Source organism: Chlamydotis macqueenii, chromosome 5 (assembly GCF_036417535.1).
Source record: "Chlamydotis macqueenii isolate bChlMac1 chromosome 5, bChlMac1.mat, whole genome shotgun sequence".
Lineage (NCBI taxonomy): Eukaryota > Metazoa > Chordata > Aves > Otidiformes > Otididae > Chlamydotis > Chlamydotis macqueenii.
The window spans coordinates 21,137,734-21,426,091 of record NC_141560.1 but is presented as its reverse complement, the minus strand read 5'-3'; the positions used below and the strand labels follow the sequence as shown (position 1 = coordinate 21,426,091).

At 38.3% G+C, this 288,358-nt stretch overlaps 1 protein-coding gene and 1 long non-coding RNA gene across 3 annotated transcripts; one reads left to right on the top strand and one right to left on the bottom strand.

Annotated features, from left to right (window-relative positions):
- Positions 1-119,310: 119,310 nt before the first annotated feature.
- Positions 119,311-201,566, bottom strand: LOC147600515 (uncharacterized). Its single transcript, XR_015258754.1, has 3 exons — positions 201,439-201,566; positions 178,668-178,761; positions 119,311-119,521 (listed from the first exon to the last, which is right to left on the bottom strand). It is a non-coding gene; the product is annotated as an uncharacterized LOC147600515 (long non-coding RNA).
- Positions 198,728-262,204, top strand: FLRT2 (fibronectin leucine rich transmembrane protein 2). 2 transcript variants are annotated; one of them, XM_086749526.1, is made up of 2 exons: positions 198,728-198,808; positions 255,134-262,204. In XM_086749526.1, exon 2 carries the CDS (start codon positions 255,564-255,566, stop codon positions 257,550-257,552), a length of 1,989 nt encoding a protein of 662 aa, XP_086605652.1. In that variant the 5' UTR covers positions 198,728-198,808; positions 255,134-255,563; the 3' UTR covers positions 257,553-262,204. The 2 variants fall into 2 exon arrangements, with proteins under 2 accessions (XP_086605652.1, XP_086605651.1); XM_086749525.1 differs by lacking the exon at positions 198,728-198,808 and adding an exon at positions 201,805-201,939.
- Positions 262,205-288,358: the final 26,154 nt, after the last annotated feature.

Sequence of the window (288,358 nt, the reverse complement as noted above, 5' to 3'; positions counted from 1 at the left end):
GATTTTTGCACATATAAAATGATACTGTGGTTTATAGCTGGCAATAGTAAAATTTTACATAATTAAAAAAAACCCCAACATTTAATTTTGTTTTTAAAATTATATTTTTCAAAGCACAGTAAAAAATAGCACTGATTTTTTGCCCAGAAGACCTACTGCAACTTACCTCCTTAATACAGTTTCTTGAAACTATCCTTCTTGTTCTGTTGCATTAGATGGAGCATCTAATGTGTAGCATAAGATCTTGTAATATTTTTTTTTTTTATCTCCTTCACATTTATAGCTAAGGAATGAAATTCACTGGAAGTATTCTTCCTTTATGCCATTATATACTGGATACTCCCTTCTGTGTTATCTGAAGTGTGAGCACTGAGGTAATTTGTGGGGTAAGGTTGTGGAATAATGGAATTATTTTAGCTTGGAGAACTGTTCTGGAGATCCCAAAGAACAGATCATGTTCCTTACTAGGTATGCCACACATCACGTCTGCCATGTTAGGACAGGAGTACTTTGGGATAATATCTTTAAATCTAAGTGGGATATTTAATTCCTACTAAGTCCAGTAATTATTTCAAATCCAAAAGCAGATGGAATAACAGTTTATTTTAACAATTAAGTAAAAATCCAGTGCTTGATTTCAGGTCTTGGAATTGATTCAAGCTTGGTTTTATCTCTATGGGTGTGTGTTTGTTTGAATCTATTAAATTCATGACAGAGAAATACAGTGCATGAAGAACATAGCATTGTTTGCTTTCCTGTTCAATTCTTATCCAGTTCTAAGATCACAAATTTCTACTTATTGTCTAGTATTCTTTCAATTATTCAGATGCAGGAACAAACATCCATTTGTTAACAACAGAGCTGCCTTCCTTTTCCTACCTTCCTTTAAGGTAGATTTTATTTAAAAAAAAAAAAAAGTCAAATTGTGTTTAAAACTTTGGAAAAATAAAATCTTCTTGGCAAATACAAAAGTGAAAAGAAAAGCAACTAAAAAACTGTAGGAAAATAACAATGTCATTAGCTTTAGAGGTTTCACTATGCAGTAAATTGCTGCTCTATGAACACTTCTTACATGGTTGATATTCAACTGCCAAGGCCACGAATACTGATTTTCCCAAAGAGTGTTGAATTTATCTCAGCAGACTGTCCAAGCAATTCAATTTTGTTAAGAAGTGATGAAAATCTATCATTTGGCAATGATGGATGGATGGATACGGCACTTCTTTCAGTCCAATTTAAGTGCTGAGTGTAGGCAGCTATGGTAATTCTTTTAAAAGTGAGGCACAGCAGTAAGATGTCTCTTTCTATTAAAATTAATGTTGAACCACCAACATGAAGAATGGCACATCCATCAAATAAGAAATCTTAATATATTAGCAACCTGTCCATCACTGTTTCGATATGAATAAATATGTTATTATCATCATCAAGTTTTATATTTATCTAGTACCTTTTATTCCTGGGATTCTAACATTACTGGTATCGTGGCTTCTATTCATGATCTACATGCACTGGTGGAGGTATAAGGAGTATGTACACGGTGTTACACTTAATAGTCAGACTCTATCTGGTAGGACAACCTAAGACAGTTGCTGGGTTTTTTTTCCTAAATGTATAGAAGTATCTAAACACAATATAGTGAAAGATATTAAGGGGTCTCCTAATCACAAACTTCCTTGATGGTGTTCAGATAAGAAAAAAAAAAAAAATGAAAAGCTCATGTATTTTCATTCTGATGTTGACACACTTTCAAGAGGTACAAATATGTCGTGTTTTTAGGCAGAAATGCGTAACTAATGCAAAGGGTTAACAAGCATCCCATCTCACACTAATTCTTTTTAAGAAAGCAATATGGTAAGAAAATCTGGAGAATATATGAATTATCTGGTCCTACCAGGTTTACTTAATGTATAATGTGTTGATGAAGGCGCCAATTACCTGCACTGCAGTCTTTATCACTTCAACACATACTGGCTGCACTGTTCATGATCGCAGTAGAGAATACTTAATGACTTTTAGAAGACTAATTTCTTTTCATGCTGTTGGTTCATTATAGTGGTCTCAAAGTTAAAGTAGGTTTATAATGTTGGGGCAACTGAGGAATGGTACTGAGGAGCATAGAATGCACTAAACACTGCTATCACCTTATACCTCAATTTCTACTTTATCTAGACAGACGGGACAATTTATCATTTTGAACTGTCAGTCTTATATTCTTTACTAATGTTGGCTCTTGGTTTACTTTTAAATACACACTAAACCTACATAACTTGTTATAATAGTCCAGTATCTATTAACGTTGGATTATTTCAGAGCTAGGAAGATTTTTTTAAATCTGTTTACCACATTATCACATGGAAAACATAAGATTGTGTTTAGATTGTGCAGAATAATACTTGAATAGTTTCAGAATAATTATACCACACTTATTTGACATTTCTTGGCATATGGAGAAGGCATATTTGCATTCAAGTGCTAAATTAACCAACTTCCTTAAAATAGATAAAAAGAACACTACTGTTGTTTTATAATTTATTTCATCACTTTTTTTTTTCTTCAATCTAATTTAGCTGTAAGAAACTTATACCCTTCAAATTTTACAACAGCTATCTGGTGTCGTAGTTCAGCCCCGATCGGGACCAGACTACGCAGTCTCTCTGTCACACCCCCCACTCCCCAAGATTTGAGATAAGGACGGGGAGAAATCCTTAAAGTCACCATCACGGGCAAAACAGACTTGACTTGGGTAAAATATTCATTTATTTCTAAAATTAGCAGGAGAATGAGACAGAAAACAAGATAACCTCCATCCACCCCTCCCTCTTCCCGGGCTTAACATTATCTCTACTACCTTCCCCCTCCCCGAGCAGCACAGGGGGGAAGAGGGAACGGGGGTTGTGGTCAGTTCATCACGCATTGTTTTACGCTGCTGCTTCATGGTAGGGGGAAGAACTCCTCACATTCCTCCCCTGCTCCATCTTGGGGACCCTCCCATGGGCTACAGTCCTTCATGAAACTGCTCTGACATGGGTCATCTCTTCCATGGGGTGCAGTCCCTCTAGAATGGCTGCCCCAGTGGGCCCTCCATGGGCCACATCCTCCTTCAGGCAACCGCCTGCCCCAACATGGAGTCCTATACAGGCTGCAGGTGGATCTCTTCCCCTCTGTGGACCTCCGTGGGCTGCAGGGGGACAACCTGCTCCACCATGGTCATCACCACAGGCTGCAGAGGAATCTTGGCCAGGAGCCGCATTACTCCTCTCCCTCCTTCTTTACTGACCTTGGCATCTGCAGCTGTTCCTCTCGCAAAAAAAATTCTTCACAACAGGCTGGCAGATGCCTTTCACATCTCATCTCCTCTCCACTTCTTGCAGCCAGGCTTGGCCGAGTCAGGCCCAGTCAGCTGCCCGGTGGGAGGCCAGAGGGTGAGGCCTGCAAGGCCCATGAAGCCTGCACCTCCCCCTCTCTGCCCCCGCTCAGCTTCTTCACATCTTCTCTTCTTTTTTATTTTTTTCCTGTTTTTCCCCTTATTAAATACAGTATGGCAGAGGCATTATCACGGGACATTCTGCTACTAATTGGCTTGGCCTTGGCCAGCAGTGAGTCCACCCCAGGCCTGGCCGAGTCCACTGAACAAAGGGGAGCAACTTCTAGCATTTCCTACAGAAGCTACCACCTTAGGCCCCCCTCACTAAACAAAACCAGAACATCTGGCTAATGTGACATCACTACATAACAGTTCTCTTTCAGCAAGTATTTGAGATGTGTCTGTATACTGCAAAACTAACCGTTTGCTCACTTGCAAGTAGTTGCTTAAGCCCCATTGCATTTGTATTTTGAAGGACAGGACCAGTTTACAAACTTTGGTAGACAGGCTTGAACAGCTGAACAGAGTAAAAGAGAGGCAATCTTTCATCTTCTTACTTTACTTAGATACAATGACACTTAGTTGTTTGTCACAATTGAGTTTAGCTAAAAGATATGATGCTAAAAGGGATGATAAGCATTGGGAAAACCTATCTCAATCTGTTAAACACACTGGTTTGTTGCAATTCATAGAATCATAGAATCATAGAATGGTTAGGGTTGGAAGGGACCTTCAAAGGTCATCTAGTCCAACCCCCCTACAAGGAGCAGGGACATCCCCAACTAGATCAGGTTGCTCAGAGCCTCATCCAGCCTGGCCTTGAATGTTTCCAGGGATGGGGCTTCCACCACCTTTCTGGGCAACCTGTTCCAGTGTTCTGTAACTCGCATCGTAAAAAATTTTTTCCTAATTTCCAATCTAAATCTACCCCCCTCTATTTTAAAACCATTACCCCTCGTCCTATTGCAACAGGCCCTGCTGAACAGCTTTTCCCCATCTTTCTTGTAGGCCCCCTTGAGGTACTGGAAGACCACTATCAGGTCTCCCCGAAGCCTCCTCTTCTGCAGGCTGAACAGCCCCAACTCTCTCAGCCTGTCCTCATAAGAGAGGTGCTCCAGCCCTTTTATCATCTTTGTGGCCCTCCTCTGGACCTTCTCCAACTGGTCCATGTCCTTCTTGTGCTGGGGGCTCCAGAACTGGACACAGTACTCCAGGTGGGGTCTCACCAGGGCAGAGTAGAGGGGGAGAATCACCTCCCTCGACCTGCTGGCCATCTTTCCTCTTGATGCAGCCCAGGATGCGGCTGGCCTTCTGGGCCGCAAGGGCGCATTGCCGGCTCATGTTAAGCTTCTCATCCACCAGCACTGCCAAGTCCTTCTCCACAGGGCTGGTCTCAATCCATTCCCCGCCCAGCCTGTATTTGTGCCTGGGATTGCCATGACCCAAGTGCAGGACCCTGCACTTGGCCTGGTTGAACTTCATGAGGTTGGCACAGGCCCACCTCTCCAGCCTGTCAAGGTCCCTCTGGATGGCATCCCTCCCTTCCAGCGTGTCGACGGCACCACACAACTTGGTGTTATCGGCGAACTTGCTGAGGGTGCACTCTATCCCACTGTCCATGTCGTCAACAAAGATGTTGAACAGGGCCGGGCCCAGCACGAACCCCTGAGGGACGCCACTCGTGACCGGTCTCCACATGGACATTGAGCCGTTGACCACCACTCTCTGAGTGCGGCCATCCAGCCAACTCCTTATCCACTGAGTGGTCTGTCGATCAAACCCATGTCTCTCTAGTTTAGAGAGAAGGATGTCATGCGGGATGTCAATCAGGAAATTATTAGAACAGCCTCAGACTTTCCACATATTCTATCTTACCTTGCTTTTCCTGTGCAGAATACGCCAGGGACACTAGGTTTCTCTTCATAGGTTGTAACTACACCTGGGTTTAAAAGATCTCTGTATCAGCTGTGAAACCTTTTACATTTCTGTATTACTTTTCATCAGACTATGAAATAAAAATGTGGAGATGAAATTTGTGGGATTTTAGAAACTCTTCATTTGACATTTGAACTGTAAATGTTCAGTGGTGCCTTTATTTCAAAGCTATGAAGAGGTATTCCTATTATCCCAGAAATTTGTACGATATAATGTTTTCCTTTTGAGTGATGTGACACTACAGTCTTGCCCTCATTCCAATTCTGTATTTTCAAACTCTCTTGGAAAGCATATTGTAGATTACTTCGTGATTTAGGGCACAATTCATAAAGCTTTAAAGAGTGGAAAATAGGTCACCAGCCATTCATCATATGCACCTCATATGCTGGAGTTAAAGTTAAACCTTCTTAGAAGATCTTCAGCTGAGATTTTTTTCACTGAGATTAATATTGTGCCTTCTGAATTCTGAGCAATAGAGCATTCTTTTTTGTAGTAGTAGGAGGAGAAGCAGGTTGAAAGTGGAAACACAATCCTTGCGTTAAATAAAAAAAAATCCTCCTGTCAGTTTTCCCTACTGAACCACAGATTTGTCTGACCAATAACATATTGGTTCAAAAGAAGCAAATAATTCTGTGTAAAACATCACTTGTATGCGTAACTGGAACTAACAAGGTATGCATCATGTAGCTTATCTTGACATTATTTAACCTGTGCTAATACATTTAATACTGTTAATTTCTGTCTCCTAGCCCTTTTTCTTAAAATACACCTAATTATAAATAATGAAGTATAGTGAGTTCTTTATTTTTCAGGGTTTTTTTTCTGCATGCTAAAACTAGGCCATGAAAGTACAAATATTATCATCAGACATATTTATAAATAAACTATGTTATTTCAGAGAAAGATTGATGAACCGGTCAACCCAGTCTAAATCACCACCACCTGCACCACACAGAGGCAGAATAAGCCAATATTCAAGATTAAATTTTTAATCAAAATACAAATCATCTGCAGGGCACTGAATGTAAAGTGAGCAGAATATCATTGGTAAGAAAAATCCAGTTTTAGTCACCATGTGACGGTTAAAATCAAAAGAAACTAGTGTGCTCTAAAAAAAAACTAGCTCTAACTTCATAGGCAGCAATGCTAAATAAGTAAAGCTCTACAGCATTTCACACATGTCTCTATTTTTTACATCATTTGTTTTCAATTTTTCTTATCTTTAGACAGGAACCATGGATGACAGTGAAGACTTTCATGAACAATTCATTAATAGTACATTGCATATTGACTAGGAGTAGAGAACAACTGCTATGAAATAAATAGAATTCTACATAAAGGAAAAAAAACTTACAGAAAAAAAGTATAATTGAATAAATGAAACAAGCAAATAAAAATCATATACATTTTAATATAAAAAGTATAGAAAATTATTTTTATTTTATAAGATTTGAATTATTATTTATGTATGTAAAACTACTAAGATAAAAACTTGAAATGTTTAAATTATGCAAGTGCCATTTTATAGAAACACCAAGAAAATAAAGAATGTTATAGTTAGTTTCACAGGTTTTGAAAAAGGGAAGAGATTTCATTTGTTTCAAAAATTTAATGTAAATTTGTATCATATATGTTGAAATCTTTATTTTTCACACTTTGACTTTCACTCTTTTCCACTTTCCTTTCTTTCAGAATCTCTTCTGAAAAGTTAGGGCAAACACATAAGGAAGAAGAAAAGGTATGCCCTCCTGAACTAGTACAAGGAAAAGAAAGAAAAACAAAAAATAAGTTTCCAGCGTCAAGAGTTATAGATTTATTTTTTTTTTAGTAAGAGATTTTGAGGAAAAACAATTTATATATTAAAAGTTGTGACAGCTCTTACTATAACCATATTTGCTCTGCAACGCATATCTGTGGTTTTGAAATAGTGAAGCTGTCTCATGGTTGAACCAATAAGTAAAGTGCAATTTCTTCAGCTTCAGTGAGAATTAAACTTTGAACACATTTCATCTGGGATACTTAAAATTCTACCAGAGGACTATTGTTTTGACTAAGCCAGCAGGAACCATGTTCGACTTATCTCACCTGCCAAGTCCGCAATTTATGTCCAGAGAAGATTTTTTCCTTACCGGAACCTACTGGAAGTCCGTGAAGTTTAGTATCTCCTAGAGAAAAGCACAAATTACTGTAATGGACACAATCAGTTCTGCTCTACTGCACTTAGGAAGGAGGTTTACTTTGTAAAGATCAGGTGACATCCTAAAATGTGATTAAATTGCATCTTACATAGCAAGTGTATCCATAAATGCTACAACTGCTTTTCTTGCAAAAAAAAATAAATCAGGCCCTTTTTAGAAACTTAGCATGGTACATACCTGTGTCATAATTTCAAAACCTGACAAGAGATTTTAAAAGTGAACTATTCTTTTGCTGACTGTAATTCTATGTAGAATCATGCAGCATCACGAAAGGATTTGAACATACAAGTTTCAAATAACTAACTCCTTCAAAGACATGTTCTTATGCAGGGCACTGAACACCAGTGATTTTTTAAAAATACAGTATTCACATATTTCTAAAATGCTGCTAACAACATATCTGTATATGTGGTAACGCAAATATCTTTATAAATCTAGTGTCGTGTCCTCACCTCTTCTTTTTAAAGCAATTGCCTGCTATTTTGATGCTTACCTGAATTTCACACTGGCAAAGAAGCAACAATATAAAAGAGGAGTCAGCAGTAAGACAGAAAGTATTTTAGTCCTTGAACCATATCAAGACATAAAATACCTTGCTGGTGTGGTATAATAGAATCATAGAATGATTAGGGTTGGAAGGGACCTTCAAAGGTCATCTAGTCCAACCCCCCTGCAAGGAGCAGGGACATCCCCAACTAGATCAGGTTGCTCAGAGCCTCATCCAGCCTGGCCCTGAACGTTTCCAGGGATGGGGCTTCCACCACCTCTCTGGGCAACCTGTTCCAGTGTTCTATAACTTGCATCGTAAAAAATTTTTTCCTAATTTCCAATCTAAATCTACCCCGCTCTATTTTAAAACCATTACCCCTCGTCCTATTGCAACAGGCCCTGCTGAACAGCCTATCCCCATCTTTCTTGTAGGCCCCCTTGAGGTACTGGAAGACCGCTATCAGGTCTCCCCGGAGCCTCCTCTTCTCCAGGCTGAACAGCCCCAACTCTCTCAGCTTGTCCTCGTAAGAGAGGTGCTCCAGCCCTTTTATCATCTTCGTGGCCCTCCTCTGGACCTTCTCCAACTGGTCCATGTCCTTATGTTGGGGGCTCCAGAACTGGACACAGTACTCCAGGTGGGAGTAGAGGGGGAGAATCACCTCCCTCGACCTGCTGGCCACGCTCCTCTTGATGCAGCCCAGGATGTGGTTGGCCTTCTGGGCTGCAAGGGCGCATTGCCGGCTCATGTTAAGCTTCTCATCCACCGGCACTCCCAAGTCCTTCTCCTCAGGGCTGCTCTCAATCCATTCCCCGCCCAGCCTGTATTTGTGCCTGGGATTGCCATGACCCAGGTGCAGGACCTTGCACTTGGCCTGGTTGAACTTCATGAGGCTGGCACGGGCCCACCTCTCCAGCCTATCAAGGTCCCTCTGGATGGCATCCCTCCCTTCCAGCGTGTCGACGGCACCACACAACTTGGTGTTATCGGCGAACTTGCTGAGGGTGCACTCTATCCCACTGTCCATGTCGCCAACAAAGATGTTGAACAGGGCCGGGCCCAGCACGGACTCCTGAGGGACGCCACTCGTGACCGGTCTCCACATGGACATTGAGCCGTTGACCACCACTCTCTGAGTGCGGCCATCCAGCCAACTCCTTATCCACTGAGTGGTCTGTCGATCAAACCCATGTCTCTCTAGTTTAGAGAGAAGGATGTCATGCGGGACAGTGTCAAAAGCTTTGCACAAATCCAGGTAGATGATGTCAGTTGCTCGTCCCTTGTCCACCGATGCCGTCACCCCGTCATAGAAGGCCACCAAATTGCTCAGGCACGATCTGCCCTTGGTGAAGCCATGTTGGCTGTCTCCAACCACCTCCTTGCTCTCCATGTGCCTTAGCATGGTTTCCAGGAGAATCTGCTCCATGACCTTGCCAGGCACAGAGGTGAGGCTGACCGGCCTGTAGTTACCTGGGTCTTCCTTGTTCCCCTTTTTAAAAATTGGGGTTATATTCCCTCTCTTCCAGTCATTGGGGACCTCACCAGAATGCCACGACTTCTCAAATATGATGGCCAGTGGCTTGGCAACTTCATCCGCCAGTTCCCTCAGGACCCGCGGATGGATCTCATCAGGACCCATGGACTTGTGCACCTTCAGGTTCCTTAGATGATCCCGAACCTGCTCTTCGAGTACAATGGGCGGTTCTTCATTCTCGCAGTCCCTGCTTGTACCTTCTACAGCTTGGATGGTGGGACAGGAACTCTTGTCGGTGAAGACTGAGGCAAAAAAGTCATTGAGAACCTCAGCATTCTCCATGTCCTGGGTAACCAGGACACCAGTTCCCTTCTGGAGGGGGCCTACATTTACCCTGGACTTTCTTTTGTCCCCTACGTACCTATAAAAGCTCTTCTTGTTGCATTTTATATCCCTGGCCAGATTCAGTTCTGCCAGGGCTTTGGCCTTCCTTACCCGATCCCTGGCCACTCGCGCAGCCTCTTTGTAGTCCTCCCAGGCTACCTGTCCCCGCTTCCACCCTCTATAGGCTTCCTTTTTTACTTTCAGTTGGTCCAGGAGCTCCTTGCTCATCCACGCCGGCCTCCTGGCCTTTTTGCCCGACTTTTTCATCAGAATGCACCTCTGCTGACCTTGGAGGAGGTGCTCCTTGAATATAGACCAACTTTCCTGGGCCCCTCTTCCCTCCAGGGCCGCCTCCCATGGCACTTGGCGCATCAGGTCCCTGAAGAGGCCGAAGTCCACCTTCCTGAAGTCTATGGCAGAGAGCTTGCCATGTAGTTTCCTTGCTGCCCCGTGGATCTTGAACTCCACCATGTCATGGTCGCTGCAGCCAAGGCTGTCCTTTAGTTTCACATCCCCCACCAGCCCCTCCCTGCTGGTGAGCACAAGGTCGAGCATGTCACCCCTCCTTGTCAGCTCCTCTATCGCCTGCAGGAGGAAGTTGTCATCCACGCATTCCAGGAACCTCCTGGACTGCCTGTGCCCTGTTATGTTGTCTCTCCAGCAGATGTCAGTGTGGTTGAAGTCCCCCATGAGGACCAGGGCTTGTGACCATGAGGCTACTCCTATCTGGCTATAGAGCACCTCTTCCGCTCTGTCCTCCTGGTCAGGCGGCCTGTATCAGACCCCCACCATAACATCCCCTGTCTGTCCCCATCCTCTAATCTTGACCCATAAGCTCTCTGTCAGCTCCTCCTCCATCCCCAGGCGGAGCTCCACACACTCCAGCCGGTTGCTGACGTAGAGAGCGTGTTAGATCTGTTTAGATTTAGCTTTAATTTATTTAGGAATCAAATCTATCCCTGCCTAGAGGTTTTCAATAATCTCTTAGGAAAGGATTAACAGCTGTAGACAGAAGTAATCATCAAAGTTAATTGTAAAATACTAGCCGTTATATTAGTCAACCTTAGCAAATAGAATTATTGTCATTCATATCCACCAGAAATCTTTCTCAAAGGATTCCTCTTTGTTAGAAGGGTTATTGAAAAAAAACAAAATACAGAAGAAAAGTGGTGGTGAGGAAAGAAGAGATTGCAATCTTCATTTTAATTATTCTATATAATTATATATTGCTGTAATTGTTTACAAAGTCTGGATTTTATAGGAAGCAGGGCCTTTTTATAAGTCCAACTCTAGTCTAGTGATAACCATCATTATTTACAATCTGAAACATGTGGAACTTGTAGTCTGTTTGATAGCTTTAGATATATACAAACTCTAGTCTCTGACACAGAGAGAATTAAATTTCCACTTTACAATGATCGGAGGTCATGATGCTCACTCCAGTGAATTGGTGACATGGATACAAAATGAAGCTTCTCTTCCAGTCTTATAAATTCCTACATCTTCATCACCTCTTTCCTGATTGTGCCTCTGAGTGCCTAACTTCAGACAAACCACCAGAAAGCGTGATAACAGTCTAACTTGGTAAAATCTAGACTTAGACAAACACTACATACATTCTGCAGGACAGATGTGTTCTGTGATATGCCAGCAATGCAAGTTCACACAGTGTGAGTACAAACTTAGGTACACATCATTCCTTCACCTGCCTTTTTAGAAAGAAAAGTGAGCCTGGGGACACGTAAGGAGCTGTGGGAAGCTCTAGAAGGTCCCAAGTCTGGAAACTATGAGGTCTTCAATATAAAGTATGTCTGACTGTAGTAGAAACTTAACCAGAAAAGTCCTTGTCCAGTCCTTGTGTAGAATCTGAAGTGGATTTGGAGAATCTCAGGAGTGCTGTCTCACAGAGATCTGGCTTTGTGGTCTTATTGTTTGCCCCCAGTTGGCCTGAACAAAAAGAGCAAAAGACTTGGCATAGGAACAATTTTCTTGTCAAGAAGAATAAAGCCTATGCAGCTTATTTTTTGTATCTTGATACTCTGATAGTCACTCAGTTTCAGTTCCTGCATTTCCAATTCCTGTTATACAGTCACAGATTTGTGTAGACAACCCCTGTTCCTCAAATTAGATGCTCTCATACATCCCTTCCTAGTTTGTTTATACTATGTCCTTGGATGCTATTTGGCTTTCTTGTTCTTCAAGATAGCCAGTAGAATAGTGTATAGTGGTCAGCACCCAAATATAAAATTCAAGCTCCTAGCATCAAAATCTCAAGACATTGTAAAAGCCATTTGACAGCCTTGGAAACTTACCCACTTGCTGTGGAGGACTTATATACAAAAGTCCATTTTAACAGATATGGTCTATATGAGTAAAATTTAGTTACCTACACATAGAGTTGATTGAGTTTTCCTTATATTAGTAAAATTGTTTGCATGCAGAACTGGAACATGGGAAAGATGTTCTTTAGAATTCAGAAAAAGTCAACATGATTCCACAGGGTTGCTGTACTTTACCCCCATACCACAGCCTTAATTCTCTGTCTCTCCTGTCCATACTTCTGAAATAGTTCTTTATGATCATTCATGCTACTAGTCTTTGGTTTTTTTTTCAAATTCTGTCTGCAAGAAGTGCCACTTATTCTATTTGTTTAATTACTTCAATTCCAGTTAATTATACAGTGTACTCAATATATTCCGTAGTCTATTACCTCTAGAATGAGATTAAGGCCTTGTAAATCACTGGCAGAGGGATTGCAAAGTAATTACCCAGTTCTGCTGAGGAGAAGCTTCAGTCAAAACTGTTACATACAGAAGTACCATTTCAGGACAATCTCTTGGAAAATGTGATGCAGTAAGGACCACAATTAAAACAGTAGTGATTTTATTTTCATGTGACTGTTCTTAGTAGGGTGTATGTATTATTTTTGTCATAGTTACGCTAGTTAGTATCTAAACTATTCCTCTTTATGATGGAATCTTTTTTTTTGTAGTATGAACTCAAAGTCACAACGATACAATTTCCAGTATTTCTCTTTGCTCTTGAAGATTTACATCCATCCTCCACAGCCATGGCCTCATGCAGGTTTTTTTTATGAGAAGTGTATACCACCATTCTATAAGTTTCACCTAATCCCAGCCAGAGATGTGTAGAATGAAGAGAATTGTACATCTGAAATGAATTTGGCCTGATGATTCATGTGCTATTGGTTAACACTAAATAGAATCAGCATTTGAAGGAAATTGCTCTGGTGGCACCAGGCCATTCAGACCACGGCTGTTGTATTTCCTAGGTCTCACCCTCTAAGGATTACTCATACCTTGCAGAGCAAAACAACAGCTGTGTAACACATTTACCCTCAACTGTATACACATATCATTACTGTTTTGCTCTTTACTGTGTACCCACAAATCCTTTGTGCCAACAGTCCCCAAGCCCAGTAACGCCAGGAGGGTCAGAATGAATCTCAGATTGCAGAGGGAAAGGGAGAATGGTAAATTTAGACTGACATGGCTACACTGAGGTAGGACACACTGTGAAAAATAATTCTAAGCCCTTCTTTCTCAAGCCTTATACTCTTCTAGATAGATTTGTGTTACATTTTAGGATGGACTATCACTATATCCTAACTATGCATTGGTATAATAAATAAACTCTAGAGGAAGACTACCATTAACACAATCTGGGGACTGATTTTTCTGCAGCTTCTCCCCTTTAACTGCAGCGCAAACAAGCTCAGAATGAAATCTCAGATCAGTAGCTTTTCAGTATTACGAAACAAATTTACTTCAATGAAAACGGGTGGTGAAAGATATCAAAAAACTGTGCTTACTCTAACACCTGAGAAAAATCAGATATCACCTTTGAAATCTCCTGTCCCTAACTGCCCTGTTTATTCCTACTAAATAGTTGGAGAAAACATTATTTCTTTCCTGTTACAAGTAGCTTAAAACCAACCAGAAGCATAACAGAAGTTTGGGGAGGGAGAATAAGGTGTGAGGGGAAATAGTAACACAATAACACTGAAGAAAGAAAAGTTTTATGTGACATTTCCTAGAAGAAACTTCTTAAAATTGAAGGAAACTGAGTGTATCTCACATGTCCTATAAATGAAGGCTCTCAGAACAGTTCAGGAGATGCTCAGCTTGATCCAGCCTTTCTTGCCCTTGACTACACTATCAAGCTGTGTGCTGCTAAGAAGTTGTTAGGTTACACTCAGGCATGACTGTACTTCATGGATGAAAGAATGTGTTTAAGGATCCTACCCTGCTGAGTGCATAATATTCATATAACGCAAGCAAATATAATTCATAGTAGATTTATTTTAGGGATGAGAACAATGAGGGAAAAGAGATAAAACAAAAAAAAATTGTAAAATTGAAACAAAATAATCACATTAAAAATACTTTCCCATTCACAAGTTACCAATTTTTTGGTTTAGCAGGGGAAATTGAATATTACTAGACAAATATAACTACAAGGTATTTTGCTTTGTTTGTTGTTGGTGGTTTTTTTTTTTTTCAAATTCTTACAGCTGTCATAAAATGTTCAATTTCTTCACAAATTTTTTGTTTGTTCTTCCCCATCCAGAAATGCAAATATTGCACCTTATTTGTTCAAGTGTCCTTAATTCTCATATCCATTTTTGTAATCGACAATTAGCCTTCTTAGTCAGTAGAAGAACCCTTTGCTATAGTTACACACTAGTTCTTTTAAATAAATTCCCAGTTTTCTTCCCTTGAGATCATGTTAAACTTGCTCAACAGTCAACTTCCCAGGCATGTACCCGTAGAGCCTCAAGTCACAGGAAAATGACTGGGATGAGTATGTTCTGTTTTGAGTCTGGCATCTGAACAGAAACTCATAAAAACTATCTGTATTGTAATGCTACATGGGAAGGATCCTCCTTTCTGACTAGCCAACATGTTTCTGCACCTCTGCAGACAGCCAAGATTAATAAAAGTTTAACCACTAAATTTTCAACAATGAGTCTATTCATTAGAAGGAGGAGGGGAGGCATAACTTCACCACAAAAGACTGTGTTTCACTAAGGCTAATAAAACAGAGGTATCAATTTACAAGGAGCAGGCAGAGATTGGCTGAAAAGACAGGTACATTTTCATGCATGCCACAGGGCTGGAAATCCTTTTCAAAGAAGAAAATTTCACAGTGACAGACACGTAGCACAGGTATAATTAATAAAAGCAAGAAAACTTGAGCTCTATTGTTTCAAGTAATGTAAAAAAAAAAAGTCCAGATTTTATGCTTCCAACCAAATCTTTAACAAAAAATATTTGTGTCCTTGCTTTGTATGCTGTGATATGTGTATTTGGATTTATACTTGAGGGGTTACTAGTTTCATGTTTGTGTGACTATGGCGTATTTTTATTCAGCCAATGCAGAAGACGATTCTAAAATAATTTTTAAAAACTCCCAAAAAACCTAGAATTCACAGATGGAGGTATAAGTTACTTTTTGAAGTTGTATTCTTTAAAAAAAAAAAAAAAAAAGAAAGAAAGAAAGAAAAAGAAAAGAAAAAGAAAAAAAAAGAAAAAAGATAAAAAGACCCCTTATTTGGAGTTTATATTCATTTCTGGATCTCTAACTGTGCAACTACATTTCTCAGCTGTTGGTTCCATCTGGTTGAATGAGACCTTTTCTAGTTTCCTATAGATAGGCTTTCTATTGTGCTTCTGATAGGAGAGTGTGGAGAAATTACTAACCAGTTGTCTGTTAGAGATATCATATAACCTAAGTGATTTCACAAATGTAAACTACATATGCTAATGGAAAATTGCACAAACAAATCCTGGAATTAATACCCCCTGGCACAGTTTCTGTTTTCTTGAAAAAATCACTGTGTTACTCTCCCATTGCTGCAACTTTTGTGGGCAATATAAATCTGTATATGAGTCTGAAACAAATCTACAAGGGAAAAATACATTGTCTTGGATGCTTCAACAAGTTAAAAATACTGAATTGAGTACTTAAATTTTACAATTTTTTGTTTTGAATGTGGAGATATGAAAGTATGTATTCATGGAAAGAGAAAATAATCTCTTTGCACTAGTATATTATTCCATCTTAGGTGGTGTTGTTTCCTTCCTGCCATATTCCTTATTTTATATAGAAGTATCACCTGATTTGTCGCCATACCTGTAATATTGCAAATACAAGCAAGAATTGTGATATTCTGAAAAAATGGGGATATAGCATAGGTTTATATGGTCCTATATGCATATGCCTCTGTAAGCTAGTGGGATATTTCACATCAACTATGTTGCCTTCTGAGAAGATCAGAGAATTAAAAAAAAAAGGTTTCAAAGAGAAAACTATAACATTCTCATCACTGTTTTAATGAGAAACCAGGAGATTCTGAATTGTGTGTTATATATAATTTTTCTATTGATCATACTGTGCAAATCATCCTGCTTGCAATCTTGCTTACATTACCAGTTGGAAAAGGCATCATTCTTTTTAATTTTTTTTTTTTTCTGTAATGGCATTTTATGGAGAAGGAATATCCATCCTTATTCTTGAAGATTTGTGTCAGTCTCTCTTGTGGAGAGTTTTAGCAGTCCATCTGACTACGCATACGTATAACACTCTTTCAAAAGCTTTTGTGCACACTCCATAATACCACAAAGATGCTTACTAACAAAAATTTAATAACTTGTTGTCCTGGTTTTATGTAGTGAGTGTGGGGCCACAGTGGCAGCTTCTGCAAGAAGCTGCTAGAATTTGTTTCTCCTTTGTTCAGTGGACTTGACCGGGCCTAGGGCAGACCCACTGCTGGCCACGGCCGAGCCAACTGGTAGCAGAATGTTCCATGATAACACCTCTGCGATACCATATTTAAGAAGGGGAAAAACAGGAAGAAAAAAAAAAAGAAGAAGATCTGAAGAAGCTGAAGCAGGGCAGAGAGGGGGAGGCACAAGCCCTCACCATCTGCCCTCCTGCCAGGTGCCCGTCTGGGCCTGACTCAGCCCAGCCTGGCTGCAAGAAATGGAGAGGAGATGAGATGTGAACCTGAGAGACGTCTGCCTGCTGACTGTGAAGAATTATTTGTGAGAGGAATGGCTGCAGACGCCAAGGTCAGTGAGGAAGGAGGGGGAGGAGTAATGCGGCTCCTGACCGAGATTCCCTTGCAGCCTGTGGTGATGACCATGGTGAAGCAGCCTGTCCCCCTGTAGCTCGTGGAGGTCCAGGGAGGAGCAGAGATCCACCTGTAGCCCATGAAGGACCCAACACTGGTGGAGGTGGATGCCTGCTGTGGCACATGGAAGGCCCATGCTGGGGCAGCTGGTTCCTGAGAGACTGCACCCCATGAAAAAAAAAACCCACGCCGGAGCAGTTTCATGGACTGTAGTCCATGGGTGGGACCCCAAGACGAAGCAGGGGAGGAATGCGAGGAGTTCTTCCCCCGAGAAGGAAGGAGCAGCATAAAGCAACATGTGGTGAACTGACCATAACCACCATTCCCTCTTCCCCCCTGTGCTGCTCGGTGAGGAGAAGGACATGGAGATAATGTTAAGCCCAGGAAGAGGGAGGGATGAGGGGAAGTTATCTTGTTACCTTTCTCATTATCCTGCTTTGCTTTTAATAATAAACAAATAGTTTTCTCCGAGCCAGACTCTTCACCATGGTATGTTATAAGGGGCTTAAACTGAAAGAAGAGTGGTTCAAACTAGATGTAAGGACATTTTTTTTTCATCATAAGGACAATAAAATTTTGGTAGAGGTAGTGTAGAGACATTAAGCAGTCTTCATTCTTGAAAGTTCTCAAGATCAGGCTGGATACAAGCACTGATTTCATATCTACTGCTTTGAGCAGCAGCTTGGACTGGAGATATCCCCAGCTCCCTGAACCTGAATTATCCTAAGATTTTATGATCTCTACTGTATGTAATTTAGATGTCTATATTTCAAATTTATGTTAATAAAGAAGACAAAAGAGTTTTGATCTCTTAAGTGAACCTCTATTATTTTCAGTGCTTGAATAAACACGTTATTATGTAAACCTGAAAAAAACTGAGCAGCTGAACAGTTGAGGTTTCTTGTCATAATCACTGTTAACTGCCATGAAAACAAATACATCTAGTCAAATTTTAGCATGCTTCCTTTTGCCCTTCAGCCTTTTGTGACAGATATACAGTCATGCTTTTTATTCTGTGAGAGCTTTTTGGATGTAGTCTTGAGAATGGTTGATTGATGTAATGTTTATTTCAGCTCTAACATTGTTTTCTTATTTAGTTAAAATGAACTATTGATTAAGTATTCAATGCCTACAGAAGTTTGTCACTCCCCACTAAATTTTACTCTTGTGCTTCCCGTGGCTCTTATTCTGTTTTTTTTTCACAGTAGCTATAAATTTTAGATTTCAAGAGTAAAGGAATTTTACTATTATAGTGTGGTTAACATCTGGTCTTCAGTTTGAAAGGAAGTGTTGAAATTTTAATAACACATTTAAAAAACAAAAACACCAGATTAAAATTTCTCTTTTTGAACTGAATGCATCTCTTGCAGTCTACACAGAAAGATCACATGGAATAAAAATTTGAAAGACTATTTTAGGTTTAAAGACTTTTGAAAAAATATTTGATTATTTCTAGCATGATCATCTTGGCAGAAATTCATCAACATTGCTGATACATCTTTTGTAGTTAAGATGCCAACATTTGAAACCCTAAGTGATTTAGTAAGTCAAACAAACATTTTATTTTACCTTGTACCACTTAGACTATGCCTATCTGGAAAAGAGGCTCTGAAATTCAGTTCTTGAACAAGTGAGGGCAAGAAAATCCACTATTTGTTTCTACTGGTAAATGATCTGATGTTTACCTTAGCAAAGGATTTGTTGCTTTGTCTTATTTAAGTTTTTCCACTTGTTCTCAGTCCTTAGTTAACTACAATGCTCTCAAAAAGTGATAACACTACGCATATTTACTGAAGAACGTATTGAACCTTTGGGACATTTCACCTAGGAATGCAGTAAATCTTTTATGCCATGAAATGAGGTGGTTTCAACACTTAAAATGAAGTTTGGGTATGTTTGGTTGACTTTTTAAAACATTATAAACTTATAGCTTTCACTCTGGGTCACTTGGTGAAATTCTTTGTCCTATAGTCTATTACTCATTAGGTTAAGATGTAAATGCCCTTTTTAGGCCTTAAAATCTACTGACCTGAAAAATCAGTCTAGGCAGTTTGGATACTAGCAGTGCAGATCTGTTCAAAATAACCATCTGAACTGCTCTGTTTCCTGCAGAAGGCTGGTATTCAGCTCTTTTAATCAAATTACATTTGCCAATGTATACCAACTCTTTCCTATCTTACAAATAATTTGATGTACATTTTACTTCTCAAACTATTTCCAGTTCTCTATGCTGTTTTCCTCTTCTGAATAAGGACAGTATTATTCATAAAATATAGCCTAACGAATAGTTAATAATACCAATCTGAAAAGTGACTCTTTAATAGCTTCTATTAAGGAAGTAAAAACAAAGTGATATAATCCTGCTATTCATGACCTGTTCATGAATAGCCAATGAGGGTGATTGTAAGAGAAACTGTAAGCTGATGGCTCGTGGCTGGGGCTCATCATAAGTAAATAAATACGCAGTGTATGTGACTCTCACACACTTTCCCCTTCATGACTTTTGACTGTAGTACATTTTTCTCTCCTTCTTAATCCTCGGTGACTTAAAAACAACAGCCACGTATGCAATGAACAGCAACTCATTGTAATTGCAGGTGATGAGTGTGAGCCAGGTTTGTATAATGTCATTGATTCTGCTATTAGGATAGCAGTAATATAAAACTTAAGAACTTACACTCCACGATCTATCTGCAAGTAGAACGCTGATGTTTCTATTGAGTGAAGAGAAACAAGAGGGAGCTTCTTAAAAATGACTGCTGCAAAATATCTTCATGGAAGAATAATCCATTTAGGAACAAATTTTGCATAGTTGCTTTTGAGTTTTGTCTTTTCCTATTTCTACTTTTAGGTATTTATAATTTCCTTTATATGATCCTTATTTTAAACAAAGACTTTCCATGATAGTTTACTGGGTTTAATGCATAAGAACACTTAAGTCTTTTAAATGACATCACAAGCTGTAAAATTCATTCTCCTTTCATTATTTCCCCCCTCACTGGGTCTTCATTTAATTGAAGATATTAAAATACACAGAATCTTTACTTACAGGGAATTGATTCAGACAAACATTTAATGCCCATACAGCCACCAGGCGTTTGAACGCATACCATCTGTTTTCTTACATCTCTGTGTTTGTATAGCCAGCTTTCTCAAAGCAATCAACTTATTCACTAGGAAAATAAACTGTGATACCTATCTGCCAATTCTATTTGTCCATCTGTCTACCTGTCTGTCAGACTCTATCTGCAAGAAGGGCTTAAAAGGGTAACATTTTTCTGAATAATTTTTAATACACAGAAATTTAATATAAATGTTTTATGATTACAGTATTATTTTATTTTCCCTGTTAAAAGTCACCAGTAAATCTTTGCAAGTATTTTATGAAATAACTTTAAATAACCATACTGAAATGTTAAAATACTGAAGATCTTGTGCAAGTTTTTATATACATTTTTATCAGCACTTGTTGCCAGTTAACATGAATACAGAAAGCTGGATTTGGTCTATTATATTCTAAAATTAATATGGCCAAGCTAAGAATTAAAGTCTGAACCACCTGAACCACACAAGTAGATTTTTTTAATTTCTTTGGAATGTTTCTTGTGTAAAATATGGCATTTGATTTACTGCAAAGACAAAAATCAAGTGCTTATCTTTAAGTAAAGTGGTTTAATCCAGAATCTATTATGGACTTTTTTACATCTTGTCAACAAATCTAATTGCAAAAGAAATTCAGTAAAAATTCTCAGACTTGCATAGAATAATGCAAGACACCAGACTGGATCATTCACATGTAATCACCTATTAGTGCTACCCACAAACATGCATGCATGCCAACTGTATAGTTTTGGTTTTGCTACAATTTTAAGAATATAGAAAGAGTCACAATTTTGTAACAAAATCATGTAGTTTATTATGTAATTAATTTTTAAAAGGAAATAAATAACAATTTAGAGCAGACTCAGAAATGTTGTTTTTTTTTTTCTTGTTATTTGAAAACAGTAGTGGCTCTTTTCTGAACAATATTAAATCTTAAAGTACAAGACCAAAAGGGTAAATTTATTTCAAAACTAGATAGAATCATAGAATCATAGAATGGTTAGGGTTGGAAGGGACCTTCAAAGGTCATCTAGTCCAACCCCCCTACAAGGAGCAGGGACATCCCCAACTAGATCAGGTTGCTCAGAGCCTCATTCAGCCTGGCCTTGAATGTTTCCAGGGATGGGGCTTCCACCACCTTTCTGGGCAACCTGTGCCAGTGTTCTATAACTCACATTGTAAAAATTTTTTTACCTAATTTCTAATCTAAATCTACCCCCCACTTTTTAAAAACCATTACTCCCTGTCCTATCGCAACAGGCCCTACTGAACAGCCTCTCCCCATCTTTCTTGTAGGCTCCCTTGAGGTACTGGAAGACTGCTATCAGGTCTCCCTGGAGCCTTCTCTTCTCCAGGCTGAACAGCCCCAACTCTCTCAGCCTGTCCTCATAAGAGAGGTGCTCCAGCCCTTTTATCATCTTTGTGGATACTTGATTTCCAACCTGTGGATCCATTGACATGTCATACTACTTCATTCTATAGTTTATTGGAAGTAAGGACTACGCTATAGTATCAGCTTTTGCTTTTCCCTGTAATCAGTCTTAATCAACACTGAGTGTTGTGGCAGCTTCCATGTGCTTTCAGCACAGTTTTCCTGCAAAAATAGACTGTAAACACAATATTATTTAATTCTTATACATTTCTCTGTATTTAGCAATTGTCTAGTAGCTAGACTTCAGTTCTTAGTTTTATATTCATATCAAGGGTGATTTGGAAGTACCTGATGGATATAAGGGCATTTCGTCTCTGAGGAAGTGACAATCCTCAAACCAGGATGCTCTTGCAGAACCTAATGTATTATTACAGTTATTACAAACATGTGAGACACTGAGGACATATTGCCACTAACTTTATGGCTTTGCGGACCCATTTGGGAAAAGATGAAGCATATCACAGTGACTGGCAGCATCTAGACCCTTGCTTCAGCAAGGCATTAAGGATGGAGTCCCTGAACCTCATGGATTCCAAGTGAATCTGTAAAGCCTGGGTTTAAATCCATACATTTAAAATAATGTGAATTATGATTTTCTCTGATATCTGATTTTCAGTTTTGCTGATCTCAGTGATTCTGAAGCAGCTAGGGCTGGGTTAAAATAACAATATCTTCTAAATGAAAATTGAAATGTACAGCCGTGTTTTGCTCTGCTGGGACTAGATATCTCATACAAAGGTGGGTATAGATATCATCTGCCTTCAGCATGAGTCAGAACTTATCAACACTTCATAACCAAGGTAAGATTTTCTTAAAGTTTCCTTTTTGGGGTAACTGGGCCTTTCAAAAAGCTGCCCCCAATTATCGATAATATAAGCATGGAAATATTACACTAGTAGCCTTCAAAAATTAGTTCTTTTCTGTAGGGCCAGCAAATTCACATCTGTAATGGCAAACATAATTTTCTGTCTGAATATGTTAATATATACCATAAATTGTATTCCCTGTTAATAACAGCTGCAAGAGAAGTCCCTTTCCCTGTTAACATATTGCTACTCATGGATGAGACCAAAAGGAACATGAACTTAAACCCCAAAGGAAACAAGCAAGAAGTTAATGCCAGATCCTGTGACATACAGCATGATTACATGGCAGTCACTGTAGATAGCAATATAACCTCAGTAGCACAGATACCAACATTGACTAAACATCATAACATTTATTAATTTTTCCAGACAGGCTTCACATCCTGACTGTGCTCTGCACTGACACAACTACTATCCAAACTGCTAGTTCACATATGCTTGAAGTAGTAGTGTTGACTTTGGGAAAGACAATCTGTAATATACCCACAATATAAAACTAGCTTTTCACTTGGAGGATATAGAGCTTCTGATCCAATTGTTAGCATCTATGAAATTGGAACATTATTTGGAGGAGCCCAAAACAAGCAGTCAGGCTTAAAAAATGTTGGTTGTACAGATAAAGAAAAGAAAAAAGAAAAAAAAAAAAAGGAGATAAGAGCTTCAGAAAGTTACGTCATTCATTATTACATCTCTGACATTTACATCAATGAGAAGATTCAGAGATGTGATCATCTAGTGCTCATGATAAACTGCAGAAATACACTCTGAAATTAATGCTGACAAAACAAATGATCCCTCAGATATTCAAAATTCCTTTAAGTAGGTCCCACATATTTTTTCCTTCTGATCATTTTAATGATAAACATCATAAAAACATACATCAGATTATTAGATTAAAAATCCTTCTCGAAAAGCAAGACTCATATGCTTAATGCAGTGATAGTAATTAACCTACTGAGTAATCTCAAATAAGAGATTGCTAAACTAACTATCAGATACTACCCTTGGTTATGTTACAGCTAATAAAATTTTGGGAAAAGCAACTGTTTGGAATACTTTGTGTCTGGCATGGGTCAAATCTGAAACTCTGCCCCCAGCAAAACTGACTAGTTCAAATGGGACTGTTGAATAGTGAAAGACTCCATAAGGGTTTTAGGAGTTAGCTCCTCTGATAGGGAAAAGGGAATAGAAAATAGAAACCTATACCCACTGCCCTCAAATTAACATGTTAGTCATAGTAACTCAGTCTTAATTTCTTCTTGTCAGCCAGAAAATTATTTAAAACAAAAAAAAAGAAAAAAAAAGGCAATAGTGGAATGGAATATACCTTTTTTTTTTCCCAGTGAAAGGAAGGAAATGTTTTTTATTGTTTATGTTCATCAGCCTCTCAGCAGCTATTGTAATGGAAGATTATTAAAAGTCAAGGTCTAATTAGCGATGCTGGTAAGCTAAGGTTATGAAATTCAAAATTCACCCTTTCCACTCAAAATTCATTTCAATTATTTATTCCACTTTGCACAAGTTCTTTACTTATTGCAATTATGTGATTATCTAATTAAGTCATTAAATATCAAGACAGTTATCATGGTAGAATTACATCCTGGGAATACATGCTGTCTAAAATGTAAACATTCCCCTACAAAGATGCCTTTGTTGTGTGGCAGGGAACTGGAAGGCGGTAAATGGCCTTCTACTGAAAAGAAAAAAAAAAAAAAAAAAAAGGAAAAATCTAGAAAGTTGCAACTGAGAAAACACAAGCTTAAGGGAATTATGTGGTTAAGATCTCTCTGAATTATACTCTGGAAAAGTTTACTAAACCCTCATAAAACACTCCTTCACTGCAAAAATTGCCAGGTGTGATGACTATTTATGTCAAAAATGTATCCATCAAACAGAAAGGAGAGCAGCTGCATTGAAGTTGCAGTATTATTACTACTTAATATATTCTAATTCAAGTAACCTCTTTTTTTTTGTGAATGGCGCCTACTTACTTCCATTGAACTAATGGGAGATTAAATAGATAATAAAGTATCACAATTTGACATACAAGATTTTCTAGAAAAGACTACCTCCATTCTCATATAAATGAGTGATGAAATATTTTTAAAAATCAGAAATGCTCACTATTATTTTTAAAAATGGGCATTTTTTTTTGTCCAAATTCAGATACACTCTGAGTATGTGGAATGTTAATCTTACATAACTCACTGTCTTAGTTGTAGGTGGTTTCATTCAAACTCTGTTCACTGAGTAGAAGCAACACCAGACTAACATCTACAGACATTGGTATTCTATCAGTTGAACATACATACCTCCTACATTTCAGAAGTCTACATTACAGAAGCAGTGAGATGCTGTAACTCTAGAGGAAGGCAATACAGGGTATGTCTTAATGGAAACAGTGCAAAAGGTATGAAACTGAAGACCTGTCTACATATACTCTCAAGTAACTTTTATGTGATATCTGTAAGTACCATTAAAATAAATTATACGATCCAAAGACTACATGTGACCTATAATTTGCAATAAAAAATAGCTGAAGTCAATAGAATTTATTGTGTGAGGTAACAGTATTTGCATGGGCAAAGGTAGAAACACAGTCTAGGGTTTTTTAATTCCTTTTTTTTTTTTTCTTTGAAAAGGTTCAATACTGAGATGAGTAAATGAGAACTGTAAGTAATAAAAGCTTGTAATGGAAACAAACATTCATTTTGTCAAAGCTCTTTTGCAACTTGTCAAGAAAAATTTAATTAATAGAATTGTGCTTTTTTAAGAAAAGTATGATACAGCAGTATGAAGGTTAGCACTATAAGGACCCTAAGAAATTTGAGAGCTGTGGTCTGTCCAAAATTTTGGTCCAAATTTGCTTAACTTGGCAAAAAAGAGTAGAAGATTAAAAGTGAGAAAACAAACTGAACTAAAGGATATCGATATTTTCCAGTGATAAAACAGTGCAAATAACATCTTAATCACCCCAAGAAAAAGGTAAAACCCCGTAGCTTATGCAATTTAGAACTGGACTAATAAAAGCATTAATCAATATATTGAGGGAAATAATTCTATATTAATTCCAGAGAGATAGACTTGTGTTGTATAACCCAAGATAAATTTTCTCTTTCTGATTACCATTAGTCCTTGTTATTGAAGAAGAACCTTTTCAGGACAAATCAATTTCTTCCAAAACATCACATATGTATATATCAAGTCACTACAGCAATTTAACTGTAGTTCTCTTGCATTTTTTTTTTTATGGTCGCAGAAATTTATTAGATATTTTACTTCTAGAGAAATTAAATAAATAAAACATAATACCAAATAGAAATCCCTGACAGAATCTTAAATAAACAATTGTTATGTCCTATGACTGCTGTTGACCCTGTGCCCCTTTTCCGGTCTAGAGATGGGTCAAGGCCAGAAAGAGATCACAGACTGAGTTGGAAGGAAAGCCGATACTGATCTGAAACACTAAGTTCTCATATGTGCATATATTCCATTACCCTACTGCCCAATTCATGTGGTACAGTTTATCCTAATTTTTGCCCTGCTCTGTGCTTATCTTCTGCATAGAAATATTATGCTGAATTATAAGTCAGTGTGACCAAAATCTTATTCAACACCACAGGGTATACCTTTGAATGATAATTACTTATTTATTACGAAGACCAGATGAAATCACAGTCCCTTTGCAGATTTTCTACTAGCAGAAAAGCAATCCAATCAGTTGGTTTTGTGACACTTGCCCAGCTTTGTCCATTTATCTTACAGACTGTATTAATCTCATTCTTGAACAGTATGAAAATCAGTTACAACCAAGCAGACGCTCTAGTCCTCACTTGTATCTAGGGAAGTGTTAGATGTGTTTAAAAGTGAAAAAAAGAAAAGGTATATGCAACTCTTTGTCAAGGTAAATGTCATTCAACTATGTACTGTGTCAAACAAGAGTGTGTAGGGCCAGGAACAACATACTGCAGCTACTATCACTAATACTCACCATATGCCTTCAAGGATGGAAAATGAGATACATGACAGATCACTGGAGATGAACAGGGAAGGATAATGGGTGTTGTAAGATGTTCTCCACAGCTCCCTCCTGCTTTTACTTACAGAGAAGGAGTGTAGGGGAAGTCAGAGAAATAGGGTGACATAAGTAGCTACTTTTTTAGGCTGCATTTTTCTTATTGATAATGCTGTATTTTCATTAATATTAATCAAATTATTCCCAAGCTACAGCAGAACAAGTGAGTGAGTGTTAGGAGCAACATCCAGCATTCCATCCTGAGCGTAATCTTGTAATTAAAATGGGAAAGAGAAATATTTATTCAAGAAAAATACTATTTAAGAAAAAATAAATCCTCTCTTTTTAATCTTGCGCTTTAATATCTTTTTCATAGAAGAAAAAGTTTATTGCAGAGGGACAGGAGATAACATATAGAACAAGGATGAATGTGTAATACTAGTTTGTATGCTTGTAGTTTCTAAAAATGCTGTGTGACTGTAGCCCTTCATGAAGACAATAGGATTCCTACATGCTCCACAAACAGGCAGGTCTACAAAATTTTAGACAGGAAAAAAGTAGTCCTCCCCTCCTGCCCACAGCCAAAGCCACATATCTATGTAATTTGTATTTTAAAGTTACATTTCTTGAAGGAAGACTAGAGTCTTGGCTTCGAAGGTACTTCAAAGTCTCTGCATTTCAGAGCCCTCAAGCCCTGGCATGAGATTTGGTTCATTTTTATCACTGCTGCAGAAGAATTAATTCATAAGAGCTTATACGTTGATAGAATCTTCCTCATTGTACTGATAAGATTTCCCTGTGCTTTTTCTGGGACTAATTTTTTTCTGCCCCAGTGCTCCTTCCAGATGTGTTCTCTAAACATCATGCTTTCATGATTTCTCTAGAGAAGTTTGACGGTCACTGTGAGCTTACACTTATGACAAGGACTGCATCTTCTGTCCTCAAAGCATATTATCCCTAGAAGTCACAGCTGCCCTTGCCTCTATGACCTCCTTTACAACTCCTCTACCTTTTCATAACAATTAACCCACCAGCACTCTTTAAATTACTTGCAAAATGGTACCCTGAGATCTGTAGCATCCCTACTTAACACTACCATGCAGAATTTGTTTTAAAGACCAGAACAAAACACAATATTCAAAATTCAAAGAAAGATGATGAATGCAACATTTCTAAGCATTAATTTTCTTCCAGTCTCCATGTAAATATACATTGCTTCTGAAGTTACAATTTACAGCAATAAACAGCATAGAGACTGGGAATGTGTCAAACAGAAAAAATCTGTGTTTACAGTGAATGTATTGGCTTTAAAAGGAGAACACGCTTGTGAAGCACTCACGAACATAGCTTTTTTTTTTTGCCTAATTAGTGAACATATCATTTCTTATTTGCAACACAGGTGAAAAAGGTGACTGAAGTTAAGGACTTCTAGTTATGTGACCTGCAGCAACGTGAATACCTCTGTGTAGAGGGGTCCAAAAGAACATCCCAAACTGGGAAGGAAATGGAGGTAAAAAGAAAACTATATGTATTATTCTTAGAATTATAGACTGATTTGGGTTGAAAGTGATCTTTAAAAATCATCTATCATAGGGAAAATGCAGCAGGTAGCATTGAGCAATGGCAGCAAAGCGCTGTTGTTAATGAGGGAATCAATTTAAACTTTACTTCAAAAATAAAGGCCGTATCAGCAGTGGCTCAGCAGAGCTTTCTTTCAGTATTACATGTTTTTAAATTTGTAATGCAACATCTGTCAGCATTTTTCACAAACCTATTGAAAATACCAATGTGTTAAATAATAGCAGAGAGAAAAACAAGCAAGCCAAAATAAAACAAAATGAAACACTAAGAATTTATCTAGAAAGAATTAGATGTTGGATATAATTTGCTAAACAAAGATAAGGACAGTTGCTCTTGTCGTGGCCATCCTATTCTTCTGAGTATTTACCTTTTCTTCCATATTCTCAAAGTAACTATCACTTGCCTTGATAGTGAAGAACAGAAATACCACTGTCTACGGTAGTGTCATTCCAATATGAAATCACAATATTAGAGGAGTACATAAATAACAAGCACGATACTTACTCTTGTATAAAGCTTCCTATTTTTATGTTTTCACTGAGTTAGATAAAACAAGACAAACCTAATCTTCCTATATTAAATGAGAAACAACTAATCAATAGCATTCTCTTTCAGAAGGATAAACTGAGATACAGAAAGTTCAGATGAGCACAAGGAATGCCAAGCACTGACATGCTGCATCATCCACAAGACTACGCTTCCTGGAAGCTACCGGAAATCTTCCAGGAAAGTCTAATCTAGAAGCCTCGGCAGATCCAGGTATATATATATCTTGGGCAGTTTATCAGAGTCCAACTGGAAAACCAATCATGGACAAAAATCTCCACCCTGTATTGGGTTGTTCTGTTCATGCACAGAGCAAAGAGACAGCCTTTTTCTCCAAAATAGAGAAAAAAAATAAGTAAAGGAAAAAGAAGACATCCATTTCTCCTGCCCCAAATCTTGGACCATTTTAAGAATGATGCTCTCAAAAGAAATCTGTGACTTACGGACATCCATAAACAAAAATAAACAGAAAGGGAGGTTACTTAGAGAATATTTTTTAAATTCGCTATGTTATTGACCTTTAGAAATATGAAGATGCCCTATTTCCCTAGTAATGAAGCAATATTAATATCTGCTATCTGCAAATGAGGAGCTTATGAGCATAAAAGACATCTTAATTAGTTGCCTTCAATAGCTGAATCTACAGCACTGTCTCAAGGACTTACTAATAGTCATTCCTTTTCAGGAAGAAATTTTGGAACTTAAGATCCTCCATATCTGAACCAGTTTCAGAAGAAATCCTTTTGGACTGATGCTAAGTTTTTTAAATAATTATGTCAAATATGTAGAGAATAGTACTTCCACTTATTTTCATCCTCTTTCCAAGTCACATAACAAAAATGTATGCAAAACAATGCATGAACAGTTTTATGAGGGGACACATGTTGCAGGGCCGTCTACAAAGAAAGGTTATCAGCAGAAGAGATGAAGTCCAGTTTTAAGTTACTGAAAGCTCTCTTTTGCTCTAATATTGTTATACCTTCACACTAGCAGGACTCAAAAGGGACAACATCAGCAAACCCTTCAGTAGTATTTCTTTTATATACTGCCACATCACCCACAGTTTGTAACAGAGTTCCAGGCAAACATACTTTTCCACTAGTCGCAAAATTGATCACAATTTAATGATATCAAGTTTCATAAGATTTTTTTCTAATCAGCATTACAGAAGTGTATGCCTTCACTCTACCTCCAAACTCATAACACTTCTTATGAAGGAAGGTTTAACCAGACCTTCTGAACACAGCCAAGGCCCTCAAAATAAGTTTTAATCATTATGAGTTTTCTCAGTGTAGGAATTTTCTTGAATATTTAGCAACTTCCCAAAACATTGAGGCAGCTCCTAAATAAATTGCAACAATAACAACAGGCTTCTATTCAGTACCATTACTCAAACTATGAAATTTTTTGGTTTCGCCGTCTATCTGTCAGAGGAGTGTGACTATCACACAGAGAACAACTGATCTGTATCTTACCCATCTCCCATTAAAAGTCTGAGGAATTACTTGCACTTGCCTCACTTCAAGTTATGGTCATCTGGACTAATCCCATAAAATCAACACCCTTGAACTTAAACAGACAGATGTCTCAAAGGCCAAAATACTACTCTTCAGAGAAAGTGACGAAAGCCAGAAGCTGACAGAACATTACTTACTGGCTTTTTCAATGACAATCTTGTTGCTAGACATTAGTTTCTAAAGCAGAAACTCCTTCTTTGCATAAGGGACCAGATCAGTCTTATATTCCTTCTAAAGTAACTTGTCTGTTATCAATGAAAATGAATTCTGATATTTGCCCTGTATTGCAGGGCGTTCAGGGGAGATATCGACAAACAATATAAATTAATAAATAAAATTCTACATCCAGATTTGTAGAATAAAAAAAAAAAGCTTACAGTCTTCTAGCTTAGTATCTGCTTGGTTTTTTGAGATTGTTTATTTTATCGCTTGCTTTTTAAATTTGATCATATATCCAGATCTGCCTTCCAGCATATCAAACACAGAACTCAAGGAATGAGAAATGGTCTTTTATATCATGTCTGAAGAGGACATTTGCTTTGGATTCACAAGCTCCTTTGGCTTTGGGGAGTGAATTTTAACACACGGAGAACAGTTATTCTTTGAGCAGCCCTGGAAACCCACAAATATTTCTAGACATACTTCTTCCTTCAGCCACATTCATACAGCAGTAAATCTAGAGCTATTCCAGATTTACAGGGATATAAGGAATAATAGAATTTTATTTTTCTTTTCTCATTACAGATTCAGTTGCTTTGGCAGTAGAATGGGCCAGAGCATGCTAACAAATCCACAGATGAAAGAAAGAAAAAGTTCACTCTTTTCATGCATATTGGGTAGAAAATATCAATCAATAGTCACGTTTCCAGGGGAAAGGAGAACAGATGTAGAAAAGACATTTTATATCTTTGTTGCTCTGAAAGCTATGGTGATAAGAGTGCCACTTATACATATATTTATCCCCAGTGCTTATAACTGTGATTCACTCTAACTTTCCAACTGTTCAGGCATGTGGGTATTTGTTACAGTATTGCAAGTCCATTGCCACTCAGATTTAAACCACACATTTCTTTTTTATTTCTTTTCTGGCTAACAGCCCAAATCCACGCAGCAGGTGCTGTCTTAGGAATGTCACCATCTAATAAAAGTACCGTAACATAACACAGAGCCAATAAAAATTTATTTGCACAGACTTTTTTTTTCCTGACAAACTGGATTCCTAATAAGACAATGTCTACAAAATTAAAGGAAGATGAAAATATAAGCTTTGTCGTTAAGTGAATGTTTCTTTCTCCCTTTTTTAGGCAATGAACTCGGATACCAGGTGAGAGAATCTGTGCAAGATTTTTACAAACCTTTTGCTATCAGCAAAATAGCCAGGGAGATGGGAAGCCCTGGTATTGTGTGTTGTTTTCATTATTTCTTGGCCACAACTGTGATTCCATTCAAGGTTGGATAAAGGATTTAATCAAAGGAAATACAATTAAAACAAGACAACTGTGGAAATCCACAATTATTGGGTAAAAGATTTACAGATTAATTTTATCTGTAATATCTGAATGGGTTTAAGTCACAAACTTCATATTTGCTAGGATGCTGTTTTTATTTATCTGTTTTGTAATGGAGAGCACTTCCAGGCAGATCTAATCTGAGATATGATTTAAACACCCAGTACTTCATAAATCCCATATACACAAAACCAATTAGCAGTTCAAGCAAAGGAAAGATTTCAGCTTTCAGCAATATTTTAGAGGCCTTGAAACCAGGGGAAAAAAGTCCTTAGACTTCACACTGAAATGCTGAAGTGCAGACACAACAATATTTTCAAGTTGGATGCACAGACACTGGCAATACACGCCATTAGACTGTTTATTTCAGCTGTAGCTGCTATTCTAATTGACTTTATTATTTTTTCAAAAACAGACATTCAAAGCAAAGTTCAGAGGTGGAATACATTTAAGAAGTTATATACAACAGAATTGGATGCATAAGACATAAATACATCTGCTTGTTCTCCTTTTAGCACTCTGTCTCACTCAGAAAGTCTTTCAGCACTCAATCCGCTCTGGCTGTGCAAGATATCTAAAAAAGGTCACAAGGTCAAAAATGTTGATTTTTGGTGCACAGAGGTAGATATTTAACTAATCACTTAACATGAAGTAAAGTTCTCAATATAGTTGAACAGGTCATGTTCAAGTACATGGTGTTAAATTTTGAGAACTTCTAAGAGAATGTGTCTCTGCCCAATGCAACACAAATCATAGAATCATAGAATGGTTAGAGTTGGAAGGGACCTTCAAAGGTCATCTAGTCCAACCCCCCTGCAAGGAGTAGGGACATCTTCAACCACATTAAGCTTCTCAGAGCCCTGTCCAAGCTGGTCTTGCATGTTTCCAGGGATGGGGCACCCACCATCTCTCTGGGCAACCTATTCCAGTGTTTAATCACCCTCATCATAAAAAAAAATTTCTTCCTTAGGTCTAATCTAAATCTCCCATCTTTTAGTTGAAAACCATTACCCCTTGTCCTGTCGCAACAGGCTCTGCTAAAAAGTTTTCCCTATCTTTCTTATAAGCCCCCTTGTGATGGTTTAGCCCGAATCACCACACAGTTTCTCTCTCACCCTCCCCCTCCCCAGTGGGATGGGGGAGAGAATTGGGAAGGAAGGAGAGCTCATCGGTTAAGATGAAGACAATTTACTGAAATAACAAGAGAAAACTACAATAATAACAGAATATAAGGATATTAAAATATACAAAGTGAACAATATATGTTTCCTCACCACCCGATGTCCCAATGATTGATACAGCCCGTCCCGAGCAGTGATCACGGAAACAAAACCGAGCGGCAAGCAAAGGAGCAAAAGGGAACCAGCAAGGTAGAGGGGACGATGCCAGCAAAACGAGCAGGAAAGATGGATGCCAGGAAGGCAGATACCCACCCTCGCCTGCCCCACTTAAGTTGATGTTTATGGCATGGAATACTCTCTTTGGCCAGTTTGGGTCAATTATTCTGTCTGTCTTTCGCCCAGCTTCGTGCACCTGTAAATTAGCGAGACTTGGAAAGCCGGACAGTGTCCTTGGTCTCATTCACAACAACTGGTATCATCAGGGTGTTTACCAACAGTCTTCACACATGAAATCCAAAACTTACCAGCTACTGAGAGGAAAAATTAACTCCATCCCTGCCAAAACCAGGACACCCCTTTAAGTACTGAAAGGCTGCAATAAGATCTCCCCAGAGCCTTCTCTTCTCCAGGCTGGAAAACTCCAACTGTCTCAAAGTTGGAGATGCTCAAATGCTTATGCAAATCAGAAAATTCACTTTTGCAAAATGAACATAGAGTAGTCAGGTTCTTCTCTCTTTTAGTTTTTTAATTGCATATTAAAATTCTATTCTAAAATTTGCCCAAAGATGTCAAACCTCCTTAGAAACAGTAATTATATTTCAGAATGTGTTGATAGAATAAAAATAATCATAACCACTATTAAGATGGAAATACTGTAGTAAAGTGATTTGCTATAGGAAAGTATTCTTGTTCAAGACAGCAATCTAATATATGAATACATAACTCCCAGAAATGAGCAAGGCTTAAGGACAAATTAAACACTAAAACCATAAAATTTTCCCTGAATCAGGGCCAAAACAATTAAGTAGTTTCCCCAGATATCCAGAATAACACAAACACCCTATGAGTAGGCTTTTTTTTTTTCTAACTGTTGGGTGGTACTACCTCTTATAACAACAGTCTGGTGATCTTGCATACACTGGGCTCTGCAGGGGAAGAAAAATAATTATTCCAGGGCATGATAGCACAGACTGATGGTCTTAAATTAAAATATTAACTGCCTTTGAAAGTTATTATTTACCTGCCAAAGGCTCAAGTACTAATCCTAAATACGCCAGAAAATGTTACACTGAAGATCACATCAAATATAAAGCTGCATTAGCACTTAGCAGCTCTGGTTTTTCAGTTGGAAATGAAAAGCTGTTATTTCTAGTGCACAATTGCTGATAAATTCTGCTTTTCCTTGAAGTATGTGTTTTCACTGGCATATAGCTCTGAAATTTACAGGATACTCTGACACATAGGATCCTTGATGAGGTACCCCATTATTTGTTTTATTTTTTTCTTGGCAGAAAAAATCAGTGTAAAAAGGAAACATAAGGAACTTTCCCAAGAAGAAGTGGAAATTCATAAGAAACTTCCCCTTTTTTATCTCTTTCTTATTCACTCTTCCCCGACCCCCTCACACCCCATATCTTTACATAGAAAATACAGAGCTTTTTCTGTGCTACCTTTAATTAATGGAAACAGTTCAGTGAGGGAGAAAATGCATGAAGGGAAGGGTTTACTTTCTGGTAAAGACTTTACATTGCAAGTAGCTGACAAAGGATTTTGTTTTACAGTGGTACCAGCAGATGAAATAATCTTCAGTTCTAGAATCTTTCTAGCTATATGTGTATAAAACAGAATTAATTGTTGTCTTAGCTTTGCATATAAGATTATTTTCTATTATTGTAATGGCATTATTCATAGTATGGTGGTGTCTAGAGATTTAAATGAGATATCAGAATCTCACTGTGTTAGTTCTGTGTATTCATGTAATGAAATCCAGTACTGGTAATTAATTTAAAAAAAAAAAAATCTCCCCTTTTTTAAAGAATTGTTATAAAGAAGTAGATACAAGAATCAGATAACAATACCAGAAATCTCCCCTACATAATGGAGCTTCATGATATGTAGTATAATCTCCATCCATTACAATGAAACACATAATGCAAAGTTGGGCCTGTGCTGTATTGCAAATAAGTAAATCCACCTTATTGGTTTAATTCTGTCCTATACGTTTACAATTAGACTTGCTTCAGCTGCAAAACCATGTGAACTTGTCGAGTGAAGCAGATGGGCAGAGAACCTAAAGGTGAATGTAACTCTTTTAGTCAAATATTAATGCACAAGTCACTTCCCTGCTTCTCACTCACAGAACCGTCAGGTATTCAATGGAAATTGAGTACCTAGTGTACTAGGAACATTATTGCTTTTTAAATAAACAACTGTTTTGGTATGCAAAAGCAAAACATTTATTTTGAAAATTGGAACCATCAGCAACCTACTTGTTAAAGAAAACAAAGATCTTTTAGGCAAGAATCTTAGCAACATCTGATTTCACTAAATAGATTTCTTACAAAATTAATTAGATAATTGTTTGAAAATTTAAGGAGAGGAGATAAGAGGAGAAAAGGAAAAAGAATGAGAGAAAGGAGAAAGAAAAACAAGAGGAGGGATGGGAAGGGAAAGAAATGTATTTTGAAATAGTACAGGAGAGATTACAGAATAATTTCCAATTTCCCAATATTTTCCTGCAGAAATCTGGAATGTAAATGTAAAATATATGTACAGAACAGCTGTGATAATTTAAAATGTTTGTTATTTTTGTTCCTTTTTCCTTATTCTCATGTTTAGGTTTCTGTATAAACAAAGCTAATATCCTCCAGCAGCTCAGAAATGTACCATTGAATATTTTCTCCCTCTCTTTTGGTGAATTGGGCATGTTCATGGAATTTTACAAGCTGCTACTAAGAGGTGGGACTGTGGTGATACGTGAGTATTTTTCCATCTGTTCCATTGTGATTTACCCAAATTCCATGCAGATAAAGAAGAGCTGTTACATCTGACAGACCTCCCTAGACTGCACTATAAACAGCAGGAAAGACCACCTGCTACACCGAAACTTATGTTACATCAAAGCAGCGAGGATTGCACAATCCCAATCAGATGGCAGCAAAACTCCTAACTACAGCATTTGCCTGGTGACTCACAAAAATTAAAAAAAAAAAAAAAATAGATCTGCAAACTAAACATAAAAAAAAAACTCTTTCAAGGATCCTCCAGACAGGTGTAAATATTTTTCATAAAATAAAATGAGTTTAGAATAGGTCTTGCCTGCTGTTAATAATCTGTTTATGTATTTACTGCCCCGAGTTTTCTTTCAGTTTTGTATCATTGCTTCATCAGCCTCAATTTACATGAACTAAAGACCAGACCCTCCTAGGCCATTGGAACATATGGCAATTCACTACCTTGACTTACCCTACTCCTTTCAATGAAATAAATTATCCTTACAAAGAAAAAGAAAATACAGTGTCTTGATGACAAACAGAAACCGGGCCTTTCATTATGTAAGTTCTTGTATCTTGAAATATTTTTTTCTGCCTTCAGGCAGAGAGCTAGCTAGAATAACGGTGAGGTGTAATATGGTTTATTTCTGAAAGTAGTACTTGCTGAAGATGGCAGAGTAGAAGCATTAGAAAATAATCTCTTTAATATTCTGCTGCTGAAAGAATAAGTTTAAAACATCACCTCTACAAGTTTCCCAATATGTTTCAAAACTGGACCACTGAAAATAAATCAGTCTATATTTTTTTTTTACTGTTCATCCCATTAGCTGGAAATGTCAAGGTAATGTTCAGAAATTTGTGTAGTTAGGCACCTAGGAATGAGACTGCAACTACCTAGGCATATCCCCTGAGCTACAGAAGAGTCATTAGAGAGTAACAACTCAAGAGCTGCTGACTATTGGCCTAGGTTGGATTCACACCAACAACTTAGAGGTGAAAAACTCCATATGCTCTTACTAATCCCATGAGCAATCAAATCCCTTATATTTTACACCTGGACTGTTTAATGAATTGTTGCAATAACAGCAAGTCTGGGGGAATTGTGTTCTAATTAATATAATGTTGCTTGATCTCAACCAGCTGTGTTTAAACTGAACAAAACCAAAACTGTACTTTAATTTGTTCTAACAAAGGAATCCAATGAATAAGATTTTCTAATTTTTTTTTTTTTTCACTTCCCATCCCCCACCCTGGTAGTGCATCTCCTATAACTGAATTGTGGGCATTCTGAGATTGACATTTCTTGAAACAGAACCTTTTAAAGGAAGACAAGGTAAAAGTAAAAAGAGCTATGTAGAGTGAGAAAGTACATTTCAATACCATGTTCAAGGTTCAACACTGCATTCAAATAAGCTTAGATAAGAAGAGCAATAAAAAAAATTGCCATTGCTATAGCAGTGCACAGGTTAGTCCACCCTCTCTTAAATGTTGGAAGTATTGCATAATGGAATTGACATGACAAAACTTAACAAAGTTTTTTGATATCACTTTTCACTGAGATGGCTGAAACTGCTGCTAAAAATGAGGAACACTGAGAGAAGATTGAAGATGTGCCTGCTCCTTGCCAGGGGATTGGAGTAGATGACCTTTAAAGGTCCCTTACAATTCTAATTATTCTATGATTCTGTGATTCTAAGATTGATGGAAACCTTTGAAAAGTCCCCAAGAGTTCTCATGGTTTTGTAATTTTGTCATATTATTTTATTTATACTTATATGCAGGGCATATGGAAATAAGTAACTCTGCACTCATGTAGAGAGCCGTTCTGAAACTGTCATTCTAGAACAGAAGATCAAGTTCTCATTCAAATAAAAGGCATTTTCATCTCCTAAAATCCATATGAAATGTATATATTTAATATGCTTTCCAGATAATCATGCTGAACCGCTTGAGAATTGGGAAAAAATGAACCAAAGAGGATTATTATACTCTTATTTGACTCATTGTAATCTTGTTTCATTGATCAGGTTAGTCTAAAAGGAGAGGAGAGGAGAGGAGAGGGAGAGGAGAGGGAGAGGAGAGGAGAGGAGAGGAGAGGAGAGGAGAGGAGAGGAGAGGAGAGGAGAGGAGAGGAGAGGAGAGGAGAGGAGAGGAGAGGAGAGGAGAGGAGAGGAGAGGAGAGGAGAGGAGAGGAGAGGAGAGGAGAGGAGAGGAGAGGAGAGGAGAGGAAGTGGATGCACAACTTCTCTCATGGAAAATTCATTATTCAGATCAGTCACAATTTGAGAAGAAAAACTATGAGCCACTACTAACATAAATCAAATTATATCCTGGAAACTGCCATACATACATCTCCTAAATCTTATTAGAATGTGCTAAGTAGCCTGTTAAATAAAAATAAAATAGAACCTGTCAGTAACTTTCTTCTAAAAAATGATGTTCACTTCTTCCTAAATACTCAAGCATTCCCTGGTACAAGAACGGAAACACCAGTGTCCCACATACTTGCCCTAATTGTTAGACTATCTTGTGTTTTTATGTTTCTAGTACAAAGAAGAAAATCATTAAAAGAAAAGACTTAGAAATATTTCACCCTGAAGAGAAGATGGCAGAAGGATTAGTAAACCTCTCTGAAAAGGTAAAGAATATATTTTTTGAGACCTCAGAGCTAGATGAGGGCACTGAACTCAGGCCTCATGCACTCTGTGACTGCTCTACCTCTTATGCCTCCTCTTTCTGATGATGGATGTGGGTTTGACCACTAAACATATCATTTTGTTGCTGCTTTTGTGTGCTGGTCATCCAGGCACATTTTTTAAACACTAAGAATTTGGATTCAGGAATGTGCTAGCCACATTAACTTGTTATAATTTATTCTGTTGTTTTAAATAGGATAAAAAATTGTGATGCATTAATTTTGAATGAACAGGCTTTATGCCAAGTCATGTATCATCTGTCCTTCTACAGCTGGCATAATGCCAGCATTAAAACTCCATAACATGTACTCTGGCTAATTTGACAGGAATGTTATTGTCTGATCTGGATCAAATATGTAGTGTTGGATTATTCAGTGGATTTACAGATGATGAAACCACAATCTAAGTGCAGGTTATAATTCTCCTTGCTCTGATTTGTTTAAAATGCCCTAACAGAATATAAAGAGCTTTTTAATTTTATAAGAATGTGAAAAAAATACATATTTTTAACTTCATTCAAGATATTAATTCAATTTCCATTTCAGGCATGGCTATGAAACTAAATTGAAAAAACTTAATTAGGTTTTCAGCCTAAATCATCAACTAATTGTACATAGACTACCTCTTGCTGAGATGTCAAAATGGTCTTTAGAGATTTAAGTATTCAGCTAATACAACTTTTCATTAGGATTCATTCCTTCAGTTCTTTAGATATCCCCAGGATTAACATCTACATACAAAGACCTTAAAAATGTGAAAAAAAAAATCCCTGTCTGAAACCACAAATATTTATTCAGATGAAGTCTTCCCTTACGTTTAACCTGTAGCAAATTGGCTACTTCATTCAGAGCATTATCAGAAGGTGTTTATGTATTTCTTGTTTTATATTATACTACATCTTTCAGCCTAATTTATAGCTAATATAAACCAAACTACATAGTCTTTTTAAATCTCTCCAAAAAGTAATCTATAATGTTACATGTTTGCATTGGCACTGTAGTTCCAATTAGACACGATAAAATCTGTGTCACAGAGTATGGTTTGAACAAACACAACCTAAAAGTGCTTAAGGCAGTATCAAGGAGGCTCAGAATATAGGGAATAGAGAACCAGGTCTTCCCCTGTGTGATTGTGATTCAAGTTACAGTAAACTTTATATCCTTGTAAATGAAATAGTCTTGGGGTCTCTGAGCTCAGACCACATGTGAATTGCAACATTTGGCACAACTTTTACTCTGCTCTGGAAATGCCTAAGAAATGAGCTAGGATTTCATGAGGTTGTTGCCCCTCCCAAGGAGGAAACAAGGAAACTCAAGACCTAATTTTCTTCTCTTTCACACATGTATAAATTAGGAGTTACATCATTTAAGTCATGCTACTATTAGGTACCTCTGGTACCTTCTAAGATATATATATTTTCCATTATGGTTTCAGGAAGCTGTATGTTGTTAGAAGTACGCTGTTTTCAGATGAGATACGAAACATATCCCAACTGCTTGCATTTTTTCAAGACTGCATAATGCTTTTCAGAAGAACTGAATGTGTTAATTTCAATGTCCTGGCCAAATTCCACTGTATATAGTTATAATCTCTCCATCTGATATTTCCTCCGAAACTCCACGTAGCTCTGGTTGTCTATGCACTTCCTGTCCCATGTATTTGGGCAGCATTTCTGTAATGCTTATAAGCAGAACAGAGTGTTTATGGTAGACAATCACACCACTCTGTGTGTACTTTGGAAAGCACCTTGTGACACCTCGTAAATATCTGATTAATGCACACAGACATTTGCACCACTCTCTACAAAGCCAGTGGTCAAGGCAGACACACCTTTACTGCAAACTTTGTTGTTACAAGATACACAAGATACACTGTCTTGTTTGTGAAGGTTGTCTTACCATGCCGGCAGAAGGGTTCCTCAATCTGTATTGCGCTTTTTTACTTGAAGGTCATTGGCAAAAAAAAATTATCATTACAGATCTCTCATGCATTTGAAGACTACCTGTGTTCTCTCATGCAGATCCTATCCCTTATTTTACACAAAATCAGACACTATGATATGTAGCAAAATCCTTCTTTTGCCTCTTGAATAAGATTTTGCATCTGCATATTCAGTATTCCTCAACAGTTCAATGTTATTATTTTCTGTGTGATCTTCACACTAATAATATACATATTTTAGATATATATATTAATTAGGTGAAAATTAAACAATGCTACATGGATTACTTGGTCTTTTTTAAAAATTTTGCTTATTAAAAAAATTATCAAGAACAACTTTATTCTGAAGGATTTACAATTCTTCATGAGCCTTTCAAGTTCTTAAAATTATGGTGATTGATGTTAGCAGATGCTATTCCATATGATCACTAATATTACCTGATGATTAACTTCTAAACAATGCAACAACATGTTACTTGAAACATTTACTTGCACATGTTATAGAAGACCATTAAAGTTCCTGACTATTCAAAGGACTGTATGAATACTGATACAAAATAGAAACATCTGCTAGATAAAATATTCTAAAATAGTCGCTCCTGACTCATGTTGTATGTATAGGAGGATTTTTTTGTAATAGAGTTCTTGAGAGTTGAACATCAATACCAGGAACTGTAGTCTAATCTTAAAACGAAGCTGATGACTGGGTTGCTGACTGTCTTATATAGACTTTATTGACACAAATTTACTTATAAACAGAGCAATGTGTAAAATGCATGCACTTTACTAAGCAACAAATACTATTTGGGAAACACTGCTTTATTAAAAAGAAAATAAAAATAATAAAATGTTTTGAGTGTGATTGTTTTTTTGATAAAGATTTAAATTTTAGAACTTGAAAAAATTTGTCTGAATTGTGTTCTTTTTCTTGCATGTAGATGTATTCAAAGATTTTCCATGCTCAGAAATTTGAAAATCAGTTATCTCTAAACCAAAAAAAATCAATATGGTCTTACCACTAGGTCTTTAAGGATGAACACGAAAATAGTGTAAATACTTTGTATAGTTTAGGAATTACCCCAAACTTTTGTTCCTGTTAGTGCTTACATTGTGAGCCAAAAGACAGAGGTGATTCAAAATAAATCCTGATCAAAACACTGGATCCAGATCACCTGAACATCATCAAAGCTCAGACATACATTTTCTTTTCTAATATTGTCCTCAGCTAGCTTTGGCTTCCTTATCCTATTGCCTTACCCCTTTATCTTACAGAGAAAATAAATACTTCTGTTGTGAATTACTTTCTTACTGTTATTTCTGTTGAGGTACATAAGTAAACCTGGTGTAGTGACAAGGGTGTGCTCCTTTCCTTGGGAAAACTAGGGTCTGCTTCACTTTTTCCCATTTATGTAATACCTTCATACTCACATTAGTTCAAATGTAAGTCAGAATTCATTTGGTTTTTATTTTTAAAGCAATACTCTTACAATGATACAATTTATATTTTATGAAATAACTGTAGTAACAGATTGCTCATTACTGAATGTTACACAAAGTCAGTTTTAGAAATCCTTTTCAATTATTATGCCTTAAACCCTTGAACTGAATAGTTAGAGATTGTTAGCCCTCATGCAAAAAAAAAAAAATAGACTATCAAACAAGAGTTTTGGAATTATTTAATTTTAACAATGTTATAAAGATTGAGACTCTGATGCTGAACAAAATAAGTACATGAATAATTTTACAGATTTGAGTAATTTGTGTTCAATCCATCAGGCATATAAAATAAATCACAAGTCAGAAGTTTTGGGGATTGTGGCATTATGTAAGAATGTTCATAAATTTTATTTTTCTAATATCTGTTTTTCATTGGAATTAATATGTTCTATAAGACAAGTGCATAGCACACCACTGAAGGACTATTTCACTGAAACATACAGCTCTCACAGATACTAAATTATATATTTTAGTTATTTCAGATTTTATTGACTATCTTTTATCCCAAATTAAAAAGAAAAGAAAAAACCATAGGTGAAAATGAAAGTTTTAACATTTGGCAAAGTATTATTAAAAACAGCGTTCTTAATATTCTGCTACTTGCCCTACAATTAAGTACAATATGTTCTTTTGTACTTCATAACATCAAAACACACTATGTTGCATAAACATTTAAGCAAATTATGTTATCAAAACTCCAAATGCCTCAATATATCAAATTGTACATTGGCTAAATGAACTAAATCTACAGGGCTAAGCAGTAAGTCACTGACAGGAATGGAACAGAGCATTAGATGTTGGATTGTGTTGTAGTATTATTCTGTCGATTCCTTGTGAAAAAAATATTAAATATATTTGTTGCATGACTGGTAGAAGACAGTAAGGTTAAGTGCCAATGAACAAGAACTTTTCTATTCAGCTTCTATTACTTTTGCCATGCCCTAAAGAAAAAATATATTTCTTCACATCAGTGAACTGTTCAATACTGTTAACAATACCAGTGACCCATTTCGTCCAAACCCTAGGAACTGTTACAAAGGAAAACTGTTAAGAATGTTGTATTCCTTTGCTTTATACTTAAAAAGAAAAATGCATCAAGTTCAGTACCATAATCAGGAAGTTCACAGTCTAGCACCCCAGCTGCAAAACCAAACTAAACGTTCTCTGTAAGAAGAAATTTAGAGAACGAATGACAAATGGACTTTGCTAGTTAACTGAAACCCTTATTCATGTCCTTAAATACCAAAGGGAATTTGAAAACCAAGCAATGAATGCAACTAAGTACATATGCAAAATAATTTGCTTTGTGAATAACCTAATAAGTTGTTTACCCATTATGGCTATGTGCACATGTAACTGAGACATCTACTAGTCTGTGGAAGTGCACAACTTGGAAAATTAAGTCATAAATTCTGATAATGAATCAGTTTGGAATTATGTACTGTAGATATTCTCAAACAGTCAACGATTCTGATCATAACATGACATCATTTCAGCTTAAGTTAGGTAACATCTTTCAAATCAACAAGTTCCTTATTTACCTTTATTCATGTTACTGAATGCTTCTGTGCATGACGAATAAACAGAATCATTTTTATGGGCTGACATCTGTCAGGAGTGCATTTTATACACTTTTTAGCCACTATTTTTTCCCCTGTTCTGCAAAGAGGTTAGTTTAGATTTAGAGATATACACTAAGCCTATGCAAAACGTGGTATTAGGATCCACATGTCTTGACAGAAGTCCACATAGACTGGATAATATGGTGTTAGAAGGTCAACAGAAAGAAAAAGAAGCTAAAACTCACAGGCTTGAAAAGAGGAGTTCTTTTCAGATGAATTTATGACTTAATGTGGCAAAGAATTACAGGAATGTTGTTCCAAATAGCAGGAGCAGTAGAGTAGGAAGATCTTGCCCTAAGTATAGCAAGTATTTGGAGAGACAACAAAGTGAGGTGTGAGTGAAAAGATCAAGGAGGTGGGAGGAGAGAAATTAGGTCATACACTTCTGATTCATTTATAATTAATTAAACTATACAACATGTAAATTTTCCTGATTGATTAAGTTTTTTTTACAGAACAGACTGTAGATTTCAGTCTCTTCAGATAGTAAGATATTTTTACAGAAACATTTTAAATCAATATATTAATATTATTATAAGATGTAATATATTCTAATATATAGTAAATGACATAATATAATATATCCTATATAATAATACTTGTAATCCTATATAATCCTATATAATCATACTTGTAATTGTCATATATTATATACCATATAAAATTCTTCATGTTGCATTATAATTATCAAATTATAATTTCAATTATCATTATAATATAGTTCTTATAAATTATTTTTAAAATAATAATGTTTTAATATTTTTAATGGCAAAGCACTATATTTTTTTTTACTATTCTGTTTTCAGTTTAATATTTTGAGTCACTTTGGTATGCTGCCAGTTTTGGCTACATTCAAGTGAGGGCCAAGAATCAGCCCCTGAAGTTGTTCACCATGGTTTCCCGTTTTTATCTTTGTCTTGCTCCTTGCCAGTAACGTGCTGATATATCTCTCTTTGATTCACGGTGCTCCTCGCTATTGCCTTTTATAAATTTTTTTTGTTAGGAAAGGCAAAGGTGTAACAATTATAGCCTGGGAGCTAGATCATCTCTTGAAATCCCTTGCAGGTCTGTTTTTTATCTTATTCTCAAGTCTTTCTTAACATAATGCTAATTTATTTCAGTTCTGATAAAGGATACAGGAACATTCTCCATGTATTAACAAACTCTCATTAATAATGTTTTTCTAGCTTACCTCATTACTAAAATGTTGCTTTCCCCTTTGTTCTTCTAACTATTGACATAGTTACTTACTTATATTAATACTGCATATTGTACTTTTTTTTCCTAAATAATTACTATTTTTTTTCTTTTTTTTCTTTTTTTTTTTCTTTTTTGGCAAATACAGAAAGGGGTCTTTTATTCTGACTTAGAGAAAGACTGCATTCTCTGAGTAAGACACATCAGAACTGCACCTGAGACTGAATCTAAATCTGTTTCTGTAGGTGCTTGTCATAGTTCAGCCGGGATTGAGACCACACTACGCAGTCTCTCACTCCCTCCACCCTCCGAGAGAACAGGGAGAGATAATATAAGAAAAATGTCTCAAGGATTGAGATAAGGACAGGGAGAAAATCCTCAAAGTTACCGTTACGGGCAAAACAGACTCGACTTGGGAAAAACTATTCATTTATTACTAAAAACAGCAGGATAACAAGGCAGAGAACAAGATAACCTCCCCCCACCCCTCCCTCTTCCAAGCTTAACATTATCTCTACTACCTTCTCCACCCCGAGTGGCACAGGGGGAGAAGACGGAAAGGGGGTCACGGTCAGTTCTTCATGAGTTGTTTTACGCTGCTGCTTCATCGTTGGAGGAAGAACTCATCACATTCCTCCCCTGCTCCATCGTGGGGTCCTCCCATGGGCCACAGTCCTTCGTGAAACTGCTCCAGCGCGGGTCATCTCTTCCACAGGGTGCAGTCTCTCCAGAATGGCTGTCCCAGTGGGCCCTCCATGGGCCACAGCCTCCTTCAGGCATCCACCTCCCCCGATGTGGGATCCTTCACAGGCTCCAAGTGGATCTCTGCCCCTCCATGGACCTCCATGGGCTGCAGGGGGACAACCTGCTCCACCATGGTCGTCACCACAGGCTGCAGGGGAACCTTGGCCAGGAGCCGCATTACTCCTCCCCCTCCTTCTTCACTGACCTTGGCATCTGCAGCTGTTCCTCTCACAAGAAAAATTCTTCACAACAGGCTGGCAGACGCCTCTCAGAATCTCTTCACATCATCCAGCTCATCTCCTTTCTCCTTCTTGCAGCCAGGCTGGGCCGAGTTGGGCCCAGTTGGCCACCTGGCAAGAGGCCAGAGGGTGAGGCCTGCAAGGCCCATGAGGCCTGCTCCTCCCCCTCTGCGCCTTTTCCCCCGCTCAGCTGCTTCACATCTTCTCTCCTCTCTTTTTTTTCTTTTCTGTTTCCCCTTCTTAAATATGTTATCACAGAGACCTTATCACAGAACATTCTGCTACCAATTGGATCGGCCTTCGCCAGCAGCGCGTCCACCTAGGCCTGGCCAAGTCCACTGGACAAAGGGGAGCAACTTCTAGCAGTTTCCTACAGAAGCTACCACCTTAGGCCCCCCCCTCATTAAACAAAACCACAACAGTGCTGAAGTAGTATACAAACTAATTCCACCTCTTAACTTCTCAGATGTGAGGAAGAAAGTCTCCAGGTGCTGGTATGGAATAATCTTCTGCAGTTCTTTGTGATTTGCTATGTAGCATGCATGATTTTTGAAATGGCTTCTGGAAGGGTTTTGAGATCTCAACAATGATCCTAGGTCTGATCATGTTCCTTTGAGAGGGTTGAAGATCCAGTTTAAAGATTAAAGAAAAATGTTGTCAGAAATCCAAAATACTTAACCCCAGGCTTAATTCAGGTGGCATACTGGTTCCAGATATAGAAGCTGACTATATTCTTCTTAAAAGAATACATTATCCTGCCAACATTGGCGTATAGTTGTTGCCCTATTGAAACCCTTGAAATTCTGGTTGTGAAATACTCCCAGCACCTTTATATCTGTACAGATAGTGTATTTGTACTTGCTGATTTATATATATATGTACTTTGTTATGTCTTTAGATACTTACCTGGCAGAAGTTAAAATCTTCTAATACACTCAAAACAGTCCTCTTTTCAATAGGGTCTGCTTTAGCTATCTAGACTTAGGCAGTACGAATTACAATTTTCTTTTTATTGTCAACGTCTGTGAATTAGTTAAAGTTAATCATGTGTTCATTTTATGCCAGCCATTTATAACATCATCAGCAGTGGTGTGAATTACCTAACCTAGGATCATAAAACATAGCAGAGTCATTTGCAGAAGTTACAGTCTTAGCAGTAAGTTACCACGCACCTGAGGTTTAGAATCAGAAACAGCATAAAGTTTCGGAGAACGGCCAAATGAATAGCATATAAACATTGGTTAGAAATAAGAAAAGTAGTGTTGTATTGTATTAAGGACAAGTCAAATGTCTGTACACAGTTCCCAGTTGCTCAAAATCTTTCTGGCTAACAAGGGTTAGAGTAGTGCTGTAAAAGCAGACAGTTTCACATTTAACATGCCTGTTCTGCTCTGTGTACCATGTCTACTACAATCATGTTCAGTCAAAGTAGTATGGATATTTCAGATGGGCTGTTGTGAGGTTCTGATTTTTTTACAGAGTATTTGGTTTAATATATTGTGTCAAATAACAACAACAACAACAAAAACATATACTACAATAAAATCAAAGGATGAAATATTTGTATAACAGGCGGCTATTTCATCAATGCACTGAATAATTTTTGTTAATATTCTTGATTCACATAATTTTAAAGTTCTGCCTTTGAGATTAATATTCCATTCTGACTCTGACATTAGTGTCTCCTAATAGTGTTGGGGTTTTGAGTATGATTATTTAACTTTTTGAGCATATAATTATTAGATAAGGACCCTGTTCATTTTTCTTACCTCCAGAATTACTAGGGGTAACTCTAGTTGTGATACAAGGAAGTTGCTCAGCCATATCAGCAAAACAGAACTACATGGCATACCAGGCAGTCCTTTTATCTCTCGTTTTTTCTATTTTCCTCCTTGGGCATATCAGCTAAATATGAAAGTCTTACTTTCTTCCTGTATTTCTATGTAGTCTTATATACTATGTCTTTTCTAGAGCTGGCTCTATTTCATCAATATTAGACCTTCCTCATGTTTAGACATTATTCTTTGGCTGCAAACTTCTGAATAAAAACATTTTAGAAACATCTAGAGAACTCATGCAGACACAATAATTAGAGGCACTGGTGCCCTAAGAAAGCTGAAAATTATAATTACATTTTTGATTATAACATGAATTTGTCATAATAAAGAGAAAAATACTAGATATAGTTTAATCTTTTTCCAAATCAACATGTAAATTTTCGGTTGACCACATGGATAAAATGTGGCTGCTAATTTTTTTTTTAATATAAAACTGAGATGGTTTTATAAATATAAACATTCAGGGAATCTGTATTCCATCTCTGATATTCACAGATATATTTATTTATTTGTTTATTACATTGGAGCTTTCATGTGCAAGTTGCCCTCTGGGAACTGAAACAATACAGAACCCAAAATTCTCCTGTAGGACACAACTAAGAATAAGATAATTTCAGTACTGGGATATGCTTTATTTTGTAACAACAACTAAAATGCACAGAGAGGAAATAGATCTTGGGGCAGAACTCAGGGTATATCAGCTACTTCCCTGTACTTGCACAGGGATAGAAAGAAAGGCCGCCACACTTCATATAGCATGGGAAAACAGCTGAAACCAGTCTCAATTAAAATGTGCATGGCTGAACCAAAAGAAATTCAGTGCAGTGTACTTTGTAGAAGTTTGCCACTCTGAGGCAGAATGAACTCTCTGGTGGACTAGAGAGAAATACGAATAAGAAGGAAGAACATAATCTCCATAATATCCCACTTATTGAGCAATAGTCCTGGAATCCTAAAATTTAAATTACTCTACAATAAGAATGCATGACATTTTTAGTAGTGATTATATATTTTTAAAATATAATTCATTTTCTAAGACAGAAAAGGCACTAAAGGTCTACCAGACTTTAAAGCTTAAGGAAAGTGAAATGAAACCATCACACAGGTGGAAGGTTTGAGTTGTTTACACAGCAGTTTAGAACAGGAAGCAAAAAATATGTGTTGAACCTGCTTAAACTGAATTTACTGTTTTACATACACATTAAATAATTTTCTAAACTATTATCTAAGCCCAAAGATGAGACTAAATCTGTGAGGGAGAAAAATCAGTTCTTCAGGAGTGCTGAAATGCACACATTCAAATAAAAACATCTTGGTGATAGCCCAGACTAAATCACTACAATAATTTTGCGTGCCTTATAGCTGATACTTTCCAACAAGCCAAGTTCTACCCTTAATAGTAGAATCATTTCATGTGTCTTCTTTGAGAGCCAAAGACTTTAGGTCTAAGTCTGAAAAATTCATTAGTTGTTAAACTGAATCTTGTTGACAAAGACCCTGTAAAGACTGGATGATACTTAGCAGTCCTGAGCACATTTTAACGTAAGCTTAGTAGAAACTCAATGCCTAAAACAGCAGTTCTCAATCTTTTTCAGTTTATGGTTCCTTATTTTTTTTACAGTGATGATCCAGTATGGACTCATTTACGAAGTTACACATTTGCAGATTTCCACACAGGTTATACAGCTTTGTTTTCTTAGACACAGTTAATGAAGACTTAAGAAGAAGCCAACGAAATCTGGGATCCATGCTGTCCCAGGTCAACTCTCTTATCTCTCAGATAAGAGCTGAATGACAACCTGAAACCACAGAAAGGACCTAAATACATTACCCAGTTGGAAGGGAAAGTGCTTAGACTCTTTAGTTCTCCCTTGATATATGTAAGCAGTTTGTGCTTTGAATTCATTGTTCTCTCCAAGAAGAACCCATTTCTCATGTCAGAGATGTGAATGTAATGATACCTACTTCCTTTTTTTTTTTTGTTTTGGGTGTTAAGAACCAGCTTCCTTTGTTTCCTTAATCAACATCTCCATGGAATTTCAAAACATACCCTCTTCACCTTTTCCAATAGGTAGCACAACAGCAGCAGCAGAGGGTAATCATTTGCTGACATGATGTAAACAGCCTTCTGTTTGAGGAATGAGGAATGAATGGCTTGATGAATGTTTCCTTTTCTTTAACTGCACTGGAGTTGCAAGCACTGGTGACTGGTATTACAGCTCCCATCTGTCAGCAAGATGTAGCAGAAGTGCTTAGGTGCCTTGCTACCCTTCTTTACAAATTGTCTGTTTCCATCTCAAGGCTGCTAGACACATTTTCTTGTGCAACCGATTTCAGTGTCAGAAGAAAAACTTGAGAGGTGAATAATTTGTGCTGCCAGGAAGAATTGAATTTGCAGTCACCTTGAATGGAAAAACTCTGCATTGTTATGGATTGCAATCTAAACTCTTGCTATGCCCATCAGAAAAAGAGGAAAGAGAAATAGCTGCAGAACAGGCATACTGCTGTTTCCTTATTTTACTCTTTTTTTTTTAAAAAAAAAAAAATCCACTTCTTATTACTAGTGATTTTCTTTAATAGCACAAGACGCGTTAAACACACTTGACCCTGGAAAAGCATAAGGATGCAACTAATACTACTCACATGAGCACTGTTTCTGGCATTAGTATCCCATGAAAGTAATAATATAGCATTGAAGATGGCAAGGATAATAGCAACTGGAATACAGACTTTAAAGTAGTTAAAAAAGAAGTATTAGAATGGTATCATACATTAGTAATGCAATACATGGTTAAAAAAAAAAAAAGATTCGTATGGGTAACGGAGCACTTCTTTGGGGAAAATTATATTTTGGTAAAAGGGTTCCTCCATATAGCTGGTGCTTTGCTGTAGATGTCCAGGATACAATTTAGATATGAGAGATTAGAGTATACAGTATGCTATGATTCCATAATTCAGAATAAAATTCTAGATAAATAATAGGCAAAAAAAACCCCAATTTTTTTTCTAGACAGGTAGAATTCAATCCAACTGCATAGTGAATCTTTTGATAATCAATTTTTGATATTTTGATATAATCAAAATTATATTTTTGTAATCAATTAGATAATCAATGTTATATTTTGATTTTTTTCAAAATACATGGTTTATAAGTTTGAACTGTGAAAAATACTTTAGGAATTTTACTAAAGTAAAATGACAATAACAAAAATATATAATTTTTGTTGTTTTTGTAGATACATAGGTACACATACATAGGCTTACAGAAAGGTCTCAAACCTCTAACTTCCTAGATACATGTGGGTTCTGGCCTTCATTTCAAACCCTATTGAGTTTGTTGGGTCTTTTAAATTTTATTTTTACTAAAAACACAGCATTTCTTCTCAAGCAAAAAAAACCCCTGAGACTCATATGAGATTACTCTGATTAACTTCTGTTAAAAATATTTGTGGAAATTTTGTTCTGCATTTATAGATACGTCTATAGCATTTTGACTCAGTTTAATTAAAAGTAATGTGTAGTAACATGGAATTTTGAAATATTTTGCTATGTATGTTCTGTATCACTGTATTAATGAGAAACTGAGAGACTTGAAGTAGGCAGGACTATATATATGAAGCAAATTCAGGAGAGTTTAAAAAGGATTAATTGTCCGAAGTTATCTGCTAACTAAAGTTCACAACTGAACTAAAGGGTATTCCCCTTGCAGTGACCTGCAATACATGCAAAGAACTTCTGCGAGCAATTTTTGTTGTTGAATGGGTTAGGGAGTCCACTTGTGCTGATTTTTAAGTGCCTCATTAATAGTCCTCAGAGGCTCAATTTCAGACACACACTTAATTTATCTGGAAAACCTGAAAAGAACACCACCAAAAAAAAAAAATCACAAAATTACAGGAAAAAAAAGTTTCTGTGAGTACCCTACAATTCTGAAGGGAAGTGTCAATACCCTGAGGGAAGACAGAAGACATGATTTATCCTGAATTTAAACTAAGGAGGAGCATGGATGCTGTATTTTGGTTTTTAATTAGTTTTATTTATCAGTTCACGTAGTTAGCAATTTTATATGCATTACGTAACCTATACTTCCTATAAACAAAATTTTAACATTTTCAGTTGAAAATATTGGGACTTCTCTTCCGTAAGACAAATGAGTCAGGCTGAATGGAGAATGAATGAGAAGTCATTGGAATGAAAAGCAAGAATTGTACTTCAGTATAAATTTCCACCATGTTGGATCACATTTGTAATGAATTTGTACTCCAAAACCAAACCTCAACAGTATTACTACTGTTTTTCATTTCCCTGTATCTACAGCAGGGATATTGGAGCTACTACAGAGCTATATGAAAACTCTGCAGATGACCTAATCCTTTGTCATTCTCTTTAAGAGAGCAAAAGAGTCACTTTGAGAAGCTGATCCTTGTGGTCTAAAAGCATCTAGCTCTATGTCATCCTCCATGCTTAATCACAAACTTCATTATTACACCTCAGCAAAAATGCAAAATAACTATACACAGAGAAAGGATTTGTCCCAAATCCTTTAGAAGGTTGGCAGAAGAACTAGAAGTAGGTGGTATTTTAAATACATCCTGAAACTTTTTAACTAAGCTAAAAAAGAGCCAAGAATTTAGACATCTTTTGCCCTTAAAGTTTTTCTCTGTTGCTCAGTATTAATTACATTAATAAGCACCTATACTTCCCATAGCCAGAAACCTAGTAAACCTTAAATACATGGACCTACTACTCAATAAGCAGGTGGTTTGTTTGTGCGTACATACACTTCGCATCCCCCTTCTTTAGGAACAGCTCATGTAATTTTAAATAGGTTTATTGAGGTAAAATGCTAAACTAGGTTGTACAGATTGTTGTGGGTTTTTTTTCTTTTTAATCACTTATTTTCTTCTAACACAAATTAGGTCTCAATTTAAGTTATTTTATACATACAACACAGAATAATTAGCCATTATTCTAACCACTTTATTCAGGGACATAAAGAAAAGTTTGTGGGGAAACTGCCACCAAATTAATTCCCTAATTGCTTCGCTCTTTTTTTTTTTCCCATTTACATCCCCTAAACAAAAGTGTAATATTTATGGAGAGTGATTATTTTGATTGTGTGTAGCCCTTTTCTTGTGTTTAAAAGTGAAGCTTTCATCTTCTGAACTTCAATGCAAGGATCTTCCCCATGAGGTGGATCTCAAGTGGCAGTACTGTTCACTTCAAACAGTGGTGAAAAGAGCAGAGTTCTGAGCACAAGTAGACATGCCCAGTTGTATTCTTGACAATAACATTTCTGTACTCAGAAACAACATTTTACTATACATGTGGCATTTATATTATTTATCAATTTTAACTGTGGTCTTTTGGTTTATTTTTTTTCCCTCATCACAAGGCTGTTGTAAAAATGAAGCTTAGATATGAGCTGAAAAGGTTATGTACAAGCAGGTGTTTTCAGGAGTTTAGCATTGCTTTGGGCTTCAGGTGGTGCAATTCGATGGAAGCTGAGGAGATCTGGGGAATGTGCACCTTCTCAGACTTTGGCCCTTTGCAATAGACCCTTTTCATCTAGTTGTCTACATGCTGTTTGAAAGCAGAGCTTAGGTTCTTAGTGTGTGAAATAGGCTAATATTCCTCAGACTGTTCTCATCACAGTACTTATTTAAAATTAATAATATCGTAAGATTGTTTTCATTATAGGTTTTTTTAATTAATATGTTTGGTTTTCTTAAACATGATTTGAAATAAATTGTTACATGAATTACAAAATCCTAAAAAAACCTAATGTAATGCTAGTATAGATCAGCCACATTTCCTTTATATGTTAATATTTAGATGTGGGGACATGGGGAAGGAATAGAAACCCATTATTACAGTTACTTATTCTCTTTCTTTGGATTTTATGAAGATCAAGTTTATTTGGTTGGAAACACATTCATTTCTCAATTGCATGCTCTTTTTGCAACAGAATTGTTTCTACTGTGCCATCTGCTATTATGGGAGACCTAAGTGATACTCAGCTAAACTGAAGATAGAAGCAAAGTACTGTTTAGGGTAACATTACTCTGCTAAATACCTGGATTTATTTACTTGTACAGGTAAAACACTGAGCTGTATTGTCCCTAGGAGAAAACAGTAATGCCTTCTACTACAGTCCACATTTTCTGTTTGCTCCTTAAAACAGACGGAGGTATAGAAAATAATTAAGTTCACTATCCATTGTCCACAGATGAGAAGTAATGAAAAAAAATCAGCCAGATGAGAAAGGATGTCAACACCACCAGAAAAGCAAGTTTATTGGCATGATACCTGCATACAACAACCCTAGAGGAGTCTAAATATCTCAACCATTCCAAGTATAGCCTATGTGTGCTTGTGTGTGTTTTATCCTTTAAAAAAAAAAAAGAAAGACAGCATGACAACAGTGTAGAGGGAAGTAAAGAATTGTGCCTTATCATTTTGTTACTTGATGCTGTTTTCACCATAAACAGAATTTGCTGCACAACAAAATTATTATTTTCCGAGGTATAGAATTACCTTTGATAGAGATTTAAATCGGCTTCAGTGCCAGTCTTTCCGTTTACAGCTCACATCTGAATAATTTTCATAGATGTGTTGTCACATACGTAAACATCATTAAAATTAGTGGGTTTATTACACTTAGTTCCATGCACTCCAGTAATCTACTCCGTGCTCTTAAAGCTTCTGCTTTTTATTTCTTAAAGAAAAATAGATCAATTTCAAATCTTGGGGTACAGAAATGAATGACTGTTGGCTTATGGTGTGCAGGCACTCAAATAAAGGATTCATCTATCTGCTTGATCTCAGTTAAATCTTATTGTTAAAGTTTATGCTAATCAGGATACCTTGACAGAAATTAGGAGAAATGGCTTTAAAATTTACACAAATCAATTAAAAATTATCTTATTCTGATATAACAAATAATTTATCAGACATTTATATTTCTGATCCTGGTTTCTATTAATTAATATAAAATATAACAAAAAATGATAGTTCATTACTCTTTTCTGCAAAAATTTCTATGAAAGTTATCTTGATTGAAACCACTTAACAACACTGAGGTAATGTATTTGTTTTTTAAATACAAAACATACACTCTCTAAAATCTTAGGATTTTATTGAAATCCTCAGAAGATAAAACTATGGGCCTGTTTTATAACATTTTATGCAGATATATAAACAACTAAATGCTTTGCTTTTGAAAGTTATATTTAATAATGCATGGTCATGCATCTATAAACATAAACCAAATAAATGCTTTTAAATAACTTAAATATATATTGATTATGGGCAGAAAATGAAAGTCAAACACCCGTAACTACAAGCTGAATTGTATTAAAAAAAAAAAAAAACCAAACAAAAACAACCAACAGAAATAAAACCAAAAACACAGCAATGTATGTATCCTGACATTTAACTTTTCATAATTTTCAACTCAGAGTGTCAGGTCATAATATGTTAGTATTGGCTGTTTTAATTATTTATTGCTACTATTACTGCCTTTGCTATCATTTTTCTCAAATATGTAAACTGTTAGGAAAAAAAAAACCTCTTTCATTTCTTTCCTTTAATAATAATGAATGCTCAGAAACAAGAAACAAAGCAGAAAGAAAGAAGCATAAAAATAAATGTATAGCATTTATTTTACATTCCATGATGTTTAATCTAATCTCATGACTTTTGGCTCCATTTTTTTCACAGGAATATTGAAACTGTTAGAAGTGGATTGGATTCTATTTGAAAGTTAAGAAAGATAGTTGGTGTCTTAAAAGCATTTTAATATCATCTTATAAAATATGTAAAATTCTAATCTTTTAATGATTTCATTATATGCAGTCATTTACAGAGCCATTAAGTAAGTTTAAACAGGTATAAAATTCTGCACATTTCAACAAAACTATCCCTTACTATATTGCTTTAAGGGAAATCAGAATAACGTGTGTTTTATAAACTTTACTTGGTCTCAGCTTTTTTGGTAGGTCAGCAGGCTGCATTATATCTTTTTAAAGGAATAAATTCATTGCATAAATACTGCTAGTGTAGCCTAATAACTTGTTCTGTTACATTTTTATCTAGACAGTGTAGACAATATTGTACAATAAAATATATGAGCACAGAACTATCAACGTGATGAGGAAAAACAAACAGTTCAATGTTGTTTTCAGTAGCGAAGATTTCACTTAGATTCTGATCTACGTTACACTCTGTAAAATAATCACACATAAAAAGATTTACTGGGCTAAAGAAGGGCTGAATGAGGCCTGCATTTAACAAATTGAATTATGGAGGACATGGCAGGAGAGGATTAATGAGGTTTAAAAGGTTAGGAAAGACCAAGGGATAGTGGCACAAACCCTCAGCTATGGTTGAATATCATCCTGAAAGCAGGGTGGGAAGGCAGGTTTTTATTTCTCATTCCCAAGGCACCCTGTGAGATATGGGAGTCCTCCAATGAAGTTTAGAGGACTCATCAATGTATTTTAATAGAAAATTACCTACATCTAGTATTCAGGCTAAAGATGAATCAAAGCTTTTCTGGGAATTTGGCACAGAGTTAGAAAGATGAGAATTCTTCCTTTGTTTGATTTCATTACCTTTTGGTAAGTAAAAAGTCAACATTTTTGAAACTGTCCTTTTTTTATCTGTTCAAGTCACCTTTAAAATCCATAACCTATAATGAGTAACTATCATTTATCACCAGTCTTGGAAAATGCATGACTCATACATAAGTTTTTTCTTAGATAGATCTTACTACTCTCCTTCTGCAATGCAGAGCTTTATGAAATTATTACTCCATTAAAAAGAGTTGATTGGCTGCCATACTCTTTTCGTGTCTTTAATCAGAAAGTTGATTTCAGGAGCATCAACGTACATATAGTAATATATTCATCTGCCAGAAGTTGTCATAACATCAGCTAATAAATGATTTTATGCTGACGGTTGTTACAGCCCCGCTGCTCAAGCACTGGAAGATGAGATAAAATTGATTTTTTTACCCTTTCTACTAGATAATAATACTAAACATCCATCTTAACTTTTAAGATCAAGGCTAACAGCTAAGATACAGCGAAAGGTAGGAAAAAAAATCCTCCAGATCAATATTATGCATTATAATCCACCTGCATACAGTCAGTGTCAAAACTAATACTGTGGGTGCAGTATGAAACTGATAACATCAATTTAGCACTACTTTCCTTGGAGTTAAAATAAGATCACATTGCAGACTGCCAAACTATGCTTTTACTGAATGAGTGATATTTTAGTCAAATAACACAGGCCAATAGAATATTAGCTATGATGTCAGTTCACACATTTGCATAAAATTTGCAGTAAACAGTGTATTTTCACAAATCTATACCTACTTCCAGTCAATGTCAAGAATAAACACATTTTTCTCTAAAGTAAGCCCTCTGTACTAACCATTAACAGCCTTTGCCTAAAATCAGGCTCAATTCTAGATGCTGCACTTAATACTTTTAAGAGGTTCTGATTTCCAAAACATTTTTATTTTACAATAACTCCTTTCACGGAGGTACATTGAAGCATCTTGGCACAGTACAACAATAGATTGGTAGTGTCATACTAAGGTGATGGTATGATGAAGAGCTTTCTCAGCAAATGGTTTTGTATTGTCCATTGGGTTGGTCACTGTGGTATAATGCAAAAACTCAGCTATCATCTCCCTTTTCCACCATGTCCGTATGTCAGGCTAGATTAAGTGCCTTGTTAAAAAGGCAACAACGATCAGCAGTTGGAAGAAACAACCTTGAAGCATCTGTGCCTACATTTGTTTATATTTATATTTCACCCATCCTTGTGTTTTCTGTGGTTATGTAAGGTTTAATGACAGGTAAAGGTTGCTGAAATACAAATTATAAGAAAGCCCTTGCATCTTCCCAGGCAAGAATCCGAGATGCTTACCCAAAGCTCTTGATCTCCGCTTAGAGAGTTTATTTGTTATTCACCATCTGTCACAAATCACTTGGGGCTAAACTGTGGCCTCAGGCCTCTTCTGAGTCAAATGGGAACCACACGTATGCATCCAAAACCAGAATCAGACCCTTAGTCTTCAACTAGGAATCTCCCTTGCATCTTCCTTCATTTAAAAAAAAAAAAAAACCTACTGAATTAACTAAAAATTGAATGGAAGGTCCTTTATGATGGGACAGATATAAAGTATTTTTATACTATTTTAACTTTTTGTCTTCCTTATTTTAGCTAACTTGCCCTGTAACTCAGGATTTAGCCCTGTCTGAAGTATTCTAAAGCCACTGCTTTGTTTATTTGCTTGGTCTTTTGACTTTAGCTGAATTTCCTCCTGTGCATGGCAGTAGCAAGAGCTGCAAAATGACAGAGCAAAAACAAACCAAATGAGCACACAGTCTGATAAGACGACTTTGATTTTCAGATGCTATATTTTTGTCAGTCCTCTAAACAACTGTAAAAAATGTAAACTAATGCTGGCTGCTAACATCGATTGTTTTTACTTGTTTGGCCTGTAGCTGTAAGCACATCAAGTTGAAAAATAACTTATTTATTATTTATGTGAATCTAGGAAAAGTATATTTTATTCTCTAATGGTAATATGCTAACTAGAAGTTATCAGAAAATTTGTGACAAAAAAACATTTTCAATGAGAGTTGATGATTTATAAAAAGCAAAACTTTGGACGCAGCTGCTATTTAGCAGGTAGAGATCCAAGTCATTAATATAGGAAGATTACCCTTAAGGAACTTCTTGTAGATTTGAGAAAACCAAGGCACAAGAATGTCAAGTGACTTTTACCAAGCAGCTCAGACCAAGGCTTAATAGAGGCTAGAAGTCCCTTGTTCATTTGAAGAGATCATTAATTTAAGATGTAGGGCAACACTGGAGTAACTGTCACGCAAGAAGTGTTATGAAAAAGTAAAATCTAATTACGTCTCCCAGTGACACTAATAAATTAAAGAAACAGTTTAAAAAAAAAATCAAAACATAATATTACAGATCCTTTATGTGATTACAAAGGTAATAAATTTCTAAATTCCTCTAAATTTGCAATATATTTTTTCTTTCCATAGAATCTCAGACAGTAAGAAAGGAAAAAATATTAAGAAATAGTCATATGAATTTTCATATTTGATAGAAGTGTATTTTATATACTAAAAGAATATATAACACCCAAAGAATCTGAGCTACAGAGATTGAAATGACCTGCCTATAACATGACCCACGGTTGGTCAATGACAAAGACAGAATATCTTAGGACATCTCATTCTCAGACCACTGCCTTATCACTGTACCACTTTACCAAATACTGAAAAATAATTTTACCTGTCATTTAGCATGAATAGTCAAGACATTTAGTCTTTACTTCTTTCCTTAAACACTCATCTGTCTCAACTTTCTAATTATTCTATGTGTAGCCCTTCATTTCGAGTATCTGATATTTGGCCCTTATGTTACCTAGTTAATTTCATAAAATTTGTTGGAGAAGTAGTAATGAATCTCCTGCCCAGTGGGACCAGGTCCTTGGCTTAGGAGTGAGTTTTATCATGTGCTACTCAAGTTAGGTGCATCCTTGCCTAACTGCAGAGATAGTTTGTGCAGCTGAAGAGTCCAGGAGTTGCACCTATAAAGGAATATTCTTAGCATAAATTTGCTATTTTTCTTTCATTTTTTGTTTCTTGAATTGTTTTTTTTCTTTTGAGATGTTAATAATTCTTCAGCTTCCTGATCTTTTAACTACCACTTAGCAAGAGGGGGAAAGAAATATCTCAACTTTTATTTGGAAAGATAAGCAATGGTGTCACCTCAATACAAAAGTCCATGATTGTCCTTTAGAAATTGTGCTTTTCCCACCTTCTATGGCTTCTTTTCCTACGGTGCCAAGGGTGACTCACATGCCACTGCAAAGGCATCAGAAAGATTAGACTCATAAGGAAACAATTACCTACTCCTACAACAGTGAAAAAAAAACATTTTCCTATTAAAGACTGGGACATTAACAACTGCTTGGAAGAAAAAAAAAAAAAACAAACAAAAAAAACCCAACACATTGAGAACAGAAGTTCATTAATCTTTGCTCAGTATATAATTCTCATGCAAGACCATTGCAAAATGTTGCAAGTCGCTTAAGTACAGTGTTAAAATCGGTTTCAGTTACTCCATTATTATTTCCACCAGAGCAGCTACAAATCCTCTTTTCTGTAGTGGCATCTAATATGGTTGAGGGGATGTCTAAATTAATGTGTGTTCTCACAAATGATATCCTGCTAAAAAAATAGTAAAAAAAAAGAGACTGAGTGTGGCAAGCAGACAGCTGAGTATATTTTTTCAGAACAAGGTAACACAAGGGAGAACAGATTTCTGTGGCAAGATCACAAGCAGAGACAATATTCCTGTGACCACTTTAGACTGTTAAGTCAGTTGCAGTATACTTTCTACTAATTGGAAACAAATTATTACTGTCTGGAGAAAACAGTGAGAACATTGAACTCTAATCTCCTACTATAACAAGTCATGCATATTATTTAGGATGTTTTTAACATTTTCGAGTACAGCTATTATTTTTTTCTTAGCCTCTGATTATTTCATTTTGCCTCTGTGGTTCCACTTTTAGTCAGACATTAGTCCTATTTGCAAATCTTGAACTGCTTTGAATAAATTAAGAAGGTTAATTACTGTACGGGTAATGTCACTTTTGATAACTGCAGGGTTGTGATTTGGAAGATTATTAGAATTTTTTTTTTATCACTTCGTGTTGTCTCTGTTGGATGTCTAGTTTAAAGAAGTGTTTGATCTGTGTATATCACATAAGCTTGATATCCAGACAGGCTTGTCTGGATCTTTACCTATTTTAATTCAAATTTTTGTGTGGGTGGGTAGAAGACGTAGGTGGGTACAGTTTTGCATAAAACTCCACAACTCTATTGTGTACATGCCTATTCAATATGAGATTAAGAAATGTTATTTTTAAAAAATCATGTAAAATTCTTATGCAATGTGATCATGTAGGTGTAGCTGTGTGTGTCATAGCGCAGGCATTATCACGAAGGTGCCTGAAGCGTAAAGTCAAATGTCTACAAAACTCTTAAATGCCAGCTCTTAACTCTTTCCTCATTAGAGTACTACATTTTAAGCAGAAGTGGTATGAGAGATGCTGGATAGGTGAACTGGAAGGGAAATATATTTTAATTCATAAAATGATGGAACCACTGCTCTGTATCTTCATCATAATTTTGTCCATTCTAGAATTCTTTTGTCTATGTATTCAGCCACTACAGAGGTACACATTTTCATCAGAGCTGAGCTCTCTGACAGAGTAGGATGTATCAAAGCAAGGACAGTGCTATTGGCATATACATATCAAAATCAGAGCTTTTACAAGTTTAGCTATGTATGGAAGGATTGGTTGGAGTTGTTTCAGGGCTTTGTGCATGTACTTTGTGCACATACACTGATGTTCACATGTCTGTGTGCTCTTATTTGCTGAATGATCAGAGTTGTTACCAGAAAATACATTGGCAAAAAATATATTGGCAAAGGTCCTCTCTTGGATTTGGCCTTCTTTTTAGGTTATTCCTAGACATTTTAGGCAGAGAATCTTACTGGTGTCTGTTGAGCCTGACAGCAAAGGTGCAAATAGTACTAATTATCCGTCTGCTACTTTTCCATTTTGTTTTGCCTTATTTCATTTTTAAAGTTGGATACAATGCCCCTTTAAGAACAGGACTGAAATCAGTAATTTACTGTTCTGATAGTCTATTGAGAGACAGTTGAGAGAGACAGAACATAAAGTCATTTTCTCAAACTTTGCAAAGAAAGGTATCAGGTTGTTCACTATGGCAAGGGAAACTGCTAAAAATAAGACAACTCTTTCCTTATTTTTGGATATTTAACTTCAGACAATTTAGGTAGAAAGATATCCAAGAAGTAAAACTTGGAAAATCAGAAATACTATTTGTAAAATTGTTCTCAATGTACATTCAATGGAAATTCACAGTCTTATTTTGTTGCTTTGCAATATCCATAATTTCCAAAATAAACTCTTAAAGGTAAATTAGAGAACTGTACAATTGATAATAAATGCCAGAAGATGTATTAGTGTTTTACATCTGTGTGATCATTACAAATGTATCTTCAGACACAATGTCTGGGTGCTGGAAAGCTTACTTACAAAGTTGAAAAATACTTGTCATTTACTAGTAGCTGAGTACAATGACAAGTTAGATGGCTACCTGGATGTTAATATATCAATATCTTACAGCCAGAATTAATACAATAAAACTAAACTGAAAAGGCCTTCTTTCTATACCTGGGGCCAAGTTCAAAGGTGGACACAATTGCTAGGCCATAAATAAGAAGTTTCACTAGTTAACATCAGGAAATTCCAGCTTTTAGACATATTACTTGAGGCCTTAACTATGCTAAAGCTCTGACTTCAGCCATTAGATTTTATGCATGAAAGATTATTGCTGTCTGAGATTTTATCTTTACAGCAAAAGGCTTACACTCCTCAGTAAACTGGCAAAATCCCATATTAAAATATTGTTAGAAAGTCACTGTTATTTTAAGGACAGTAGGAAATCCTTTCATAAAGAAACTACATTTATGGATTCTGTCTAAATATTCTGCTCATAAAATAGCTGAAGAATTTGATCAGTATTATATACCTTAAATCTTCATCTGCATTTCCTTTTGTTTATTATGTATGGGATTTTTCCAAAGAACTTATTCTTAGTTCAGAAAACAGTGAATTCCTTACTGAGAATTTCTAGAAAATTTGAAATTAATGCCTGTTTTAAAACCAGAATATTAAATAGTGACATTTTATGGGCTTCATAATGGATAAAGACTATGACAGTGTAACAAAAATACTTTACAAAAATAATTTTATGATAAATTTTAAAGGGCTATACAATACAATTGCATAGTTGGCCCAAAATCTTTCCTGTAACTTTTCTTTTTCTTTTTTTTTCTTTTGTTTATAAATACTACTCATAGGAAGTGAAGGATCACAGTAATTCTTTGAATTTATTTGTCTTTTTGCTACAGTCACAATTTCTCCTAGCACAGTGTGCAGCTCTGAGCTGCTCACTTCCTAACCCCTGTAGCTCACACCTCTGGTGGAATAGATGGATCTCACACTGATGAGTGCCAGGTTTACAAAGGTTTTTTGTTTTCTTTCCCACGAATTTTGAGACTGTTGTTGTGTTTACTCATATGCTGCCCACACAGCAAGGAAGCTAATTTGATAGACATTCTCTCTCCTGAATGATGTGGGGGTGGATTCCCCCTGCCTCCATTTTTATGTCCCATTTAGTGTCTTCCTCTGAGCTAATCGGGTCTGGCAGAAAAAGTGAGCTGTTAGTTCACATCAATTTAAACAGCACCATGAAAGAAGGTTTTGCTTCCTTATTCTCCGTCCTTTTTTGCACCATCTAGTTTCTTATTAATGTCAAACTTTGTCATAGTTCAGCCCCAATCGGGACCAGACTACGCAGTCTCTCTCTCACTCCCCCCACCCTCTGAGAGAATAGGGAGAGATAATATAAGAAAAATGTCTCAAGGATTGAGATAAGTACAGGGAGAAATCCTTTAAGTCACCATTATGGGCAAAACAGACTCAACTTGGGGAAAACTATTCATTTATTTCTAAAACTAGCAGGATAATGAGACAGGGAACAAGATGATCACCCTCCACCCCTCCCTCTTCCCAAGCTTAACATTATCCCTACTACCTTCCCTCCCGAGCGGCACAGGGGGGAAGAGGGAATGGGGATTGCGGTCAGTTCATCACACATTGTTTCATGCCGCTGTTTCATGGTTGGGGGAAAAACTCCTCACATTCCTCCCCTGCTCCATTGTGGGGTCCCACCCACGCACCACAGTCCTTCATGAAACTGCTCCAGCGTGGGTCATCTCTTCCATGGGTTGCAGTCTCTCCAGAATGGCTGCCCCAGCGGGCTCTCCACGGGCCACAACCACCTTCAGGCGTCCACCAGTGTGGGGTCCTTCATGGGCTGCAGGTGGATCTCTGCCCCTCCGTGGACCTCCATGGGCTGCAGGGGGACAACCTGCTCCACCATGGTCGTCACCACAGGCTGCAGGGGAATCTTGGCCAGGAGCCACATTACTCCTCCCCCTCTTTCTTCACTGACCTTGGCATCTGCAGCTGTTCCTCTCACAAGAAAAATTCTTCACAACAGGCAGGCAGACGCGTCTCAGAATCTCTTCACATCATCCAGCTCATCTCCTCTCTCCTTCCTGCAGCCAGACCAGGCCGAGTTGGGCCCAGTCGGCTGCCCAGCGGGAGGCCAGAGGGTGAGGCCTGCAAGGCCCACAAGGCTCGTGCCTCCCCCTCTCTGTCCCTGCTCAGCTTCTTCACATCATCTCCTTTCTTTTTTTTCTGTTTTCCCCTTCTTAAATACGTTATCGCGGAGGCGTTATCATGGAACATTCTGCTACCAATTGGCTCAGCCTTGGCCAGCAGCAGGTCCACCCTAGGCCCAGCCGAGTCCACTGAACAAAGGGGAGCAACTTTTAGCAGTTTCCTACAGAAGCTACCACCTTAGGCCCCCCCTCACTAAACAAACCCACAATAAACTTCGGTAAATATACATTTGCCAGAAACAGTTTTTGAGAAATATTCCTTTTAAAATTAATCATATAAATCAAAGGTATTAAATTTTAATTGACAAAGTAGGGGGGTTTAGACACCTAAAATGGGTTGCTTTCTGCTTTCTTATACTCATGTTATTATTGGCATTGTTCAAATATATAAGTAGTAAAATATTGAATATTAGTATTAAATATTTATTGTTAAACAGTAATAATAAAAGAACAAACATACCACTGTTCATTTTTTTTCTGGTGTAATCTTGATTCTGAACGCTACTTTTAATCCACAAGAAGGATTATTTTGTGGAAAAAAAAATTCTTACAGCAAATTAATTCAGGAAGGCTTGAAATGTAATTAATATCTCAGGAGGCCGATATTCCTTGCAAAGGGGAATTAAACTGTACTGATCCAACATATATCATATCTGTATAACTATTTCCACACCAGATATAATGCAGACAATATTATTGTAACTTTAAAAGTCTTAGCACTAATCATAATAAGTTTGGGGTTGTTTTTTTTTTGTTTTTGTTTTTCTAGTACTATCCTGTTAAAAGCAACAGCTAATGTTTGGTGTTATGTTTCATTTGAAAGAGATACACTGTCCATGTGAGTTGAGAGCAAATCTTAAAATTACTTGCTTTAGACTTCTGAAAATGTCCTGAAGAGTGGCCATCAGGAACCAAAAGGAGCCAAAGGCTGGCAAATGCTACACTAGATAAATAACTCTTTTTCACTTTTCAACAAGAGCTCTCATGACTTAATCACAGGAAATTGTCAGCTTCCCAAGAACCCTAGAAATTTTACTGAAAACCAAAAGTGAAATAAATTAATTAAGAATGAAGAAAGAAAGAAAAAAAAAAAAAGGAAGAAAAAAATCTTCCAAGAATAAAAAGGGAACTATTTAAGAAGAGTTTTATTTCCACTTCCATACCTAAAAATCTAAACTAATTCTGTGATTTTAATATCTCCTTTTCCATACCCAATAAGCCTAAAAAAAAAAAAATTAATATAGAATCCAAAGGCAAGAACTGGGAGAATGAAGAAACACCTACTGTAGAAGAAGAGCAGGTTCAGGACCATCTAAGGAACCTGAAGGTGGACAAGTCCCTAGGACCTTATAAGATAAGTTCTCCTGAGGAAACGGGCAGATTATGTTGCTAAGTCACTGTCTACCACATTTGAGAAGTCATGGTGCTCCAGTGAAGTTCACACTGATTGGAAAAGGGGAAACATAACCCCCATTTTTAAAAAAAAAGGAAAAAAAGGAAGACCCAGGGAACTACAGGACAGTTAGTCTCACCTCTGTGCCTGGTTTCTCCTGGAAACCATGCTAAGGCACATGGAGAGCAAGGAGGTGGTTGGTGACAGCCAGCATGGCTTCACCAAGGGCAGATCGTGCCTGAGCAATTTGGTGGCCTTCTATGACGGGGTGACGGCATCGGTGGACAAGGGATGAGCAACGGATATCATCTACCTGGACTTGTGTAAAGCTTTTGACACTGTCCCGCACGACATCCTTCTCTGTAAACCAGAGAGACATGGGTTTGATGGATGGACCACTCGGTGGATAAGGAGTTGGCCGGATGGCCGCACTCAGAGAGTGGTGGTGAACGGCTCAATGTCCATATGGAGACCGGTCATGAGTGGCGTCCCTCAGGGGTCCATGCTGGGCCCAGCCCTGTTCAACATCTTTGTTGGTGACATGGACAGTGGGATAGAGTGCACCCTCAGCAAGTTCGCCGATGACATCAAGCTGTGTGGTGCCGTTGACATGCTGGAAGGGAGGGATGCCGTCCAGAGGGACCTTGACAGGCTGGAGAGGTGGGCCTGTGCCAACCTCATGAAGTTCAACCAGGCCAAGTGCAAGGTCCTGCACCTGGGTCATGGCAATCCCAGGCACAAATACAGGCTGGGCGGGGAATGGATTGAGACCAGCCCTGAGGAGAAGGACTTGGGAGTGCTCGTGGATGAGAAGCTCAACATGAGCCCTCAATGCGCCCTTGCGGCTCAGAAGGCCAACCGCATCCTGGGCTGCATCAAGAGGAAAGATGGCCAGCAGGTCGAGGGAGGTGATTCTCCCCCTCTACTCTGCCCTGGTGAGACCCCACCTGGAGTACTGTGTCCAGTTCTGGAGCCCCCAACACAAGAAGGACATGGACCAGTTGGAGAAGGTCCAGAGGAGGGCCACGAAGATGATAAAAGGGCTGGAGCACCTCTCTTATGAGGACAGGCTGAGAGAGTTGGGGCTGTTCAGCCTGGAGAAGAGGAGGCTTCGGGGAGACCTGATAGCAGTCTTCCAGTACCTCAAGGGCGCCTACAAGAAAGATGGGGAGAGGCTGTTTAGTAGGGCCTGTTGCAATAGGACAAGGAGTAATGGTTTTAAAATAGTGGGGGGTAGATTTAGATTGGAAATTAGGAAAACATTTTTTACGATGCGAGTTATAGAGCACTGGCATAGGTTGCCCAGAAAGGTGGTGGAATCCCCATCCCTGGAAACATTCAAGACCAGGCTGGATCAGGCTTTGAGTAACCTGATCTAGTTGGGGATGTCCCTGCTCCTTGCAGGGGGGTTGGACTAGATGACGTTTGAAGGTCCCTTCCAACCCTAACCATTCTATGATTCTATAAAAGATCATGGAGCAGATCCTCCTGGAAACTATGCTAAGTCACATGAAAAACAGCAGGATGATTGGTGACGGGCAACACAGCTTCATTAAGGGCAAATTGTGGCTGACAAATCTGATGGCTTTCTACAATGGTGTTACAACATTAGTGAATAAGGGAAGAGCAATTGATGTCATCTACCTGGATGTGTGCAAAGCATTTGATACTGTCCCACACAACATCCTTGTCTCTAAACTCAAGAAACAAGGATTTGATGGATGGACCACTCAATGGGTAAGGAATTGGCTGGAACATGACAACCAAAGACTTGTGATCAACAACTCAATATCTAAGTGGATACCAGTGACGAGTGGTGTCCCTCAGGGGTCTGTATTGGCACCAGTATTATTTAACATCTTCGTCAGCAACATGGACAGTGGAATTGAGTGCATCCTCAGCAAGTTTGTGGATGACACTAACCTGAGTGGTGGGGGACAGAGGGATGCCATCCAGAGGGAGCCTGACAGGCTTGAGAGGTAAGCCTGTGAGAACCTAATGAAGTTTAATAAGGCCAAGTGCAAGGTCCTGTACGCGGGTTGGGGCAATCCCAAACATGAATACAGGCTGCAATAAGTGGATTAAAAGCAGCCCTGTATAGAAGAGCTTGAAGGTACTGGTGGATGAGAAGCTGGATGTAAGCCAGCAATCTGCATTTGCAGCCCAGAAAGCCAGTCACATCCTGACCTGCATCAAAAGAAGTGGAGTCAGCAGGTCGAGGGAGGTGATTCTTCTGCTCTAGTCCACTCTGGTGAGACCACATCTGGAGTGGTGCAGTAATTCACTTACATCAGTAAGAATTTAAACATAAACAAAAAAAAAAGTAATTTTTCATTAAAATGTATCATTCATCCTTGGCAGTGACTGAGATAGTACGGGATCACAAAATCTAAAACTCTGCAGAACAGATGTGCCTAAGCAGGTGAAATTAAAACTGTAATCTCTTATTTTTAATTTCTTGACCTTACAACATCTCTGCAACCATCTTTTAACACAGTGTGAATGTGGAAATATTCTCCTGTGTGCCCTTGTATTATAGCCATATCTCTGTCAATATTAGTAATGAAAGCTTTTGTACCCAAACTTCATTACTGAATATTGATTATTGTAGGAAGTAATTAGAGGCACATTCCATTAAGGAGTGTACACCAAAGGATTAATTTGTTCTGTTTAATGCTGTCTTGGTTTTGTTTAGTGGGAAGGGCTAGAAGCAAGAAGCTGCTAGAAGTTGTTCCCCTTTGTCCAGTGGACTCGGTCGGGTCTAGGGTGGACCCGCTGCTGGCCAGGGCTGAGCCGATTGGTAGCAGAATGTTCCCTGATAATGCCTCTGCAATAAGATATTTAAGAAGGGGAAAAATTAAAAAAATAAATAAGGAAAAGAAGAAGTGAAGAAGCTGAAGCAAGGGGCAGAGAGGGGGAGGCACAAGCCTTGTGGGCCTTGTGGCCCTCACCCTCTGGCCTCCTGCTGGGGGCCCATCTGGGCCTGACTCGGCCCAGCCCAGCTGCAAGAAACAGAGAGGAGATGTGAAGAGAACCTGTGAGGCATCTGCCTGAGCCAATTGTGAAGCATTTCTTGTGAGAGGAACTTCTACAGATGCCAAGGTCAGTGAAGAAGAATGGGGAGGAATAAAGTTGCTCCTGACAAGATTCCCCTGCAGCCCGTAGTGCAGCCCATGGTGAGGCAGGCTGTCCCCTTTCAGCCCATGGAGGCCCATGGAAGAGCAGAGATCCACCTGCAGCCCACGGAACACCCTATGCTCGGGCAGGAGGATTCCTGAAGGAGGCTGTGACCCGTGGAGGGCCTGCGCTGGGGCAGCTGGTTCCTGAGGCACTGCACCCCTGTGCTGGAGCAGTTCATGAAGGACTGTGGCCCATGGGAGGGCTCCCATGCTGGAGAAGGGAGGAATGGGAGGAGTTCTTCCCTCGAGCAGGAAGGAGCGACAGAGAGCGATGTGTGATGAAATGATTGCAACCCCCATTCCCTATTCCCCCCCTGCCAGAGTGGCATGGGGGGAACAAGGAATGGGGGTTGCAGTCAGGAAGGTGGTAGATAATTGATGTGAAGCGTGGGAACAAGGAGGGGTTGGGGGAAGTTCTTTTTTTCTTTTTCTCATTATCCTGCTTTGTTTTTAATAATAAACAAATAGTTTTCCCCAAGTTGAGTCTGTTTTGCCCGTAACAGTAACTTCAATGATCTCTCCCTTTATCTTAAACCTCGAGCCTTTTTCTTGTATTATCTCTCCCTATTCCCTCAAAGGGTGGGGAGAGTGAGTGAGAGACTGCGTAGCTTGGTGCTGAGCATGGCTAAACGACAACAAGTGCAAACATTTCAGCTTCTCTAAATGTTGTTATAGTTCTGTTTTCCTGTTTTGTAGGAAGTACAACATCACACAATCTCTGTAAAGAGCTTTCAGTTTGCAACTACACACTTACGTTATAATTACAGAACTGCAATTTCTCTTTATCCTATCCTTCCTTTGTCTACCATTCTTTATCTCTTTCATAAATAAGAAAACATACATCTAAACTTGTTCCAAGTTTAAAAGCACTCCAACTGCGGTATTTGGCTTTAGCTCATATACCCTATTTCCCAATTTTAAAGAAAAAGAGACAGCCCTGCAGGAAAGAAATAGAAGAAATAATAACAATAACAATAACAATAACAATAATAATAATAATAATAATAATAATAATAATAATAATAATAATAATAATAATGGTAAAGCTGATTGTTTTATTTCTTTGATTTCCTGAGTTGAGAAGGTGAGAGATGAAAATATCCAGTGTCTATGTGATATATAGAAATGTACATTTATAAAATAGATATCTGAATGCACTGATGATAAATGAGAACCGTAGTATGATGAGTATTTGTGCTGGATTTGGCTGGGATAGAGTTAATTTTCTTCATAGTAACTTGTATGGGGGCTAATGTTTTGGATTTGTGCTGAAGACAGTGTTGATAAAACAAGGATGTTTCAGTTACTGCTGAGCAGTGCTTACACAGAGTCAAGGCATTTTCTGCTTCTCAGATCACCCCACCAGCAAGTAGGCTGGGGTTGCACAAGAAGTTGGGAGAAAATACGGCTGGGACAGCTGACTCAAACTGACCAAAGGGAGATTCCATATCATATGGCTTCATACTAAGCATATAAAGCTGGGGGAAGAAGAAGGAAGGAGGTGATATTTGGAGTGACGGCGTTTGTCTTCCCAAGTAACCATTAGTGTCATGGAGCCTTGCTTTCCTGGAGATGACTGAATACTTGCCTGCTGATGGAAAATAACAAATCAATTCCTTGTTTTGTTTTGCTTGCATGTGCAGCTTTTGCTTTATCTGTTAAACTGTTTTTATCACAATCCACAAGTTTTTTCACTTTTACCCTTGTGATTCTCTCCCCCATCCCACCAGGGGTGGGTGAGTGAGTAGCTGTGTGGTGCTTAGCTGTCGACTGAGGTTAAACCACGACAGTATTTAAAATACCTTCAGTGAGTCTGGAAGAAGTTCTCTTTGTTATGTCTTCAACACAAATGCAGACTTTGCAGATAGGATGAGGCAACATTCCAGCACAGATTAGCACATTTGGTCTGCAGTGCTTCATGATCTTGATGTATCATGAACTCCGTGAACTCAAATTCTGCCAACACCGTCACTGAATCACAATTAAGACAACACAGCTCAACTACCAGAAGCTTAAATAGTGTGATTTTAAATAGTGTTCGTTTTAACCAAAAGATTCCCTAGTGGAATATTCCATGTAGTTTTTTCATGTTGAACCAAATGAGCTGGCAGGGTTGACATTATGGTTAGGCAGTAAGGAGCTATTTTATTTTAAAAACACTATGATTAGTTTTGTGTGGAAGAGTGGGTGTGATCAGCCATAGATGACTGCATGTGTGTGTAGACACAACAATGCAGTAGCCAAAGCCAGGAAAATTAAATGTTACTTTTTTCTATCTTCAGGAGTTTTACTAACTGTAGGGGCAAAAAAAAATATTACCCAAACCAAAAGAAAAAAAAACATAAACTTACATCTACATTAGACATAGTTAGCTATTTTACATAGTAGATTCCTCAGAAGGTATTATGCATACTTTTGTATTGTAGAGTGCCTGAAAGAAACTGTTGCTGTTTCTTGAAGCAATGATAAAAATATATAAAAGGTGTAATCATCTTGATAATATTTAGCTGATGCATTAGTGGTGTGATCTTAGAACCAAAGAAAGAGCCTCTACTGTGCCACAGAAATGTGTGGGTGTCCCTGATGGAGCACACTGGCAAGGCAGCATGCGGGAGACTGAGAACTATTCTATGCCTGTCTTCCTCAGCACTGCCAATCCACCAACTTATATTAGTCTAGAAGTCACAAAATATGTAAATACTTTGAACTCTATTTTACATTATTTTATGAAGATTAGCAAAAATTGAGATCCATCTCCACTTTCACATTTGTATGATCTGTTATAGAATTAGCCTAGAATTTCTTCAGACACATCTAAACCCTATTGTTAATAATAACAATAATAATAATTACTAACATGAGACATAATTATCAGAAACATAAATAAATATGAAGTGTTTAGTAACTTTAATGTTAGTGCATTAATAGCCAATATGTTTTAGTGTGCTCATATCTTAATGTTCAAACACTTCCCACAAATCAGAAATCCAAAAGCAATTTCATTTTAAGATGTTTTGAATTTGTAGGTAGCAAGCATAAGATTTAAAAAACAAAACAAAACCCTTTGACATAACATTTATGGTCATGGAACTTCTAAAGGGAAAAATAATTCTTCTGAAGCTAAGCCAAATACATCTAGGAGAAACTGAAGAAAACAGGCAACTGTTCCCTATACCCTGGGGCTGTTTGGAAAACACTACCTTAAGACACCTCTGAAGGGATTTAGCATCATAACACCTTAAACATATCTAAATGGCATATATGAAATACACTGACACTTTCTGCTGAACCCTGACATATTTAGAAGTTTAGTTTTTTGTTGGATATGTATTCACTACTCAGCTATCTGGATTGGGGATTGAACTGGAAATATAAAAACTCTCTTGTGAGATATCTTGCATCTGTTTGTTCTTCTGAAGTGTAATCATTGTAAGCACACAAAAACCAAAACCAAAGACCACCAGCCAAGTAAAAAAAAACCTTGAAATCCACAGATACATTTTAGTTTGAATTATTTGTTTTATTATAATGGAAAAATATAAATAGAAATAAGAACAAAGATAATATCTCTATTAGAGAATACAGGGCATACTTATTTGTAACATGCTGAGCCAAGTCTGGCTCACAAACCCCCTACAGATAGTAACATTAAAAAAGAGTATGTAGAAGGGAAAATGTAGCCCTGCCACCTCGTCTACTATTTCACAGCTATCTGAATCTAAGAAAGGTTATATAAAAGACAGGTTATATATCCAGACACGTCTAATTTAGTTGGTGGGTTTTTCTTCATTGAGTTCATTGGTACCAGAATCTTATGAGAACTGTCTTCATCACAATATTTTCTAATACTTATAATTCTAGTTAAAAACACATGTCTTTTTCACTTTAAAATGGAATCCTAGTTTGACTTCTTGGAAATGTTTGAGTGATTCAGACTTGTATTCTCTTGATTGTATCAGTTTTTTTTCTAGTACAAAATTCTCAAGCCAGTTTAACAATCATCCACAAACAATAGCGCAATGCACAGAAGTTCAGAAATACTGTTTGTTATATTGAAATTGTGAAATAAAAGCAAACCACCTTTAAGAGCTTTTAAAGATGGTCTGTTGTTTAAAAAGGACTGACTCACTATGAGGTCTAAACAAAGTTCTTGAAAGATAAGATGTTATTTTAGGCAACATCATATTTTCACTTAGAAAATATTATTTGATAAAAACATTCTTTACTATCTCCTTATTCCAAAAGGTGAAGGTCTTGAACATTTAGTTTACTGCTGGCACCATATAAATAATAAGCCCATCACGGAAGTAAAACATTTGAAATAGCTGTAACTAATTTAGTAGAAGATATTGATGAAAAAAAAATTATTTTGACTAAAGTAATTGTAGTTTAACATTGTTTCTTCAGAAAAAAATACAAAACAAAAATGTGTATTTCTATAAATTTCAGAGGTATTTGGTGGAAAATATTTCAACCCATGCTAGGATTTGTTTGTTTGTTTGTTTGTTTTAATGTATTATCCATCAGAATTACAATATCTGTTATAGCTATTTTGCTTTTTGGACTATATGATTAGTAACTTTATTTTTTTCCCTACTTTCTCTATAACTGTAACATTCCATAGACACTGGCTCAGACATCCATGTGAGTAGGTATTTGCAATTCTTTCTCTGTCATTAAGGAACAACTGATGTCACTGTTAAGTTTTCCTCAGCTCACAGAGGCAGCACAGGTCTCAGAATGGGACAAGAGAAACACTGAATAAGAGTTCAAGAACTTACTGAAAGGAAAAAAAATCCCATAGTATGTCTTCACTGCTGGTATTTCCTGATGGCTTATGAAGTAGGTTCAAACTGCCTTTCTCCAAATTGATCTCTCCAGTCTTATTAAGGTGAAAGAGATCATCTTCCTCAGTAAATGTTGAGAGAAAAGAAAATCTAGTGTGCCCTTTCAAAGCTAGTAGGGACTATCTGGGACAAACTCATACAATTTTTAAACACAAGGATTTTTATACTTCTCCCTTTGGCATAACTTCCTCTCTTCCCCAGAAGTAAGCGGGTATATAGGAAGTCGGTTGCTTTTCAGCATAGCTGTATACATTTGACATTTTACAGGACTCTTTAGGATCTTCTCAGATGAAAGTCATTAGAGAAAAGACAAGACACTAGTAGTACACTCCAAAACAGTTTAATATTGTGGATGTAGGGCTGTATGTCTATACATGTGTGTGTATACAGTTACCTGCCTCTCACGAATGTCCATAGCTATGTGGAAATAATATCTATTATGAGTATTTCTTTCCACAATTATTTTTTTTTCTGACTAGGAATAAAGACAATTTTTCAGACAGAAAATGTGATGAAGCATAGTAATGGCTGAGAACTGTTTCTTAATCTAACTCTTCGCTTGAGTCACTGTGAGGCTTTGAGCAAATCATAATTTCTCAATCTCAGGTTCCTCAACTTTATACTACAGATCATAATTTTTATCTGCCTTACAATGGTGATGTGAAGATTGGCTTGTCTCTCTGCAGCAGGTAGAGAACATAACTAAACCATGAGTAGCCACAACATTGGAAAAGCCTGACAGCTGTGGAAATGACTCTCCCTCTTTGGATGTTCTTTGCATCCTTCTTGAATTAAATACCACTAATACTAGTCTTTCTGATTCAAAGTCACTTTGTCCAGTGACTTTCCAAATGGATTTTCCAACTTCTACAGAAGTCTTTGTCGAGAAAATGTCACACTCAGAACTTCCAATTTATTGTACAGGATTTAAAGGGGAGTGTTGGTTTCCAATGCAAAACCTGAAGCTCAAAACAGAGTGTATTATGTGGCCAGTCTCCACAGTGCTAAAATGGCAGTAAGTGGCAGAAAAACATGCTGCAGTAACTGAGGGCTGCAATCATGTTCAACTGAACACTTGAAATATAATGTCAGTAAACTGGATTAAAAAAAAAAGAACTTCCTCTAGAAGTACCTTTTATTTTGCATTAATGAGGGATCTCACTGAACTCCATCCACTGCTTCTGTGTGAACTTGTGAAACCGTTTGTCTTTTCTCGATCTTCTCTTTCTTCATTGGAATCAGTGGATTCAGTCCATCCTCACTCTTACAGAAAGATCACACTTGTGAATAAAAGCCACCTAAAAATCATTTAAGCTGAGATGAGAATAAAAATGTATTTCTGTGTGGACTTGTGGTGGTGGATGTTTCCTTGTATCTGGAGAATCTAATTCCTTCTTCTTCCTAATTATCTGAGTCCTAGAATAAGCACTGCTATTTTCAGAAGAAATCACTTGAACTTAAAAATCACCTGTGAGCAAAGCTTTTTTGGTCCTCAGACTTTGAAATCCTTGATCTTTACTGCACATGTGATTTGGATAATTTTGTCTTTTAGTCACCAGTTTGTAATGAAAATGTGAAATTTTTAATGCGAATGTGGATTTCATTTCAGCTTGTGTGGGAGATTTGATAGAAAATTGGAGCCTGACATTCATGTGTCTAATATTAATAAACTATTAATCCTGAAGATAGAAGATTGATAACAAAAAATACCATTGGGATAGAAAAACATTCATCTTTAAATCTTGCATCCACTCCTCCCCCCCATCTATTAGATGGCAACAGATGCAAAATGAATTTTTTGAGCTAGTTCAACTTGACCAATGATTTCCAACTCCTACCTGAGTAGGCTGATGTATGCTAATGCAAAACAGAGCGTAGAAGTTCATTATTTGATTGATGAGTCAGAATTCCAGACCCAATAGTAGTTAACTTCATCATGTTGTCTGCTATCTGTGCTCTTCACAAAAACCTATGATACAGTTTGTCGGATTTTTTTTCAGTAAATTACTCCACATGGATTTCCCTTGTTTTTTCCTCTTAACAAATGAAAATGTTGGTTTTCTGCTTTTGCCTGACTTTTTTTACATAAATAGTGGACTTCAGCCTGCAAGTTCAGCACCTTTTCATCAGCTGACAAGTTCATTAAAAAAAAAAACAAAACAAAACCAAGACTTGTGAATAAATAATTATAATGAAAATAGCTCATAGTCAATCTTTTCACTGTGTAATGACCATAACAGATCAATAATACTTTAATTGGATTTCTGAATTATCTTTTCTATTAAGGATAGTAAGTTTTGCTTCGTAAATAGAAAACTAAACTGTTACATATGGGGTTTTTTTTTAATCTCTCACTTGATTTCTTTGAAAAAATAGCATGTGGGTTTAAACACAAATAACAAGGGCAGGAACTGTAAACGTATTTTACAACAAAATAGTGAAAAAATTGTTAGGCTGCATTTCACTAAAGGTTGGTTGCAGGTGTTATTATTTCACACTTGTAAAATTGCAGGTGGGATATGTACATTCTTAGTATTAAAAAAAAAAAAGGTTCATTCTAAAAAATTATGGAAAACTGGGACAGGAATGTAACAGGGAACCAAGGAAAGTCAGATTCAGCAATGGAATTTTTGTGCTATTGTTTGAAGTGCCTACTCAGCTTGATAAAGTCTATATTATGCTCATCATCTTTGATACATGTATTTTCTGAGCAGCTGTCAGAGTCTAGTGGCCTCGTGTGGCTGGCCCATGTCCTGCCTCACCAAGCAGCACCTCTGACACCCACCTGTAACTGTACAATCCACTCACATGGTAGAAGCTTCCCTAAAAGGAAAGTAATCAAGGCACCAGACTAGGAGGAAACCTAGGTTTTATTCTCAGATTTTGCCCTCACAGAGAGGGAGAGGAAACAAGGAATTCTCTAGTTTTGTTTCCATCTCAGTTATTTATGAAGTAAATAAGAACCATGGCCAGCAGGTCAAGGGAGGTGATTCTCCCTCTCTACTCCACTCTCGTGAGACCCCACCTGGAGTACTGCATCCAGCTCTGGAACCCCCAACATAAAGAGAATATGGACCTGTTGGAGGAAGTCCAGAGGGGGGACACGAAGATAATCAAAGGGCTGGAGCATCTCCCCTATAAGGACAGGCTGAGTGTTACAACCCATGGCCATAGCAGGTTCTTGATTCCCTTGGACTAAATTAAGGTGAAACAACACTAAACAGTCAATTTAACATTTTCTTTAACATTCAGTGGGACAACTTAACTTTGAAAACTTGGGAAGCAGTAAGGGGTTGATAGCTGGGTCTCTTACCAGAACATTTCTAAAAAGGAAAAGGAGAAGATGGAAAAGAGAAAGAGAGGGAAAGAGATATCATCACCCTTGGATCCAGCGACGACGATGATGGGTGGGCGCGTGGATTTTCCAGTGGGGTGGTGGGCACGTGATTCTGGTGGCGGTGGTGCGCTGACGGGCAGCTGTGATGATCTTCTGGCAGCAGGCTCGCACGCGGCTCCCTGAAGCCGGGTCTTTTATAGTCTAATCCCTGCCTCCAGTTATGCCGCTTGAAGATTTCTATGGTCTGGTTCCAGAGAGTCCTGAGTCCTCTGTGCAGGCATGAAGCAGGCACTAAATGTGAGGGTTGGTCGGAAGCCCCTTCCTCAGATGACTGTTGTGTGACTCTTTGCCATATATGGCAACTCATTAACAGGGGCCTGTGGAGCTGCGTCCCCTATGTGGCCTCCACAACCTCCACATCCTGTGTCACCAGACTCCCACAGCCCCTATGAAAACTGCACCCTGCCACAAAAATGTTTGAGACATCAACATACATTAACTCTTTCACTCCCCTCTTTCACTCCCTCACACTGAAAGAGATGGGGCTGTTCAGCCTGGAGAAGACAAGGCTCCGGGGAGACCATATAGCGGCCTTCCAGTACCTAAAGGGGGCCTACAAGAAAGATGGGGAAAAACTCTTCAGTAGGGCCTGTTATAGTAGGATGAGGGGTAATGGTTTTGAAATAGAAGGAGGTAAATTCAGATTATGTATCAGGAAAAAAAATTTTACACTTAGGGTGGTAGAACACTGGAACAGGGTGCCCAGAGAGGTGGTGGATGCGCCATCCCTGGAAACATTCAAGGCCGGGTTGGATGAGGCTCTGAGCAACCTGATGTAGTTGAAGCTGTCTCTGCTTCTTGCAGAGTGTTGGACTAGATGATCTTTAAAGGTCCCTTCCAACCCAAACTGTTCTATGATTCTATTATTCTAAGCATGTGAAACAAGGAGAAACTCCTTTTATTGCCTGAAGAAGCACATAGTATCCTTTGCTGAACTCTTTCAGAGCTTTTCTGTTACAACTAATAAGAATCTGTTGCAAATCAACCATATATTGCAAATTGGACTGTATAAAATATATGCAATCAGAAAATTTGAATTTCTGAATTGTTCAGATACATGTCCATGTCTGTGCAACCATTTCTTAGGGTACTACCAAATAATGATCAGTATAATTTGGTGGCCTTCTATGACGAGGTGACAGCATCGGTGGACAAGGGACGAGCAACTGACATCATCTACCTGGATTTGTGCAAAGCTTTTGACACTGTCCCGCATGACATCCTCCTCTCTAAACTAGAGAGACATGGGTTTGATGGACGGACCACTCGGTGGATAAGGAGTTGGCTGGATGGCTGCGCTCAGAGAGTGGTGGTCAACAGCTCAGTGTCCATGTGGAGACAGGTCACGAGTGGCGTCCCTCAGGGGTCCGTGCTGGGCCTGGCCCTGTTCAACATCTTTGTCGGCGATATGGACAGTGGGATAGAGTGCACCCTCAGCAAGTTCACCGACGACACCAAGCTGTGTGGTGCCGTTGACATGCTGGAAGGGAGGGATGCCATCCAGAGGGACCTTGACAGGCTGGAGAGGTGGGCCCGTGCCAGCCTCATGAAATTCAACCAGGCCGAGTGCAAGGTCCTGCACCTGGGTCATGGCAATCCCAGGCACAAATACAGGCTGGGCGGGGAATGGATGGAGAGCAGCCCTGAGGAAAAGGACTTGGGAGTGCTGGTGGATGAGAAGCTTAACATGAGCAGGCAATGCGCCCTTGCGGCCCAGAAGGCCAACCGCATCCTGGGCTGCATCAAGAGGAAAGATGGCCAGCAGGTCGAGGGAGGTGATTCTCCCCCTCTACTCTGCCCTGGTGAGACCCCACCTGGAGTACTGTGTCCAGTTCTGGAGCCCCCAGCACAAGAAGGACATGGACCAGTTGGAGAAGGTCCAGAGGAGGGCCACGAAGATGATAAAAGGGCTGGAGCACCTCTCTTATGAGGACAGGCTGAGAGAGTTGGGGCTGTTCAGCCTGCAGAAGAGGAGGCTCCGGGGAGACCTGATAGCGGTCTTCCAGTACCTCAAGGGCGCCTACAAGAAAGATGGGGAGAGGCCTGTTGCAATAGGACAAGGGGTAATGGTTTTAAAATAGGGGGGGGTAGATTTAGATTAGAAATTAGGAAAAATTTTTTTACGATGTGAGTTATAGAACACTGGAACAGGTTGCCCAGAAAGGTGGTGGAGGCCCCATCCCTGGAAACGTTCAAGGCCAGGCTGGACGAGGCTCTGAGCAACCTGATCTAGTTGGGGATGTCCCTGCTTCTTGCAGGGGAGTTGGACTAGATGACCTTTGAAGGTCCCTTCCAACCCTAACCATTCTATGATTCTATGATTCTATGATAATTGTTCTTAAGCTCTTTTTTTCATTTCTTGTTTTATTACCTCTAAATGCAATTATTGTCAATACAATGGTCATAGTCAGAGAGAAGGATATTTAATAACAAAAATGTCCTTCATTATAGAAGTGCGTGTGTATATATGAAATAGATAAAAAATATAAACATAATATCAAATACAAATATAATGTCAGATACAAACATATCAAATACAGCAAACACATACAGTAAGTTTGGAGGTTCATTACATCAGCAGACTACGTCTCTAGGCTCATGTAGATATGAGCAAGTTGCCTTTGTCTCCTATTCTGTAACTTTTCTTGAGAAAGGCCAGATAGGATCAGTGCATGCAGAAGTGCAGGCTGAATAAAATGAGTTATTCAGGATTACAATATTGAAATAAAATTAAATCAGACATCAAACCAATAAAATGACCAGCTTTTCACAGGAACTCAGATCTGCCTATGTTTTTGCATGAGTAAAATTGATGGCTTTTCAATATTGTTCCTTGAAAATTGTGTTACCAAGTGCCATGCCCTTCCCCTGTAAACCTGAGGTGAAAATAAGGAGGTCTGTCTTTCATTAATCTTGCAAATATATTTTCAAAATTTTGCTGTATTTTGGCTGGCTGAAGTTTCATAAATTCCAGGAGGAAAGCTCCCTTTCCTGTCTTCTGCCATAAATAACAACTTTTTTTTTTTTTTTTTAATGTATCCCACTATTCAGAACAGTTTTTAAGCCTGTTCAACAAAGCTGTCAGGGCAAATGAATCGCTCTCCCCTGATGTTTGTTATTAACAGATTGTATACTGATAGGATAATAACCTCTTTCTTCATACATGAAAGGCATTCTTATGAGCTGGATTACAATTTGAGATATAAAAGACGTGCTCTGTGGATAACTTCCAGGCTACTTTGCACCACATTGCTCTCCCATAATTTTGTGTTTGTTGTCTTGAATGAGTGACAGTAACCACGGATCAGAAACTGAAATTTATGTGAAATGAGTACCACATGTATAATGTTTACTTCAGTCTGGGCAAAGTAGTGGCAGATCACTATAGCTCACGGATCTGTGTGTTTTAGACTGTGTGTAATTCGATATCAAGTACCATAACTTGAACATACAATAGCAAAAAAGATACTAGTATGAAAAATAAACCACTTGTCATATCATGTGTTAGTTTCCAGTAAGGTTTTGGGGTGGTTTTCTCAAACAACTACTTATTTATTTGCTTTAATATGCTAAAATGATCATTTTTCTTCCATGGTAGATAACTCTACATGTTTTTAATGTATGTAAGCTATTGCTACTCATTTCAAGATTTGAAGGAGAGTAGCAAAGGTTTTGCTAATAAAAAAATAAACTTCCTTCATTCTTATAAAATGGTAGCATTTTGTTCAGATTTATGAAACCTTGCTTTGAGTACCTAAAAGAGACATTTAAATTAGGAATTTACTAAGCCTAAATTCCTTTTATAGTCAGTCAAATATAATAGACAATTCACTTTGAACCTGAATTACAAATTTAGAGTGTCCATCTCTCTAAATTAACTGTAGTGGAAACACATAGAATTTGCACTCAGTTAAAGTGACTGAAATTACATGTCAGTCCCGTTCTGAGCCACATAGGTGTCACTTTAGTCAGCTAAAGAACCTGAGACCAAAATTTCAGACAGAATCTAGGAAGAAAAAAAAAAAGGCAGGCTGGTCATTCTTTTCTGTCAGGTTATTTCTTGCAAAGAATACTGATGACTAATTGGAAATGTGTTTCAAATATCTAGGATTCATGGATATATTTTATTTTATGGATTAAAATCTTAATTATTTTTTGTGTTTTTTTCTATGAATGTTCCCACTCTGGAATACTACAGTTTAAAGTAGAAATATTTAGAAATATGCAATCTCAGGGTACAGTGACAATTGTAATTAATTTGTATTCCCATTGCACTTTTCATGAAATTTGAATAAAATATTTTCTATTATGTATTGCTTGTCCTTTCCAATACAATTCAAAATGCACTTAAAAGAAAGACATTTAGTAGGGCCTGTTGTGATAGGATGAGGGGTAATGGTTTTAAAATAGAGGGGGGTAGATTTAGATTAGAAATTAGGAAAAAATTGTTTACGATGCGAGTTATAGAACACTGGAACAGGTTGCCCAGAAAGGTGGTGGAGGCCCCATCCCTGGAAACGTTCAAGGCCAGGCTGGATGAGGCTCTGAACAACCTGATCTAGTTGGGGATGTCCCTGGTCCTTGCAAGGGGGTTGGACTAGATGACCTTTGAAGGTCCCTTCCAACCCTAACCATTCTATGATTCTATGATTCTATGATTTTTCCATCACATATATTTCTAATGCTCTGTAATAAAGTGTTCTGTCGTATATCTTGCTATTTAGATGAAGGTCTACACAGGGTATAGATAGATATATAAAGGTAATAAATACAGGTGTTTTTTTTTTCTTCTTACAGACAAACTCCTATTAATTTTAAGAGGACCTCCTATTACATGTTTTCAGGATAAGTTCTGAGCCTATTGGAAGCTCAGCATAGATATTATCAGGGATTTTATTTCTTTTTAGCATCCTAATCTCATGTCTGTCTTAATTATGGTAGGCGGATATAAACCTGAGGTATTTCTGCTTTGTGCTCCATTACTCAGTGAGAACATCACCATATGACATGTCCTGCTATTCATTTCAGACTGCTCTTCTCTGAACCTCAGCTTTTGCTGACAAAATGTTTCAATTACAAATTCAGCAATTTAGGGAAATAATAAAGATTAATTTTTGCTTACATGTTGTTCTGCAGCTGTAAATTTGGACACTGGATGTACATTCTGATAGGTTGCAGTTCAGTACCTTTTTTACACTAACCATGATGTAAATTGAATAAATGGCTAAGTGCCTTAATGATTTTTACAGACTAGGTTCTCAGCTGATATGACGAAGTACAACTCCATTAACATCAATTACAATCTTCAGACACTGAGAATGTTTCTCCTAGCTTTATTTTAAAATTTTGTATTGTCGTTTCAGGTATATGTAAGCAGATAGATACGGCATAAATAGATAGATAGATAGATAGGTAGGTAGATTTGTGTGTGTCTGCATATCTGTATTCATAGAAACATAAAAGACTAACTCAACTAAAATATTGAAAAATAATGCTTAACTTCAGATATATTTCTCTTTCATTTAGCCTCAGAATATGATGCACTTTTATATGGGCCACAAACTCAGAATTCATCATCTATTTGTTTTGACATGTCTAGAGTTAATATTTAGTATACTTGCTTATAGTCTTTGTGCAGTGACCTTAAGATTTCTGTAATCAATTTCAAAACTGAATGAGTAGGAAAAATATTCTATATTAAAACAAACAAACAAAGAAACAAACAATTCCTTTCTATTTCACTGTATGTTTAAGATATCCTTCCTTCAGTATACAAAATTTTCAACACCACACACTCAAGAATATACTTTGAAGTTCTGATCTAACTCTTTGCACATTTACTCCCAGAAGGCTAAAGGCTAATGTACAAATTATTCTGCTTTCTTCTGAAGTTTCAAGAATTATGACCAAGTTCTTCATCCAAAACTGTCTCCACACAGCTCTTTACTGCTTTAATGGGGCACTATCAGTTTAGAAAATCATTTTACTGTCTATTTGTAGGTAACAGCTGCCATTCTCATAATTAATTTTTCCACAAGTTTTTAAAAACTTTATTCTAAGAAAGATTTTAGTGGGTAGCTGGCTTCAGTTTTTCTGTTATATAGACTATCAACGGCTTCCTCATTGAAGACTTTATAAATATGATCAAAGAATAAGACATGCATTTTGTTGCTTTGTTCTTTGATAATCCAATTAGTAACATCACTTTAAAGGGATGGATTGATGGATGAGTGGATCTGAAAGGAGAATTTGGGTTTTGCTTTTAAAATAATGTATCTAAATTGCATGCAATTATAAAGTTGGCACAGTATGTTAGAAGAAGAAAGACAGAGAACTAGAAAGAAGAGCCCCCATTCACTTTAATAAAGACTGACTCTCTCTACTTCTCCATATACTTAGAGGTACAACAGAGAGATTAAGTTAATATCCAGTAGCATAGATGTTCTGCTTTAACTCAACTGTGGTACTCCAGAGAGTAATACAAAGTGATAAAAAGAGCCTGATGAAGAACTAGGTGGATGTTTTAGCATTCAAAAAAGGAGTTTGAGTGTTTATAGGGCTGTGAAGAATGTTGCTACTATCTGAGGCATCCACTATATTGACCAAAGTCATCATCAATTAAGAAAATTATTACTATGACAATAACATTCACATGGATGTTATTGTCTTTAATTTAAGACAGTGAATCAGTACGGTAGTACACACAACATGAGGAAACTAGACAAATTAATAAACTATGTCTTGCAAAATGTGTTTCAGATCTCCAGACCCCCCTGTACTTCCCTAAATAATGCCTGTTATAGAAGAACAACATTTGCATTCTCAGAGGAGTAGGAGTTGCTCTGTCACACTGGCAATTGCAGCAACTAATAAAGCAGACAGTTCTGACAAGTCTTCCAGCATGGGCCTTGACAGAGTTGAACAATGCAAGGAGACAGGGCAGCTCTACACAGAATTTCATAGAACCATAGAATCATAGAATAGTTAGGGTTGGAAGGAACCTTTAAAGGTCATCTAATCCAACCCCACTGCAAGGAGCAGGGACATCTTCAACGAGATCAGGTTGCTCAGAGCCTTATCCAACCTGGTCTTGAATGTTTCCAGGGATGGAGCATCCACCACCTCTCTGGGCAACCTGTTCCAGTATTCTACAACCCTCATTGTAAAAAAAATTTTCCTAATATCTAATCTGAATCTACCTCCCTCTATTTTAAAACCATTACCGCTCGTCCTACTACAACAGGACATACTGAAGAGTCTCTCCCTGTCTTTCTAATAAGCCCCCCTTAGGTACTGGAAGGCTGTTATGACGTCTCCCCGGAGCCTCCTCTTCTCCAGGCTGAACAGCCCCAACTCTCTCAGCCTGTCTTCATAGGAGATGTGCTCCAGCCCTCTTACCGTCTTCGTGGCCCTCCTCTGGACCCTCTCCAACTGGTCCATGTCCTTCTTATGTTGGGGGCTCCACTACTCCAGGTGGGGGTCTCTACCAGAGCAGAGTAGAGGGGCAGAATCACCTCCCTTGACCTGCTGGCCATCTTTCCTCTTGATGCAGTCCCAGATACAGCTGGCTTTCTGGGCTGCAAGCATGCATTGCCGGCTCATGTTGAGCTTCTCATCCACCAGTACACCCTGGATTTACTCTGGATTACCCTGGATTACTTGCTCTCACTAGACAAAACCCACTGCTTCAAGCAACAACTAAAATTTTTAAGTCTGAACTATGCACATAATGACTCATAAGGGCTGGACAGTAACATTTCCATGTAGAAGCCAAATAGTTGCTGTCACGCCCTATTTTCCTGCTCTCACCACTCTTCTAGGCAGAGATGATTCAGTATCTGCATATAATCTTCGTAGCTCCAAAGGCAAGGTTTATTTCAGTTAAAATCATTCTCACAAGTGTCATGACCATTTATGTGTAGCTAGGGGACAAGTGCATATATAATTACATGGCTTATGTCCACACACAACAGTGATAGCTGCACATTGAATTCCAAGTGAGTGCAGTTCTGAGCACTTATTCTTACAAGTCAAGATAACCTTGACAGGATTTGGGACAGTGAACCAACTATCTCAAAATTTATACATTTACAAGCAGAAAGGAATTATAGCCAATCAAGTCTGTCTTCCTGGGTAAATCAGGCTTCACAATTTAACTTATCTACTCCCATGACAAGAACCATTTTTTCTTAATAAATTAACTATTTTCTATTGGAAATTGAAAGAGTAGATAAAAGGACTTATTATTTACAAATATAAAGGAGCCAAATGCAAGTTAAAGAGAAGTTGAAGTCTTATTGCTCAAAGAGTTAGTTATTTGAGGGGAAAAAAATATGCAATACTTCTGAGTGTTTTCCTCATTTCTAACTATTTTGTGCTCATTAAAGATAATTGAGTTGGTTGTAGCTGCCTAAAGAAACGCAGTGAGCATTGTATTTTGTATTAATATATATTAATTCAACCCTATCGCTCTTCAGATCAGGAAAAGCTGCTTCTTCATTACAAAATACTTATTTAAAATTGGCCTGGTTTTGAGTTACAGGTTCACACAGAAAGGTGACTTTTTTTTCAGAACATAAACCATTTTTTCTTTGACTTGATACTTTACAAAGAAAAAAAAAATGAAAGACAAAAAATCTCAAACTTGACTGAAGAAAATGTGGTAAAAATATCACCTCAAATAATAATTTATTTTCACCCTGCAAGTCTGAAGAAAAAAGACGAAATAACAAATCTGAATTAGAATATAATTTCTACCATTATAAATATGTAAGATTCCAGTTATCAGTGGAGTTCTGCTATATGCAGAAATTAGGAGTCCAGCCTAGCACATCTTCATCTGAACACTCTTATGGGTCAGAAGAGTTTTCCCCTAAATAGTTTTTCATTTTTCTAAAATTAAGCTTCAGTGAAGGTTTTATACTTTGAGTTTCTGTAACCCTTGGCCACAGGCTGCTAACCTCTCCCTCAGACTAGCCCATTCTTTCCCTTGTCCCACCCCATGTCTTCATGCTTTTCTGGCAGAGATCCCAGGTACAGGGAAATACTCTGCCAAACCCAAGTTCAGATCGAGGACACATCTCAGTTCCAAAATAAAAAGAACTTTTCCAAAGAGGAGAGAATCTTATAGAAGGAATCTCATCCTCACAAAAGCAAAGATTCTTGCATATGAGTAGTGCAACCAGTCATAGAAAAAAACAGTCCTTCCAATTTAAACCACTTACTGCTGAGGATTCATGTAAATAATTTCTAAATCTCAACACCCCTTCAAGTCTTTATAGGAAAACCAAAATGGAATAAAATCATATTCCTGTAATTGCTATAACTCCACAACGAAGAAATTGTGCAATAACATTTAATGAAGTAAAACACTGTTATTGTTAGGACAAGTGTTTAAAAAACACTGTTATTTTAGGGACAAGTGTTTTAATATTGTAAAATCTGAAACATAAGCAACACCCCAACCAGTGTTAAAAGTTCTCCATGCCCATACTTTGATTTAATCAGCTCGATTTCTCAGATATATCTCCGTTTGACATTGTAGTAGTAGTCTCTGGTGTGGCATACTTTCTTCAGTCAAGTCATCTTTTCCCTCATGTTTCTTTATAAAGCTCAGTTCCTCTTGTTCAAAAAAATGCTAAATTATACAGACGTGGCATAATTAAGTTTTATTGCAATGAACTTCTCTATTATTTAGCTAGAAAAGCTCTTCCTTCATGCCTTAACGGAAACCAATTTATCAAAAATAATGCAAAGCAACAATCATGTTTTATGTTCTTGTTCATACTGACAGTTTATGCAGATAATACATTTGTGACTAGTTGCAGGCTGCACTTAAATCTGTGCTGGCCTGCTTAATCCTCTTCTGACTAAAATGTCCCACTGCTGAGAGGCTAAAGATAGAGTCTTGCCAAGCTACAAAATGTGATGTGCTGGAGCAGGTGGAAGCCAGGATTAGATGGCTTTCAGCAACCCTAGGAAAGGCCCAGCTCCGAGGCATGTTCAGGCAATAGCTGCAAAAAAAAAAAAAAAGACTGTATCTCCCTTCTCTTCAGAGAACCCACGGAAAATCCCTGCTGCTTCTGCTGGATTTACCAGGGTCACCATGGAATTTTTAAAGTATGAATCAGCGTGTTGTGGCATCTACTTGCTTGGTTTCCTCTGCTACTTTTTAGCTTTCCTCTATTGACGGTCTAAATATTGATCCTACTGATTCAAACCATCTTCTGAGAGGCTCAGAAAGAACTGATATTAGAGAATCCAGAGAGACCAGTTATCCTGAACATTGCTCAGACTCTGGCCGTAACACAAACTCCAGAATCCCCTTTCCCTTATGCTCTTTCTGCTGGTCTGGTTTGGAATATGTAAGACCTTTTTGCCTTGTGGACAATAATATGATGTGAATAAATCAGAGCTGATGGGTATTTCTGAAAAAGTGCTCTGCCTCATGCTAACCTGAACTGGATTCTTTCTCTGTCTATTTACTTTATTGCAAACAAGTTTCAGTCCAGTTATTTCAAGTCTAGTACTGAGTAAGCTCCCTCCCTGATATTTCGACCTCATTGGACGAAAGGCAGTTGTATGATGCAGATGTTCATCTAGACTTTTAAAATGCATTGCCTTATTTGGTAACATTGTTAGGAGCTGCTGTTTAGACTGGATACAAGATCAGAGAGAGAGTTAAGAACTGCCACAGGTAGTGCTTCTAAATAAGTGATTAGTTACCTGTCTGCATTCTTCTGAAGACGTAAACATTGACTTCTCCCTGTGTCATTTCCCTGTTGAGTCATCCCCCTATTTCTGAAACAGCTTCTTCTGTCTTTTGAGCTAGGTACCTGTCGTAGTTCAGCCCCGATCGGACCAGACTACGCGGTCTCTCTCTCACTCCCCCCACACTCCGAGAGAATAGGGAGAGATGATATAAGAAAAAACAGCTCAAGGTTTGAGATAAGGACGGGGAGAAATCCTTAAAGTTACCGTCACGGGCAAAACAGACTCGACTTGGGGAAAACTATTCATTTATTTCTAAAATTAGCAGGAGAATGAGACAGGGAACAAGATAACCTCCCCCCACCCCTCCCTCTTCCCGGGCTTAACATTATCTCTACTACCTTCCCCTCCCGAGCGGCACGGGGGGGGGGAAAAGGGAATGGGGGTCGCGGTCAGTTCATCACGCGTTGTTTTACGCCGCTGTATCATCGTCAGGGGAAGAACTCCTCGCATTCCTCCTCTGCTCCAGCGTGGGGTCCCTCCCACGGGCCACAGTCCTTCCTGAAACTGCTCCGGCGTGGGTCATCTCTTCCACGGGGTGCAGTCCCTCTAGAACAGCTGTCCCAGCGGGCCCTCCACGGGCCACAGCCTCCTTCAGGCCTCCACCTGCTCCGGCGTGGGGTCCTCCACGGGCTGCAGGTGGATCTCTGCCCCTCCGTGGACCTCCATGGGCTGCAGGGGGACAACCCGCTCCACCATGGTCTTCACCACGAGTTGCAGAGGAATCTTGGCCAGGAGCCATATTACTCCTCCCCCTCCTTCTGAACTGACCTTGGCGTCTGCAGCCGTTCCTCACAACAGGCTGGCAGACGTCTCTCAGGATCCTTTTTACATCTTATTCACTTCTCATCTCCTCTCCACTTCTTGCAGCCGGGCCGGGCCAAATTGGGCCCAGTCGGCTGCCGGCGGGAGGCCAGAGGGTGAGGCCTGCAAGGCCCATGAGGCTCGCGCCTCCCCCTCTCTGCCCCCCGCTCAGCTGCTTCACATCTTCTCCTCCTCTTTTTCCTGTTTTCCCCTACTTAAATACGTTATCGCAGAGGCGTTATCATGGGACATTCTGCTACCAATTGGCTCGGCCTTGGCCAGCAGCGGGTCCGCCCTAGGCCCGGCCGAGTCCACTGAACAAAGGGGAGCGACTTCTAGCAGTTTCCTAGAGAAGCTACCACCTTAGGCCCCCCCTCACTAACAAAACCAGAACAGTACCTAACCCATATTTCTTCTTGATAGATGTGGTGTGCGAAGTGCAAGAGAAAGAGGAAATACGCCACCACAATGTCTTTGTATGCACAAGGTAAGAAGGTACATGCTGATCAATGCACTATTCATCTACTATAGAACGGTGACAGCCATTTGAGGGCTAAATAAGGGCAGATTTATCTATCTCCTAGTCATTCTTCATTGGTGCTCTTAAGCCAACAGTCATAAAAGAAACAGTCTGAAGTTCTGAACTAAGGGTCAAGATTCTGAGCCCTAATGTGGCAGTCAAACGTCCCAGTTCTAAGACATCCAAGGAATGAATGCTCCAAGGAATACTGTAGCTGAAGAAATCCAGGTGGATCCTTCAGAAGAATTCAAGGATGCTGTTCCAGTGTTGAGAGGGATCTGCTTTCTCTTTACTCCTTCAAGAACAGCTTTAGTATTGAAGTTTTTACTTTAAAAATCTGAATAGAGTTTTTTTTCCTTATCTTTTTTGAGAAAATAAATGTTCAGATATTCAGCTTTTGAGAAATTTTCAGGTACAAAGAAAAAAAAAGAAAAACACAGAAGAAGGCTGCATACATCATACACAGGGTAGAAACTAAGGCTGTCATCAGAAAATGCCATTTCCTTCAGCATGATAGAAATGGAATCAGTAATTTTCAAAAGAAACAGTTTCTGCATCCAAAATCATAAATTGTAGGCATTCTATTGAATGTTTGAATTCTAGTGATCATTATAGTTCTAAAAACCTCTTGTCAAACCATGACAACATATGTCCATTTTCTTTTGCAGTGGCTAGGGCTCCCAGCTGCTGTGGCTTGGTGCACTCTTGTGATGTAAATTGCATTGCAGAGGAAACCTCAAGGTTGGCAGGACTAGGAGTTCAAACTAAAGGACATTCATACTATTTGAGGTTTCAGTTTTTCCAAAATGAGCCTGGAAATCATGGGAATACCAGTTCAAGCTGAGACTTACAACACCCTTTGTGGTTTTACACAGCTCTAATATTTTAAAATGCCTGAACTATTCCTGACTTTTGCTTCTTTGACTTCTTCACTCATATCTTCCTTACTTCTAAATAGATATGGAACCAGTCTCAAAAATATTGGTTTAGGAATCTAGATTCAAAGCAGAATCCCCACAGTTGCCTTTTTTTGTTGTTGTTGTAGAAGAGATCTCCAAATGGGAAATGCATTATTAATGGTAGAAAAATAGACATGCATTCTCAAAACCCATTGACTTTACTCATTTCCAACTGCTTTAAAGCTGACCATATGACTATTTATCACCTTCTGTCTTAAGACAGGAATCATACCTTCCATGAGATAGGTAAGGATAACTGAGCAGGAAGCAGAAGTATGGGGCAGGATATACATGACTTGTCTGAACAGAGACAAATATGAGCAAAAATATTTTATAACAAGACTATTGTTAAGGGGGCTACAGGAAAAGAGCAGACCTTTCTCCCTTCCAGACATGCAGAAGAACATCTTTGGTTTACAAAGCAGCTTTTTTTGTAATTTTTGTTTAGTCTATGAGTATGTATCATTTAACTCCAGTGAGAGGGCAGTGACTCACGTACAGAGGGATTTTCCAACCAGACTTTCAGAGAAATACAAGAGCTTCTGTCATATTTGCAATATAAACACATTAAAACTTTCCTGAACATCCATGAGTCAAATGACTGTACTTTATTAGTATCTGATTTTTATTATCAGTGTCTGTGACCAACCTAATATTCATCCTTTCCAGGTGTGCTGGTTTGGGCTGGGATTGAGTTAATTTTCTTCATAGTAACTGGTATAGGGGCTATGTTTTGGATTTGTGCTGAAGACAGCATTGTAACACAAGGATGTTTCAGTTACTGCTGAGCAGCGCTTACACAGAGCTAAGGCCTTTTCTGCTTCTCATATCACCCCACCAGCAAATAGGCTGGGGGTGCACAAGAAGTTGTGAGAGAACAGGGACAGCTGACTCAAACTGACTAAAGGGAAATTTAATATGATATGATGTCATATTAAGCATATAAAGCTGGGGGAAGAAGAAGGAAGGAGGTGATGTTTGGAGTGATGACATTTGTCTTCCCAAGTAATTGTTATATGTGACAGAGCCTTGCTTTCCTGGAGATGGCTGAACACCTGCCTGCTGATGCGAAGTGGTGAATCAATTCTTTCTTTTGTTTTGCTTGCATGTGCAGCTTTTGAAAGCAAAACTTCTTTTATCTCAATCCACAAGTTTTCTCACTTTTACCCTTGTGATTCTCTCCCCCATCCCACATGGGCTGTGTGATGCTTAGTTGCCAGCTAGGGTTAAACCACAACACCAGGTTAAAATTATTATAACTAGATATATATTTTTGTTTCTGGTATAATGAATTTGCAAGTTTAATTTTTAAAAATTAATTCCTGCAATTTTATTTCAGGCTGTGCATTATGGACAATTTGTAATCAGTTGCGAAAGATTAGACCCTAGGCACACTTAATGGGGATGTTTTAATAGTGCAGATGGCAAAACAGCCTGTGAAAGCAGGTCTGGTGGGCATTCTGCAAAAGCTAATTCAGTCAAAATTTATCCAAGATGTCATAATGTACAATTGCTACACTAGGAAACTCTATTAAAATTTCACACATTTAAATATCTCCGTTCTCTTTTAATTAGAATTTTCCAAGAGAAGTAAAAGACGTGTACCTCCCTGAACCAAACAGTAAAGGTCAAGGATAAACAGCATGATGCATGAAGGTCCTTTGTGCTCAACATGTTCAGGTTAGGAAGAATGTGTTAAAAAGATAGTGTGGAAAAGACAAGTCTGGGAATGAATTTTCATTGTGAACCAGCAGTGGCACTGGGATGTTCTGCCTGCACATGCACACCCACCCACGACGTCTGTTACATTATTCAGTGTGTGTGCAGCTCTCCTAGGCACTGCAAGGAAAGTTAATTTCTCTGTTTCTCAGGACTAAGTTTTCATTTTCCAAAAGACCACAAAGCTTTTATCTCATTTGCCACTGAATTTTCCAGGAACTGCAAATGAGATTCCTAAGAGAGAGCATGGAGAAGGTGACTCTGGATTCTCATTCTGATGCTCAGTGATGTTTAGGGATGTTACTGTACTGAAAAACACAGAAGCAATTCCCCCTTTATTCTAATATAGAGTCAAGACAAATTTTTTCCCCTTCTTTTATTTTTCCTTTTTTTTTTTTTTTTCCTGGTCCCATGATTTCTGTACTCCTTGCCATGCAATGAACTAGCTTGGACAAAAGAAGTGGAAAGTGTGTCTAGAAAACTCTTTTGAAAACCACTCTGGAAGAAAATGTAGTGGCTGAAGAGGAAGATATAGATCTGGGCTTTTTAAGTGTGAAAAGGAAACCCAAGTTTACTACTTCCCACACAACTTCTCCAATCATGAGTGTATTATCAAATAGATCTTGGCTGTTTCCTCTCATTCGTATTTATGGACAGTGATTTTTTTTTGAATGAACTTTCTATACCTGTAAATACGTACTGGATCAGGCTGTACAGGGATGCTAATATTATGAGTGAGGATATCTATATATCTCAAGACTTCCTAGCAATTAAACAAGATTTTGAGTCATTATTGGAGGTGAGCACTTAAACTGTAAATGAACTGGTGCTCACCACCTACATTTCTTAGAGAAAAATAGTTTGAGGTCCATGCACATGTTTATCTACTGAAACTTCTGTATTCCATAGCCCAAGGATTCTTAGAGTCATGGTAAGATACTACAGGATCTTTAAGACAGGACTCATGTCTTCATTCCTGTCTATAAAAGAAGTAACACTCTTTAGGAACTCTATGTAAGTGAAATTATCCAAGTTAATAATCCACCCCAAAGGCTATAGCAGGGTGAAGAACATATTGTGGTAGTTCTTTGAGGAGTGAGACTAGACTACTAGACTTTTTCTCTTTTTTTTTTTTTTTCTAGAAGGTACCTAACACACCATAGCATACAAAAAATACAGGCAAAATATCTTCTGATTTCATGTTCAGTATCAAATCTTACTGCGATGGCTTCAGATGAGTACAAATAAAAATCTAAAAGGTCAAATATTTTATTCTGCTTCTTTGCTAAAACCTTCCTTGCATTGTGCAGCTGAAACACAGTGCACATGTATCTACAGATCTAGCTTCTCCTATCCAAATACAAGCACTATAAAATTTCTATTTACAGTAATCCACTTAACAGGCACTACTTAATCAAAGGGTACCAGCTGTGGTGTTTTAAAAGGATCAGCTACCTATTCAAGTAAGAACGACAGATTTCTTTTCTGTCTTTTTAAAGACAATGTTCCATTTATTGTAAATGTTTTACAGTCATTAAGCTGTTAAACTGCCAGTACAGAAGCTACCTTTAGATAAATGAAAGTTCTGCATGCTAAAAATTAAAAGGAGCTATTCATAAATTCATCAGGTTCAACTTGATGGAGATCAGTATTACTGTAACTTCAACAGAAAAAAAAATGTATCTAAAACTACAGAAATATTATTATTCTTACATGAAGAAGCAGGGAGATGTCAGTTCCAAAACATGTTATTTCAAAAAAATATTATACCTTTGTCACTGAAGTTTCACAGCATAATTCATCATGCTAATTTAACCATTGTAAGTTTGCTCTGGATTAAAAAAAAAAAAAGTTGATCCATTTCCTATGACTGTTTGTTTGTTTATTACTAAGAAGTGTTTTAATTGACCAGAAAAAAAGAAAATCAACAGATTGAACTTTTACTTACCTCTCTCATAAAAATGAAGCCAAAGAGTACCTAGTATGTGTTTCAGTTGATAAATCCACTATTAACTGAGAATGTAATTTCCATTTATCTTTTCAGTCAGTTGCTCCTGTTAGGTCATATCCTTTAATTTTGTGCTTGCAGGAAAATCAGAGATCATTCTGCTAGCTAGCATTCATTGCTTTGTACATACATGTAGAATCTCAGTCAAAGCCATAGAATTGTGTAACACACAAAGGATAACAAAGAGTGGGGAATATCATGTTTTTATGGGCATGTTCTACCCATCAATCTGTCAGTCTGAATCATTTCTACAGCTGAGTGAATAATTCACAGTGAATCATTCTGCAATGATCTAATTTTTCTGCAGGTAAGAGACTTCTGACCATTTCTAATATTTTTATTAGATACATATTTTAAATTATCCAATTAATTATTATTATTCCTTGATTTTTATATCCTGGTCATAAAAACCTCTTGTCTGTAGAAAATGTGAATTATCCCTCAGTTAGTACTCTCACTTATCCTGAATAGCAGCTTTCTGTGGGAGCCTAAGTGTAGCAAACAAAAGGACTATTCAAACATGTCAAACACTGTCCCATGTTACATTTGCTATTTAAACTTTTAGATGTGATTGGCCAACTAATTTGCACAAAATTGCTACCAATTTCTGATTGGCTCTCTGTGTTAACACTGAAGCAGTGAATAGTCATTTTGTATAAATGTTAAATGTAGGTTTCACAAACAGTCCAGTCAGCTAAACCTATTCACACAAAGTGCTTCAGAGAATGAGCACTTAGAGAAAGTAAAGGGATCATAATCTTCATTCATGTGAACTCATTTTAAAATAGGAAATAATATCTGAAGAGATACGTTATACCTCTATTTCTCACTATGGAAGTGTTACCTTTGTAAAGTTGTAATGCTAATTTACTGCTACATCCTAATAATTAAATTAAAAAATTAAAATAAATTAATTACTTACACCTAGCATCCCTAATAATGTAGTACATTATTCCTATATTTAGGCAAAATTAAGCGTAACAGTTTTTGAAGTTATTTACATTGTTCAAGGTCACACAAAGTGAGTGAAAGATTAAGAAAGAAAATCCTTGAAAAAGAACACAAGATAGTTTTCTTACAAAGCTAAAGGTTGGATCTATTTTCTCAACATGCTCCAAGAGCATTAAAACCTCATCTAAGTTTTACATGCCAGAGAAGGATTCAGATGAAATCTGGCAGAATTTCTCTGAATCTTTCAAGTTCAGTCGAGCTTGAAGCTCAAAACGGTTTTAATGAAGGTATAACTTTTTTTTTTTATTACGATAATGAAATTTAAAATCATTCCAATAACTTTTTTTTTAAAGTCAATATGCTCTTTACAAATTAACCCAATTAAAGTTACTCATAAGCACACCATTAACCCTAAGAAATTAATACTGCTTTGTATTGTTTTCTTTGGTCTCGCTGTTGGAACTTAAAACTTAAACTTTCATTGAAGAGAGTTAGTAAAAGCAGGCATAAAAACAGATCAGTGAAATATCTAGAAAGCTTAAAACACCACAACAGAAATGAAAATTAAATCTCTCTGACCAGATATAAATTCCTTGGATTGTCCAGTCTGAACAGAGATTTTGCAGAATGAAGTCCTCCTTCCTTATTAATGTATTCATTTCTATTAATTAACATCCCCCAAAGGTCCACTTGTTTCAGAAAAGGCTTTCTAACAAAGTGTCTGTGTCAAAATCATACATTAAAATATTCTGAAGTTGTCAGAGTATTGGTGAATGCACACACAAACATGCTTGCCAAGTTCCAAAACTAGAACACGACAGATACAGATTCGCTGGAATTTTGCTTCTTGAAACAGGATTCAATGTTTCAAAGTCTCCTAGAAAAATAGCATTTGGTTATGAAAGGAGGTGTACAGAAAGATGGGGATAAACTTTTTAGTAAGACCTGTTGCTCTAAGACAAGGGGTAAAGATTTTAAAATACAAGGAGATAGATTCAGACTTGATTTTGCCCAGAGAGGTGGTAGATGCCCCATCCCTGGAAACATTCAAGGTCAGGCTGGACAGGGCTCTGAGCAATCTCATCCAGTTGGAGGTGACCCTGTTCCTTGCCGGTGGGGTGGACTACATGGCCTTTAATGGTCACTTCCAACCCTAACTATCCTATGATTCTATGAAGTGGCTGTCATTTAAAGACTGGCTTGTCTCATGGATTCCAATTCACCAAGATGAAAGGAGGAAAGTAGACAGATACTCAGTGATTTGATAGGTCCAGTTTCTATCAAATTGAGAATGCTTTCTCTACCACTGTTTATTTCAATAATGTAACTTTTTACTTTTAGTGTTATATTTATGTAAGACATAAAATATTGTCCTATCATAAGAATGTGTAGAGTTATATTTTGTTTGGTTTTGTTTTCTTTTCTAAGGGTTTTACTACAACAGTTTACACTATAATTGTAAATTATTAATACATTGACATTTGGTGCAGATACTTGTATAGAAAAGGTGATTGCTAAATTCTCTTGGTTAGCTATAACCTGGTCGTGCATGGATACAAAGTTCTGAAAGAATAGGTTCTAGTAAGCCAAAATCTGTTCTAAAATAAGGTGCAAAAGGAATCAAGGCATTTTGTGTTTCAGTAGCCTCAGACAAAAGCCTTAAGACCACAGGTCTGTAATTTTAGTCTCAGAAGAACATTTTTCAAAATGGAGCATCAGTGGCTACATACAGTTTTAGATAAGGTTGTGTTTGTCTAGAAGACCTAGGAGTGCTTCCAAGCTCCAGAGTTTGGGTCCATTCCTAGATCATGTCCCAGCCTGATCCTGGAATGAGATCAGCTATGAGATCACCCCTGTTCCTGCAGTGTTTTCCACAGAAAGGAAATCTGGGATTTTAAGCTGGCTGCAGTTTCCACAGATGAATGATAAGACTGAAGGGAGAACCAGCAGCTGATATATGTGTGCCATGACATAAATTCCCAAGCTGACCTGTTATGTTTCTTCTAATTAGGGAGACTCTACAGAGATCATAGTCTGTGTTTGTTTAGGTTAGCAGTTAGACAAGTTTCACAAAATTGCTTTTACCTGACAAGATCCATGCATCACCTTTTGTTCAAGTAGTGGTGATCCTTGAAAGAAAGGTAAAGCAGACCATGACTAATGCTTTATGAAGTCCATCACTATAGTTGTGGTTTCTTTTCTTCTTACAATGAGTGTATCACTGTATCACTACATTGTATCACTACAGTAATTAATAAATAGCCTTTGTAGCCATCTTCTGAGCTAGAATAACTTCAGATGTTATTCCCATCTTTATTTTACTAATATGAATCTAATCTTTATCTGAACCTTACTGAGCCACATTTCTACAGATTTCCCCGTGGCCTAGAAAATCAACAGGTAGAGCATGATTCATGCCACTTTGTCTTTTAGATTTAAAAAATTATATTCCTACAAATCTCTTGTGTTCAATTAGAGAAAGGTATTAAGAAAAGACCCCAAGTGGTCACTCATGTGCTTTATGAAATATCTCTCTTCTCCTTATCTCTCCTAAATACATTCACAGTCATTTGGTGTTCCATATTTCACAAACTTTCCCAGACCCTTGTGTGGCACGGTAACATCACTATTGATCACAGAGCAACTTAATTTAAATTGATTAATTATATTCCAGAACAATTAACAAGAGTGTCTAAGAACTATGAATACTCAACGATAGTGAAATGAAAATGTCTTTAACAATCAATTGCTATAAAAGTTATGTTCAATAGCCAACCTAATAAATTTAACATTTATATTTACTAGAAAAAAAAACCTTTAATGTAACATATTTACCATCCAGTTATAAAAGGCACATTTACTCAGGGGAAAGTGTTTTGTTTGTTTTTATTATATTAACTTCATAAAAAATTGAATGAAAATAAACTTCTGCTTTATATGTCAGAGGCTACAGGTTATCTCAGATTGCAGATGATCACCAGAGAGAGGATTCTCCATAAATAGTAGGACTCCACTGAAGTCAGTGGGAGCTTTGTTATTCCTTCAAAAAGAGACAGAATTCACTCCCATATGTAAAAACTCTTCCTTCTAACTAGATGAAGTTTGGTTGTTTTTTTTTTTTCCTCCTATTTTACTACTGCTTCTATTCAATCCTAGAGTGCAGGGGAATCCCAAAATTAAGGATAGATTTAATCTGCCTTTATCTCCACAAACACATGGAAAACAATAGAGAGGATAGGCTGAGGGTGTATTGCATCCAGGGGTGCTGGGTAGAGGATGATTGCCCAAGGAGGTTGATAGAGATGTGCCAGGGAGCACAATCTTGGGTACAGGCTATGGCGATCATTCCTTGCACTGCAGGAGCACAGGCTCCAAGAGAGTTTTCGAGGTCTCAGGCTCCAGGGATTGGCTGAGCTTGTCTCCAAGGCAAAGGATGGGGGCTGTGACCTCACTTTTGGAGAGGAGCTCCTGTAGAGACACAGACATAACAGAGGAAGGAGCTCCCAGGAGGGAGAGCCAGAGGCTATGCTTGAGCAAGAGGCAGACAGGGACAGAGAGGAGGGAGGCTGGAGGACTGTAGCTTCTTTTTATTTACAAAAGGTCACTTGGAGAATCTGTGGAGACACCTGGTAAAAGATGAAGCAAGAAAGGCCTTGCTTAGAGCTTTCTGGTTAAGCTATGCCTGACTGGTGGTAGATCCAGTGCTACAAAGAGGAAAAGACAGGAAAGAGTGCTGAGAGATGCTCTGCATAAGGTAGTGCATGACTAGAAGACCAAAGGGAGTATTCCCCTCTCTGAGGAACTTGTGGAACTTCTAATGTTTTCTTTGCTCAGTTTTGGGTTCCCCAATACGTAATTCATATTGACCAACTGGAGCAGGCCCAACAGGGGGAGGATATGATCCATGAGGAAAGTGTGAGGAAGAGAATCTTGCTCAATTGAGGAGAATTTAATTGCAGTGTTCAGCTACCTAAAGGGCTATTGTAGGGAAGGCTGAGACAGACTTTTCTGGCTGCAAGTCATGTGTTGAAGCTACTCCCTTCATGTGAAGGGAAATTCTGATTGGGTACGAGGAAAAAAAATCACAAGCAGCATAGATATGCAGTGGAAAAGATGGACCAGAAGTGTTGTAGACTCTCCAATCCCAGAAAAATTCAACTCAAAACAGCCTGATCTAACTTTGAAATTAACCCTACTCCTTTCAGTAGGGTTTGGACTAGAGACCTCCAGAGGTCACTACCAGCCTAAATTATTCTGTGGTTCTGCATTCCTAGGATGGTAGTTTGACTAGGATTTGTAAAATACCATCTCTCTGAAAGTTGATTGGAAAAATCACAAAAAAAAACCTTGTTAAAACCTAGTAATTTGTAAAGATTATTATTATATGCATAAGAAAAAAGCTAAGTCTGCACAATAACTGTAGTTTTACTTGCTAAAACAGAGAGGTCATTAGCTGTGTTTATTGTTTGACAGCTGAATGTAAAGATAGTTACTTTTAAGACAATCAGATTTATTTTTTTCCAATAGGTATATTAAAGATAGATATATTCTAAAAATGCTATTTGGAAAACTGATGCTCCCTGAAGATTCCTTCTCAGAATACTGCCAGGGATTTAACTTAGGAATTGTTGCTATGTGGCCTCAAATTTGCCAGATGTGACACTCTATAAGACACCTTTTTTCCTATAATCATTTAAAAGCTCTTAGAAGATTCATAGAGAAGCTGAAAGAAAAGGGATGGTATACTATATGTGACAATAAGTTTGAAGCTTTGAATAACCACCAGCAGTGAATACTCAATTCATTCAGATAAAGTAATTCATTAGAACATTCATCTAAAGTGTATGGGAAAGTGAAAAATGGATTAAATTGTGTATTATGTATATAATATTATGTATAAAATATGTATATTAAGATTATGGAGTACCATAACCTCTGTTCAACACAATATACAATTTAGTGACAAGTATTTTCAACAGACTTGATAATTAGGGATCCTTTAAATATTGGGGTATCTGTCTGGTAATCTGGTTCTGCAGGCAAACTCCTCAGCTTCATTTTGAAAACTCTGGCCAATCAAAAACATTGGGAATATTTTCCCTTCAAAAATAAATCATTTTTAATTTCAAAATGAAAAGAAAAGAAACAACAACAACAGAAAAAACCATGAAAAACAATCCAAACCATAACAAAACACAACTAAACAAACATTACCACTTCCTGTCAGAATTGAAGTTTTAGTTTTCTGTAATATCTTTTTCCAAGGAGAAACAAAACCACATAATTCTAATTTCTGTGATCTTTTCAGATGACAAAATACTGATACGATGCCAGTAAAGTTAGTCTGTTTTAGGGGCTATCAATCAACTCTGTCCATTTTATAGGCACAGAAAGTCAAGGAAGAACACAGTTTTAACTTCAACCTTCAGTAAATAAACTAAATTTTCAATCAAGAATTTAAACTTCACTTGTTCTAACAGAGCAGTTAGCAGAAAGAATATAGAGAAGACTGAGGTACTGAACAACTTTTTTTGCCTCATTCTTCACCGATGAGGGCTCTAGCCACATCACCCAAGTCACAGAAGGCAAAAGCAGAGACTGGGAGAATGAAGAACTGCCCACTGTAGGAGAAGCGCAGGTTTGGGACCATCTGAGGAACCTGAAGGTGCACGAGTCCATGGGACCTGATGAGATACATCCGCTGGTCCTGAGGGAACCTGTGGATTAAATTGTCAAGCCACTATCCATCATAATTGAGAAATCGTGGCAGTCTGGTGAGGTTCTGACTGACTGGAAAAGAGGAAACGTAACCCCCATTTTTAAAAAGGGAAATAAGGAAGACCTGGGCAACTACAGGCCGGTCAGCCTCACCTCTGTGCCTGGCAAAATCACGGAGCAGATTCTCCTGGAAACCCTGCTAAGGTACATGCAAAATAAGGAGGTGATTGGTGACAGCCAATATGGCTTCACTAAGGGCAAACTGTGCCTGATAAATTTGATGGCCTTCTATGATGGAGTTATAGCATTGGTGGACAAGGGATGACCATCTAATGTCATCTGCCTGTGCAAAACATTTGACACTGGCTCACATTACATCCTTGTCTCTAAACTGGAGAGACATGGATTTGATGAACAGACCACTCAGTGGATAAGGAATTGTCTGAATGGCCGCACTCGAAGTATTGTGGTCAGCAGCTCAATGTCCAAGTGGAGACTGGTGATGAGTGGTGTTCCTCAGAGGTCAGTACTGGGATCAGCGCTTTTTAACATCTTTGTCCGTGACATGGACAGTGGGATAGAGTGCACCATCAGCAAGTTCACCGATGACATCAAGCTGTGTGGTATCACTACATGCTGGAGGGAAGGGATGCCATCCAGAGGGATCCTGACAGGCTTCAGAGGTGGGCCCAGGAGAACCTCATGAAGTTCAACAAGGCTAAGTGCAAGGTCCTGCACATGGGCTGGGGCAATCCCAGGCACAAATACAGGCTGGGCAGAGAATGGGTTGAGAGCAGCCCTGAGGAGAAGGACTTGGGCATATTAGTGGATGAGAAGCTCAACATGAGCCGGCAATGCGCGCTTGCAGCCCAGACAGCCAAGCACAGCCTGAGCTGCATCAAGAGGAGTGTGACCAGCAGATTGAACAAGATTACTGTCTCCCTCTATTCTGCTCTCGTGAGACCTCACTTGCAATACTGTGTCCAGCTCTGGAGCTTGCAACATAAGAACATGGACCTGTTGGAGCTGGTCCAGAGGAGGGCCACAAAGATGTTTAGGGGGCTGGAGCACCTCTCCTATGAGGAAAGGCTGAGAGAGTTGGGGCTGTTCAGCCTGGAGAAGAGGAGGCTCCAGGGATATCTTATAGCAGTCTTCCAGTACGTAAAGGGGGCCTACAGGAAAGACAGGAAGAGACTCTTCAGTAGGGCCTGTTGTGACAGGACTAGGGCTAATGGTTTTAAAATAAAGGGAGGCAGATTTAGACTTGATATAAGGGAAAAATTTTTGGCAGTGAGGGTGGTGGAACACTGGAACAGGTTGCCCAGAGAGGTGGTAGATGCCCCATCCCTGGAAACATTCAAGGCCAGGTTGGATGGGGCTCTGAGCAACCTGATCTAGTTGGAAATGTCCCTGCTCCTTGCAGGCAGCGTTGAACTAGGTGACCTTTAAAGCTCCCTTCCAACTCAAACTATTCTATGATTCTATGATTCTAATATGAATTAGTTATAAAATTAAAAATTTCTTCCTGATACTTTCCCTTGCTCAGAATCTCTGATGTGTGAAGCTAAGCTCTGGCTATTGATTGTATACATTGAATTGGGTAATGGATGAAGCAGCCAAAAAAGAGGTTTGACTTGATTTTGACTAGTGTGTGAGACCTCTGCTTTCAAATTGTCATTTGTTTGGCAATTGCTGGCATTTATTCCAAATATGAACATCACAAATAATTACTATGAAATGTTTTGAATTAGAGATCTTAAATGTATTTTAGACATTTACATGTAGTATTATTCTATTGAACAGCAATGCCTTTTATATATCTATTTTAGAAAGATATTTTTCAAAGGCAAAAATATCTAATAGCTAATCACCACATAATGGAAATGAAAGTGTGCAGCATAACTGCTATTTATATCTTTGAAATCATTGCTTTAAAATATCACTTTAAAATACCTGTAAAACTTTTCTTCATGCTGTCAGAGTCTTAAATCTCCATTCACTATAATTTTATCATCTACTTCACTCCAAGCAGCCTTTTTATACATATTACCCTCCTCAAAAGCATATAAATATTATTATTACCTATATTACAGTACTGCCTAGAGCATGAACCAAGACTGGGGCCTCAGTGCATTGGATTCTGCACAAGTACCAATAAACAGTTCCTTTACCAGAAACTTACAGACAAGAGAAATAAACCTTGACGAGAAAGCCACTATTATAATTTTTGAGGAAGAGAAATTCAGGCATAGGTAGATTAAAGGATTTATTCAAGACCACACCAGGAGAACAAAACACAAATCTTCATAGTCTTCAGAGAGTTTCCAAGCTCTACCAATCACTCCAGAGAAATATTTTGTTACTTTTAAATTTAAAGCTGACCTCATGGTAGGATTCTTAGCTCTTTCTTGTTACCCTAAAGCCAAGGGGAAAACACTTGTGTTTTATATATAACTACACGATTACTCATCGAAAGTAGGGGTAGGGCATTTTCATTAGATTTTCTTGGCAGCTTGTCATGTCCAGTCCAATATATCAGTGGCCACTCTTCACCTAACCCTCTACTCTGTTAGTTGTTCATGTGACTTGAACCTGAATGAGCCACAAACCTCCATTTTTCTGGCCTTGCATGGGAGAGCAGCGAGTGCACACACAGAATGCATATACCTGAATCAAAACACATAGGACCTCTCTCTGACTGTGCCTCACAAGCCTAATCCTGAAGGTAGCCTCCAAGTCACTTGCAGAAGACATACCTAGTAGTGTACTGTTGACAGAAACTTTTACCCGATATGTACAAAAGTAGGTGCATCTCTACTATATAGGAAATGGCTGAGTTTCTCCCACCCTTCAGCCACGGCTCATGCTGCAAGGGATCAGGTTTTGCCTCCGAGTCATCCAGGATAGCATTGGCTCTGGGGACCAGATCCAGCACTGTCTCATCTCCTTCTGCCACAGAGCTGTTGGAAGAACTGCCACTGCTTCTGAAAGATGGAAGTAAGGAGAGAAATCTTTTCCCAGGGGCCGTTCCTACCTCTGTCCGCACTCCCACACAAGTATCCTGCTTTGTGACTTTTTATCACCACCTTTCCTCACATTACTTCTAGTAATCACATAACTGAGGCAAGTTGAATGAGTCTTTCAACAATTAAAATAATTTTATTCTCATGGCAATCAAAATTACAAATTATTTTTTGAAGCAGATATTTCAGACATGGCAGAAAAGGCTAACTAGTAGCAATATGAAGCTCTGATAGCAAGCTGAGTTTCATCACATGCTGGCCATTCCTTCACTGAACTCCAAAAACAAGTAAAAGAAAGTATAAAATTTGAGAAAGTTAGACTTATTTTGCTTATCTTCTACTCCCACCAAGTTCCCATGATATAATGTAGTTCCCTGTGTCAAGGTAGGTCATAGACTCTCAGACACTAGCACAAACCATGTTTAGAAACTGCAGAGCTGGCCAGTCACAAAGGGAACACACTATGAACGAAGGATGAAAAAAAAGTTATGATTAACTGTTTCTTGCTATGCACTATACATCTAAGACAGATTCTATATATGGTTCCTCCATGCAAGGGATGGGCCCATGCATCCTAAACCTGGAAGAATCTGTGTATTTGTAGTCAAATCAGCTAAATGGAACTGGGATATGGATACAAGGTTTCCAGGATACTTATTATTAAAGATATCAGCAGATTGTACATTGTTAAATTTCAGCTCTTTCAAAGTTCAAGACAAAAGTGTTTTGAGTCTTTCTTAGTGCTTATATTTATGTACAGGAATTCTTTGGAACAAATTTCACCAGTTAAAATCATATTAGTTAGGCTATGTCTATCAATGCTACACCCAAAGACCTGGAGAAATGAACCTATCTTATAAATGGAAAAGCAAAAACAGTGGTTTTCTTCTAAAAAAAAAAAAAAGAAAAAAAATGTGAAGTATTTTTCTCCTTCTGAGAATTTTTTTTAAGCCTTCTGGGAGATTGGCCCCATGTACTAACTTGTAGCCCATGAGGATTTTTTTCCCTGTATTTTATTTTGCCTGTGTTATGAACTACTGCTTTTATTACAGAAATCTTGGCAGTCACCTACTTCTAGCAGCATTTGCTGCTCTGATGGGGGCTTTTCCCTTAGGAATCTATATATTACTTTCAGCTGGTTAATATTTTCTCAACAGAGCTGTTTAGCTAAGCAGACTAGAAAGGTACTTGTTCCTAAATGCTGTAAAGATTAGTTTGAGAGCAAATCGAAGTGTCTCAAAACCGATTCATCAGGCTTAATACTCTGCTCACATGATTTGTTTCTTTTTGTCTCTAATCAAGAGGCAGGGAAGAGGAGCTATTATTTCAGCTGATAATTACCACATTACCTTAATGTGCCCAATAAGTAAGTACATATTACAATAACATTTATTGTATTGATTCCAAATTCCTGTTATTTTTATACAAGAAGGTGGTAAAAAAATAAAGGAGTTCTGGCTATCTTCTTCAGGGAAAAAAGTTCACATAATGTCCTTTCACACATACAGGATGTCACTTTGGGAAGGAGGCTGGTATTACATTATGTTAGCTGTTGAGGAATAATGGAATCAATGTATTAAAGGTCAACCCAGGACAAGAAATTTAATTAGAATGTGTCAGACAACCTCAAATTCATATGGTACAGTAGGAAAACAAAGGGATCAGGAATAGGACAGAGCATGGTAATATATCACCCTCTTAATTCTCTTCTGAAAGAGATCATTTATATTTCCATAAGCACAATATAAGATAGAGTATTAAAATGTCAGTATTTGTTTCCTAAATCTCCACTCACTTCTTTTCCTTTATTGGTGTATCTTAGTGCATGAATCGGATTTCAAAGTCTCCAATCAGAATCTGCACCACCAGAAGAGTCACATCTATTCTTTTGTTCGACTTCACACTTTTTTTTTGCTGCCCACTGTTCTCCTTATGAAGTCTAGACAGCTATTTGAGACAGTTTGCATAAGAGGAGGATCCTCCCACTTCCAGGTTATTTAACTCTTGTTGATGTAAACTGAGGAGCTTTTCATCCTTCCCGAGTCAAAGTACAGAGGGTCATTTGTACTTAGTCCTTTCTACTGCTCAGCAAGGACTTTGATAATGTATCTCAACAAATATGTGCCATTATAAAGATGAAACCATATATTTTCTGAGGCTATCTAGGACAAATGACTGCATACTTTTATTCTTTGTTTTTCTTTCCTAGACAGCACATAGCAGACACAATATGTATCAGGGATTCACATGTATCTCTTTTCCATTCATCCCTGATGTAAGCCACTTACTGTCCACTTCGTTATTTCTAAGAATTAAAACAATAATAAGAGAATACAACATTCATTCACATATATCCACAAATAGGGAATTCGGTTTGCTGTCTTTGGTAGAACTGCCATTTGTTTTATACTCCTTTAATTAAAACTGCCATTACTGGGATTCTTTTTTTTACTATGCAAGGTTTTTGTGTAAGGTAAATATTCATGTTTTTAAAGAGAGAGAGAGGAAGAGAGAAAGAGAGGCCCGTCACTTGCATTTAATCACACTAAACAAGCTCTTTAGACAATTTGTTCTGAAATTCCTCTAATTAGAGCTTGCCCTCCAGGTAATGCTCTGATCTGATTTACCAGTGAGTATAAATTAGGGACATTATGTAATTAGCCCTAAGACCACAAATGGAAGGAACAGCTGGGTGGCTCAGAGGGGAAGCAAATAAACAGCTCCCATGAGATTTCTTAATAAAAAAATTATAATATAAGTCCCTTCTTCTAGGTACAGTCTTTAGTTACTGCTTTTCTAGCCTACCATAAAAAGGGATCCTATATATGAATTTGCTTTAAGAGATGACCCTTGGAATTCCACATTCTCCTGGCACCTTTTCAGACATTGACACTATGAAGGGTAGATGTGGGTTCATACCACATAGGAACCATCTTATTCAGACATTCATATTTTAAGTAACTGTCAAAAAATATCTTCACTCATTAGCAACAATTATGTCATCTATTCTCCATAAGCAATACATAAAGCCACTTTGTGACTCTCCTGCAATTTCTGCATTTATTTTGGCTCCTTCCTATCTCTAACCTGAAGTGTTTTCATCTCACCTGAGACAAGGTGAAGAGCAACCAAATTTTATTTAACGTACAATAAAATACAGAGGGTTGAAATACTGACTTAAAAAATATTTTAATGTCTTAACATTTCCTGACAGTAACAATAGTAACCCACACAAGTTCCACTCATGGCCTGCCTGAATTTTGCTTTTCCTAAGGAAAGTGATATCATCTCTAAAGTTTTCTTGAAATAATCAAAGTTCAAAAATATTTTACCATTTTGAATACACTTAAATACATGCACATATCTACTTTCCAACTTTCAAGTATTACATGCTTCAGTGTAATGTATGTAGTAGAGTATGGTCTTAACATACGCATCACAGTTCCCAGAAATACTTATGAACTCACCTAAGCTAAGCTGTAACTGTTCCCTCCTCCTTTCCTTACAAAATAAAAAAGGATTCTGAATCAAAAGGAGAGTAAAACTTGATCTGGAAAAGGTTAGCATGACCACTTCAGTAAACTGGCTGATATGACCTCAGCATGTATTTTCTGTCCTTGTTTCTTACTGTTTGTCATTAATAATGACCACAAAGCCAGAACTGCACCAGTGTACTACTCAGCTGTGAATGGCTCTAGATGAGCCCTGTTGTAGTCCTCAAGTGGAGGTCCTTCCTCACCCTCCAAGGTTATTAGCCCTGTGGATGTGGGACACTATGTCAAAGTATAGCTTTCTTGCACCTTCTCTTCTGCAGGTAGTGACAGTCAGAATGAGAGAACGTTCAGAGGGGGAATTCTGAATCTATATTACTGTATACTATATTTAGTAATCTATCAATCAGCTTTATATATCACTTATAGTATAATATACCTAAGAGGAAAAAAATATCAATAAATCATGCCACCAAAATGCTCCTGCAATGTCTTTCACAGCTAGTTACATAGCCACAACTACTTTCTGTGCCTCTCTAATCACAGACACTTCAGCCAAGGTGCCTAGATAAAAGGCATAGCTCCTGAATTCTCTACCTGGTCAAGTGGTGTTTTAATCCTTAGGCAACATCTCACTCATCAACTTAAAATCAGGTGTGAAGATTTACCCACTGGCTAAGTAAATACAATGATGTAACAGATACAATGAACTATGGGAAGAAAGATGTTTGGTTAACTAACTGATGTGAGAGGAAAGATTTGTTGCTTTTATCTATCAGCAAATATTCCTGAATACTGAATTAGTCTCTGAAAGATGTTATTATTCCCCTCCTTGTCACTGCATAAGCCACTCTAGTTTATGCATGACTTGTCCTCAAACTTCCAGTCCCTAGAGAAATTCTCCATCACAGCAGTTCCATACACAACAGAAAATTTCTTCTAAATTTTACCATACTGTTATTTCACTAGGTATGCTATTTAACTACTTAATTTTCACTTATATTATCAATATTCATAACAAATCTCTTTGTAAAAACATTGTCCCTAGTAGGAACCTACCAAGTAACTTATGAATTTCATGAGTACCTCATATTACCCATCATCATAACACTGATGCCCTGTATCATGCTCTGAATATTTGACTCTGCCATAAATGTCAATGATAGCACATTTTCTGTGTATATTTGTTACAGTAAAACTTTAGATCCAATAACTGAAAAATTGTCTATATGTGTATAAATATATATATATCTCCAAAGCTCTTACTAACTTCTCAAACTATTATAGAATTTGAAAAACATTTTGGACCTCTTTCCCAGTGAGAAGCAAAATCACATGGCCTCTTGACTACATGCCGTTGTGTTTACCTTCTACTCAATCCATTAAGATTCATCAGAAAATCAGGTAGGTACATGCCTTTCAAAAACACTCTTTGCTGGAGTAGAGGTTGTAATGATACCTACCCTGCTCAGTTTTCATTTTGATCTTTGTTAAAATGGCCCTTAGCCAAGAAAGCACTCATTCAAGCTGTCAAACAAGAATCTTAATTTTCTGTCTTCATTTGAATCGGTCCTCTTGCTTTTTTCCCCTCTGCCCTTGTTTATATGCTTTAAAAGTGTAATAATTTGAAAATCAAAATACTTCATAAACACAAGTGAATTAATGGCTAACTTCTCTATTTTTGAGGTGCAAAAATTCCTTCTCTCAGTGCAGAATAAATATATACATCACCATTCTGGTCAGGGAAAAAAGGAAATAATATATGCTGAACACCACAAAGATGAACAGGTGGTAGTTTCTCCACAGAAAACAGACATTTTTCAGTGATCAAAGTCCATCTCCTTCATAGGTGCCCTAGATGTTGTAAAGATTGACCAGTACTATTTTATACGATGGGAAACTCCCGTGTTATTCCTTTACTGTATGATCATTTTCTGATTCATTACTTGGCTCTTATATATTAGACTGCCAATACAAACTACCTAAAGAAAGAAAATTTTGCTATTTTTTTCTTTTAATTCAACTCAGAGTTGCTCAAAAATATTCATATATGGATAAAACATATACAGATAAAACCTTGAAGTTTCAAGAGAGCACAAGTGACTTCTGCCTTTAATGCATTAGTTTCTTTAAGCACTGGTCAGGATATATGTGTTCTGACTTTAACTCCATTTGGATTTTCACTATAGATTTCAAAAAAAGAAGAAAATCATTACAGTTTAAGATACTTCCACATTATTCCAAAGAACATTTGTCACAAAATTCAGAAAAGTTTGAACTGATGTGTCATTTTTGTGTTTAATTAAACACAAATTTTGAATTCTTTACAATGCTGGGAAGCCTCAATGGAATCTATTGAGATGTTCATTCCAGAAAATCTATGTTTTGGACAGTCCTGATGCACATCTGATGTTTTGAAAAATCTAATGTCCTTCCAATTAATGGATTGAGACCTGAGCTGACCTCAGAGTGCTCTTAGAAAAGACTAGTCTGAAATAAAACAATCTTAAAGGCATTTCCTTTCTGGGACAGGCAGAATCATATTCAAGCCTGAGAGAATCTTGATTAAAAGCAATGATTTTGTCAGGGAAAGTCTTCATTATAATGAGATTTGCCTACAACTAAATGCACTGGGTTTCATAATCTCTGCTGTATTTTTACCCCAGGAATATCTCTCAGGGTATCATTTAAAAAAGAAAAGATGATAGGAGACTCCAGAAGGTTAAAGATAAGCAAATACTGCATATATATGAAAAATTTTGTTTATAAACATGTCAGTCTCCACAACGTATGCCATATATTTCAGAAATCATACTGCACAGTCATTTGGAGTTCAATAAAAATAGATAAGTCTGCTTATGTGGCTTTCATTAATTATTGTAAGTAGTGGCAAAATAGCTTTCTGGGAGTTGGTAATCATTCTGGAAGATAGAATCATAGAATCATAGAATGGTTAGAGTTGGAAGGGACCTTCAAAGGTTATCTAGTCCAAACCCCCTGCAAGGAGCAGGGACATCCCCAACTAGACCAGGTTGCTCAGAGCTTCATCCGCCTGGCCTTGAACGTTTCCAGGGCTGGGGCTTCCACCACCTCTCTGGGCAACCTGTTCCAGTGTTCTACAACTCGCATTGTAAAATTTTTTTTCCTAATCAACACATCAACCACATGCTTTAGTATACTATGAAGAGGAAAGTCACACCAGTGACTGATCAGTGTTGATTATAGCTCTATATAACAAGAATTCAATTGGTAGCACTCAAAGATGAGTACCCAAAAAAGAAAAATTGTACTTTAATTAATATCTTATATTCACTAATTGCTGATGAAGAAATAGCTCCAGTACCATTTAAACAGTGAAATCTTTACATGCAGTTGTTATAGCAAGCACTACAAAAAGAAGATAACTTGTTATTCTGGATTTATAGCCAATTATAGCTCTTCTTTTTAGGGAGATCTTCCTCACAGAGAAGTAGCATGCATTTTGTGAACTCGAGCTTCAGCAAGGAGGAAAAAATAGAGAAAATATCCTATTTTGATTAACTGAATTAAGAACCTACAAATTTTCCAAAGTTGCGTTTTTCATTCTGTCTCTATATGATGAATATAGAATTATAAGTAACAGCAAGATCATAAAGAACACTCCATTGGACTTTTTTTTTTTAACTAAATACATATATACTTACATTATATAGACTTACAATAAAAAACTACGTAGTATCACACACAACTATCCTGATGTTATAGTAAAGAATAAGCAATATATCTGCAGATATTTGGGATATGTGAATTACTTAATAGTAGAAAATTAATTATAGTAATACATTTATCAAACCATAAATAACCATGAGGTATTTTGTACAAGGACCTGTTATATAAAAATATATTAAAAACTCTTTGTGCAGTTTTGAAAATGTTTTTGCATGTTTTCTTCAGCTATTAAGTTACACTACAAAAGTCACATGAAAAGTCTTCCTAAGATGGGGTAGGACAAAAGGATAGAAAAAATGAGAGGAATTGTCGTAGTTCAGCCCCGATCAGGACCAGAATACACAGTCTCTCTCTCACTCCCCCCACCCTCTGAGGGAAGACTTTTAGAAAGTTTAGAACTGACTTATAGTATCTTAGTGTTGCTCTTTAAGTATTAAAGTGTTGCTTTTCTTAGTATTAAAGAAGTAATCATTCTACTTCTAGGAAAATATTTCAGGATCAGTACTTGAAATAGGAGATTTGTTCTAATATGAAAATAAGGTTAGCTGGGGAGAAAAATAAACAGTTAATTGATAACCACAAATGCAGAAAACAAACACTGTCTGATGAATAAAATAACTTTCACTGTACTGAGAAAAACCTTTCAACTGGTGAGATCTCTTTCTTGACAGGAGATAAACACCAACCGAAAAATTATTATTAAATAATGCCTGAAAATACAGAGCTCTGTTTGGATAAAATAAGTCATTCACAAGCTATAAGGTGTATGAAAGCTGATCTAAACTTTTTTTCAGCAAGTATTCTGAATAGGACTCCAGATCTTACTAAAAGAAATCTAAAAATCTAGAAATGTATGCTATGAAGCAAATTTTATGATTTGAATACCAAACTCTGTAGGAAGAAACGTCAATGGCTGTGGTGGGTTTTTTGTTTGTTTCTATCTCCCTCCCAATTGTTGTGAACAGTGACTTCCTCTAGTTCATGTTTGCAATCAGACAATCACTTTGTGTTCACAGTCAATGTAGAGAATGTTCAATTATGATAGTATATTTGGTATTTCTAGCTCTAAATAAAGATGACATTTTGTTCTGGTTTTGTTTAGTACGGGGGGGCCTAAGGTGGTAGCTTCTGTAGGAAACTGCTAGAAGTTGCTCCCCTTTGTTCAGTGGACTCGGCCAGGCCTAGGGTGGACCCGCTGCTGGCCAAGGCCGAGCCAATTGGTAGCAGAATGTCCTGTGATAATACCTCTGCGATAACGTATTTCAGAAGGGGAAAACAGGAAAAAAAAAAGGAAAATAAGATGTGAAGCAGCTGAGCTGGGGCAGAGAGGGGGAGACATGAGCCTTGTGGGCCTTGCAGGCCTCACCCTCTGGCCTCTCGCCAGGCAGCCGACTGGGGCTGACTCGGCCCAGCCCGGCTGCAAGAAGTGGAGAGGAGATGAGAAGTGAATAAGATGTAAAAAGGATCCTGAGAGGCATCTGCCAGCCTGTTGTGAGGAACAGCTGCAGATGCCAAGGTCACTTCAGAAGGAGGGGGAGGAGTAATGCGGCTCCTGGCCAAGATTCCTCTGCAGCCTGTGGTGATGACTATGGTGGAGCAGGTTGTCCCCCTGCAGCCCATGGAGGTCCACAGAGGGGCAGAGATTCACCTGCAGCCTGTGAAGCACCCCACACCGGGGGAGGTGGATGCCTGAAGGAGGCTGTGGCCTGTGGAGGGCCCACTGGGGCAGCCATTCTGGATGGACTGCACCCCGTGGAAGAGATGACCCACACCAGAGCAGTTTCACGAAAGACTGTGGCACATGGGTGGGACCCCACGCTGGAGCAGGGGAGGAATGTGAGGAGTTCTTCCCCTGACCATGAAGCTGCGGCATGAAACAACGCGTGATGAACTGACCGCGACCCCCATTCCCTTTTTCCCCCCTGTGCCGCTCGAGGTGTGAAGGTAGTAGAGATAATGTTAAGCTTGGGAAGAGGGAGGGGTGGGGGGAGGTTATCTTGTTCTCTGTCTCATTCTCCTGCTAGTTTTAGAAATAAATGAATATTTTTCCCCAAGTCGAGTCTGTTTTACCCATGACAGTAACTTTAAGGATTTCTCCCTGTCCTTATCTCAAACCTCGAGCTGTTTTTCCTTATATCATCTCCCCCTGTTCTCTCAGAGGGTGGGGGGAGTGAGAGAGAGACTGCGTAGTCTGGTCCCGATTGGGGCTGAACTACGACACATTTGAAAACTAAACTGATAACAGAAAAGCATAAAGAAATTAAACAAGTAGTGCTTAAAGAAATATATTTGAATCCATAGAAGAACAAAATAAATTGCATTTATGCAGTTGACTTAGTAGCTGCCCTGGTTAAAACTAATTTCCATTATCAGCATTATCAACATGAAAATAATGCATGTTTTAGTTCAATACCCTGTGTTTATGTGAAGGTTAATGTTTATTCAGCTCGCTGGATAGAGCTTTTCTGGAGATTTGTCCTTCCAAAAATGTATTAAAGGATTATTCTTTTTGCCTCTGTAGAAATTTTCATTTCTACTCCTAGAAGATATTAAGATACGCACCCAAAAGATTCCTGAAGGCATATTGTCAAAATTGATTATCCTAAAACAACCAGAGGGAGCATTATGACTGGTAAAAACAATAGGTTGTTGGTTTTTCAGATTTATTGAAAAAAAGGGCTTTGGAACAGCTCAGGTAAAGCCAATAACAGAAGTCTGCCTGAAGGAGATAGGTCTATGCGTCTAGAGTAACTCTTTCCTTATGCCTTCCACTGTCTCTATACACACAGAAGGAACTGAAATCTAGTTCACACCACTTTCATCTATCCTTTTAATAAAGTTTTCAGGCCCTGTCTATGTAAAGAAATGGCAATACATCAATTATGACATGAACCATATCAATTCAGCTACCACAGTGTGAACTCCTATCTCAAAGCAGGGCAGCCTATTAACATGGTGAATATAGAGATGAGAATTTTATTCTTCTTGATATAATTATATTTCTAAATAATTTTTAAGAAAGAAAACTCCTTATAGTGGATGTTAATGTTGATTTTCAAATAAAGATGGGGGTATGAATTATCATTTCACTAATATGCATGGATCAAATCCAAAAATATGTTCTCATTGTATACTGATTCAAATATTTACAGTTACAAACAAAATACCAATGAATTTTCATCATGTCCCTTAAAAATGCTCTGTTAATGGAGGTATCTTTCTATATAGTCTTTCACAATAATATATAGACCAAAAGCAACATAAAAATGGAGAGAAATTATAGCAATGCAGAACAGTGCTCAGCTCATATTTCATTTTCTGTCCGTAATACTTACACAGAGCTAAGTTATGAAGAAATACTACAAAGAAACTTGATGTCAATTCTTGGAATTGTATCCTTGAATTTGACTCTCTCATGAACTTTTCCATAAACAGTCTGTACACAAAATGTGTTGTATAAACTAGAGGATTTATTTTACTGCTGAGAAATCAGTGTTCTTCTCCACTTAACCACTGAAGATGTTAGAAAAACCACATAAGGTCTTTGGTTTTGAAAAGTAAGCATCAAAGTGTTAACAAAAATCCCTGCATTCATAAATGAACGAAACACATGTTCAGCTGAATAACAGAGAAAGCTTTTAGAAGGCACAAACAAACAAACAAAAAAAGACTACAGGTATCAAATCTCTTGTTATTAGTTTTAGGGTTCTCCATTTTTGGAATCTGAGATCTAATAAAACAACTTGAACATTAAAAAAAACACAAAAAGTAAGTAGTAATTACAAATAACTTTATATCCCATATACTCTGCAGTGAATCGTCAAAAGAATTAATGAAAGACTATTTGGGGAATAGGTGTCACCTATATTTGGTGTCTTCAAATGACTGTGCCATCTGTCTTGATCTGACGGTTGTGAAGTAACAAGGAGATACTTGCCTAAGTCTAGAGGACACATACTCTGACTGAACAGTAACTCTGTTCATTGATCCTTACCATTGTCTTTCCCAGATACTCATGTGTGGGCATGTGACAGTAAAAACTTATATAACCTATTCTTTTGGTTCACACATATCAGTACATCAGCATTCTAATCAAGACAAAGCTAAATTTTATCATGCTTTCACTTTTGAATTTTAACCTCTACAATAACAAAACTGCACAGGCATAAAAAAGGAATTAGCTTTGTTATTGAGAACTGGCACAGGTCTGTTTTGATTGCACAAACTCTACAGTGAAATGAGTCTCAGGCCATTCCAGGTGAATAGCAAGGTTGAGTCAATTCTTTTTTTGCTTTGAAAGGGCAAGTCAGTTAAGCACACAATTTGTCTAAACTTGGCTTTATGCATATGATGTCAGAATATACATTTAGAATGTTCCTTTATGATATAAAAGATGACACCTATCCCCAACAAGATGAATGATGGCTTTTGTTAGCTTCATAATAATAAAAATAATAATTTAAAAATCACAGATGAAAGTATCACATTAAGAAAAAAAAGGTAGTAATAAATTAATGCAAATGCCTCAGAAATTTAGTTAGAAGTAGTTTAGTTTCTCATTTAAACTTTAGTTGACCTAGCCAAAGCTCTTCAATATGCTAAGAAGGGTAAAACACATCTCCCCTGAGATTCTTCCTTTGCCATAATTTAGAGATAAAATGAAAAAAAAAAAAAAAAGAATTATATTACCCAAAGAAAGTAAAATACATATAGGAAATATGTTAAATTCATATGAAGAAGGAAAAAGCATCCATAACATACATTTAGATATTATGGTGGTAGTTCCTGAGAATGACACCAAAAAAAGGAAGTATCAATGTAAAATAGAGTAGATATACACAAGTCCCTTTTAATACTGTTTAATATATATTATCAACCCTTTCAATCCACCTGTCATTTCTGAGAAAGGCACACTACTATACCAGGAATGTGAATGTTACTTAATAAGAATAAGATTCCTTTTGTTCCTTTGATTTCTACTACAAATACGATCATGCCATGACTCATATGTATTCCTATCCTTACAGAAGTGCTGTTGCAGGGTCCTTCAAAATTATTCTGTTGTTCTGCCAGAGAAATTGAAGTAAGACAGTAGCTACCCTTACATATTCACTGTAAAGGTTTAAATACCATAGGTTTCTTTGGACTTTGTTTCGAAAAGCTTTTCTCTCTTGATACCAAAATTTTGATGTCTTCTATCACCAGCTTTCTGATAGTGCTACCCATGATACTACTTTCCTAGTGAGATGGAATTTAGCCAAGAAGAGACTGAAAAAAATACTTTATTTACAGACAAAATTAAAAGACCCATTCTTAGCCAGGGACATTATTTTTCTTTTTACCTGTCAGTGAGGAAATTTTGGACATGCTTCTGTGTACAAAATGGTGGCAGGCCTTCATTTAAAGTTTATTGATTTGTGAAAGCTTGTATAAACTTGTACCTTACAGAGGTGTGAAAAGTCTTTAACTGATGTAATGGCTATAGCTTGACATTTTCTTCAGATTTTTGCTTGTAAAAGAAGCAGTGCTGACTAAAGAAATGTTCTGAACAGATGTTTGCAAATCAAGTGACATTGGTATTACTACAGTTTAAAATACAGTGCGTCTTTGAACCTTTTTAAGAAAGTATACTATTCAGGAGCCAGTATTTATAGACAATATTTATGTCCAACTTACAATGAGGGCATTTATAGTACTGTATGTTTCAGTATAGCTCAGTAAGTTCATAGTTCAGTAAGGCATGGATAAGCCTTCTGAACTGAATGAATTCTCTGTTTGCCTTATAATAATTTCTTCCTAGTTAAATAAGCTGAATAAACTGTGTAAGTGAAAAACAAAAAATATAAGACTTGGTTGTTTGAAAAGGAGCTGCTATTTGCTGTAAACTAAAGACAATTTTCAAAATCACTTTTCTGATTTTTTGGGGGAGGGGGTTTATTATTGTGGAAATTCATACAGATCTACAAATAAACCATTTATTTCTTCAAGGCATCATCAGAAATAAACTTTGGGGATGATTGTCCCTGAGGCACAGGTCCTTTACTTTGCTAAAAATCCACTGTGTAACAGGAGAGGAAACATGATTTGATGGACATATAAAAGACACACTGGTTCAGAGCCATGCTCTTTTTCAACCTTTCTCCAATGTTGTAATGTGACTTCATCCAGATTGAGGAAGAGTTTAATGTGGATATTCCTAACTTTCAACTTCCAAAGTGTTTGAATTTACAAAGTTTATTTAGGTATGTGCAAACAGTAGATGACATGTTTATGTATTTACCTAAATAAAGATGGCGTTCAAAACAGGAAAGACATGGACCTGTTGGAGAAGGTCCAGAGGAGGGCCACAAAGATGATCAGAGGGCTGGAGCACCTCTCCTATGAAGACAGACTGAGAGAGTTGGGGCTGTTCAGCCTGGAGAACAGAAGGCTCCAGAGAGGCCTTAGGTCTTTCAGTACCTAAAGGGGGCTTATAAAAAAAAGATGAGTGTCCTGGTTTTATTCAATGAGAATGGGCTATGGTGGCAGCTTCTGCTAGAAGTTATTTCCCCTCTCTCCAGTGGACTTGGCCAGGCCTAGGGCGGACCAGCTGCTGGCCAAGGCCAAACCAATTGGTAGCAGAATGTTCCCTGATAATGCCTCTGCGATAATGTATTTAAGAAGGGGAAAAACAGGAAAAGAAAAAAAGAAGAGAAGATGTGAAGAAGCTGGAGTGGGAGCAGAGACGGGGAGGCGCGAGCCTTGTGAGCCTTGCAGGCCTCATCCTCTGGCCTCCTGCCAGGTGGTCGACTGGGCCTGATTCGGCCTGGCCCAGCTGAGAGAAGAGAAGAGAGGAGATGTGAAGAGAACCTGAGAGGTGTCTGCCTGCTAATTGTGAATATTTTTTTTGTGAGAGGAACGGCTGCAGATGCCAAGGTCAGTGAAGAAGGAGGGGGAGGAGTAATCCTGCTCCTGGCCAAGATTCCCCTACAGCCCGTGGTGCAGCCCATGGTGAGGCAGGCTGTGTCCCTGCAGCCCATGGAGGCCCATGGAGGAGCAGAGATACAACTGCAGCCCGTGGAGGACCCCACACTGTGGCAGGCAGATCCCCGAAGGAGGCTGTGGCCCGTGGAGGGCCCACTGGGACAGCCATTCCTGAGGGACTGCACCCCGTGGAAAAATGACCCACGTTAGAGCAGTTCACGAAGGACTGTAGCCTGTGGCAGGGATCCTACGATGGAGCAGGGGAGGAACGTGAGGAGTTCTTTCCCTGAGGCTGAAGGAGCAGTGTAAAGCTGTGTGATAAACTGACCATAACTCCCATTCCCTTTTCCCCCCTGTGCCGCTCTGTGAGGGGAAGGAGGTAGAGATAATGTTAAGTCCGGGAAGAGGGAGGAGTTGGGGGAAGTTATCTTGTTCCCTTTCTCATTATCCTGCTTTGATTTTAATAATAAACAAGTAGTTTTCCAGAAGTCGAGTCTGTTTTGTCCATAATGGTAACTTTAAGGATGTCTTCCTGACCTTATCTCAAACATCAAGCTTTTTTTTTTTTTCTTATGTTATCTCTCCCTGTTCCCTTGGAGGGTGGCGGGAGTGAGAGAGAGACTGCGTAGTTTGATCCCGAGTGGGGCTAAACCATTACAATGGGGATAAACTTTTTAGTAAGACCTGTTACAATTAGACAAGCGGTAATAGTTTTAAACTAAAAGCGGGTGGATTCAAACTAGATACAAGAAAGAAATTCTTTACTGTGAGCATGATGAGACACTGGAACAGGTTGCCCAGAGAGATGGTAGATGCCCCATCCCTGGAGACATTCAAGGCCAAGTTGGATGGGGCTCTGAGCAACCTAATTGGTTGATATCCCTGCTCCTTGCAGGGATTGGACTAGATGACTTTTAAGGGTTCATTCCAGATCAAACTGTTCTATGATTCTATGAATCTGGAGTATTCAAATGGAATTAACAGTAGGCACCTTACTGAGCAGGGTAGGAAGCAGCAAGAAATGCCAAGGAGAGGAGTCTATTTGAAATTTGGTATTTTTCCTTGCTTTGGCTTCCTAATGATAGCCAAAATAAAACACCTGAATAAATCCAGGATTCACAGCCTGGATTTAGGTGCTGTGTGTAACATGTATGTGCCAAAACCAGCCAAACCTATCAGAAGATACCAGCACAAGGATAAGCCTGAAACCTGCTCTAAGACTGCCTTAGCACAGTGACATTTCGACTTCATCCCTATACAACCTCAGGAGCTTAACTTGGAGCCTAGCCACCTTATGCTCACTCTGAGCAAGCAGCACTTCTAAGAGGCAATTCAGATCTTCATCAAGCTGGCTGACTCTTTGGGAGAGCTCATCTCCGCTTTAATGGGATATTAAGGAACTAAAATCCTTAATGCCTGAAATTAGGTGGGATGAATCCTCCAGGTGCCTAAAGACTTTCCTAACAAATGCAATTCTTCAGATTTATGTAGAGTTTAGGGACACGAGAGCTCTTCCTCTACTATCCCCTAGGCTGATAGCTCCTAAAATTTCTGTTCCTAACTGACACAGTCTGGAAGAACTAAGTAAGTTGTAGACAGAAAATTATGCAGAATAAGTCAGTCTCAAAACTGATCATTTGGAATCAAAAACACTCCATATGCAGAGAAATGCAAATGAAACAAAAACCTGTCCATATTTATTTACTCAGATGAGAGTAAATGAGAGCAGTGGAAAAAATTTTGTGCTCTGTATGTCTTCAGTTTACAGGCAAATAGCTCTTGCTCCTAATAAACTCACTTCTCTAGGAACTTCCTTCTCAAGATTCAGAACATAATAGAGAATCTAGATTTAATAAAATTTTTATAGAACTCTGTTAAAATAAGTAATGCTGTTTTGGTGAGAAATCTCAGATACCCTTCCATTCTGCTTCACTTCTGGTAAAGTTATTATAGAGGAGTAGCAGGGATGTACGGCCAAAAGAGTACCGCCTCATTCCAGGGATGTGGTCGAAGCCTGTGGGAGCAGAGCTGGTGATGGGGAGCTGGAGGCCTCCTAGGGCAGCCTCCTGTCTCTGAGCAAGCAAAGGGGCTCAGTGAAGGTGAGGCAGAAGATCATCCAGTGGACAGTGTGTGGCGTGGGCTCCTGCATCAGGAGCAAACATGCCTGAGGCTGGAGGTTCCGACAGTGTCTTCCCCTGGGCTCTGCTGAAGTAGTACATACTGAAAAGAGAAATAACAGGCCAATAGTGAGTATCTTCACTAATTTAAAGGGAAAAGCACCGTTGTTTGCTCTTTTTTTCAGTATATTCTTTACACAGATTCAGTGCAAGCAATGCATGTAGTACCAGTTTTCAGAAATTACCATAGTGGGAGAAAAACAAATAATAGGTATGTTATTTCAAACACATATGGTTGATATCAAACAGAAATAAGTTCAAATACATAAGTAAAAAGTCTGAAGCTGATTAAAGACATGACATTAATAATTTTTAATTTTATTTAAAAAGCATTAAGTTAACATCTTCCCTTTTTAAGGTGGATTAAGTCCTGTAAACACATTGACAAGAAATATGTTTATTATCTTTAAAATGAAGTGAATAAAGTGACAGATAAATTACTTCCTCAGTTCCTTTGACACTTGATACAGTCCATAAAATAGTGGCATGGGGAATCCAAAATAATAAATTCCAAGAAGTGCAAAATAATATTTCCTGTAAGCCAATGAGATCAACACATCTCACCCAAACCAAATCTAAAAACATTTATGTTCAACTGCTTGAGATAAAGTGTTTAGAAAAGCATGTGATCTTTTCCAAACAGATCACTCATCACTAATATATTTCCAGATACAGAAAGACAGAATGTGCAACTACGTAAATATCTCTATAATCAGAGTAGTTGCAAAAGAAGAGTGAAATATTCACATAGGTGGAAAGGGTAATCATAGAATCATAGAATGGTTAGAGTTGGAAGGGACCTTCAAAGGTCATCTAGTCCAACCCCCCTGCAAGGAGCAGGGACATCCCCAACTAGATCAGGTTGCTCAGAGCCTCATCCAGCCTGGCCTTGAATGTTTCCAGGGATGGGGCATCCACCACCTCTCTGGGCAACCTGTGCCAGTGTTCTACAACTCACATTGTAAAAAATTTTTTCCTAATATCCAATCTAAATCTACCTCCCTGTATTTTAAAACCATTACCCCAAGTCCTATCACAACAGGCCCTACCGAACAGCCTCTTCCCATCCTTCTTGTAGGCCCCCTTGAGGTACTGGAAGACCGCTATCAGGTCTCCCCGAAGCCTCCTCTTCTCCAGGCTGAACAGCCCCAACTCTCTCAGCCTGTCCTCATAGGAAAGGTACTCCAGCCCTTTTATCATCTTTGTGGCCCTCCTCTGGACCTTCTCCAACTGGTCCATGTCCTTCTTATGTTGGGGGCTCCAGAACTGAACACAGTACTCCAGGTGGGGTCTCACCAGGGCAGAGTAGAGGGGGAGAATCACCTCCCTCCACCTGCTGGCCATGCTCCTCTTGATGCAGCCCAGGATGCAGTTGGCCTTCTGGGCTGCAAGAGCACATTGCCAGCTCATATTGAGCTTCTCGTCCACCAGCACTGCCAAGTCCTTCTCCTCAGGGCTGCTCTCCATCCATTCCCCGCCCAGCCTGTATTTGTGCCTGGGATTGCCATGACCCAGGTGCAGGACCTTGCACTTGGCCTGGTTGAACTTCATGAGGCTGGCACGGACCCACCTCTCCAGCCTGTCAAGGTCCCTCTGGACCGCATCCCTCCCTTCCAGTGTGTCAACGGCACCACACAGCTTGGTGTCATCGGCGAACTTGCTCAGGGTGCACTCTATCCCACTGTCCATGTCGCCGACAAAGATGTTGAACAGGGCTGGGCCCAGCACGGTCCCCTGAGGGACGCCACTCATGACTGGTTTCCACTTGGACATCGAGCCATTGACCACCACTCTCTGAGTGCAGCCATCCAGCCAACTCCTTATCCACCGAGTGGTCTGTCGATCAAACCCATGCCTCTGTCTCTAGTTTAGAGAGAAGGATGTCATGCGGGACAGTGTCAAAGCTTTGCACAAGTCCAAGTAGATGATATCCATTGCTCATCCCTTGTCCACTGACGCTGTCATCCCATCATAGAAGGCCACCAGGTTGGTCAGGCACGATCTGCCCTTGGTGAAGCCATGTTGGCTGTCACCAACCACCTCCTTGCTCACCATGTGCCTTAGCAGGGTTTCCAGGAGAATCTGCTCCATGACCTTGCCAGGCACAGAGGTGAGGCTGACCGGCCTGTAGTTGCCCAGGTCTTCCTTGTTCCCCTTTTTAAAAATGGGGGTTATGTTCCCTCTCTTCCAATCATCGGAGACCTCACCAGACTGCCACGATTTCTCAAATATGATGGATAGTCGCTTGGCGACTTCATCCGCCAGTTCCCTCAGGACCTGCGGATGGATCTCATCAGGTCCCATGGACTTGTGCACCTTTAAGTTCCTCAGATGTTCCCGAACCTACTCTTCGAGTACAGTGGGCCGTTCTTCATCCTCACAGTCCCTGCTTGTACCTTCCATAGCTTGGGTGGTGAGACAAGAGCCCTTATCAGTGAAGACTGCGGCAAAAAATGTCATTGAGTACCTCAGCCTTCTCTATGTGCCAGGTAACCTGGACACCGGTTTCGTTCCAGAGGGGGCCTACATTCTCCTTGGACTTTCTTTTGTCCCCTACATACCTATAGAAGCTTTTCTTTTTGCTTTTTATATCCCTGGCCAGATTCAATTCTGCCAGGGCTTTATCCTTCCTCACCCGATCCCTGGCCACTCGCACAGCCTCTTTGTAGTCCTCCCAGGCTACCTGTCTCTGCTTCCACCCTCTATAGGCTCTCCTCTTCACTTTCAGTTGGTCCAGGAGCTCCTTGCTCACCCATGTGGGCCTCCTGGCCTTTTTGCCCAACTTGTTCTTCATCAGGATGCACCTCTGCTGAGCTTGGAGGAGGTGCTCCTTGAATGTGGACCAACTTTCCTAGGCACCTCTTCCCTCCAGGGCCGCCTCCCATGGCACTTGGCCCATCAGGTCCCTGAAGAGGCCGAAGTCCACCTTCTTGAAGTCTAGGGCAGAGAGCTTGCCGTGTAGTTTCCTCGCTGCCCTGTGGATGTTGAACTCCGTGTCAGGGTCGCTGCAGCCAAGGCTGTCCTTCAGTTTCACATCCCCCACCAGTCACTCCCTGTTGGTGAGCACAAGGTCGAGCATGGCACCCCTCCTTGTCGGCTCCTCTATCGCCTGCAGGAGGAAGTTGTCATCCACGCATTCCAGGAACCTCCTGGACTGCCTGTGCCCTGTTATGTTGTCTCTCCAGCAGATGTCAGTGTGGTTGAAGTCCCCCATGAGGACCAGGGCTTGTGACCATGAGGCTACTCCTATCTGGCTATAGAGCACCTCTTCCGCTCTGTCCTCCTGGTCAGGCGGCCTGTATCAGACCCCCACCATAACATCCCCTGTCCATCCCCATCCTCTAATCTTGACCCATAAGCTCTCTGTCAGCTCCTCCTCCATCCCCAGGCGGAGCTCCACACACTCCAGCCGGTTGCTGACGTAAAGAGTGACACCCCCTCCTCATCTTCCCTTCCTGTCCTTTCTAAAAAGCCTATACCCCTTCATGTTGACACTCCAGTTGTACAAGTCGTCCTACCATGTCTCCATGATGCCAACAAGGTCGTAGCCCTGTTCGCATGCACACATCTCCAGCTCTTCCTGTTTATTCCCCATGCTGCGTGCATTGGTATAGAGACACTTCAGCTGGGCCCACGACAAAGCCAACTTGCTGGCTGGAGCAACAGGAGTTCTTTTGGACTGCAGTTTGAATTCATTTGCACTTATCTGTGATCCTTCCTCAGCTTCTGGACCCTCGGTGCTGGCACTGGCGCCATGCTGACAGCAGTGGGCTGAACTGTGCTCCCCCTCCCCCAGCAACACTAGTTTAAAGCCCTCCGGACGAGTCTGGCAAGTCTTCATCCAAGCACACTCTTCCCCTTCTCAGTTAGGTGCAAGCCATCCGCCCCTAGCAGCCCGGGCTTCTCAAGGCACTCCCCATGGTCTAGATACCCAAAGCCCTGGCTGTAGCACCACTCCCTGAGCCAAGAGTTAACCTGCCAGATACGTCTGGCCCTTTCAGGTCCCTGCCCTTCGACCGGGAGGATTGACGAGAATACCACCTGCACCCCAGAATCTTTGACTGTTGTACCCAGGGCCCTGAAATCCCTTTTGATGTTTCTCAGGCTGCTGCCGGCTGTGTCACTGGCACCCACATGAAACACCAGTAGTGGAGAATAGTCTGTGAGCCATATGAGGCTAGGTATTCTCTCCGCGACAACCCTGATACGAGCCCCCGGGAGACAGCACACGTCCCGAGAGAGCGCATCAGGTCGGCAGATGGGTGCCTCTGTACCTCTCAGGAGGGAGTCACCCACTACCACCACTCATTTTTTTTTTTTGGTAGCGCTAGTTATCACGCGAGCTGGTCGGGATCCCAAATTTTTTTTTTTTCAAACCCAGGCATGGGTTTGAAACCCATGTCTCTTCCTTCAATATATTGCAATATTATATGGCTGATATTAAACTGACATCTAGCTGTTCCCTCCCACTCAATGTTCTATTACAGGTTCACCCATGACCCTTGCTGTGTATAATTTGAGGTTACTGAGATGTCATACTGTAGAGTATTTATTATTTTTACCTGAACTACTTCTTCTCAGGCAGTGATATAACATATAAATAAGATCATCATTGCTCTTTCCAGTAAGTAACATTATGTTCTCACATTTCTTTTCTATATTTAGACCATATTAAGAACTTGAATAACATAAAAGGCAAGCAAGTGAGTTTATACCGTAACAGCTTACAAAGGGTCAAAACAGAAAAGAAACAACAGAAACAAAATTATGAACAATGGAGTTGGATAGAAGGCTGCAGAACAGCCTTCTACACACTTTACCTGACAAGTTAGTCCTTGGTCCAAGCTCAGATCTGATGTGTAAATAAGGAAAATAAAGTGATGTAAATTACACCTTCTCTCACTCTCAGCCCATAAATTATGCCAGCCTACCCTCTCAAAACCTAACAACTAGTATGAAAATATTATCTACACCCTCCCCTTTTGGTTCCTTGCCTATCACATTTATTTTGAAACTCTGTAAATACACTGAGAATAAATTACTTGGAAGCAAAATTATGCATAATTCTAGTCTAACTCTTTCTCTTGAAACTCAGCTTAATTCTTATTTTCCGTTGAAACTATTACATAGTGTAAAACTTAAGTGTTAAAAACTGTAAAGCTTACATAATTCTTGCCATTCCCAGCCAGTTTGCAAAGAGACAGTACATTGTAATTTCAGAGTCAGAAAAATATTTCACTGTCCATGAAAAGTATGATAAATATTACAAAGAAAGCAAATAATATTATAATACCGTGAATTACCTTTAAGTAAAAGCTAAGTAAATAATTCTTTCCTCCCCTCCCCATAAACTGTTTCACTTTGTTACTCATCCAAAAAATATAAATACTAACTTTCAATGCAACATTCACAGCTCTGCACTTTAGTGTGTGCACATAAACATTCCCTCTTATAATTTCCTTTCGTGGGTGATTTATCAGATGTCTATACTACAAGCATTTTGCCAGTACAGACAAGTAAAACTCTATCCCACACCAGCAAAAACTTTTTTGAGAGCTGCATGTTACAACCCACCCTAAGTTTTCCCCACTCCTCAGTAAAACTCTCTGTGTTGACAAAACAGCTTTTTATCTGCATAGCTAAGTTAATAGGTGATTACAACTGTTCATAATTCCCAGCGAAATATACTTGAAGTCTGTATTATAGACAAGTTTCAGCTTTTATTAACGCAGCTCTAAGATTTGTTTTATATCCCTATGGCTCTTCAGAGCTAGAAAAGAACGGCAGTCTACCGCTTTTTTTCCCCCCAAACACAGAAAAACACTTCTCCCCCCCCCCAAACACAGAAAAATCTTGTCAGCAATCAATCTGGAGTCTGAGTAACAAGCAACAGGTTAATAGGTGACTGGTCCTCAGCTGCTGCTCAAGCGGTAATTTGTAGCATGTGTCAAAAGTTATACAGGTATCAGCATATAAAATGTCAGTCACGTGTACCTTACAAAGCTTTAACTTTAGAGACTATTATCTTTCCCATGTAAACTCAGTGAAGGCAGGGAAGAATTAATAAACCTTCACCTCAGTGATCAGTGCTGCTGCTTTTATGTTAGCAAAAACATAGCTACAGCTCAGAGCTAACAGCTAATCTGAGTTTTGCAGCCTCTATAGCCCTGAAACTTAAAGATTGCTGCTCTTCTGGTTTATCTCCTTTAAGTCTGTAAAATATGCAAGTGCAGACCAAGCATTAGATAATAAAGGACTGCCCTCATAAATAGACCTGAAATAGCAACTAGCCCTATCTAAGTGGCACATAATGGAGTTTAGCCGCCTCCCCTAACACCTCATTTGATCATGCTTTGATCACAAGCAACGTTTGCAGGACCATTTTCAACTCCTACAAGTACAGTTGGAACAGTTGCAATAACTGCCCTTACTCTGGAGGCAGTTCTAGAAGAGTGGAAGAAAGGTTTTGTTCAGTGGTGAAGACAAACATTACTTTAGTTCAGACTGTTTATAACAGTCCAAACAACTGTTACAAGTTTGAAAGATAAAGCTATAGAGATTTTTTTTAACTTCTTTTCAAGTCTACAAAGCAAAATATTTCACTAGAAAGTGTTAAAATTAAATATTTCAAAATTTCCAGATTCCCCTAAATACATAATGTGGTGAACCTGGCTTAAGTTCACAACATGTTGCAGAGTCAGTGATTGCATCTTTTTTTTTTTTTGCATTTTTTGACAAAAAAAAAAAAAAGGTCAATGCTTTGGACAAAATATTTCACTTCAATTTATTTACAATCTTCTTCAACTTTGATGAGCTCAGCTATCAGATGATATATGTGTGGAAAACACTTTTTCCACGATGTAAGCCCCCTACATAGGCTCAGAAATTTTCTCTTATGAATGGTATCTTTAATGCTTGAGTGCTTCTGTGACCTTCTGCCTGAATCACTAGATCAGAATTTCCGTTTATCTGCAAAAATACAGAGTATTCATAGGAAAAATTAATCCTAGTGATTCCTCTCTTTTCCTGGGTACTTTCTAACATCTTGGTCAGTCTTGCTATGATGTGTTCTTTATCAAGCCTGTCTATGCATCATTACAGTAATAAAACTGCTTTCTTTTTTTAAGAGTAAAAAACTAATATTAAGCTGTTGTTCAACTATATTTAGTCTAATTATGTTCTGAAACAAGATATGTACCCCAAAACCACATCTTTCACTTGCAGAATCATTACTAATCATTTAAATGACAAATAAAGTAATCTAATTTTTAAATGTTTATGCCTTAAGATACGAAATAATTCAACTGATGCTTCCTTGGCTCATTATTGGCCTGCCATTTAGGGCCTTTTTAACCTATTTTAATTCTTGCCTATTGTCTTGGGTTTATGTGTCAAAGTTTAGGTAGCAGAGGGGCTGCAGGGGTGGCTTCTGTGAGAAGATATCTGGCAGAGCCAGTTCCAGCCAGCTCCAAGAGGTACCCAACAAGGCTGATCCCATCAGCAACAGTGGTAGTGCCTCTGTGACAATATGTTTAAGAAGAGGTAAAAACCATTGCAAAATAGCTCGGCAAGAGGAATGAGAATATGTGGAAAAACAACGATGCAGACATGAAGGTCAGTGAAAATGGAGGGGGAGGAGGTGCTCCAGGCACCAGAGTGGAGGTTCCCCTGCAGCCCGTGATGACGAACTCAGTGATGCAGGTTGTCTGTCCACAGTCCATGGAGGTCTGTAGTGGACTAGGGATCAACCTGCAGCCCATGAAGGACCCCACATTGGAGCAGGTGACTATACCCTGCAGGAAGCTGTGATCCTGTGGGAGAGACCATGCTGAAGCAGGCTCCTGGCAGTACCTGTGACCCCATGGAGAGGAGTCCATGCTGGTGCAGGTTTGCTGGCAGGACTTGTGGCCCAGTGTGTGACTCATGCAGGAGCAATTTTATTCCTGAAGGACTGCACCCTATGGAAAGGACCCATACTGAAGCAGTTCATGAAGAACTGCAGCCCGTGGGAAGAAGTTCATGAAGAACTATCTCCTGCGGGTGAGGCCCCCACACCAGAGCAGGGGAAGAGAGTGAGGAGGAAGGAGCAGGAAAAATAACATGACGAAATGAGCACAACCCCCATTCTCAATCCCTCTGCCCCACTCAGGGGGAGGAGGAAGAAAAGTCAGGAGTGAAGTTGAGCCCAGGAAGAAGGAAGGTGGTTTTAGATTTGTTCTTGTTTCTCATTATCCTAGTCTGATTTTAATTGACAATAAATTAAATTAACTTCCCCAAGCTGCATCTGTTTTGCCCCGACAGTAACTGGTAAGTGATGTTCCTGTCCTTATCTCAACCTACAAGCTTTTCATTGTATTTTCTTCCCCTGTATTGTTGATGGAGGTAGAGTGATAGAGCGGCTTAGTGGGCACCTGGCAACCAGCCAAGGTCAGTCCACCACACTCAGTCTCTGCCTCTCTAATCTAGGAATTTGGTATTCCTTCCTGCCTGGTCCTAGTGCATCAAGATGAGGGAAGAGTACAGCCTTCTTCTGGCCATTATAGGCCGCTGCTTGAGGAATTCTTTCGTTCTAATATAAATCCCAATATACTAAGGAAAGCTAAAAATTAATTATTGCATTAATCCCACTTCCTAGGTATCAACAATAACTACCAGGCTGCAGGGAAAAAAATACTGAGAGAAATACAAAACTGTGATTTTTTTATTTTTATTTGAATGATCCTGGCTGTTTTGCTCAGTCATAAGTGGGGGGCAAGAGGTAGTTTAAAATATATGTTTATTAGATTGAGTCTTGCTGGCACTACAGAGAATTTATGAAGTATGTTAGCATCTCAATGTCAGTGGAGCTGAGGCAGACACTTTGGCACTCGGGAAATTAAACAGCTTTTCTTGACTTTCAATTTTAGTATGTAAAGCATTTGCAGTTATCAGGACTGAGTGCTTCAGGATCATAGTTCTGAATATAAAGTGTCTAATTCGAGTAATATCCTCTTCAGGCATGTAATGCTTCATCTGCATTAGCCCTGACATGACCTGCACTGAAATAAACCTGAAGCTTCATGTGCTCACAAAGCCCAGGTCCACTTATCCAAGCTGACTAGTACCAACCACAGACACCCACTGGTGCTATTCACCTTTGTGGCTGCCATTAAAGCTTTCCTCAGAACAATCAAGATTGACTCACTGCCCCGATACTGGTATCTATGCAAAACTCTTATATTATCAACGTAAGAAAGTTTGAAAGAGCCCTTCAGACCACAGAAAAACAAGTATGTTTTGCTTTGGTACGCTCACTACTTCAGCCTGAACTCACGTCATGGAAGAACCTTGAGACCAGTGGATTTCACACTGAGAAATTCCTTAAAATATAATTTATAAGTAGCATAAAATATGTCTTTAGTGCTCTCACTATCAATTTAACTCCAGAGTTTATGAGTACAGAACATAGCCTAAAGCACAGAAAATCTTAACTCAAGCACAGCTGAGCTTTTCCTCTATAAAGACTGTGTAAAAGACTTTTAGCATTTCAAGGAGAAACAACCAACACAGGAAGTAAGATTCACCATAATAAATCAGATCACTCATCTTTTTGCTCTGTTATCTAGTGCTCTGGCTCTAAAATTGTCCAGATGCATTAGAAGTTTGAGGGGAAAAAAAAAAATCCAAGCCTGTTGTGCATGAATGAAAACTACCTATACTTCCTTATCTTTGCAGGCAGTTTTCTTAGATCATAAAACATGAGTACAATTAACTTCTGACTTTTTTTCTTAAATCATCCATTTTAGTGATACTCCAAAAGTATTGGAAAACAGGAAGAAAAGTATGTAAGTCAGATACAATAATAGAAAGAAAGCAATACTGATTATATGCAATTTTAATTTTCTTTATTTTATAAACCCTTTCCTGAAATGAGAAGATGATCCCGCTTGGTTAACCATGTCTCAAATAGGTTAGATATTTGGCTATACAGAAGCATTATAGGATTAGAATTAGGATTAGTATGTAATTGTTAAAAAAGTATGAAATGCTTGCCATAGCTGTGGTTTAGAAAAGCCTTGTATGCTCTTTTATTGTCTGTGTTCTTTTGTGCATTTTCCTAAAGTGGGATTTGGAATTCAGGAAGCAATGGTATTAAGAAGCTTGGGTTTTTTCATTGTTTTTCCTCAATAGGAACACCATTTTGAGCAACAAGTAACAAAGCACTTCAGAAAGTGGGAATAAGTGATCTTCCAGAGAATGAACAAACAATTATTCAAAGTGAAGAAATATCTGGGAAGAGAGGAAACAGAATATGCTAGTTCCTTAGATATCTTTGGCATTAGCTAGACTCAACATATTCCATTCTGAAATCAAAAGAATCTATTGCATTCACTAGGTTCTCCAAAGAGTTAAGAAAAAGGCTTATAAAATCCGTGATATAACAACTGTAAGTCTCAATTGCCTTATTCTTCATCCTGTAGTCCCCAATCCTAACCCTAATTGAAGGACATAGTGGAATGGTGATGGGTTTTCCTCCTATGGGAATAGACTAACTAGGCCTAGTGAGAAAAAAAAAAAAAAAATTACATGGGAAGGTGAAGTTGGTTTTGTGCATTTTAATGCAATAGAATGAGACTGTAGTCTGCATTACAGTACTTTGAGTCATTTGCTAACTGTCTAGAATTTGTTTAGGCCATTATCTAACACTCAAAAAGTAAACTCTTTAAAAGTTTTATAGTTTGTTAACACTGGATCAGAAAAGTTAGTGCAAGTCCACTAAAATCAATGTGTATAAGTTAAAATGTGTAATAGTCCTTGCATTTGTAATCATTCGGGATCAAAATGTTACTCAGTCCTACAGAGATCTTCTGATTTCTGAAAGCAAGTATAAGATACTTATGTGGATTCACTTTGGACTCTAAAGTTTTTCTGAATGCCTTCATGTAGGCAAACCCATAGTTGCCTTGTGTGCTTAGCTGTTCTTCTTCCAGAAGAGTAGGATTCCAATGGAACTAGCATTTCAAAATTTAGCCAAATAACAAAAAGTATCATTTATTAAATCAACTGTTTATAAAGTGATAAACAGGAGACTACTATTTTTCTTTCTAGTGCTTTTTGTGCAATACCTTGTACTCTCATTTTTTGTTTCAGCTTCCATTTCTTTTAGGTTTTGGATAATTTTCTCCTAGCCAAAAAATTATTTTCACCTATGTAGCATCAGCAAGCCATTAGATATCTGCCAATACTAAGTAACTGTGCATGTTTATATACAAGAAAGCAGGAAAAATAATCTTGTTAATAATTAAAGTGTCCTTAGTATTTCTTGACTTTCTAACTCTTTATCATCATTTGTAACCACATCATCTCTCATGCATCGTTAAACTTTTTCAGATATCACTATGCCTCATTACAATACCTCATTCAAGAAGCTGCAGTGGACAGACACTGTATTCAGCAGAAATTTATTTCTCAGTATATACACATGGCTCTTTAAATAATCTGTAGTGAAAATATGTAAAACAACCTTCAGGTCCTGATTTTGGTTACCAGAAATGTTGCCCTTGTTTTAGGTATGTTAACCAGGTTTTTTTACTTGTATACACAACTCATTTCATATTTTTTGTTCTCTTTATCCAGTGTTTTAAGTATTTTGGGACAAAGAACTATTTTTTCTCAGTAGTGTTAGTAGAGATGTCTGCAACCTTGATTTAAGGAGCAGATGGAATGTAGTGAAAGCGTCTGCCCTACAGTTAGCCATGCAAAGTGACACCCTGAGACAGAACTCAGTCACACTGGACATGCAGGGCTGGGAAAGTAGCCTTAAGTGTATTCTGAGGACTAATGCCTGGCTGCACAGCAGCAACACTGCCACAAAAGCAGTTTTTTTCTGCCACAAAAGCCTGTGTATCATATAGAGTTGGTTAGAAGTGCTGCTAGAAAGCTGGAAAGGAACAGTGATACCAAGCTCACTTAATCCCTTTGAGAAATTTTTGCAATGCCTAGGCTAGTTTGGATCCAACATAAAAGATCCAAGGAAATGCAATGAAACCAATGTAACATTAAAATACCCCTCAGTGGTACTACAAAATGCCTCTAGTACTTTTTGTTGTCTCAAAAACCTACCTAAAAATATACAGTATAAAAATAATGTGTTAGCTTCTCTCCCTTCTCAATAATGTAGTTTGTTGTTATGTTCAGACACTTTTGTTTGAAAATACTAAATACTCTTCTCAAAGTCCTCCAATTCTCAGCTGTATTCTGTCCAATTCCCTAAAACTTCATTTCAGTTATTTCTGCATCAATGTCAGTTGTCTTCTAGATCAGAAGAGAAACTCCGTATTCTCGCTCCAAATCTATTTTTTTCTTATACTTTAGCATTCTGCAACTAGCAAAGATTCGAATCATACAAGTAGGATGTAGCTGGCTCAGGTGTTACCCCTGTGAGCAAAGCACCAGGTGTCTACAAAGGGCTGTGTCCCAGTCTTTGATACATAAGATATTCCTAACCCTTCATCTGAAACATGCACTTGGTCTTTGGATGTTGCTTTGCTGTCTAAATTAGTAATAAAGTCCTGTTTGATTATGCTTAGTTTGTTGATTGTCGCAGTTCAACGTCTACCTCTGTGCATTAGTTTTTGGTATATGAAAAAGGAATCAATGGGTTCACTTAGAAAACAAAACTCAAGTACGTTGACAACCTTGCACACCCATGGTGACAGATGTATGTAAGAAAAGTAAATTTATTATCAATTCTATGAAATATATTCTTAGCTAAGGAAAGATCATATTGAGACTCAATAAATTTATTATTTTATTGAGCTATCTCAAAAGTTTAGTGTTTTGATATTCTACATAAATACAGCCTTTCACACATACAGAGTTGCACACATACCCTGGACATGTCGTTCTAGCCAAGAATTTTATTAGTCTTCCAATTCCGAGACAACCTAGATCAGTTTAACCATTTAAACCTATTTTACTATAGATGCTATATGTCACATAAGAAGAAAATGGTATATGCACTTTCTTTTTCATTAATTTACTAAGACTGATTTTTGTGTTTAGTGATGCAACTGTATTGTATTTAGTTAATAGTCAAAAACCAATACCATCACAACTATACAAATCAATATTCTAGATCAAGTTTTTAGCAGTTTGACAGAAACAAGTTCTAGATAGCATCCTTTTTCTCAGTCATTATGATTGACATTCACATGAAAATAACTATATCATAAGTATTACTTTCTTCTTTTAACACACAGGGGAAAAGCCCTTGATCACATAATCGACAGTATCTTCCATAGCATCTAAAGAAGTGTAGAACTGCTTTTCTTCAGGCAGGCTAAAGAAGTCTATCTAAGCACAGCACATTGTGTTACAGAGAGGTAAAGGATGGAGGAAACACAGCAGATCACTTCCATCCTATGTGGGACAGCTAATCTATTTCTCTGTATTCCTTGCAAGTATACACACACACACACATACACAGTCTATACAGCAGACATCCCTAATCTTTTTGAAGACTTTCTTTAGTGGGGAAAATAAACATGCAAACCACTGCATCCAGTTCCTCCCCCCTCACCTCATCCTCCAGAGTGAACACTGCTGACTCATTTCTCCTTGCTCTTACCCCAGCCACTTTCTTTGCCACTCCAGAGATCCAGCTGCTTTGGCTGGACCTGACCTCTCTAGCCTCGCTCTGGTCCTTGCTCAGGCAGTGCTTATCTGCTCAATAGTGCCTTACCAAAGCATACATCTCCCCTTGAGAACCACTGCTATTCTGTGTTGGTTTGCAGTGGTAGAATGTCAATCACATCATGGGCAGAACAGTTTCTAATACATACGTTCACCCAACCATGTGTATCAACCTAGATCTTTATGTGTCTTTTAATTCTGAAGTTAAGTTGTTTCATGATATGCAGCTTGTAGGTGGAGGAGCCATAATTAGACAGTAGTTAGCATGATTTCTGACTACTGCATGTTTTTACCATACAACCTTAAACTCCTCTTTCTATCAGATAAGACGTCTCCTCATGGCTCTAGTACACAAGCTGTGATGTCTCTGCCATATGTCTAGGGGACATGAGACAACAGCATGTTGTTATTAACCAGTGTATATAGCACAGATAAAATAGACTTAAAACTGGGAAAATAACCTTCCATGTTTGTATTGCTCTGAAAAATGCAGAGTATCAATTTTTTGAAAGATTAATCCTGTGTGGGCACTTCCTAAATTTCTAGAGAACATGGATTCCATGAAATACGGATGATTCAAGTAGCATCAATGCTTTACAGTCTGATCTCAAATCCATACTTTCCTACAGATTATTAAAACAATATTTTGATTGAAAGACGAGATTAATCTAAATTTTAAAGAATCAGAAATTTTCTTACAAAGGTATTTTTTCTTCCTAGGAATTTTGACTTTTTTTTTTTCCTATATAGATTAATGCATCACTATTGTTACATCACCTTATCAAACTAATGCTCAAATCCACACACTTATTTAGATCCACAGTATTTATTCATTTTACTATGACAGTATGTGTAAGACCTTTCATTAAATAGGTGCTTTTGCCCAAATGTCTGGAAGCTTAGATTCAGTCTGAGCTTCAGATTTGAAGTTTGGATTGATTTTCATTATCATGAGGTTAATGGAATGCACTAGTAATCTCTTGATGAAATTTGGAAATTGACAAATTTAGAACTACTATGTAGAACTGCTCTTTCTGAAAATTAGTCACCTATTTTTCTGATGTAGCTTTCAGAGAGCAAGTAGAGCTTTTACTAAAGCTATTGACTTGTGATACTATTTTTCACAAATTATGATAAAAGTCATACCAAATGCAAATATTTGCAACATTTCCAAGGCTTAGCGTAGCGAGAGACACTCTGTATAGAATAAGCTGCTTAATTTCTGAAAGGCAACTGGTACCTCAAAGAAGATATGATCTACCTAATGAAGATATAATTTGTAATATTGATGAGACTGAGTTTTGTGAGACATATTACACAATCCAAGTGAATCACAAAAAGAGATGTATTTATTGGTAATGGGTATGTAGATATTTTATTCTATCCCTGTTTTGTATTTCCTTTTCTGACTGCTGGTATTTAACTATTTACTATCTCTTTCCACCAAATTCCTGCCCTTTATATTCAAGTTGCAGGTAGATATAGAAGAAAGCAATGTAGATTAAGAACTTGTAGATTATACAGCAGAACATGCTGGAAATAAAGATGGGTTTGGGCAGTTATAATGCACATCTCTATCAGGCAGCAATATAATTACAAACTCTAGCTCTAGTAAAACATTTCCAATACCCTACTTTCTAATGACTTCACCTGGATTGCTTAATGTTTACAGGGGATAAGATACAGACCACATTGACAAAAGAAGAAGATGAGATCCAACCCTGAGATTTTTGGGGAGAAGGAAATTTCACCCAGCATAAAAAGTTTTGTTCATCCTGTTTATTTGACAAGGTTTTCAAGATATAAATGTTAAATATATTACAACTATGTTATCTCTTAAGTTACAAGGTTAATGCTAGAGACTTCAGCAGAAGCTTTATTCAAGCAAAGTCTCCTGGGGAGTCTCCTTGAGCATAGGCCCTTTATAACAAATCAGACACTCTCAGCAAAAGGCATATTTGCATTCCACATTGCAAGGTTGGTATCATACAGTCATTCTCATGATGAGACTTGATGGCTAACCTGCTAGAAAATGGTTGATTTTTTTTGGCTTTCTTCCTCCATTTTTCACCCGCCCCCCTCTGCTCTTTATAATATATTTAAACAGAGAGCAAATCACACGTTTTTGACAAGCAGGAACTGAGGTCAGAACCAACGCTCATCTCCTTCCCAGCTTTCATCTGCCTGAAGCAACACGACTTGTTTCATCTCATCCCTAGGAAGCAAGCCAAATGGAACGTGCCCTTGGTAAGATGTGCCTCTTATCTGAGGAGTCTGGTTGTTTTTTTTGTTTTTTTTTTTTTCTGAAGGACAGGCTCCTCCTTCTCTTCTCCTTAACTCAAAATCACTTTTTATTAAGATCTCAAAGAAAATAGCAAAACTGTAATACTGCATTAAATATATATATATATAATTTTTTTTTTTTTGCAGTAAAAGGACATAAAAGTTTGGACTCTTCAAGAGTAAAAGGTGGGGGGACAGATGTCTTTCCTCTGGAACAAGAAGAGCTCATATCTGCATTGCTAATATGAAATGGGCAGTTGCATGAGAAGAGTGTCAGTGCTATGAACTGAAGCACACTAAGCCTCAAAAAGGCAAGTGATGCATAAAGAAGTCAGAATGGTAAGTCCAATTTAGGTTTGCAAGTCAGAGAGGTGTGGGTGGGTTTGGGGTTTGTTTTTTTTTTCAAGTTGAAATCATTTTTCTGCCTTCATAAAAGTGCAAAAGAAAACAGGTAAGTGGCACTCTATGCATATATTTCAGCAGTGTATATGCAGCAGTTGTCAGTTACCTGTTGCACTAACTGCATCATTTCAGAAATGTAGCAAGTTTGAGGATCTCTCCCCTCTACCAAGGATCTCAGCACTGCTCACAGAGAAGGTAAACGATACATAAAAAAAGGGTGGATTATTTAAACTTCACTGTATACTAATAACAGTATGAAAACTACCTTGTTGCCTCTAGGCAGAAGTGAGCTCTCTAAATGAGAACACATGTGAGCAATACATTCTTGTTACAGCAGGGTACAGCTTCCTGTCTGATCTTTTGGTAGTTGTTTTCAAATAGAGTGTAAATTATGTCTGAGGATTTTGACTGTTGTAAAACACACCTTAGCATGTGTGTGCAAAAAGTTCAGGGAAAAGAAAGACATCTTCCATGTTCAAAATAGTCACTTTTTTTTTTTGGAGAGATGCTACTGTCACATTCTATGTGCTATCTTTTGTGCCAGAGGATAATAGATATGTTTCCAGGTACGTGGGATTCACAGTAGCCACAAATAAGGATGCAAGGAGTTCTCATGTGCAGTGTGGCCCTGGAGTTTTAGTCAGGAGGGAAACTGTTGTTGAATTAATGATCTCAGGTTAGAGCCAAATAAGTTTATACTCACATAAAATTGTCAGATGCTTCCAATTCTAATAATTGGTCCAACATAAGACACATCCTCTGATGAGGCAGAGTTGCAAGGAAGAAATTACACTCACTTAACATCATTTTAAACACATGACAACAGTAGTAGTAAACATTTCTTAGTGGGATCTATTAAATATTGTACTAACAAAATTATACATGTGGATGTTCCCTGTGAAAGAGTCTGGCTAAGGGGTGACATAAGAAAATTCAAATAAGGCATTGTACACAAATTCCATATACCTGTACACTATTAGGCTGAAGGTTTAGATCTTTCAAGAAGAACTGTTACAGCTCTTAAGCCTATGTATAAGAATTCACAGTCTTTTTTACCCTACTTACCACTTTAAGGTCTGAAAAACTAATATTAAATAGGACACAACTGAGTGGAAAAAAAGCACATCAAAGTCATTCGTACTAGAATATGTAACAGTTTACACTGAAAAGTTCCCAAATCTCTATCCACTAAGACTTTTAAAAGTAGACTGCAAATAAAAGTTCCTTTAAATATTCTGCATATAAAAATCATATTCTAGCAGGAAGATGTTTGGGTTTCTTCAATTCCAGAAGAAAGAGAAATAAAGTGTTTTAAATAATACAGTTGTGGGGAAGGGAAATTATACCATTCATTAAAATTTGTCATCTTCATTACAGCTCCAGTTAGCAAAGACATCCTTATTTAGGAAAGCATTAACATTTATATTTAAATTTAAACATATTCTGAGACAGAGGAATTACAAACTCTGTATTTTTGCTTAGTTTCCTGCATTCACATGTGATTCTAGCACATTACTGCTCAAAGGCCATGGTGCAGTATGTTTCAAAAGTGAGCAAAATTATATTCTCCCAATTCATATAACTAGCACCAAAAGGTAACTAGGGCATCAACATTGACAGAGCAATGAATCAAACTCTTTCCTGTACCAGATGCTCATGAACCCATAAACCATTCATGGTAAAGTATGGAGTGAGAGTCAGGTGATATACTGACTGGTCTTGCACAGGCACTTTCTAGTGCCATCAGAATTTATATCTAGACTTGTTTAGATTGCTTGACCATTTTTTGCCAAGCTAAGTGATAGTCTTTGGGCATTTTCCCTAACTATGTGTCTGTATCAGATAAGCCAAAATGCCTCTTCAACAGTGTCTTCACACCGTTCTGCATGGTGTAAGATAATTGAAGGTACCTGCACCACAAAAGTGTTATTGAAAATTATCCCAAATTTATAGCAACAATTCAGGATGGAATCACGGAAATAAATGCAGCTCTTCCACAGCTGTAAAATTATGAGAGAGAAGATTACACTATGCATTCATTTTCCATTATTTTTTCCATTTTTTTTTCTATTACAAGCTGAACTATCAACCTATTTCTTGAGCTTTCTTATTTTCCCAAATTCTTTTGCTTTCCACCTGCATCTGCTCAAATTCATAAGTAACACTGGAGTTTTGTAATGGACTCTCCTTGAAAAGCAAGAAAGTGACACCAATTTCAAAGAGAGTGGTGGTAAGGGTGGGCTCAACACCAATCTTCCCAAGGAATAAATCAGCACAAAGGAACAGACTGACAGAGAAGAAGAGAATGAGATGGCAGAAGAGCACTGGGGAAGAAGATGTCCTTATTCTGTTCTTATGTTGCATATAGCAGTCTTTATTTTTGATATCTGTTTGTCCTTTGCAGTTGTGCAGAACCACCCTATGAAGGTGTGGTTCTGAAGAAAATGCTGTCACCTTATCATCACTGAAAATGGTTTGGAAAACTTATTATTGTTTTTGACACACATTCAGTATAATAGTTTGGTAAATAGTGTGTTCATGAGATTGTAAAGGTACTCTTTGAGCGACGCTGAAATGGCAAACAAATCACTGAAAGGAAAAATACATGGAAACTACTGTAAAGAGAGAAGAGAACGTTATTTCCTGCAGCCATATCAAAGCCAGATTTAATACTTGTGTAACTAATATGTAAGGAAAGAATCAACCCAGTCATCAGAGAACACTGGGCAAAACCTGCTTAATAAAATAAGAGAAAGGTCTTATCTGATTCCTTTAATTTAAGCCTTTTCATGGAAATTTAAGTCTAAATAAGAACCAGGAGTACAATTTCTAAAATGTCCAGTTCAGATATAATGTGTTAGTAGAAGCAGGTGGTCTCAGGATGTCCAGATGTTTGAAGTACACAAATGCCCAAAGCTATCAGTTCCTACCCACCCCTGTGCTCTTAAGGAATACTGAATCTGAAAATTTGAATTATGAACCTCAGAAAACCTCTCCTCCAGAACTTCTGCCTCTTAAAAACACAAATGCCTGTCTTGCTCTTTCTTGCTTCTTAAGCAACATACAGTGTTTACAAATTAAAATAATGCTTTTTAAATAAAAATAGTATATTTTTTTTTCAAAATTGTTTTGGAAAGGATATTTTATTGAAATTCAGGAAAAAGCTCTGGCCATATCATTAATTTGAGATATTTGTTTTTACTCCAACACCATGACTTTAAGTTTTATAGTAATAGGCAACACTTTAAAACCAAAAAAAAAGCCTACAAAATGAACATATTTTTCCGGGTTTTTTTTTCAGCATCTAATAAAATTCATTAAAATTATCTCAGACACATAATTCTTGCACAATAACACTCACATATAACCAGTTATTTTCAGATACAGCAACAGAAATGGAGATTGCAGTACAAAAAGTATCAGTGATTTGCTACTATTAATTTATTCATATGTAACCCAGTTTCCTTAGACAACATGTTCTTCTAAACTTACCTGATAATTCCAAAGCTTTAAGGAAATGTTCAGATTTAAAAGTCTATGTTACTGGTTGGTTCTAATTCAAGCACAGCGTATTTTTCATTGATGGATCACTTACATTTAAAATTGTTCAGTCTACCTATGACACACAGTAACTTTACAGGAAGGCAATACCTGATAATAAAGACCTATCCAAACTTCTAGAAAAAGACAATTGTAAACTAATGGCTGCAAGCTGAAGTCAGGCATATTCCAATTAGAAATAAAGCACACAATTCTTAGAAAGTTAAAAAGCACTGGAAGAAATTTGATTTGGAGAAAGGCAGCTAAAGGAAGCAACACGATTCTTCAGATTCAGACAGGCCTGGATTTGTGCCATCCAGGTTCAAGTGTTTTAACAGTGTGCTTAAAATAGAGAGCCTTCACGCTTCCAGCAGCCAACTCAGAGGAGAAGGCATCGTAAAGGGTGATGCTGGTCCTGAATGTCTTCCTGGTTACCACTTACACAGAAGGTACTGAGGTCAGTTCAGGGATGACTTGATTTTAAATTTCTTGTAGGGAGCATCAGACTAGACAGTTCAGTGGTCTCAGCTGATTTTAAACCTTTTCTGTATTATACTGCACACTTCTCATTTCTGTTTTGAAAGAGCTACTTCTAGGGCTGATACAGCAGTTATACACTCCATGTCCATTCAGGTTCTTAGTTTCTACTGCAGTAATAAGAAGCTATGCCAAATAATGCCTGCCGTGGAGTTATTTTAAGCGATTCATCCACTAAAACAAACACAGAATAACAATTAATTCACGGAGACCACAGAAGAGTCATCAGCTAGTGACAACTTGTAACAATAAAGTTCAATATATACAAGCTGTTGACCTACAGATGATTGTATAAGGCATTACTAATTTTCTGAGTCACCTAGTCAGCTCTCCATTGAGTCTTAGATAATATCTTGTAGCTGAACTCAGAACTGCTAGCACGAAGTTATAGCAACTTCTCACCTAACCATTACTCATTCCCACTCTGTTGGGTGTAAATTTGATATGAAACATTCCTTGGTAGTTTCTGCCCCCACGCAGCCTACAGAACTTCTGTTCTGAGTGAACACTTAACTTCTTGAACATTTCTGTAGCTTTGAGGGAATAAACTTATGCAGAGCAGGACAAAGGCTTGTGTGTGTCCAGTTCTTACTTGCCTTGAATCCTAAATAATAATCCATGCAAATTATGATTGTGGTATAGACGTAAAACAAACCAACATCTTAGTGTGTTGCTTTTTGCAAGTGTAAATGACTACATAATGTGAGTGCTGAAAGAGGCCCAGTCAGCAGACAGTATAAAATTTTCTATAAAGAGCAATCTGATAACGAGGTACAAAGCTCATATTAGACTTCAGATAAGTGATTTTCAGATATATGAAGCACTTGACTAGGCAGTGAGAGGTTATGAAATTTAAATTGAATGTTTTATTTTGAATAGAGTAGCCATACAGATATCAAGAAAAAGCAAAAATCTAAGCTGTAACTCCCTGTTTACTGTGGTAATTAGCAAACTGCAGGTTTTTCTTTCCCTACCAAAAATTAATCTTTTTTTTTTTTTTTTCCTCTGTGAGACTTCGAACATCCACAGATTTCCTTTGCCTTTTTGGCCTTAAGCACATGTTCAGCTGATTGGTTACAAGGATTTCCTTTACAGTCTCTGGCTAGGTGCCACCTTCCAGCTAGCATGCTTTTCCATATTCTTGAAATGATCAGTCTATTCCCCCTATTTTTAGGGGAATGTGACCTCATGGTTCAACCACCTTCCATCTAGGTTTCCAGGAGCACAGAGAGCTTCCTTTTACCTGCCAAGATACTGTTGCACATACTCATTATTGTGTATCTGATACCTTTTCTTATATATACTTTGTCATTATGTTCCTTAACTAAAATGTAATACTATTTTTGGATGGTTGTCATAGTTCAGCCCTGATCAGGACCAGACTACGCAGTCTCTCTCTCACTCCCCCCACACTCCGAGAGAACAGGGAGAGATACTATAAGGAAAAACGGCTCGAGGTTTGAGATAAGGACAGGGATAAATCCTTAAAGTTACTGTCACGGGCAAAACAGACTCAACTTGGGGAAAACTATTCATTTATTACTACAAACAGCAGGATAATGAGACACAGAACAAGATAACCTCCCCCCACGCCTCCCTCTTCCCAAGCTTAACATTATCTCTACTACCTTCCCCTCCCGAGTGGCACAGGGGGGAAGAGAGAATGGCTGTTGCAGTCAGTTCATCATACGTTGTTTCAGGCCGCTGCTTCATGGTGGGGGGAAGAACTCCTCACATTCCTTCCCTGCTCCAGCGTGGGGTCCCTCCCACAGGCCACAGTCCTTCGTGGAACTGCTCCGGCGTGGGTCATCTCTTCCACGGGTGCAGTCCCTCTAGAACAGCTGTCCCAGCGGGCCCTCCATGGGCCACAGCTGCCTTCAGGCATCCACCTCCCCTGGTACGGGGTCCTTCATGGGCTCCAAGTGGATCTCTGCTCCTCCGTGGACCTCCATGGGCTGCAGGGGGACAACCTGCTCCACCATGGTCATCACCACAGGCTGCAGGGGAATCTTGGCCAGGAGCCACATTACTCCTCCCTCTCCTTCTGAACTGACCTTGGCGTCTGCAGCCATTCCTCACAACAGGCTGGCAGATGTCTCTCAGGATCTTTTTTTACATCTTATTCACTTCTCATCTCCTTTCCACTTCTTGCAGCCAGGCTGGACTGAGTCGGGCCCAGTCGGCTGCCTGGCGAGAGGCCAGAGGGTGAGGCCTGCAAGGCCCATGAGGCCTGCGCCTCCCCCTCTGCGCCTCTGCCCCCGCTCAGCTTCTTCACATCTTCTCTTTTTTTTTTTTTTTTCCTGTTTTCCCCTTCTTAAATACGTTATCGCAGAGGCGTTATCACGGAACATTCTGCTACCAACTGGCTTGGCCTTGGCCAGCAGCGGGTCCGCCCTAGGCCCAGCCGAGTCCACTGAACAAAGGGGAGCGACTTCTAGCAGTTTCCTACAGAAGCTGCCACCTTAGGCCCCCCCTCACTAAAAAAACCATGACATTGGTAGTTTATTTTGTTTCTGCTACACTATGTAATACTCAAATACACATTTAAAATTAGTCCTTCGATAAGTTTTTTCTTCAAATATTAGCATCATTTTAAGATTAAATAGGCTTGACTGAGTTTTGGTATTTTCTGCTCTCTTAATGACCAAGTAATAGTAAACTCACCGTAGATCCTATCTTAGTCCATGCTAGCATGCGGAAGTCTAGAGTTTCCATTTTCATTCTTATAGCTGGATCTTAACATCTTACTGACTTCTGATCTATTCCACCAGCTTTGGCAAAAAAAAAAAAAAAAAAAAAAAAAAAAAAAACAAACCACCTTCCTGATGGAGAGCAAGAAATATCCCCTCGTATTTATTATCCAGACCATCTTTGAGAAGATGAAGCTTCAAGGTCAATGTTTTACCATTCTTGTCAGGTTTTTCTAAAAACTTCTTTTGATTTATCTCCAGGCATTCAGGGATGATAACACACAGATGCCCTGTAGGCTATAGGAAGTTATACTGTAATGTAAGTATTTTCCATTCTACATAGACTTGAACCTTGTTATTTCCCATGAAATATCCCCCCATTCTGAAGAAATAATCTAAGTATTTTGATCCTATAAAAAGGATCTACACTTGGCAACTGTATAATGTTTTTCCATATCCAGATCACCAGCAGATCGAGCCTGTTATCACCTACCTATTTGCTTTATTATAACCACCACATTATTTATCACTGCATATGTTTGGTGTTCTCTTCACCAACTAGAATTAAAGTTTATTTTCTAATTCAGTGAGAAAAACATTACATAGCTTAGGGCTAATATCCTTTCTTAATCATATTCAGCAAAAGAAATCATCATAACAACATAGAATCATTATCCCTATGTATATTTACATCTCAAGTCCATTATTAAAAATTTTATTATGTGCCAAGGCTGGCTTTGTGTTCTTCTGCTTTATCAGTCAAAATGTACTGTGAAAACCAGTCAAATAACTTACAATACAACCCTTAAAGCCATAAACTGAAGGGCACAGCTACATGCAAAGTGTATTACCCATGATGTAATCTAAAGCCATAAAGTGACAAGAGGGAGCTTATAGTTGTGAATATAAGAAGTGAAAGACAACTGTATATACAATGTATATGTGCATATAAGCCCAGTTACATGACTATATATATATATATATATAATGATGCCTGCATTCATTCTAGATAAATACATTGGTTATGATACTGAAATAACCTTATGGATGAGTTTATAATGAAGCCATTCACAGGATTACATGTATGAAAGGAAGATAACCAATCATCAGCTTGGGCAATTAAAAAGCTCTCTGTCATAGAAGTTGTCACTTATGCATATACTCCAAATACTCAGCAGTAGGTAAACATTTTTGCTAAATGAGGATCAGAATGACACACGAGGACATTAGGACCTTGGGAAAAACTTAACTACAGTAAAAATTTACTATAATAAAACTTAATTGAATGTGTTTCAGCAGAATGAAATGCAAGGTCATGCAGTAAGTCTTACTTCAGGACTGGATCGAGACTCTCTACAATAAAACGGAAACATTAGAAATGAAACCACAGCACATAAGAACCTTAAGAAAAACAGAGTGAATTAGACACTGACCGCAAGCCATGTGTTGATACCTTAAAAAAAAAAAAAAAAAAGAACAGTTTTAGTGAGTATCAAGCAATATTTCCAATAAATAAACAGAAGGCCCTAAGATCTCATAGAATAGAATCATAGAACAGTCTAGGTTGGAAGGGATCTTTAAAGGTTATCTAGTCCAACTCCCCTGCAAGGAGCAGGGATATCTTCAACCAGATCAGCTCAGAGCCCCGTCCAACCTGACCTTGAATGTTTCCAGGGATAGGGCATCCACCACCTCTCTGGGCAACCTATTCCAGTGTTCGACAGCCCTCATTGTACAAATTTTTTTCCTTATATCCAGTCTGAGTCTACCTCTCCCCTTGTCCCGTTTGCAACAGGCCTTGCTGAAGAGTATCTCCTCATCTTTCTTATAAGCCCCCTTTAGATAGTAGAAGGCCACTATAAGGTCTCCCCAGAGCCTCCTCTTCTCCAGGGTGAACAGCCCCAACTCTCTCAGCCTGTCCTCATAGAAGAGGTGCTCCAGCCCCCTAAACATCTTTGTGGCCTCACTCACTCCAACAGATCCATGTCCTCCTTATGTTGGGGCCTCCAGAGCTGGACGCAGTACCCCACATGGGGTCTCATGAGAGCAGAGTAGAGAGGCAGAATCACCTCCCTTGACCTGCTGGCCACACTCCTCTTGATGCAGCCCAGGATGCAGTTGGCCTTCTGGGCCGCAAGTGCACATTCCTCTAGAATACAAGATATGTATTTTTATCACCAGTATTCAGAAAGACCAACTAAAAGTCTGAGATCATAGGAAGAATGAAAAAATACAGAAAATTGAAAGAGTTTGACTCTCATAGTCTATGAAAAAGACAGTTTGGAGGAAACTATTTTTGCCATGTATAAATAGAGCAAATGAGTTAAGAGCTATGGAGGATTAAGAGTTGTTCTAGTAAAAGATTAAGCTGGTAGAGATATCATTGCTTTACACAGAACAAACGTATTATGTGACTGGAAGATTTCTAATGGTCAAAAAAATCATCTGCATCATGTTCTTACTATCCAACTGTTCTTCTATAACAATGTCTCTTCAGTTAAACACAACAAAGTAGATTTAGTATGGCATATGATTGGTTTACAAAATAAATATTAAGATACAGATGGTCTACAAAAGTATGGGATTAGATTTAATGAGCCAGGAGATCCCATTCATTCTTAGTTTCCTAAATTGCAGGGTCTAAAAAAACTCACAAGTTGTGACCCTTGTCCACTTGCTAGGAATATATTTAATTGAAAGGCAGCAATTAATTTCCTACATAGTAGGCACTTAACTACTACTGCATAATATAACAGCCAGTCATAAAGGATATAGACTGGATTTCATCAGGCAATTTGCAAGCAAAGTATCCCACATCCTATTAAGAATCCCATAGGTTATTTCATAGCCCATTATCTATCCCCATTGAGAACTCCTAAAGCTTCCAAAGACCCACACATCATCACGTAAATGGAGTGATTAGCAACTCAGTATTGTGTTTTCCTAGTTAAATTATGTTTGACTCCTTTTTTAAAAGGAATTTCTCAGATTTCTTCTGGGACACAGAAGCCTTTGTTTTGGCCTGAACATCTCTGTATACAATACATGTGATCACAGAAAAAGGGTTGCTGATTGTATAAAAACAAAATTAAACTCAAATATTCTAGTTAATCATTTTCCTTTTGAAAACATTACTGTACTAGAAAGTCAAAGTAAAATTTTTCATGACAATTCCAACAGGAATTTGAATTTTCTCCTAGACTACTTTGGTGTCAAATCTCACAGAATTTCTTCAGATAAAGGGAGAAAAGTCAAAGAAGATGCCTAATTTTAATTGAGGTAGGAGATCCACATATAAAAAAAAAAAACCACCATCTTTTTGGATTATTTCACATTATATTTTGAAGGATCAACATGGTATTATAAACTCTTCAACTTTGACACTTCAGTGAAAAGGACATATTTATTGTAAAAGTCTCTACAAGACATAGTTTGCCTCTAAATCCTGCTGTGCAGGGGAGTTGATAGCACTAATGAAAATAGACAGTGGTATAATAGTCTAGAGTTATGATTTACTACACGTAGGATTTTGTGACTAAGCTACACCTACTGGTTAGTCAGTCTGTTTCTTTTAATGTCTTTGAAGGAAAGAGACAGACACCTGAATCTTAAACACTTCTATATGCCTCCCAAAATACTTTTCACTCCAGGGAAATTTCTGTAATATAGTTTGTGATTCTCAATTGCTTAATAGTAATGAGCAGGTTTGGGGTTTTTTTATTAATTTCTCTTTCATGCAAAAAAAAAAAAAATACTAGTGAAAAAAAATTAAGAGAAATGAGTCATAATTTCAATATGTAGTACCTGATGGGGATTGGAAACAAAGGTAAAATGGCTGTTTAGAGAAATAAAGCCTAAGATTATTTTTTCCACCTGTTAAAAAAAGTCTTTAAGAAATACCAAAAGGGCTTATCAAGTGGAAAATTACCAGACAAAAACATGTTACTTTTTTTGCAAGATTGCAGATTTGGGAGCCAGATAAGACTTACTAAACATTATTTTTATTACAGCAACATTCACAAGCACAGTCAAATTCTAGGTGCCAATCTGCTCAATCACTGTATATGACTGAATTCCTTATGGCATGATTCTTCTGTTTACCATCCAGCTGTCTCAACAAGTAAAGGATGTGGACACACTTCTCAAATCATTGTAATGCCACAAGAAGAAGATTTATTGAAATACTAGAAAATACTATTAGAGGAGTGGCAAGAGAGATTTAAGATTCTACCCCCAATAAAGAATTGGTAAGACTGATATTAACCTACCATAAGTTCTACTATTTATTCAGGAGTTTGAGGAAACACATAGAAGAGGCTAAAAAAATGTAGTGAGGGGATGCGTAGTGAGATCCATCTCTTTTGCTTATCAAAAAGAAGGTGTCTTATTACAGGTGTTTAAGGATCTTAAGAAAATATATTAAATGACTAATCAGAGAAAAGCAAAGGAGAGTTACTAACTCAGAGTTTAAGATATACAGAAAACAGAAAAAATTATAGTTTTATTTACTGCTCTTTTTTTGGCAGTGATCGAACTACTTTTTTAAGATAAGTTCTAACTAAAAAAAAGTTACTATGATCATCATTGATCACATTTCCATGACTAACAGGTAGCTATCAGCTTTAAACATCTATGAATCCATTCTAATATTTCACAATATTAACCACAGGAGTTAATTTCTTATAGCAATTGAAGCAGAAATCTCAACAAGAGCAGTAAATAATATATCAGTCTTTCAAAGGGACTGAAAGAAAAGATATTCTTATATTTAGGAGATTTTAGGAATAAAAATTTGGAGAGGATGACAATTTTGTAGAGTAATGAATGGAGCTTCCACTGAATAGGGTTATCATGATAACCACAACTTCGAAATTCAGAAACTGAGTTATCTAGTTTTGTCATACAGTGGATGGAGAGTAGTATAGCCCTTTGCTATCATAAGGCCAGAAAGGACAGGGTCAGTGAATAATTCACTTTTGTAATCAGTGGGGAAGACATGATCAGACCTCAACTCACTGAAATTACTGCGTTTCTGATATAGGGAAGATTTTCTGATTGCTGGCAAAACACAAGTCAGATACTCCTACAGTTCCTCCTGCTGCACACACTGGGCACACACAAAACAAACATTGCCTTATAATTCGCACCCTTGTTGCCTCAACAGTGGCAAGTGACTCTTATCCACCTGCTTGTGTCTGGACAACAAGACAGTGCTCACTGAGAGCAGAGAGAGGGAGACTCCATTTGTCTACACCAGGTGCAAGTGGCTCATTTGGCAAGTTCACAAAGATTGAGGGGGAATTTCCTGAGCAATTAAACAGAATCCCAGTCAAGCTATTCCTCCATGAGGCACCAAAACTTAAAGTTCAAACTTACTTATACAATTAAATGCAACCGCATACTTGAGGAAGAAGTCCCAGCTCATTTGGTCACCAGCAAGGAACAGGCTTGCTCTACAGTAAAATTTGTCAATGGACATCAGGAGTGACATCTGATGACAAAGTCCTATCAATTGGTAGGAATTAACCAGCTGGAAGAATTCCCTTGCCAGACAAGCTCAGATATAGTGTCAGAGTGACACGAGGCCAGCAGAACTGCTCTGGACCTATGCAAGACTATTTTAAAATGAAATAAACCTAAAAACAACTGGAGAAAGTAATCTATAAAATTTCCCACATGATTATGAGCTATTTCTCCATTCAATATTTACGAAGAGAGATCTGTCTTCCTCTTGGCTTCAAAACCTTTCTTCAGTACTCAGTCTTATAACAGGATCTTTCAGTCATTGTCCAGGCCTTAAGAGAAGAGAAATCTCTTCTCAGTCTTGATATCTTCAAGAAGCAGAATAAACTGAAGTGTAACTGAGCAAGGAGTTGAGGCTGCTGCTGTATTTGTTTGTAATTGCTTATGGTCTTGTCTTTTTTTTTTTTCTTCATTGATGCCATACCACAAAATGTATTTGCTTCACAAAGCCATTTGTGAGCAATTTTAAAACAGTAAAACTGTAAATAAGCCTCAACCACATACATCATCATGAGTAAAATCATAATTAAACTGTGTAATTCGCTGTCACAAAACATTACCGGAGTGCATTCTTGAAAGGGGTTATATATTTACTAACATAAAAATCAACTTTTACAGAGACCTGCACGTACAGAACTACAAGTCTTGTCAATAAGTGTGTTCCAAAGCATGAAAACGGGTTAGAAGGAAATATCTCACCATGATGAAGTATTGGAATTAAATGGATTGTGAGAGGAGGAGTGGGAGGAAATGCATTAAGCTTCTGATTTCCACCATTTTTTTCATAGCAGGAGACAGATCTAGAATTCATAATTCCACTAAGAAAATTCTTACATCTTTAAAAAAAAAAAATTATGGAAATGCTGAAAGCTTTGGCAAAGAGATAGGTCATGATCTTTCCTAACGTGTGCTAGGAAAAAAAAGTGCAATGTGAAGTAAATGGTTGTAAAAGTCTTAATAATAATAACAATTCAGTATTATAGGAACTTTTGCAGACTTGCTAGTTTTGTGCTAATTTGATACAAAAATAAATTAATGCTACATAAAATGTTAGATTAATGTCATAACCAAAATAATTTTATAGTCATCATAAAAGGAATGTTATAATTTTAAACGTGTGTGACATGCTCTTAGTAACAAATGGTATATTCTACAGAGTGATAACTTAGCCATTTGTGATTTTCTCACACATAGCTCCTCAGTTTGTATTCCATAGGTCATCATTTTGCTCTTAATTAGGAATTCCAAGTAGGAAACACCTCACTGTCAATATTATTTATGTATTTCTTAAGGATTTAATGGTGGTTTTTGGTTTTTTTTTTTTGTTGGAAATACTCCTTTTGGGTTTTTTGTGTGTTTATTTGCCCTGTGAAATGAACTGAATATTAACGCTAGCTTCAACTGGAAACAATACCATCAGACTTCTCCCTAATTTAATTTCATACATCCCCTTATCTCATTAAGAACATGTCAATTAACTTTGATAGCCTTGTCCGTCTGTGTCTGACTGCCTATGACCAGGCATTTATCTGCTGACGGTCATAGTCTGATGTATGTTCTTAGCAAATAGTTTTCTACTTAATTATATTGAATAAAGCTCATTTGTTTACAAATCTATTATTCTACTGAATGAAGCGCTTCAAGAGATGAAATCAGAAGCCAGTTGTATAATGCTTTCCAGGAAGCTATTCTACAATGGCTTTTTTTTTTTTTGTGATAAAAAGTGACCAAGCAATGCTCTGAAGCATGAGATTTGATTACTCATGTTTATGAGCACATATATGAATGTTATTCTTAAACACACAAGTAACCTGGTATAACACATCTAATATAATTTATACAGTAAACTACGTTATCTATGTTATGATTTGGATTTAATCTTAAATTAGAAATAGAGGACAGAAGAGTAAAAAACTTTAATTTAAGATCAGCCTGATCAGTGGACACTTGCAAAAATAAAAATCCAGGATTTGATCTCTGGGTACATTTGAAATGTTAACTGCAATGTGGATCAGACTTATCCTTGAACAGAAAAAGGTGAGCATGTTTGTTAGATTTTTAGTTATTTTATGCAGTTTGTCCATTTTTGCCTCATTTGAAATAAATATGTTTTTCTCCAAGTATCTTAGTGACCCAAAATTCATATCAACTGCTGCAAGCCCATGTCATTTATGTGTAATAAGGGTCTCTAAAAAGGCTTTAATCCAAATATTCTCGCACCTTCACCTGATACAATCAAATACTGAGTACACTTAGTAGTTCCATGCCATAACTAGTTAATTACGGTATGTCAATAGAAAACACAACAAATAAAACACACACTCAGAAGTGCTTTGTATTACAAAATTTCTTCCAGTTCCAAGTCAGGACTAAAATAATTTCTGAATACTTTAATAATCAAGTTATACACCTTATTGACCAAGGTGATTACAAATAAAGTATATCTTGCATATTTTTTATATTTTATAAAGTAAGAAGCATTATATCAAAAGAAGTAGGCTTTCATTGTTGATTTCTCTTCTTAAATGAAGGAAGGAGCTTTTTTTTTTTCCTATGAGAGCTTCCTATGATGAAGCAGTAGCTTCATCACTTCTCCAAGTCTCTGAGCTGCATCTCAACTCAAAAGCCTTTGCCCTCTTCCTGTGAGTTCATCTCTGGACAGTCCTGATTTTTTGCTTCTCTGACTCTGAGTCCTCTGATTTCTCCCACAAATATATTCACCTCCGTACTCAAAACACCACCTTTCAAAGCTCATAGACCACATAGTTTCAACTCCCCAGGAGATTTTCACATTGCTGTTTTAGTGTGTGGTGTGCTATGGTTGGGGTGGGGTTTTTTTTTTAATCAGCTTTCTTGATTTCTCACATTTATCTGAAAGAAGACTCCATTTGCTACTATATTTAATGTAGCTTAGAATATTTATAGTAGCATATTATCATAGATAAAAGGGGCTAAAAAAGACCTCAGGAGGAATTTCTTTGTGCAGTTTAAGCCCATTACTTCTTGCTCTACCCACCATGTAAACAACTAACAGATTACACCCTCCTTCTCAGCAACCTTTTATGTCTTAAAAAACTGCTGGCATATTTCTATTCGTATTCTGTGATGTTAAATACTGCTGCCTCATTCCAGTTTTGTAGGTTATCTCCTAAACTGTTTTCTTAGCTCTCTTCTATTGCGCTAGAAATCACTCAAGCAATGAGCTCAAGAGGGCTCATGTCTGAAAGCCTAATCCTTAGTTTACCCTAGTGCCTTACTAACTACAGCTTTGTTCATATGCCCAATTTGATGTTCGCTTTTTAGTAACACCATGCATGTTTTTGACTCAGTTTGTGGTTTATATTCTGCAGATCTTGCACATCCCCGAACGTTTTCAGATCCTATATTTATCAGCTAATTGTTTCTACCTAGACTCTCGCTTGTAAAAATAGTAAAAAAAAAAAAAAGTTTCAGACATTCCCAGCAAAAGCTCTACTTTGTGAGAAATAGTATTTTCTAGTGGAAAAGTGGAAATTGCTGGTTTTCTGACAAATCCTAAAATTAAATCCGTCACTTCTCCCAAGACTGACAAGTAAGAATTACTTGACATATTGACTAAGGAAACAATAAGAAAGTATCAAGGAACAATGAAAGACATGGCTTGTCCCACATGACTGAACAAAGACAATGCTAATCGGAGTCCCAGTTTCTTAATCACAACCCAGTCTTGGTCATCATGGGAGATGGATATCATATTAGACTCTCAAAGTGTCCACTCCTTGGTCAGTGTAAGTATTATGGTGACAGCAATATCCACCTGTCTTTATGCTAGTCCACTTTCAAGGAGTAAGAAACAGTATTAGTTGTTACGAAATTGTTTATTGCCCAGCCAGTTTTTCTCTACCTCCCATAGCATAAAAGCACAATTTGGATGAAACATCCCTTGGGCCTGTTCTGGTCCAGAGACTGCCTTTAGGACTATGCTGTGATGATGAACTAGATTTTAATCTTAATTGTAGCCCTCAAACTCAAAACAACCCCATGAGATTTCAGGGATGTCAGCAGATCTACAACAGCAGCAACAACATAGAAACCAAACCACTCCTCCCCTCCCCCAGGAGCAATCTGGCTATGACGAACTCTATTATCACTTCTGTTCTTGCCAAAAAAATGCCAAAAAAAACCTTTTAAAAAGAAAAAAAAATCACAGACATTAGTTCAGAGATTCTTCCAGATGGAGTTTTGGCTCAGCATCTGAAATATTTATTAATTGACCAACAATATTATCCTGTAAGACAAACATTTTTATTTTTCATTTGTAAAATGAAATACTGAAGAAGTTTGGGATTAATGCTATGTGCTATCACAGGTCAATGGAGCAGACAAGGTTTAAAAATCAATCATACTTAGTGTGAAAATATATTCATTAGTACAGCTAAAGAAAATACGTCCTCTTTAATTTCTTAACCAAGCAGTCAACTTAAAATTAAATTGGCATATTAGTTAGATAAAATACTTCAAGCCTTAAAGGACATTGTCATTAAAGGTAGGTGGAGTAAAGAACATATTTTTATAGCAATGTAACATTCCCTAGCACTTCTAGGTTTGCAGTGTCAGAAAAGTAAAAATGATCCAGTCAGCTTTGACAGGGTGCTTGTTGCACATGGACAAACTCCACATTCCTAATCCTGTCCTTCAGGCTGCTGTAATCTTAGAAGCCATGAGAGCTGAATTCCAGGTTTGTACAGCCACACAGATACCACTTAATTCCCAGCATGCTGAATCAGCACAGTGACACCAGCTTCCAGACATTCGTAGACCAGAATGGTTAAGGATACAAGGATGCTCTGCTGTAAACCAGGTAAACCTACCTGCCAGGTAGGTTGAAAACTAGTCAGAAGGTAATTCTGTTGACTTCTTTCACAGAAGTCAGACTAGTGCCTGCTGATAATTCTGAATGTATTCTATTCTACTACCAATCAAGTTCAGCCTTGCTTAAAATGAATGAAAGTACATGAAATAAATTAAAAAAAATATGAAAGCAAGTAAAGACATAGAAAGCTTCAATGCCAAACTGTAGTAACAGTCTGATAGTCTAGCATCCCAAAGAGTCCACAAAAAAAACCCACTTGTTAGTTTTATGTTTTTAGCTCTGAAAGGTCAGCATCAATTTTGCAGTTACCAAATAGAAAGGTGATGTGTAAGGACCTCAACTGTTCAGGAAAAACAGTTAGAAACAATGCCTGGATGGTCCTACCTGATCTCTCGGAATCATGATCACATCCCTTCTCATCCTTTTCAACTCAGAGGAATGCAGCCAGAAAGGAGGATCCTTAATGGCTGCAAACTCTTAAACTATAAAACCCGTAAACTCTAAGACTCAGACACGCAGTTTTGGCAAATCAGCATCCCATCCACTTCTCAGGTGCAAACTCATCTGAAGAGGAAATCAAGGGGAAATCTGGTATTCATGTTTTTATTAACCCACAGATTAATCTGTATGACATTCTAGCACATTCCTAATAATTCCTCCAAAACTTGATCCTTCTTATTCCTGATTAACCACACCTCCCTAAAAGTAGCTAAAATAGGGTTGAATGCTTAGTTTCCTCTTGGCTTTGAGGGATCATACGAACTCACAATGGGTTTCTTTTGGGCTTTGAAACCACTGGTAAAAATGCAAACCTTATTCAACAGGGCCTAGCCCAGTTAAGTGAGGAAAAAAAAAGTAGTTTTAATTACACAGACAGGACATGACAAACATGACTAGGAATGAAAGCATCCTTAAATGAAACCTCTTTCTGAAGGAACTGCGGTGCTGATTTTTTTATAAAGAACAAGCACTACTGAACAGTTCTTAAATAGATGCCGGAAAAAAAAAGATCAGTCTTCTGGAAAAGGAAGTTTAAATCCTGCAAGTGATCCCATAATGATGTTAGATTATCCTTCCATTTATGCTTAATAATCAATAAGACAGTGGATAACCTACACCACTGAAACGACAAGCTGCCATAATTTCATTTATAGTCCTTAGTAAGCCAATTACACAAAATCTTTCTTTTTCTTTAAAGGACTGCCTTTAATGCTTATTGATCTGATGGTATACAGTGTATAAATCTGTCCCTCATCTGCAGAGAGGGAATGAAACAGTGTTTAAAATCGACAAGACAAACTTGAATAGTTTAACCTAATCTATCTACCTAATCAAATGTCACTCACACTTTCTGACAAACTGTTGAAGCATGAACAGTACTTACAGTAACTCAAAAACCTCTGAAGATAAAAGGTAGGTCTCAGGTTCAAACTCTGAAGATCCAAAGACATGCAACAAAATAAATGCAGCTGTATAATCAAAGATGAAGTTTCATCCTATTTCATATGCATGTATGAAAAAAAACATCAGGTAATAAAAACTAAATTCAAATGAATAAGTACTATACTAGTCTGTGCATGACATATGAAGATATGATGAACACAATTAATGCTTCTTTCCTGATCCGAGTTTATTGAGAATAAAGATATTATTGTCTCATGAATGGTTGGCAACTTGCAGGAAAACACTCAGTGGGAAAATGTTGCATTTCGCCTAGATTTCACTATATTTACCTGTTCCTCTACCTACACAAGGATCTACTTTACTGTCAATCTCAGAGCTGCGATTAAGGAATGAATGGGCAGGGAAAATCAATTCTATTTTGTCACAATATAATGGTTTGGATCAAAAACTATGCAGATACTTGTGCTACCTAATAGGTTTGCCCTATTATTACTAAAACATTTCTTGCAAACTGACACTTCATCTGCATTGATAAAAGACTGCTTGAAAGGAAGTGTTCTGTACATTTGCTTTCAAACTCTGCCTCTACTAGGATGGATCACAGATAGAAAAAGTGTATTCAATAAGTGTTTGTGTCAGTTGTGACCTAAATTACTCACAAATAATTCTTGACATTATTCAAGTAGTGCTAAGTCTCTGTCTTACTGAGTAATGACAAAGACCAGAAAGGATCTTGGTTTTAGCTGTCATAATCCATTACTACTGCATGTATCTTTCCAAGATATTTAAGATTATGAACTTCTCTTCTACTGCAGCTGCACTGGGCTTGGTTTGAGCCATTAGCTCTTTCCTGGAATGCATAATTACTAGTTAACACAGCCAAGAACCATTTCAGGTTCTTTCCATAAAGCTCTAAAAAATAATCTGAAAACATGAGTTGTTTGAACAAAACAAGAGTTTAGATTAACTTTCAAGGAAAATCAACAGCCTTGAAGAAAAAGCTAACTAAAATGCCTTTAAGAAGCATCTCCACATACAGTGAACCAGTAAATAATTTAAGGTTCATTAAGTTAATTTGGAGACTAAGCTTTCTCCAGAATGCTTGGAGTTTCAGAAGAAATTCCCAACACACAACAGCATGGATTAGAAGCTTTATCTTGAGGCATGCCTGAACTTCTGGTCTCATCTTACTAGCGTTTAGGTACTCATGTTCTCACAGACAAACTTCATGCTACTACCTAGATCTGGCTCATACATACATCTCAGTGCCTCAATTTTCCCAGTCTTCTCCATTAGTAGATAAAATAGCAGCTTAATAAAAAGCCTTGTACCTCCATAAGTCTAGGCCATGATCTCCTGCAACCTCAATAGGTACTACTCCACTTACATATAGGAGTCGGGTCACCCCATCAGATAAGAGAAGTCAAATTGCAGGACCCAATTCTGACTTCAAATTTGCAATCTGTCAGTGAAATCAGCTTTAAGTATTTGCTAAGAGGAATTCAAAGCATTGCACACCTTGTAATCATTACAGAATGGCTCTACCAAGTAATAAAATTACAAAATCTCAAAAGTAGCAACTGAAACATCATAAGAAGTAATACCAGCTCAGCTGCAGATATTTTTCTGCCCCATCCAGTGCCAGAGGAAGCAGGTTTCCTCTTCATGCTGAGTACACAGAGATTTGACTCATATTACCAGGAAGGCTGGAAGGAGAGGCCTCCCCAGAATTCTGAATTAATCTGGTATCTCCTCACACAAAGACATCAATGTTCTGAGATGAATTAGCCCCTGGAATGTTTTTGTTTTTAGAACTGTGTTCTGAAAAGGCAACGTCTGCCACACATCTGGAAAAAGTGTGCATAGGTTAAGGATGGAAGATGGGAAAGCTTTGAGAAAATAAAACATGAAAAGGAGCAGACTGGGTGGGAAAATTGCTGCAGACTAAGTAAGGGGGTGAAAGGGTACTATCCTATCAGGAGGATGTCTTGAAAATGCTATCTTTGTAAGCTTCTCTGCTTCTGGGGCTTTGAGATGCTTTGCTTGACACACATCACTCCCCAGCAGAGTGGGTGGACAGCTAGTTTGAGGTTTTTTTTATATAAAAGTGAAATTTCTAAGATATAAATACATAGAGAGGATCACAGAAATTCTACACAGGCTTGGGTTTTTTTTTTTCCCTCGCTTTTTTTTTTTTTTTTTTTTAAGACATCCTTCATTGCTAGAGAAATGGCATACTACATTCTTGCTGTAGAACATAACAGTGGGAGAAAAGAAAGTCACAGTGGCTTTAAGTGCCACCTTCTTCTAGCCTGCTTTTTTTGTCTGGGGTCTTCATAACTGTACTTAGTAGAAAACTGGGTGTCTGAATAAACAGTATGTGAGATGTGCTGTAGTACATAACATTCCCAGAATCTCCAGTGCTCTGCTTGCTACAGCCTTATCTCCAGCCTATCACCAGATCTCAAGCCTGCACCTGATACACTGCTGATAGTTATGGATGTCTCCACAGCTCTTGTGGTCCTTCTGAAGAGCAAGTATTCTTTACTACCAGTGAATCTGAAGCTAATTTCTACTCAGCATACTAATACCATTGCTAGAAAAAGGTCCTCACTTAACCTTCTAATACTGTCCTTGCAGCTGATTTCACAGGATCCAACCATCGTCATTTGTAAAGCCCTACACACACCTTTCTGTTATTTCTGCACATACAGAAAAATAAAACTAGATGACCATACATCATTTGTGTAAATGTGCTCTGTAATGAGGTGGGGGGGAAGATAGCATGCTAATAATATATAAATACAAAACCAATGATTTGTCTAGTAGGGCAATAATTAGCAGCCAGTAAGCTCCAGGAAGTATGTTTGCTATTTACTAGCTTGTAGACGTTATTGTAATGTAAGAAAAAAATCTGATCCGTAAACAAGACTGAAAAGAAAGAAAAGGTTGAAAACCAAATCATCTTCCCTCACAATTATGCTAGACAAGTTATCAATATGTGAAAAGGACTCCAAGTCCAAGCGTAAATCTCAAGAACAACTCTATCAGTTTTGTGAAACAATAAATTCCACAACTAGGAAAATAATTTAAAGCATGTAGCAATACAATGTACATATAGAGAGAAAAAAAACAATGAAGGTTAAATCATAGTCTATTAAACACTTTAGTAAGGATTAGCAGTTGACCTACAAGTCACAGGCGGCTCTTGATAACAGATTTTAAGGCCAGAGGTGAGTATTAGATTGTCTGCATGCTATAATTCAAGGAATTTTAGTTAGCTATCATTGACAGAGAGCCAAATGCTCTATGTCAGTTGAAATATGATTTCAGAAAAACGCCCACTTGATTTGAAAGCAGCAAGAAAGAGACAACCTACCATTCTCTTGAACTGTTTCTTCTCTTATGGAGTTGAACAATTTGAATCTGAATGTCAGTAGACTGGCAAGAACCTGAATTCAAGTTTAGCATTTCAGAGTTTCAGCCAGACTAGCTTACCATAATGGTAAATAAATATAAGCAAGGTCATCACTGTCCCACAACCCTAGTACCTTTCAAAGGAAAAGATTGAAAATGCAAAAATCTAAGACTTCAGCCTAGAAGGGAAGAGGAGAAAGGCAGAGGGGCAGAATCAAACAAAAGCCTACTTTATGTTTTTCTAGCTAAAATGTCTAATCTATCTTCTTCTCCCATGTCCCATCCTCAAGTTAGAGTCTTGACTGTTGAGGAGCTTGATCCTGGTATCTACTTCCCCAGCACATTTCACAGGAAATCTGTATGTCCAAGGTTTTCAATATTAGTACAGATCCAGACAAAACACAACTTACACAGACTAGGTTAGCCTGTTCTAAGACATATATACTCACTCTGCCCCATTTCACTGCTATTAAAGCACAAACAGGAGTTTGCAGTCCATCCTGCATCTCCAGCAGAAGCGTTCCTCCTGTGGCTAGCATATATCCAATATGTATACCTCTTAACCATCTGTTTCTTGCCCCCGTTATAAGAACAGGTTAAGAGCACAGCCCAATTACTCTGTGCTTTAGTTACCTCCAAAAGGCACTAAACATTCTGCAGAGCAATCAGAAAAACTGGAGTTATTAAAAGCCATCCAAGGCTCAGGTCAGGAAGTTGAGTTACAACAGTGCCAAACACCTAAAAACAGCTCTTGCTCATAGTCTTTGAAAATTAGGCCACTGCATTTCAAGTTATCATGTAGTCATTGATTACTTGAGAAAAATCCTTCCTCCTTTCATGCTCAAAATGATGCACTAAACAAGGGTCCCAAGAGAATTTTCTCTCAGAACATAACAGCAAAGGCATAAAGATCGTCATTTTCTTCCAGAGCAATGCATGGGGATCAAACGGCATGCACATACTGCGCACCAGGGAGCAGCAAGGGCCAGCTGTCACCTTAGCAGCAGGGTGCCAAGGGGGACAGGAGCTGAACACAGCAGGCAGATCCAGCCCTGGCAACAGGGTGCAACAGAGCCACCAGCATGGCAAGCAGAAAGCCCAGTGTGTGACAAAAAAAACCAAAACACTGGAAGCAAAGAGACAGCTGGAGACTACACAACATACCCATACAAGGGGTCCTTCCAGGATGCTGGACTGACAGCAAGAGACGTCAGCTCAGGAAAAGACTAAACTCCCAAACCTGAGATTAAATGGGGCTCCTGGGCCCATTGCAGGGGTGGATGCCCCAGGTGAGGCAGGTCATGGCCATTAAAGTCTATTAGTACCCTCAGGGCCCTGTTACAATAAGATATTGTTGCTGCCTCTCACTGCAGTGGGCAGTGAAGGATCTGGAAAAAGAAAAAACAGAAAACAAAACAACTACAAACAAACCCAGAAAAGCTCATTTCTGTGTCTGTTTCTTCTTATGCTAAAGTTTTTGTGCTGTCCATCTTCTCTGTACTGAGAACACAAGGTCTACAGCTCTTCTTGAAGAAATTGAAAGGAAAACATAGACTTAGTCCTTTAAGAAAGAAAAGCTCAAGTGCAAATAGTCCTGCAGGTCATCTCCCTAATGCCTAATTTGTTTGAACAGCTGTGTATCAAAGCTAGCAGAATTAAGTGTCTCCTTTTGTTAGCTGTGAGCCATTTTGAGTAAAAGTCTGAAAATGTCATAACATTTCTTATTTAATTTATGCCAAGTGCTGAGAAAATATCTCTTTTGTAATGCTTTTAATCTCACTCCATTTACTGTGAACAATTGCACTCACAGTGGCTTTTTCTATACTTGGATTTTTTGGACAATTAATTCCCAGTGTGTACAGTTTAAGTGGTGATAATATCAATGGAAATGGTATTGTTGCCAAGGGTTCAGGAGCTTACAGTCTCATTTCATGTCTGAGTGCATCCGAGCAGTCTCTGGTTACAGTTTAACTCTGGTTATGGCCTGTAGAACTGCACTTTCTTAGACATAAACAGATAACCCCACAGATCAGGACACTGCTAATTTTTCCCAGCACCATCATTGTCACAGATGTGCTGCATGGGACTGCCCGGAAGAAAGCACAGGACACAGAGACAGTTCCCCAGGATTGTACTGTAAAGATCACTAATATTTTCATAGGTGCTAAGATTTAAAATAACTTTTCAGCTGTGTTTTGGTTTTGATGTGCTTTCCACTCCTAACACTCCATTTATATACGAGATCAGATGAGACAGTACTGACCATAACCCGCGTTGGTAATCAAAGAAAAAATATAATGATTATGTCTTTTAAAGGAGGGATCTTAATGCAGTGTTGTATTCTCTTGTTCATGAAAGGCAACTGCATGACATCTAATCCCTGGCCACAGAGCTCTAAGAGAGATGCTGCTGTCCCAAGCCTCCTGGCCTGGGGAGAGGAGCAATGGCAGAAGCACCTGCCACCTCCTGCAAGGGTCACAACTCACCTCTTTGTTGGTATTGAGGTAGATGAAGGCAAAATTAAGTTTGAGGATTTTGACATATACAAAGAAGCAACCCACTTGCCTGTCTTGTAGCCATTCTGTGAATAACAAGAAAATTTCTGCCACTTTCTCACTTCTACAGTTAAAACCAACTTTGCTCTGGCATTAAACCCATCTCAGTTTTTCCTCACTCTGCTGTGTGCTGTGTCTCAGAAATCAACCTCTGAAATACTTCACAGAACCAGAGAGTAAGATTTAGGCTATACTTTGAAAGAAACGTAAATATAATGCTTCATTAGGTGGATCCACGCAAAATTACCTTTCTGTTTAAGATGAGGACCACAATCATTTAAAGCCTGAAATAACAAAAATGAGAAAAGAGCAATGTAGAAAAAGTAACAAGATAGAAATACCTGTGTGTGGTGGGGAGAGTTTTCTTTCTTTCTTCCTTTTTCTTTTTTTTTTTTTTTTTTTTTCAGACGAGATTACCAAAGGATTTGAAGAATCCAAGGAAGGCTAGCCAGACTTCCTCAGAACTGATGCAATGGGATTTAGGATAATAGGGTTTTTTTTTTATTTTATACTGTCAAAATTCAGGAGCTAGAGGCTGACTTCACCAATATGATGAAACTAGCTTTAAATCCTTCAGATGAACACTATGATATTATTAATGTACTTTGTACATTTGTTGTTCTTTACCTAGTTTCTTTTCAACCTTTGAACAAATGACAGAATCCATTCTTAGACTTATTCTGTAGATGCTTTCTCCCTGCCTTCAAGAAAGTTGAAATTAATAAAAACTAGTATGGCTCCAGAAGCTAAGTTTTTTAAAGAAATAGCAAATGTCAGTTCGCTGTGTCATAAAATCATGACAGTATGCGTCACTGGATTCATAAGACTCCATGTAGCTATAGGGGAATATTTTCCTGCCTGAGCAGAAGGCAGCGTGGGGTGTTGTGAGAGGTGAGGTCCAGCATGTTGGTGGGCAGCTACACTTAAAAGGAAGGAGGTTTGAATGAAATGAGGCAAAGACACACTTGATTCTGAAATCAACTGACAGTTAGGAATTCATCTTGCTTTGAAGATGATCTTCACGCCTTTCCTAATTTTGTTTTTAGACTGTATTCATACTACTTTTATGACAATTGTAGGAAGTGATAAACTGGTTTTATTGCTCTTCAAAGGTACTATTGTGTCCAATTAGCTTGGTGCTACAGTTTTCTCTAATTAGCCGGGAAATACACATCATAGTTAATTACACTCTACACCATTCGAGAGGCTGGAAATAATTAAACATGTTTTCATTATTCAACTGGCCTGGAAAAAAGTAAATACATTTCAAGCACTAGTCCTGAAGTACTCTTTCTGTTGCCAGCAGCCAGTTGTATCAAAACTTTAAAAAAGCCTGAATATGTTGTCAGAAATGCACAACAACAGTTAAAACAGTAAGCTGTGTGCATCTATAAAATATATATTCTTTCCTTAAAGGAAGAAAATATATACCTCTGTGGAAAAAAAAACCAAACCGAATCAAACCAAAAAAACCAAAGTAAAGTGACTGTGTGAACAATATAAATGTAATAACAATTAAGAATACTTAGCATAAAGAACTGTATATAAAGACTGAAGATAACTTAAACTACAAACACACACACCTTTGAAAATCAAGCCAGCAAAATCTTCTTCAGATTTGCCAAGTAATTAAAATTTGGCAAAGAGTTCCACTGCAAAATAGTGCACTGTGATATCTGAACAATAGATGATCTTTTTTAAACAACCTCATTCTTGTTAGCCCTGCCCTAAATATCCTCTGATTCAGCTGCAGCTTTATTTTTACTAAAGGCCAGAGCCTACAAAGGACTTAGGTGACTAAAAAAAATTGGTCACAGAAACTTATGCATTGAGTGCACAGGCTCCCCGCAGGGCGCCTTCAGAGAGCCAGACCCCTCACAGCAGCACGCCACAAGGCAGCTGGGGGAGGGGGGGGGCTGGAGCCACTCAGTGTCCCCCAGCTCAGCAATCACAAGCTGGGAATTAGCCAACAGGGACATTCTGTGGTCAGGAGCACACCAAAAGTGTCACCCACCCCTCCTTGGGTGCAGGTCCCAGCAGCACAGGAGCACTTGCCATTCCTGATCTCCAGTCCCAAACATCCTCCTGGAGGGAGAACCTCTCTTTGTGCCTTCAGACTTCATGTCTGACTTTAAAAATAACCCAAAGACCCAGATCATCACTGTGGAAGTGTATTCTTTTCATTTTGGACAGCCAAGTCTGTCCTGAATTGCCTGAGATGTACATCTATGACCTCCTCAACTGGTCTGCTCACCTCTGCTCCAGGTGCGCCAAGCCTTGGATGCTTTGCAAGTGAGCCTTTGCAGAATAATTATCTTTTAAGAGAAATCTGCATAAGACAGGAAAGAGCTTTTAGGAAATGTATTTACACTGAAGGCAGCCCTCATAGCCATACCGGAGTTAGAAGTTCTGTTTTGTTCTGAAGGATTTCCAACTTACAATGAACCATCCAGACTCAAAACCACCCAGGAAGGAAAGTTTTAGCAGGGGTGACACATGGGAGGGAAAATTACTGTGGCTGATTAAGCTTCTAAAGTGTTCTAAATTTATGGAGTGGGATAAAAATGCAACAGAAATAGAAAGTAAAAGAAAAGTGATAAAATCTAAACCAAATCTTCATTGTTACAAAAATGGTAAAATGAGATTTTTTAACATTGTGGTGATTTTTGTTTTCCCCCCACAAAATGAAACTTTGCAAATTGTACCAAATATAATACATGCAGTTTTAACAGAATCATACATTTCATCAGAGTATGGTTCCCTCGAGATTTCTTTGTCCTGGACTATTGAATAGACACAAAATTTACATTTAAGCCTGCTTGTTGTCAGAGCATTTAGAAAGGTATCAGCTGAAACAGACAACTAGAAGAAAAGCTCTTTCTTCATCAAGTATTTCAAATCAGTTTTTAGAACCTAATACCTCTGATGGTTTGTGAAACGTGGGGATATGTTTTCTGTGAACAATAGCAGGAAGCTTCTTGCTTCAGCATGCCTTTACAAATGCAGCAAATCAGACACAAAATTGGTTGCCAATGGCTTTGCAAATTTGAAATAACGCATTCTTCTTTCAAGCTAAGACAAATGAAACTCAACCACCTTACAACATATTTTTCTATTTAAAACTGTTGTCTGTATCATCTGACTTTTTTCCATGACTTGACAGTTACATTAAAACAAAAAGAAATTTAAACCTGAAGCAAATATGCCTGCATGGTTGTAATTTGAACTTTAGCCAGTAACAAAATCAAACGTCAACAATGAAATGCGTTCAACCTAAAACAATACCAAGATTAAAAGAGGCATTTTCCTGTGTTCATTCTGTTAATTTGAACTTATAAACATGATTATCTCAAATTATTGATTTATACAAATTAAACATATTTTTACTTAATTGAAACCATTCATGAACCACCAAACTCTTTTGTAAAATTATGCAAGGAGGCAAAAAAATGGTTTAAATAATTTTTATTTTTATTTTACTGCAATGAGAGTGAAGTTGTGTAAAAGCTTCCTAACAAACCCAAGCCAGTGTTGCTTAGTATGTGAAATCAAAGTAGTCATGCCTTCAGAATGTTCATTTTGCTTTAAATACTTTTCTCTTCTCTTACAGTTGAAATATACATCTCTGGTGACATAGGTACATACGGCCAGAATCTAACTGAAAAGCCCGCTGAAATCACTAACATTATTTTCATTGACCTCAAAGAGTCAATGTAGTCTTACAGCCTACCCGTTGATTTGCAACTGTGTTTGCTTTCACATGCAAAGTACACTTTGTACAATATCAGCTATAAGAACATGCATCAGAACGTACATCAGTAGCTTGATTTTTAAATGAAATCTGTAGCAGCTACATGCCAACTCATCTATATGTTATGGACATATATTGCCTATTATTTCTCTGTCCATTCACAGATAGCAGAGACATGCTAGAACATGTTAGAATTAATTAAAAAAATAGAGAGGATTGTATTATTTTTGTAGCGTTTTTGTCTTAATAATGGTGTTGTAATTTACCATACTGGAACCATAAATGAGTAATTTGGTGGTTTCCTCTTACAACATAACTCAACAGATGTAGCAATGCTAAAAGAGCTTATTGTAATAAAAATAATCCCGTTGTATTTGGTGCTGTTGTATTATATTTAAAACAAACTTGCAAGTAACAAGAAAGAATAAGAGATTGTCAGGTTCTAATTGCTCCTGAGAGGAAGACACTTCACAAACCTTCAGGCTGCCTGACCTAGTCCAGTAATGCCAAGCATAGCAGATTGGCAAATTTACTGAATGTCCACGTTTCCCTTCATAGAAGGAAAATGAGTACAAACATCACATCACTTTAATATACTCTAGTCCGGCAGCTCTATGCAAAGCTGAAAACTTCAGGAAGAGGATGTTCAGACTTTGGCCTCAGGCTGCAGGTCAGGATTTCTTACATGCCTGGGAGTCCACAGAGAGCCCATGGAGCAGAGGAGCTTTCTTACACAAAGCCCAGGGTAAACAGCAAACTACAACACTGCAACTTTAAGAGCGTATTTCTCAACCCTTATTTTGTTCTTAAATGCAAATAATGATCACATGAGCTTCCATATCTTTTAGTCCTATGGGGGATTTAGACTGACCTGTCTTTTTGTTGTTTTATGGGGGACTGAAGATAGTGCAGATTTCAAGAAGTCTGGAGCATGAGGGGCTGCTGAACAGAGGCCTCTGCAACAGCAAAAAGTGGTGCTGGGGTTGTGACAAATAATACAGTAGCAGTAATTTAATTACACATTTCTTTCTGTACATTAGTTAAAGATTAATTTAGAATCCGAGAGTCTGATCCTGATTTCAAGAAAATAAATGTTTAAACACCCACTGAATTGTACAAAAGAGAGATAAACTTCTAAATTATTCACCACTGCTGCTTATGTCATCTGTTTGCAGTTCAGGTGTCTGGTTTCTTAAGGGACTTTAGAAAGATTCAAAGTCTTTCCTTATCTCAAACACTGAGCAAACTCAGACAGACTCGGAGATATTCTATGCTGCAGGAGGACCAGTCTGACAAACCAAGGTGCTGCATCACTCCCACGATGCTCTGGATTTTTCTAACACACAGAATTATACTAAATAGCACATGCTTCACCTTTGTTCTCCCATTTGCTCAGAGCAAGCAGATCCAGTTCTGACCATGCTAGATTATCACTTCCTCTCCATACCAGTAACAGGAGGATACCTATTCATAAACAAATAGTCATGGCTCCAACCTCTTCTTAGTCACCTTTCAGTCTGCTGGTCCTCCAGGATCTCTTTATTTCAGTAGCGTCATCACAGACTTGGTTGCTTAAAGTTAAAAGAGATTCAAATTTTGTAGGAAGAGGAAATATTTGTCATTGAAACGAGTGATATCTGAAAAAAATAGTCCAATCTTCTGAGAAAGAAAAGAAAAAGCCTTATTGTCAAGGCCGAAAGAATGGTTTATGTGTAAAAAGCTTGTCTGCTTTTTCCAGTTACAGTCAGTTTAGGTTCAGGTAGTTCAACAAAAATTCCTCCTATGCAACGTTAGGATTCCTTGAATTAAAAGTGACGATAGTAGTATAAATCTGGTAAACAGTAGCTAAGACTTTCCAGATGCAATGATGTGAAACCCAACTTGCTCTCTTAGAACACAATATTTAGGGGCAATAAAGTCAGTCTTGTTCCTCACATTTTGAAGATTTGTTCTTTTTCATTTTGTTTTGTTATTCAATGCCTTTTGGTACATGCTGTTAGGATTAGGGTGTCCTCTAATTTTATAAATTAGAGTTGTTCTGTATCAAACACCAGAAAAGGTAGATTTATGCTTATTAAAAATTTGAAGGAGATTGTATAATTAGCTGCACAGCAAGAGCAGAAGAGACCATTTCACTGTAGACCAGAGCTTAACAAAAATTCAGTTACTTTGTTTTGTTAAAATATACATCTTCTGAATTGGACTTTTAGACAACCAGATTGCAAAAGTTAGGCAAACTGACTGGGCCTAGGAGGATAACAAAATAATACCAAGGTAAAACACCACAAAAACAATAAGAAGAGATTCTTTAATCTTTTCAATGGATCTCATCCAAAAATAATAATAAAGTTTCTTTTTAAACATAGTCCAATATAAAATAAGTCTTACTTTTGTATTATCTGATTCTACCTGTTTCACTACTTTACTAGCTGTATCTTTAATGTAATTATATGTTTCAGTATCCTTAACAGCAGTATGTTCTTACCTGTAATGACTGAAAGTAGACATGGATAGATGTGGGAGTACAGTAAGATTTTCTGTCTTGTAAATAGACAGCTTGTCTTTTTACCATTTCTTTTTTACCTTAAGTCATGGCAACCTGGCAAACATTTGTCTGACAATCAAAATATTTAGTTTTGCTAGATGCTGGAGGTTTTGTTCATATTTTTTGTTCTCCAGAAAAGTGGTAACTTAGCTTGGTAGATCAAAAGACACACAATTGTCTTTCTTGTCTTCAGTGCTAACCAAGGAAGATGCTAGAAGAGTAGAGTCATCTACAAAACAATATAGAAACACGGCAAATTTTATTCAAGAGGTGCTTTCTTAGTATAATCTATCAGCTTCCTCTGATCCAAAGTTCAAGGTCTTCCTGAGTAGCAGGTTGTATCTTATGTTTATCAGCCTTTGATAGATTAGTCTTCTCTGAGTCTGCTTAATGAGTTTTTAATTTATGTACATTTTTTTGAATTGGCAACATACTGCAGCAACAGGTTGCACAGATTAATATTTTTTGTGTGTGTGCAGGAAAAAAAAAAAAACAGCCCAGCATTTTGTTTGGTTTGAACCTACTATATGAAAACTTAATTTGATTTCCATTGCTTCCTGTATTTAGAGAAGCAGTGAATAGTTAGTGCATATAAACATGTTTGACCCAGGCAAATAATGCTGCTTTAGATCTCTGTAATTTCCCCCTTATTTGTACCTTTTCTGTCTTCTATAATCCTAATCTATTTGTATGTTCTTAATATAGAAGCCACTTCTTTCTTTAATCAGCCTTCTCTCCTTTCAGTGCACCTTGTCTTGGTTTACTGTATCCTATTATAGGATAAGAAGATCAGAAATTAATTCAATGTCAAATCAATGGGCACTCCACCAACACATATGGTAACACAATGATATTTTCCATTTCCTACTCAGTTCCTTTCCTAATACTTCCTAAGCTTTGATTGGTTTTTTTTAAAGCATTTTTTAATATCAGAACTTGACAAGATTAAATTTGTCAACACTTGTGAAAGGCCTTTGCTTTCTAGGGAGGAGTGAAGGAGGAATAAAGTTTGACATGAAATATTTCAAATTTAAATATAATAGATCTTAAACTAAAAAAAAATTTGCTGTAGACAGCATGATCTAAATGAATAAGAACAAAAAATTATGTAGATAACATATTTTATCAATTCATTGAAAACGGTTGCAAAACAACTACGTAAAGTCACCTGCACAGAATCCCTCCATCGCACTGGCATTTTCAGACTGGCTTTTCCTACCAATGTTGTATTTGGATATATTTTTCAGCATCTGTACTGTCTTTGTTTTTCTACCCAAACATAGGAAAGCCTTCAGTTCTCAGAAAAAGGTGCTGTAAACAATAAACAACTAAAAAAAAAAAACAAAAACAAGACCCAACCCTCTCCTGTCACACGCTGAATGCCTTTTGTGCTCTTCAGTCTCCCATTTTGGAGATTGGAACTGGATGAATTATTAGCTTGTGCCAGCATTCCTGTGCCTTTGCTGGGAAGGAACTATCTCACTATCTTGCTCTCTGGAGTGCTCACTTGTCTCCTGGTCTGCCCTTCCCCACTCTGGAATTTCCACCACATGCCTGTGTGCAGAGGAGAACCGCCCAGGCTGCCTAAGCTGCACAATCACCTCCCCTTCCTGGCTGTTCGTCTCTCCACACCCAAAAGCAGGAAATTGGTCCTCCTGACTAATAGCGAATGGGATTCCTACTTTTGAAATGATTGGTGCTTTTAATAGGAATTTTTCCTTCAAAACCTTATTCTGAACACTCTGGCTTTGTGAAGCCTATTTGCTTGAATGATATTGGAATATAACTGTAAATGACCTTTCCAATTCTATTTGAATCACACATTTAGATGAAAATAATAAAAAGATTTTTTGATTAAAAAGAGAAGGAAATTGGTTAGGTGACACTTACAAGTTTTATCAGATCTTTACCGATCTGTAGAAAGTTAAATATTTGTTTTTCATAGCAAATTCCACAGCACGTTCATCACCACTGCTCAGCTCTATGAGACAGGATTTAGCAGTGGGAGCACAAGACAGAAGTCAGGGCGCTGGCACTCCATTGCAAATACAGATGTTGATTCTCTTTCTGACCTAGAAAACGGCACTTAACTCTGAGTCTTTCACCTACCAGATCTCAATAGCCTACAATTATTTTTACCTATATCAAAAAGAGCTTGTGAAAATCATGTTCCACCTGGCTATTATGAGAGCGTGCAATGGGAGTGCAGATGCACTACTTTTTTCTCTCCACCTCAGGCTGTTTAGTTTGGTGGTGTGATACGGTAGGGGCAACAAACATGCTAAATGCTTACTACACCCTATCCTGCTCATCTACAATGGTTATTATGATTATTACCTTTGCAGCAACGAAAACAGAGCACATTTTAATGCAAACTGAAATGGAACAGAATGTATTTTTTTGCTTTAACATATTAGCATAAACTGAAATTGCTGCTAGGTTCCTGCTGCTGAGGTGCTGACCTTGAGATGAATAGCTGCTTCCCTGTGCCTGCCACCACGTTACAGCCAACGTCCGCCCACCTTTTTCCAACAAACAGGCCAGACGTACCTGCCTTACTGTCATCTCCTTGGAGTGGCTCTCTGTAGTTGCTGGCCATCTGAAGGCACAGGAAGGCGATAGGTGTACACACGTGCCTGCGCACGCAGAGACACACGCGCACAGGCACACGACTGCTGAAGAGGGCCTGCTTGAGTTATGGGGAGACTGAAGTAGATATTTCCTTTCTGCAGTCAGGGTTACCCTGTAAACTTGTTTTGCTTTCATTATCTTCTTTTTGAGAGGAGAATTTCTACCTTAGGCCAATGAAGGCCTTAATGGCACAACCCAGCTTTTAATTCGTATTTACACTGAAGGCTCAGCACACAGTTCCAGCAGCATAAAAGACTATAAAGTCCAAATAAATCATATTTACAGCCACTGTACTGCCTCTTTACAGTGTAAAAGTGACAGAAATGAGAAGTAGGCGTGTTTGCAAAGTAATTTGAAAGGAGTCTTGTTTTATAAATTGGAAAGCACTATAATCTTTCAGCTCACTGTCTTGTGAAGGTTTCTTCAGTCTTTCCTCCTTTTATTGTGAGGCAAGGTTTGGCTGCAATCACTTTACACCTTTTGCTGACAAGAGTATGTGGCACTCCCATCCACCGTGCTACCCCTGCTAACCTGATGAGCATGCTTGGGAGGATGGCTCCCACGAGAGCCTTCACCACCCCAAAGGCTGTCAAACCTGTTGTCACTCACTTATTTTGGAGTGTGGCAGTATTGGGGGTGGGGTGGTGGTGTGGAGCTGAAAAGGTACAAGAAATAGGAATAAATTAGGAAAAGAAAGGGGAAAAAAGAATATATGGAGGACTTTCTTAATGGTGCCATACAGTAAAGTACAGAACAATGGTCCACAGAGTGCTAAAACTCACTGGTAAAGGAATTGGAAATGCTGTTGTAATAAACAGCTACCCTTCAAGCATATCTTTAACTTCATTAGGCCAGATCTCAAATTCTTTATTCAGTCATTAATGCAGGTCTTGAAACTGATACGATTGTTTTTTTCTTTACTCAGATAAAGAATTGTAAATTTGGCCTTTTTTGTCTGTATGATTCATTCCTGCAGTGTCAAACTGAAGTCTTTAATGTTTGGGTTAGATAACCTACTGTATACAAGCAATTTATCAAAGGTGTTACTAAGTTAAAGGCTAGCTGATTACAAAAGATTTTTCTATTTGATTTGCCAAAAGCCACACAGTAACCAAACACATACACTCTGCTGTCTGTGATTAATCTATACGACACTTTTATCTCAAAAAATGGAACAAAAAAGTGATAAATAGGTCAGACACTGTGAGTTCTACTTTCCATCAAAAGTTAAACCACTGTGTTGCATATGGAACAAAGAGTTGCTCATGCAAATCTCTGGCACAACAGACTTGAATCTCTTCTCAGCAAAATCACTACAAATTAGGAGGTAGCCCAGTGAAGCCAGTATGTCAGTATTAAAGAGCACAGAAGAAAGCCACTCCCAGAGTCCTAGTTATGTAAAAAAGCAAGGTGATACTATTTAGAAATCTCACCCTGAAAGGAAATCTGATATGTATAATTTCATGTTCTTAGGAGAAAATGATAACTCTGTTAAGGAAGGCTGTAAATCTGGATGTTGGAAACAGGAGGCAAGAGTGACTGAAACACCACAGTGAAGCTGTTCACGCTTTCAATTTAAATGAACTTATTTTACATTGCTTATACAATGATATGCAGCACCCGGAAGATTATATGCCCACAAATTGTTAGAAAGGCTACACAAAAAAAAAAATCTATAAAAAGGGAGCTGAGGTGCCTTAATTTACAGAGTCACTAAGGTCCTAAGACTGTGCTTATAGCCTTAATAGTCAGGCTAAAAATAAGTAATGAATTCTCATTAATCACCAATGGAACTTTTTGTTTCTGTTTCGTGGGCCCAGTGCACCAAAGCATTAGACTTCCTTTGCCAGTGGCACACCTATTTAACACTTTGCAGGAGTTCTGCCCCTCCAGTCTTGATTTAAAAGGTCCTGATATCTATTTTTTTCAACCCTTGCAACAAAACTCAAAGAAAAAGGAGCAAAATTAAGATGAGTGATATGCGTGAACATACATTTCCTAAGAATTGTGTTAAGACTACATATATTAATATAATATTGCTTCAGAAGATAGGAAAGCTCTGATCTTGCCCTCACTGTCATCGAAGTCAACAATCCACTAGAATAGAACTATGTCATAAAGTGCCTGGAACCTTATCCTGCTGCCCTAGTAGTTTTGTGCTATCATTTACTTCAAGCAAGTTAATCCTTATTTCTGACCATATTTAGTTAAGAATTATGACCACTGGTGGTGAAACCTAATGAGTTCTGTCCACTAGTCCATTAATGAGTTATCCTAAGGCAACTTAAAGACAAAACTGACTCAAGACAACGGCACACAATCAATTGTCCAGTGAAGCTTGTCTTGAGTATAAACTGACCTGAATTGTAACTGGGTCAAAATTTCTTGGCTTAGAGGAGAGAGGATATTTACAGCATGAGATTGCATGATCCTGTCTCTGAGCAACAGGGATTTTCCTAGGAAATCCATGTCCCTGTAGAGAATGAACAGAAGTGAAAAAGCAGATAACTTTCAGAAGTCATACTTTTACATAACTCTAAAAACTCTCTCTGCTGTATTTTTGTGAGCCATAATTCACCACATTTTTGCAATCACAGTTATGAAATTACAGTGTTATTCATTACTAAATAGCTGAGCTAATATTGAATACGTGCTAGCACAGTTCATGAGGGTGATGCCTTAGAAGACCCTTTCTGACACATAAGAGTAACCAGAGCTATTTAATAGACAGGGAAACTGATGCAAGGAGGTGAAATGATTTATATAAATGTGTTGCATATAAGTATCTCTCTCTGCTGAGGTGCCTGATAAGTTGATATTTGCTGTCTATCTCTCTTTATCTATGTCATTGTGCCAAAAGGAGCAACATTAGTGTCTAATAGCAATATCCTCAAAGGTACTTATGCAATTTTCTTATTTTCCACCCTTGAGGCTATAGCCAGAGATATGGAGGTAAGCAAAGTCACTGATTCCTAAGCGTTGTTTAAAAGTAATAGTCAGATCCTATCTGTTTACTCATGGGCACAAAAAAAAAAGTTTTCTCTTGAGAAGACAGTGCAGAGATAACTCTCAGGATATTACTTATAGCTTAGGAGTTCAGCAACACTAAGAGCAGCATTATCTCTATGGGATCAGAAGTTCAGAGCAAAGTTCAAGATACAGCTTTTGCTACACTGAAATTCTGAGCTGATTTCATTCTTCCAGTACTTACTCACCATCACAAGAACTTGACATGACAGCAGAGCCATTGTTTGTGAAGGTAATAGTGACTAGAATGACTATTTTCATCTATCTGTAGTTTATGTATCTTGTAACTAATCCTCATTTTAATTGTCCCTAAATCCAGAAACTGGTGTTGCTCTGCTTGTGATTAGCAGGTGTAGTGACGATAAGCATTGCTCAAAGATGCACTAGCAAAATAAAAATTTGGATTCATAGCCCCAGTTTATTTAACCAGATTATAAAGATAATGTACTCTGAAGGCAGAAACAACAACATAAGAAATAAACTGGGCTCAGAGATGAACCTTTCAGGAGTTTGATAAACATGTCAACTCTTCAACATTCACTTAGAAGTTCTTTTAGAACAATTCTAGTGAATAAATTTACAAATATATTTCCAACTTCTTCCTGGAACTCAGGTATTATTTCTCCATTTTTCCCAGATGCAAACACAAAATTACTAGCGCAGTTTGTTCTTTAAAATATCACTGGAAAAATCATTGCTGCAACTGTGTAATGTCTCTTTAGTTTTTCTTCCTTCCCTCTCTGAGTTACTTCTCATTAGCTCCATTCCCAGAGACAGCTTTTAGTGCAGCTGTTCCTGCCACAGCATATGCCTTGTGCGAGCTGTCTTCTGCTTCTGTCCTTGGTAGGAGAATTTTATGCTTATCCTGTCATCTTTTTGAGGCAGCTCCTAACATAACAAGAGGTGATAATCAGACTTCAAACCCAAGTCAAGCCAAACTCTGAACTAATGATTATCCAAAGCAGACAAACAATGAAATATGTCACCACTGTCATTCACTTTACCCCATTTAGTTTATCTGACCAAAGAGGGAAAGAGAGAAGCCACTTGTCACCTCTTAACCAGGATGTCCAGGATACACTCTGAAAACTGTGAGAGCATACCGAATGAACAGTTTTCATGCAATGCTGTCAGGGCAAAGCCTGCCCTCTCGGGTACCAGGCTACATCATCAGGCAGGCTGTACTTTGTGATTTCTGAAGCCCTGAACCATGGCTTCAGATCTGATTTACTTGGCTAGCCCACTAATTGCCTTTAAAGGGAATCCCAAGGATAAGGAGGTGAGTTTTAATCGTGAAATATAATGCATTTTCTTTATGTTTTGAAGACTAGTGTCACCTACTCTTTTTACTGATTGATTCAGTTACTCCTGAGGATGCAAGTTACTGAATTATCTTAAGGAAGTTATTTAAGATTGCAGGTTTGTTTTTTTTTTTCCTGTAGAAACAGAGAGGTCCAGACTTCAGTCTTAAGCCCCCACAACCTGGGCCAAATAAACAAAATACCATCTTAGAATCATGTAGTAATTTGGGATAGAAAGGACATCCAGAAGCCATTAGTCCAATACTCACTCAAAGCAGGGCAAATATCTAAGTTATACTCAGCTTTGAAAGACTGAGTTGCTCCGGATCCTATCCAGTTTCATTCAGTACAGAGTCCAGCTAAAGAGCAGCTGCTCCTCACTGAGAAAAGGTCCAACTGCCACCACTCTCTGCTTGTTGTGAAACCAGTGCGGTCACAGGAAGCAGGCGACTGACCCAACTTGAGGGATTTGCCTGTGGTTCTGTACATGCCTGGATCTTTTGCCAAAAGTGCTTTGATAGAGCTCGATTGTTTCTTTTCATTCTATTTAGTAAAAACAATGCAGATGAAGCATTCCCAGCAATGAAAAATTGTTCTTCTGTGTGCCCAAGTGAAAAATGCTCCATGGAATTTTTAATAAGCTTTGTTAAGGCATACAGAAAATGTGTCTTTCCTGAGATTCATGTAACATCTTTCAAGCAGATATTACAGGCAACAGGAAAAAGGAGCTGGAGAGCACTCTGGGACTGTGTCTAGGAACTATGGTCTTCTAAACATTACATAGTCTTCCTTTGTTGCTTGAGATACCAGATACAAAGAGGAAGTTTCAGGAAAATCAAAAGTGACACAGACTCAAGCCCAAAATATAACCGCCCAAATCTTACAAAGCAAAAAAGATGGAGAGGAGGAAACTCAGGATATGACAGTCCCATTGACTATCTCACTTTCTTTGAAACACAGATTCTTCCTGCTTTCCACTGAAAATCCCAGTTAGTATTTCTACTCAAATGTTCATCCGTTCTCCCTTTATGTAGGACAGTCGATCACTCCCAATTGACTAAACCAAACCTTAGAAAGGTTTATGTTTCTGGCTTGCTGTGTCTCTGGTCTAGGCATTTCCTAAGTCATTACTCCACTACACTTCTCTTTTAATAATGCCAATAGCTACCTTTAAGCTGAAGCTGAAATACATGTGGTGAGGTATAACATTAATACTACTGCGGTGGATTGCTTTTTCTCATTCTGTAATATCAAATGTGGATTTGTTTGATGAACACAGTAGCAAAAACCTGATCAACAAAGACCTGTCAGTGATCAGGGAATGTGCTGCTTTCAATGCATCATCATAAAAGCAGGAATGACTGTGCTTAATATAAAGATCAATCAACATAAATCGTTCATGAATCAGTCAGAGAGGTCATAGCCCGAGTTGTTCACTGATTCATATGCCATTTTTATCTGATTTTGCTCTGCATTAGATACCTTTATCCACTATTTTTAATTCTTCTTGGTTGAGAAAACTGCTCACTCAAACATCATATGCTTCCAAAAGCAAATATAGATATGAATTTCTTTGGATTTTAGACATATGTATGGTGTTAAAATTCACAGTGATGCATGTTAGGGAAAGATCCTGTTCTCATTTCACACTTCTGACAATCTGGAGCCCCTCTTTCTGCTTCAGTGAAGATAGAATCATTGAATCATAGCAGAATGTGGATCCTTGACTTCAGTGTGGCTTTGTGAACTACTGAAAGTGTATTTTTCTTCCCCCCAAAAATATGCATCCCATGAACAAAAACTTTGCGTACCAGTCTTCCCTTCAAAACAGAAGAGCACAGATAAAAGGTTGGGATTATGTCAATGTATAAACCACAGAGGTCAGATTTTATAAAATATTTCAACTCCTAAATGTGCAGAGCTACCTGGTGAGTTATCTTTGAAAACACCACTAGTAATTTGTCTGCTTTTTAAGACAACAATACAGCGTTTAAAAACTGTTCCCAAGTAAGTCAAGATCATAGTCAATAAGCAACTACACAATAAACAGCTACTAAGAACTTTGCATTCCCTATAGAAAAGAATCCTGGCTTGAACGAGCAGATGAATTTGGCTAATGTTGCACAGTTTACACATATATAGGAACTGCCTAGATATAAGGGTAATATTTGAAGAAAATGCCTCATTTATTCATGTAAAGGCTATTAAGGCTTCTACAAAGCAGAAAATGACTTAATACACTCAAAACCTTGTTGTCTTTAAATTACATAGCATTGATAACTGCTTAAAGGCAGTTACACAGGTTTACATTACTTCCTGTGCCTGATATCAATGGTGATTACTTGGGTGAAAATAATGTTGAAGATGCTTAGTAAAAGTGTGGCAAATAGCTTTTAATTTTGTTTGATGAATCCTGGTATCCCCAAGTTTAACTGCTCAAAGTCTGTCAAAAAAAAAAAAAAAAAACCACCTCTACAATTTAGATATAATTTCAGCCCAAAATTTCCCAAGAAAAATCGATTAAATGAAACAGGAGAAAGAAAAAGAAGAATGACTGAATCTAGGTATTAAATTCTTTATGAAGTATTTTTGGGGCTTCATCTTACAAGAATTCACAGTCTAAATCGACTTCCTGAACTCCTATCTTAGTCTGTGCCAAGATGGATTTATATCTCCAGTGACTGTATTTAAAAAATCCATCATCCTGATTTATTTTCTATCTTTTGCCATGTAAATTGTGAATCTTAGGGGCATAAAGCGATGTCCTCAAGTATCCTATAAAAAGCAAAAATGCAGAAACACAGGGGAATATAAAAGCTTCTCGTTGTATGCTCATCAGAACCATGGCAAGAGAAGTATCTCCTTGGGCCAGTGCCATTATTCTAGCTTTACAGCTGAGACCAAAATAGTACAGTAACTGGAGACACATACATATCATAGATAGCTATATTCCCTGTAGTTAATTCCAAAACATCTGTGCCTGAGACCACAGCCATAGTCAGACTTTGCAAATGTCAAAGTGATGCTGGTAAATCAACACTTCCACGCATATGACTATGCTACGACGAGCTCCCAGGTCAGGCAGGGCTACCCTGTGGGTGGCCCTGGTCTCACACTGTTCCGAGTGGTCCTGCAGATCACAGCCAGAGAAAGAGCTCCCGTGAGGACAGCGTGCTGGCTCCTCAGCTGCTTTACACATACAAACTCTTTCTAGTGCCTTGCTGGTTCATAGAAAAATGTTTCACTGACATTTACTGTAACTTTTTGTTTTGCTGAGTCAGTTTCCTTTAAATTAAAGATTTGCTTATATGAACATCAGCAGCTTCTCCAAGTGACCTCATATTCGTTATCCTCTTTGGGAATATTCTGTGTAAGCTAGCAGGCATATTTCCTCTTTCTTCTAAATTTAGGTCTTGTACTTTCATCTTTCTTTTTTAACAACGAACAACATAATAAATCCCTATTGTCAGCTAAGTTACAAGATCTCCCAAACTCTCCTTTTTATTTCTGATCCCAGAATTAGTGCTGTATTTTGTCTGAATTTTATTTTCTCTTTTAAAACATTTGTTTTAAAATACAATGTTTACTATTTCAAAATAGAAACAAGTAGGATGAAATATTTGTTTATTTGTGAGGTACAGTTTAACAAGATGGGAATGGACTGTAACTGTGACCACCAAGTAGACAAAATTATTTGATGCCTTCATATCTTTGTTATTGAAAGAAGGACTTAAAAGATGAGGTGAGTGGCAATCATGTACATAGTTTTAGAATCAAAAATACTATCTGGGGAAAGCTTATGCCCAAATTCAAGAGTGATTCTAAGATTTCGTTCAAAAAAGAATGAAAAAAAAAAGAGAAAAGGATGAAAAATTTTATTTTATTTGCTAGCAGGAACTAATTAGCACCTTCAAAAACTCTAATCAAGACAAAGCTAGTTGTATAGAAAGTGAGTTAACATTGGGACGTAATATGATTCTAATATGTAACAAAAAGCAACTTGCCTTTTCTTGACTATAGTTTCAGAAAGCATCAGTGGGATTCACAAAAAAAGGTTTTGGCTGCACTGGGAAATCTCCTTAGTATAAATCAAGATTTGAATGCAAACTGAAATACCAATTTAATCCCAGAATAGGTTTTCTTATTGTGGTTTAGCTACCTGTTTACAGTCTAGCTGTGGGAAAAAATTTAAAAAGTATTCAAAACCCCCAATATTGCACAGGAAAATTAGAGTTCATCTGAAGGCTTAACTCCTCCTGTATATAAAGTTTAACTGTACTTTTATATCACACTAATATACTTAACAAAAAAATTACATATAAACTATACTTACATGAATACTTTTATCATCTTGTATACTAAAATAGATAACTGCATCAGTAGAAGGAGTTGGTAAAAGCCTTCTATAAAATGTAGCATCAAAAAAAAAAAAGAAAAGAAAAGAAAAGTCAATGTTAGTTCTTTGAGCAAAATGAACTACACTTGCTGAAACATTTTTTGGCCAGAACAAATGAGCCTGGTTTTGCCAGCATAGCAAAAGCTGGATAGATTTTTCTGGTTTGTTTTTCACATTTTATCTGACATATGCTGCAAAACTTTCCAGAGGAGTCCAGGCCAAAGTCTTCCCAGAGTCTTAACTAGGATAGTTCATATCTCCTTTACTCCCCTTCCTTCTCTTTTCTCCCCACATATGTTCATTACGCTTTAGATTCATTTTAAACTTCAGTCTTGCTTATGTGCAACCACGATCTTAGTGTATTTTGGTTAGGATTTTTATTTTTTTAATTATTAAATTGGTGTACTATCAGCAGAGTTTTTTAGGGCAGCAGAAATTGAGATTAATAGACTTCTGGTTCTCTATCCTGTAGGAATTACCTCTGTACTGGTAGTGCTTGAACAGACATGTTTCGAGTGGTACAATTCTGGGAGCTGACAGGGCTTTACATAGCTCACTTGGCAAAAGAGGAACTTACCACAGGATAAGAGTGTGAAATTACAGCAACGTGGTAGCTGCCAGGTGCATGTTCTTATCCGACAGAAAACATGACGGAGCTTACCTCTTACCTGCCAGCTTGTCAAACAGGCACCAGGGCACAACGTGCAGGGCGCATTGGATGTAAAAATCTTCCCAACAGAAGGCAGAGCAAGCACCTGAGAGGAAAAAATCTTCAGCCATTACGAGTAACTACAAAACTGCTGGGTTTGCAGTTAACTACAAAGAAGAATGTGAACCACAGCCTTTACTTACGTATTTATAAACCTCATAGTCACTCCTCAGTACACAACTTCTATCAGATTTCTTACGTATCATCAGTGACTTTGACCCAGAAAGTCTCACTGAATGCACAGGAGCTTAAGCAGACAAATGCAAATGTGTTTACTCAGGGGTACAGAGGTGTAGCAAGAAAATCAGCTAAATACTAGAAAGTGCTTGTAAAAATCTATTCCCTCCTATAGGTAATACCTTCTCACTCTTTCAGCTCCTCCACATGTAAATGACATCAATTTACACTTCATTTCCCTGACTTATACTCTAGTAAGTGAATGTAAGTAGGTCTTAAGATGTCTAACTGAGCATAAAGGACTCTAAATTACACACTTTATGCATCACCTCTGAACTTAGCTCATAGGTTTTAAACAAAAGCAGAGTAATAAATCGATAGTTTGGAAGAGGGAGGACATTAAATGCATGTCCATCTTGGTTTCACGAGGTTATCACTGTATTTCATCAAAACTAATAAAAGGCTCCTGCCTTTTCACTTGAAACATTATTGAACTCAATTTGAAATATGCACAACATTCTTTAAGCAATTATTTAAGCAGGATAAAAAAAAACCAGAAAAATATGAAGGCACTAAATAAATCAGGGTTTTGGTTGTTTGTCTGAGGTCTGGGTTTTTTTCCTATCTCAGTTTTGATTTGTCCCTGAAAATAAAAGTTTCAGAGAAATGCATGTTATTTTCTGTTTTGGGCCATGAGCTGAAATCTCTTTTATTAAACTCCATTCACTGACAATTTTACAATGGAATATGCATTTAAGTAAATTGCTGATGAGGTTTGTGGTAAAGCTACCAGGCTATGAATAGCATCTCAGAGTCAGTAAAACACTATTTAGAAACAGTGGGATCTATTTATTACCAGATGACTTACTCCTGAGGTCAATTATTGCTACAAATATTTAATTAAATGGTGATGTAAATTTGATGAGCCTACCCAGTAAAAGCTAGGCCTGTTCTGCACTTTGAAAAGGTGAATAACAGAACTGTCCCTCCATCATTCCAGTTAAAATTAATTGGTCTCTTGGAAGTCTAGTTATAGAAGATAATGCAAACTCCTTGGTTCATCTTCCCCAGAATATTTTCCTCATTAACTTAAAAATGTACTGAGAATGAAGTTTCTCAAAGCAGAATAAAAGAACAATGTGATTTACTTTACTAATGGAAAAAAAATCCTGAGGGTTATATTTTGCTAAGGAGAGGGTTTTTTGGGATTTGTTTTTGGTTGTTTTTTTTTTTTTTTTCCCTGAGCTTGGGGGAGGGTTTCTTTAAGGTATGATGTGGAGCTGGAAGGGAAATAGTATTTAAGCTGAGAAACCTGTTATTATTAGTGCTCTGCCTCCACAGTTCTAAAACCAGATTCTGGTACTTACGAGAATGGGGAATTGCATCGCTCTGTGACTTCCTCCCTGATAACAAATTAATTAGATGCCAAGTGCTAAATGCTGGATTCAATGCATTCAAAGGGACACTTACGAAAACAAAAGTTTGGCATCTGAATAGCCTGTGTTTGCTTCTGGAAACATTTATTTATTTTAAGCCTTCAAAATAATGACAATCCGTAGAATGCAGCACTCACATTTTAGAGCTCCTATTTCCTCACAAAGATATTTTCTTTTAATTTTAATAGAATCCATTCTTAGAAATAATAATTATACACCAAGCTCACCCTGCCAGCACCACAATGTACAACTATGAAATTCAAAAGACTCGCTTTTATGCATTTGCTGAACTAGAGATTTTCTTCAAGTCCCTTTGTTGAAAGCCTGCCTAATATTATGAACCACACAATCTTTCAGTCTTCATTCGGACAACATTTTCATTGAAATAACAGTATTTTCTGGTGTTATAACACAGCTCATCAATTTACCCTTAGTTCAAATCACTTCAACTGATCAGCGTTAAGAACGGTTTGGAGACAGACTTTGTGAGTCTCAAAACCAGAAAGACCCAATGAACTGCTTGAATTATTGAAATACAAATGTTGCATACATATTTGTCCTGTTTAGCACCTCTAACAATAACCTGAAGGAGGTGATGAAGTCCTCTTTCTGCAAGTTTGCAGGTGCCACCAAGAAGGTGGGCACTGTAGGGGATAGTTGATATTGTTGAGGGTGGAGGGACTCGGACCCGCTGAAAGAATGGGGCCAACAGGAGCCTGATCAAATTCAGCAAAGACAAATGTAAAGTCCTGCACATGGGAAGCAGAGTCTCTTGCAGTGTTACAGGCTGGGAGTGGACTGGTTGCAGACAGTTCTGCCAAAAATGTCCTGGGGGTCAGTGGGCAGCAAACTGAGCATGACCCAGCAGTGTGCACCCACAACAGCAAGGGTCAGCTGCATCCTGAGCTGCAGGAACAGGAACAGGAACAGAGCACATTTAGGAAATCAAGAGAGGTATTTATTCCCATTTACATGCTGTTCATCAGACCACTACAAGATTACTTTGTCCAGTTTGGGCTCACTCCACACAGTAAAGACTTTGATAAAGAGTAGTGAGTTTTGCAGGGGACACCAACATCATTTGGTGCTGAATCACTTGCCCTGTGAAGAGAGATTGAGGGACCAGGGCTTGTTCCACCGGAGAAGAAGGTGGCCTTGGAGTGACCTAACATGTACACAGAGGGCGTGGAGAAGACAGAGACAGCCTCTTCACAGTGACATGTGGTGGGAGGATAAGAGACAAGAAACATAAACTGAAAGAAGAGTAGTTCACATTATATACACAAAAACTTTCTCCCTACGAGAGCAGTCAACATGAAATAGGTTGCCCAGAGAGTTTGTACAGTCTCCATCCTTGGATGTTTTCAAGGTCTGATAGGACAAAGTCATTACCAAGTTCATCTGACAATGAGTTGAACCTGCTTCCAGCAATGTGTTGAACCACAGTAAAGCAGTACTATGGTAACAGCGGAAATGAAGCCCCTGGAAGAGATGTCCTGGGTGTGTTGTCTCATTAAGGCCCATATACCTCTCTAGCACTTGTACAAGGTACTACTAGAGTTATTACACATCATTCTGAATAAACCCTACTTTTCCTCCTCTGGTTCATGCTACTTTCCCACCAAGGAAAATAAGCTATTCCAGTCACAGCACATTTTGGAATGACTGTTAAAGGCATTTGTGCCAGCCAAGCTGTACATATTGGTCATGCCCTTCTTAATATCTCTGTCCATCGGAAACATATTTCACAAATCTTTGTGATCTCTGGTCTTAGATCTCTGTCTCACTGAATTTCTACTAAATATATCTCATTCTCTTTGGGTTTGTTGTGTTCAGGTTTTTTTAAGTGTGAGCTGTCTTAAAATTTTGTTTATCTTTAGTTAAGTAAGTAAATTAAATTAAAGTAAAGCCTTGCTTATGACTTTCCAGCCTATTTCTTTTCCATTCAAATTAAAGGGGACATTATTTAGGAGGTTAGATAGTAATTGCTGAAAATTCCTATCAAGCAGCGTGAGTCTTCTAGGTAAATACACACAGGAAACTCGTTTAAACATCATTACTAGTAATTAGCCCATTTCTCCCATAATACTATGAAAGTGTTAATAGAATGCTTTAAGAAATGCATTTTCTTCACATAATAGGCCAGAAAACTTTCTCTGGAACCATTATTCTACATTGTGTAAATACATCTCCAGTCACATAATGATATTCTTCTATTTGCCCATATTATATATTTTACATTTTTAAAAATTCTATTTACTCTTGAGCTGCAAGTCAAGTGTACCTATGAAAAACAATGCTAAACTTGAATATTGCTACAAACCTCCAGAAATGCGCACAAACTTCCAGCAGGTACACAATTAATCACTGGATCTGCTGAAACCACAGCAGCAACTTGTTCATAATTCAACTTTTCACTTACCAGTGCCAAAAAATATTGGCATGCTGTGCTCATCTGCATGTTTTTATGAGATCTAAAAAATAGTACCTAATACAGTTGCTATCATTGTAAACTCTTTTCTGAGATGTGGAGGATGCAGAACATCTGTGATCTACTTTGTAACAGTTATTACTGAAACTGTGGATTAAATCAGTGAGAATAACTCCTGCCTACTTTACAGAAATCCAGAATTGGAAAGGGAAGGAAACAGCACAGCTTTGGTCATCCCTGAGAAAATATCAAATCTTTGCAACATCATTTGTAAGACCTTTCCAGGTTTTAGGAGATGAGATCATCAATTGCTGTGAAAATAACTTCTGCTTTTCAGTTAGAAACAAAACACAGGGGGAAAGCAAGCAGGCAATCAAATGACTGATGTCATTTTTATGACTTAAGAGTTTGGAGCCTGCAAGAAAACTTGAAGTGTTTGAGGTTTCAACACAGCAAAGCATTTACTGTTATCCATGATGACTCGTGACTTGTATGGGTTCTTCTGAAAGACTGGAGTCTGTGAAGGTTTACCTTCAGCTAATCATTGTCTTCCGAGAAGATAGGAGAGGAGGATTTTCCATTGTGACAATACAAAGATACTCCTTCCCCTCCCAGCATTCTGTGATTCACCACTGAGCAAGACATCCAGAGTAGATGCTCTGTGATTCACACTGGCTTAACAAAGGCATTGCTCTTTCACCACTGTGCAGCTGGATTTGGGATTGGTAAAGGGCTGACATATAATTTGACAATTTCCACTAATCTGAGCGGGAGACAGTCTTGTGGTGAGGGGATCCCTTTGCAGAGCACTAACACCAGGTAAGCACTTGAAAAAAAGCATGATACCATGTTCAGCTGAAGTAGGACGCATGCCAGGAAGTGATCTTTCCTCTTAGCACTTCCAAAATCATCTCCCAGATGTACAGGCTGTGCCGGGTGGGAAGGGAGAGTGTCTGATCTTTTATTAGAAACCTGGAGACTTGCTTAATCTAAACACACTGGGATAATATGAAGAGACAAGTTTTATAAATGTAGAATTTGGCTTAAAGGTTGTTCCAGTATAGGAAGATCCCTGACTATACAAATGTATTTATTTGTGTACATATGAATTGTACACTATACATATGAATGGGTGAAGATCCCTGCCTATGCTAGAAAGAATTCATGAAAAATTATTTTCAGAAAATATTGTGTTGCAAAATGTAATAAAGCAAACAACCTTCATTTGCATTTAACACTGAAAAGGGGTTGGTTTGTCCTGTTGTTTCATGGTTTGAGAAGTACATCTGAACCAAAAAAAAAATAAATTAAATGGTAGGCTGCTGATTAACAATACACTGAATCTAAATTAATACAAAACAGCCTTCAGATATTCACTGCTCCCAAATTTTCCTCCATCCCCACCTCACACTTTTTAGTTTTCATGTCTTTGATTTCCCTTTCAGCCTTCCTCTCACACTTCCACTGAAGGTTGCATGAATAGCGTAAATGATAGACTGTTTCCTGCATCTTTTTCTTTAGGGCATTCATTCTGTTAATAGCTTTCAAATCAAGTGTGGTGCCACTAGCCATCTTGTCACTCTTTCACCCTGGAAGGAGAAGCTGATGAGGAGAGAGAGGTCACAGACATGCAGAAAATACAATATAAGCCAGATACAGTATTTGGATTACAATAGTGAGGGTTGTCTCATTTTAGAAGGCACTCATAATCCTCCTTCCACACATGACCAAAATATAGCGACTGTATTCCTAAAATGTAAAACAGGTCATATCCTTCTTTTTTTTTTCCCAGAATGCTTTTGTGCTCTGGTGGATGACCAGAAGGTATCTATTAAGTTTCAGCTGCAGTGTAGACTTTTTGTTATCAGAAGACAGGGAAGGACATAGGATATGTAACGTAAAACACTGCTGGACCCATTCCAGTGAAAAGTTCTTTCCCCTTAATTTGGTTCATGAAGAAGGCTCTCAGCAACTCCATAGAGCAGGAAGCCCTCTTCTTGATCAGGAATTGTGCCACAAGTTCCCGAATATAGTCAGATTCTGCCTCTGGCTCAACATCTCTTTAGCTGATAGCCCTCTCAGGCCAGTTCCCTTCATAAACTTTTCTGGCAGTAGTGTGACAGGAGTAGAAGAGCCAAAAAACACTGAATTTGAGCAGTTACTGTTAGATGGAGAGGCTGCAGTAATAACCAGTCAAGTGGACTGTAGTTTTAAATGATGCTGTCAGTTCTGTAAGCTGGAAAGGAGTTTTCACTTTCACCTGCCATTGCTAAGCAGAACTGAGAACGAAGACCATGGTGGTCCCTGGTATACCACATGCTGTGTTAGATACAACAGAACACTGGTGGTACACAGGAGGAGAAAATTTTAAGGGAAGATATAGTTTGTGGGGAGGAAAAAGAAGAAAAAAAGAGTAAGAATATGTCACTTCTAGAAGATATGCATGTCTGTGGGGTGTGGCCATTTCATCTTCCACTTTGTATTGTCTTCGTCTGTAGGCAAGTTGGGGCAAAATTGAAAGTTGCTAGCATTTGCTATCTGTCCTGCAGTGCTGAAAATGGCTGTATAAAATACAGGAGCAGAGATTAACTGGGGCGTTTTCCATGATCCTTTTTCATTTTCTTTTGTAAGTTATAACAGCACAGTCACTTGTGCTTATTACATTGCACTTAGTGATTTAGGGCTTGAGATTCTGGGGTAAGATAAAGGGAAGTTAAGAAATGAAAGAGTAGGGGAAAGAAGGAGGGAAAAGGAGTATAAGAAGAGAAAAGCAGGCAGGATGAGAAGAGTTACAACCTTTGAAGCAATAAATAAGTCAAAGTTAAAAGCTAATAGTTAGAACTAGTTAATCCATGGCATACCTCAGCATAGATGAACAAAATAGCAACCTCAATTACACAAGTGGCAGCAGCGGAGCAGTCATTGGCAGAAAGGAGGTGAAAGCTAGCAAAGGTGATTAAATGGCAGTAAAGAAGAGTCAGTCAAAAGGCTTGAATGTGCTATAACATTTAGCAAGGCAAATTAAATGGCAAGAACAAGCAAGCTTGGACAAAAAAAAAAACTGACAGAAATTGCGACAGAGCAACAGAGAAGCAGAGGACATGGGCAGTCAGAGGTAAAGTCCTGTCTATGACCCTGATGTCCAGGAGAATGGAGGTCCTTCTGGCTGCTGCAGTTGGAAATGTGCTAAACAATAGCACAAACTTCTTCCATTCCCATTATGTGACTAATTGTTTCTAGTGGAAGATCAGAAGTTTCTCCAGAGCCATGTTATGCTCTATACTGAAGAAGATCAGGACATAGACTAGAAATATAATTCCTCAATCTTTCAAACACTGATAGCTGCCAGGAGTCTTGGATAAGCACCTATTTCTTGATTGTTTATTGAGAATGAGTGGCAGTATTGATAACAGGTGATGCATTTTGCTGTTTTGGATGCAAAATGACATAGTGGCAGCTGGGATGTGTGGGTGGGTGATGCTGTAGCTGACAAGGCACCGGTAACCAACAAAAGAGTGGAAAAGAGGAAAAAGATATTTCTTTACTTAAGAGAGTTAAGCAGCTGAATCCATTTTGCTTAAGAAGGTTCATATGTCATTTGATTATTATTTATAAGTAGTTGCATGAATAAAGTTATGTATAATCAGAGGCAGAGACCAATGGCTGAAAATGCAAGATAGACAAACTCAAAAGTATAATCAGCATTGAAAACACTTAGCCATCATGATGGATTACCAAGAGTTTGGTTATCTTTCTAAGCTATAAATTCTTTCTCAGTTAAAACTTACTAGCTTAACACAAACATTTTAAAATTAAATTAGGTATATTCTAATAATGCTACATAGACCTCTTAGATCATTACATTGCTACTTTAAAAATATAACATCTGTTAAAGATTGTTTTGCTTATTTTAACAGTACAGAGTGTATAAATATATAAAGTATTCCTGGTATTCACAAAATTAATTGAAATTAAACCAGTATATAAAAAGTTAAGAAGGCTGGTGAAGTATTTTTCACTTTTATGATGGCTTCTGCTCTTTTTAATGGTATTTAGCAGTTTGCACACACGATTAGCAATTTCTCTTTTAGTGAAAGTAGGAAAAATGAATTACAGAGAAATATGAAATTAAACTGAGCCTGAGTAGATTTCTTGTGGCCTGTTCCTATTTCTAGTGTAAAGAATTACTAAGCACTAAAAAATAAGCAATAAATAGCACCTGAACTCAAGTAAATAAAATTCATAGGCCTCTGAAACCAGCTTAAATGATGTAATGATACCACCATTAGATCTGCCTGAATCTCTGTTAAAAGCAAAAACAAATTAAAAAACCCATGCAGATTCATGTTTTCCTTTTATATAAACTACCATACTTCCATTGACTCCATTTAAGTTATACCAATGCACATCAGTTAAGAATCTGAACCATAAAGTATATAATGTTTTCTCCTTCTACAGGAACCTGATAACCTTTACCTATTCATGAGAGGGATTTCCTTGTGAAGGAAATTATGCTCTGTTGTCCCATTTTACAGATACAGAAGGCAGTACCTGTGCAGCTCATAATTAATGTTTCTGACATTTATTTTATTCAAAGCAGATATTTGAAATTTGGGTTCTTCGTCTAAGTTGCAAATCACCTTTCGGGACCCAACTTTGCTAGATATTGCATATATGCAAAAAGACAGTTTTGCTGATAACATGTACGCTTTTTTAAAACAAGATGTAATGATTGATGAAATAAGAAGAAAAAGTTTTCAAAGACAAGCATAAGCAGTTACATGAGAAGAAAAAACTAAGGAAATATTTTAATTAAATAAAACAGGATGCATAATAAAACCAAGAAGAAATGAAAGCTGTGAGTAACAGTCCTTACTCCCTCCTGTCCACCACTGTAGTAATTATCAACTGAAAACTTTACATCACAAAATAAATTACTTAAAACAAGGAATCTGTGTGGCTTTTGAGTTTTAGGCTATGTCAAGAACAGCATCCAGAGCACAAAAGATAGGCTAGGAAAAAGTATGTAGACAGCTGTGGGGTATAACAGAACTCGAATCCTAAGATTTATCCTGCCTTGCCTTGGCACATTGGTCTTGTAGACAAACATTAGTGTTAAGAATATGAACACTTGCTAAACGTGGAAAAAAGCTTTACCAATATTTCCAGGCTGAAACTGCTCGAAGGTTACAAACACAGCTGGTAATTAAAAAAATTAAAAGCAGAAAGCAGCTAGCAATCAGTAATGGATGGTCGAGGAGGAGTAAATAATGAGGAAGAATGTAGACAAGTGCAGGAAGACATATAGAGCATTCAAAATGCTAAAAGATGACAGACAGTTCAATGCAGACAAATGAAATGTAATTATGACTTTGATGAGCCTTCATGGCACAAGACTACTCTTTGTTCGAGATAAAATATGACGACTGTAGATGAAAACAGATGAAAAATTTGGGAGACAAGTCATTGTGCATCATTAATGACTGATAAGAAAGAGAAAGAAGAAAGACAAATCAATGCATTTAATAAGTCTTAATAGTCCAATCATGTATGTCTGTGGATTAATATGCGCATGCTTCGAAAAACATAAGCATTTAGAAAAGTAGTGAGAAACAAAAGAGAGCTTCTTCATGTAATGTTAAATATAAAGTGTCTATCTGAGCACTCAACTAGAAAAAGATCATCAGTTTCCCTGATTTCTGCTTCTTCATCCATAACTTTTTTAATCAAGATACATAACTTGAACAATTGTCCAGGTGGTTTATTAAGTTTTTGCACATTTCTCTAAAGTGTCAAACAACGGCATGGCCAGAAGTAGCACGGCGTTGGCATAGCTATACCAGTTCTTTGATTCATGGCATCAATGTTGTGCAGTCAGTGTGATCTGACTCCATAAAGTTTGCCCTGCAAAAGCAGAAGACATTTTTTGTCCATTTATCTCTCAGAAGTATAGAACTCCAGGCTTGTAATAGTAACCACATCCACAGGAAGCAATTTCATGCCCTCTTTTTGGACAGCTACAAAAGAGATATTCCCATAGGATCTACTCCCATATGTCCAAGCTCAGATTTCCTAGGAGATTATAAATTTCTTCATATTATATCCTGCCAATCTACAATAAGCCTAGCTAAGTAAAATAAATTCTATGAAAGCATAAGGTAACTGACAGTAGACCAGCCCCTGAGGATATGGGCAATGAAGAGTGCACAGGTATTATAACAAGCCCCTTAGCCTAGATATCACATGGCACAAACATGATTCAGTAGGCCTGTACAGTTTAGAATATGGAAAGAAAAAAAAAAAAACAACAACGCAAAACAAATATCCCAAAATACGTAAAGCTGTGTGGTGCCGTCGACACGCTGGAAGGGAGGGATACCATCCAGAGGGACCTTGACAGGCTGGAGAGGTGGGCCCGTGCAAACCTCATGAAGTTCAACCAGGCCAAGTGCAAGGTCCTGCACCTGAGTCGTGGCAATCCCAGGCACAAATACAGGCTGGGCGGGGAATGGATTGAGAGCAGCCCTGAGGAGAAGGACTTGGCAGTGCTGATGGACGAGAAGCTCAACATGAGCCGGCAATGCGCCCTTGCAGCCCAGAAGGCCAACCGCATCCTGGGCTGCATCAAGAGAAGCGTGGCCAGCAGGTTGAGGGAGGTGATTCTCCTCCTCTACTCTGCCCTGGTGAGACCCCACCTGGAGTACTGTGTCCAGTTCTGGAGCCCCCAACACCAGTTGGAGAAGGTCCAGAGGAGGGCCACAAAGATGATAAAAGGGCTGGAGCACCTCTCTTATGAGGACAGGCTGAGAGAGTTGGGGCTGTTCAGCCTGCAGAAGAGGAGGCTCCGGGGAGACCTGATAGCAGTCTTCCAGTACCTCAAGGGGGCCTACAAGAAAGATGGGGAGAGGCTGTTCAGTAGGGCCTGTTGCGATAGGACAAGGAGTAATGTTTTTAAAATAGAGGGGGGTAGATTTAGATTGGAAATTAGGAAAAAATTTTTTACAATGCGAGTTATAGAACACTGGAACAGGTTGCCCAGAGAGGTGGTGGAGGCCCCATCCCTGGAAACGTTCAAGGCCAGGCTGGATGAGGCTCTGAGCAACCTGATCTAGTTGGGGATGTCCCTGCTCCTTGCAGGGGGGTTGGACTAGATGACCTTTGAAGGTCCCTGCCAACCCTAACCATTCTATGATTCTATGATTCTAAATGCGTAAATGCAACCTTAGTAGTAACAAGAAGTGAGATAAAACCAGAACTGCTAGCTCCAAACCTTTCTCAGTCACACAATTGAAAATCATGAGGTTCAAAACCTGCATTTCTAGTGGAAATCATGATAGCAATCTACAACATGATGTGGAAATGTAAACCAATATTGATTAGGAATTTCTTTTTTACGGTAATTATCTTATTGACTTGCTTTGTATTGGTTGGTTGATGGGTTTGTTGGCTTTTTTTGTGTTTTTTTCTAGTTTGAGGATTTGTGTTCTTGAAAGTTAGAGGGTTTTTTTTTTCCCCTTTAGATTAGAGCTGTGACTATTGACTCATTTGCAGTGGGGGAACAAGCAGGGCTGGTGTTAAAGTTGTTACCTTCTCCAGCTGTCTGCCCATCTCTTTCCTCATTTTCCCTCAACAGGAAGAGCTTTCTTATACTGGCAGCAACTTCTGATAGTTACCAGTTTACAGCCTGGCATAAAAAAGGAAGCTGAAAATTGACCCTGGTCAGTGCTAATACATCTTTTGCTGTCAACTGCAAAGATACAAGAATACGTCTCAGTAATAACTGTTGTGCAAAAAGTACCTGCAGGAGCACAACAAAGAGCTTTAAGCAACAGGTGCTTAAACACTTTAGTTTAGGTAACTGCAAAAGTCTGAGTGTCTCAAACAATCGCCTTACTCTAGAAGTTAGCTCTGCCATCTTATCATCAATTGCAAGTAAAATCATGACACGGTTGTTCAAAATGGTAATAGTGCATCTCCTCTGTGAGACTGTCAAATCTCATGTACAACAATGAGAAAGACTAAGAAAAGTGAAGCACTGGTACTATTTTCAATGAGCTTAGAAGTTTTCTCACATGTAGATGAAATATCATATATTTCAAATATGTAATGTAATAGACTATCCAGTACAGACTGGTAAAATCATCCATTGTCTGAGAAAAGAGCTGGAGTCTGTAAGCTTATGAAATGGCCCTTGAGAGAGTATTAATGAAGCATTACATGAAGTATGTATTAATGAAGTATTACATGTTTTTAGTAAGTCAGGTATGCAGTTGATGATGGTTAATATCATAAATGTCAGAGTCCTGGGGGCACCCATAGGCACTGAGTGGGTCCACCCTCCCCTAAGAGGCCCCACACACCCTCTGCTCTGGTGCAGGGGCTTCACGTCAGCTTGGGGCTGGCAACCAGACTGGGTCTGATCACTGCTAGAGGTGCGCAGGTCTCCAGTCCTGTCTTCTGGATGGACTTTGGACATATGTGATTGCCTTCTTTCCAGCCCTGTCTCCGGTTCTGGGTGCATCCTTAGCCTGATCCTCCACCCAGCCATGTTTGGGACTGTTAACGGACCCTATCCCCAGCACCCTGCTCTGCCCACCCTACCTTCCTGCTGCAGGACTGGCTGAGGGCACTGCCTCTGCCTGTGGTCACCTTCAGCTTCCAGGTCATCCTCCCTTGTGGAGTAATCTTGCTCTTGCTGCTCCCTGACTGTAAGTCCAGCAATAAACCAGTAATCGTGAGAATGCCATGGCCATAACAATGTTCAATAGCCAACAAGTCAGAGACCAGAGAAATCCAACAACAACAATGGAAGTACATAAATTGCCTATTTAGTTTAATAGTAGTTGAGGCAAAATGTGTTGAGCAAACCCATGAAACAAACTCCAAAGATGTTCCTATAGTGAAAACTCAGCTTGTCTCTGAGCTTGCAGAAATCTGTCCCGCTGCTGAACAAATGCTGACAACCATCTATGCTTCAAAAGTAAACTGCATGAGTCAAATCCTGAAAACTCTCCCTTCCCTAACTCATTTTGTTTGGACTCGCTAAAAGTCACCAATAAACTATTACACACTCAAGCTTCTTCCTTCTCTTAAGGGAGGATTTTACTGCCTTCTCTAAACCTACCAAAAGAATAGCTTAACTTCTTAGCATTCTTTTTGCCTGAGGCACAGAAAGCAAGATCATTTTATGAAGCAAGTAAAAAGTTCAATCTATCCTGGGGGTATATTCCTGACTCTTCTTCATAACTACTCCACCTAGGACATTGTATGTGTGGTGTTTTTAACTAAATAAGGCCACGGTTGATTTGAAGTGAAATTTATTACCACCAAGTAAGCAGAATGAACTGAAAAGAAAACTCATAATGAATTGAGGAAGGATCTGTTTGAGTAAAAAGAAAAGAAGCAGCAGATCACAACTACTTAATTATTAAATCTTTAAGATAATTTAAAAAAAAATGTATGTCTATGATCCAGGAAAACCTTCCCATGTGCTACTACTTTCACATACAGCTGTTTTCGTTATACAAAATGATCAGCGCTCTCTCATAGGCTGACTGAATATAGTACATACAAAGCCAATATAGGTCATTCCCTAGGGACTGTTCAAGGTCTTGAGAATTGCAAAGACTGCAAAATGGAAAACTGAGAGGAGTGGAATTTCCTAACATCGACCCTTAGCTGAATTCAACTCACCCTAAATTTCCAATCCTGGTGCAATTTTGTAGATGAGTTTTCTCAGCAGAAGGTTCCTTCAGTGTCCCATTGGAGAAATAAATTTAGAATCTTTCTCAGCTCTGCTATTGTATGGGAATGAAATTAAGAAAAAATCTACAGGTACTAGTGACTAAATATTCTTCATAGTATCAGTGTAGTAAGTAGCCTCATACCTTTCAGCAATGCATTTCTGCTTCCACATAGCACACATCCCTCATTAAAGCACATCCCTTCTATTTCTTTGCCAGCAGGCCACTGTTACCCGGATGGACACTGAACCTTTCACTGATCCAGCAGATCTCATCAGAGATCCTTGTTCCTTCTAACAACACTTCCCCTTAGTCTAAAAGGCAATGCCTTCCTGTTCATAAAGAGATTATTGAAGTGGCATAAGCTCTCTTTTACTAGATCTTAAGAAAAAGTTTAGGACTGAACAAAATTAAGCTGCTGCCCTACGTTTCAAAACTGATGAAGGGCTGTTGACTGCTGTGACAACCTTCCTATCCCCCTCAGTCCACAAATCCCTGACGTGGGTGCTTTGCAGTGCTGAAGAGCAAGACAAATGGTTTCACAAGATATTTTCACTGCCTCAAAATCCTCTCAAAGACCTCAAAGCTTACTGCCAATTTATCAGGATTCAAAACAGATACCATCTGCCCAGTCATTCTGCCTGGGGTTTTTATTTTTTGCTTTCCTTTCAGGTGATCAGTCTGTACCATGGTGACATACTTTTCTGCCCTCTAGTCATAGCTCCTGGAAAGGGGACCTTCTGGTGCAGCAGCATGCAAAGATTATCACTCATTTATTTCTGAGTTTGGAGGTGTAATCATGTAGCCTCTGATTCTTGACCTTGATGGTCAGGGTAATGGCTTTATACCTTCTTCTTTAGGTAATTGAAACCAATTTTCCTTTTCACCTATCCCTTTTACAACAATATGTTCTAAAATAAACAAACACAAAGGTTTAGAAAAGGCTTCACAAAATGGCATTACCTCTTTATCATAATCAAGGGATTAAACCAGAAAAAGAAAAAATCAATGAATTTAAATAGGAAATCTACATTCTTCTTTGTATTCTGTTACATATAATTAGCTTATACCGGAACCGAATGAGAGTTAACAACAGTTGTCAGACAGAGCTGAAGGTTTTTTAAAACACTGTAGAACAAAGTTTGCTAGTCTTGCATAAAGTGCTCCATGGAAACCGAGCAGCTATAAAACTAAAAGAGCCGTACTATGAGCCCTGGGGTCAATATTATAAATTACAGCAATTTTTTAATGTTATCTGTTTAAATAATATTGAGAGACTTTCACCAGGCTAATTGTTTTAAAATAATTTTCTCCTATCCAGCTTTTATAAATCCTCATAATTCTAAAATCTGTCCATTTGCATTTACTGAGCTGAAAGAAAACTGAATCCTCTTAGATCACTTAGAGGGACTCTTCCATAATTGTAACCATCTCATTGAAAACACAAAAAAGTTACAGAAATGGACTCAACAGAGACAAAAGTAAAAGAATGATTTTAGCTTGCTGAACCTGCGTATAGGAAGGTACAAATGAATCTGGTTTTTTAATCAGTTGAAAATTAGAACGAGTGAGCTCTTGAAGTCTCTTGGGAGATAGGGCAGATGGCCTTGTGAACAGAAAGTGATGCTTTTTCTAGAGCAGATTGATAGTCTGCCTTCTAGCACTCTCCACTTAGAATAAAAGAAGAGTGATGAATGCATAAGGGGCAACTTATTGAATGCCGTGTGACTTTCATTGAGGTGATGTTTCAATTCTACATAGTGCAGCTAGAATATGTTTGACAGAAGTGTGTGGATTTTTTTCTTCCAGAAACATAAAGGTTCACTACAGAACCAAAGATGAAAAATATTCCTTTATTTTAAAAGCTAGCTATGACAATGAGAAGGACCTTAATGATTTTGCTTAGAAAATGTTAAAGAAACAACTTACGTGGGCCATTTTTATGCTATTCACAAGGTTTTACTTAAGCTTTCCACTCCCACCATGGTAAATAGCTGGGTCAATTATAAATGAACTTTTCTTTTTTTTTCTTACATGTGTTGTTTTCAGACAGTTGTTTTTCTCGTTATTCTATTTTTCCCTTGCCTTTTGCATACCTGAAAAAATACAAAGAACCAATGCATAACAATATTTAATGACTGTCAGATTCTTACGTCCATTATGATTTAGCCATTTAAATTACCTAAATTTCATCAGATGCAATTAATTGTTGGCTGGATTAATCTGTATTTGTGCATCTGTTTTCAGTATGAAAATTAAGGTGAGCAACCAGCAATTTATACATAGAATTTTGTCTTCCCTACAGACTTTTTGCTTAAAATGAGATGGCACAATATGTGATGGAATTTATCATAGTTTACTTTGGTCACAAAATGTAGTCAGAAAAATATAGTTTTTATTGTTTCAATATTGTTTTCAAGGCCAGTCTTCTTGTCTTACCTATTTATCTATCTATTTCAAACATGTCTATCAGATGGCGTCTGGGTAAATCTATTTTGATTTTAACAAAATTTAACATGAGTCTGTAAGGTGTTCAGAAGGGAAGGGAAAAAAAAAAAGATTTTAAACAGATTTTTACCAGCTTATTTCCTGTTTTTATTGGAAATCAACCTGACAAAGATGTTGCAAAGAGAAAACCTTGGAACATCCTCCTTAGTCTTAAAGACCAAAAAAAAAAAAAAAATCTATAAGACTCCTAGATTCCTGTCTCCTGGGACAAGGCAGTGAAGGATGGCCAAAGGCAATCCATAGAAATAGTTTATCATGATACTGTCAAAAGCTAAATGCAGAAATCCCTTGGAGTAAAGAAGGGAGAACCTCTACTAGGTCAAGGCTATGAAGTGCAGCAACCCAAGGCATTATGCATACTATTACAAGGTGATACCTAACAACATATACAAGTCAAAAACAAAGAAGGTAAGAGTGGGCTGAAGGGAAAGGGTGAGGGAAGAAAGAGATGATGAGAAATGTAACAAACAAGGACAGTCCAAGGGCATACTTACGTTTTATTATTAATTTTATTTGGAAAAAAAATCTAATTCCTACTCTCCCAAATGGCAGAAATTTACCATTTCAGTTATATCACAAACTCTGCCAAAGTCTGTTTCAGAACCAGTATGGTATTCTCATTTTAAACTCACCATAGAAGTGAGAGCTCAGAGAAAATACATGTTGAGTGTGGGTGTTTCCCAGTCTAACGTAGGTCTAGTTAAAGTGCATCATTTGTTTCATTAAAGTGGAAAGGAACACATTCATACCTTCATCTTACCTAGAATTCCACACAATATAATAATATCTTAATAACTCATTGTTCTGCTATTGTAAACACCTATTTTCTTTTTCCTCCCTTCCCCTTTCCTCCTCTCCCCTCCCCTCCCCTCCCCTCTCCTCTCCCCTTTCCTTTCCTTTCCTTTCCTTTCCTTTCCTTTCCTTTCCTTTCCTTTCCTTTCCTTTCCTTTCCTTTCCTTTCCTTTCCTTTCCTTTCCTTTCCTTTCCTTTCCTTTCCTTTCCTTTCCTTTCCTTTCCTTTCCTTTCCTTTCCTTTCCTTTCCTTTCCTTTCCTTTCCTTTCCTTTCCTTTCCTTTCCTTTCCTTTCCTTTCCTTTCCTTTCCTTTCCTTTCCTTTCCTTTCCTTTCCTTTCCTTTCCTTTCCTTTCCTTCCCTTTCCCTTTCCCTTTCCCTTTCCCTTTCCCTTTCCCTTTCCCTTCCCTTCCTTCCCTCTTCCTTCCCTTCCCTTCCCGCACCTTCCTCAGAACTTTTTTCTTTCAAGAAGCTGATTTTCCCAAATTTTTAAATAATCCACTTCGTGATTTTTTTTCCCTTCTCTCAGCTGCATGAAGGGCTGAAGAGAAATTTGACATTAATGACAAAAATTGAGATTATTCAGTATGTTTTAGACCAGCTTCCCAGTTACAGAACTACTTCCAGCTCTTTTTACATTCTGTCTTGCAAGCTGCAGAAATCATTCTAACAATCTAGCTGGGGAAAAAAAAAAAAAAAAGACACTTATGAAAAAGACACTTCAATTTTTATAATCTTTCTTAATGTTACCCCATTTCACATTCTCTTTAAAATAATTGAGGTTGTATTATGGCTCAGTGGACCATCACTCCAGGCTAGCCATCTTGTCTGATCACAGATAATTTAAAGAGAACACATTTCCATGTTCTCCTTTCAGTTTACAGCCTTTCAACCATGCAAAGCCGTTTGCTAATAAACAAATACATGCTTCACACATTTATAGTGAGGGAGGGGAATTGCTTAAAGTCCAAGTAATCAGACTATAACCGAGATTAAAAAGGAAGAGGGGGGTGGGGAGGGTGCATCAGTTTAAGCAGAGTGTGTCGGAGGGTGAAAACGGAGCTGGGGGGGGAAGAGTTTCCCTCCTCTGCGGCTCCGGCGCCGGCCGCCGAGGATCGCAGCGCCGGGCTCTGCTGCCACCTTGGCGGCGCCGCGGGACGTGCAGGCGGTTCCGCTCTGCGCCCCTCCGCGCACCCGCGGCAGCTGCGCTCCGGCCCGGGGAGCCTGTGTCGGTCAGCTCTTCTTCCACTTATGTCACCCGCTGTTACAAATAGGACAAGGAGATAGACAATGGCTAAAGGGTCTGCATTTTTGTGTGTGGGGGTTTTTTTGGTGTTTTTTTTTTTTTTTCTTTCCTGGAGAGGGGCTGGAAGGTGTTATTCGAAGGAGGTTTATTTGCCTGTTGTGCTTAAATTCGAAACTTAGAAATCAAGGTGGGAGGAGAATTTTTTTTCCTGCCTCTTCTCTTATTGTAGGATTCTTCCCTTTCCTTGTCCAGCCCTATCTTAAACATTTAATGAAGAGAGCGCTCAGATTCCCCTTCCCACGCACCGACCTGCCTCTGTGTTCTTCCTACTGCGTGACCACTGGGGCTCTGGAAGGAGCTCCCGGCAGCCCACCCCACGTCCAGGCTCCGGGTGTCGTTCCGCTGCAGTTAGAGGTCCCCCTCTTTTTTTTTTTTTGGAGGGGGGAGGACAGGCAGAGAAGGGTGACAGAAATAACAACATTTCCTTAAAATATATATAAATGAATATTAGAAAATCAATGGAGTTTGCTAATTTCCTTGTTTCCCTCTCTACATCTTCGTGTTAGAGTGCTACAGCGTTGTCTTGACATCAGGCTCCGGGCTGCTGGTACTGAGTTTGGAAAGCTTTCATGCACTTCATTTCATCTTTGAATTTCACATCCTTTTTCTCTCATTTTTAAGGCTCTTTTCTGCTACGGAGGAAACATGTTCTGACAAGCTGGAGTTTGCTGGTGGTAAATATTTCCTTTAACTACAAAGTGCATGTGTGAAAAAGACTTTTTTTTTTTTTCCCCTGGAAATATGGTTCTTTCTCACTTGCTCCTTTCTCTGCTGTTATTAATAACCTGTAAACGAGCTGAATCCTGAGGTCTGAGTGAAATCACACTTTCGGATCTGTACTTTGAGCCACGCCACGCTGAGGAAAGTGCAGGAGCTCTGTATCTGCGCGCGTGAGAGGGATTCATGTGACGCGTATGAAAGTTTGCATCTCAGACTCGGTGACACAAGTAGGGACCACAGGTGAGTCCCCAAGAGATCTGCCTTGCCGAGAGGATTTTTCCAGCCCCTAACCACAGAGGAGAAGTATTCAGCTCTCCAACTGCTCCCCAGAGCCGGCGGCTCTTTGTTTCATCTTAAAATAACCAAGAATAGAAAATGACACGTAATAAAAAGTCCCCAGCCAAGCAGCCGTGCGTCCTGCGCTTCCTTTCAAGTAAGCAGTCCCCCGTGGGCTAAGGTCTCGCTGCCCGGGCGAGAGAAAGGGCTGCAAGGGGTTAAAGCCGCTAGGCAAAGTTTGAGGAAGAATCTGTCTGAGGCTGAGTACGCAGCAGCCCGCGTTTGAAATCTGTCACCCTCGCTTAGGAGCGCTGCATCTCTGGCTGTCACCGGTGAATAATGATCACACGGCGATAAGATCGCTCCGTGGCGTTGCGCCGGAGCCGCCGGGGGAAAAGAGAAGAAAGGAAATTACGAGGCGTTTAACCGCTTTAGCAGAGTGTTCTTCAGTGTCATTGGTGGGTGACAGGGTCAAATGACCCGCTGGACAGCAGCTCGGAAAGAAAATTTCCTTCTTCCTTTCCTTGAGAGAAACCTCGGGTGATGGTGACCATTGGCAGCGATGGAAAACAGAGACTTTGGTGGTGATCCTTAAAATGGTACCATGCCGGAGCCCAGCTGTTGGGTCACTTTCTCCCCCTTCAACCTGCCGGACCCGGTGGGCTTTGGGTGACCTACCGAAGAGGACCCACCTCCGCAGGAGCAGGTAATGGCTAGTTAACTCCCTTTCTGGATTCACACGATCTTGATTTGACCAAAGTGTGTTTTGAGTATCCTTCTCTGATTTGAAGTGTGGGCTGGTTGAGGGGCCAGGGGCAGGGAGGGAGACAGGCATCATTCCGCCTAAGCTCTCTGAGCCCATGGGGCAGGGCAGCAGCCTGCAGCCATGCAGAAGTTTTTAGCATTCCCACTTTCCTTCGTGATTGCGGACACAGGGGGCAGAAATGCCTGTGATCGACAAAGGTCTGCTTTGCCTTATGTGTTGTCGACAGGTTGCTAATATAGGGGACGTGGAGAAAGAAGGGACGGGTAGAGAGAGGATGAGAAAGACTTGGGGGCGGGGGGGGGGGAAGCGGTTCACGAGAAAATGCACCGGTTGTCCATTAGCTTCGGGAAAGAGATATTAATCATGCGCAAGTAAGTGCTCTGAAAAGTATGCAGAGCCTTAAAGAGAAAAAAAAAAAAAAGAGAGAAAAAAAAAAAAAGGCAGGTCTTAAAAAGTCAAAAAGGACCCAGATCAGCCTTTGAAAAAGGTTGTTCATTCTCCTTTGGAACCTACGGGGCTCCTGATCCTTTCATCCCCCGGGACCAGCTGGGAGCTGCAGGCAGAGACTCGACTTCAGAGCAGCCCCGACTCCGAGGCGGGGGTCCAGGCTCCTCCCGCAGGTCCGAACCGTGCCAGACCTACTCCTTCCTGGCCGCCTGCGCCCTGCGGCGGTCCTGGGCTCCCTCCCCTCCATCCCGGGGGCCTAGAGCAGACCCCGGCCCCCGACTCAGCGGTGCCGGGAGGGGAGCGGAGTTTGGTCCTCAACTCCCTTTCCCTCGCCGAGTCCCTTGCGAAATGCTGTACTACCTGCGGTCCCCGTCTCGCGCCCCCCCCCTCCCCCTCCGCCCCCATGGCTCCGCGCATCCGCGTAGGTGAGGGCGCAACCTTTTCTCCGAGCGGGCGGGCTACACGGCTAGGCTCGGGGCTACCTGTACGCTGGGGGTCTCCTAAGCCCCGTCGGAGGGCAGGGGGTGGAGGGCAGGGCGGATGTTGGGGGGGGGGGGGGGGGCAGGCCCCGCGCCGAGCACACCCGGCCGGGCTGACCCTCGCCGGGGACCTCGGTAGAGCTTAGTAAACCTCTGAAGTCGTGAAAAACTTAGCCGCCCCCCCCCCCCCCCCCCATGCGAAGGAGGTGCGGAGATAAAGGCGAGTGATTCAGCTTTTGAGGTACGGCTGAGCAGAAAATGCCAGCGAGTGAGCAGCCGGGGTGAGGGGGAAGCAAACCCCGAGGCATTTCAGTTGCCTTTTCTGTTTCCTCGACACATGGCATTGATCAGCTTTCCTCTTCTCTCCTCCGCCCCCCTCCCCAGCCCCTCTCTTAAAGTAACTCGCAGCAAAAGGCGTGTTGTGCATTTTCTTTACTAATGGAGGAGTTTGAGTGAAATTCTCTTCGCACACCCCACGTCCTACCTTGACGGCTGCATCCCACCGCTTAAGCGCTTCTCGGTACTAAACAGTGCTGCCTTTCAGTGGACTCGTCAGGGCAAGGCGGTAGCTTAGCAGGGAAGTGGGCGGCGGGGGAAGGGTTACCCCGAAACAAGCGCAGGCAGCCCGGGATGCACACACATGCACACGCACTGAACGTGCTGCAGGAGACATGGGCAGGGCGGGGGTGGGAGGGGGGAATTTTTAGCGCTTTAGGGCAGAAGGTGGTTTCTCCAGCGGTTTTAAAGTCTTTCTAACTGATGATGGAAATCAGACGGAATACTAAAGGAGGTCCGTCTCTTCCCTGAGGGTTGGACTTTCTTTTATTCTGTGTTATATTTATTCCGTGCTGCTATTGCCTACCTAAAAGTTCGCAGGAGGGGAAGGAGAGGGAAAGAAGGGGGTGGGGGAGGCGGGCTCATCGCTGTCTGCACATGAAATATCGCCATGTTGGTGGAGAGCAGGGCTGCAATTATTGCTAGTGAGGGCATCTCCCAGTTAGGGACCCGGCCCGGGGAGTTTTTCGGCTCTCTCCCCGCCTTCCCTTCCAACACCCCCCGGGAGTCCCCAGAGGCAGCCCCGCCGCCCAGGGCAGCGATACCCGCACCCTCCCTTCCCGCAGCCCCGGCCCGGCGGGTCCCGCGGTGAGGCGGAACGGGGGTCCGGCGGCTGCGCAGCCCACTCCTCACCCCCCGACGGCCCCCACCCCGACTTGGTTCCCCTCGCTAAGAGTCGCGAGGGAGGACGAGTCCAAAGGGACGGAACTCGCTAAACTGCCCTCAGCAAGCAATGGGTTAAAAGCGGGAAAGGAGAAAAAAAAAAAGGGAGAAAACCTAGCCTGACTTTGCCTCTTGGAAAGCTTTAGGTTGCAGCCCTGCCTTCCAAGCATTCTTTAAACTGGAAATGTGGGAGGGACTCCAGGAGAGAGAGAGAGAGGGAGAGAGAGAGATGGCTATCAACTGAATTCATTACTGTAAACATCTCCCTGGGGTGTCAGGCAGGGAGGAAAAAAAGGCACGACTTACATTAGCAGGGAATAGTCAGATCTGAGGCATCATTACTGCTAAGATCAGCCTGCAATCCCGGCTGAAGGCAGGCGCAGGACCTGGAGAGAGCCAGCCAGGCGCACTCGCACATATACTCACATATATGTGCCCGATGCCTTCTCCGACTTCCAAGGGTCCTGGCTCTCCGTGCCTGCTCCTCGTGTGATCCCTTCATCAGTTCCAGAGGACAGAAAGAGAGGAAAAAAGGAAAGGAACCCCAAGACCAGGCGTACCCGCGGTCCCTTCTCGTTTGCTTTTTTTTTTTTTTTACCGGAGAAGGAGGAGCGGCGGGGGGAAGAGCGAGCGGATCGAGGAGAGAAAGCGCGGTGGGGATGCCAGAGCCGCGGGCTGCGCGCCGGAGGAGGAGGTGGCGGAGGAAGGGGGAGGATGATGCCGCTGCCTCCTAAGGGCGGAGGAAGGCGCGGGGGTCCCTCCGACGCGGCGGCCGGCGGGGAGCGGGCCCGCGGGGCCGGCCGGGAGCGGCGGGGAGGGCGGCGGCCACCACCCGGCAGCGGCGGCGAAAAACTTTTGGTGCGGGGAGCCGGAGGCGCGGAGGGGGATTACGATCGGTGCCGGCGAGGGATTCCCAGACACCGCCAGGTACAGTCGGGATTTCATTTCTCTCTCTTTTCCTTCCTGGTAATTCCAGCCCCGGGCGGTTGAAAGGCCCGGTGCCCCGTGCCGTTTCCGAGAATGCCAAGTTAAGGAGCCGGGGTCAGGTTGTGTGTCAGAAATATCGCTGCTGCTTCATCAGAGCCCTGCGTCTGCCAGTGCGCGGCACCGGGCACACGCACGCACGAATTTATGAATGGCCGGCGGCGAGCCTTAGGAGGGTCCCCGGGGTTGTTTTACGCCGGCGTGTGGGGTTAGGAGCCGGACTCGGAGATGGCAGCTGCAGCGGGGTCCCGGCTCCCCGGTGGCATTTCAGTACTCGGGTCAGACCGAACCTGGCCCCCACACCGCGGCCGCCGCACGGCGCCGGGCGGGGAAGGGAGAATCGAGCTTCCCCTCCCCCGCTTCAGGGGAACCCGGACCGTGTTTGGGAAACGGGAACTTTGAAGGTGAGCCTCACTCGGAAGAGGCAGTCGGCTTTAGCTGGGCGCTGCCGAGTCTGCAGAGAGCAACCGGAGGGGGAGAGCAGCGAGCTGCGCCTGGCGGCAGCGTCCGCCAGGTCCGCGCCGGCCGCCTCCGGAGAGGGCGAGGGTGGGGGCGAGGTCGGGAGAATTGGGACCAGGACTTCGGAATACAATGGAGCCCCCTCATAGACCTGCTGAGCCTGACGGTGGTCTCTGGCAAAGAATAATAACCGAGACTGGTAGGGGCGGCGGGGCGGGTGAAAAAGAACAGATCGCAAAAAGAAGTCAAACAGCTGAAAAAACCTCTCTAGAGGGTGAGATAAAACCCCATAAAAGATACAGAAATCAGCAGCGGAGGTAAGAGAGTAAGACTCTCTACCTTCTTATCGGAGTGGGAATCAGTCAACAGGAGCTTTTAATTAATTTTAATGGAGGAAATCTGTTTTAAGGCTTACAATAAGCTAATAAATCCAAGGCACAAATCCGTGTAAATTCCCGTGCTGTGTGTGGAAGGTACTGATTAGATTTCTTTAGATGCTGCTTTTTGCCATGCAGAGCTCGGCTAAATAGAAAGGGAGAGGTTCCTTGCGTGACGAGCAGGAAAAGACACTAAAGCCAGTCAGACCTCTGGCACACGCAGATATGCGCACACACACACGCAGACACACACGAGCGCACAGAAAGACCGGGTGTGTGTTAAAGAGAGATTTATGTACTGCATCTAACTTTACAGCGCTTGCAGGGAAATTATACCAGTTTAGAGGCTGAGATTGTTCTCTGCTTGGGTTTAAAAAAACCCCAGACTTCCATGGGCTTAATTCCTTGCTTTATTCACTGACACAGTCTTTTTCCAAGTGTACCTTTATGTACTTGTAGTTTCAGAGGAAATTCATGACTTAATTTCAGATATATGTATTTTTGGCAGGAGAAAATTCCATCCTAGCATTTTTTTCAAAACACTTAAAAAGTACTGTACCTATACCTTTATCCACCTTTTTTTTTTCCTTTCGTCCTTTGAAGAGTCAATGTATGCAAAGTTATCACTGCAACATAATCTTTGCAGAATCAAAAAGAATCATCGGATATTATTTAAAAGTTGCCACTTCTAAGTGACAAAAGTCATGTTAAAATTTTAGTGTTGATCCAGAAAATTATGTGAGAGGAGAGATTTCAAACGTCATTACTATTTGTAGGAGGTTTGCTATTTATTTGCTATGTTGTTCGCTATCCTGATATGGTAGCGAGGCAGTTAAATGTAGGAGAGCATAGGCCTAGAGTGCTGTAGGTAAAGCAAGGCAGAGCACTGTGTAAATACAGTGTCTGTAAAACTGCCTGTGAGGAGAACAGCCATCAGTGTTTTCGGAAGTCCAAGGCTGTAGCAAGAAGAAATGGTGCTGGAATGCACCCAGTGTTCTTAAAAGAGTTGGTTCCCTCATACACATATACCCTGTATTTTGTATAAGGTGATGCTATCTGTTTGGCTTTGAGAGTCTGGATCTAATTTGAGCCACTGTTGAAAGTCACATTTATATCCTGGCCTGCTGGATAGTTTGATTTAGGATGTAGACGTATCTCCTTTGCGCAACCCTACACCCTCCCAGTTGGAATCTGCATTACATAGGCTATGGTTTCCTTCAAGAATCGAGAATGTGCTTGCCTTTAACTGCTAAAAATAGCAGTATGTAAAATATAGGATGTTATTAGGGCTGACTTCCCTACCCTTCCCACAGAAAAGAAAGAGAGACATAGTTTTACCAAGTCAAGAAAACAAAAAGGAGTTCAAATGAGCATCACTATCAGGCTTTTCCTGTACTGCATTTTATATTTAAATGACTAGAAAGAGGGCACACTTAAGATAAAATTGTTTCCAGGAAGGTGAGAGCTTTATTTTTTAATCATTTCTGCTGCCTCTTTAATCTCAAAACGAGTTCATTTTTCACTAGATTACTTTCATGTAACTTTCAGGCTTTTACCAGACGGATTCAAATCCAGTCCATTAGTGACCTCTATCTGTGAGAAGTGTGTAGTCAATGGTGGCTTTTTTCCCTTTTTCTTCACCGTAGTGGATTGGAAACACAGGCTATAAATTGTTTTGGTCTTTTACACCTGCAAATAACCTAGCTTGTCGGGTTATCAATGTCATATCCATTATGGACAATGTGATTCCCTAGTGTTTTAAGCAGGAAAACAAGAAAACCAAATTCCAGTTCCAAACATGTATGAAGTACTTGAAAAGAATTCTTAAGTCTATTTCAGCTGTTCCAGCGATAAAATTATGAACATTTGCAAAAATCAGAAAAATAAAAAGTGGTGGTGCTAAGCATCAATAATAAAGGAATTGCTTTTGTGTTCATTTGATGGTTTAGTACTTACTCTAAAGCAGGCTGACTCTATGTGAAATTTTATTGCCCTTGAGTGCTTACATAATAACTGAAACTTGAGACAAACACTCAGACCAGATATACTATAAGTAGACTTTATAGTAGCAGGGTGTTTAAAAAATCTAAAAAAAAAAAAAAATCCAGCTGTGTCTATATTAGGAATACATGTCAGAGATCAAGGAAAAGGGGTCTTTATAAACAGATGGTCTCTTTTAGGGGATTATTAAACCCAGCTTCCCAATACTAATTTGTCTCTTGTTTATATCCACAGCTATATTCCATGTTTTAGTTAGTGATTCTAAATGGCAGTTGAGGACTTGATCAGCAATATCTTTGGGTAGGTGAATACCATTGTTTGACATTTCCCAGATTGTAGTTGATTACCTCAGCGCTTGGTAATACGATGTTTTTAGGTGTTTCCTTCCCTCCCCCTTGGGCAGTCTTTTTAGGAGTCTTTCTGCCAATGCTTTTTATTTATTTCATCAAGAAACCAAAAGAGCTGAAACTTGCCCTAGAGGTACAAAAATTGCTTTTTCTTTTATTTTGTTAAAACAAATTATTTTATTTATCTTTTGTGAAAAAAATAAAAATAATAATATATAGTTACTATTGTAAAGAAGGCTAATTTAACATACGCTGAAGATATGAGCTCTAGTTCCCCTACAGCTATGTGTAACCTACACTGTTCAAGTAATTGACTCCTTTTAAAGAAAAACAACCACAAAAAATCATCATTAAAATATGTTTTCTTGACAGACATGTTTTATTCATTTATTTAAAACAAACCCGAGCTTTAATCCATAGGTAATACTCAGGAAAGAAGCGTTTGAAATAAAAACTATTCTCTGTGTAATAAATTATATTCTAGTCACGTCAAACAGTATGTCCCAGGAATAGTGCAATTTAATCTGGCATTTTCAGCTACTGGTGAAAGGTGTTGGGACTTTTTTATATCTTCCCTTTTTTTAATTGATGATTTACCCAATGAACAGAGTAGTCTTTTTTTTTTTTTTCCCCGTCTTTTATTCCTTTCTCTGACATGGCCCTTTGAACTGAATTAAAATTAAATACCAGCAACATTTTAAAGCAAATCTACCATAGTCTGTTCAGCATTTCCAAAAATTTAATGATGCATAAAGATGTCCGTAAAATATCCCTTCTAAAAAACAAATCTTGTGCCATCAGCTCCACCTAGAAACAATCTTCTGTATATTTTGCTTCAAGCTGTAACTGCTTTATTTATTAATTTGTTTTAAGAGAAAGCTTTTTTTAGCCTAGTTTAATGCAGGTATGTATTTATAAAAGCATACGACACAGAGCATTGTTGATTATTCAGAGGTACTCTGTCACTGAAACGGATCCTTCAGTCCTTGCAGACAAAACTCAATAGGCTTTTGATGTACAGCATCAGATCATCGCTAGACTTGGTCCTGCAAAGTGATAATTTTACTTTGGCCCCAGGTGAAAGATGAATTGCATCCAACAGGCCTTTGTCGGTATTTTGTAGTATCTACCCCTTATGAAGCAGAGTATTAAAGGTCACAGATAATATTCTGGCTTGGCCTTCAAGTCAATAGGCCACTTTCATAACACTTAACCACCAACTACCTAGTCACAAGGTAAATTATAATTGTAGTTTTCTGCAACAGTTATGGATTACAGACTAGTCAAAAATTTTGAAGAAAAATAATCATTTTGAAGGGTAGTTCAGCCAATAATCTGTAGATTACTGTAATAGTCTGCAGTCTGGTTTTATAAATCGCAGCCCAGGTGGGGACATATCTTGAACCACAGAACACAGAAGAGGACATTTATTTTCCTTTATCATAATTTATTTGTGAATATATCACAGTGAAAATGTTTGGATGAAGATGCAGAAGTTCTGCTCTTTGGTCAGAGTTCTTTATTGTGGTCAAGTTGTAGTGAGTAATCTGATTATCTTAAAAACGCAAAATCATATAGACTTCAAATCAGTTCCTTCCTGAAAACATGCTGGCTATGACCGAATTCATTTGAAACTCTTCCACAATTTTTATTCAGACAAAATTGACAAAATCTGTTTAATGACAGAGATCTTGAGGGAGAATTACAGGCAGAAGATTTTGGAATTCCATCTCTCTGATTCAGTAGCCGTTCACTGGCATGCACTTCTGTCCTCAGCAAGGTCTGGGCAGGCTGATGCTAGACATTTCTCTCAGAGTGAATACTGTAAACTGTACAGAGGTACTGTGTGACCCATTAAGAGCAGGAAAGGTCAGAGCTCTGAATGAAAAGCCTCATCAGCACCTTCTGAGAACTGAAATCTGTGCGTGGCAATGCCAGTCCCAGTTCCTGCTGGCAGCTTTTGTCCGTTGCTTCATCTCAAACAACAGGGAGAATTAAACTAAGGAGAAGAGCTTTTCTCGACAGTACTTCAGTCCTGCACCACGTAGCTGTGCAAGAAGCTCCTACCTTGCTGAGCTATTCCGTAAGAGTTAGCTAAGAGACATACTGTGGAAAAGGGTTATCTGTGTGGGGAGAGGACGCCAGGCTTCCCCAGTGTGTCCGAGCGCTGCTGGGAGCCTTCGTCAGTGCTCATACGGAGTCCTCAATCTTCACACATGGTGCAGAGGATCAAACCATGGTCAAACTGCAGTTGTAGGATCATCCAGCACAGGCTTGTAGGTTCAGAGTTACAAACGTTTCTTTCTCTTGAGATTTCCTACATGCCTTTCATACAGAGAAGAAGAAATATAGTATTAGAACTGTTTTAAAATGGGTATGACATTCACAATGTCATTGTAAATGAATGCAACAAACAAATGAAAAAATTATTTTACACCAACATCTTAATGACAGAACAAGATATTTAGTACACAATTCTGAAGAAGAAATGCGGGGTTTTTTTTATATATGTACATACATATATATATATACCGTTTGTGTGTGTGTTGCATATATAGATAACTGTAATCACAGAGGTCTCCCTCAGACCCTTCAAAGCATATATAATTAATTTTCATCCAAAATTAACTTTGTGGGTGAATTACTAATCAAATTAAACAAGAAGAAAAACTTACATATTTTTCCTCCAGTGTGCTGGAAATTTCTAAAGTGGGTAGAGAATCGAGGTGCTTCCAAGAGATATTGCTCCCAAGGTCAATGGCAAGAGTCTGTAGCAAACCTACCTGTGCTTATGAAACAGAACTTCACAGCTGAAAGACTGCTTTTTAAATTAATTTATTTGATTCCAGACTCAATCCTTCTCTCTTTTACTGGCAAGGTAATTTCACAGACACTCTTCTCATGATTAGAGATTACTCATGTGAGTAATAATTTGAATACCCCAAAGTGATGTCATTTAGCTGTAATTGAAGGTGATACAACCTCATCAGTGTGTCTCTGGTTATACTAATGTATATATGCTTTCATTAGTAGCTTCTTCATGTGTGTATGGGGAAACAAGCTATGTAGGTACAAGTCATTTAAATGACTAGAATTGCATTTGTATTAGGATTGTAGCAGCATATGTGTTTGTCACAGACACGGCCTACATAGGTATTCTTCTATAAAAACTATCTGTAGACTGGGCATCGAGTGTGCATATCATTTATGAATTATGATTTTGGTAAGTGGGGTGGCTTTAGTGATCCTATTGCATGTCTGAAATGCTAGTTGAAGCAGTGTGAGGTGTCTCCAAATGAAGGAATATTTGTTAGCAGTGTATTTGTATTACCTTATAATTTCATCTGTCATCTAGGAAGTTTTTCCTAGTTGATGCTTCTTGTGTCATTGAGATTTGCATCCAACTAAATGTACCCCATGTAGCAATCTTGTTTGTCTGGTTTCACGGGCCACCTCATTCACTGATCTAGGTTTAGCCTTATTCTTGTCTTTAACCACTTAGCTTTGGAGTTAGTTGCAAATACTCCTAGACTAAACAATATTTCTTGAGCCATATCAGTTGAAAACTTGCTGTTTATTTTATAACTTATTATAGTTATCTAAAAAAAAGTATCACTTTGATACCTGAATTGATATGAACCTGATCTGGTGGTTGGAGGACCCCAATCTAATATATTAATGCTCCAAATGCATATTGCATCATAGTGTGCTGATCCACTTCTCTAAGCCCCCTCATTATTCATTGAAGAAGAGACTCTGGAGATGAAAAAGATGTAGAAGGCTGACCAACAGCTTACAGTTATCTCTCTAGTACACTTATAAAATTTTCATTCTTGATTTAAGTGTTTTGAAATATTTCATCTAAGATGTGTTATCTTTTGAATTGCCCATACAAAATTCATTTCCAAAAAAAAAAGAGTCCATTTAAAAAGTTAAAAGTGCTATTATCCGGCCTGATAAATTTCTCCTTCTTTAAAACAAGTTTAGCAGTCTAACAGCAATTTCCTCATACTGAAGATGAGTATACACTTAGAGGCTGCTAAAATTTTACAGAACGTGAACACGTACACGCAGAGACACTCCTGACTGTATTGCAAAGTCCTGTATATCAAATTGGTGTATGCCCAACAGTGATTTTTGAAATAGCTCATTCTGGCCTTGTGCCATGCTGCTCAGTGAAGAGCTGCTTCTTGCAGAAGTTCAGCAGTAAATTGTAAAATACATTTTGCCAGTAGAAGTCTTTTTTTTATTTGAGAAATTACTTTTGCTGTTTGACAAAATTAATTTCAGAACCTTATTCTTTAGCAGTTGCGCGACAGAATAGCAGTCTTTACTCAGAGAGAAAAGTGCCCACCATTATAACTTTGAAAATGCTTAGGCAAGAAAGAAGCACAATGGACATCTCTCTTTTTTTCAGTGTGCACTTTGAATGTCACAGACAGAGCCAAGTCCCTTATCATTGCCCAGAGATGCCTAAGCCTCTCTGGCAGAGCATCTGACAGTAAAGTTACTCTAATTGCTTTATCCGTGCTGTGGCCTGTCAAAATATCTTTTTTATTCATGCAGCATTGTGTATTCAGAATGATAAACATGTACATGCACGCATGCAGGGACACATGCACACAAACAAAATGTGAAAAAAAAAAAAGAGCTTTCTGAGACAACTAGAGTGGCAAAAGATTATTTAGCAAAATCTATTTCCTTCTGAAGCTTACTTAGCATCTTTTTTTTCGTTACTTAACCACATAGCAGGACAATCAGTGATCCTGTAGAATTTTGAAATGGCAACTGTATATGTGTTTCTCTAGTTTGTTTGCCTTTCTCACCTAGTGCTTTTCCTTCATCGTTAGTAGGCAACTGTTTTCACAAGTAGTACTCTGTTTAATACAGTTTTTAAAAGAATCATGCAATTGCTTTTCTGATTTGTTTTGTCTTTTTGAGTGCTGGCTACAGCGTGCTGAATCTGTGTCCTCACACTAGTGCCTTGTTTTAGTTATGTATAATTCCAGTAAAATGCAATGATTTAAAATTAAATAACAAGGAAAAAAAATCCAAAAAACCAAACCAGATGAACCCAAAAGCAAAACCAAAAGAAATCCAGGCCCACAGCCCAGGAACTATGAAAATCTCAATGCTAATAAGATGGTTGTTCTCTGTCCCACAGTGGATAATCTTATCCATATCTGTTTAACTTAATATTTAGTACCAAATACAGGTTTCAACTAGATGGTTTATTATCACAGAAGTCAAACACTCAGCTCTGTCCTCAGATCAGCACAGTGGATCTTTATAAGTTTAGAATAAATGAAATGTTAGAGTTGCTGCCAGCAGCTCTGGCAACAGAACTGTTGATCTGCCCAGATTCTCTTTCTTGCAAAAATTTCTTATCAGCAGATCCACACATCCTACATGGTGTGACTGTGGATTTGCAGATAAGAGGACAGAATGACTGAAAGCAGATGGATGGCATAAGCATAAATAGGTCATGAGTTATCAACTGCAGAGCTTGATCCTGAGCACCAGGAGCGATTATAAATTTCGAAACCCCTCTGAGGATGAGGAGCTCTCTAGGCCGAAGGGTTTTCTTTTAATTCTTTGCCCTTCATTTGTTCAAAGGTAAAAGTACATAAATCAGTCTGTATGAGCAGAGATGACTCTGAAATTCATAACCACTCGTCTCTGTGACATTGATGGAAACTCTATTGGATCCAATGCACAGGTATTCTAATTATGAACCTCTGATATTCAGAACTTCCCTTGGGCCATCAATATCTCATATGCAATCATATTTTACAAGCTACTGAATGATTGTCTGGTTATGCATGTGCCGACCAAGAGAAGACATCCTGCAGTCTATCCGACCAGCTGCAGAGAGATGATCCCCTTTAAGCCCTGGGAGAATAAACACCTGTACATTTCAGATAATATCAGTATCAGTTCACAGGCTACCTACATCTTGTGAAGAACTATTGGGTGATCTCGGGAAGGGGTGTTTAAGTGTAGCTGTGTAGATTGTCTTGTGTTGAATGATAACCATGTTTGGCAGAGAGGCATTCTTTTTAACTCCTTCAGTGCTATGCTAAAAGAGTATATCCAGCTTATTAGAAGCAGAAAAAACATAAAGACCTGTAGCCTTGCTATGAAATTTACATTCCCTTCCACCCATCTGGGGTACTTTTATTGACATGTTTTTATATTCTGGTAGCAGCATACTTCTGTGCTGTTTCTCTGTCTTGCTCACTCTTTATTTTTTAAATACATGTGGCAGCACGGGCTGAATCGGATTTTTTAGTTAGCTCTTCAGCTAAGAAGTGTCTCTCTCTTCTGTTATGTCTGTAATGTCAGGTGCACTGAGGACACAGAGTATCCTAGGGATACTATCAAAACTAAACCAAGCAATAATGCTGATGGAAGCTTTTATTTTTCTGTAAATATTTCCCATATTGTTTTTGCAGGTTGAGTATTGCAGTATTGTGGAGAGGGAAGATAAAAGCAGGAAAGGGAAAGTGACTAGAAAAGGAACTGAGGGAAAAACAGGATGAAAGCAAATAATCAAAATTGTCCAGACTGAGTGAAGTGCAGAGATAATCAACTTTCAGTGCGACAGGAAATCGGAGTTTCCTAATGATCGTAGATTTAACCACCTAAGCTGTTACTCATCTGAGAGGAAGATTGTCCGCTGCCAGGACAGGGAGGGGTAGGGCAGTGCACAATCTGGGAGAATCTGGAAGGGGAGAAAAGGATCCATGAAGTTCCCTCACGGATTCCCACCCCTTTCTGTGGTGGGAATAGCGCATGGGAATCATCAGGCAGAGTTAATGCTGTCTCAGAGCGTGTTAGCTTTACAACAGATCCTTTACTGGTTTGGTAAGCTTCGTATTATTCCATGTCCTTATTTTTGTGACCTTAGAAACTATGCACGTTAACTGTAAGAAAAAATGGATACAGCATAAAGATGGGATGAGTAAAGCGATTAGCGAGTAACTAGTCTCGAATTTTCCTCTCTGGCATGGGTATATTCACAGAAAGTCTGCTTTACACAGATAAATCAAAAGGGAATAATGAATATTATTTGTTATTTAAAATAGATAATGTAGATCCTGGCAGCTTTTATGTCATTTAGTTTTCTGTTACCCTTAGATCTCTCATCTGATCCATTATGTACAAAAAAAGACTGAATTAGGGGAGCACTGGGGACAATACAGTGGGAGCAAATGTTACTGAAGTGGGTCTTTATTATTCTTGCTTATAAGAAACATACTGAAGAAAATTATCGCTGTGCACTGCGACATACAGGATTGTGATGTTGCTTCTGCGTCATTAGCCTGTTCATGCTGTCCTGTTGATTAAATCACTGGCTAGGTCAAACTCTACATTCTGGTCTGAGGTTGCAGTGTGCTCTTTCCCCATGCAGCTGAAGGCAAGGCAGAGTTCAGCACTGGATTCTAAAAACAGCTAGGGGACAAGAAGTGGTGCACGCTGAGGACTGAGCCAGCAGTGGTCACAGAAACTGCCTCCGTGTGTGTGTATGTACGGGAGGGTTGGCATTTCTCTTCCCCCAGGCATGACAAATGCACACAATCAGCAGCACCACCAAGTCAGGGGGCTTAGTATGAAGGAAAGAGATAATTTATGGGGAAGGTTATACTAAAGATGCATGCCCTTGCTTTGTTTGAGAGGGTGTGCAGTTTTTTAGTGAGTTCAGCATTCTCCACAAGTGTTCCCATAGTAATAATATTAGGGACAATATATAACTACTTGCATGCTTACTTGTAATCTTGCAGAAAGTCTAATAAAGAATCTGACTGGAACCCAGTTACTGTAACCGTAAAAGAGAAGAAAAAAAACTGAGTGGAAAGATGGCACTGTATGAGTTAACATGTTAGCCCTTCATTCTTTCAGATCAAGCTTCCTGTGAGTAATAAAACACAAGTCAGACGAATTTGGCTGGTCTCAGTCAAGCCTCTCATGGATAGTTGCCCACACGGGAATAACTACTGCATAGATTAGCTCTGTGAATAGTTCCAGGACAGGTGTGGGGCTGAGCTGCATTGGCAGAACTGCTCCAGGGAACTCGTGTGCGATGCTTCACTCAGTGGTATCTGTCTTCCCTTTTCATGAGCAGTAAAATTCAGCTAAACACGTTTTTTAAGTAATTGTTTTTAGGGAGTTGGAGAAAACTCACATTCTGTCAGCTTTGTCAGTCTTTTATTAGACATTGCAAAGAAATAAAGTACAAGTGAAAATGAGAATAGCCTGAATTATTTCTTACTAGCCAACATTTTGTTCCTGAGAAAAGGAACAATATTACAGCTTCTGACGCATCTTTCCTAACAATCTAAGACAAATAACAAAAAAAAGTGCAATATTTTTAAAGCTTAAGAGGGGACAGAATGACACAGGGTTTCTCCTTCTGAATACGAAAATCTTTCTGTTTCTATTTGAAATCCAGACATAGTCTACAGTGATCTATATGAAATTAAAGGTGGACTCAGGTAAACCCACCACTATTAACTGAGCCTCATTTTTTCCCTGTCAGAAGTGAAAAGATTTATTGGGTAAGGAGGATGAACTGCTCTTTCACCTCCACATCATCTTCTTCCTCTGTTCTTATAAAGCAGAACTGAGCCTAAGTCACATTGTACAAGTCCTTTTAAAACGCATGTAGTCAGAAACAAACTCTGCACTATTTTTCCTAACATAAAAAAGAGAACACAAACAAAAGATAGAAGGAAGAGTTAATAACAGCATTTGATCAAAGGAATGCTGACGCACAAGCAGGTTCAGAAAGCTGCTTGATATTAGATGTGTAGCACTCGCGTAAATCAGAGCTGGACCAGTTTACAGCAGCTGAATACCTACAAAATAAAACAAAAAACTCCTCTGTTGAGTTCCTTGTTAGAGCCATGACTGTAGGCCAGCCTTCCTTCCTTAGCAATAAGGAGGAAGGATTGTCGTCGGGGAGCTGACACTGTGCTGTTTGTGTCCTGGTTGCCTCTGCATCAATAGAGAACCCTGCTCTTCAATCTCTTTCACAAAGGAAAGAATTTTTTTTTTCTTGATTTTACCATTGATTTAAGGAAATACTTGGGCATACAGTTATCTAAGGTCAGGTTTACAGCACTGCTCTAGTTATTTGCCACGTAGTTTGGAGTTTCAGATTCATATGTGGACATAGTTATGTAATTTACTGAGGCATCTATTTCTGTTTCTTATATCTGTCTCATAGCCATTGCTATACCCGTTGTGACTGACATATTTTCCATGGCATTTTTCACACATTCCACTGTTGCTATATCTGACAAAGCTTGATTTTCACATGCATGTGACCATCGTGGGCATGTAGAATAGCTCTGAAAAATTTACCTACCTAAGCTTCATCTCCTTTTGCCAGAAGACTGCAGACATAATGGTTTTATCAATGCAACTGTTAAATTTCAAACTGACCGGTTTTAGTGAACTAAGTAATTTCTTGCTATGGGAGCTCTCTACTGCAGGAATGAGGAGAATAATGACAGATGTCCTGTATCAATTTGCCGGTTTTTTAATTTCAATTAAGCCTCTAATAGCTTGTAGTTGATGATGGTGTTGTCTAAAAAAGATAAGAACAATATGTGGAAATTACTTTAATGTTACTGGAGATAATCGAGTACTGCCCAAACAGAATTGAGCAGCAAAGTGTGCAAAGCTTTGCTAGCTGGTAACCAGTGCAGTTTTTTAATACATGATTTAGCAGCCTTTTCCCAATACAAATTTCAGTAGTACCCCAGAGGCAGTTAATGTCTAAGAATAAAAGTATCTATTTTGTTAGTCATTGTTTCCTTTATAGAAAATAGTATAGTGTTTTGCAACCAGATTTAAAACAATCTGAATAATAATAGGCCACATTCTGTTCTGTTCTTTTTGATTTTATATTCTGTTCATCGCTGTAGTAGCCTAATGCCAATCTGTAAAACTTTAGTGAAAGATGTCGTTACAAAAGAATTCTACAGTGTTTGATAATATCAAATGACTTTATTTCATCTGAAGAATTATTAGTATGCGACATGAGACCTGGTCAGTCAGCATTGCAAAGCTTGAAATACCCTTCTGAACATGAAATAGAGAGCGGTGGTTTGTACTCATGATTATTTGTGTGTGCATGGATCATATTTATAACTCACTGACTTTGTACATATGAACAATCTAGAAAAGTAATTAGCAAAATGATATAAATTGTGCTGCAAATAACAGTGTTGCAAAAGTGACTCCTAATGGATCTTTCTTTTAGAAATCTAATATACAGCATCTCTCTCTCACCCTTGTGCTCTCTCTCTAACTACTGTCTTAAACTCCAATGCTTAAAACCCTAGATGTATTTAAACCTAGGTATTCCCACCAAGATTACAGGGTTGTACTTTCACAGTCCTATGATTCTATCTATTTTAACATCTCTTAGCTGAGAGAGCTGCTTTAGGAAGGAGTCTACAGGTTCACTAATAGAAACGGGTACAAAACTGTCATTTTAGAGTGTGTGGAAATTAGATCAGAGTTGATCTCACAAGAAGCAAATCTCCCCTTATGTGCTTTTCGGGCAATTTCCAGTAGGAAGATTCTCCCTCTTATAAATAAGTAAGTATGCTCTGTAATTGCTGACAATCACATGTGGATCCTTATTTCTTTCCCTTATATGCATTATAATGTTGGAAATAAAATAATGTGAACTAAATACTTCCATATCTCATATTCCTGGCGTGAAATAGATCTAGGAGGATCTTTCTGACAGTTTTGCAGTACTTAAATCTTCTCATAACACACCACTACCGATAAGGGAAATGGAATTCGAAGACCTGAAAAAGCAAGAACTAGTGTGTGACTGGTAAAACTTTCACAAGATTTTCTCCAGTATAATTCCAGATTTATGCTACTGAAATCTGGAATTATTTCACATTTACATAACTACTGCTTGTTTCAAATCTTCATCCATAGGGTAAAGCAGAAAGATGATGAGTGTCCTTACATCAGACCAATTGACAATATCCCTGCAAAACATGCTTAGGGCTGTAGATAATCACAAATGCAGCGCATATGCAGAACTGTGTGAAATGCCTGAAGTAAAGCAGAGGGTGCTGATGGTTTATGAATCAATGTGTAGATACCAGGGTATTGACAAATCAAATGGGTAACTACAAAGAGCTGCCTATTTGTACATGCCACCCATATCCATATTAGAGTTTGAAAAGCCTGTGCAAAAATCCATGACATTTTTGAAAGCAGAATCAAAAGTCGAACATTTAGTCCAAAGAGAGCGTCCAAAATCCAATTTGTAAAGTGTCAGATTTTCATTAAAAATCTAAATAATAGTGAAATAAAAAATAATTTTCTATTTTTTAACATAAATTGTGAAAACAAATGGTATTCCATAAACAGCAAAATTATCACATTGTTTGAGCGAAGTTTCTTGATTTATTTTTATGATTAGCATGCCATCCTGTAGAGAAACTCATACACGTGCTTAGTACGTGGCAGTTCTGCCACTTGAGTGTGTAGGGCTCGGGAGAATAACAAAAATAAATCCAGCAAAACAATTGTCTACTTCCAGCTTAAGTGCAAGAAGTAAAATTGTTACTTTAATCAGATAATTCCCAATGAAGCTGCAACTTCACAGTATCTGTTTTTTTCCATATACAAACTGTTTTTGGAGTAAATAGGGAAAGGCTGTAAGGCTGTTCAGAAAGTATAGCAAAAATCTGAAGAATACTGTAAGAAAGTGACTATTACTATTACAGCTTAGGTATATATAATCTTTTACAGTGAACTATAGGCAGCCATGGTTGATTTCTGAGGGTTTTGCACTCCATTTTGGCAATGTAAGCCAGAAATATTTTCTTATGAATATTTTGCTGGATATGGAGCGTTGCTCCTGAGGAGAATTAACTCCATGTTACTTGAATTTAACAATATCCAAGACTGTTCCCCCCGCCCCACAAAGCTTGGAACAATGCAGCTGTACTATTTTTTGCAGTCATTCCATGCCAAAACAATAGAAATGGTTTTGATTTCTCCCCTATTTCCCCCCAGCCCTGCCCAAAAGTGAGTAAGATATTATTCCTGTGAAATGCAGGGCTCCATTTTATTCCATATATGACATAGGCTTCTTTCATTTCCAGCTTGACTAGAAATAAATTTGGGAAGCAGTCCCTTTTCCTCAGCTGAGGCCAAGTTCTGCAAAATTATTCATATTTGCAATTCCAGTCCAAGTCAATAGGTTTTGAATATGGTAACTATCTTGCAGTGTCTCCATATACATTTAAACAGACAGAAATGGCTTGTGACTATCTCAATTTGAAGAAACAAAAAGCATCACCCATTGTATTGTCAAGTTTTTGAGTGAAAAACATTTCATTTCGAAATATAGTATGACCTAAAATATAACTCTGAGACAGTTTGAAATTAAAGCCCTTTCTGAAGATCACATTTTCTCATGTTGATGTTTTTTTGTTTAATAGTAGCAATATCATCTGAAAGTCTACAAAACAACAGCAATAAGTAATAAAAGTCATAAGAATAGGTAGCAGACCGGCTGGCTTACAATGAGAATTAAAGCAACAACCAATCTCCCTTGGTTAATGTTGATATGAATTATGAAATGAAACAGTGACAAAGTATAGTCTGTCAGAAGCAGTTTCCTTCTAGAGACATGGGAGGAATGAAAATTTATTTCAAAAGAAAGCTTTTCTGCATGTCTTCAACATCTTGGTTTGCTTGAATTGCTCAACTTATCTCTATACTAAAAACTCCCAAATTTATTTCCCAAATAAAGCATGGTTATTTGAATTGTTTCCACAATGTGAGGCTCACCTAAGCAATTTCTCATATATATCTGAAATTTCCCTTCTCAAGTGTTTCCTGGAGAGAAAATATTTTAATATTGTAGTAGGTATGATTCCAGTGGGCTGAAAGTACGTCATCCAGTTACTGATTTGATATTTAGCATGTCTGACAATGCTAGAATATATACTCCGTAATTTGAACTTGCAGGTCTGCTGCTTAGTTGCTCTGAGTTTTTAATTGTCTCATCATTAGATGAGTTATATTAGTTTAGGATTTGAACAAAGGAATGAATGGTGAACTAGACTATCTGATCTGTAGATTAGCTATCCAGAGTAGCAAAAATTTAAAGTGAATATCAGATATTAATGATTAAGCCAGTCCTATTAAATTTAACACAAAGTAATGAATTTTCTCTTGAACATTATGCTCAGAATTGGTTGATATTTTTCAAAATATTTCAATAAATTTTGAATAAAACATTTTGATTTGGTAAAACAAGGTATCTGAAGTGATGCTGAATTACTTATTTACTTCCCTAAGTAATATTTTGAGTGACATAAACCCCATTGTTATATGCAATTGATTAATTTGAATATAGCCCATCTTTAAGCACTTGTATGTCTAATAGCACCAAAATAGCTAAGAGTAATTATGTGAGTAGCTGTTTAATATAAGTTATTAAAGTTCCTGGAGTCAAAGACCTAGGTGATGCTTTGGCCCTCAGCAAAATCAATAGAAATAATTCCCAATGACTTCAAAGAAGTGGAGTTACTTCTGGCTTCCCTTTCCATATCCTGTATGTCCATTTAGAACTTAATTTAAGCACTTAATTGAGTAGCTGCTAAAACTTTAATATCCTGATGAGCTCTTATGTTTCCTCTCTCATGCAAAAGAGTGTCCATCCAACAAAAGGGCACATATGAATACTTATCTGATTGCTAGGTTTAACTCTACTGTGAAGTCCTTCAAGCCACCTGGAAAGGAACGTAGTCCTTTTCTTCCTGCTCAGTGCACTGGTGGAATATGGGGACTGAGACAAGCACGCACCTGAAAGCCAGACAAAAAAGTATTATACAGACACTTGGAATCTAAGGTAATGCATATGAATTCTGTATATAATTCAGACTCAGTACTCTATGTAGGCACCTGTCAGAAAAAAAAGTGAAGAAACTCTGTAAAACCAGGTGCCAAAGTTTATGTATATATTTTGCCATATAGACTACTTGTAACATTCAGGCTTGAATTCTTCACAGACCTAATAAATTGTTTTTCTTAAAGTGTTTGTCTCCAGATAATCAGGTAAAAATTACTGAGAGATGCTGAGTATTCTTTGAGAAACTGAAAATCGTGATTCTGTCTCAGCAGCTGGAATGTCATCTTTACTCTCTTAGCCAACAGTTTCAACTAAGCAGAACATCAGGATATTTTTCTAAGAACAAAGCCTATTACACAGTCTCCAAGAAATTATGGAAGCCTCATTCTGAGGCACAAATAAAATTAGCTTTGAAAAGCACTGCTATGATTCTATATTAGTGTTGAAAATATGCCTGCAATGACAGTGCTGGTACAGCTGGCATAAGGAAACTTTCTAATTAACCAAGTTTGGTAATTTGGAATAGCAGAAGGGAATGATCAGAGTTGAATCTTACCATAGGATTCACATCTTCTCCTTTGACAACGAATGCACTGACTGAACGTCATTGTCTTCAATTGTAGCTGTGGATGAGTAATTAAGAAGATAATGGGAACAAATGGCACTGAAATAACAGCAGGAGTCTGTTGAACACTGAGAGAGTTTTTGTCCAGGCTCCTATTCATAAGATCTGATTTGTATATATAGATTCCAGATCTTATATGCATAGGGACAATTTGCTAAACCCTTAAAAATGTCCAGATTTCCATTCACTTCAGGAAACCACATTCACATAGGAGGAGTATGTGCATTGCAGCCAACAGTTAAAATAGTGTACTGTAGAAACCTCTGGAAAGACACTACGATCACTGATGTTATTGAACTCTACATGCATCCAGTTCTCCCTTTTTCCCCCGTCCTCTCTTACTCCCATCGTGCACCCCTTTAAGCTTCTCTTCCTTCCTAATGGACTTCAATGCAATAAATCATTTAAAAATAAAACTTATTGCAACACAGGTAATGCCTTGCTGACATAAACTGCTATGTTGCACACAAGATAGAGAAGTGTATTTCAATCTTGGATGCTTTAGGTAGCATTAATAACATCAATATTTATACTGCCATAAGCTCAGCTTGCACTAGAGTGTCGTTTATATAGTGTTATGTTTCCTGAAAGTATTCCTCCTGTCACATTCATTTCAGCCTTTTTGAAGGTAAACGTACAGCAGAACAAAGTAATGTGTGTGGAGTTCCAGTATTTTTAATGCTGTAGCTATAAAAATAATGACCTTTATGCAGCCATCTGTAGCTCTATGCAATACCTTCAAACTCAGAGGTTCTTTGAGATTATTAATAGCAATAACATTATCTTAGTAATGTGAGAACTCTAGCTGTCCAGATTTAATGTCACTGGTAAAACTGCATTGGAAAATATGTCCATCTGTATTGGTTAAAAATATAAGCATTAAATCAAAGAATCACTCTTTCTGTTTCACGTATTTCTCAAGAATTTTGAGCAAAGTTCTGGAGAGTTGCTATCATCAGAAAATTATTAGGATTATCATGAAAGTACTGAAGATATTCCAGCTAAGCTTCCAGTAATTTTTAAGTATTGCTGCAAAAACATTAAGACATTTGGTGCTTGGAAATTTTGGTCATAAGCTCATCAAGTATAATAATAATAAACAAGAAAGAATGAAAAAAGAAGTTATTTTAAGCAAATACCTGAACGGCTTTGTTGCTGTCAAAAGAAGGAAGATTTAATTCTGCTGGACTATTCAAGTTTCTCCAAACTGAACAAAAATACAATTGTTTTATTTCATTTACTTTATTTCACAGTTTCCAAAGATTTAAGACAGAAAATATTATCATTGGTATTAGTATGAGTCCCTTACAAATAAAAGTTGTTAAAGTATTTCTAGATGCAGTACACAAATAGTGTACATTATCATCGTGTTCTTTGGTGCAAATAGCCTGAAATGAGATCTGTCTCTCTACAGAAATTTTATTTATAGTTTACTTGATTCAATTTTGGTATTACTTGATTCAATTTTGGTATTATACTATCATTTTCATTCCCTGTAATAAGTTACTGCTATGCTGGAACTATTTAAAGGGATTATAGTGCAATAAATTTTAAATCATGCTAGTTTCCTAAGCTTACATTATTGAAATAATGCATGATGAGCACTTTCGTGAAATCATGTGAAATCAAGTACATTAGTACTTCATGGGCAAAAAATACCACCAGCACCACCAAAAAAAAAAGACCTTCAAAAGTTTAGTAATTGAGGAGCCACTTAGTGCAATTATGCTTTAGTGATTAGAGAAGGGAGAAGCATATTACAGAAACTGAAGTCAAATTGTGACTCTTCAGAAAATGTTGGGAAATTTACGTTGGCTTCAAAAAGTCGAGATTTCACTCCTTGGTCTTATTCCTTCTGTCTCTGCTGCTGACTCACTGAGCTTACTCGGTCAAGTCATTGAACTTTTGGTCCTATCTGGCTGGAAATACTGACCTATAACAGAGGGTTTGTTAAAAGCTGTGTTGGTGAATCATCTACTGTCTGTAAAACACTTAGAGATGATGCAGTGAAAGATGATCTTTGTAGGAAATGTCCCATAATAATCTAGATATCTCAATTTCTTCAAAACTGAAGTCAACAGCAAAAGAGAGTTTCCTGTGTTTGGTTTGTTTGGTGTTTTTTGTTTTTTTTTTTCCCCATAGGAAACATTTTTCAAAACAAAAATTGTTAATATTGTAAGGAGATCCTACACTAAATAGAAATATTTATCTCAGAAGGGAGATGTCCCAAAGAAGCTGATATTGTAATACAAAAGCTATTAGGTAGATAGGGAAAAATCAAATATTCCGAAGAATCTTTTTCATTATATCAGAACAAGGGTCTGTATAAGGAATACTATACAAATAGACAAATACTTACTAAAGTGATTGTATTCTCTATAGTTAGGAGCTATTCTGCTGAACTTAGTGCCACAGGATATCCATAAAGTCAAAAAGCTATGATCAGGATAAGTATAAACTATTTATATGGATAATGGGACATTCTCAGTTACAAAATAAAAATATTATATGGGTATGAGGATATGTGCCCTTGTAAGGGAGTGACTAAGACAGCTGTTAATCATTCAGGAGCTAGGTAGACACTTAGAAACTTGTTTAAAAATATGTGAACAATTAAAGTTTAGAATCTTTTTCATGTTTTAGTCTTTAGGACTTTCTGAAGCATCTAGTGATGGCCATTGCTTTAGACTGGCTAGTCCTTCTCCCTTCTGTGATGTACAGCATATATTTTCAATAGGAAATTATTTTTTCTAGTCAGGATCTTTTCACTTACCATATTGTTTAAAACAGTATACTATCTTCTTTTTCATATATTTTTAGCACTAATCCTCTCATTCTGTCTAATACTGTGTAGTCTCTTCAGCATCTACTTACCAGGTTTAGTACCGATTAAAGTGCATTTATCTGAGCTACTGGTCTACATTACTGAGCTATATTTTTTGAAGATTTTTCATGCCTATATATATGCACCTGCACATAAATATTATCTATGCTGCATACATTTATTATTAGAATTTTCAGCCTATGTAGCATTTTCTGTTTCTCATTTGCTTTCAAAAGTTGTGAAACTTGTAATAAAACTGTAGTAATTATTGCCACTGTAGGATTAGTCTGTAACAATAGTAACAGTATAGTAACTTATTATCATAGCACAACAGCAAAAAGATAGATTTTAATGGTTTAATCTAGATGCATTCCTAGAAAAGAGCAGACCTGAGGAGAAGGACTTGGGAGTGGTGGTGGATGAGAAGCTCAACATGAGCAGGCAATGTGCATTTGCAGCCCAGAAAGCCAACCACCTCCTGGGCCGCATCAAAAGAAGCATGGCCAACAGGTCGAGGGAGGTGATTCTGCCCCTCTACTCCACTCTTGTGAGACCTCACCTGGAGTATTGTGTCCAGCTCTGGAGCCCCCAACACAAGAAGGACATGGACCAGTTGGAAAGGGTCCAGAGGACGGCCATGATGATGATCAGAGGGCTGGAGCACCTCTCCTATGAAGAAAGAGTGAGAGAGTTGGGGCTGTTCAGCCTGGAGAAGAGGAGGCTCTGGGAAGAACTCATAACAGCCTTCCAGTACCTAAGGGGGGCTTATAAAAAAGACAGGGAGAAACTCTTTAGCAGGGCCTGCTGTGATAGGATGAGGGGTAATGGTTTTTAGAAGGATGCAGATTCAGACTGGACATCAGGGAAAAAATTTTTACAATGAGGGTTGTAGAACACTGGAACAGGTTGCCTAGGGAGGTGGTGGATACCCCATCCCTGGAAACATTCAAGGCCAGGTTGAACGGGGCTCTAAACAACCTGATATAGTTGGAGATGCCCCTGCCTTTTGCAGGGGAGCTGGACTAGATGACCTTTGAAGGTCCCTTCCAACCCAAACTATTCTGATTCTATATGAGAGTTTTTCATCCAGCAGAACTTGCAAGAGACTCAAGAGACTAAGCATTTGGATAAATGTAGGCAAATCAAACCTCTAATCCTGCTTTGAGTGACATATATTTCATTATCCCTATTGTAGGGAAACAGATGAAGAGAGAGGTTTTTATAACTCTTTCCAAGTAAGTTAAATTAGTCTCAGTATCAGAGTTAGAACTTTGTTACTGAGTTTTCAGAGAATGACACTGAAAAATGCAAAGGCAGAAGGGCTAATGGAAACATGTATTTAAAAACTAATGTTACTTCATCTGAGAATGCAGCAAGAGTTAAGGACACATAAATTTCATCCTGGATATCTGGAAGATTTGAAACGGTAAGTACTGAAGCATCCTTCTTAATTGGAGAACAGCACACAAGGAATATATGAAAAGGAAGAAGAAAAGAACGAAGAGATAATCTTTATTACAGTGGCTAAAGGTTCTTTAGCTTTGTTGTAATACAAAATTAAAAACACATTTTGAGACAAATATTTAAGAACATAGATACCTCTGAAAAAATGCAATGGAGTGTGCAACTTGCATTAGCCAAAGTTAAAGGGAGGAGTCATGCTAGACTGGCCTGATAGCTATATTTAACTAGATAACTGGTTTTATAGAAGAAAATCATAGTGCACCTTTTGTATCTGGACTTCAAGAGAATATCTGATATGTTGAAATTATTTAGCCTGAGGAAAATACTTTGGAGACGTAGAAACAATTGGTTTTCCAAGTCTTAAACAACAAACAAAAGGGAAGAGAATTTTAAAAAGGAGTCATTTGTCTCCAGAGATATTATTATCAGAATTCCTCCAGCATTATCTTTGGGGCTGACGATTATTAACATTATTAACATTTTCATTTAGGAATTTAGTTGATTAGGAATAAACTCAACCAATGACACAAATTTGAGATAAATTCTCATTAGAGTACTGCAATAATATATGAGAAGTCTTTGACAGTTCTGAGACGCAGAAAGAAGAGATTTGTGATGAAATTAAGCAAAACAAAGATACTTGGTATTCATACATTTATATTGTTAATTAACAAAAAAGTGTAACTTGCATGCTAGGAAAACAACATATGAGAAGGGAGATTTGGATATATAAGTCAATCACAAAGCACTTGTGTGACTTGGCCATGACAGACAGAGAAAGAAGGGAAAAGGAAAGAGGGAGAGAGAGAATAAGAGAAGGAAAAGATCTTAGAATCAAGCAAAGTATTTCCAGTAGGTAATGAAAACTTAATGGTTAATAGTAGGAATGGTTAAAATTATTTGCAATATTATAAAGAGTATTCAAAAAAAAAAAGATGTTAGAACTGGCAGAGGTACACAGACAAGTTTCTTTGATAGTTAAAGGGATGAAGAACCTATTTTACGTGAGGGGACTGAAAGAGCTGGACTTAGCCTAGGAAAATGATAACTGAGAAAAAGTATGATTACTTTCTATAAATAAACAAGGGACAGGAGGAGGATGAGCTATTTTTGCTAAAGGACAAGGTTACACAAGAACAAATGAATATAAACTAGCTATGAATGCATTTATTCTTCAAATTCATAAAAAGGGTTTTAAGATGGAGCTCAAATGAGATGGATGGGATTATATGACATGATTACTTACGATAGCAGGAAATTGGATTCACTGACCCAGGATGCCTCCTCTAGTTCTACAGCATGTGCTCAGACAAATTGCAGTCCTGTGCTTGGACCAGTAGATCACCTGTTTCTGTGATTAGTTGTTTCCTCTGCTGAGATCTTGTTCAACATTGTCTAAAGTCTCTTCAGTTTTCATTTCCAGCAGTGATGCAGTCAGGGAGACAGTTTTGGATTTGTTTCTTTTTTTCTCCTCTTCCTTCTCTCTTTTTTTTTTATGTATAAGGGGAAATAATGCTACACTTCTGCATTTCCCAGTGAGTTTTCAAGTTTTGCTTCATGTATTTTTGGTAGAAAAACAGATCAGGGTAATTGAAGGCAACAAAGTACATGAAAGGTAGGTGGTAAACTTTATTAGCAGGAATTATATATGAGTGGGTATGAACAGCAACCAGTTTTACAACTACTGTAACATTACTTCAAATATGAGCAGCAGTGTATATGCACATGTTGCATTTTAATTTTGATATAAAAGGCATTAACAGCTACTTTGATTTAACATTAAAGAACTACTTTGTTTTTACAGACATATAGGAAATTCAAATACAGAGATGAAATATTTCTCTGTAGATGTTTTTGTATAAGTTCCGCTGATTCCACAGAACTTTCCTGCTCTCCCAGCTCACTGAGCTGTTGCTGTGGGCCACCTGATGCCTGCAAGTGCCATGTTGGCTCAGGTGACCTAATTGGCTCAGGTGACTGGGATGATCAAGGTGCATCTGCTCATCATCTTAGTGACTCAGTTTTCTTTCTTGATGAATTCTGTGTAGACAGAATTCTCTTTTCAAGAACAGACATTATTGATAACTTGCCTTTAAGATCATTTGTATAAGCTATGAGCAACTATGTAAAATTGTCTATTGTGCCCTGAAGAATTAGCTCTGTAGTCCTTGGCCATGGTGTTGCAAGAACTTGTTAGCCAAAAGAAAACCATGTGCAGCTGGTCAAACACTATACATAAAAAATCTCCTCTTTACTAGATAGAAAGTTTCTCTTTACCTTTCATTTGGTTTTGAAAAAGAAGTAAGGAAATCTTTGGAATGCAGGTGAGTGATTTAGGAAAGTGGTAGCAGAGAGAAAGGAAATTCTCAGAAGAGATAAACAAATACAAAAATTTTATTCAATCACGGTGAGAGTTGTGAGGGCTATTAGTCAGGCAATGGTAAGTCAGTCATAATGTTCACAGTTTCATCTCTGTCTTCCTACTACTGAGCAGTGCTGGATCTGACTATGGTATTGTCAAGCATGTTAGAAAAATATCAAAGGAGTATGAGAGCAGTAGTGTAGAAAAATTTGAACTTGTGTGTTGTGTTATGCCCTGTCAGTCACAGGGAATGTGGCCTGACACAGCATGGTATTTGTACCTGGATGATCTCAAGAGCTTAAAATTCTTAAAAGGAAAAATTCTCCTGAGCTAAGTTATTAAGAGTTTCATCTGAATAAAGAATGAAGGATGTGGCCCATTAGAAACAATGATGTCCCAAGAGATTCCTGTGTCTTTGTCAATTTAAAATGATGGCAAGCAGTAGCAACATATTTACTGTATGGCAGTAACTATATTAATAGACACCACATAACAGCTGAAAAACATTCCTTTTCTATCTGGGCATGTCGCCTTACTGCATTAGCAAAGGTTCAAGAACAGAAGATGACAGGCTTTCATACAGATTCATGCTGTTAAAATAACATTCTCTCTTGTGCCATAGCTTCTGGCACTGGAACTCAGCATCCCATCATGAATTGCTGACATCAGTGTGGTATAGCATTAATTTTATATCTTTAACCCCTTCAGTGCCACTTCTGTGTGTAAATCTGTGTCAGCTTTAGAAGGAAGGGTAAAAACTTCATAGGAATGTATATGCATATACATATATGCACATATACACTGTATTTCTTGCAGACAAATTTCAGAACAGAAACTTCAGATTTTCTTTACAACTCATCACTTTTTCAAAATGATGACATTAATGAAGATAGTTCTTTACTTTTCAGTTATAAGTGAAAGATAAATTTGATCTCGTATACTTAAAATGTCATCCTTCAGAAATTCCTGATAAGGTCTATGTACATCAATGTATTAATTTCAATAATAGAGTGTAATGGGGAAGAGTGAGAAGCACTCTTCAGCTGTTTAGTAGAGTTTTCTTTTATTTTAGTGACTGTAACTCCTTTCCCTATATCAATCCTAAGCACAGTTTTTCTGTATTTTATTTTATGCAACTTTTAGGTTACACCTGCTACTGTGAAACATAGTCTGTCTTTTTTTTTGTAGCCATTTTACTCTGCTGATTCTGGATTCATAAGGAAGTGCATCTAACTATAGATATGACTGAATGCAAAGTAAGAAGACAGAATGGACACAGAGTGGGCCAAAACTACTTAGTTTGCAAAAGGGCCAAACTGTTTTCAGTGTCAATTTTCAAGTTATGCATAAACTTCGGAACTTCACTACAGCTGGAAGGGAAGTGAAAAACAAGCTGTGGTTAGTGACTTGAATGAATATGTAAGGGTTTTGCACATTTGTTAGAAGTAAGCAACACAGATAATGTATCACACAAATGTTGACCAAATCTGAATTTCTTAACTTAGATTCACGACACTGATCACAACTCAGAGAACAGTCTCTTACATGTCAAGTTAATAGTTGAATTTAATTCTTCCTGTTCAACTCCGTAAGAAGCTAGCCTTTTTCTTGAATCTTTCATTAATTTTGTCTTTCCCCTGTGTAAGTATCCTGCTGTGCAGCACAGCTCTTCCAGGTGTAAAAAATATTTTCTCACCCCATATACTGGAGATCCCCAGACACATTGGGTCAGACTGCTTTAAATTCACCTTCTTTCCTGCCTTTCAAATGGCTATTTCATGTAATATTTATATTTTTGCATCCCCTTATAGCAGGTAAATTATATATTCTGACATTTGTTTGTCTATAGTTAAATTCAAAGGTGATAGTTTAAAAGTTGATTAGATTTTCTGCCTCTGTCACCCAATTGACTGGCAGAAATTCTAATATATACAGTTTAGCCAGAAGTATTCTTGGCATAATTCCATTAAAACTTGCCTTCTGTTTACATCAAATTCTGCTACTATGTTGGAGGTCTGATTGGATATGGAGTTTAACTTACAAGATTTGGGATAAGAGAACAGTAGTTGTTATAAAATACAATAGCTTAGATTGACAAGACTGACGTGTTCACCCCTGAATGTGTCTCATTTTCTTTCGGTGCATGTACAGTGTGAAGAGACAGAGGAAAACTGAAAGAATGAACTTTTATGCTTCTATTTAATGTACAGCCAGCTATAACAGGAGCTCATCTGGTTTAAAATATTATTTTGACTTTTGTTTACTTGGAAAAGCACAGAGTTGTTCATATATGTTTCCTTCCATGTTCCCTTTGCTGAAAAAAGACAGATAAATTTATTTCCAAGAAGGCAGTTACCCACTAACAAAACACAGTATACAGATGGAAAGTATCACTTTGATTCATCCCTGGAAGATAATGCCATATCTTCCATTCTGCACCATCGTGGAGGCATATGCCACTATTCCTGGAGGTGATGACAGGCTACTGAGCTTCTTAAGCTGCTTGGACTTCTGTTATTTCTTTTCACACGAGCTCTATTTTTGCCTTTCCAGGACCCTTTTGGAATTAAAAAAAAAAAACCCATTCCTTTGCAAACTGCAAACTTCTGCATTGTTTTCACTGTCCCCTATTTCAATTCCATTTACTATTTTATTTCTGATGGGTTTTTTTTTCATATTTGTTACGTCTTACTCCACCATCTTTTCAGTTCTTCTCTAAATTATAAAGAGTAGATGTCTACTGCAGGGCTTGGGGATTTAGCTGAAGGCTCCCATTAATGTTAATGGAGATCGTACATAAATCTGTGTGCAGCTTAGAGAAATCTTTTCCTTCACTTCTTTTGTGAAGCTTGATACGAGTGTGATTAATTTTTCTGTGATACCTTATTAAGAAGGACAAGAATAAAGACTTTTAAATGTCTACTCATTTTAATACAGAGTAGAAAATATACTAAGTTCCCTATACATTGTTCTGTATTTACCCATCTTGTCATTTTAGAGAGTAGAAAAGATTTATTTTCACCATGATTAATTACTGTAATGCTGGTTTATCAGACTGAAAGCCTTGAACAATGAAAGTCTCCAGTTATTCATAGAAGAAATACAGCACAAGCACTATGGAAGCATGAGCCATGCTTTTATCCTCCTTTCGCACATACATATTGTCTCGCTATGTCCCTCAACTTAGCTCAGAGGGACTTTTCAGTGAATAAGTGGATAATTTCATCTCCATGCTTAGTTGCTTTTTTGGCCTCACAAGGGGCCAGTTACTGCAAATGAGAATTGTGATTTTTGCTGTGCACACCTGTTCAGTGATAACTGTGCTGGAATCTACTTATTTCATACAGAACTGCCATCAGCTGACAACAACTGTTGGGTCCAGCTGAAATTGATTTGAAATAATATGCCAAAGTTTGAGGGATCTTGTATTCTATTTTCCAGTTTTTCAACCAAATAATCCTTCCTAATTATATTAATCGAATACCATGTCTACAGTCTTTGTTCTTTTCAGGACAGTATTTCCAGTCTAAACTTTTATAGGCTGAAACTAGGAGCAGGTCATGCAGAAACTATTATAGATCTGTCTGGCTTTGATGTGGAAGCTAGGGCTAATTGCATTTGACCCCTGCTGTTTTGGGGCAAATCGGCACTGTCCTCACTCTAAGTCCTGATTACTTTATATTTGTTCTTCCACAAAACCTGTGAAAATGAGAACTATGTTGAATTTTATAATTTTAAAATATTTTCTTCTTTAATAATTGTGACAAATAGAGATTTTTCAAGGCATCTCACTTCAGCTTTAATTTTTTTTTTCCCCCCCCAGACTTCTTAGTTAAAAGTAGTTTGTCTATCATTGGTAACTGTGTGATCTGGATCTGACTATGGTACCTTGTTGCCAGAATTTATGCCTAGAAGGAAGATCAGTTCCATATCTGCATATGTCCAGATCAACCTTTTATCCCTTCCTTGGTCCAGAGAGCCAGAGTGGGATGTGGGAACCTGTCCAAGAGGAGGTGCAGTAGCTGATTATCTATTCCCTGCGCAAAAAAAAGTGTAAGACTGGTTGGAATCAACCCTCAAAGTCATCTGGTCCCAGGTCAGCAGTAGGAAGATGCTGGTTTATATGAACAATGAAAATATGAGACATGTCTGAACAGTTTTAAAATTCCACTTACAATTAAAAATCTAATGTAATTGATTTCAGGATTTTCTACCAGAAAATATGCACTGCAGCAAAATAAATACCAATGTAGTACTAAGCGTCTAAAATCCTATCAGAAATCAAGCTGCCTGTGGTTGCTCAGAATCTCCAAAATACAGTTCTTCAGTTTTCTGCTTCAGCTGGTTTTCCTACAGTATTTATCTACCCTATAGAAAATTTTGGTGACTTGCTCGTGTTTACAGCATGCTTTCAAATGTAAATCAAGTGTCACTGTGATACATGCACTACTAACAGTGCTTAGTCTGAAAAACTTCCTGGTCTCACTCAGGGCTTGACTGTCATACCTAAGTTTCATTAATTTTTTCCCGGTCCTTTCTGAGATTAAAATCTTATTTTCTATATATAATCACAGTCTCTGAATGGTAGGAATAATAATTTGGCATTTAGAAAACACTCAGATGTTAACATTGTTATGATTGTGTGATTGAAAACGAGGAACTTTATTAAAATATTCTAACAGTTGCTTTTGGAATGTAGTCCTTGTATTAGTTGCCTCTAACTTTTTCTTAAATAGAATTAGAGAATTTTTTTTTAAGTATTATTCACATCTGGATGTTAACTAATAATTATAGTGGGAGCTAATTGCAAATTCTGTATTTAGGTTGGCTAACAATTCCTTTATAAAGGATTACTGTGAGCTCTTCTTTCAGACACTTTAACATCTGTCTTATTTACAGCACACATCTGATGTTAGTCAAGAGATAACCCCACGGCTTTATCCTAAACAATTCAGTTTCTGATTTGCTTGTAATGCAAAGCATTAAAACGTCATTTCTGTTCTCTTGCTTGTGAGTCTATAATCAGTGTTCTCAGACAAAGTACAGACTACACCTTTTCAAAACTATCAGAAGCTGCTTCTGAGGACATCCTGCATTTTTGATAGTGGCCATAATTGTTGGGGTGGAGATGAAGGCCAGAGTCTTCACGTAGGTACATATTTTCCTCCCCGTTAGTCCAAGAGGAGGCAGGAGTGCTGAACACCCCATCACTGAGACTGAGGACATACTTGACCCCTCCCCATAAAACACCCTGTCTGACGTATGACCTTGTCATGGTCAGCGAGTGAGACAGGAGCTCCCGTGCGGCTCTAACAACGGAACAGCTAAAGAGTCTCAGCATCCAAGAGGTGAGAGTAAATCTCACTCAGCGAGCTTCAGTGGGCCCGGCAGCCCCTCGGAGGGGACTCACATGAACCGGAGCCCAGGTACCCGCATCAATAGTCCCATCACCTGTTCTCATGTGAAAAAAAAATGGGGAAGAAGGAAGCTCCTGCTTCATTTTCCATGGGGAAACAGTCTGCATGGTCATCAAGGTTAATTTCTAGACACCTACGTAGCATTCTGTGAGCAGTTCTTCATATGCAAAACAGTAAATACTTCAATAAGATTTTGTGCCTATATTGCTTACTGTATAGAGAAATGTTCAGAACTTGTCTTGCAGTCGAGCTTTGCTCTGGCAGAACAAAGTAGAAGAATAAGTAGTACTACTTATTCCCAGTTGACAATTCCATCACTAGTCTGGCCACAAAAAAACGAGTTACCCTGGGGGTCAGATGGGCCAGAGCCAACCGTTTACCAGAGGCAACCGCTTCGCATCTGCTTACAATTGCTCTCAGATGGCAAATGGCTGTGCAGAGGCTGCTACCAGCCAGAAGGGTTTACAGCAATTCGAAGAACCTCTAAATTTTGCAAGTAGCAGAGGTACCTTAAAGCCACAGAGCAGACATTAGCGTAGAGCAGAGATCATCTGAGCATAGATCATCTGAGAACCTGCGATTTGCAAACCCTTTGTGGCAGCGTTGTGTGCCCGGTATGTTCAGTAGAGATGTGAGGAGAATATTGATTCTGCAGTAGTGTCCTTAGTATTGGTAGAATACTGGAAGGAGCCTTGCAACCCTTCAATATTTAGTTCACATCATTTGCTTTGTCTACTATCATATGCTACAAGCCAGAAAATACATTTTAAAGCACAGTTTAACATGAAAAGTCAAAACCATTCTGGCAGTAGGAATAACATAGGATTCACAAACAAGAGCAGCTTTTTACTTGTGAATTTATTAAAGGGAACTCCATGTGAACATAGGAAGTGGAACACTATCCACACTAGGTAGGGCAACAATTAATGCCCTCTCTTCAGAAACATTTGGGAATGAGAAAACATTTGCTTTTAAACCCAGACTTGACAATCAATTGAACTCAAAGCATGTTTTTCAGTCATACCACGTGTGCATTTGACAGACTGCTGCTGCTAGGAACACAGGAGAACAGTGCCAGGGAAAAGAGGGCAAGGCACATCCCCTCCTTCTCCCCTTTGCAAGTTTTGTCCAGCAGCCAATGGAGGAAAATGTCCCATACCCTAAATTATTTGTCAGGGCAGGTGAACAGATATCTTTTCCTCTCCCATAGAAGACCATCAACTCCTTGAAACAATTATGGTGCAATGAAAAAATTTATTTAATTTCTTTGAACCTCTGGTAACGTACCAGGTAATCTAGGACTCCTATCATAAGTTTATGTTGTTTATGTTCAGATTTTGTCTATTCTGTCTAGATGCCTTATTGATATACAATTAATTTTTACATAGTTTTGCAATGGTCCCAATCATGGTTGTAGGGGGAAGTCTACTTGTAGATACTTTACTTTTAACCATAGGAGATGTTTCATGATGTGCTCTTTCTGTATTTTTTAAGTCCTTGACTGCTTTTTTTTTATTCCTGATTCCTGAATTTCCTTTCTGCAATCTTTTCCCAATAGATTATCACTTACAAATGTTAAATAGTAATTTTAATGATTTCTGTGTTCAACTTACTATAAACAAATATATTGAGTTATGTAGTGCCTACTTCCTGGGTATCCAGTACTCCTTCTTTGGTATCTAGTATCCCTTAACCCAGGCATTTAATTAAAAAGAAACAATTGAAACAACTGGTTTATTAAAATCCGTGGGTCAAGAGATTCTTTGCACATTTGCCTCTCAGCAGGGGGGTGTCTGCTGGATGTTATAGGTTGCAGCTGAAATCAAGTTAGACTGAACTTAATGAACTGGCCTAGCTGCTTGTCTGGGTTTTTTATAGGTTTTCTAGTGCTCATTGTTTTCTTAATTATCCATTTGCTGTTTTTTCTGTTGGACTAGAGCCTCATTACTTAATGTTTCTTCTGTACTTGAAAGATGAAAAGTCATTTAGCAGAAAAGTACATTTACAGTAAGGGCTAAAAGTTCTTATTATCTCCTATGGGCAGAGCATGGACATCCTTAAATCCATTTATTTATCACAGAACGCCTCTTGCAAGAAAAAAAAGGATTTATTTTCTATGCTCTTTTCATTGATGCAGTTTTGGAAAAATATCAGCACACTAAAGGAAACAAAAAGTTCACAAATCTAAGAGGAACTTAGTTGGAGCTTCTGAAGACTCAATTACTTTGATATTCAGAGGGAAAAAAAAACCCTTAAAAATTCTGTTTTGAGCAATTAAGAATCAAAGAAGTATTCAGTTTCCCACCAAATACAGTCCTTTCAAAAATCCAATATCATTTAATTCATCCAAGTCATGAGAGGGAGAGAGTAGAAATCATAAGCCAGTCCTCCCTTGCTGAAATCCACAGAAATGTCTGGAGTGGATTTGGCTTCACCTTGAGGAGTGGGGAGACGAAGGAGAAAGAATGTAGAGCAAATGCCCAGAAGAGAGAATGGGAAAGAAATGGTGGAAATATAGATGTGCGTGTGTGAGATTAGTTTTTTTTTGTTACAAAATAGAGGAAAGAATATCCAGTACATCATTCCAGTTGGGTTGTTCCTTGGCATTTCACTGGTACCAATGATAGCTTCATTAAGACAAGGGGGAGGGATGGGAAGAAGAAGACGAAAAAGGACTTCAGAAAATTTAACTGACATCAAATAAACTGGCATTGATTTTGTAGAAAGATGTGAGGATAAAAGTAAAAAAGAAAAGTGCCTGGAATAAGTTAAAGTTTTGGCTGACAATCATTAGCAAAGCTGCTGTAACATGCAGTGGTGTTTTTATCTTTACTTCAAATTAAGTCAAACCATGACTGCCAGATTTTTCACAGTGCATGATGGTACATTGCATCACCAGATGAAACTTTGGGATAAATTTTCATCTTGGAAAGTGAATTAGACACTTAAATTTCGTATGAAACTGATGGAGCCCATTATCTTGTTTGTTATTCAGGTCTTTAAAAAATCCCTTGATACAGCAATAATTGCATGCCTGAATCAACTGACTTTATGTAAAACAAAGTTTCTTCAAAATATTGCTCTCAAGCTTATTACACTTAGTGTCATTCAGAACAGTCCCAAGAAACTTGGAAAAAATGGCTTTTTTTTTCCTTTTTTCCCTAATGTACTAAAAGTACTCTCTTGCCGTTTTATGTCCTTGTCATTCCACAAAGTACTCGCTGTGTTTTTGTACTGAGCTGCCATTGTTAGCAGTATAACTACTACATAATCTGCAGCACTGTGTATCTTGAATTATAAAGTGGGATGGAGAAATCAAGTGATGTGATTGGCATTCCATGCAGTTAACAGAATATAACACTATAAGTGATGATGTTGGGTCCGGTCCTCCAGGCTCATTTTACTTCAGTAACTCTGTCTGCTCATGTGCATAAAAATTCTTTCAAGATTACATCCAAGGTTAAATCATGGGAACTTGAAAATGGGAAACTTTAAAAAATATTTCTGAAAATAAAGGGCCAACTGAAACTAATAGGAAATTTTCCATTGACTTCAAAGGCAGTAGAATAGAATTGGAGTCATGAAGCTTCATATATGGGAAAGGAATCTGTGACTATAATTTTGTACTAGTTTCTCAAAATTGTGCTTTTACTAATGACCACCTTCTTTTACCAATTTTAATAATTTCTGGCTTCTCTTGAAATAAAGCACATAGTTTTGCAGCCTAGTGCGAACAAACCTATCTCCTTGTGACAAAATATAAAATAAATATGAGAAGTAAATATGAGAACTTGGATATTTAAAATTAAGCAATAAAACAACTGTCATTCACAGTAAAGTCTGTTTTGTACTCTACTAACAATACTGATACCAACTTTTTTCAGAAAGCATACAGGACTAGATGTTATTTTAACATATTAGCATGCAACATTAGAAAGAAGGTCAGAATGGGGGCTTTTTTTTTGTTTGTTTTTTAAGAGAAAGAAGAACATTCATATTTTTAAATTTAATTACCAGATTGTGGCATCAGTTTTAAAAAATAAATATTTCTCCACAAATGTTAGATATGTTTAGAACCGAACCTGAAAAAACCTTTGTAAGGTGCTAAGAATTATACAGCTCCTTTTTACTCGTTTCTTAAAATGTCTGTATAATCCCTTAGTTAGACTTTGGTTTGAAATGTCAAAATATTGCACAGTATGTTCTCTGCTGCAGAAGCACAATAAAAGTACTTGTTTCCATCAACAGAGAATTTGGCCCTGGAAGCAGAAATTCCTGAAAATGGGATAGATGCATTTACATTTCTTTTTTTTTTCTTGGTGTTTGGGTACATTTGTGTGAGTTTTGAGAAGGTTTTGAAAAGTGAATTGTAAGCTGTTGTGCTGAGTTCATGTTACATATTTTTATATGAGCATTTCCACCAGAAAATCAATCATAGGAAGTGTGAGCATTGAACATGAAACCAGAAGCTCTCCATATGATTAATGTGACCTACTGCAAATAATGACACTTTTTATAATAAGCCATCTCATTGCTGTAATTTGCAGAATATTTTATTGTATAATTCCAAATAAAATAATGATATTTGAATCAAGAGCGCGCCAGGAACAGAGTAAGAGGTGATATTTCCAGTTAGCTTTTGCAATTTTTTTGTCTCAGTTCGAAGACTAAGATGGCTTATTCAATTCTATGTCAGCAGAATTGCAAGAAGTGGTTTACTAAACAAAGATTGTTTATTTTTGGCACAAAATTCTCTGTGTGATATTGTTGAATAAAGAGATTGGGGTAATCTGCCTATGTGGAGTATCCTGGCATTACCAATATGAGGTATATTTTTTGCTCAAGTAAGATAAGGGCCATGAGTTCTACGGTGTCTCAATCAGGCTACATTAAAACCTGGATGCCATAAAATCTAGGCACTTTAATTCATGGGAGTCTCCATATTCCAGGTTTATATTTTCTTTCTACTGTGCATAGTTGACACAGTATATGCAGCTATTCTTTTTGGCTTTGACTTCACAGTGCCATTCAAAAACCACAAAGACAAATTCCCTCTGCAATTCAGAAAAGGCAGACTTGCAACTTTCCAGCATTTAAAAGAACTTTTGTCACCCACTGTCGGAGAGACAAGGTAAAACCAGCATGGTCACTTTAATAGTTGGTACTTAAAACAAAGATGGATTTGAATAGTGCTGTTGCTTTCAGCAGTGTGTTTGTGCTGTTCTGTCACACAGCACAACAGTTTCCAGGCTGGCTTAACCATAGCATCAGGGGAAGCTGTGTACTTGTTTCCTTGTAACCTTGTAAATCATACTGCCCATTTACATGCTTTCAATAAACAAAAGAATTTCTGCAAGTGCTTTCATTAAATTGAGTTCCCCACTGTGACACTAGTCTTCTTCTCCATGCTTACACTGAATGACTGTCTGAGGTTGGTAGTAAAGGCTAAAGGGAAAACAACAAACCAAAATAACAAAGCTGGAACAGTCAAACCTCAGGCCATTAAGGGCCACATCTTCAAAGCTGGATGTCTAAGCAGAGAGAACATGTGGTTTTGTTGATTGAATGCAGACTATGAGACAGGAACTTGTAACTTTTAATTTTACTTGTGCTCCCGTCTCATTTTGCAACCCTTAAGCAACTTTATTTGCTTTATTTGCTGAGGAAGATCTAGCTTTGCCTTTTCCAGAGTGGCAACACCAATCCCAGAGGCCAAGGGAGACTAAGACACACTTGGAGTTGTCCTTGTTCTGGGCTGCTCCAAGGATGCAAGGCAGCCTCCTGAAGGAAGCTCAGAATAACCTCACAATGTAGTGCACTTACGTAAGATCCTAAAGCCCTCAGCCTTACTCCCTTATATCCCATATACTGGGTCTTATCCTGCATTTCTTGGAAAGGTCTGAGCTGCTTTTGATATTGGCTGTGCCAGAGCAGTTTCCTCCAAGGAGACTAAAGATTTTCTGTAGTTCCTATATCCTGCCACAACGTTGTATGCAGTCCACAGCTGAACCCGAAACACATACAGCTGCGGTGGCTCAGTTTCTCAATCTAAACTGAAAAATAAGAATACTTTTTGAATTCCAGGAGAAGGCTAATAATGTCTGTCATGCCATGATTTTGCAAGGGATCGTTAGCTAACCCTGGGAACAAAAGCAGCTGAAGCATCAGGCCTTATCTCCCAGGAGAAAACGGGAAGGGCCGCGAAAGGATTCACAGAGGGAAGAACTAACTACACATCAGCTCCTAGCTAGCATGGTACCTTTCAGTGACACGGCAGCCTGCGATAGCAGGGGTCTGGACTCTGTGACCCAGGAGGTCAGTCCCAGTCCTGTGTTCCCGTAACACACAAATGAACCAGGGAATTAGCCCCGCTCCTGCTGGCAGCCATCTGGTCAGAAACACGGTCAGTGTCGCTGTTCCAGGGCAGAGCTCTAGCTCTCAAATCCCAAACTGACACATGTAAATGAGTGCTGGGGTGACTGTAATTAGCTGTATCTTGTATTGCCAAAAAATACCTTCACAAAGCCAGCACGTGAGCATATGAGGGCTAGTCTTTTAACTCCTTATTTTGAGGATGGAAATCCAGAATGTGACAAGTTTAAAAAAAAAGGTATCAGAAAATGAAAATTTCCTTTGTTTCTGCCATGACACTGGCTCAGTGAAATGTGTGGTACTGCCACAGACCCTGTTTCTTTTCCTGTTGAGCACAAACCAGCAGAGGACACTTCATCATATTTATTTTCATCAGCTTTGTAGTGAGATATCTGGGACAGGCTAACCACGCAGCTTGATGGAGAATGCAGTTTGTAAGTTATTGGCTTCATTTTACCTTCTGTTATGCTCAGAAGAGATAGAGTTGTCAAAAATATTCAAGTGGGAAGCCAGGTGGGATAATAGAATTAATCATATTTACTTAATGCTTGCATTGAGTTTTAGAAACACATCCACTGGTTTTGTGCCTAATTGTATATTCTGATTTGTAACCTTGATTTTATTGTGAATCTTAAGATACTTCTTAAGCATCCTTCTCCTGGAACCTGTGAGTCTCAAAGAACTTGAGCTTTTCTTCCCTAAGATGCAAGACTTCCTGATTATAGGGATGTGAATAGTGCTTGCAAATGTGAATGCTAACAGCTGTCCAGGCCAGCACAGCTCATAGAAAAAGAAATTATTTCAGCAGGTAAACAACACCATTTAGAGCTTCTCAAGGTACAGAGGTATTCTACTCACCTTACATTAGAAGGATGGTCTCATTTTCAGTCCTGTCTCCGTCTACTGCTTCTGACAATAAGGTGATTCTCACTCAGAGAACTTGTCAGAGAAAAAACAGTGTCTGCAAAGGAGAGAGCCTGAAGAGTTTTTTCTATGAGTGGAGTGACACTAGTCTCTCCAAGCACCCCTTTTAGAGGTATCCCTGACTGCTCCTGGCTCAGTAATTAATCACAGGTTTGGTGCTGGAGTCAGGAAAGAGAAATACGACTGTCTTACATGCAACTGCTTCCTCTTCACACCGTTTCAGACTCTACTTTTCCTAAGGAGTAGCCTTAAGTTGTCACCTCATTTTTCACCATACTCATCACTCATTCTAATGACTGACAGCTGGATACTTCTGACCTAGTCTGGATTAGAAAGGGTGATCAGAAGGTGAATAATGATGTATAAAGTAACAAGTATGACTGTGCCCAACAGATTACAGGATATAATTATCCTTTAGCAATAAAGCAGTGTTTGAACCTTCATGGTTGTGTTAACACTGTAGGATTATGTTCACTATGTCCTGCAGTAGCTGATGTAAAAGCTGAGCTGACTCTTTCAGAGAGAGACTGCAAAAAAAGCATGAGCAAATTCTCATTTGTAATCACAAATTTGTAACTACATTTTTTAGAGCAGGAGAAAATAAGCAAGCCTCGTTTGCTGTTACCAAGCATTTACTGACTGCCAGTACCTTAGCTGTCAAAAAAACCCATATCTGGAATTTATTTTACTTTAATACCTTCAAACAGCAGAAAAATAGTGATTGATTAGAAAATAGACTTCAAAAAATGTGATTATGTTAACAATCACAGAGAGCAGTGCAGGGTTTTGAAGTGTTCATCCATGAGAAGGGGAGAGGGATTGATCAGGATGAGTGCTGAGGTATTACTGGTGGTGATGGGATGAAATTGAGTGCAGGATCAGAAGAAGCAAAGGTGTGGATATCCTCTGCTTTTGGTTATTTTTATCACTATATTTATTCTGAAATTGTACTTGTCAAAAGTATCAAATTTAGAAAGAGCTAACATTTTTGCTAAACTTGCTTTATGTTGAAGCACAACCAAAGTTTTGGATTCAATAGGTTAGTGAAATGTGAGGCTCTTCAAAATATCTTACCTCAAAGGAAGTGAAGCGAGCCAGTGAGCAAGTCCTTCTTACAAAGGACTCTGACAATCTTCCCAGCAGTCAAAAAGGAAAAGACATACCCTAGGAAGTTCACAGGCTTTATATGGACTTTATATAGCGGCCGGTCTAATGACCTCTTTTGCCAATGTTTGAGCAGGAGACTGAGAAGAAAGATCCCATTTGTATCATACAAAGAATACAAATTAAATTGAAAAAAGAATTTAATTATGTTTCTGCAAAGCTTAGAGAAACAAAAATTACAGATGTGTTCAAACTGAAACCCTAGATTCAAAACAGTCTGAGCTTCAAAGCAGTGTAATTCTATGTACAGACATACATTGTGGCTTGGGTTTTTCGCTACAGGAAAGGTTCAGAGGTCACTGAAGAGAAGAGTCCAAAACATGATGATAAGTTTCAGTTCCTTCTGTGGTCACTACTTCACTGCATAAAGTTTCCAGTCCTCTAAAGCTAAAGCAGGACATTGCTATTTAGGGAACTAGAACTTACTGGATCCCTGGAAGCATATTTTTGCATCATCGTTTTACCATTTTATGTTCTCAGTTTAAAAACTCATGGCCTCAAAAGCAGAATAGAGCAGTGAAGCCTCCTTTTTCCATTTTGCTGTGTCTGGAATGCTCAGGAGTAAATAACAATTGCTTGAGATTACATTATTTGGTCAGTTTTGGTATAATATTATGTTTATGGTCATTAGCAACTACATAGAGTTTCAAAATGCAGCATTTGAGCTGTGTCGATGACTTTTAAGCTATTGGATACATTGCAGGATGGCACCATATTTGAATTGTGACTCAAATATTGTGCAAGTGTAATGGACAGGTCTGTGCAGGCTACATTTCCGCTGCAGGCTACATTTCCAACTGAGACAGCCCAGCAGTCCATCTAGCTCAGGGTTTTGTCTCCAACGAAGACAAGAAATTGTTGGAGTTCCTTTTTGCCATCCAGTCCCCCTGCATGCCCCCAGCAGTGCCCAAAATGGTGCAACTAGGCATATTAAAGAATGCACCCCTTCCTTTTCTCTGTAAGGGAACCTGTTTAAAGACCATGTAATCATTGGATCCTTTTGAACCTGCCAAAACTGTATGCTCCACACACACTTGTGGTAGTAAATGTCACTTCTCTATCTACTCTGTAAAGGAGTACTTTGTATTACCTGTTTTAAACAAATATCTTACTAATTTTAATGAATCTCAGTGGTCTTGGTATTAAAAATATGATTTTCATACAGGAATTTTCCTAATTCAGTGCTTGTTGTTGGGCAGTGGGAGTCAGGAGCTTCCCAGATGAAGACAGGTGCCTGTGAATTTACAGTTAATTTGCACAGGTATCTATGCAATACACCTTAAAATGTATTTTCTTATGATGCAGCTCAATGATTTGTGGGAACTGAATTCAGAAAGTGACCAGAACAGCCACAGTGAATCTGTTTAGACATTCAATGCTTAGTCAGTCGTTATCTGTACTTCAAAAGTAGTTGGCTATTAGCAATAATAACACTATTGCTTTGGCAAGCCTTCTTCCTTTGTATAAGCCCTGTATGGAAGATTTGAGTAAATTTTTTGGGAGTAGGAGGGTTAGTGCTTAAAATATTTGCAGTGAATGTGGAAACTTTTTTTTTTTAATACAAGATGGTTTTCTGCTTCACTGGAACAGAGGAGGGCAATATCTCCCAAGAGGCTCAAAAGCCTTGAAGATAATTGCTGCCAGGGTGGGTTAGTTTAAGGCTGTGTTTGGATGGAGCATGTGGCAGTATCTCTCAGGATGTATGGTATTAGGAAATGCAGTTCATTTTGATTGAGCTAGCAAGGAAAGGATTTCTAAAATAATATTATGCAGTAAACAAACTCCACTGGTGTGGGCTGAGCTCATTCAAGCTCTTAGGAGTCGGTAAGCCTGTTATCCTCTGGAATAGCTGCAACTGTTTCATTTTTTTGTCCTTTATTATTTCGCACCGCGTTTGGAGTTAAGGTCAGCTATTTACTATAATGGGTCATAGAGATCTAGGTAGATCTGGAGTGAAATGTCTGATAAATTCCTACCAAATTCAAACTGAAGAGGGGGGGAGTGTGTGTGTGTGTGTGTCGTGTGCGTGTGTGTGTGGGCTCAGGTGGCTTCCCCCCTTCATATTTATTCAAATTCTCAGTACCACTTCTGTTGTCTAGTCTGTATGTCCTGAGTAACACAACGCAGACACAGTAGCCCAAGGACAGAGGTGGAGTAAAGAGGGCTTTGCGCTGTAAGGCAATTTCCTTTGTATAATAAAAGCAACACATGCAGCTACTCCAATTCTTGGAATCCTTTTTCCAGGCTGCTTACAGACTCTGCTACCATTTATCTATCCATAAAGCAGAGGATTTGGGGCTTTTTTTTTTCTCATCTGCTCCATAGGTATCCTTCCACATCTGCATGTATGTATCTAACATCAAATGAAACAGGAAGATGCAAGGCTATACCTGCTGTTGTGCTTGTATGCAATAGGAATATTACCCTGGCCATCAAAGTTGACTTGCTTTTTATTTCCCTTATCTTATAGCCCCCTATACAAAAGGGTTGCATAGAGGTCAGAACAGACTAGCAGAGGTAAAATTGCTGAAGATACCATGGATTGGATGTAAAAGTTAACGCTGGCTTTATACCTTATATCAATGGGTTGCAAAAAATATATGCCTTATTAGCAAAAGTCTAAGTACCTAAGTGCCTCCAGTATATAAAATTTTGGTGTAGACATGGGTCAAGATCCAAGATTTCCTGTGCTTACAAAGTTGCTTGTATTAGGGACCTACCTCAGTTTTCAGTCCAAGCAAAAAAACCATCAGCAAATCCCCAAATCCCTTAGCAAATCTTCATATGAGGTCCATTTAAGGTACCCAGAGGTCTACACAGAAAACATGAAAGAGTGTCTTCTTATTTGATTCATGCAGTGACCTGAATAGATAGAGTGCTCTGCAAACAGAAGAAAACAATAATTGCATTTTTGAGCAGGCATATTTTGCTGCCTGTAGAATAGCTTAAAACTCTATCTCACTTTTTTTAAAAAAAATATTTCTCCCTCTGGCCCTCTCTCAGCTTTTATTGTGCACTGCCTCTCTGCCTTCCTGAACTCATTTGAGATGCCTAGTTTTATATAAGCACAAAATGCTGATAAGAGTACTGCTGTGATTCCTTGCAATAACTACTGTGCTGAAAAGTAGCACAAGGACACCTATTGATAAGGACTCCGTTGCCTGAAATGCTTTAGCACATGTCAGAAGGAATTTGCTTTTGGGCTGAAGGCCAACTGCAAGCTTCTGCACCTCTTAGGGCCCACTTAAAAGCTATTAGGAGAGTTTAAGTGGTGTGTGAGTCTCTTGCTGGCTGTCTGCACAGGGCTAAAGATCACCCACTGAGAAGCATTAGTGGTAGAGGACTATGTTTGGTGCTCTACTGATGGTAGGTGTTGTTCATGGGCCTGCTAGGAGTTTTGATCTCACTGATGCAACCATACACAGACCTCAAAGGAAAAGGGGAGAAGTGGAAAAACAAGCTGAATTGCCTTCTGTGCTCTCTTCTGTCTTTGTCAGGGTTCATTCAACATGAAGGCTTTGAGCTTCCTAAGTGAAAAAAGCTTAGGAGAGCTCTCTAAAAAAAGTTTTAGAGCAGTTACTAGGAAAATATAATGACAGAAACTTCAGGACAGAATACCAGGGGTTTATTCTGCTGTGGACCACTTGTTCATAAACACTCATGGATGGCAGGCTCTTTCCTGTCTCACTGTGGAGAAAATTAGACTTATTGCCATTAGTGTATCTTCTTTCCTCTGTTCATAATCAGAAGATTTGTGATGGTGTGTAGCACGTGCACCTATTCACACAGAATGTTCTGTCCTGCAGCCATCAGTATGAGGCAGAAGAGGAATTGGCTGGAGCAGCACATTACCAGCTCCTGGAAATAAAATGTCCCTTTGGCTCTGCTTTGTCTTTGTGCATCCCCTGTGTTGGCAGCATCTCTGCTCCTTTAAGGAAACAGTAGAGCAGGAGGAAGACTGAGAAGTGACTTTAATCATAGCTGGAGATGTAAACACCATTTCTTCTGCTCTGTCTTTTCTTCTCTAGGGAACTGAGCTGCTGCCAGAAATTAAAGGCAGCTAGTAGTTCCTTGCTTCATGTAAACTGTTGCAGCCGGTGTTTAAACATGTAATCTGTACTCCTTCCTCCTGCAGGAGCAGTGCTCTTGCTGGCTGACACTGCCTTTATTTATTACTTTGTGATCCCTTAAGACCTCTCATGATCTTCTTGTGGTTTTAATTCCACGTCTGAGAATCATTGGGTTAGAAATGTCTATTTACTATTTGTAGCTTGTTCTTATTTCTACTTGTACCTAAAACTGAAGCTGCTCTGTGTCCAGTTCTGTGTAGTTCTATGCAGCCTCCCTTTCTCAAAGAACTTTGAAGTTAAATTGGAAATCTGAGTGACTGTTGGGGAAAGGTAGTATTGTATCCTTTCACCAGAGGAGAACCAAACCAAAGCAAAGTGCCAAAAACTTTTACTCTCTGTCAGAATCAGGACTTAATGGGTATTAACATCCCCGTTGCACCAAACAAGTTCTTTAATCCCACCAGGTATCATATTTTTCTCAACCCTTTTATTCTTCAGATGTGTATGTATGTGCTTGACCATCAATATGGAAAACGTGACCCTCTCTCTGAAAAGTTATTATCATACAGAGTTACAGGAATCTTGAATGAAAATGAGAAAAAAAATAAATGGCAAAACCAAACAAAACTAACTGAAAAAAAAAGATGAAATAAATAAATGGTCCATGTCCTTGGTAAACTGTTCTCCCCTGCTGCCTTTGGTGTTTCTTTCCTCTCTGTACTCTAAAGGAAATCACTGGGATGGGGCATCCACTACCTCTCTGGGCAATCTGTTCCAGTGTTCCGCCACTTTAATTGCAAAAAATTTTTCCTTGTATCCAGTCAGAATCTACATCCCTTTATTTTAAAACCATTATCCCTCATCCTATCACAACAGGCCCTACTGAAGAGTTTCTCCCTGTCTTTCTTATAGGTCCTCTTTAAGTACTGGAAGGCGGCAGTCTGGTCTCCCTAGAGCCTCCTCTTCTCCAGGCTGAACAGCCCCAGCTCTCAGCCTGTCCTCATAGGAGAGGTTATCCTGCCCTCTGATCGTCTTTGTGGTCCTCCTCTGGACTTGCTCCAACAGTTTTACATCCTTCATATGTTGGGAGCTCCAGAACTGGATGCAGTACTCCAGGTGGGGTCTCACCACAGTGGAGTAGAGGAGCAGAATCACCTCCCTCGACCTGCTGGCCATGCTTCTTTTGATGCAGCACAGGATGTGGTTGGCTTTCTGGGCTGCAAGCACACGTTGCCAGTTCATATTGAGCTTCTCATCCACCATCACTCCCAAGTCCTTCTCCTCAGGGCTGCTGTCAATCCATTCTCTGCCCAGCCTGTATTTGTGCCTGGGATTGCCACAGCCCATGTGCAGGACCTTGTGCTTGGCCTTCATGAGGTTTGCATTGGTCCACCTCTCCAGCCTGTCAAGGTCCCTCTGGATGGCATCCCTTCCGTCCAGCGTGTCGACCGCATCACACATCTTGGTGTCGTCAGTGAACTTGCTAAGGTTGCACTCTATCCTGCTCTTTGTGTCATGGACAAAGATGTTAAACAGGGCCTTGTGCATACAGAAAAGTGTATTTGGATCGCTGGAAAAAGATAACAAATACAGATCCCCTGACCCTTGTCAAGCACTGTTAATGATGAAGTACTGTCCAGTTGATAAATAAATCAACTATTAGCTGAATAGGGATTTCAGAGGCTTAGCTATACATTCTTCATCCATCATTTTAATATCTTTCCCCTTTTCTCTTAACTGGCTATCCCATGGCAGTGATTTAAAAAATTTGTTTGATAACCTGTTTGCCTGTTACAGAGACTATGTCATATAAGCAAGATTTGTTCTCTAGCCGGGGAACTTCTTTTGCTCAGTGGTCCTGTAAGTGACTACACCATACATGACAGGTTCTCTGAAGCTCTTAGGGTCCAAACAACTTTATTAATCTTTCTTGATAGCTTCTTAGCAGTGTTTATGGAGTAGTTTTTAGTACTGTGAAGGAGCAGCATACTAAGTAATATTAAAAAAGAGGAAGGAGAGATCTCCATCTGGCTTTGTTGGAAAGATGAACATATGATGATACTTTCAGCTTTCTTTATGTCAAGATTTTGCCTAAGATCTTTATGCCTAAGAGGCTGAGGGCCAGCTAGTGCCATATTTTCTCCCTGGGCCATATGCTATGAATAGGGAACATAACATGGCAGCCGACACTCTTTTGCCTAAGACCCTAAATGAATGATACCGCACAAGGTAATGTGACACCATGCAGAATCTCATCGATGATGTAGCACCATGCAACACATTTAAAATGTGTCAAGATGTTGTCTCCACAGAATGTTTAGTCACTTAGGTCACTAAAAGCAGCTTTTTCAAATTATCCACAGACATTTTGCCAGGCTGCCCACATATCTCTAGATAAAAGCAAACTGTTTGCTTCACAGTGTAGAATAATTTATAGGTAGGGACCAATTTGCTTGCAAAGAAACAGCAGGTTGCCTTCATTTTTTCTTAGTACAAAATGCATTATGCTAAATACAGTACAGAATATTTGTGTTCCGAAAGGGGAATTATTTTAAATTAGTTCAGTATTATTAGTTTGTCTGAAATAGACGTGTCCAGTTTTTGACACTGAAAGCTGCAAGCCCTCTGAAAAAGGGTCAAGAAAGCAAACAAGGAATATCTTCCTTTTCCTTTTACCATGTTAAGTGCAGCTGTCCAGAGGCAGATAATTCCACAACAACTTTCATGGTTTTAAAATGTGGAATGTAAACACTATTTTATTAATGCTTTCATGAAATAAAACTGTGTCAAAACATACCTTTTTGGGTAGAAAGGTCAGTTTTTTACTCTTCCTCTGTCCTTTTTTCTCTCTCTGCCTTTGGTCATAAGTGATGAGAAAGCATTGGACCTTAGGCACATTTCCTATTGAAAACATAATCAAAACTGACAAATCTCTCTGAAATGTTTTGGCTTCAGTGAAATCATGTATTTTAATGAAAATGCATTTTGTTGAAATGCTCCAAATAGCTCCTCATGTAAGATTCTTTCATCTGCCATTTCCAACTTTCTCAATCCAGCTTTACATCATCACATAGGACATTGCCGAGTTTATGGAGTCCTAGATGAAATCCATAAAAACTATTTCACCTAAGGTATGAGATCAGTACTTTGTAGTTGAAAGACTAGGGAATTAATTTACCACTGTACTAAATACATTGTTCTCACTTTTTGAGAAATTTAGGTTTTGAACAGTGCAGCATCAGACTGGTGAAAAATTAGACTGTGCCTTGAGCGAAGGTTAATAAAGACACAATAGCCCTTTGCTAGTAGGTGCAGTACTCCATTTAATGAGTCCTGGAGGTGATCGTCTGTTCCTCTTTGCCCACTGGAGTGAAAATACCATGATGGTCACCATCTGGAGTAAATTTTCAACAATCAGCAATTTTATAATGAAAGCAGGGATATTTCCTTATAAACAGATGCTTCGACTGTCAAGGACTTTGGGCTGCCTTGAAGTCCTACATAACTCAGAAGCTCACATTAGTTAAAAACCCAGAGTTCTGTACATTTCCTTCTCCCTTGTGTTCTATGAGGGAGTCCTACCTGCTTGTGCACAGGCAGTTAAAAGATTTTGGTTTTTAATTTGCCATATGTATCCTCATTATTTTTTACTCTGACAACTACAGTTAGTTGAAATAGTTGGTTTTGATTATTCCTACTTTAGAATTTAGGACTTCACAGGCAGGAAGTCCTTAGTGGCAATTTTCCATTTCTAGAACTCTCCTTCTGGTTCTGCCAGAAGCTAAAATGATCAATAGCAAAGGTCTATGTAAGATTATTCAGTGCAGACAAGCATTCAGATTGGACTGGGTGGTATGATGACTCAAAAGATAAATTTGGATGGGTAGCACAACAGTGTCCACTAATGCAGCTTGCAGTAGGAAATGCACTTTTTCTTTGATGTTTTCCATTAGATGTTCTGTAGTCTTTCATTCTGAAATTGAAAGAGGTACACTGTTTTTTATTACTGAAAAAGTCATAGTCCTTGACATATGTTGACTATGACAAAAAAAAAATTGTATTAACCTGTAGGGCATCTGTGTGCATGAGCAAGGATTATATTTTTTTTTTTCACAGAATGGAAACACGAATGTTTCTGGGCTCAGAGGTTTATTAATTATCGCAGGTGATACAGTTTTTATGAAGATATGCAACAAAAAGTTTTGAGAATAACTTTCTTCTGTCATAAATAAATAACTGTTAAAGTAAATGCAGGAACAAAAATACATTTGTCTAGGCAGAATGTATTCTCCACATCTGAACTTTGGCATTTCAGTGCCCACTTACCGACAAGTCTGAGAAGCTGAGTAGGATGTGTGGCACAGCACAGTGCCTGGCGGGATGAATGGCAGCCTTGAATTCATGGCTCCACCTGAAGCCTTTGTGGCATTCTTCTTGTAGCTATTTCAGCCCTGCTTCCTGGAGTACAGTGGTCACTCTAGCTCTCTCTTTTGACCTACTACTGGTTCCTACTTATCTGTAAAAAGAGAAAAATGTGCTGTATCTGAGCTGTAACCCTCATAAATCTCTCTTTTTTTTCCCCATTGCTAACTCTCTTTTCCCCCCTCCCTCATATTTGTGCAATAATTGCACTCTGGAGTAACCCACAAGTGAAAAACAGTCTTGAGTCCTGAAGCACATAAAATTCAAGCTGGAAATAATGCTCATTGTTAGAATATAGATTTTTTTTTTTTCCCCAGAAGCAAAGTGCAGTACTGCTCACAGTTTGTCAGGCATGTAACAGAAGCACTGTCAAACAAGCCAGCAATCACTGGCGATCCCAGACATCTGCAGGGAAGGAGAAGTGTGTGGCTGTGTGTGGAGACGGACCAAGTGGGAGGCAAACGAGTCTCACATTTATTTATTTGTTTGTTTGTTCAGGGGAGAGAAAGTTTCTTGCTGTCTTAGCTCCCTCTCCTGGCGGCCAGGAACTGGGCTCCGTCACGTTCTTGTTGATTCACAAGAACCTGCATATGACCCAAATTTCCAAAGACAAAATTTTTGTTCATTATAATGGCATGCCTTTTAAAAAGGGATTTCCTGAACCCTGCATCCTTCTGGGAAATGTGTCAGCTTAATAATTTGCAGGAATGTAGCTGGAAAGAGATAAAAGGCTTGGAGGAGCAGAAGGTTAGAGAAGAGCTAGGGGGAGAAGGATGGTGAATGGTGTCTTTGCACCCATTGTTGCAAGATGCACCACTTTCTAAACTTTCTCGTGCCTCCACCAAGGCAGATCCAAATCCACTTCACTTGCCTCCAGCAGGCTGCCTGGTCTGAGCTTTTGAGCATAACTACAAGCGCAAATTGAGAGGCAAAACTAGAAACATCCTGATCAGAGCAGAAAAGGATACATGAGGGAACAGCTCATTTGTGTGCATTTGCTGAATCATTTTGCTAATAGTATTGCAGAGGCAATGATGTCTTTCGCTGCCAAAATCTGTCCATATAGACCTCATAGTGTCTGTAACAGTGTACAGAGACACTTTAAGGTTTCTTTCCAGTACTAGCTACGGATCATTGTTCTGACATCAATATTCACTTTAGAAGAAGGAACCAAGGATGGTTTCTCCTTTTCCTCTTCACCTCTTTTTCTTCCTCCTTACTTCTTCTTCTTACATAATGCACACCCATAACTATGAAGCAGCCACAGCAGCAAGCACGCAAAAAGGCTTGCTGTAAAAGCATTTTGGTTCCTTTGGGTCATTTTCTCTGTGCCTTTGATGCAGAGATTATAGCCCCATATTAAATTTTCAACACAAAGTTCAAACCCAAGTAACTCATAGAGAAACATATAGAGTAAACCATCACCTTAGGCTCCTAATCAGTTAAAAAAAAAAAAACCAAAACAAAAAACCAGGATGTTAATTTATGTGTAAATGTGAACTCTACTTATGCAGAAAAAAAGGGATTTGTCAGGTGTTATATTATTCTTGTCACCACATGATAGAAGTACAAGGGCATTTTTCTTAAGCACTAGGAACTCTGTACTAGGTTTCAGAAGAATGGAATTACATTTGTTTTCTAGTTGTCGTTCAATTCCAGTCATAATAGCCTTGTACTTATTGTATATTATAATTATGTAGAGTAAGATTATGATTTGATTATGACCTTGGTCTGCAGTAAAGCCAAGAACATTTATGCTGAATGGTTTTGTGCTAAATGAGAGTCACTGACTGGTAGTAGTGAGAAGAGTAGATGTGACCATTTGGTTTTGGTTTTACTTGCCTTGCAAGTTATGTTGCATGGCACTCGGGTTCAGATAAAAGGGTGAACTGCTAGGAAGAGTGGTGCTGAGTGGTTAGTATATCAGAGAAAAAAGCTTGGATTCCTAGGACCTATTTTTGTTTATTTTCAGGATTTCTTGAAAGAAAGAATAGCTAAGCATTGTTCCCTCTTAAAAATGAATAGCCTTACTATAAAACATGGGAAGATTAATGAAGACAGACAGCCTGGCTTCAGGAGCACGAAACTCCTGTGCTTATAACATAGGGCTGTAAGTATTCATATGCGGGCAGTGCTCCCTGTACTATCTTCTCCCTTGATTCTCTGTTATCTCTCCTGAACATTAATAGGTTCTCAGACAGCCACAGGGACCTTGACTGCTACAGCTGAGACTGCATGTTTGGAAGACTGAAGCATGAAAGATGGGGAGGATAGCCCTGAGGGCAGCTTTGAAGATTCTTTAGACACCATAGACACAGCCACGGAGGCAGTACTGGTCAGTGAGGTAGGAAAGAGTTCCATAAGCAGATTGCTTATGGGTTGTTGGGTTTTTTCCCTAGATACCACAAGTTTATGATTGAGTAGTATTTTCAGTAATACATGAATTACTGAAACATGTTTGTTTATTGAAGCTAAATTATTTCATGGTTTTGCACAGCAGGGTGACGAAAGCTTGAAGTTGTGTGGATGCTTCTGACCAGTGAAGGGGAGACTAGTAAAAATTTCACCTTCCCAACCTGAGGGCAGATGTTTCATCCTTTAAATACCTTTAATCAAAATATCTGAAAGGAGCTGTTCAGATCCGATGTTGAACAAAAGCAAATTTGAAATTTTTATCCAGTACACAAAGCCAGGATTGTTCTCCTGCTACCATTAGTCACATCAAAAGGGAATTTAAATAAGGCAAGTTTGAAAAAGACAGTGAGATAAAAATATTGATCAGAAACTCCTCTTAAGATATGAAAGGGAGCATTTCCATTGATGTCAGGAACTCAGACCACTAAGCCAAATTTTCAGACATGGCCACCTAAGATGTGTGCTTATGTTCTCATCTGTTTTAATGTGCTTTTCTCAACTTTATTATATCATTCCGTAAATCCAAATGGGATTTAGTATCCTGGCTGCAGTAAGACAGGAAATGTCCTAGACACTTGGAAGACGTAACTTGTGCTCCAAGGAGGATATAGTGAGAAATAATAGAAATCAAGTGTACAGAATAAGGAAATAGAAACAAAAATGACCATGGTGGTGATGGGCAGATATGTTATTATTGAGGTATTTGCTTGTTGATTTTTTTTAATATAACTGCGATAGATTCCCTTACCCTTATCCTCTCTTCCTAAATCAGTTTTTAGAACATTCCGGCTTCACAATAAGAAAAGTCACTGCCACCTATAGTATATGAGTCGATTCTCAAGATTTACAATAATGAAAACTAAAGATATTGAGTGTCCTTAATTCCTCCACTTCCAAAATTCTACTTCTGCAAATGATCAGTTCATTCGCAGAGAGACTCAGTTCAGTTCTGATAAGAACATTGAAAACAGAGAGCTTGCTTTAGGAAGGCAACACAGCAGGGATGGGGTAAAAGCTCAGGCACTCTACCTGCCTTCAGTTTTCCCACTTTGCTGAAGAACAAACTGTTTCAGCTTTTCCAGCCGTCTGGAATTTGCCATGGATGTTTTTCCTTCACAGAGTGATTGATTTTTAACATCAAGCAGGTTGTTCAAATCTTCAGTCTTTTTAATGTGAGTAGAGATTTCTATCACAGGGACACAACTCACTTTTCCATTAGGATCCCTGAGATTTGCTAAAAAATGCTGCAACTATGACACTACTGTGAGTTATTATTAAACAGCTGTAGAAGACTACTGAAGTAAAGCTTTTCCCAAATAATTTATTTAAACATGTTCAATTGTATACTTGCTACCTTATTCCTTCCCTCTGTCACACCACAGTCAACTCTGAAGTCATAAATATCTAATTAGATTTGTGCTTGTCCTCTTGCTTAACACAATCAAGAGTAGTTATCAATGTGTATTTTCTGTACTGAGTTTTATAGTATCAGTTTATTAAGGACCGATAGCTGGAGATTAGGATACTGACATTAATAAAAGGCTCCCTTTCTCACCATAGGGGAGAAAACAATGGGAAAGTTTTAACGCATTTCTAAGGGCAAAATCCATGTGACAATAAAAAGGAGATGAACTCCATAGTGCCAGCTTCCAAAGTGCTGATATGCTTAAGTGACTGTCCAGTCAAAGCTCTTTTGCTTGTAATATCTAACGTGAAGTGCTGTGTATTTGACCCAATTTGGTAGAATCTTTACTGAAATCTTTTATTCAGATGTCACATTTACCTAGGTGAGAGGTATTCTGGGCAGAGTCCTAGAATAAGGTGAATGCATAAATCACTTCTAATATGACATTCTCTCCTTAGGAGATTCCCAGCAGATCAGGAACTGCAGCTGCCTGTGGCTACACATCCTCAGCTGGGCTTTCTGTCATACCCGGGAGTCAAATAAAACCTTATCAGCAATTGTACTTAAAAATGAAAGAGAGCTCGGTGCGGGGTATTGGCCCTGTGTAGGAGATACAGACTGTCTCTCTCCGGTGATGGAAAGGGAGTGAGAGAACCACTGTTATTCTGTGTGGTCTCAAGCATCTCACAGGAGGCTCTGCAGGTCCTTCCTTATTTTAAAAAGTGTCATGACGGATCAGAGCAGTATGATCTAGATGGGAGCCAGGCCATATTAAAGGCAGATAAACTGTCACTCTTAGGCTCTTGTTAGAATGTAATCCTGTTAGAGTTTCTCTACAGTATCACGTCATCTTACATAATTGAAAAGAAACCACTCTTGACTGAAATATGCCTGCAAGAGAGAAGACCTTGAACAGTGGGGTAGCTAATCTTACTGTTTCTAGAAAAGGACGACACACGGTATAGGCTGCATTGCAGTATAGGTACATTTACCGTCTGAATTCATAATGATAAGCTACAGGACTTTTCAGGGTCTCACTTCTTATCTCCAGCTGTTCCAGCCTCGAGGCTGATACCTGATGATGCTCCAGTAAATACTGTAATCTACAAGTGTAATGTTGCAGGATTATAACAGTTTGACTCCTAAAAAGACTTTCTACACTGTCAGTCCATGGGGTTCCCAAAAACAGCATTTGAGACATCCTATAAACTGCACAGCTGTAGCAGAAGAACAAGTTTTCATGTGCTTCTGAATTACACTTCATTCTGAATTACCTGGATGGTGCTTAAACTGCTTAAATAAAGCAAAAAAAAAGATTTTAAAACACAATTTCTGTTCACTGAAGTTTTGTTTTCCTGAAATCCCAGGCAATAAGTTTCAGATCAACAAAATCTGGAAAAATACTGTGCTTATGTAACTGAAGTTCAAGACACTGAGATCTACACATGTCTGGTACTTGTCAAGGTTTATATTCTTCATTAGGTTCAAGCGTGTAAAATGTAGCATTTTTTTCAGTCATTGAAAACAACATATAATGAGACAAAATACTGTCATTCTATAAAGTATCTTTCATTGCATGCTTTAGAGAGTTGAATTGTTTGGTTATAGATCTGAATAAAAATAGTAGCTGGCAAGTTAAAAGTTAAAAAGTACAATTAAAAGCTGAAAATGTACATTAAAGAACTCCTCTATACTAAAGCTAAAAAATTTGTGTAGCCGTTCACAGACAACTGTGTAGCAGAATTAAAAGAAGTATCTAACCTTTATGGTTTCAAAGAAAGTGCTCTCCTGCAAAACTGCTGTAGTTTCAGCTGATATTCTAAAACAGTAACTTAACAGATGTGAGCCTGTTTCATTTAGTGGAAAGCTAATTCTGAACTCTGTTGACAGCACAATTCACATCAGAAACAATATCAAGAGGATAATTTTAGCAAATATGTGCCTTACAGCAGGGTTTCTTGTATTTGTGGATTACCATACTTATTTAAAAGACTCTCGTCATAAGTATCTAGTTCACTGTAGTGAGGTGCAATAATCTGGCAGTGTGCATTAAGCTGGAGAATATACATAATGGCATTACAGAAATAGAAGCAGAACATTCCAGAGTCTGGTAGGAAATGAAAAAAAATATAGAGTGTGATTAAATAATATGGCCCAGAGTCTACTCTGTCAGGCATCAGTGAATAGCATTCATTGAAGTCAGTGGTTCTGCAAAAGAAAAAATATACCGAAGCAGAAATTTCCAGTTAAATGAGTTAGTTTTAGGTTTGTAAAATGTTTTAGTTTTAGGATTTGAAACAGACTCTGAAAGGACAAAGATTGGAGGTACAATATACAAACACAAGTGAAAGATCTAGCCTTCACTGAAGTCGCTGAAAGTCCTTCAGTCACTGCAATGACTTTGCATCAAATCTATTTCAAGACTATTTAACAGTAATATTAAGCAATGTTTAATATTAATGCCTTTTTTTCCAGAAAGCCATAAAGAGCACAGTCTTAGAATAGTCTTCCAATAGGCTTGATCTTCCCTATTAAACGTTTCATGCTATTCAGCTTTTTTTTTTCTTTTTTTTTCTTTTACAGGCAGACCAGATCTGGCAGATAGCTGATATGAGGACTTCGCTGACTTCAGAAAGCTGAGTGAAACACCAACAGACTTCAGTTAAAGGAAATATTACCCTTCCAAGCAACTTACACACAGACAACTTTTGGTAGCTTTAAATTAACCTGTTGCTCACCTGCAAAGACATGGATATTGTTTCTTTCAGCACACTTGGAGGAAAGCAGCAAACTTTGTAACTCTGGCTAATAAGACTGTGGCTTTCTTATCAAAAGTAGGAGGTAGGCCAATTATATAAGGATTATTTTATACTTAGCCTCCAGGACTTCAGCTCCGGCCTGAACACTGGACATAAGTAGAAGCCAATTTTAATGACCTGAGATTTTGCTAGCTGTGCTTTGTTATTGTTATCAGTTCTTTAACACTTTGGTACTTTATTTGTTTAAATTAGAAATGGGTTTGTGGACTAGAATGTGGCCCACAGATTGGGCTGTTATCATGAAATCATGGCTTATCTTTTCCCTGGGGCTCTACATGCAGGTCTCCAAAAATTTGGCCTGTCCAAAAGTGTGCCGCTGTGACCGAAACTTTGTCTACTGTAATGAGCGAAGCTTGACCTCAGTGCCTCTTGGGATACCAGAGGGTGTAACCGTCCTCTACCTCCATAACAACCAAATTAATAATGCTGGATTTCCTGCAGAGTTGCACAATGTCCAGTCTGTGCACACAGTCTACCTGTATGGCAATCAATTAGATGAATTCCCCATGAACCTGCCCAAGAATGTCAGGGTTCTCCACCTGCAGGAAAACAACATTCAGACCATTTCTCGGGCTGCCCTTGCTCAGCTTTTGAAGCTGGAAGAGCTGCACCTGGATGACAACTCCATCTCCACTGTTGGGGTTGAAGATGGGGCATTCCGGGAAGCCATCAGCCTCAAGCTTCTGTTCTTGTCCAAGAATCACTTAAGCAGTGTACCAGTAGGCCTTCCAGTGGACTTACAAGAACTCCGAGTAGATGAAAACCGAATTGCTGTCATTTCAGACCTGGCCTTCCAGAATCTTACAAGTCTAGAGCGTTTGATTTTGGATGGCAATCTCCTTACTAATAAAGGCATAGCTGAAGGCACCTTCAGCCACCTCTCCAAGCTCAAGGAATTCTCAATAGTGCGGAATTCACTATCCTACCCTCCTCCAGATCTTCCAGGTACACATCTGCTAAGGCTCTACTTGCAGGACAACCAGATAACCCATATACCACTTACAGCCTTTTCAAACCTCCACAAGCTGGAACGTCTTGATATTTCCAACAATCAGCTTCGGATGTTGGTAAAGGGGGTATTTGATAATCTCCACAGCCTGAGGCAACTCACTGCAAGGAATAATCCCTGGTTGTGTGACTGCAGTATTAAGTGGGTCACTGAATGGCTCAAATTTATTCCTACTTCCATCAATGTACGGGGTTTTATGTGCCAGGGACCAGAGCAGGTCCGAGGTATGGCAGTCAGGGAGCTCAATATGAATATGTTGTCATGCCCCACTACCACCCCTGGCCTGCCACTTATCATCACCCCAGTCCCAGCAACAACCATGCCAACTACATTAGTTGCCACCTCATCAGTTCCTCTCCCAAGTAGCAAATATAATCCTCTCACTCCCACCATAGCCACACTCCCCACTGTGCCTGACAGAGAGGACAGAGAAAGAGCAACACCTCCTATATCTGAACGGATTCAACTCTCCATCCATTTTGTGAATGACACTTGCATCCAAGTTAACTGGATGTCTCTTTTTACCGTGATGGCATATAAACTCACATGGGTTAAAATGGGCCATAGCTTGGTAGGAGGAATTGTTCAGGAACGAATAGTCAGTGGTGAGAGGCAACACTTAAGCTTGGTAAATCTGGAGCCCAAATCCACTTATCGGATTTGTTTGGTTCCACTGGATACTTACAACAATTACCGAACTGGAGCAGACACTGTCTGTTCAGAAGCCACAACCAAGGCTTCCTTTTTGAGCAATGGCAGCAACATCCCCTCCAGCCATGAGCAGACAACTTCTCAGAACCTGGGCTCCCCATTTCTGCTGGCGGGGTTGATTGGGGGTGCAGTGATATTTGTCCTCGTGGTCCTGCTCAGCATTTTTTGCTGGCACATGCACAAAAAAGGGCGTTACACCTCCCAGAAGTGGAAATACAACCGGGGCCGTCGGAAAGATGACTACTGTGAGGCAGGGACCAAGAAGGACAACTCCATCTTGGAGATGACGGAAACCAGCTTCCAGATTGTCTCCTTAAATAATGATCAGCTCCTTAAAGGAGATTTCAGACTGCAGCCCATTTATACCCCAAACGGGGGCATTAACTACACAGACTGCCACATCCCCAACAACATGCGATACTGCAACAGCAATGTCTCAGACCTGGAGCACTGTCATACGTGATAGTGAGGGGAGAAGGGGGTGTCTAGGACAAAGAGCAAAAACTCTGGAAAAAGTAAACCCCCCAACAACAATGAAAAAATTACATTTGATAAATGTTACCCAGATGCATTTATGCATTTGAATACTCTGTAATTTATACGGTGTACTATATAATGGGATTTAAAAAAAAAGTGCTATCTTTTCTATTTCAAGTTAATTGCAAATGGTTTTGTAACTCTTTGCTTTTTAAATCTTTAAAAAAAATATTGCTAAGTACTGTACAGGGTTGTACAATAAGAACCCAATGTCATGGCAAAGGAAAGAATGACTCATTCTTCAAACATTAACCACTTTGCTGTCGAAGCTGTCTGAGGGATGTTAAGTTTCTAGGTGTCCTGTAGTATAGGAAAATAAGTGCATATTAAAACAGGGTCACTAGGAACAGAGGAAAGCAATTCAGATAAAATGGGTACAATCCTTCTAACCTGAACCCGGCAGTTGCTGTTGAGCTTCAAACAACTGGAAATACTTCCATTCCCCTTTGTCAGTGCTGCATTTCCTACCTCCAACTGAAAGCTGGAGTTCTGAGTGCCACCAAAAAGGCTGCTTTCTCATTTGATTACTTTTCTCCCAATGTACTTGGAATAGGAAAGGTAGACCAAGCTCATTGTCAAACTCAAAGTGGCCTTGATTCCTATTTGCAAAAGCTACTCTGAAAATGTCCCCCAATACTATCTACCTTTATGATAGAAACTGTTTCTGCTTTTCATTATTATTAAGAAGGTTTAGGCATTCTGTGACCCTTCTCAGTAGGAGATGAAGGTTATCAGTATGTAACAGATAGCTGTCATTAAGTTGCACCTTTCTCTAACAGAACAGCATTTGTTGACACAGCATGTTCAGGTAAAGCTGGAATGAGGGAAAATCTGAGTACTCCCAGCGCTACAGTATGCATGTAGAATTTAGAATCTAAAACTGTAAATTGCTGAAAACATGATGCAAAATATGATGCCAATGGAAAGGTTGCTATTCACTTTTATGGTTCAAGCTCTGTTTGATTTAGGGTTCTGAGTTATGTTCAGTATGGAGAAGCAGGGAAAAAAGACAAACAAACAGAGAAAACAAAGATATTTTTAAAATCCTGTATTGGAAAGGTCTCCAGGCCAATTATGATCTGAAATATGTTCAGCAGGGAAAATAATGTATAAATTCTGGTTGGTTTTGTTTTGTTTTGTTTTGTTTTTTTCAATTTTTTTTTCCCATTCAAGTATATAGAGGTGGACATTAACTAAGCATTTGATTAGCTGAGGAATTTTGAGAACACAAGAACACACTGTCTGTCTGAATTACCCTTCTTTTATGTTAAGTTTTTGGAAGTTTTCCACTATGATCTGTGCTTTATAAGCAGTAGGTAGGCTTAGAATTTGCTTTTTTTATTCCCTCAAATTCTTTGGCTAGAAGAATTCTGAGTCCTTGAGCTTTGTGTGCACTATGCGAAACATCATGCTTGTATTAAAACCATGATGCTGCTCTGAAAATTATATAATGTTCCAGCCGCTCCATTGATTCTCTGACTGCCAAGAATTCTTAATTTCTTGCCAGCTCAGTGGTGGAATCTAATTCTTCCTTTCTTTCAGTTTGTTTGTTTTTTTTAATGCGGCTCACTTTCTCCTGAGCATAGGGACAAGCAAAAGTTCACAAGAGAAACAAAAGAGAGAGAGAGAGAATTTCCTGAGGGAGTATGGAACTAAAGAGAAAACTTTTTACAGTGGCCAACTAGGGACAAGGAGAAGTTGTTAGAAGTGGATTGGAAGTAAAGGCTGAAGCACTTTCACTGTGGAATGGTTAGACTTTTCACTTTATGAGACTGCTTGTGTTGGGAGAGAGGATTTTAATCCTTAACTTTGCTCATTTCACTCTTGAAACCCAGCAGTCTATGAGCGTGCAGTTTCTCAAATTCAAATCGTGTGATAATACTAATATTCTGCAATTGCAAAATGAATCCATTTATGATTGGTGGCAAAGTACAATCATTGTGTAAGGAACTGCATCCTCCCCCCAACACCTTTTATAATCACATTTTGAAATTCCACCCTATATTCTGTATATTTGCTATCTTCTCCAGCTATTACAGGTATTTTAGGCAACCTGTGTGGCTGCTGTAATAGTAAAGTCACTGAAATTTTGCTGAATAAATGGCTGTCATATGATTTGAAATGGTATAATTCTAGGTAGAAACATCTATGCAAAAGTGGGGTTTTTTTCTGTGACCTATTTACTGAAGGTTATGGTGAGAAGGTTGGTACTTTTGTTTTGTTTGTTTAATATGTTTTAGCTGCCGAAGCCCACAAGACAAGCAGCAAATAGTTGTGCTTCTGCATGCTTCCATTGCATGCTAGAGTTTGAAATTACATAGAACCAGAGATTCCCATTTGATGTGGATGTAGTATTTAATTTCACAAAATAACTAGCTGTACATTTGATTTCAAAAGGCGTTCTTTGAAAGTGTGCTTACTAGAATTTCGTACTTCAATGACTGATGCTGGAGGAATCTTCATCCTCCTTAATGAGCATCTTCTGTTCTGGGCCTCAGGATGCAATAGTTTGAAGATGAGTTGGGCGCCTTATTTGTAGCAAATGACTTATTCAGGGAGTTGAGCCTTACTGCAGGTGAATGATCCACAAGCCCAAACTGATGACAACAAATGTGGTTGCTGTCCTATTAGAGTGAAAACAGAAGTCATTCACAAACTGGTCATTTTGATCTCGGATAACAAAATGTATATATATCTATCTATGGACTATTACTTTCTTACCTAGATAAAAAATCAAAATGCTATTAAAGATAGCATAGTTTATGCTTCTTTTCAATATGAAGAATATATATAGTGATACGGGATACTGACAAGGCTTTTTTTTTCCATAAATACACTTCTGAAAAAAAAGTAGCAAGCCACTTATATCAGAATTTGTGGACAGAGCTGGGAGTATTATCTAAACAAATTCACAGTTGTAGTCAACTGTGTAGTCAACAATATGTTTAATTTGAGTAATGTTTCTCCCAGTTCTAACTGCTATCCAGCTGCAAAAGAGTTAACATATTTCAACTTACAAGAGAGTTTGGGACATTTCAAAGTATCAGTCACACAAACAGCTGAGGCTTCATTTTAGGTCACATCTAGATAAGTACATAATCGGTAATTTTCACTAGGTAAACTATTTGGAATAAGTCAGTGTTAAAAATGGACAATAATCTTTTGGGGATGTAAAGTTTAAGATTAGTAGCTTTTTCCTTGGGCTTCATAAAAATGATGTCATCCACCCTTAATGCAAATATCTGAACACAAATACTAAATAAAGGCTATAGAGCAAAAGTCCCAAATGTCTACATATTCAGCTCATCCAAAATGTTCATTCTAGATTCTGATTTGAACAGTTTCGTTGGACCTTGGGGCAAATGGGTAATTTACAGACAAAATCTTACCCATCTTCCATTGCATCCTGCTAATAGTTGACATAAATGTACAGAAAAGATTGGTGAGTGGAATAAAGTAAGAGTTTTAAGTGAAATTATGTTAAAGCAGTATCCCAGCACTACTGTGTCCAGTGCTTGGGTTCCTTCTGAAGATTTCCTTGTTTACAGACGAGTCCTCGTTTTCAGACTGTCACTGTAACAAGCGTTCCTTGCATGTAGCTTACTGGCAGAAACAAATACCTGATTAATGCATGGACTTTATGTTAACAGGTTCTTATTGGAGACATTAATATTGAATTTATTCGTAAGAGTACTTAGGCATTGGGTTACTTTGGACGGAAAAGATGTTAGCAGTTTTCCCTGTACACCAATAAAGGACTACAATGAATGTCACGTAAAGCATAAAAATGAAATAGTTTATGCAATTTGCTACTAGAGTAGTTCAATTGTATTTTTCTTTCAATCATTTTCTCTTTTCATGAGAGAAAATTTCTCCCGCTGAAAAATGTATCAATTGTAATTTTGCAAGCAAAGAACTTTATGCATATTGTATTGTTATGGTTTTAAGGGTCTACATAAGGCACTTTATTAATGACATTGAAGTGAAAGTTCAGTCTCAGCTTTTGACAGTGAAGTGGTTAATTCCCATTGAATTCTCCATTTATAGTACTTCTTCACCTTCAATTATAACATGGAGATATTAAAGTTTTTGCTTTAGAACACTAGAATAATGGGTTTACTCATGACTTATCTTTCCAGCTCAGTGGAAAAACAAAACAGAAATGAGTGCCAAAACCAAAAGTTACTGGCTCTGAGCCTCATCAAATCCCACCTGATGCTCTCTTCTAAACACAGAGATAATCCTAGGAAGCTGATGATCACTCCTTCTCTGAACTCTACTGAACAGGGCACTTTGTATCCCAGGTGATACTACAGGCAATATTGAAGCATTTGGATTAAACTTTTGTACAGCATAGAATGTCTTGCTCTTTAAAAGGACACTGGCTAGTAGTCCATCTGGAAAACTAGTACAAAAGAGATTTGGCAAGCTTTTATTATACTGGGGCTCTGTGGAAATGTGCCTCATGAGAGCTGAATTTTGATCCTCTCAGAAGCAGATAAGCTACTGAACAAATTGTTAGCATCACTTGATCCCAAATATCTGAAGATGATCTTTCATAAAATTGATTTTAAATGAAACATGCACACTTGATTCTGTTCTGTGTTTGGTATACTTTCTATCTTTAACATGGAAAAATAGATGGTTTGAAGTCTGCATTATCTGTTTTCTGCAATCTGCCATGTTGCACGCATTGTTAACTTCAAAACCTCACTATACACTATATATTATCTTGTTGGCATATTCAGTAAAGAGTTATTTACAAAAATACAACAATCCTACTGTATTTATATGAATAAGTTAATTATAATAAGGATGTGAATATCTGAAAGGGAAAACAAAACAAAAAAAAAATCAAACTTTTGTACTTTCGTTCCAATGTTGTACTGTACATCCACCCTCTCTTCAGATTCTAAAAGACAAGTATTTTAATCTTCTGTTTCTCAAAGAGTTAAACCATTTGTTACTTCCATTTATCAGATTTAATCTTATAAGATTATCTCATTCTGATATGCATATAGAAAAGCACTGTAAAACAACAGCTGTATTCCAATGTTTGCAATTAATAGGTACACTTAAGCAACTACACACATCTATAACAAATATGTATAAATGGATGCTGTGACCCATTATATGCACAGTCATTTGATAAATGCATTTGACATTTATCCTTGACAATCTTAAACTTGCCTATTATCTGTTTAATCTGTTTCCTTGAAATGAAATGTGTTTGTTTTTTTTTCCCAATTCTCCCTTCAGAATTGTTACTGAATTTTCAGAATGCACAACATTCAGACATAGGCCTTAATAAATTTTTGTATATCTTATACCTAACATATATGGTAATATATACAGCATATATAGAGATGCTTTAGCTACTTAGAAATGAAAATTACCCCTCTTCTAGTTGCACATACAAGAACTAAGTTTTGGCTTTGCCAGAACCTGAAATACTGAATGTTACAGGCTGTGTCACTTCAAAGCTTAGAAATATTGCTGAGTGCCAGAATTCCTCTATAAATTATCTTGCTCTCTGCCTTAACCCTGAATATCAAGTAAAAGTACCGAGAGCTGTTATGCAATACATCCACATCTAGGCCCATTCTTAATATGCTTCCCTAAATTTGATGTTTCTTCTGAGCCAGATGAGACCCTGGTAACAGAACCTTCTTGCCTTAGCACAGGAAGGTGGACAATAGAGGTAAACTAAACTATAAACACTTGTGATCATTGATATATTTCTGGCAAAAATAATGGCATCATAATTTTCAATTCACAATTTTTTTTTCTCTCTCTCAAAAAAAAAAGCAATTGACAAACTCTGCCTGCTTCATCAGCAAATCTTTTAATAGTCCCAAATGATTTATCTTAGTAGAGATCAGTCTTTATCTTTACTTTCTAAGCTCAGTTACCTGGAGCTGTTCACACACATGAATGGTGTTTCCCCCTCACCCCCCCAACAAAATGGGGTTTTGTGTAGATGGTTTAACTACAAGGAACTCCCAAGGTAAGCACACGGAGGAGTATTTTTCATTACTCAGTCAACATTTTTCAGTATTTCACTTTGAAAAGAGTTGTTCTATCTAAGAAGAGTTATGGTGTCACATGGAGAAACTACATTGGTCATTAAAGTATGAAAAACATTTTAAGCCTACTTGAAGAGGCACTGTCAGTGAAGGCTCAAACTAAAAATCACTAAAATACTTTTACTATACAGGTAAAGACTTGGTGAATTTTTTAACAATAATTTACATTCCTAAAACAAATTAGTACATTCTTATGGTGAAATCCTGAGCCTATTGATTTCAAAAACAGATGAGGATATTTATACGAATAATACATATATAAAAGAAGGATTATTATAAATGTCCAGTATGACACATTGTATAATATATATCACACTATATATCCCCCAAACTAAATATATTAACTGAGTAAGGTAGTAGGGCTTTGCATCTCTTTTGAAATGTTAGGGGAGCAGTGAAATATACTTTACAGAAAATGAGGGGAGAGAGAATTGTATACGGAGCAGTATTGTCCAATGTAAAGCCACACAAGATATGGATGGACATTTAAAGGCACAAACAGGCCGATGAACATGGCAAGAACATTCTTTTGCACATAAACACACATTATTTTCTGCTTAGAACTCTGCATTTGTGACTGCAAAAATGTCTATATGAATACTAAGAGTTTATAGTATAGTTACACTTTGGTGGGGACATCTTATATAGAGTAAGAAGAATCTTGAACCTGTGCACTGGGTCTGTTATTTACCTTCCTTTGTGTAGAAAGGATTAATATACAGAAGGAAGTGACAAAACAAGAACAAAAGTCATGCTGATTATGCTATCTTGTTTTTCTAAGTATAAAATGCCTTGAAGAAAGAAAACAGTGTATAAACTATTATGGAAAATCCAGCTCAAAAGCACATGTATGTTTAAAACTTTTAACATGCGTTGTGCAAAAGTGAGTTGCCTCTGTGATGAATACTGGTCAGAGTGCTAAGCTGAACACAACTGTTCTTGAAAAGCACAATTGCCAGAAAGTTTCTGTTAAAGTGGTATATTTCTTGGGTGAAATCAATATTTCACTCCTGTAGACTTTGAGCAGGTGATCACACAGAAAAATAAATTTATTTGTGATAAGGATTGGAACAATGTGTCTAAAGATTGAATGCTGTAATTTTCATACTTTTAAACTGTCTACCTGTGATAAAGAAAAGGCAGATTTTGTTCTGTGAAGATTAAATATAGTATTATATATATAGTAGATAGATAATACTCCTCTTTACTGATATTTTACAGACATGAAAGTGGTGAAACACCGGAACAGGTTGCCCAGAGAGGTGGTGGATGCCTCATCCCTGGAAACATTCAAGGCCAGGTTGGATGAGGCTCTGAGCAACCTGATCTACTTGAAGATGTCCCTGCTTCTTGCAGGGGGGTTGGACTGGATGACCTTTGAAGGTCCCTTCCAACCCAAACTGTTCTATGGTTCAGTGATTCTATGAGAAAGGACACATACACATGCTCTCTCTATATATATTTGTGACATAAGTTTAAATTTAATTTACAATTTTCAGACCTCTAAAACATGCACAATATTCCAAACCAATTAAATCCTCGTAAATGTCTGCAATTCCTTTAAATGAATACAATTAAGATAATGTGACAAAAATTAGTATTTACAGAAAGTGCACAGGACTATCTCAAAAGCTTTAGCTGTGGTGAAAAAAAAGACCAGGAAAAAAAAATGACTACTGTTAAGTTAGAGTAGCTTTGTATTTCTATTTATATGATAAGTCCTTCCAAATTTCTATCACACTCACTTGAAAGTCAGACTTTGTTTTGACTTGAAAGTCAAACAATTTAAATGACAGTCTTGTAAGCCTGACCTCATACACCTTCACAAACTGGTTTGTGCATTCGCAGTTCAGGAACCAATACTTTATATAGGGTACCTTCACTGAGGTGCATCTTGGAGGTCTGTAAGAAAAGCACACCCTATAAAAGCAGGGAAGGATCTGAATTTATTTGGTTTTGTAGGCCTTTAGTTACCATTTCCTGTAAGTTCTGGAGTTACAGGTACAGGAGTATGTTCGAGAAGGAATGTGTAACAAGGTAAGTTTGGAAGGTCACGTTTTTGATGACTCTCCTTTTATCAATGTAAATATTAGTAAGATGTTTGCAGATAAAATTCCAAACCACTGCAGATGTGATCATTGCATTAGTGGTCGGATCTGACACTCCTGCTTTCAGTTTAGATATCTATTACTTTTCACCATTATTCCTTGTCCAATCAAATGTTTGCTTAACATTTGAAACTAAGCAGTTAGTACTATTGCTTATTTGTCACAATACAAGGAAAAAGTTTCTACAGAACTGTTACGCCTACAACCTGTGATGAAGATTACCCAGCAAAACTAAGGTACAGAAATACTGGAAGCATAGTGAAACCCAGCTACATAGTAGCCCCAGCTACTCTCCTTCTGCCAAATATGTTAACTCTGTAGTTAAAATTATTTCTGTCCATGCATATACTGTAATTCTGAAGATTCAGAACCTCTATGACAGGTGCATTTTACTGTAATTTTTAGTTGTTAGTTTACATACTCTGTTTTTAATGGGACTCCTCCCTTACTCGTTGTTCAAGATGGAAACAACGCAGGGCAAGATATTTCATGCAGGACTGTGAACCTGATATTCTCCTCTTAAATATCTACCTTTGCAATTTAAAACATATTTTACTATGAGTTTTCAGAGTTTGTTTTTAACCCATAATACTGCATACATATTGCTAACTATATTTCTCGTAATCAGAAATGCAAAAGAATAAAGAGTGCGTATTATCCTAGAATTTGTTAGTAAACTTCATTGTTTTCCAGCGAGGGATCATCCCTGCTACTAAATTAGATGATACAAGTAGTGAAGTTCCTTCTAGTTTCTGAGGTTTCTGTAACAGACTACTCTGAACTTCAAAGCTAATGTAATATTTGGGGCAGGGGCAGGGTGAGAAGGAAGAAATAGGGATTTGAAAGACAAAAACTGTGCCAGTACAAAATGTATTTTAAATAAATATGGGCCAAACCATAAAAAATTCTATTCAGATCTGAGGTATACAGATATAGTTGTGGTAATATGAAGATGCAAAAGTTCTTTATCTAAGCAATGTTTTCTATTTGTGGGATTTAATTAGATTTGCTTATTTTAAGCACCTGCATTAATAGACTATTGATAAATTTTTGCCTGGGTTGAGAAAAAATATTTGTTACATACATTTGCCAATTATTTAATTTTTTTTACATTTGAATCACTCCAATTTCTTTTTACAGTTTTTTCCAAAGATAACACTGTCTGCTTAGTTGCAGCAAGTTTGGAAACCTGCATGTTTGTCAGTTAAAACAAAACAAAACAAATTTTTACAGCAAACATTCCTCTGCCTTGTTATAGAAGATAAATTGTCTACAGATAAATTTCTGCAAGCCCAAATAATCCAACAAACAGAGTTTGATTAGGAGACAAGATTTATCTATGTTTCAAAGGCTGATCTTAATTTGAAATTGTAGGGAAATGCACTGTCAGATGAACGCCTTTACTGCATTGATTCTAAAAGGTGACGTACTCATTTGGATTTAGCTTTTGATAGATGATGGAGAATGAGAGTGAAATAACCATAGCAAATATAAAAGTTATGAGTAAAACACTAACAGCATTACTCCATTGAGTACAGAGTACTATATGCCTGAAATAACATTAATTTCATTATGTTAGAATTCACTGCTTGCTGTAAAATACAGTTGTATTTGCTAATGAAGATTGTGGCCTTTAAAATTTTATTCATAGGATATTTATCATAATTATTTAAAAATGTTTTTCAGAAACCATCTACTTCAGAAAGGTCTTTTAGTTGTGCTACATACCAGACCTCTGGTGTATTAACTGCTTCCAACCCTGGCAGGTCTTTGATAATCCTCTCTTGGATTTGCTCATAGGTTTTTTCTTTTTGTTTTTCCTGCTTGACTACCCCCACTGGAGGAGAGCATGTGGAGAATATGTCATTTTTTTCCCATGTGTAGATATTTCTCAGGGCAGCTGGGCAAGATGGTAACCCAAGAGCAGTTTGCCAGGCGCGTCTACCTGCACAGCTAAAGCAGAGCCCTCAGTAGGTGCTATGACAGGAAAGGATTACAGTAGTGTGATGACCATCACCACATCTCTCACCTGTCCTTGGTGTCACACTACCTGCCACAGGTGTCTCTGACGTTCAATCTGATACATGGATATCACCAAATGGATCCCTGGTAAATAACCTGTAGTGTGTTTATAAGTGCTTTGGGCAATGTTAGTGGCATAGAGGGGACTTAAACATATAGCTCCCTATTCTCCAGTTTCAATTCACTAACTACGTGCACTACATTCTTAAAAAAATGTTAGGACCATAAATTAAACTGACAAAAGACAAAAATTTGGAACTTATGGGGAATTCAGGGTTAATGCTAAAGGCTCCAGATTTTACATATTACATAATAATTTATATTTGTATTTTTAATAGGAGATCCACATGCTTTCAGAGTACTTTAATGTATCTCTTTATTGAAAAGATACTGGAAAAATGTGGATTGCACGAGAGTTTAAAAGGACTGGAATGTTCTGTGGATAGCATTACAGACTTCCTCAGAGGGAATAATTTTAACAGCTTCAACAAGTCCTGGAATGAACTCTGAAGCATATCTTTAGCCAAAAACAAGGTAAAACCAGTGTCAGATTAGAATAATTTATGTAGAAGGCCATCTAGGTCAGTTATGGTTTGTTCTGTAGATCCACATATAGAGTCCTGACCTTCTATGTCATCTAGTGCATAGAAAATATACGTTCTGACACTAAAATGCTAATGATCCTGAGCCTGCATGCCTGCTGATTCTTGCTTATAATAGGAAAAACGATACATCCTTTACTGACCTACGTGGGATAAGCACTATATAAAAGCTAGGTGTTTTTATTATTTCACCATATGCAGCTATATGACCTCTGCTGGAAAACAGTAGATTCAGCTAGAGGTATCTTAGTAGGAGATAAGAATCTAGTTTATCATTTTAGCAAAGAGATTTCTTTAATCTAATATATGGACTCCACAGGATTTCAATAAAGATGTACAAAGTACAATGGAATTATGTTATCACAATATCCACACTTCTGCTTAAAAAAACCTGTGGTTAAAAAGGAAACAACAATTATATGTAAAGTTAGGAGTTCATTATTAGTATAATTTAAATCTTAAAAGTCTAATTAGATACTTAGTCAACAGCTAAGTATAACAGAAAAAGGAGAAAATAAAGAGTATAAAGAAAAATATACCATCATACCAAAAATAAACCAAAACAAACCAAACTAAAAAAAAAAATCATGTTTCAATAATAATGCAGTTAGAATTATATCATATATTTCCTATCTGCTAACCATTTTTCTGACGTTGTGCTTATCCTTCTACTGCCCCTCAGGATCCTTCATCTGTTGGGGTAACATGGTGAATCACCACCACCCGAACTCCTTCACTGGGAAGACTATGGTGTTAACATTGTTGGTTTCTTCCTTATTTTAGGTTCTGCTAGGTTCTGTTTTTTTGTTTCCTAATTCTCTTTTACACTTTGCTTTTTCTTCATTGGTCTGCAAGTCCACATTACATCTAAATTTGCTACATATGGTGCACTTATGATACCCTTAAAACCAGTTTTTTCCACATCTGCATTTATTTAACTAAAAATTGATGAGTTGTTTATAGCCACAGGCTTTCCAGTGCCAATCGATGCCCCATCTCTTATCATCCCATGTGTGTATTCCTCTATACTGTATCCTGTACCTTCTCTTCTCAAGGCCTTTGCTGTCATACCAGGCCTGTATTTCTCTACATTACTTCATTGCATTAGAGACACAAATATCTGATTCTATACAGAACAACTACTTATTACAACTATACATAAAACTATGGTTATACTATAAGAAGACAAACCATATTAAAACCAATTAAGCATGGTCATGTTGTTATTAGATAAAATACTGTTACAGCTAAACCAGGTCAAAGCAAAGTTCCAGACAGATTGAGACAAGGTAAGACAAAATAAGTCTGACAAGCCATAGTTCTGAGTTCATAAACTCAGTACAAATCCTGTCATCTATTTCTAGCAATGGAAATACTGTATTACTGAGCTACGGGCTAGGGTACATAGTACGTGTCTAAAAATGCTGTATTAGAGTCCCTGTACATCCTCTTTAATCTAGTTTAGAGATTAGTATCTGAACTAATATAGGAAAGAACCCATTTAAGAACAAAAAGCATTATCTTAGTTATAGGAGTACCTATAAAGTGGCCTAAAGTGTTTGAAGATATAATTAAAATTGTGGTTTTATAAAAAAAAATTGTGGTTTTTTTTAGTTTTCTACTACTAACTCTCTACAATTTAAGGTTTATTATTTAGTCTAAATAAAGCCTTCTGAAAGAGAATGTACTGTGGAAACCTATGCCAAAGTAGGTAATAGTTTCTGCAGTGATTCAGCAATCTTAACTTACATAGGGAAAATCTGTTTCTGAGAAATCTTTACAAGCTGTCAATTCCACTTTAGAAGACACTACCCTTCTCAATGTGATGGTTGGCTTCTCTAATGAGATTACAATTCTCATAAGGCTTTCCTATAGTCTTATTCTCATGCTCTGGATTATTTTATTTCTGATGAGATTCTGAATCTTTAACTTTACCAACATTTAAAGTAATTGATTAATTAAGTTTTGTATTGAGATATTGCCCTCTAAGTGAAAAATTTAGTGAATCTTTGCTTATTCTTAAGAGGATACGTATTCCAGATCACTCAATACTTCTCTAAGAAGCATAGTTCCATGTGTTTGTATTTTATATGCCAATTCCTCACTCATGTAAAAGCACAAGGATCTGAAATCCAACTGAATGTCAAATGCAGTACTAAACAGATACTAAAGCAAGTTATATCATATTTAAATGGGATGTTATAGTGCACCTCTGTTATATAGGGTACCATTCATATTTTTATTGCTTAGATAGAATCTTTAGTAGGTTTCCTAAAATGATATGTCCTAGTTCCCATTACTTAAATCAAGGACATCCTCAATGACAAGATTTCTTCTCTTTCTCTTTTTGAAAGGTAATCTTTCCCTTATCGCTTTCTTTGTTGGTGGACATCTAATTATACGTTTTTTCTCTTACAGTATCAAGTGTGCCTACTTGAGGTATTTGTAAATTTAAAGTGGGATAACCAGCTTTGTTTTAATCTAATTATGGGTCATCAGGTGATTAAAAGCAACTAGCCTTTACAACAATGAAAACCTTCCTATCTTAAGGGAGGAAAACTCATAGTCTCAAAAGAAAGCATTTTCTATATTTTTTCATTACTGCTACTTTTTGTCCTCAGACTTGCTGCTCTTAAATAAAATATCTTTAATAGATAGTGCTGAAATGAATAAACCTTCATAATAACTATTTTCTGTTGAATTTTCAAATGGCTAACATAACTGAAGGTATGTTTGTACTTCAACTCTAAAATTCCATGTGTTGAATTTTAGAAAAAAACATTGAAGAAAAAAAGTCAATACAATTTGACGGCAAAGCCTACCAGTGTTGCTTTCATTCCTCCAATGATCAAATGAAACAATTTGAAGTTGTTTTCAAAACAGACTTTTAATATAGCAAAACCAAACTTATGAACATGCTGCTTTGCCTCTGATCTTTGCTCAGCTGGATGTCCTCCATATGCCTTTTCTCTTTTATTCTTGAATGTGACTTGTTTTTCAGCCTAGATATGATCCAAAAATATTTTTTTTTAAGCTGGGACAATTCTGTTTTTAACTAGTGGAAGAATGTATTCTAGTCACACCTCTATGCCCTTCCCATCCATTCAAATATTACTATAAACAGTATGAGATCATTTTGTCAATTTATCTGGCAAGGATTTTTTATGGTTTATTTTCTAAAACTCTGCTTAGTCTTAGGTATTTCTCAACCATGCTACTGCATCTAAATGTTAGCTCTTTTAACTGTTTTGCTTTTCTCAAAGAAAAATGTCTGTTTATTAGAAACCTTCTCGATACTTCCTTAATTTCCCTTCTGCTTAGTGTTCACATAGTTTATAAATGGAAGATGCAGTATTTCAAGTACAGAGAAGTATTACAAGTCTGCATCTGCTTCTCTTCTTGTTCTTCTCTTCCTCCTTGTTCTTTGTTGCTTCTTTTAATTAACTCTAATTCTATAGAATCTTTAAGTGAACATATCAAATAATTCTTCCCAAAAATGTAAAACAAGCTTCTGAAAAGTACAAGTTCCCAGCCAGTTTTCCCTCCACAGTAAAGCTGTTGCATGGGTAAGTAATGAAGCTGACCTGCTACAAATTTATTTCATATCTTCCATATCCTTTGCCATTCTTTTCTCCCCTCCTTTTTTTATGTCCATTATTTCCACTGTATTCCTTCTTTTTGTTCAGGGCACACATCTAGTGCAATATCTCTGTTGTGCCTACACAGTGCTTTCTGCTCCTTCTACATTACCTACCACCATTTAAATATGGAACTAGCCAAGTAAGAGACAAAAGATGCTGTAGGAGACTGAGAGAGAGTAGTGATGCAGTGATGTGATGATAAACCAGTGCTGGGCTATGGATTACCCAATTGGTTGTGCTCTATATAGTTTTCCCTGAGAACGGGCATTTACAGAGTCTTTGAAATCTACCCACGTCACCAATTTTCACGTGTCTTTGACCATCTGGCTATCTTCAAGAACATTTATTCTCCTAAAAAACTCAAAAATAACTTGGAAAAAGTTAAATAATTAGCAAAGTTAAAAATAACTAGCAAATTAAAAAACAAAACAAAACAACAAAACAACCCAAACAGGTGTGACTGACAATCTGACAGGCAGAACACAAAATGTTTGTTTTCTCAATAAAGCAATCCAAAAATGGTGAAGTGTTGCTGCAAGAAAATAATTGAAGGAATTATACTAGACCAAGCTGAATAGGGAACGAAGGGCATTGCTATGATAAAAGAGCAAGAAAATAAAAAAAAATGTTGCATTTAGAGTTATGTTAACAGCACAGCCACATACTAGAAAAAACAGAGTAATTGATTGCATCAGCCTCACTTAGGGATCAAGTGTGAAAATTTTAAGACCAGAAAGGATAAGAAGAATAAAAGAAGAAGACAGAATCAGAGGATGTAATTAATCCAGTGCATCACCTTGTTCTCCTGTTAAAACATTAAAAATGGACTTTATGGCTTTATGAAAGCCTCTTCGCTTTTAAAAAAAGATGTCTTTGTGAAGAAACTGTATTGCCTATACTTCCGCATAAGTTAGGCAAAACACATGTGCCCCAAATGGTAAGATTTAAATGTAGGTGTTAATTAACCCATGCTTTGAGGGTCCTCTCAACAGAAGTTTTGATTTGAGACTTTACTGAAAGTCTTTTTATTATACCATATTGTGCAATACAGCCTTAAATGCAAGGCTGGGTTTTTTTTATACTTCAGAATATGCTTACATTTGTGTTGTTTAATTTATTTAAACTTTAATAACAGCACTTCTAGAGAAATGCAAAGATATCATCTTGTTAAATGATTTTTTAAATTCCACATATCATCTAAGGAACAAAATTGCATTTATACCCCTCCTGCATCAGGAGGCTTGGAGTGTCTTCATTTGGGGTGGAATGAGCCGATTCAATGAAATGTTACTGAGTCCATGGAGTATGAAGGCTATGAATCAAGCCATCAAATATCCAAATTAAGTATAAAAACAATGAAATTTACAAAAAAAAATACATTTTGCCTGATCCTTGTTTTACTTTTGTTAAGGAATATTTGGCAATCAGATTTTACATAGATAATTTTACATTAAAAAAAATAAATTACTTATGTTTGCTTGATTCTAATTTAAAAGATGACAAAACAGTCAGTAATACCACTGATGATAAAATCAAAAGAGTTCTCAAAACAAATGATTTCCAGCAGATGTTACAGTACTGATTTCTTTGTTAATTAGAAATTATTCCACTGAAGAAAAGACAAGAAATTTGGAGAAAACATAAATTCTGGTCTCAAAGGACATAGTCAAATTTCAGTATTTTAATATATCTTAAATGAAGATAAGAAGCTGAAAATTTCACATTTTTCATCAATTTACAGAAATATCTAAAAATTTTTTTTTAAAGAAAAAAGATAAAACCATCAACACATTTTCATTCTGACTTTAATTCAGTGTCCCACTTTCACATCTTCATTCATTCCTACAGTTATGTAAGATGATTTCCACAATTATTTTTGCCAAAAATATTCTTGCAATAACTTCCTATAAAAAATGAGTAACAAGAATAGGTTCCTATGTCATGCCTCCAAGATTCATACTCCTCACTATGTTTCCATGGTCCAAAGAATTTTCTTACTCATTGATTTTTGGCTTTGAGTTATCCAATCCACTGTGGCTTTCACTTAGGGACTAGGAAGGTGTTCTGTCCTCAGGCTGGTGGCCCAAGTGATTAACTGTTAATGCATCAGATGTTCTCCTAATAACCAGGATCTGATTTTTCAAAGACAACTCCAACCTGTTCTATGTATTCTTTGCAGTTGCTTCTGTAAATGATTGCCACCAAGATCATTCTGGGCAAAGTAATGGAATCCTGGCATCTCTTGTTCAGTTGGTTTCTACACTAAACAGTCCAGGAGGTACTATTTTGATCTCCCAAATTGTCTATGGTAAATGCAGATTTGAACAGCTGAGTGGAATCTAACAATATAAAATGATCATCCCAACAGAAGTTTGGTTGAGATGGCTGAATCAGTTCTAAGTTTCTAGTAAATTATTTACCCTGAAAAAAGGAAATAAATGAAAATTGTCATTGTGCTGAGCCTTTGTAAAGTCATATGGAAAACATATTTTCAAAACTTATCGTGTCCTAAGGGCTACTTAATTTTGCCTCAGTCCTTAATTAGAATGCTGACACCTCCCTGACCTTCTATTCCTGAGTGCAACTTTGTCTGGTAGGGTCTTCATCAAAGCCTGCTATTTTATCAAAAACATTTTTCTATTGATTTTTCAAAGTGTATTTCTGCCTTTGTAGAAGAAGCTAACTCCCAGAGCAGACTTATGTTCTTGAATGAGTTTCCTTTCATTGTTGACAAGTGTATCTGACAGAAGAGGGCTTTGGGATCTCTTCTCTTTCCTACAAATCATGTTTGTGATCTTCTTACATCTGAAACAGGTTTTCACACTATTAATGTGTAGAGTTTGTGGTAGACTCTGACTGTATAATTTCCTGACGTTGCAAGTAGATTCACTAACCTGTTCATTTCCTTAAAGGCTTCCCTCACAAGAATTTTGCATCTTAAAGTAGTTTTCAAGGATTAAAGGTTAACATCAAGTCCTTTATTTTAAAAAAATTCTTAGAACTATTCCAGCTGTACTACTTCTTCCAGGTCCTTTGGCCTTTGATCTTACTTTGTTGCATCAAATGTAATGTGGATTTTAAATCACCACATAACACTCTGAATATATGAAGTTCCTCCTTCAGCCAACTGCTGCTTCACAAAAAATATCAACTGAGATCTGTAGATTTCTGTTTTTTCTTTTACCAGTCTTTTTGGTTGCATGTATTTTCAATTTAGCCTTAAGCATTTTGATGAAAAAGTCTATTAAACAATGTATTTCTGGATAGTAGGAGGCAAGTGTCATGATTTTATAATTCTTTAAAAATTAACTTCATAAAAGTTGTCTTTTCAGTTCTCATCTGAAAGGACAAAGCACTTGGTTTAAGATATTAGGTAGCAGAATTTCTTGCCAGGATTAGAGGCAGGGTATTTTTCTCCATCTAGCCTGACCCATAAATGCACTCATAATGACCATGAAGATCATTCAAAATGGCTGTTTGACCATCTAAGAGGGGAACCTAGTGGGACTTTCCTGGAAGCAAATGTGCTTTTCAGTTTTTGAAGTCTGGTCACAGAAGCTGCAGCAGTCCTTACTGCACACTGTCTGCTGGGATGAATAAAAGTAATTTCTTGAGCATGTCAGAAAGATTCTTGACTTTAAATAAGAACGATAATGTGCTAGCTGTGAAAGTATAGTATGTGTCTAACAGTCTACAGGTCTCTCTTTGACAATTTCTCTCATTTTTGAGGTAGATCTCTGCATAGATACAATTTTCCACAAGGAATTTTTTTTTTTTTTTTATTTTGGGTCTACAATGACACACTGAGACAAGGCCTTCTACATAAAAAAAAAAAAAAAATTAAAATTCTGGCATATAAAATCTTTTGTGAGTAGTCTCATTCAGCAGGGTTTATCCTCACCTCATAACTCCTGACTTCCCAGTATTTCTGTCAGTGAGTGGATCCTGGTCCTTAGCTACCTCTGGCTTACTGACAGTGGCAGCTCTTCCTGTCATCCACATCCTCCCTGATTTTAACCATTCTACGGTTATTATGGAAAAAGAGTCACCATTTCAGGCAGCATGCCTGCAAGTAAGTAGTAACTCCAACCAGTGAGAGGCCCCCTACACTTTCCCACTCAAGGATAATTTCCTGCTCTTCCCCAGCTGATTTTTCCAAGTGTATTGTCTTAATAAGGGCCATGAAGGCCACAAAGATGATCAGAGGGCTGGTGCACCTCTCCTATGGCAACAGGCTGAGAGAGCTGGGGCTGTTCAGCCTGGAGAAGAGAAGGCTCCAGGGAGACGTTATAGCAGTGTTCCAGTTCTTAAAGGGGGCCTACAGGAAAGATGGGGAGAAACTCTTCAGCAGGGACAGTTGCGATAGGACAAGGGGTAATAGTTTTAAAATAGAGGGAGGTAGATTCAGATTAGACATTAGGAAAACATTTTTACAATAAGTGTAATGGAACACTGGAACAGGTTGCCCAGAGAGGTGGTGGATGCCTCATCCCTGGAAACATTCAAGGCCAGGCTGGATGAGGCGCTGAGCAACCTGATCTACTTGAAGATGACCCTGCTCCTTGCAGGGGGATTGGACTAGATGACCTTTAAATGTCCCTTCCAACCTAAATTATTCTATGATTCTATATTAACACTTCTGTTCTTCATGATGTATTCTGGGACTATAAAAGCTTTTGTCTATTCTGGCTTTATTTTCTCCCTCACAGTCCTAAATTTTACACACCATCTATGTTCTGAACAGAAACATTATGTCTTGCTTAACTGAAGTCAAAAGCAACCAGTTGTTTCTCTGTGTGCAGTTACAGCTCTAACTGTGACCATTCTCTTGGGTAAAGCAGTCCTTAGTCAGGCAAAGGATTTTTTATTCTGCGGATTCTCTGTGCTATCTTCTCTTTTAATCTCCTGCAGAAATGTGTTGGTTGAACATTACTCTTTTTCTCCTACCTGTTCAGTAAACTGAGCTCCTCTCCTTGATAGTACCTTCAAAACACTTATTCTTATTTGTTTAATAGACTGAGATTAAAGTGCCTGGGCAGTAGAAACACAAACCGCCTTGGCTACAGCACTCTCAAAGAATTCCTTTGAGAATTCAAAATTCTTCAGGCTTCAGTAGTCCTGCTTACTACAGTGACACACAGTTACTACTGAAAAATATTTGTTTCTCTCTTAATTTCATGATATAGTCTCTTATTCATGCACCTTAAATGGAAGAATAGATTTTTTTTTTACCTTGTGAATTTCTTGCATCAATATTTAGGGAAGCTGTGAACTTGATAAGAACCCAATTTTAAGAATCACCACATCTATTGATGTAGAGTAGTTTGCTGTTAACTACATATATTTTAATGGCCACAATCTGAACCAGATTATGGTAAAATACAACAATAAAATACAATTTAATACAAATTAAAATTTAAATGTTTATATATACAGCAATGTTACAGTTGCTAATAAAAGACAGGTACAAAAGGACACTTCTTTAGTGAATTATACTAACATCAGATTTTTCTGTCTGTTGCCAGTATTCAGTTGGAGACTCTCTCATTCAAGATGGGTCTTCATCTTACTGCACAACTACTTTCTGAGGGCTTCCTCCTGGACAATCAAATATTCTTTCTAAGCCACACTGAACTTTGCTTTTTTTTGTTTTGTTTTTTGTTATTGTAAATATTTTTCTCGTAAGTCTTCAAGCCCATAATTTCTCAGGATCCTCTAGAGCTTCCCTTCCCAAATAATTTTCTCTTCACAAAGTTTGTTCACCTGTAATAATTTAGAGATAGTCTTGGCATTCTGCCTATTAAATTATAGACTGTTTCTTTTATACTTTGGAAATGGAAAGTCACCTGTTCTTGAATTGTCTATTAACATCTCTTGAACTCTTTTTAGTAGTAGTAGGGTGCTCTCTTCCCTATTGGTTACTAAATGTGTACATTCCAATGTAAAATATCTTCACATACAAAGCCTTAAATTTGATACCAACCAGTAAACTGAAAAACATACTTAATTCAAGGTTATAGATGGAAAAAATGCTTGCCATTCATTACCAGCTCTTAACTGAGTCCAGGCATGACATTAATCAGAACTTTGGAATGCTAATGGCCTGGGATAAGCATTGTCAAAACTAGTCTTGGAGGAATACTGTAGCAATTCCCGACAAGCACTGCTTCAATGCTTTCCAATGTGAAAACAAAGTTATTTTGTTGGAAATGTTATAATTAAAGTAATAACTGAACTATTGTATGACTATTGAGATTAGATGCTTAGATTAAAATTCCTGAAACAGTACTTGAAACGTGTGGATATAATTATTGAATCATAGAAAATTAGTCTGGGAAGGATGTTCTAAGCCCTCTAATCCTTCCCTCTCTTCTACCTCATGACATTTCAGATAGATGTCTGTTCAATGCTTTACATTTAGTGACTATGTCCTAAGGAACTGTATCTGGAGTTTAGTTAAAGTTTACCAACATCTTGTCTAAACCCTTGCCAAAACTTAAATCCATTATTACTTATTCTTCTAGCCCTGGACATGGAGAATTAAATAATAGCTATTATTTGCTTCTACATGACTTTTTTTGATTTTAAGAACGACTAGTTTTTCTAACTTTGTCATGTCTTTCTTGACTAAGCAAAGTCAGATCCTTCAGTCATTTATTGTTGTTCATGCTTCTAAGATATTTCTTTTGCTTCTTTTCTTCCCTGATTACTCTGTCCAAGCAGTTTGTTTGTTTTTTCAAGTGCATCACAACAAAACTACTTACAATACTGAAATGAACTATATCACTCTTAAAACTGTTGCTCCACTTTGACATTTTCCTTTTCACAACTCAGCATTACACTATTGATTCTTGTTCAGCTTGTGATAACATACTCTCCTCATGCTTTATGCATGTGTTAAATGGTCCTTGAAAGATCCTTGTTAGCTCTATGAGACCCAAAATTTCATTTTCAGAAATTATACTGACCTTCCCATGTATATTATATTCAATATTAGTTCTATTTATTTTTATATTTTGTCTTCCAGCATGGAAGTCACACATGTTGATCTTTAGCTGTGCCAGTTCCTAATAGCACCTTTTAAAACTATCTGTATTCATTTCTGTGAAGCACATTTTAAAATGATTAGATTTCTTACTACATTTCAGAAATTTCATTTCTGAGTGCCTGTAGAATTCGTAAGTTGATATTGCATGGGTTGACTATATACTAATATTCAGTTTATCTGTTTATTCTAAAAACTCATTTTGTTGCGTAGTTAAAAAAAGTTCTATGGCTTGTAAGAAGCTTCTGAACTCACATGTTCTGAACCTTTTAAACTACCTTCTTGTCTACATGTCACAAATATGAATATGAAATATAACTACATGCATGCAAGTTCCCATTCTGCCTCTTCACCCCTGTTGGCACCCTATGAGTTGTCGATAACACTGAGCGTGGATCCAGTTTTGCATCTCCCCTGCAGTGGTTCTATTATACTTTCCTAATTTGTTGATGAAAATGCCATGTGAGACAAAAGCTTCACAGAAAACAAACTATATAACTCCTACTACTTCTCCATCCATGTTACAACACCAGACAGAAATTAAATTGCCTTGTTACAGTTTGTGCTGGACTGTCAAAGGTAGCCAATATTCATCATTATGTTTTCCCCAAGTGCTTACAAATCTGATTTGTTTGCTGACCCTATTAAAATTAATTTAAATGAAACCAATTGTTTTACTGTTCTCAAATTCTCCTTTTCCACTTTGTAGTTTCAAGATGTTTGGAATGGAATCAGTTTAATAGGATTTACAGATCTTACAACATACATCTAACAAGAAGAGGAATTTTCATTATTTTTTTCTACATTAGTGTCCTTTCACAGATACCTGAGTGTCATGACATTTTAAATGACTGCAAGTATACCAGACTTTAGTTTTAGGTCTCACCTGAATATTAGAACGCAAGGAGAACACTGCCTTTTAACATCTGAGGGAACTTGAACCTCATAGAATCAGACAATATTGCCAACTACAGATTTAGCAAAGCTTCATTGCCCTCTTCTGAGAGCTACCTGCAGGAAATTCATACTACAGTGGCACCATTGTCTGTGGAGAGACCAGATGGGATGTGAGCACCCTGTGCACATTCAGCTGTCTCTTTTAAAATCTTCTACTGAGCTAACAGGACATAGCTTCTTCATAACACTCATTAGCAATGAACACGTGAGATGATGCTCTCTTGTTCAGTCACTGCTTTCTGGAAATAGGATCAATGAAAATGTAAAAGACTCTTGTTGTAGTCTAGCCCCGACTGGGACCAGACTACGCAGTCTCTCTCTCACTCCCCCCACCCTCCGAGAGAATAGGGGGAGATAACATAAGAAAAAAGGCTCGAGGTTTGAGATAAGGACAGGGAGAAATCCTTAAAGTTACTGTCATGGGCAAAACAGACACAACTTGGGGAAAACTAGTCATTTATTACTAAAAACAAAGCAGTATAATGAGACAGAGAACAAGATAACCTCCCCCCACGCCTCCCTCTTCCCAGCTTAACATTCTCTCTCCCACCTTCCCCTCCCTGAGCAGCACAAGGGGGAAGAGGGAGTGGGGGTCGCAGTCAGTTCATCACACGTCGTTTTACGCCGCTGCTTTGTCATCGGGGGAAGAACTTCTCACATTCCTCCCCTGCTCCATTGTGGGGTCCCTCCCACGGGCTGTAGTCCTTATTCAAACTTCTCCAGTGTGGGTTATTTCTTCCATGGATGCAGTCCCTCCAGGACAGGCTGCCCCAAAGCGGGCCCTCCACGGGCCACAGCCTCCTTCAGGCGTCCACCTACCCCAGCATGGGGTCCTCCACGGGCTGCAGGTGGATCTCTGCTCCTCCATGGGCCTCCATGGGCTGCAGGGGTACAGCCTGCCTCACCATGGGCTGCACCACGGGCTGCAGGGGAATCTTGTAACAAGCAACTTGTACTACACTGATGTACTAATAACTATACTAATTTAATTTTATTCTTCTGTCTTATGCATGATTAATGTTTATATAGCACCAAAAAATGTTCCTCCTCTAAATAAGTGATTAGGTGTCAGAAGCAGTTTTTAAGCTGTTTATTTTCATTAATAACACATTTCTTTTAAATGCAGATGCTGAAGTTCCACAATGTAGAACTAACATAATAACTGGCTAGAGCTGTGTTAGTTTTGTCCTTCTTAAGATTATATTGAGAGACAGTTTAGCAGATTTCTGAATTACGCTTTGTTAATAACAGAGGCAATACAAAATTTGAAGAGATATCTTTAAGATTCATTTTGGATTAAACTCTAAAGAAACATAACACAGGTCTTAGGTAAATCCAAGAAATAAAAGGAAATAAATAGGATACAAAGGCCCATATGCTGTGTACAAATCAGGTCTATTATTTTTTAATTCCTTATGGCAGAGATATCATTTATAAACCATCTTTATTGCTGAGCAGAGATAGAAACTGTTTGTTGACAGTACATTACAGCTTATCTCTCACAAACAGGTGAGGAATTAGCTCTTTCTTTAGGAAAAAAAAAACACACACCAGAAAACAAAAAACCTAGGTATGTATATTTACTGTGTTTATTTAATTGCAACACAATGCAAACATAACTAACAACAAAGATCAGCTGCTTCTTCCCAGACACAATGTATCCCATCTGCTCAGCCTGAGCAATGCCAGCTCAGCACCTGCCATCTCTTCCCAGACACCTGAATATCAGAATTCCATTGCACTGTAAAATTGTTATTGTAATTGTTAAATCAAAAGGCCAAAAGGATCAAAACTAATATCCCTTGAGGCTGAAAAACATCCAGGCTAAATCAATGGTTGGTGACTTGAAATATATTTTGATGATTAGGATAAATGTTGTGCTGTTGTTAAATTTCTTTGATTGTTTTAATATAACTTTTATGTGATTGCAAAAGACTTCCTACTTTCAGGTATGCTGTTGGGTACAGGAAATGCTCCTGCTCATACATATGGGATCTAAACTTTTCTGATGGTGTCTTAATGTGATCCTGCTGTCACGGTCATCCTCATTATTTAAAGTAAATTAAGGTTGGTGACTGTTCTGGTTTTGTTAGTGAGGGGGGCCTAAGGTGGTAGCTTCTGTAGGAAACTGCTAGAAGTCGCTCCCCTTTGTTCAGTGGACTCGGCCAGGCCTAGGGCGGATCCGCTGCTGGCCAAGGCCAAGCCAATTGGTAGCAGAATGTCCCGTGATAACGCCTCTGTGATAACGTATTTAAGAAGGGGAAAACAGGAAAAAAAGGAGGAGAAGATGTGAAGCAGCTGAGCGGGGGGCAGAGAGGGGGAGGCGCGAGCCTCATGGGCCTTGCAGGCCTCACCCTCTGGCCTCCCTCCGGGCAGCCGACTGGGCCCAACTCGGCCCGGCCTGGCTGCAAGAAGTGGAGAGGAGATGAGAAGTGAATAAGATGTAAAAAGGATCCTGAGAGACGTCTGCCAGCCTGTTGTGAGGAATGGCTGCAGACGCCAAGGTCAGTGAAGAAGGAGGGGGAGGAGTAACATGGCTCCTGGCCAAGATTCCTCTGCAACTCGTGGTGAAGACCATGGTGGAGCGGGTTGTCCCCCTGCAGCCCATGGAGGTCCACGGAGGGGCAGAGATCCACCTGCAGCCCGTGGAGGACCCCATGCCAGAGCAGGTGGAGGCCTGAAGGAGGCTGTGGCCCGTGGAGGGCCCGCTGGGACAGCTGTTCTAGAGGGACTGCACCCCGTGGAAGAGATGACCCACGCCGGAGCAGTTTCACGAAGGACTGTGGCCCGTGGGAGGGACCCCACGCTGGAGCAGAGGAGGAATGCGAGGAGTTCTTCCCCTGACGATGATACAGCGGCGTAAAACAACGCGTGATGAACTGACCGCGACCCCCATTCCCTTTTCCCCCCCCGTGCCGCTCGGGAGGGGAAGGTAGTAGAGATAATGTTAAGCCCGGGAAGAGGGAGGAGTGGGGGGAGGTTATCTTGTTCTCTGTCTCATTCTCCTGCTAATTTTAGAAATAAATGAATAGTTTTCCCCAAGTCGAGTCTGTTTTGCCCGTGACGGTGACTTTAAGGATTTCTCCCCGTCCTTATCTCAAACCTTGAGCTGTTTTTCTTATATCATCTCCTCCTATTCTCTCGGAGGGTGGGGGGAGCGAGAGACAGACTGCGTAGTCTGGTCCTGATCGGGGCTGAACTACGACAGTGACATAGTGATGTATGTTGAGGGATTAAATCTTTCATTTTTTTCACTGGCAGAGACAGACTCTGTGGTTAAAAACAACATAAAAGTAAAAAAAAAAAAGCTGGAATATCATCCTGTTTCTCTTACATATTTCCTATGTTGGTTTAGCCAAGTCACTAAAATTGTTATTGTGGTATAAAATCTAGGACTAGTGAGTATGATAATATATTGATGTGATAATGTATTATTATCTTAATTATTGCCTTTTACTGGATTCCTTGTGTGCAAAATTGGGACAAGACAGTGACATGCAGTGTAGAAGAGCTACATATCTAAATCTATTAACATCTAAATTATAACATAAAATTATTTTAGGACAAGCAATGAAGGATATATCTTCATTACATCATTGGGCTATGTGTACCTTACTATACAAGTACTCCCACCATCTGCTGCTCGCAGCATAATGCAATACTAACCCTGTAAAATAAACTTTTTTTTTTATTTGTATTAATACATTTTTTTTTTCACTGGGAGTTTTGGAAAAATTCCCAGATTAATCTAAGCACAGCAGCATACTGAAAAGCTAGCAGTAATGTTTACCAACTATAGCTAACAGTCAGCAAACAAATTATTTGTTCTTCTTCTGCAGGACGTTAATTTTATTACGTCCATTAAAAAACGTGACTGAACAGTAGGGAAGAAGATCACCTGTTTCCTTGTTGCAAAATTCCGTATCCGTTTTGGAGATGGAGGGTGATCTTATGCTTTTTTAAGAGTAGGAGTGCCTGTGGAGGTGAGGGATGCCATATAGTGTGTGAGGGGTCAGCAAGGACTGAGAGAAGGGGCAAGCTGGGAGTATCCAGCAGAAGCACAGATGAGGAGGCTCGTGAGAGCAGTAGGAAGCAAGTACACAGCCAAGTAAAATAAACATAGAGTGAGAACTGTGTAGAATGTGGTACAGCTCAGAGGCCCTGGAAATTGCTGGAGTGAGAGAAAGAAAGGAGGAAAAATCCAACTTGCAAAAATATGTGTGCTTGTATGAAGTTTTAAAATATTTTATTTTAATCTGTTTCTACTGTGCATATCATATGTTCTTCACATTCTTAAAAGAAATATGCATTAGATCTTGTTAGTGGAATCTAGTGTGAGAACAAGAAGCAATCAGCACAAATTGAAATATAAAAAATTCTACTTAAACATAAAAAAAAGAGGTTTTTTTTTTCCTATGAAGGTGACTGAACAGTGGAGCAGGTTGTCCAGAGAGGCTGTGGAGTCTCCGTCCTTTGAGGAATTCAAAATCAAACTGGACAGAGACGTGAGTAACCTACTCTAGGTGACTCTGCTTTGAGCAGGAGGTTGGGCTAGGCCAACCTCAACCATTCTGTGATTCTATCTTGGAAGATGTTGTTTGAGGGGAAGTGGCTATGTTTATTTCAATTAATTTTTTTTTTTTCCTGTACTTATTTAAGGAAAAAATGGGGACATATCTGTCCCTAACCTCTGGCTGACTTGTATTTCCGCAACAGAAATGTAGCAGTAGCTAACATCCGTGTAAATATGCTGCTGCATGGAAAGGTCCAGGTGACTTCCACAAATTGAAGGCAGAGGGACATAGAAGGCAGCAAAGGCCACTAGAGGTCACACAAACTATTTAAAAGAATATAAACCAAGTCATTTATACTGCAGTTCGGAGTCTTTTCCCCTTCCACCTGCTCCCCTTGCTTGGCAGTCTCAGGTCACCTCCCTTCCAGATACATGATTGTGGTCAGGTATGTTTAGCTTGCTTTCTTCCTGAGCCTGATTTTCAGCTCTGGTTTAGTCATGTGGAGATGATATCACTTCATGGAGAAAATTCTACTGTGATCACAGGCCATGGAAATGTCAAATGCTAGTAAAAAATATAATCTCATGCTAGCTGAGAAATATTTTTCTTGTGTTCCAACTACAGACTCAGTGAGTGAGCAAGATAGAGTATTGGAGAGCAAGAGCGAGTAGCAATAACAACAGTATTCATCTTCCCAAAACCAATTCAGCAATTGGCTTTACAATTTCCAAGATCCATTTCACTGGGTTTTGTAACAGCAGCTGAGACAAAAGGGAAATGAGAGTCTTTAATGATGAGGCTGTCCCACCCAAAGCTTTATCATTACTTTATCTGTACACTAGTATCCAGTCTCCCAACTTATAAATCTGTAGCTTATTTTTTCACTACTCTCCCTTCTTTACATTTGCTTTATTGTCTGTCACATGCACATGCAGACAAAGAAATAAAGTTTCAAATCCAAATATTCTTAGAGTTAGGTTAGGTTGGTTTTCTGTTTATTATGGTCTCACCTCCTTCTTTCTCTGATTAGTCTTTTTTTTTTTTTTTTGCCTAGAATGGCTATCTATGGATTTTTCTTTGATGCAGTATGTCAAACTGCTTCCTTCAACAAGGCAAAGGAACATATGTGTGGAAGAAAGAAGACAAAGATCTGCAGACTTGTCAAGAGATGCAGTGTTCAATTCCTACATTCAGTATACAAGATAGCTAAAAATTCTATTTGGAAACAAAAAAAACCCAACCAACCAAACAGGATTATTTTAGTCTTCTACTTTGTTTTAGCTGGAGTTATTGTTTGTCAAGAACATCCCTGATAATAAGTTCTCTAGAAATTGATTCAATATGCTTTTGATTCCTATTCCTTCCTAAATGCTTTTAGCCAAGTTACACCAGCTAGCCCCATGTCTAGTACACTAAATACAGTATTTCCCTACTTCAATACGGTGATGATAGTGACTCAATATGATCATACTGACGATGAGGATTGTATAGGTAGTGGTGGATGAGATATGGCTTTACTGTTCTATGAAGATAACTGCTTTGGAATATTGCAAATTACACGTTAGAACAAGTCCTTTTTATTTGCTCTATTTTCAAAGGAGAGGGAGAAAGAAAGAGAGAGCACCCACAAAACACTTAGGACAGTATACCATAGAAGAACACTTGGTAACCCGAGGGGACTCTAAGTCACTTTTATGGTCTGAATTATGGCTGGAACCTGAGCTTCCTACTGCTTTTAACTAAGGCAAAAGCTCTAAATACCAGGCCCCTTAAATTAGACTTTTTCTAGCTTCTCAGTTTAAGCTTCCCTGCATTGGATTTTCTAGAGGCACAGAATAACTTGGATGTAAAAACATCTGTGTCATATCCCTTAATATATTTTGTGCTCACCAGTGACCACAGAAAAATATTTCCTTTGCTGAAGCCTCCAGTAAGAAAGCTAATGATCCATTAAAACATCTCTGTTTTAGTGCATGCTTTGTCTTGCACCACAGAAATTCCCAGAGGAGGGAGGAAGAAGCACAGGGTTTAGTTTTATGCAGCAAGAAACAATGGGACGTGGATTAATTTCCTTTCTCCCTATAACAAGAATCTTTTGGATGTCATAATGACAAGGAATTTTTAATGAAAATCTGAAGAATGAGCTGATTGCATATGGCAGGTTACCAGATGGTTTTTAGTTAAATAGTTAATTAAGGAAAAAGGAGCTATATGAGTTATGAGTTGCAGATTTGTAGTTTCCTCCATAACCAAAATAAATAGTCTATGAGAATATATAGCTAGATGAAACTTCTTCTTTAACACAAATTACTTAATACATGAGTTCACCGGGTATGTAGGATCCAGTTACCTATACTTTACAGAATGTACTTTGTGTGCAGATGTAGAATTACTGTTGTCTCACTTTCTCTTTCTCTTTCTTTCTTTTTCTCATTCTCTCTGTCCATCATTTTCCCATCCTTCCTTCCTTCCTCTCCTCCTGTCCCTGTCCTTTTCTCTTTTTTCCTTCCTTCCTTCTTTCCTTCCTTGTTTGCTTCCTTCCTTCTTCTTTTCCCCTCTCCCCCTCCGTCTTATATCTCTCTTTCTCTTTCTTTCTTCTGGAAAACCTCCTTTTATGTCCAATGCAGAAATTATATTCTGTACTATTTTTCAGAAAAGGAAAAACAAGGAGTTAAAAAGTTAGGAAATCATTTTGGAAACCTAGTCTGCTTAGCATAATTATTTTGTTGATCTGTTGTGGCTTGTTGAAGAGTATGGTTACCAGGTTACCAAAAAAGCTTAGTTTTGTGCAGGCGCACGAGTTTTAGGATAGGAAGTCTGGGGGAAGTGACCCTGCTTGATCTGTAATATCAGACAGCATTGTGTGAAGCAGGCTAAATGTCATTTCTGTAGATGTAGAGTGATGAGAGGATGAATGCTATTTATGTGAAGGATGGCTGCAGATGATCTCATTAATCTTTCATTTTATGGACACTGGTTTCAAAGGCAGACAAAAGTGACTCAGAATGTACAAATGGCATAAAGGCTAGTCTCTGGCCACTAACGGTACAAGCTAGCATGGTACAGAGTTTGCTTAAATGTCACGCTGAGTTGTTATCCCTGGCTCTGAAGAGCTTTGCAACTCTACTGGAGCCTGGAAATAAGGCTCACATAAATCCAAATCAAGATGCTCGCTTTTAAGTGAGAAATATTATTAGGATGTAATCAAGAGCAGCCCTGAGGAGAAGGACTTGGGAGTGCTGGTGGATGAGGAGCTCAACATGAGCCAGCAATGGGCACTTGCAGGCCAGAAAGCCAACCACCTTCTGGGCTGCATCAAAAGAAGCACGGCCAGCAGGTCGAGGGAGGTGATTTTGCCCCTCTACTCTGCTCTCGTGAGACTCCACCTGGACTACTGCATCGAGCTCTGGAGCCCCCAACACAAGAAGGATGTGGACCTGTTGGAGCAAGTCCAGAGGAGGGCCACAAAGAAGATCAGAGGGCTGGAGCACCTCTCCTATGAGAACAGGCTGTGAGAGCTTTGGTTGTTCAGCCTGGAGAAGAGAAGGCTTTGGAGAGACCTTATAGTCATCTTCCAGTACCTAAAGGGGGCTTATAAGAAAGACGGGGAGAGGCTCTTCAGTAGGGCCTGCTGTGAAAGCATAAGGAGTAATGGTTTAAAAATAGGAGGAGATAGATTCAGACAGGACATAAGGAAAAAAGCTTTTACAATGAGGGTGGTGGAACACTGGAACATGTTGCCCAGAGAAGTGGTGGA

What these genes read in the sequence shown, in the direction of transcription:
- FLRT2 (XM_086749526.1), top strand. Translation starts at nt 255,564, where the DNA reads ATGGGTTTGTGGACTAGAATGTGGCCCACAGATTGGGCTGTTATCATG.